We start from the raw sequence: 288,358 nt of genomic DNA, 5'->3' as shown, positions 1-288,358 counted from the left end.
CAGGCACCCACAAATTTCAGGGCACGCTGCATGGCACCCATGGCCCTGGACTCCCACGGTCACGGTGCCAAGCTGGCTGGGACTAAGTCCCTTTCAACTAGGCGGAGACTACTTCTGAGCAGAGATGAGCAGGACTCGTATCCATATACAGTGGTACCTCAGGTTACATACGCTTCAGGTTACAGACTCCACTAACCCAGAAATAGAACCTCGGGTTAAGAACTTTGCTTCAGGATGAGAACAGAAATTGGGCTCGGGCGGCGCAGCAGCAGCAGGAGGCCCCATTAGCTGAAGTGGTGCTTCAGGTTAAGAACGGACCTCCGGAACGAATTAAGTACTTAACCTGAGGTACCACTGTACAGCATCCTTGGGCATCTGCCACAGCCCCTGCACCAGGCCTGGTTCTACCATCAGGCCAAGTCTCTCTAGCCAGACCTTGAGATTCTCCTCAGGGCACACCCTGACCAGTCCTGCTCTGTGCTCTCCATGCCTGTGTTTGGCTAGCTGAAATGCAACCTTCAGTTGCCTCTGCACGAAGGCTGGAGATGTGTGTGTAGGTAGCCTGCGGTACAAAGTTTAGTCACTTTTGCCTGCTACCCCCCCTTTTTGTCTTCTCCCACTCCACCGCTGGCCTGCGGCCCCCAGAACACTGCAAAGGATGGAGTGTGGCCCTCAGGCTAAAAAAAACAATTCCCTGCCCTCATTTGCCTTACCAAGATGTTTGAGGACAGGAAGTAGGGATGAGGACAGAGGAAGTAGAACAGGGTGGTGTGGGGCATATAGCTTGCCCTGGGCCCACTAGGCTAGCCTGCTGTCCTCGGGTGCAGTAGAGGACATCGTCCTGTTGGAACACTGCCACATCAACACCATACATTTAAAACGCATTTAACACATATTTAAAGCATGCGGCTTCCCCCAAAGAATCCTGGGAACTGTGGTTCGTTAAGGGTGCTGGGAAGTGTAGCTCTGTGAGGGCGTAAACTAGAATTCCCAGGATTCCTTGGGGCTTGTGCTTTATATGTATGGTTGTAGGTGGATTCAATAGACAGTCTAGTTGGCTTCTGTACCTGGAAAGGGTGTTGTTGTTGTTATTTAGTTGCTTGTTACACAAAAGAGATCTCCAAGTGACTTAAAGTGTATTTAAGCATTTTGTTGTTGTTTAGTTTAGTCGTGTCTGACTCTTCATGACCCCATGGACCAGAGCACACCAGGCACTCTTGTCTTCCACTGCCTCCCGCAGTTTGGTCAAACTCATTCTGGTAGCTTCAAGAACACTGTCCAACCATCTCGTCCTCTGTCGTCCCCTTCTCCTTGTGCCCTCCGTCTTTCCCAACATCAGGGTCTTTTCCAGGGAGTCTTCTCTTCTCACGAGGTGGCCAAAGTATTGGAGTCTCAGCTTCAGGATCTGTCCTTCCAGTGAGCACTCAGGGCTGATAGGTAGAAATATAATAAAAACACATGAAATTCATCAAAACAACCCACATGAAGAGCAGCAAAAAGTTTTGTCAACCCAGAAAAGAGCAGAGATGATTGCAGGCCAACAAAAAGCCAGGAATGCTTATCTTGTCTGTCACCTCAGGCAGCAGAATGTCTTGAACCAGCCTGGCTCTGTACAACAGCAAAGCAAGAAGGGCTGCGTTAGTAATTCCCATATGTAAAATTAATTCACCTCAGCTTTTCTTACACCTTTCTGCCCTTATTTTCACTCACCAGTTGCGGGATATTTTAGTAGGAAATCACATGAAAGTGCCTTGTTTTAAGAACAACCCAGCACCTTTGACTGATTTACATGATCCAAAATAGACACTGGAAGGGTATTATAAACCCTTAACTGTGATTATTCACCACACACAAAAATCAGCTGAAAGAATTATGATCATATTGTCAGTCAGCCAAGAAAGTACCATATGGCCTATAAATCCAACCCAAGCTACCAACACATTTTACATTTTCAAATACAGCAACAAATTTCTTGCAAACCAGTTCCAGACTTGGGGGAGAGATTGTTAGCATGAAACCACAATCTGAGTAGCAGAGAGCGGTGCTGAGTTTCATAGCGTCCCCCGAGGAATCAAGGAGCTTCTGCTCAGGCTTTTTTCATATCCTGCATGTCTGTGTGTGTCCCTGGCCATATAGGATCCAGACTCTTTAATATAATCCAGCTTCCAGATCATCTCAGCTTGCCTTCATTACACTAGTCTCTACTACCTTGCCCCTCGCCAAAAGCATTTTGAAATCTGGCGAAATCCAAATACTGCAGCATGAATTGATTATGCAATATAAGCAACTGTGTGCTAATTTGTAACGTTTATTTTTAGTGCAGAATCTTGGGTTTGGTTGTTGAGAGTTGGGCTTTGGGGTCCTCCCCCCAGGAGAGCTATTCTTTAAGTGGGGGGGGGTGTGCTGTTTTTCTGTTCTATACCTTTAAAGCACATTCAAATCAACTTCTTTCACTCAAAGAATTATGGGCGCTGTAGTTTGTTAAGAGTTGCTGGGAATTATGTCTATGAAGGGTAAACTACAGTGTCCAGAATTCTTTGCAGGGCAATGTACTTTAAAGGTAAAGTGTGTACGCAGCATATAAGTCAGTTGGTTTGGCCAGGTCCAAGTCTTGGTTGAGAAAGAGACTCAGTGGGCAGCCATGTGAGATTCTATTTTTTAAAAAATAATTATTATTAAGTTTTCCATTTTAACAATCCAATAAAAGCCACATTAAAAACATTCCAAATTATAATACAGTGGTACCTCGGGTTACATACGCTTCAGGTTACATACGCTTCAGGTTACAGACTCCGCTAACCCAGAAATAGTACCTCGCGTTAAGAACTTTGCTTCAGGATGAGAACAGAAATCGTGCTCCAGCGGCGTGGCAGCAGCAGGAGGCCCCATTAGCTAAAGAGGTGCTTCAGGTTAAGAACAGTTTCAGGTTAAGAAGAGACCTCCAGAATGAATTAAGTACTTAACCCGAGGTACCACTGTACAACCAAAAAGACAAAAAATTATACCAAATTATATATCTTTGGGTGACTTCCCACGCTCGCCATGTGAGATTCTAGGCCACATTCACACACATTTGAAGCACCGTGAGACTGTTTTAAACAGTCGTGGCTTCCCTCAAAGAATTCTGGGAGCAGTAGTTTGTTAAGGGTGCTGAGAGATTTTAGGAGAAACCTATTCCCTTCATTGAACTACAGTTCCCAGAAATGTTAAACAATCAATTCCTCTTCCTAGGGAACTCTGGGAATTGTAGCGCTGTGAGAGGATGCACAAAAATCCACATATTAATTTCTAGATCAAATATTGATTCAATGGAAAAGTGGCTAAAATAATTCTACTCCTTTTCTGACTGTCTTCCAATATGAAGAATTCGTTTATTGCGTTTATATTCCAACTTCTTCTCCAAGGAGCTCAAGGTGGTGTATGTGCTTTCTCGCTCCTCATTTAATCCCCACAACAACTCTGTGAGGCTAAGAGACAGTGACTAGCCTCTAGTAGAGTCACAGAATCATAGAGTTAAAGGGACCCTGAGGATCATCTAGTCCAACTTCCTGCAATGCAGGAATACGCAGCTGGATCGAAACTGCAACCTTGGTGTTATCAGCACCATGTGCTAACCAACACTAAGCCATCCAGGGTGGTCAAGGGCAAGCTCTGTCCTAGATCATGTCCTGATTGTTTATCTATGGAAAATGTGGAAGGATAATAAAAAAAAGCCTTTGAACATGCGCAGAATGTCTTCCCCCGTGCAACTAAGCAATCATGTTCTGGACACACATCACTAGGATTAGCCCCAAGGCACCAAGAGAGGCAGTGTGGTATAGAGGTTGAAGCAGGCATCCCCAACCTGCGGCCCTCCAGATGTTTTGCCTACAACTGATCCCTAGCTCCCTAGATCCCATGATCCCTAGTTAACAGGACCAGTGGTCAGGGATGGTGGGAAGTGTACTCCAAAACATCTGGAGGGAATGCGTTGGGCTAGGACTTTTAGAGAGGCCCAGATTCAAATCCTCTCTTAGCCACAAAGCTCACTGGGTGCCACCTGCCAGACCATGTCAGCATGCAGAGGGCTGGGAGGCCAGTTGGCTAGCCCCAGTCTTCCACTTCCAGTCTTCCCACTTTGAAGACCATTGGCATCTGCTCCGGCGTAAATCAGCGACCCGGGCTTCAAAGTCAGGGCACACTATCAGCAGAGCGAACTGCGCACACAGAATAGGTGTGAGGCTTGTGGAAACATACTACAACTACAGATTTATTAATCATAAATCAGGACAAAGAAACATGTCGTCTCTCTCTCTCTCTCTCTCTCTCTCGTCATCTCAGAGAGAATGGGGAAAAATAAAAGCTATACACAACAGAAGCTCCCAGCAAACTGTGCTGGAATGTAAACAGACATGTGACACACAACAGTTCCACACGTCTGCTCCTTAAGGTGGAAGAGAAATGTCAACAGGGTAGGCAATCTAAGGCCCGGGGGCTGGATCTGGCCCAATTGCCTTCTAAATCCGGGCTGTGGACGGTCTGGGAATCAGCATGTTTTTACATGAGTAGAATGTGCCCTTTTATTTAAAATGCATCTCTGGGTTATTTGTGGGGCATAGGAATTCGTTCATTTCCCCCCCAAAAAATATAGTCCGGCCCCCCACAAGGTCTGAGGGACAGTGGACCGGCCCCCTGCTGAAAAAGTTAGCTGACCCCTGTGCTAGACACTTCACACACACACACACACACACACACACCGCTGGACTTACCTCACAGGGTTGTTGTGAGGGTAAGGATTCGGAAATCATGCATGCCACTCTGAGCTTCTTGGAGGAAGTGCAGGATATAAATGTTTGTAAATAAATAAATAAAATTGAGGTCACAGGCCTCGGTCTCATACATCTTTCACTTCAGAAATTACCTACTGGGAATATGTTTCTTATTATTAGCTCAGGCTACAGTGCTTGCACACCACATAACCATTGATCATTCTAATCCAGTGCTATTTTTCTTCCTGGATCCCTCCCTAATTCAGCACACACAAAGGTGAAGCTGAAGTGTGTTAAAGGGAAATTGGGAAGTATAGGTCACTCTGGACTATTGAGGAACTCCCCCCACCCCACCCCCCACCTCTGCAACCTTCTCCTTTTAAAAACACATCTTTTTGTCAAAATAGGCAGAAGTGAGTCACTGTATAACCAGCTTTCATACAAGTAATAAAAATGTCCCTCCTTCTTTCTTAACCTCCTAGCATTCAGTATTTTATAGCTTTGGTTACAGGCTTGTAATTATATATCAGCATCTTGGACTTACATTTATGAGTGCTTTTGCGTATTTGAAACAGGGAATCCTGTTAATGATTACAGTGTTTATGGCCTGGGTTAAAGCTGGAAGGCTATAAAGCCAAATCACAGATAAGCTGAAGCAGACACAGCAGTGACCACAGTGATTTCCAGTGGGGTGTCAGAGACCCCTCAGCTCAGTTCTTCACCCAGCTCATAATTAAGTTATGGAACTCATTGCCACAGAATGTGGTGGTGGCTATTAGTTTGAATGGCTTTTTAAAAAGCTTTGGAGTGCAGACTATAGAGCTACATAAATTGCTATGTCATGTGGGGAGAGGACCACCTCTCCCCTTAAAAACAAGCCCTTCTCCGCGTGCCTCAACTGAGGGTGGTGCCTAGGCTAGCCACACAAAAACAGTCCTTTTCAGCGGTGCCCCTAGTGTAGTGCAATGGTTAGAGTGTTGGACTATGACCTGGGAGGCCAGGGATTGAATCCCCACTCAGCCATGAAGCTCACTGGGTTGACCTTGGGCCAGTCTAACCTACCTCACAAGGTTCTTGTGAGGATAAAACAGGGAGGAGAACCATGTACACCACTTTGAGCTCCTTGGAAGATAAATGTAATAAATAAATAATATATTATTGGATGAGCATTTTCTGTATTTTTTCATTGTTCATTGTTTTAAATTGCTTTTATTTGTTGTTTTTTATCTTGTTAAGTCATTTTGAGACTGTAGTTTGCATAACGTGACTGACAAATGTAATTATTATCTACTAATGAATTATGACGGTGATCCTAATCACAACGGAGCTTTCATACATACAAGCATAATATCATATAGAAATTAGGGCTGCCCAAAAAACCCCCCAAGTTACTGAACTTTTTTAAAAGAAAAGCTCCAAAAACAGAGTCTGGAAGTATCAGTGTGTGAGCCTATGTATGTCTACTCAGAAGTAAGCCTCGCTGAGTTCAATGCACCTTAGGAGACAGAAGTTTGATGCAGAGGAGAGAACTGTTTAGCCGTCTTCTGTGCCTGGAATCTAGGAACAGAGGCAGCTGTTGGGGGCATCAGAATTCAAGAGGTGCAGGACTGAGCTATCATCTGAAGTCAAAAAAGGAAGCTTTGTGTTGAAATTCCTGCTAGTTAGAAGTAACAGAGGCCCCAGTCTCTGATGTCTTAACTAGGACACCCATCTGTAGAGAGGCTTGTTTCCACAGGTGCAGCTTGGTGTCAGCTAATATTTTACATATGTTCATCTAAACAATTGGACAGATCCCTTTTTGTTTTCTGAATCCACACTTGGTAATGGTCCCTGCAGGCACAACAGGGAGTTTTACACAGGAGTATTTTAAAAGTTTTTCAAGTGCACAGGAAACCTGCCAAATGACATGTAGTCTTCGTCATCATAGCAAACCATGTTTTAAAGTACCAAAAGGGTTTTAGACGTGTGAAGTAGGCGGCAGCAAAAGCAACATGGAAATCTGTGGCACCTTAAGAGCTAACAGGTTTGTTGTGGTTGTGGAGACACTTTTGTGGACTAGGCCTCTAGGCTCTGATATGCGGCAAGAGGAGCCTTTTGTTGCTTGGATGTTTTAACTTGGAAGGCCTGAAAAAATGCTGAAGCAGATTGAAGGTTTAAGCCTTCTCTCTTCTCTTCCCTGAAGAGAAAAGCAATAGCCAGCTGGGTGGCATTGTCAGTCTCTTGGCCTGAGGATCTTAGATGATATTGTCAGGCTGCAGACAGAAGGGAGTCCTGGGGATAAGAGGAGGAGGCTAAGGGGGAGGGAAGAAAGCCCCACATGATGAACAAAAAAGCAAGTGGAAATCAATCCTGCAAGGTCCATCTTCCATCTGTGTAAAGCCAGTGGGAGCTGGCTGCCTCCTTTTGAAGGAATGGAACAGAAGCTCAGAAGAATACTCAGAGCATCCCTTGAATCCAGACCATGTAGCTTGTGATTATTCAGCTGTTGGAGAAATTCCAGCTACCTGGAGGAGGACAGCAGAAGACATTTTTTTGTTTTGCTCATTACTTCCAAGGCACCAGATGCTATGAGGGCTACATTTTAAAAATATAGGCTAGCAAGAAGTGAATAGTGTTTTTACATCTCAGTTGCATGCCCTAAAATATGTCACTGCTATTATTTTTGAAAGGCAACAAATATGGAATGTCGTTGCCATGTTACTTTTAACCCAGACAACTTTTGCTCTCCTTTAAAGACCTGATAAAATGTGAGGCACAAGCACCATGGTTCCTCTTTTCCCCAGGATCCTTCCATTCACCTTCCTCTCACCTGATGTGATGTGCATCTGAACTGCAGGGTAGGGCAAGGGGACAGAAAAAAGATGCCTATTCTGAGACTTGACCAGGAATCATACATGCAAACAGACATGAATGGTAAATACTCCAAAGTAGTATATTTCCGATGCCCTGATAATTTAGTCCATTGCTTTATCTTCAAATACGCTTTTGGCTTAGTACCACTTGGTTAAACGTGCAAGTATTTGGATTGAAGATGATGTGATCCTACTCAGTTCAATAGGATTAAACTGATATGAATCCAGATTCCTGAACTTTTTTTTAATGAGCTTTGGATTGGGCTCTTGGTCTTTTTGTGGTGCTGGCCTCTCCATTTTCTGAGCTCAGCTGCTCTGTGTTTTAAGACTGTTGATAGGAATATCAGAAGCTGCCTTATATCAAGTCAATTCCATTGGAACATCTAGCCTAATATTGTCTACACTGACTGGCAGCTGCTATCTGGAGTTTCAGACAGGGCACATTTCCAGTCCTACATGAAGACACCAAGGATTAAACCTAAGACCTCTAACCTACAAGCTGTTTCAAAAATTTCTACTACTATTTATTATCTGCTTTGTTTTATTAGTGGAATTATTGTTTTCCCGGTATATGTGTACCCCCAATCCTAAAATCAATTAGATATAGGATTAGGATTATCAATATTTAAATGAATGAATGGGCCTGATCCAGTTTGGGAAACCGTGAGTCCCTTCACTGTAAACTATATGGTTCTCTGTTGAGAATATGAGTAGAAAAGTTAATCAACCAAAACCCACCCAAATTCCTTTTGCTAAAAAAATACCTTACCCCTGTTTTGTAATTATTATGCTCATTTTTCAAGCAAATCCGAATGGCAGCATCCTCTTCCCCCAAATTATATATTTTTATTTGATTAGCTCATGTCATCGAATCACTTCAAAGCTGTTATTTTGCCAATGTAAATGTTTAAGGGATGTTAATGTTTTCATGGTGAATTATTCCTCCTGCTGAAGGGAAAAGAGTATGGTTTAGTTTGCCTTGAGTCAGTGAGCTCTGGATGTAGCTGAACATGTACCAGATGTGATTTATAGGGTTTGGTGGTGCAAGTGACATAAATCATGTGCTGCACACAGGTAAGGCAAGCGCCATGCTCACTGAGTTCATGTCATAAAACATTTTAATGTTTCTGTCAGTGAACTTAATGCTCATCTCCAGACGGCAGGGACGGCATGGAATATTCAAGCAACAAAGAAGAAGGAAGGATGAGGAAATTAACCTAACATAAACTACATTAAAAGCATATTTATGATCTGGTATGACCTTTCAAAAGGAGAATAAATCTACAGCCTAAAGATCCCACTCTCATGATTTTGGCCGCAACGGGGCATCATTCTTCAAGCAGCCAAAAACGATTAGGAGTTAGCCAAGATGAGGTGGGTGTCTTTCTTCCTAAATAACATTTTCAGTTTATCATTCCAGTGAAATATCTTTTCCCCCCCTAAAGATGAAAAGTACGTATTTGCAAGCTTTGGGTTTATTTTATTTTTAAGTTAGAGTCCAATTAAATATGATGCTCAAGATAGGGGAGAAAAGACCCAAGCCTGCTGTTTTTTGATTCACATTTGTCAAATAACAGCTCCCCTCGCTCCCCCACTGACTTAAAAAACAAAACATTGAGGGCTGTTTTAAAAAGCTGTTTGTGATGTGGCATTGAGGTTGGGGTTCTTCTATTTTTAAAAACATCAATTCTAAGCATATTTGCTCAGAAGCAAGTCCAGCTATGATTGTCTGTGTATCAGTGGTTTAGACACAGCTAGGTTGTTCTTTTCTCAATTTGGATTGAAGCTGATGGGGTGAGGGCAGACCCTCCAAGTCTCCCTACTTTCGAGGGACATCCCTGATTTAGAGAAGCCATCCTGGTTTCTGGTTTGATCCCGGAATGTCCCACTTTTCCTTAGGATGTCCCTATTTTCACTGGAGAAATGTTGGAGGGTATGGAATTATCCAACCCCTGAGCCATCTGAAGGCAATCTTGTATAGGGAAGGTTTTTATGTTTAATATTTTATTATGCTTTTATATATATTGGAAGCTGCCCAGAGTGGCTGCGGCAACCCAGCAAGAAGTGTGGGGCATAAATAGTAAAATTATTATGGAATGGGACATCCCTATTTTCATTGGAGAAATGTTGAAGGGTATGGGGTGGATGCATCAAAACACATTATTTCTTAAGAAGCAAAAAGGATATAGCATAGATATCAGCGATGGGAATTTGCTGGATGCAGATTATATGGGAGTAAGTAATGCACAGGCTCAGTTCAATGGGGCTTTCTCCCAAACCAGTATTTTCATGGAATCGCAGTGAAGTGTGGGTGGGCTCAGGTATGACCCAAGGCCAAGATTCAGCTCAGAAAGGATTCATCACAACACCAGAAACAAGAAAAACAAGAATGACAAATAAGGGCACTTGGCCCAGTATATATACCTTAAGCCAGCCCAGTAAAAACACACACATCACCTGTGATAGGTCACCTTAATGCTGCAATTAGCGAATCACAACACTGACTGGCCCTATCTCAGCAGGGATTGGCTGCCTGCCAGCTACTAACATTGTCATTGGAGGGTTTTATAATCTTCTCTGTCTTTTGTTATGCCGATGAAGCTCCTGAGCTCCAGGAGGCTTGAAGACCTAGGCCTACATTGCATACAGCTTGGCTTCAGCCTACAATGGCTGCATACATAACACACAGCATGTTAAGGCCTTCTGTGGACACAGTACAAGCCTTTGGGGACAACTAAACTTGCTCTCTAGATCCTCACAATATTAACCACCCCTGGGGAGAAAGGTTGATTTAATTTAACTGTTTCCATGGCTATGCTGTTTTCCTTGTATCTTTTTAATTTAAGGATGTTTATTGTTCATCTTTGGATCACATTGTTGTGTATTTTAACTTTGCGTGCCTTTATTTTTTTTTTTATAATAGGGTTTATACTTGTAAACAGTACAGTAGCCATTTTGGCAAGTATGTGGCATATACAATACAGCAACAACAACTACATATATAGAAGTGGGGCTAATTTTTAAACGGGTGAGAATTTCTAGCCATACAAATTCAAACAGAGCACAATTCAGTGGACATAGTTAAGTATATAAGAGCATAAGAAGGCCTGTGCTGGATTAGGCCAATGGCCCATCTAGTCCAGCATCCTTTTCTCACAGTGGCCACCCAAGCGCTTGTGGGAAGACCATGAGCAGGACTTGAGGGCGAGAACACTCTCCCTCCCTGAGGTTTCCAGCAACTGGTATTTATATAAAGGAGAAAGATTTGTTTGTAAGCTGAATGATGTCCATGTATGCATGAATCAGGCCTGACTCTTTATTCCCAAGTATACCAGAACCCAGCAGTCAGTGTGAAAGAACCCACAATGGTGTTGATAGCAAGCAGCAGCTTGGACAGCCTGTGAGCTCATGGTCACACGATGTGTTTGCAAAGAAGAACTCGTTAGAAGTCCTTTGCATTCCAAAATCAGCCTCCCGGAAATAGCATGGTTCTCTCTTTTTTCTCGCCTGCGCTCCTGGATGTGTGTATGAAAGATGCGCTGTTTATTTTTCTGGCACAGAGCTAACTTTAAAATGTGATTAATTGAAGAAAACATTTCCTGACAGCTTGAGAATCAACATTTGAAGCAAATCATCCCCATTTGCTTATAGGGAAGGCGAGTGCACTCTAGCCTGTTTAATCCCCCGTGAATCGCAGGCGAATTCATTTTAACTGCAAAGCCATTTGGTTGCGAAAACAAAATGTTGCAGAGCCGTGTGAAACAGCTTGCCCTCAATTATACAGCTTTGCCCAGGCATAGTGTTTGGCTAATTGTATTTATTTTGCAAAGGGTCTGGCATAATTCCTTTGAAAATTCTCTAGCAACACAGACATAATGCAGTGTGCTTTAGATGACTGGCTTGAATTTGGGAGAGGGAAAAAACCCCTTTGTAATGTTCTCTGCATTGATCTGAATTGGTATGTGTGTGGGGAGAAAGCATATTCCTTAGACTCTAATGTGGGGCCCCAAACACAAATGCTCAGTTTTCACAATGAAATTGAGCATCACCTGTTATGGTTGCCTTTGGATGGGTGTGTGTGTGTGTGTGTGTGTGTGTGTGAATGTGAATGACTTGCTCCTGTACTTTGAACAGCAGCTTGATGTGTAGGAATTAGTGGGTAAAGTTTTTCATACATCTGCTAATGTTTACATGTTAATTCATAGGAGCAGGGGCACATTAAAATTTTTGCTGCTGCTGCTGCTGCTGCTGTTGTCATATCCCGCCCATCTGACTGGGTTGCCCCAGCCGCTCTAGGCACCTTCCAACATATATAACAGCATAATAAAACTCATGATTCTTTTACCACGTTATCCGTCATGGCTTCTACCAAATAATCCTTGGAGCTGTAGTGTTTTAAGAGTGCCAGGAATTGTAGCTCTGAGAGTGGGGGTCCGCCTAACTGCTGCCAACCCTCTTAACAAAACACAGTTCCCAGAATTCTTTGAGGGAAGCCATGACAAGTGGTAGACAAGTGCTTTAAATATCTGGAGTGGATGTGAGTGGTTGACGCCATAAGAATGCATTTGTGATGGATCATTGATATGGAACAGTCAATGCATCACTCTGCTTTTGTTAGCTGTGTTGTGGTGCTCCCCCATTACTGTCATTTGGAGGAGCAGAAAACAAAACAAAATCACAACCACACCCAGAATATCTGTTCTATAAAAAGGTTACAAGTTTTTTACCAGGAAGCTATGGGACCGACACCATCTAGAAACGGAAGCAATATGATCACCCTAAACCTTTTGCAAGTGCAAAAATGGGGTCGTGTGTAACTGCCGCAATACCCATCATAAACACAAATCATCATGAATTGACAATTTTAAGAAGGGGTGTCTTCAGGGGCCTTCAGAGTTGAGCAATGATTTGTACCTGGATTTTCCACACTCAGATTCATTACTCTAGCCCCTACCTCCACACGCCCTCCAAGCTTTCCAAGGCAAATCCTTTTATTCCAGTATAGTTTATCCCTTTAAACTTAGATGTATAAGCTGTCCTGGTATAAAAGGCTCTTTGCTGATCATCACTGAGCTTTTCCATCTATAGCCGCAGATGAAACCTTAACATATTCATTAAGGTTACCAGATTTCTCCCCCAATGAATCCGGGGACACTTTTCAACTTCCTACTAAATAGATGGATTTTGCGAGGGGACTGATTTGTAAATCTGGGGACTGTCCCCAGGAAACGGGGATGTCTGGTAACCTTAGCCTAGGTCTGCTGTGGGCCTGTTGTTTTGGAGGAACTTTCCAAACTGCTTCACTACAGACACTAACCAATTGTGAGAATTCAGCAGATTCCAGGTGAAAATGTGCCGCTTGAAACTTTGGGATTTTGAAACAGTACAGTGGTACCTCAGGTTAAGTACTTAATTCGTTCCGGAGGTCTGTTCCTAACCTGAAACTGTTCTTAACCTGAAGCACCACTTTAGCTAATGGGGCCTCCTGCTGCCGCTGCGCTGCCGGAGCCCGATTTGTGTTCTTATCCTGAAGCAAAGTTCTTAACCTGAAGCACCATTTCTGGGTTAGCAGAGTGTGTAACCTGAAGCGTATGTAACCCGAGGTACCACTGTAGTAGGAAATGTACAGTAAAGTGTATTACTCAGTTTTAATCCTTTGTACTCCCAAGCGTTTGCTGTCACTTAATTCCAGGTGTAGTTAGCTGCTCAGGTACCCAGGGTGGCACACACGCTCTGTGTCTGGGGTCTGGGCACGCTGCACGGAGCCTCCATGGAGTCCACCCACCGCCTCCCCCTCAGGAAATAAGCCATATATCATAAAAACACTACAGCCTCCGCTGTCCCTCGTTCCAAGGAAACCGAAGCCTGTGTAAGTACCTGGAACAAGTGGCATCTTGCACTGCTCAGAGATTGGGGTAGTGTGCAATAGCATTTTAAAATTATTCTACCTTACCCCTTAACAAGCTACAGTTCCCATGATTCTTTGGGGGAATCTAGATGCTTTACATCTGCTTTAAATGTATAGTGTGGATTCGCCCATGGAATGCCTTCAATGGGCAACAACTGCTTCTCCATGTAGAAACATGTTCCTTGGCTTCATACTAGAACCCTCTACATATTATTTCAGACAAATCCCCCATCATTGCCCATGCCTATTGGTCCTACTGGCTGGGACTGGTGGAAGCTATATTCCAAAACATCTACATAGTGTACTAGGGTGTTGAAGGCTGGGCTAGAGGTTGGGACCCAAAGCCCCTGAACCCATTGGAGTGACTCTACAAATCTCAGCCCCCTCACCAGTTCCATTCAGAAACATTCAAATGACCGGGAGTGTGTGTGTTCTTTCCTTTGACTTGCCACGTGTGAGATGATTCTGCCCTTTGGTATTCCTTCCAGAGTACCTAAGCACAAAAGGAAAACACAGCACCAACCCTTCCTCCAGCTAGAGCAGTGCAAACATTTCGTGAAACCTTCGTATCTCAAGGGGGAAATTGACAGAGTAAACTTTTCACCCAGAAAGCCCAGTTTAGGCAGCCCTGAGGTTGAATCCTCCACCTCTTCCCTGCACTCTTACGTCATTGATTTATCCTCTATCCAGCCAGTAAAAGCAACCCCTGTTATTTGATTCCAGCTTTATTACAATGGAAAGGAGGCCAAAGACAATTACTAGGGCTGTATGTTTTTACGAATGGAAAAGAGGTGCGGAAGCCAGCAAAGTTCCAGCCCCTCTGCTTGTTTTGCTATTGTCGGCTGGAACACCTTCCCACAAAGTTGGTTGGTTGTGGGAAAGGGTACACCAATCCTCTGGAAGGCAGTAACGGGGTTTGGATAAGGCTACATCCATTTTAAAGGTCTGCTAAAGCTCATGCTTTCTCCATATTTTTTCTTATAGCCTGTGGCTTCATTGAAGTTCTGAGCTCAGTAGTTTTGGTTCCTTAAGGGAAGGTCTATAAGAAGCTGATTTATATCAGGTCAGTCCATTGGCTCATTTGGCTGAGTAATGTCTGTTGCACTGACTGGCAAGAACTGTTCAGGGTTTCAGATGGGAGCAATTGCCAGCTCTATCTGGACGTGCCAGGGAAGAACCTGGGACCTTCTTCCTGCAAAGCATGAGCCCTTCCACTGAGGTATTGCCCTTCCTCTAAGCTTAGTGGTGGAGCACATGTGAAAGGTGCCAGGTAAAACCACTGGTATCGCCAGGTAGGCAGGGCAGGTCCAAGACATTATGGCACCTGAGGTGGACCCCAAAATGGCAACCTCCTCCCCACTGGGAAGAAGGAGTGAGAGAAGATCTACATCAGGAACAAGTGGGAAAAGAAAGACTGACATCAGGATCTGCTGCCCCGGTGAATTCTGCCGCCTGGGGCAGTCGCCTCACCTTGCCTCCTGGGTGGGCCGGCCCTGCAGAGCTCGGAAAGACTCCTGCTTCATCCCTAGAGAGCCCCTGCCAAAATGTACAGGCATTCACTGAGCTAGATGGACTGGACTGACATTCTGACTTCCCTCATTCCTGTCTCTTGACTCCTCTGCCTGTCGCTTCTCCCCACGCATAATTGTTATTCTGTGAGTTATTGTCAAAGGAGTCAAGAAACAGTGTTAATAAGAAGTCAGTGATAGGGAATCATTGCCTTTGGAGAGGCGTTTTGTTGCATGTCCTGAAATGCAACCCTCAGCTCAGAAATTGGAGCAATGAGATCAACTCCGGGCTGCAAGCAGAGTTTTGTTCAAGCCATGGGAGTGTGCACTTTGCACAGCATACAGGAGACTACAGGGGGTGCTGAATAACACCTGTTACTGGTGTTACATTTGGTACCAGGAGGAATTATAAACATTTATTTTGCATGTGCAGTGTTGTAACAGTTGTAGTAAAGTGTATTTATACGTTGTAATACCCCATTCATATATTGCTGTTAAGCAAGGAGAAGGTTCAATATCCAAAAAGGTCCTTTAGGTGATAGCAAGTGCATTCTGCACATTCAGTGAAGTTGTTCTGGTTTATTTTTGTATTTCTGCCATCTAGTCTGACTCTAAGCAAATACGCCGAGAACTAAGGCCTGCTCTACACATACTATAGAATGAAGTGGGAATGAGGTGTTAGAGTGGTGTACTACTTTTGGACAATGGGTGGGTCACTTTTTTGACATAGCCCCCTTCACTCAAGTGAACAGAAACTCCTGGCAAGTCAAAACTAACACTGAAGTTTTTAATAACAATAATAATTTTATTATTTATACCCCACCCATCTGGCTGGGTTTCCCCAGCCACTCTGGGCGGCTTCCAACAGAATATTAAAATACAATAGTCTATTAAACATTAAAAGCTTCCCTGAACAGGGCTGCCTTCAGATGTCTTCTAAAAGTCTGGTAGTTGTTTTTCTCTTTGACATCTGGTGGGAGGGCGTTCCACAGGGCGGGTGCCACTACCGAGAAGGCCCTCTGCCTGGTTCCCTGTAACTTGGCTTCTCGCAGTGAGGGAACCGCCAGAAGGCCCTCAGCACTGGACCTCAGTGTCCAGGCAGAACAATGGGGGTGGAGACGCTCCTTCAGATATACTGGACCGAGGCCATTTAGGGCTTTAAAGGTCAACACCAACACTTTGAATTGTGCTCAGAAACATACTGGGAGCCAATGTAGGTCTTTCAAGACCGGTGTTATGTGGCCTTCACTCCTTATATTTGTAGGGAGGGTAGCTGGAGGAGTGTTCTGAAATGCAGCGTGCCTTTCTAGACTGTTGCTATGTTGCACATCCGAGGAGAACAACCGTACATGTGCTGACCTCTGTGCATGTAGAGCTGAAGAAGTGCATCATCAGGGCTGACCAGAGACATTCTGCTGATTAAGGCAGAGCAGGAAATCTTGCTTGCTCCCAAGTCAAGGTATATATAGTACTGAAAATAGCTGCATGTGCTGTTTGGTGTAGTGGTTAAGAGCAGTGGAGCAATCTGGTGAATCGGGTTCGCTTCCCCGCTCCTCCTCATGCAGCTGCTGGGTGACCTTGGGATAGTCACACTTCTTTGAAGTCTCTCAGCCCCACTCACCGCACAGAGTGTTTGTTGTGGGGGAGGAAGGGAAAGGAGAATGTTAGCCGCTTTGAGACTCCTTCAGGTAGTGATAAAGTGGGATATCAAATCCAAACTATTCCAAACTGAAATCCAGACACATTATTTTGGCACTAGAAGCAGGCAAAAAAGTCCCTCAAGCATCTTGCTTCTACTTCTACCTATGTGTGTGGCCTTCTCCTTTTTAATCACATGGAACAGGAATGGGGACCCTTTCACCTTACCGATGATGCTGGACTCCCAAATCCCATCAGCCCCAGCCAGCACAGCCAATGGTCAGAGATGATGACAGTTGTAGTTCAACACTGAGAGGGAAACGGTTCCGTGGCTCTGATGTAAAGTCTGTTTTTTCACATGTGTGCACTAGGCCATGTTACAGTGAGTTCAGTGGGCTTACTTCCTAGAACTAGCAGACTTTGGGCTTTCAATTTTCAATGCTAAAATTCAGCACCCCTCCCCCCGCCTCTCAGCATTGTTGTGGCGCCCCCTGCAGCACAGTGCCCAGTGCGGCTGAACCAAAGATGCTACCCTAAAACCGCCTCTGTTCCTAATAAATGGGCTTAGTGATGATCCCACAGAGACTGCATCACCCAATGAGAGCAACTGGAAAATTGCCCCCACTTTGGGTGCCTTTCTCCCCTGCAACGACTTTTCAAACTCGCCAATAGGATCAGTCAGAAACATGTTTTATTTGGCAATCAAGTACTTCAAAGTGGTACTTAAAATCTATCTCCAGGATGCAACTTTTTATGTTTACAAAGTAAGCTGGGTTTTGTAAGAGGCTGTCTTCACCCTGCCCAGGATCTATCAACATTAAAAACTCCCTCTGGTCTCAGTCAATAGCTTCACAGTGCAGTTTTCTTAGGTCAGCCAATGAATTTTCCATCTTAGTAAACAGCCTCTCCCCAGTCTGGGGAGAGAGGCGGGTGGAAACCTACTCTGTATCTGTTGAAGAGAATGTGACAGATTTTGGTCTGATTCAACAATGCAGTGCCTGCCTTTTGTTCTTCTCCTAGGACAGGGATGGGAAACTTGTGGCACCATAGAGTTATTGGACTCCAACCCCATTAGCCTCAGCCAGCATGGTCAATGGTCATGAATAATGGGAGTTGTAATCCAATAACAGCTAGAGGGCCACAAGATCCCCACCCCTGTCCTGGTGCTCAAGATCCAAAGAACTATGCTAAGTTTAGTTGAACTTGGGACCGACCTGTGGGATGATGGTGATGTACATATTTAAATCTTCGAACAGCAGGCCCCTCGCCTCCGTCCCCATGCAAAAGCAGATTGTGAAATGGCAAGCAAGTCCTCTCAGGGCCAAACAAGACATGATGTTTTTCTCATCTTTCTTTTTTAATGGCTCTTGGTTTCTTATTCTATTTTTTAGCAAATAGAAGCCAACACACACACACACACCCCAATTCAGATTGGGAGCATGAAAGGGACATCATTAAAGCTACACACACACCATGGTCCCAATCCACCCTCAGCCGCACAATGGGCTAAAAAGGTTGGCCTCCAGTTTCAAAAGTCAGCTTGCCATGTGGCAAGGCAGTGGCATCTGTTATTCGAGAAAAATAATCCCCAAACCCCCTTGAGTGCTTTGGAACAATTTGTGCTGTTCTTAAGACTTTCGTCTGCTAGAGTGTCTATCTTTTATAGTTACTACCAAACAACCCAAAAAAACCACCTTCGAAACAAACGATCAAATCTTAAGAGGCTACAGATGGGAAATACTAATTGCGCACATCTGAAATGGCCAGAATGAAACCATCAGTGGCTCTGGGATGACTTGTATCATAATAGGCCTATATTCTTTAGTACAATTCCACAGATGCTACATTGGCATCAACCATTAGTGGACTCCTGCTGTAATAGCTGGTCCCTTCCTCAGCCGCAATCCTATACTCATTGACCTGATGTAAACCCCATTGAAATCTTTGGGAATTACTTTTGAGTAAACATCTATACTATAGCATTGAACTGAACACAGGACTCATACCTAACAGGAATCCAAATTTCCTTACTCTGGGTGAAATAATTTGTCCATCTTCCATCTACCTCACAATGTGGTTTGCGCTGACTGGCAGTGCCTTTCCATTGTTTCCTGTAAAAGTCATTCTCATCACCAAAGATAGTTCAGTCAGTAGAGCATGAGACTCTTAATCTCAGGGATATGGGTTCAAGTCCTATGCTGGGCAAAATATTCTTGCATTGTAGGGAGCTGGACTAGATGACTCTTGTGGTCTATGATTCTATTTTTTCCTGCTGTTTGGGGAAGTATTATGGCAGGGATGGAACCTGAAACCTTCTGCATGTGAAGCTGGTTCTCTACCAGTGCGCTATGGTCCCTTTCCTATTCAAGTATGGAAAGCCTGCCTCCCACTTCTGGTGTGTAGGGATGGACTAGAATTACTCCACACTTGCTCTTTGACACTCATTCATTTTGATATCTAGTGATATCCACTGGAAGGAAGCGAGTCCTGGGTCTGGTTTAAATTAAGACCAAGCTCAATTTAAGCTCCTCCTAGGGAGCAGTTTAATCCAAGCTCTGAACTGAGGCTGTGTACACACTACAGTATAGTCTTGTAACTCTGTGAGGGGTAAATGACTGTGCTCAGAATTATCTGAGGGAAAGAATGTGCTTCAAATGTGTTTCAAAAGTATATACCGTTAAAATACATTCCAAGCACATTATTCCCCTCAAAGACTTCTGGGTGCTGTAGTTCAGTTCTCGCAGAATTGCAGTTCCTAGAAACTGTGAAACAAACTACGGTGCCCATAATTCTTTGAGAGAAAGAATGTGCTTTAAAGGTATCAAGCATATAGTTAATGTTTAGCTAGGCTGCAGCGAATGAGAGATGTGAGGCTTGTGTAGGGAAGTTAATGGCACCTGACAGTCACACTTGTATACGCAAACTCTAATTGCTGTAAATTCCCATTGAGAGCCAGTGTGGTGTTCAGGGCTAAAGGACTGGAGTTGAGCCAAAGAGAGCTTGGCTCAAATTCCTGCTCTGTCATCATGAAGCAAATGGGGTGGCCTTGGAGTGGGTGAGTTTGCACTCCCTTCTCAGCCTAATCGACCTCACAGGGCAACTGGGAGGATAAAATGGCGTCCTCCTCCCCAAGCAGTTTGAGCTCTTTACGGGAAAGGCAGGATCAAGGGTGGTGAAGAAAGATCTGCTTCTCTCCTGAGACTCAAGTACAAAAGATGGTGTTTTCTTCCCAGAATGGAATAAACATTATTGCCATCTGTAAAAGTATTACAATGCACTCAAAGTGGGAACAACAAAGAAGATGAGCCATAAAATAGCAAGCGCAGTCATATAGGGCTGACAAGTGCCTATGATTCAATTTACCTTTTTTAAAAAAGAGATTCCTTCAGGAGCGCTGTAGATTGTTATGCACTCCCATTTGTTTCCTAGAGATAAGTTTGATTCATGAACTATTTTTAGGAGAGGGTTTTTTCCCTTCTCTTTTTAATGCCTGGACATTTCCAATATGTCAGTCACATTATATATTGCAGTGTGGCATGTGAATTTATAGCAGGTTATTAAAATGTCCATGTAGGATCTCCATCGCAGCTTGCTCCTACATCCTTTTTTTATTACAAGCTGCTTTTTTCAAAAAAGAGAGAGAGAGAATTTGAAAGATTGTGGCTGAACATTTGATGACCTGCGTATGTTGATCAAGGATGCTACAGGGAGAAGGCACAGTCCAGGAAATCCCATCTGAACATTCAACTGCTGGTTGGCAGGAGTACGTTAACCTGTCAATCACGTTGCTGACTTTGAATGTGCTCCGTAGTAAAGCGTCTTCTCTGAGGAATCTGGCTTCATAAAAGTGTTGCTGGTCCTTGATGTTCTCAGCAGAGGATGGGAAGGAAAACATGGCTCTGAATAGCTCACATTGATTGCAGCAAATCGAGTGGAGGAGGGCAAGCTGCGTATCCCTGCTCTGAGCCGGTGTGTTACAGAACTGAACATCTATTCATAGCTACTGGACTGGCTCCAAGTCCGGAGCATAAATTTGCTTGTATCATCTTTTGCAGAGAGGAATTGTAGTCCCCAGTGTCTCCCGTTTGATTCGCGAAGACTGTTTATTTGTTTAGGCCTGTAATGATATTATCCACAGGGCTAGAGCCACACAGGGAGGATCAGGAATTCCTGGAGGAGAAACTGTGTGTTTTATTACCCTGACAGCCTTTCGTGACACAAGCCAACAGTGACTTTTGTTTGTTGTTACTCTTGACAGCTGTTGCTCCTTCTCCAGGCAAAATAGAGGGAGATCCTCGAAGAGCAAGCAAGCAAAGCAAAATCTGGTCTGGCAGCTTGCAGTCAATAAGTCAGAGAGGACTTCTGCTTTCCCCACTTAACTGTATAGTTTGTTTTATAGCCCAGTGAAGCTTATGAAGGGTGGATTCCACCCCACCACAAAAAAAGGCCTGGACATTTCCAATGTGGCATGGCATCTAATGTATCCCATGCACGTTTACTCATAAATATGTCCCAAACTGTTCAACTGGGGTTCCTCTTTTTTCACCCTAAGGGCTGCATTCCCTTCTGGACAACCTTTCAAGGGCCACATGCCAGTGGTGGTTGAGTCAAAGGCAAAAGTGGACAAAGCAAGAAGTGTACATTTTACCTTTGTATGGTTGGCTGGTTTCTACACACACACACACACCCTGTATCCTCCATGCAGGAAACCAAGAATTAATATCTAAAGGTTGTCACATGGAAGAAGGAGCAAGCTTGTTTTCTCCTGCTTTGGAGGGTAGGTCCTGAACCAATGGCTTCAAGTCAGAAAAATGGAGATTCCAACAAAACATCAGAAAGAACTTTATAACAGTAAGAGCTGTTTGACAGAGGAAGGGTCTCGCTCAGAGGGTGATGGACTCTCCTTCCTTGAAGGTTTTAAGCAGAGGTTGGTTGGCCATCTGTCATGGATGCTCTGGTTGAGATTCCTGCCAGCTCTACAATTCTATGATTTTTAGAACATTCTAGACAGGCCAAAACAGGGTTTGAAGCAAGGCCAGTGAGGGGTGTGGCCTGAGTACAGGGGGTGTGGCCAAGGGAGAATTCCCAGGCAAGACCGAGATGCCTGGAGCGCCACATTCAGGCCCTGGGTTTGGGGTTCCCGTCCCTGCTATATAGGATTGCAGCATTAGGCATCTGTCCTAAGTGATAATACTTCATGTACTTAGTAGTTAATTTCTAAGCCAGAGTTGGGGACCATGTGGCTGTCCAGATATTTCCAGACTGCAATTCCTATAATCTTTGAGGAGAGAAGTGCTTTTAAAGCACATTCTAAATAAATGCCTCTATGCTGGCCAAGAACCTTGGGAGCTGTAGTCATGGACTTACATTTCCCAGCAGCCTTAACAAACTATAGTTCCCAGGGTTCTTTGGGGGTGCAGAATGTGCTTTGAAGGTGTTGTGTGCAGTACAAAGTTAGCAGCTGCAAACACGTGCCATGCTTTTAAAGCACATTCAAAGCACAGATTTACGTCATAGCATGATTTCCATTGTAACCGTAGGGACTTTGGGGCAGGGGTGAGGTGGGGAAGAGGCAGCTATTTAATGAAAATCAGACATTTTCTGCTGTGCAATTTATATCTAAACAGCCCTTCAAGGGTCTTTTAACAAGTCTATAAACAGTCCTGGAGTTCCCAAAAACCATTTACAAATAAAGCTTTTCAAGAGCCGTGTCCAATCTGAGCAAAGAATACGGTGCTTTTCTCTCTGCGCGTCTCTCTCTCTCTCCCTTTCTTTCTTTTAATAAATATTTAGCTTCAGGGAAGGGTGGGGGGAAAGGCCAAGGGTAACAGAGAGCATCGGTTGTTTAGATTGCCTGGCCCAGGCTGGAACTCCCTCTTCGCAGCTGACCAGTGCTACATATAGGTTAATTTCCACATGGAGCTGTAGAAATTCTATCCCTGGTTTGTGAAGTTTGGGTCAAGCCAAAGCATGTTAATCTGTTTAGCATGTGTGCTTCGTGGAGGAGCCAGACCACCACCAGGCAAGAGAAGCAGCAGCCGCCGCAGCCGCAGTCCTTGGGGGTAGTTAATAAAGAGCTGAAGGGGGAGAGACAGTTTGGAGAAGAAAAAGAGAGAGGCAGAGTTCAGTTTGCGAGGTGGGGTGGCGCAGGGCATGTGTTTAAAGTTTCCAGCCTCTCAGAAAACTGAGAACTCTATAGATTGCTTAGAGCAGCAGCCACATGGCCAAGTGCAGAGGGGATTGGGGCAGCCAGAGGGAGAGGCTGGAAGAAGGATAGTTGATGGAGTCAACCTGATTGAAGAGGTGTTAGAAACTACTGTTGCCGCAGGAGATGCCCCTGAAGAGTTTAGGCTGGCCTTCGCTAACCTGGCACCCTCCAGGCAACTGAACAGACTTGGAACTGGTTTTACATGTGTAAAACACACCCTTTATATCCTTTGCCAGTTGGGACTTGCTTTCAATTGGTGTTCTTGGATCAGGGATGGGGAAGCTGTAGCACTCTAATTTTTGCTGAATTGCGACTCCCATCATCCCTGACCATTGGCCATGCTGGCTGGGGCTGATGGAGTCCAACAACATCTGGTGGGCTACGGCTTCCCTGCTTAACAGCCCCCCATCCTATGAACATTTCCCTGGAAGCAAGCCTCAAACAATATGGGATTTCATTCTTAGGAAATTTCCATAGGATCCAGCTGCATGTCCCACCAATTTCAGTGAAATTTAACCTTCAAGCAAGAGCATGTCTACAGTATAAACTTAAACCAGTTTCAAGTTTGTTTTAAAATTATCTTGGCTCCTAAACCTGGAAAACTGGGAACTGTAGGGTTTAGAGTTCTCTGATGAAGAATTTCCAGCATGTTCACAAAAAACTAAAATTCCCAGGGTACAGTTTTTCGGAGCCAGAGATGAGTTGTTTATGTGGTTGCCAAACTGGTTTAAAAGTTGAAGTTCAGATGTGCCCTAAATGAACTGAACAGGGTAAGCTGGAAATCATTTGGTATTGGCTATAAACTTCCAGCTTTCTCCCTCTCCCTCTCCCTCTCCCTCAACCATCCCTTTTACTGAGGTAGACACTTAAAGCATTTTAAGCTAATCAAAATATTTGCTGATGAGTATTTATTTTTACAAGGTCTCGCTTTTGGCTTTAGACTTCCCTTCAAACAACATATAGACTGCAGTATTAATTTGTTATAAAACCAAATGTGGTTGAGATTATTCTGCCCTGACTCTGGAGATCAATCACTGGTGAAAATATATCTATTAGAGTAAAGTAAGCTGCAAGAAGCACATCTTTCGGCATTTGACAACATAGCTTGCCATGCGCTGAACACATGTTCCCGAAAGATGTGTAGTTTTTTAAATACTCCACTTTTCTGTTCCATAGAAGGTCTGACATTAAATCACTAGAAGCACCAATATAATTTATTGATTTATAACACTTAGATACCATTGCACATAAGAGCAAATCTCTAAGCATTGCACATAAGAGCAAATCTCTATAATACATAGGAAAATCGCAGCCAACCAACAGCATCAAATAAACTGGTTGTTTTACATTCCTGTATACCCCAGAGAGAGCTTAAGGGTGTCTTCGTCCAATCTGCATTACCCAATTTGTTTCTGCATGCCTCCAAATCCTCCCCCCACCCCGGGCTCTTGTTCAATAATACAGTTATCTGCACATGTGCAACAGCTGCCTCAAATGTACACACCTCAGCTTGACCACAGCTTGGTGGTAAATTCTGAAGTGCTCATCATGAGCTACCTCAGCCCCCAAGGAGAATCCAGAATGCACACAGCTGTGTCCGTCCATCATTACTGTATGCCTGCACATGTCTGTCAAAGAGGAGTAGTGCACAGTATGTTGCGTAGCCCATTTATTAGAATTAGGGTGACTGCGATCCTCTGCATAATTTCCTGGGAGTAAGCCCCACTGAAGTGAGTAATGTTTCCTTCTGATTCAACCTACAAAATGCACCTTACCTGCTTCCAAAATATATCAGTAAGCAACAAATTTGCAAAAGAAGTCAATGCGGTTTTTATGTTTGTTGTTGTTGTTTAGTCGTTCAGTCATGTCTGACTCTTCGTGACCCCATGGACCAGAGCACGCCAGGCACTCCTGTCTTCCACTGCCTCCCGCAGTTTGGTCAAACTCATGCTGGTAGCTTCGAGAACACTGTCCAACCATCTCATCCTCTGTCGTCCTCTTCTCCTTGTGCCCTCCATCTTTCCCAACATCAGGGTCTTTTCCAGGGACTCTAATCCAGAAATAGTACCACAGGTTAAGAACTTTGCTTCAGGATGAGAACAGAAATCATGCAGCAGCATCACAGCAGCAGGAGGCCCCATTAGCTAAAGTGATGCTTCAGGTTAAGCACAGTTTCAGGTTAAGAACAGACCTCTGGAACGAATTAAGTACTTAACCCAAGGTACCACTGTATACCATTTTGTATACCAGTTGTTGGGACTCACAAGCTCCTGCTTCCCATAGGCCACTGTGAGAACATGATGCTGTTCTAGATGAACCCTTGGCCAGATACAGCCAGGCTGTATGTTTTTATCCTTTTCTCAGACAAAATATACTCTTTATACCATTAATTGCCAAGTGTTCATGACTTAGAACATGTTTTCATCTATTTCCTTTCCCCTTTTGGTCTTGAATACATAAACAAAAAAGGAACTTCTCTGCAAATAGGAAGATCCTGTCTTGTGCTTTTAGCCAAGATAAAAGCCACGGGGGTCAAAAACCGAAGGAGGCAAAAAGAGAGAGCAAAATGAATAGTCTGGTGCAAAAAGAAACTCAATAGAGGCATGCCTACTTTTCAGATATCAAAGGTGACATAGAATTCTGACTAGTCCATTTCCACTTCAGTAGTTTAGCCCCAAGTGACACAAAACTATATTTTTTCTATATCAAAATGAAGTAGGTAGATGCATACTAAACATTAATCCACAGAAGACAAATGTTGTATCAAAATCTGCAGTAACTTTACTGGTTCAGACCTTGTGGTTAAGTCTAGGTCTCATCCCCACTCCTGATTTCGATCACTGTGGCTGACCACAGACTCCGGCCTTTCACTGAGAGCCAGTGTGGTGTAGTGGTTAAGAGCGATAGACTCGTAATCTGGGGAACCAGGTTCGTGTCTCCGCTCCTCCACATGCAGCTGCTGGGTGACCTTGGGCCAGTCACACTTCTTTGAAGTCTCTCAGCCCCACTCACCTCACAGAGTGTTTGCTGTGGGGGAGGAAGGGAAAGGAGATGGTTAGCCGCTTTGAGACTCCTGAAGGGGAGTGAAAAGCGGAATATCAAATCCAAACTACTACTACTACTACTACTACTCCTCTTCTTCTTCTTCTTCTTCTTCTTCTTCTTCTTCTTCTTCTTCTTCTTCTTCCTTCTTCTCTAGTAGTTTTGTTTGCATAAGGGAAGTGATAGATTGTGCCTATCATGTGCACATCAGTTCTACTCTGTCAGATCAGCTGGGGACAGACAAAATGTCAAGATAGATCTCTATACTACGTATAATTAATGATATATATTTTTAAGAAAACTGTTATGTAGAGGAAAAGGTACAATCTGCATTCCTATGGCAAATTTTTCACCTATTAAAATGGACAGGGTTACACTTTTAGGCCAAATTTCCAGTTATCACAAACATATGCTGACACATCATCTGCAAATAAGGCAGGAAGTCTGAAGCATACTTGTTTTAAACTCAGAGGAATTTACTTCTGATAAAACATATCTGTTTATTTAAAAGATTGATAACCAGCCCTTGATTGGTATCAACAACAGGATGAGGTACTACAAAAAAATGTTTATTCTTAAATTTGTATACCGCTCTTCATCTGTAGATCTCAGTGCAGTTCATAGCGTAAAAATACAGGATAAAGACACAAAATATGTAATAAAAATAAGAACAAGACCAAAACAAACCAATAATCCCCCCTGCCGCCTGCACCCCTTCCAGTTTTAAGAAAGCATTATCAACATCATCATCATCAACAACAACAACAGCAGCAGCACACCAGCAAACATGCAGCTAAAACAGCAACACACATCTAAACACAGCAAGGGCTTAAACAGGTGCTTATTAAGAAACCTAAATGACTGAGCTCCAACATTTGTTTATTTTGATGGAACTTTCTTTTGCACATGTGGTCTTAGAGAAGAAACCTTGTAGTATTCACCAGCATTCTGCAACCTTGTACCCCCAGATGTTGTTGGACTCTATCTCCCATCATCCTTAGAGAGCTGGTTGGGGCTGATAGGCATTGTAGTCCAACAACATCTGGAGGGCACCAGAACGGTCAGACCAATATTTATGTATGCAACTATGGCAGCAAGGTTATTGATTGCCAAAAATTGGAAAAGCAGCAGAGTCCCAACTAAAACAGACTGGTTATCTAAAATGATGGACTACTTCCATATTGCCGAACTAACAGGGAGGATAAGAGGAGATGTAGTTCAAAAAGTGAATAAGGAGTGGGCTATCTTTAAGGAATACATCAAAATTTATGTGGAAAAAGTAGAATTTCTGACAAATATTGAGTGAATCCAGAAAATGATTAGAATGAGAGTAAAGTCAAGATAGAAGAAGAGATTAAAGAAATAATGAAATGCGTTTAAGCTAGTTGGAAAAATAAAGTAGCGTAACAAGAACGGCTAGAAGTCAAGTCACTTGGTGGATGTCCGTGTGGGGTAGGAGTGTAGGTATGTTGATATGTATAGTACAGTGGTACCTCGGGTTACATACGCTTCAGGTTACAGACTCCGCTAACCCAGAAATAGTGCTTCAGGTTAAGAACTTGCTTCAGGATGAGAACAGAAATCGTGCTCCGGCGGCGTGGCGGCAGCTGGAGGCCCCATTAGCTAAAGTGGTGCTTCAGGTTAAGAACAGTTTCAAGTTAAAAACGGACCTCCGGAACTAATTAAGTACTTAACCCGAGGTACCACTGTATAGGTAGGTATCATATAAAGTAATGTAGGTATGTTTTATGTTATGAAAATAAGGTAGTGTGTTATGTATGTGTATTGTGTAAATGTATATGTTTTATATGTTAATAAAAAAAATTAAAAGAAAGGGGAGAAAACATCTGGAGGACACCAGGTTGGGAAAGGCTGCATTAAACCATCAGGCCTAAGATTGTGCTCTGCATAGTTCCATCACAAGACCACTGTGTACACAAAAGAAGAGTGGAAATTGAAACCTCCGTGGAACTTTCTTGGAGGTCCCTGCTCAACCCAAAAGGCGCTTTTCTCATTACAGCTGAGCAAACAATACAGTTGGAAAGCTTGCTGTGGTGAGGCCTGTTCCCCTAACTTCAAAGAAAATATCACTGAAATGAAATATTAACAAGCTCTCATATTTGAGTTTTACAAACAAAGAACGTCATGATTAGAAGTCCTTATAACTACTCCTGATCCCTCCTTGCAATCAGTGTGTTAAAACCCAGGGCTCAATCTCCTGGAAGCTTCTCCAGCACAGATTTCCATTTAAATGGAAGGAAACCGATATCCAGAATCACCTCCATGAGCATCTCTTTGCAGAAGATGCCATTTTTGACAGAGGAAGCTTTTTCTTGACCAGTGCTAGAGGGCATAGCAGCCTGCAAAGATTATATAATCTAAACTGAGGAACCTGGAATCCCCCAGATGTGCCTGGCCTCCAGACCCCATCAGCATGGACAGGGTAGAGGTTGTAATTCAGCAATATCTGGAAAGCTACAGGTTCTGCAAACTATATAACTCAAACCATCTTGACAACTTAGCCTTGTCAATGCCAAACCATTACCAATTCCTCTGTGATATCCACTCTCTGCTAAGTCAGCAGACTGATCTACAGACAGGACCATTTCAGTGGTGCCCTCATATATGTGGAACTACCTCCCAAGGGATATGTGTTTGGTTCAGGGCCAGCCCTATTGTTAAGCAGAGTGAGGCAGCTGCCTCGGGTGGCAGAGGCTGTGGGACAGGGAGTGGTGCCTTCTAAACACCAATGCTCTATGTTGTGATGGAGAACAGCATCAGTGTTCAAGTAAAAGTCAGCTTCCATACATGGAATGGAGGGCTAGGAGCTTCTCCCACCCCTCAAGCAGCAACATTTCTTGTGCCAGCCCTGGTTTGGCTCCATTAGCAGAGCCTTCAAAGTGTGAAACTTTTTGGTCACTTTTAGCTGAAGTGAAGAGCTGAATGTTTAACTATTTAATGGTCTATAGTGCTGTCGGTTTATATAGTTTCAATAGGTTTGCATACAGAGTGTTCTGCTGGCCTGTGAAGCCTTTTGAACTGCTATTTTAAATTACTGTATTTAATTAAAGCACTGTTTTTGTCATTTTATACATAAGCTGCCTTCTGGTGACTTTACCCTTTAAAGGTGGCCTACGCAGCACTTGGAAAGCACTGTGCAAGGGACTCTGACAGGTAGGTAGGACAACCCAGCTGTCAAGCTTCTGACATCATAATGACATCGGGTTATTGACAGGTGAGTTGTCCCATCCACCTGTCAAAGTTGGTTCAGTAAGGATCTGGCCAGAAAAATGTTCCTCATCCCTGAATGGAGTATCCTTAACATAAATATTTCATGTTTCAGCATTTGTTGCAGGTCCCCCTTGTTTTGGTAGACGTCCATTCATAAGTCTGAGCAGCTTCTTTCAGCCACCATTCAGAAGCCCTGGGAACTGAATCAAAGTCCATAGCTCATGAAGGAAATGTGGTAATATATTCCATTTTGAACTGAATACAGAGAGCATACATTTGTTATACAATCTCCCATGAACTTTTTTGACTTTGATTATGCCCAAGATTGATGGGGGGAGGTGACACTTTCCCTGTAAACTTTGGTCAGAGAAATTCATATCCATTTGTTGAGCTTTCTCAATGACTTAGTCAAAATGTTTTATCATATGGCCAATAAAACCCCAAATATCAAACGCCCACTAGATCACACATATTTTTACACTTAGAAATTACCCATCCGTAGTGAAAACATTTTCTGATTGGTTTTTGGAATTCATGGGTACAGAGACAGACAATAAAAATTTACAAGCACAGGAGTAACAGAAGCCTGAAATATCCAGAACATGTTCCTTGAACAAATAACATAATCCTTGGCACATGGGAGCACATGGTTTGCTTCAAACATGTTTCATTTTGTCATCGCACCAAGTGCACAATCTCTCTCTTTGGGTGCAAGAGTGATTGATGTCCTTGGAAGAGTTGCTTGCGAGAACGAACGCGCAAGTTGCCAAAGCAAACACATTGGAGAGACGTGTACAGAAAGGAGAGCAGCACTCTTTGGGCGCAGATCTTGGTTTGGGGAGTTCACACAGAGGTCAGACAGCGAGCTGCAGAACAAATACAAACACCCTGCACACTTCATCTAAATAAATTATATGCAAAATTTGGCCTTCAGTAGATGTTAACAGAGCATTTACCACCCTTCCCTTGTGCCCATGGAGAATGTGGGCAGAATGCCAGCTTTCCCCCAGCTAATGATTTATCACCACTCCTTTTCATGAATGGATTTATTGCGATTAAGAGCTCTTCCATTTTATTCCCCTCAAGCTGTTGCCATTCCAAAACAGATGATGTATCTTCTGATGGAGTTACCCTCTGTCCTCAGGGTTCAGCACTGGCTTGCTGGAGCACATTATCACACGTCGTTTGACTATGGCTAGGCTGAGCTGGCCAAAGGAAGCTTTCACCCAGTGTGTTGATCCAACTTCCTTTTTTGAACAAATCAAAGCACCTCTCAGAAGAAGTAGGGATCTGAATATGCACCACATCTTTTCAGTGATGGTTTAGGATTGGGTCAACTTAAAAATCATGCCAAACAGAAAAACTATTTTAGATGACAAGCAAGAAATCAACCTATAGCGATAAAAAAGATCCACACAGCATCTCAGGGACGCGCCGCCGGAGCACGATTTCTGTTCTCATCCTGAAGCAAAGTTCTTAACCTGAAGCACTATATCTGGGTTAGCGGAGTCTGTAACCTGAAGCATATGTAACCCGAGGTACCACTGTATTTGATATACTATAATATATAATATAATATGCAATAGTAATGTTTCATTTACAGCCTTCTTTGTTTTATATAACCTGTAATCCAGACCAATACCTGAAGAAGAAGAAGCAGGGCTTTTGAGCATACACAGAGTGCCAGTCCCTAACCACCAAGTCACCACAGCCAACTCCCACATAGAACTGGGGTTAGAGAGGAGAGCTGCCCAGGGCCTGACCCTCCAGCAATTTTTTAAGAAATCCGGCACAATCCGACAGAACTTCTGTGCCTTTGGAGCACCCCTATCAGGCAGGTATTCATCAGGTGCATCTTTACCCTGGCATGGAGTTGCTTTGATGGGGGAGCCTTGACTTGCTCCCGTCCCTCTTCTTCCCCATACACCCACCCAATCCTGCTGCTGCTAAACTTGGGGCATAGTAACTGAGCCCACCCACTCCCTCCTTCCCCGGGAGCAAAGGGGTCAGCAAGAACTATCTGAGTGGAACTGGGCCAAAGGCAGCAACAAGCTGAAACTCTCTCTCTCTCTTTCGTGCGCCGATCTCCAAAGGCAGGCAGAAGCAAATTGCTCCCCAGCGACCGAAAAGCAGCTCGGCTCAACCCTTCTTCGGATTTTATTCCTCCCCGGGCGAGCTCGAAGAATCCGCCCTTTTATTTATTTTGGTTTGTTTTCAGTGTTTGCCTTGCAATTATTTGAAACAGCAGCGCGGAGGGGAAAGAGACAGGAGGTTACGAGGGTGCTTGGGAAGGGAATGTTCGGCTCGCGGCGCTCCCAGGCCCCGGCATTCTGGCCTGCGCGCCCGCCTCGCCAAACCCAGCAGCAGCCGATCCAGGGACGCGTCGTGCCGCAGAGCCAGAAAAAGGCGAAGCGGCCTTCAGTCCAGTTGAGTTCCTTGGGAGGAACGAGCCTGGATATCGAAGCCCTGGGCTTTTCTATAGGGCGGGGCACTGGCTCAGTGGTAGGACAGCTGCTTGGCAGGCAGAAGGAGGTTCCGGAGTCAACCCACCTGCCCCAAATTCTGGAGAGCCGCTGACACCATGTAGATGTTGTTGTTTAGTCGTTTAGTCGTGTCCGATTCTTCGTGACCCCATGGACCAGAGCACGCCAGGCACTCCTGTCTTCCACTGCCTCCCGCAGTTTGGTCAGACTCATGCTGGTAGCTTCGCGAACACTGTCCAACCATCTCGTCCTCTGTCGTCCCCTTCTCCTTGTGCCCTCCATCTTTCCCAACATCAGGGTCTTTTCCAGGGAGTCTTCTCTTCTCATGAGGTGGCCAAAGTATTGGAGCCTCAGCTTCAGGATCTGTCCTTCCAGTGAGCACTCAGGGCTGATTTCCTTAAGAATGGATAGGTTTGATCTTCTTGCAGTCCGTGGGACTCTCAAGAGTCTCCTTCAGCACCATAATTCAAAAGCATCAATTATTCGGCGATCAGCCTTCTTTATGGTCCAGCTCTCACTTCCTTACATCACTAACCATGTAGATAGTGCTGAGCTAAAAGGATCGGTATTAGGCGACTCTTTATGTTCCCTCCCTTCCCCCCCACTCTCCATTTTCCCCTCGCAACAACCCTGTGAGGTAGCTTAGGCTGAGAAATCATGCTTGGGGCCCCGAGGTCGCCCAGCAATCTTCTTGTGGAGATTCGCACCCAGCTCTCCCCCAACCCTTGCCCAGCACACTCTTGATTTGAGGGCGGGGTGCGCCATTCATTACTTTCCAATTGGGAAAAATAAAGACTGTTCGTGCAATCCTAGACATCCTGTCAGGTCTATAGTGTGCGCACATTTGTTCGTTTGTTTAATATACCGCCTTTCTCCCAGCACAGGACCCAAGGCGGCTCAAAAAATAAAACGGATGCAACTAAAAGCACACAGTGATACAAATATTAGAAAACTATTAAATGAGTAGCCCTAAAAACAGAACTGTTGTGCTCCGTTGAACATAACAGAACATATAACTGAGGAAAGAAGCATAAAATAGAATTGTGGAGTTAGAAACTTTCCATTTCCCAGAGTCTTAGAAGTCAGCTGCTAGGCATGTCTATTTGGAAGTAAATATCACTGACTCGCAGGCAACGGCAGCCTTGGTTCTGCCAGGATAGATGATCGCGGTATGAGAGCGCGCTAAGTACGTTGTTATTTTACACATTCCAGGGACAGTCTCTGACATTTGTTTTACTTTCCTTGCTTCATCCCTTGCCTTCCCTCCGAGGGGCTGAAATTGGCTGCATGGTCCTCCTCCCGCTCCCTTTTTCATCTCACAACAGCCCCGTGAGGAAGGCTCGCCTGCAAGCTTGTGAATGGTCCATCATCACCTAGGGGACTTCACAGCGGAGCAGGGATCTGAATCCGGTTCGGCCCCATCTGACACGCTCACCACTCCACAAAGTTCTGGGGCATGTCATTTTATTAGTTATATTTGTTTCTGATTATATTTATACCTTGATCAATTAGCGTTATACCCATTTGCTTTTAACTTTTCACTGTATGGGTATTTTTAACGACCACCTTATCTTGCTTCAGGTAAACCACTTACAGCTGCTTATAGATTAAGCGGTATATAAGTCTTATCAAATAAACCAAACTAGGATTAAGAGCTGCTTTTTTTAATGGACTTCTATCCAAGCTGGGCAACGCGCAACTCAATCCTATGCCTTTTCCCGCCCCCAAGAAACTCCCACTGTTCAACGGCACTTGCTCTCAATTAAACATGAATAGTTTTCAGTCTGTAAATGATGCAGCTTTTCAGCGCCTGATCACAATATCCTAATAAACAGCTTCCAGCATAGAAGTCACAGGGCCGGTATTGTGTTGTTGTTGTTGTACTTTTGCAGGCTTAAAACGTTGGTTCCTTCTTCCTCGACGTCCAAATAATGTAAACGTGCTAAAACCGGTGTTAAGTGACCCTCTACACAGATCCCCTCCTGAAAATCCGAATTTGGACATCCGTTTTATTTTAATGGATGCAGCTCCGCTTGCAAAACAACACCGGGGGGTTCCTCTTTCCCGGGCCTCCTTACTATTTTGCTCCTTCCTTGGTTGCGATTATCTTTAATTGGCCTTACCTCATCTTCCCCTCCTGGAAGGCATAATAGCTCAGCTCCCTGGAGCTTGCGGAGGGCCTAAGGGCGAGAACTTGCAAGCATCGCTGTTCATGCCTCCCCAGCCCACCTTTGGAGCCCAGACACGTCTCCGTTAGGAGCCTGGTGTTATTTTGATGATTTGGATCCATAAGCATTGAAGTATAGAATTGTAGAGTTGGAATGGTTCCCCAAGGGTCATCTAGTCCAACCCCTTGAGATGCGGGAATCTTTTGCCCAACGTGGGGCTCGAACTCACGAACCTGAGATTAAGAGTCTCCTGCTCTACCGACGGAACAAGTTCCATCAAAGTTACTTCTGACTTGATGCTTAGGGGATTGCGCGGATAGAGTACTGTTCAGTGACTGCTAACCGTTTCCCCCTTTTATCCGCCTACATTCTAAATATATAAGGAAAGCCGAGGGTCTCTCTCGTAGTCTTGGAGCCATTCTGTATTAACAGCCACCCCGGGGGCACGAAAACCTGTATTTGGCGGCCCAAACCGACCCCATAAGAAATGGCTACTATTCACACAACGGAGAACCTGTTCTTCAAGCACAGCAGTGCATTGAAGTTTTCTCGTTTGCATTTCACCTAATCAGGTATCTAGAAAAGCGTCTCCATTTCTTCAAACTTTTTTTAATGCACCCTTTAATCAGTGAAATTGCATCCCAAAACATAGAAACGTAGGAAGCTGCCTTATACCGAGTCAGATCAATGGTCCATCTAGCTCAATATTGTCTACACGGACTGGCAACAGCTCTCTAGAGAGTCTTTAAACAGGAACTTTCCCCCGGACTTAATAGAAGATGTTGATTAATTTAATTTGGGGCCTTCTGCATGCGAAGCTGGTGCTCTGCCACAGAGCTAAAGTCCTCTCCTCTGTAAAAAGAAAATGGTGTAGGGTCGCCGGGGACCAGAAAAAAACACACACTATTCTTGCCTGGGCAGCGCTTAACCTTCCTGAATGGAGATAAGGTCCATTGATTAAATGAATGGAGTTTAATGCGCACCTGACAGAGAAAAAACTTCTTGCAAACTTCTACCCGCTTACTTTAGGGTAAGCCCTTACATTCAGGCGCCCCGAGCTCTTAACAGCGGACATTCGTTGCAATACTGGATATTGAGAGGAAAGAAAGCAGGCGAGCTCCTAGCTGTATTTAATCCTTTTGCTGTTGTGAAATTGAATCATGACCTTAATACAGGAAGATTGAAGTTCCTACTTCTTTATGCGTCCTGGCTGGGGTTTGTTTGTTTGAAGAAAAGCCCAGGGCAAGCTATCAGGGTACACTTTACAGGTGTAATTTAGGAAGAGAAAGTCGGATTTGAGAGATTCTGCTCTTATTCTGTTTCCAGGCATGGACTCTTTGTGTGGTCCAGTTCCCCTCTTGATTACTTAATGATCAAGCAGCATCAAGAGGTGGTGATCTGCACGTGTGAATGAGCCACCACGGATCTCCAGATACTAAAGACAGAACTGTCATATCGTCTCAAAATCGTCGTCTCCTTTCGTTGGAGAAGACTCACAGATTTCGTTTCCAGCCAGCCAGCGCGCAGGAAGATACGCGTGCACGTGTGAACATTGCTGCGACCTGGTTTATGATGAAAGGAGGGGAAACAGTATCACGACTATAAACAGGATACCAGTTAAACGTGGCATAGTGTTCAGAGAGAGAGAAATCAGCAGAAGTGGGTATTGACTAACAGATGTATTATGTACCAATGAATAATATTGCATCCGTTCCAGAACCATTTTTCCCCCTTCCCCGCCCAGCGCAAAGCTAGTATCTGTCTAGTATCGCCGTCATCTGTGAAACTGACATAACCCCTGTCTAGGTCATGCGCCTCCCCTCTTGCTGCATGGAGTGGCTTTTTTTAAAGAAAAAACACACTTCCTTGCAAGGGCCTAAAACGGCTCTCCTCGTTAGCCAGACAGAAGTATTAAGAGCCGCGACTGTGAGATCATGTTACACCTACAGTAGTTACGTCTGATTTAAAAAGGGGAAAAAAATCAGAAGAGCTTATGGTTCAAGGAGTTTTGGAAACAGCATGGGCTGACATTTAGTTAATAACATCTTTTGCTTAGGTTCCCTTTTTCTAACCTAACAAGATTAAGAACATTGACCTGATGATATTTCTTTGTACATCTGGCTCTTTTCCACTAAGAGGGATTATAGGAGAACCATAGGAAAGCTTCCCTCCGCCTTGCAAGATGGGAAAGTCTTTGCTTGCTACATCTTTAGAAACAGCCCATGCACAACTAAGCTGAAGGTGGGGAGGGCAGGCGGCTGCGTCAGGTGCGCCCCCGCTCGCCTCTTCCAAGCGCGCTCTCTCTCCTTTTTCCTCTTCCTTCCTTCCAAAGGCATAGTTTGTTAGCACCTCTTCCCACGCAGCCCTTCTTTGGGACGGGAAAGAGCTCAAGCCAAGACCGTTTAAAACAGAAATATGCACGTCGCAGGGCGTGAAAACCCAACCTAGGTTCCCTGCAAAACCTCGCGGCTTCTATCCCTCCTATCTCCATAAAAAAGGATGCGGAATGGGAACGATGAATGGTTCGAACCTGGAATATAAGAGGACAACATTTCTTACGTGGACATGCTGTTAACCAAAAGGCCTCAAAGCAGTAAATTATTTGGCTTCAGCCCATTTGGCACAGTTCAGCCACTCTGAGATGAAAGTGTAATTGATTTCAATAGGACTGATTGCCAGCTTTTTGCTCAGGACTTGGAAATAACTTATTTGGGTGGAAGTAATTGATTTCTGAGGATGGCCGGATACCTTAATCCTTAACATGGGGCTTGATAGTTAAAAGTAAGAAGCTCCGGAAGAGAGTTTGGATCCCCACTGGAATGGATTGGCGAGGCTTTCAGCTACACACCGAGGGAGATGGGCAAATATTAGTTCCATTAGGGAGAGGCCATCTAAACAGGGTGGAACTCGACGATTCGGATGAGGCTGGCTATGAACTGAGGTGTTGAGGAAATGGCAGATTAAAAGCAGACTTTATAAACGATATTAGGGGGAGGGCAGAGTTTCTGTCCTTTTGACGCACCCAGCAACAAGCTCAAGAGTGCCTCCGAAACCCAAACGCCTGCTTTGCCGCCTGGAGAACCAGAACTCCCTCCTGTTCACCCCTCCAAATGTTCCTGGTTAATGTCTAAATAGTAAAGGCGTCGTGGGGGTCGGGCTAGATGATCCTTTGAGTCCCTTCTTCCAACACAACAACCCTGCGATTCTAAAAGGAGAAGAGCCCTCTCATCTACCCAGGCTGTGAAAGCTCTGTGACGCGCGAAATGCACTTTGCACGTGCTCAGAGGCTCTTTCCTTTTCCCCACTGGTTCAGGGGTTGAAGGTTCTTTTCAAAGTAGTGGTCAGAAAGGACCGAGGAGCGTTTCCAAGAGACGCATCTGCGAGCTGCCGAGATGAAAGGGATCCGGTGGCCGCCTCTCTTCCCCCTCGGGCGATAAAGGCCTGCATTCTCTGTCCGCCTTCAGATCTGCCCTGCGATGGCAAGAAGGCAAGGAGGGGAGGTCCTTCTCTTCCCCCTTCGAGTGATCTCCCCGGGACCCCTAATTAGGGCGGGATCGGGGGCCGCGAAAGTTCCCAAACATTTTAATCGAGCTCTTTTTTCAATGGCGAAGGGATAAATGGTGGCAACTGTTACTCCCCCACTGAAAAGCCGCCCTCCCATGGCGAGTATTCAGGGGGTCCTTTCATAAACCAGAAGCACTTAGTCTGTGGGGCCCGCAGCAGGCCACAGATCTCCTAATTAGTCTAATTAGAAAGGTGGATTGATAGATGGCAAGGGAAGCTAGCGAGATACTCAGGCCTGCCAGCCCGCATTTGCGAGCTGCTTAGTCTCTGTTTAAAAAAAGTCGCGGAGCCTGACACGAAGGCAAAAGGGATTCACCGTGTGGCCGAGACTGGGGAAGAATGGGTGGATCTGGTGGTGAAAAGCGACCTCCAGCTTTTCTTTGGGGCGAAGGGAAACTTCAAAGAGGCCACCCCTAGCGCGCGCTGGCCTCAAACTCCCTCCCCCTTCTGGGATGCTCACAGTGGCCTTAGAGCCCAGAGGAGGAGACCCGGGTCCAAGCGCTTTTGCCAAGGGACAAGTTAATAGAGATATACCAAGGTCCCTCGTGCAATTCCAACTGCGTTGTTTTGTTACTCTCTTATCTGCGCTCCTTTTGGAGGAAGGGCTGGACAGAAACGCCATAAATTCTCCTCCTCGTCATTTCTTTCTTTCTTTTACTTTAGTTCATCATTATCAGTTGTGATCGCATCAGTGCGCTAGTGGAAATAAACTATCCGATTTGTTTAAATTGGGACTGGTTGCCACAGGATCCTAACTACTTTTGCGGCGGGATCCTATACATGTCTACTTAGCACTAAGCTTAGCAGGTTCGGCAAGTCTTACTTCCGAGGAGACGTGAGTAGGATTGCGCTGTTGCTTAGAAACTCCAGGCTTCCATCGACTTTGCTAACAAGCCCAAATGCCGACCCTGTAGGATTCCCCTTTGTTTTGTGTTCAGTGATCCGTACTCCCCGCTAAGTGTGTACAGCAGGCATGTCCACAGTCCGTTTCAGGGGCCTAATCCGGGCCGCCGGAAGCTCAACAACTTCAATCCTAAAAAAAAAAAGGTTAACAACTTTGGTCGACCCTTTGGTCGGCCCTCACGGCCCTTCACTTCATCAAATCTGGCCCTCTTTGAAAAAAGTTTGGACACCACTAGCGTACAGGATTGTTCCACTGATTGATTGCATTTGTATTCCGCCTTTCTCTCCAAGGAGCTCTAGGTGGCCTACGTGAATCTTTCCTTCCCCCTTTAAGAGAGGCAGCGACTGGCCCAAGGCCACCCAGTGAGCTTCGTGGCCGAGTGGGGATCTGAACCCTGGTTCTCCCAGGTCCTAGTCCAACACTCTAACCACTACACCACACTGGCTTTGCATGTAGGTGCTTAGTTTGAACTGGGTCATACCCACAGAACAGAAACCATATTAAGTGGGACTGCATTCAGTGTAAACAGGTATATTGTAAGCGCCTGGGAGGAGGGACGTGTACTGCTGGTTGTGTTATTTCTTCCCTACGGTTAGTGCCATGTGCATGGATCTAGAATCAACAACTTAACTTAGATTTAACCGGTTGGCTCATCGTGCTCCGTGAATTGTTACAATGACCCGCCCTTGGTATTTAGGCGAACATTATAGTCATATTGAACGCAAAGGGCTTTAATTTCCAAGCAAGGCTGATGTTCAGCAGTTGGCGTAAGATGCTGAAGGTGAGAAATTTAGAAGTATTTATATGAAACAACATAAAGCATAACCTACATAGCATAAAAATTCTCCCCGATCCGCATTACAGGAGCCCTCAGCCCCCCCCCAAATAATTAATGATATTAATGAATACTTCTATTTGTTCGTTTACAGCAATGCTTCGCAAAATTCGGTTATACATTCGTTTAAACTACTCTTTACAACAGTTCCGTGGGCTATTTTATCTTCATTGAAGTGTGTTGCCGCCTGTCTAGCCCTGTGTAAATAGCACTAAGAATGTTTGCAAACTGTCGGACTATTCCGATTCCCTCTTCCTTCATCATATTTCGCGGGATACCGCTGGACTCGCGCGCGCCTGGACCTTCCGGGGTGTAATGTTGCTTCTTCTTCCATAGCCTCACAAAGCGCAGGAGACTTGCCACGCCCACGCGCCCTGGTAAACGCTGCGCGCTGCCAGATGAGACGCCGGGGAGGTCTTGCGCATCTCGCTGGCTGGTGCGTTTCTAGCAGAGGGAAGTTGCGGGCGGGAGGAAGCGGCGCGGGTGATTTGCGGAATGCTGAGCCTGGGCTATAAATCAGCCAGGAAGGAGGGCGAAGCAGGTGTAAAAACAGAGCGAGAACTGCCTGCTTCCCGGCAAGACTGGCGAGGGGGGGTCCCTCTTCTGCCTCACCAAATGCCACCCCGAATGTGCAGCAACAGCAGGCCGCGCCTGGATGGAGGCGGGGACCTCGAGGCGCTGTAGGAGGAAGCTTCGCCTTCTTGCCCCGCCCGGGAACATGCCAATGCGCAAACAGAAACAGCATCAAACCCTCCTGCGGGCGCCTGGGGGTTGGCCTGCCAGTCCCTCCACCCAACTCTTCCATCTGCCTTCGCCACCACGCCTCCCACCTTCACCCGGGGAGATTACGCAATCCGACCGGAGGGAAACCCCCAGCGACCAGCGTCCAATGCCGGCGCACCAGCCCAGCCACGACACACGCGACCTTTTCCTACCTTCTTCGCACGCAAGGCGCTCTCTCGCTCTCTCACTGGCTCTCCTTCCTCCATTTCTGTGGCCAGGATTCCTCCCCACCCCCCGCTTCCTTTTCCCAGGCATTGCTCAAAGATTAGGCATAATTTTGCGCACCGCCTGCTTTTCCAGCAGCAGGGGGAAAGAGAAGATCCACAGTCCCATTAAGTCGAAGGGGTTGGATTTAAGAGGATCATAGGTCGCAACGAGGACTCCATTGGCTTTGATCCAAATACCTTGACTTACTTACTTGGGCTCTCTTTCCCTTCGACTGTTACCCCTGTTTTCTGATGCCCAGGCCCTAACCTCAACTGCTTTGAAGTAAACCTAGGTAAGACCCTCCCCGCCGCCAGAAACCTTCCCAACCAGCCCATTCCTAGTCATCGAAGTCATTCCTAACTATGCGCTGTCCCAACGACTTCCAAGGAAACTCCAAGCGAATGAGAAGCCTAGGATTGTGAGCTTAATTGCATCCATAAGCACGCGCGCGCCTTATTTATTTCTATTAGATCCATTTCTTTATTTAGAGATAAACAGAGGCTCCTGTTTAATTAAAATGTGGTCAAAGCGAGAGATTGGAATTGGGAACGTGCTGTGAGTTAGGCATATTTGGAGCCATTGTATTCCGTGGACACGGGAATCAGCACAGATGTTTAGGGTGGAATCTAAGGCTCCAGGTGCTCATTTGTATCCAAAGTGTACCTAACAACAGTGTATGCCAGAGGACACCAACCGAAGGCTGCAAGAGCGTGAAGTCCAGCAGTTCCTCGAAGCCTCCAGCAGGGCTTCAGACTAAGGTCGCTCCCAGCCCCGCCCCGCCTTGAGATGCCAGAGCAATGCTCTGACCACTGAGCCCATCTTATGTCCTGGATGCCGCTGGCCTCGGCGTGACTTTCGCCCACGTGACAGTGCAAAGGACCTGGCCTGACTGTGCTTAGGATCCAATCGCTTCCAAATAAAAATATCTAGCACACGCTGCTGCAAAGGCACCTATTAGCCTGAGTGAACATCTGCTAACTTGCTGTTAGAGCTTACACCCTTTCCCCGGTGGCTAGCTACTGGATTTTAAAATTTAGGAGCCAGATGTGCGTACGTCCGTGTTTCGCATTGAAAAACACACCGATTTGTGGTAGCTTAAACTAAGAACAAGGCGGCCCTGTCTCTTCTGCGTCTAGGTTTCCAAAACCCTCCCCAGTCACCAGCCTCCAGGGTTTCCCTGCGCCGCTGTAGAAGAGAGCGCCGAGCTCCAAGCGCCGAGGCGAATGAACGGCGTCGGTCCTTTCATCCGAAGAGCGTCTGGGAACACGTGGGGTGGATCGCGGATCTGCCACGCGTCACGAGAGACCCTCTTTCCTTCCCGCTATCTGTTCTGTAGGCACCCGGTGTTAGGCAGCTCAAACCGTAATCAAGACTCCAAGAGAAATAGATAGCAGCGGGGGAAGCGAAAGGCGTGTAGCGGGAAACGCGCAAGAAAAGCCAAGGAGGTGCAGGTCTGGCCTTATGCAGCCAACCCTTCCAGTGAGTCCTCCCAGGACTCGTTCCCTTGAGGGCGGCCCAGTTGCGGCATGATTGCTCAAATTAGGAGCCCTAATCGGCACAGGTCAGTAGGATGAGGATAATGGACCAAACTCTGCAGAGACTTCCTATGGCTGGATCTGGGGGGGGGGGATTGTTTGTTTGGAATTTTTACTTTGGGATTATTTATCGGTGTAAAAGGGTTGTGTTGCTGTTTGAGGTTTACCTATTCTGTTCAAATAAATATAGTTCCCCTCATATATTGACTACCAAAGATCCTTTAAAGAACCCGCAGAGTTAATTGGCACAACAAAGCGAAGGTTTTTTTTTTAAAAAAAATGCATTTAGAAAACAATCAAGGAGGAGGGAACCTGTCAAAAGTCCTCGTCAACTTTCTGGCAAAAGTACACCACGGGGGACTCGCGGGCCAGAAAGGCAAGAAACGGAAAGCCCGGTTAGATCATTTTCTCAGGACATTGTTTATGGCCTTGGGAAGGATCAATCGTTTCGAAATGTTGCCAGGAGGAGAAAGAGAGAGAGAGAGAAATGATCCGGAGTGGAATGCGACTAATCCTCTGGATTCCTGTCAACGGTTTCCATAGAAGGAAGCCGATTTTTCAACCCAAAGATCCAGATTTTGTTTGGCCAGGGATTTGTGTGAGCTCCTGAGGCCATGAATTCGTCCTCCTCCGCCTCCGACCCCCACTCCCCAAAAAGGAGAACCTGCTGCTCTCTCTGAATACCTGTCTTGGGTGTAAAGCACATGCGTGCCCAGACTGGGTTCGGCTGCAGTCTGTAAAAAGACTCACCCCAGAGCACTCCGGCTGAAGGCAATCGGATTGTTACCCAGGCGCAATGTACACGCGCGCGCGCTCACAGCACACTATGCCGTGCTCTAACACGACTACAAACACTAAATCAGCTTGGCATCTTAGAGCTGTAAGTTTTGGGAGAGACAACCCGGAAGTAATCTAGTCGAACCCCCCCCCCCTGCTCAGGGCCAGGGAGTCTGTCTGCAACGCTAACCCCACTTACCTGGGAGCAAGCCCCGTTGAAGTCCATAGGAATTCCTTCCGAGTAGACATGGTTAAGATTGCTCTGGAAAGCGAAGTTCTGCTGTGATTTACGGTTTTAGAAAATATGCATGGGATCGGACTGGGGTGAAGTTAGTCTGAAAGTAAGTTGGAATCAATGGCATAAGCAAATGTGTTTCGGATGGACTGCCCGCCTTGCTGCTTTTATGAACGGATTCATAAGTGAGGCATGGAGTCTACCCGTAGACATTCTAAGAACAACTGTTTGAAAGTTTTCTCCGTGCTAAAAGCTGACTTTTTGGAAGCCAGCTAGGAACATAAAGGAAACTATAACAAGCCAGCCCGTGCACACACATTAATCCAGACTCTTTTGGTTTTAAACCGGATCATATATTTTCATTCCAACCCCGACTCGACAAAGAGCACAATATTTCGGCTCTGCCCATTGAAATGAATGCCAGTGTAGAAGAGGATGGAGCGATTTGTTTCAAGGGAGTTTTACGTTAGAACATTGTTTTCTTTTACTGTTTTTAAACCCTTTATAATTTACTCTAGCATGTTGATTTTTCTTGTAGAGTCTCCCCTATCACTGAAGGCTTAAAGCAATCTGACTTTTCCCCTCTTCCGGCAACCCTGTTCTTTGGTAGACTGAGAGCTCCTGCCCTGAGATGGTCAGAGGAGCACATCAGGCATGTATTTTTTTTTAATAAGATAAAATAAAATAGGGCCTTCTTTGTGGTGGTGCCCGCATTTTGAATGTTACGCAGTTCCATTGTTCCTAAGCTGTATTTTTGTATACTGCTTAAATATTAATAGGTTTGGAGATGTGTTTAAATAAATAATACTCCTGGCACCAACCCTGTATTCTTTAGAGTGCCAGGTTAAAAACATTTTATTTGCCAATGTATTTTAGATGATGGTGTTTGTTGAATGTTTTATTATATTGCTGGTTTGTGTTGTGTTGTATATACTTTTTAAAAAATGTTTGTCCATACCACCCTGAAATTTATTTTTGAATGGTTTCGCAGTTGTTGGTTTAAAACACTATTTGGTTTATCGTTTCTAAAATGAAGAAATAAAATTAAGGCAGGACCTTTGCATAAATGGGATTTACTTCCGAGTAAACACACATTGAGTTACACAGTTGCAGGTGATTTCCTCAAGTCAACCAAGTAACAATCTCAGAAACCAGACAATTAAAACAAACAAAAAGGTGGGGACACAAGAGAGCATTGCGCAAGAGAATGGATCTCACTGGATAGTTCGCAGGAGAACTTCCCTGTGGTTTGTGCCCCTCTTCTGCACCATCCATATAATTTTCATAGAACAGCTTTCGGCACCCTGGTGCCTTCCAGATGTTTGGGACCACAACTCCCATAGCTACCATCACCCGAGTTGCCTAAGGTCCAAAATGGACTGCTCAGTCCAGTATCTGCCAGATCCAGAGTAACAGCGCGATGCCATTCAAATCCAGCCGAGTTCGATGGCGCTTACTCCCGGGTAAATGCATCTAGAATTAAGGGGCTTACTTTTGATAATTCAGTCGCGGTCTCCTAGTATTGGTAGGTCCCACTAAACGCAGGATTTAATTTCTGTGTTCTTGGGTTGTTACTATGGAAAGGTCTTTACGCCCCCGAAATGCATTATTCATCTCACTACTTTTATATCTTGCTTAACTGTCAGAAAACCTCAAAGCGGTTTACAAAAGGTCTTAATCCATCCAGGCCCGGACCAGATCTTCCATCCTTTCTGTCATTTGGGAAGGGTTGGTTGGCTGAGCTGGCGCTGGAGAAAAGCAGTTCAGGCCGTTGTGCTAAACCCAGCCTGGTGACTTAATAGGGGTTGCTGGGGGAGATTTGTTGTTGCGGGGGGAAGAGGAAACGAAGCCGGATGCTGCAGCCTAGAGGTAACAACACCCAGTGGGTTTGGGTCACCAATACCACCGATGCTTAGCTAGCAGACAGTCGCCCAGGCAGGTGAGCAAGCAGAGAGAATATTCTGCCTCGGTGCGAGAGCTCAGCCGCTTTCCAGCTCCGAACGTTCTTCTGCCGCCAGAGTTCAAGAGCGAGCGATATTTCCCCCGGTTCCTCCGTTGCCATTGGTTAAAGGGGCTTCCTCCAAGAGAGGTGGATCCCACCTTAAGGCAGAAATCAAGGCCAGCTCGCACGTGCTATGCTGCTGCTGCGGGTGAATTTAGGAGTTTGATACTTAGGTAAGTTCCATTTCGTGCAGCGGGAAAGTCGAGGCCCTTGAGTTTAAGCCAGGCCCTTGCAGGCTTGGGTTGTGGATTAGTTTGGAAGCAATACTTATGGGATGTTCTTCCGACTTCAACAGGAACCTCGAATCCTAATGTTGATATTTCTTCCTTTGCCTAAATAATAGTTATTTTTTTGAAAAGCAGAAAAAATAATTCAGTTGCTCGTTTTACTTGGTTTGGCTGATTCTAGAGATTTAAAGCGCTAGTTGTCAGCGTGCGCTTTAAACACGATCTAAAGCGATTTGGGGATTTTACTAAACAGTTCCCTTAAGGTTGGGAAGCTCCAACAACTTACTCCGTATGAATATTAATGTCTTTAAAAAAAACCGCACAGTACAATTTCTTGTACTTGTGGGGAGTTATAATAGTGATTCCGCAACAACGCAGAGCAGTTAAATTTAAACCCACTGCCAAATCAAGCATCGGATTAAGTGGACTGTAGTCCAGACACAAATGTGTGTCCTTAAAGTCCTTAAACAATAAGGATCCACAGGACTCTTCTGTTTCAGTTAAACCTGATGGCACAAGTAGAACATTCACCTCATGCATGTGTTTACTCAGAAGTAAACCCCACTGTCTTCCATGTGCATTGGATCGTCGCCTTAATTGGCTGGTGGCTTCACCAGATTAAGCCGGCCCAGCTCCAATATACACATCAACTGAGAAACTAGTGTGTATTTCTGATTTCAATTCAATGATGATGATTATTATGATGATGTATGGTTTTGCCTTAACTGGGTAAGACAATATGTAATGCATTTATTGGTTACTACTTTGGGCAACTGATATATTGCCCTTCAGCCCTAAGGAATCCCTCTCGTTGAAATCAATGGGATCCACAGCCCAAACCTACGCCGGGTTACTGGGAAATAAGACCCGCTCAGTTTAGTAGTGGTGCTTATCAACCTACCTACTGGACGCTGGAGTGAAGGACTGTTCCTTTCTGTTTTCGTTGCTAAAGACAGAAGCCCCAGGCTTTTCTTTCTCTTCTCTTCTGCCTTGTGGCGGTGCTCGCCGACCTTAGCCATACTCAGAGTAGGGAAACTGAAACCAGTGGACTTCACTCCTATATCAAACCAGCTGGTCTTTCCATGAGACTTCTTCTCCTTGTCTATTCCTCTGGCTGACCTTGCTGGGTTTGTTACCGTTTCAGAGCAGGTTTGCCAAACAATAAAAGTCGGAGGTTTTTTCTTTTCTTTTTTTCCCAAATGCAAACCTAACAGGTCATGGCAGAAGGCAAGACAAGGACTATATAAACAGAAGCAGTTGGCAAGGTACACAAAGCGACCTGGGAGGAAGCAGCTTCGAAGCACTCCATAAAATGAGATTGGCAGATGGCCGGCTTTATTTCTTACTGACTTCTCGTCCATCGGGTATCATTCGAGTCCATTGATTTCAGTGGGCCTCCTCTGAGCAGCAGTAACGTCGGCGATTGCCCTGCGCTTGTGTATCAGCCAGATCCACACAACGCAGAAGGTGAACAGAAGGAAGTGAGCTGACGCTGCTTCGATTCTAGATGCCACAAGTAAAAGCGGTCGAAGGCTGCCATCAAATGCACGTCGACTCGAGAGTCAAGTTCTGCTGAAGTCAATGGGACACCTCTGGACAAACACGTAAAGAGTTGTCCTGATTCAGAGCAAATGATGCTTCCTTTTTGTTTTTTAAAAAAACCTGCATACAGTTCAATATTGAATGTACTTGACATTATATGCAGATCGAGGGCTACTGGGCGGGGCTTTTGTTTTCTTGTTTGGGTTTAATTATTTACTTGTGTTTCATCTTGTATTTTATTTTGTGAACCGCCCTGAGATCTTTTTTTTGAAGGGCGGTATATAAATTTTAATAATAACAATAATAATAATAATAGGAATCCAACCTAAAGGAGACGACACTTTTAATTATCCACTGATAATATTAAACCTTCTACTTGGATTTCAACACCTTACTTAGGAAGTGGAAGGGTGTCTGACTTACTTTACCAAGAAAGAACCCTTGTCACGTGCACATAAAGTCTTTATTTGCTCCCCAGTCTCGTATTAAAACAGAGGAACCGGATCGCACATTCCGATGGAAGACGTTTACTGGCAAGTTTATATACAGACCTTGGGAAGTTTTTCCAACGCACTTTTATCCAGAGGAATGACTGAACAGCGCCAAGCCCAGTTCCCCATAGAAATAATTTCCTCTCTAATCATTTCTCTATTTTAATGGGGATCTGATAAATCTCTCGATCTGGCGAACGGGCCAGATTCAAACTGCACACCTTGGCAATCTCTCACCTGGGAGCAAGCGAGCAAGGCTTGCTTCGGAGGGCAAGATGCCACCGAAGAACGGCCTGCTGGTTTTTCCAGGGCGGGGAAAAGGCGAATCTGTCTCCTGAACCCAGACCCGAGTTCTGCAGACCCGTCACGGAGTTTGAATTAAGCGAGGGACGTTTTGATTTCGACTCCTGCCTCGTGGCAGGCTGATTACTCCCGGAGACCCCAAAACGTTTGGAAACGCGTTTGGAAGACCAGAAAGGTCTGGTCTTGGAGGCTCCTCCTTCTTCTCAGCCATGTTGTGCCCTTGTCTTTACTGAAGACCAGAAGGTGCTGCTAAGCAGCCCGTTCCTTGGGGCTTCCCTCGAGGCTCTTCCCCATCTGTTCTGCCTGCCCCCCCCACACAAAAAATCCTCACAACTCCTGTCCCGGGAGGACCAGTCCCAGCTCCGAGTGGAGCAGCTGGAGCCACAGGAGCTTTTTCGCCAGGAGCCCCTTAACTGTCAGCCCCCGGAGTCCCGTTTAATCTGACTGAAGTAGATTGAACCACAGGGGAGGAATAGCGACACAGGAAGTGGGGCAAAGTGTTGCTGGTGCCAGAGGAATTTGCGATCCATCATGGAAGTAAAAACAAAAAAACTCCCCTGAAATAAATGGGATGTGTCCTACTCAAAGTAGACCCATTGAACTCAGTGGATATGACCAACGGACCCATTAATACCAATGGGCCTCCTCGGCTGTTACTTGGTTGCATGCAACCCAATTATGCTGCTTTGGAAACTGATATTTCTTATTTATTTATTTGTCCCATTTTATTTATACTGCTATACAAATAATGCTTGGGTCGAGACTATCTGAATGACTGTATCTCCTTAAATAAACCTGCCCGGACTTTTGGGGGACCCTTTCTTTCTATCCTGCCTCCATTATGGATGCACGTTTGATGAGGCCAGGAGAGAGGGCCTTTTTATGGGAGAGGGCATTTTCCTTTCTCTTCTCTCAGACTGTGGAACTCCCTTCCACTGGAGGCTAGGCTGGTTCCTTTTTTGCTATCCCTTTTCCCAACAAATACTTTTTTTGCTCAGACAGGTCTTTGGCCACTAACTAGCTAGCTGCTGTGGCAAGGTGCAGGGAGGGTGTTGTACCTTTTCCCCCTTTTGCTGCTAAATGATTGTGTTTAAAGTTCTTTATTATTATTATTATTTTAAAATCATATTGATTGTACGTTTCTAGCTGTGTCTGTTTTAATTCATGCTGCAGGCCCCACCTCCGGATCCTATATTAGGAGAAAGGCGGTATATTAAATACACAAACAAATAAATAAACAAATATACTCCAGGGAGTTCAAGGGCTCACATCAACCCTATTGCATCGTTTAGACTGAGAGATAGATAGTGGCCTAAGATCTGTCAATGAGCTTCATTGCTTAAGCAGCAATTTGAATCGGGGTCTCTCTGCATTAAAATTACGCTTAGGATCAGACTGCTTGTAGATAAAGGATAACGAACCGTACACCTCAGGACATTGTAGGGGAAATATTTGTGACTGGGAACAAGCAAGGCGCCCCTTTGAGGAAGGCAAGCAACATTCAACCATTTCCGACCCATAAGCGATTCTTATTGGGAACAGCACTGTGTCTTTGTCTCATCTGAGGCCTAAAATTAAAAGCCATTAATTTTTAAAATAGTCTTAAAACGCACTGTTTTTTTCTTTATGTAGAAATCTCAGGTATGACTAACATGATCCGAACGTCATCTTGCCCTCTGCTGAAATCTCAACGATGCACTGAATGGAGCCTGACTACCCAGGGGGAGGAAACGATCTTGAGGTCGTTTGTGGACATCTCTCTCCACGTGAAGCAACATTAAAAACGGGGAGTGGTGGCGGTGGGAGACAGAGAGAGAGATTGTTAGGAACGATTCAGGGAGGGGGTTGGATAAAAATCTGCTGGTCTCTGAATGCCTTTTCCTAATAACAGAATTCTGAGTTCCCCAGGGACACGGATGGTCCGTAGGGCTAGGGTTCAAAAGGAAGAACTATTGCAGAGTTATTGTAGGGAATTTACTAAAACAAAATGTGGAGATAATCAGGCTGATAAAAAACGTTAGGGCACATTAATGGCTGATCAGCTATTATCAGCAGTTAACCATAATAGCTAAAGTGTGGGTTAAATGACAGGCAAAATATTTCTGAATGCTGGGTGATCGTGACAACCTATAATAGGCAGGAGGTCTCTAGAAGACAGGTTACAGACCTGCCTACCAACAGGTAAGGGAAACACCAGTCCCTTACCATTCCACTTCTCCCAACGGGACTTACTCGCAGGTAAAGGGTTTAAGGTTGGGTACTATCCTGAAGCTGAGGCATGCAGTGTTGCGGATTTTACATTTGTGACATGGCTCCTATGCATTCAGAAGGGAACCCCCCCTCCCCTTCCCCCTGATGTCATCCTAAAGTTGAAGTCACGAATTGAAAAGTGAGTCCTCTCAGCTTCAAAAGGGCCTGGCACCGCCTCGAAATGTATTTCCACTGGACCCTAAACATATGGTTTGTTTGCTAGAAAATGCCTGCAAACTGGAATCTCTTCGGAGCCACAAGACTTGGAAATAAAGCTCGCTGGTTTCTGCCTAACTTCCCAAACGGTGCGATGGGAAGAGCGATGGCAGCCTGCTGTCGTCCCGTCCTTCTGCTCACTCGACTGCACACACACTATAAAGTTCACCCCCGTCCAAGAATCTTGGGAGCTACGATTTACGGAGCTTCGATTCCCAGAACCCTTAACAAACCACAGTTCCCAGGATTCTTGCGGGGGTGCTTTAAATGTATGGCGCCTATGCAGTCTTTACCCTGGCTTTTGACTCTTGAGATGCATATTTTCAGGACACCACCTTATTGTATTGTAAGTTGCTTGGAACGGTTTCTGCATTGTGTTTTAATTTTTGCAGAAGGGTGGGTTGTTGTTGTTTTTATTATTATTATTATTATTATTATTATTATTATTATTATTATTATTATTATTATTGCAACGGGGTCTGTGTCACAGAAGGCAAGGCAAAGGCCTGCCTGGCTCAAAGTCCCAAGGCAAGCCCAGTAAGTTAAGACCCGTGATAGATGCAAGGCCCGGCCGGTTCTCGGCTGAGGCCAGGGCGCATGTGGACAGTTTTCGACGTCAGAGGCGCTTGCGTGCGAGCCGCGGCTCATCCGCACGCAGGAGCAGCAGCCTGTTTCTGCAGGCGGGTTTTTGTCTTTTCTGAAAGCAGCCCCTGGCTCTGGATTTCCACTTTCACCCGCCCATCAAAATGCCTGCTGGACACTCATCGTCCTCTCCTGCAGTTCCCATTCTTTCGAGAGCCTCTGTCTTTGTTTTAGAAGTCCCTTACCAGGAGCCAGGAATAAACACGAGGCGCAGCTTTCTTAGTGCATCTGGTGAATTTCCTCTGGAGGAGAAGCGGGGCGGGGGGAGTTGTTTCAGGGGCTCGCGGAGCTCCAGCAGGGGAAAATCCCAGAGGAAACAGACCCACAAGAAGAGCTGCAGGAGCATCTGTGCGAGGCGCATAAGCCGATGGCTGTGAACCACGACACGATTGCAACTGAAAGCCATATAAATAAACCATTTGCAAGTGTGCGGTTTGCATGCCTTTCTCTTAGTCTCATCAACCGATTCCCCATCCGCTACACGCCGATCTTTACACTTATCGCTCCGCATCTGGCTCTTGTTTATTGTAGCGGTGCAGATCCAACATTAATAGCTATCAGGCCTTGTTTCATTGAGAATAAAACAAAGAGAAGAGACGTTCAGACAGATGTGGACGCATTTCCTCTTCCTTTCTCACGGGCCCGGGGTGGGAGTGGGAAGATGCCACTAAAATCCAGGAGACTCGTGTTCAAAGTCAGGGGGAAGGAGCTAAGCCTGATTCGTCTCTACAGTCGCGCATCAGCAAGGAGAGGCTCTAACCACTCACCTTCGCTCATGCGCAGCTGGATTCTATCTAGGCGGCCAGGATGAAAAGCGCCCAGGACCTTGACAATCTCTGGTCCTGTGAGTGCCTCCCTCCTCCGCTCAAAGTCAAAGTGAGGGGAGGTTTAAAAGCAGCTGGCTGTTCCCAGAGAGTGGAGGGGGGGTCACTTTTTCTGCAGGTCAAGCTTCTCGCGAAAGCGCCAACGTGGAGCCCCACCGCACGCTTACTAGAAAAAAAAGCGAGTTTCCAGTTGGCCTTACTTCCGAGTAAACCTGCACAGCGACACTCGCTGCTGCACGGTGCTTTTGAGATCCCAGCGTTTTACACACCAAACAAAGTCTGTGTTCTGACGGCTTAATACTTTAAAAAAAAAGAAAGAATCGCAAGGGTGTGTATTTAGGAGATGGTGGAGTTTTAGTCTGAGGCCGGCAGACGCAAACGAGGCAGGGAGCACAAACTGAAACCCACCTGCCTGCGAAGAAATACTGTAAAAAGTCAAGCCTACGCGCGTTATTTATAGGCTCGCTCGCCGCCGCTTAGCCATATCATAAATACGCGTCTCCAAACGAGAGAGTCGACAGTCAAACTAAGCTAGGTAAAGTGGGATTGAGTTATGGGGACATAAATCCAAACTGGAAGGAACAGATGGTGGCCCTGATCGCGTTTTACACCCACCCCACCCCGTTAAATAATGATAACGCCTTTCAGTGAAGGCGACAGGAATACTCACGGGGACTGACGCAGGAAGGTGTTAAAGGCCGAGAAGCGGAAACGGGGCCTCTTCTCTCTCTCTCACCGGCGGGGGCTAAAGGAGCCGGGCGCGCTTTCCTAGGCGATCCTCAGGTCGCGGTGGTGGAAGGAAGAAGATCTCCTAGTTTCGCGACGCAGTCTTCTTTTCGTCCCAAGACGGCGACCTCGCCGAGTCCGAGCGAGATCCGGAAGGCTCCCCTCCGACGTGGATGAAGGAGATAACTGAGAAGCTAGAAGGTGCAGGCCGTTTCCTCGTCCAGAAGGCACCTAAATCCTCAGGAGAAGCGGCAAATTTATTAAGCACTAAGGACTCGCGGGCGTGGGGTCGGAAAGAAAGGACAAACCTATCTATTTACGCCATATTCATAAGAAAGACCGTTATGGCCCAATAGTTTGTCGAAAAATCACCTGCTTGGTTAAGCGAATACACATATTGATAGGGAAAATCAGAACCACCCCGTTTAAGTTAACCAGAAACATAGGAATTTACCCGTCCTCAATGCTAAGCACCTGGAATGGACGTCAACTCTAAGGATTTTTGAGGAACTTTCCTTCCAAAACAAGAAGACCTCCCGAATCCACAGCGCCAAAAGAAGTGTGACTTTGATGGCAGCCAAAACTGCACACATGCCAGGCACTTTTGGTCATTCCCTTCTCTCTTCCCCACCCGCGCCATTCCACCTAATGTTTCTCACTCGCCATAAACCCCGTTTCTGTGGGAGCTCAGCTGGCGAATAACGCGGACCTTTTTTATAGAGATCCGGGAAGAAGAGCCCGGCATGTTGGGGAGAACTGCGTTTTTAAAAGCTAACAATGAACAATATTTGGGGGTGTCGAGGGAGAAACAGCAGCCTAACCGAACATGAATAAATCACAGAACTATTTAGAAAACACCCACACACCCGCATCCATACAAGCGGAGAGAAGCCTTGCTGGTTCAGAGGCGCCGTGTGTGGCATTCGTAAAATGCTTGCCTGCCTACAGAAGAGCTTCATTACGCTCCCAATAGATAACATTTGGTAAAGTCCATCCCCAGATTAAAACGCTACATAATGGCACCGTAAACGAAGTCGTGGCTTTTTGTGTGGTCTTTGTGGGGGGTGGGGAATGGAAACATTAGCCTTTCCCTTAGACCAGCCATTCCCTCCCAATTCAGCCCCAGTAATTCGCCTTCTCTCCGGCCCGCGGGGGATCTGATGAAGGGCCGGTGGGCGGCGAGAGGAAGGCGGGTGAATGAATCCGCACTTTGTACTTCGGGGAGAAAAGAGGAGGAGGAGGAAGGTGGGCTGCGAGGGCGCTTTGACACCGTCCCACCAGCTTGCTTTTTAGGGCCCAAGCCTCTCCACCCGGCTTGATCTCTTTCGCTGCGCCTTCAAAGCGAAAGGGGACCCCGGGGTCCATTTGCATGCCAGTGGGGAGCCCCTGTTCAAACGAGGTTGCTCGGAGTCCCATCAAAGGCTGCTCGGCCTTTGTTGCAGCAGCACCTGCTTGGGCAAACAGAGCCAGCCAGCCAGCCAGCAGCAGCCACAGCCTAGCTAGGCCCTTCTTGCTGGCTAAACTACCCACCCAGGGCCGCCAGCCAGTAAGCAAGGCAAAAGAGAACGGTGCTGAGAAGCCGAGCCCCCCCGGAGAAAGCCCAGACATAACAAACACGACAGTGTTGCGTCGGCCAGTTTGGAACCAGACTAAACACTCGCCTGCCCTCCTTTCCCCTGTACTAGCGGTTGCAAAGCAATATTTCCAACTCCGAGCTGCTTGTCAGGTGGAGGCCGCTGTCCAGATTGCACAGCCAATTGCTGATATCAGAAATGCAAGCGAGCGAATTGGGGGGGGGAGAGAAAGAGCTCCCTCGCCACAAACCTTGGAACACGATTTGCCTCTTAAGGAACCCCAGGGGGAAACGCCAGGCACGCACATAGCGAGCATCACTGTGAAGTCTCACGCCCTGAACCCAGGAGCGTTTTCCTCCCTCCTCCGCCTCACCAGGGGCAAACTAGGCTTTATTTTACCCGGGTCAAAGACCCAGTTTGGCACAACCCCCCACGCGCATTTGCGCGCACACGCACACGCACACACAGGCTGGGAGCCTCAGTGGCTAGTCCCCCGTAGCTATGGCTCTGGCCTCATTGTTTTGCTGTTCCTGTTGTTGGTAAACAAAAAAGAAATATAAAGAAATATAAAATCACAAGATAACGAACTGGCTTGTGGAAGCCCTTTTTCAGGTTTGTGTGTATGTGTGTGGAATCAGATTATTGTGGTATTCTGGCTCTTTAGGAAATAATAATATTTACCCAAAGAAAGGGGTGCCGGGGCTTTTCAATGGAGCATCCTAAACATGAGTTGCCCATGAGTTGGCGAGGGGGAATCGCATTGATTTCAGTTGGGGACATCCTTTCAAAGAAGCATCTTAAGACCGGAAACTTATTTAGAAGCAAGTGTCAAGGGAGAGGACGGGATGTTTTTACTTCCAAGTCAACGTGTGCCGGAGCGAGGTATTGAATTTTCAGAAATATCACTATCACCTTCTAACTCTGAATCCTCCCGGTGAGTCGTTACAAATGAGGCACCCAGATCTGAAGTTTTGCGGGACAGCTCCTTCGGGGGTGGGGGGGTGGAAGTCAGCCGCGTTGAAGTCTGCGCAATTTCACTTCCAGGCGAAGTGGCAGAAGGGTCCGCTTCCTGTTTTCGCTGGCTGAGCACCTGCCACTTCCGGTATGCCACCACGTTTTTAGAGAGATGCTATGGAAAGCTTCGTTGAAAATCTGTGGCTGCTGCAAGATTCCAGGCCCTGCGACCTTACCTAGCTGGGAGTACGTCTCAGGGGGTTCAGCGGGATTGACTTCAAAGTAGACATGCATAGGATTGGTAATGTATTTCTCCTAGCACACGCCTTGCACACGTGCCCTTTAATATTCTCCATTGGTTACAATAACCTCACGATGCGAAAAAGAACTTAAATTGCACCACCTATTTGTGCACTTAAAAAAGAAATAAACGTAGAGCGTAAACATTCTTAAAACGACTTCATAAATCACCTATAATGATGTGCAATACTTTCCCAAGTTTTTGTTCTGCAAGGAAATTAGTTGGATAATGTTGTTTATTTGCTTTCCTTATAGGAGCACTATATGCTGATCTTGCACACGCCTCAAAATCTCACCGACTTTTAGTACATTTTTTAAAAAGTTGGATTTCGACAATTACTGCATTAATTCAAAATAATAATTCCAACTCTGCGCTCCTAGAAGGCTAATCCTGTCTTACAATCTTGTAAAATAATAATATATGCATTCGCAAAACCTTAATGGGGAGTATTCCCTTCACCTCAATAAAGTAGTCCTCTCCAGGTTTGGGAAAAGTAGTGTCAGAACCCAAAAAATACTTGCGGGGGGGCTATTCTTATTTGCAGTGGAACTAAAATGTAGAACCAGAGTATTGAAACCGATCATTATGAACACTGATTTATATATATAACGTTTTAATTGTTCAGCATTTTCATAAGCGACAAACCGCCTCATACTTGTCTACCAGTCTTTCAAATATTTAAAAGCAAAATGTGCGCTACTTATTGTCACCCTAAACTTTAGCATAACTTCTTTTCTCTTTAATGCAATACTTTAATGATGCCCACGTAGCGCGGTGACTGCAGTTCTAGTGTGATTACCTTGCAAGGTGGGCCACTTATTTGCGACAGCGTCATAAAAACCTAAAAACCACAAACAATAACCCTCCCCCACAATTATCTATTGTATAACTCTGGAGCGGGAGGAAACCCACAGCAATTGTGATGCGGTTGCAATGTAAAATAGACTTTAGAAGTTCTTAAAAGAATCTACATTTATTTGATTCAAATACAAAAAAGGTGTATTTATAGAAGATTATAGCCTGCAGAAGGCTGAAATTATCCATCACCAAAACAGTTACTTTGTTTTCTTTGGTTAGTCATTGCTCGGGTTTACCCATGTATTTTTAAAATTTATTTGTGAAGGCTTGAAAATCGTATTATCACTGTTTGGAATACCATAGCAGTTCCTAAACCAGGTTCCATGAGTGAGTGAAGTTTAATACGGTCCAGAATTTAAGCCGGTTGGCGTCATGTCTGACTAGAAAGCAAGTCCCCTTCATTCCAGCTGAACTTCCCCAGAGAGAATTTTCAAGATGGCCGCGATCCTGAGTACCTATTTAGAAGCCCAACTGAAAGCAAAGGAAAACTTTCTTCCTACTAAACCCGCATGTTTAGGGTATCAGTCCCACTGAGCAACATGGGGTCCAACATTAAATGAAGGGGTGGGGTTTTTTTTAAGTAAAAGGGGAGCCCTCCAGCATTGCTAGACTGTGGAGGATTCTTCTGAGTTAATTATTAGGTGGAACAACATTTAGCACTCTTTCTTTTCAACCACAGATTATTAATCTACCCTGGATTTAATTTCTTTCTTTTTTAATCGTATTCCAAGGATCATAATTATAGGTTAGAAGTTCATAGGGCAAAGCACTAAATAGGTGAAGGTCTAAAGCCAATTGTGGAATTAATTTTGTTGAAAATTTATTGCTTTATTTTTAAAAATGTGTAAAAAAAGTGGGTTTTTTGTTGTTTTTGTTTTACAATTAGAATAGTACAATAATACTCGGCAGTAATTTTAACAATATTCCTGGTAAAGAATATGCACAAAGTATAAAAGAAAAGAAAAACTCCACAAGCCTATTATGATACAAAAAACAAACACAGGTTAAAATAAGAATTGATAATCTCGACTTTCTTCTGTGTAAACATGTTAATTTTTTTTCATATATAAAAGTACATAAGACAAGTGAACTACAATGAAAGAAGATGGGTAAAGCTTCTTTTTGTCGTCTCCCCCTTACTCCCATTCATCGTTATTTTTTTGGGGGGGGGAATTGTTGTAGTTTAGCTGTAATTTAATTTAATCCTTGGACCCGGGAATATCTGCCTTGGAATGATTTATTTAGAATGCGCGTGTCTGTTAAAGGAAAGAATTAAGGGCCACTTCTTTGACATTTAATCTTTCTGCCTATGCAGCATATCGAAATGGCTTTGCATAAATAGGAGGTACTGAAGAGGACCGAGCCAGGTGGGCCGAAAGACAAAACAAACAAACAAACAAAATGTGGCCTAAATAAAAAATAGAAACAAAAAGTTTCTTTGCCTTCTTTAGCCGGGAAAAAAACAGCAAAAACAGCCCCATTGGGTCCTACCTTCGGCAAGACAGTTTTGTGTGTGTTTTGTTTTTAACAATTGGAAATCCTAGCAGTAAAGTTCTCGACGTTGGCCAAGGCTGCCCCTTGGTGCAGAGTCCCCAGCGAGGCGGCGACTGAAGAGGACGGAGGCGGCGAGGCGAGCGCAGGCGACGAGGCCATCAGGGACCTGGCCAGGACCGGCAGGACGGCCGCCTGCGAGGCGCAGCTGCTGGCGGCCAGGGGACTCAAGCCACCGCCGCCGCCGGCGCTGCCGATGATGCTCTCGATGGAGAAAGGCGACCTGGCCAGCGCCGAGCTGCTCTTGGCGGCCGCCGCCTGCAAGGAGGCCGCGAGAGACGGGCTGAGCTGCGCCGGGTAGCCGAAGCTGGTAGTCCTGGCCAGGTCGGCCGCAGGAGACGCGGCAGCGGGAGGCAGCAGCGCCGGAGGCGCGGCCGGCAGGACGGGCCCGGCGGCCGGAGGAGGAGGCGGCCGCGCCTGGGGCTGGAAGGCGAAGAGAGCCGAGGGAGGCGGGTAAGGCGGCAGCTGCAGGCCGTAGGCGCAGCTATAGGGCCCGTAAGCGAAGGGAGCAGGCGGCGGCGGAGGCGCGGGCGGCGGGTGCTGCTGCTGCTGCCGCAGCGGCGGAGGAGGCGCCTGGTTGGGGTGTTGCTGCGCCGCTTGGAGGAAAGCTGCGGCGGCGGCGGCGGCGGGCTCGAGCCCCCTGAGGAGCAGGTCGGGCGGCTGCAGCAGCGGCTGCCTCTTGAATCGCTTCCTGCGGCGCAGGAAGGAGCCGTTGTCGAACATGTCGGCCGACTCCGGGTCGAGCGTCCAGTAGTTGCCCTTGCCCGGGTTGCCCGGCTCGCGCGGGATCTTGACGAAGCAGTCGTTGAGCGACAGGTTGTGTCGGATGGAGTTCTGCCACGCGGGGAACTTCTCGCGGTAGTAGGGGAAGCGGGCGCTGATGAACTCGCAGATCTCGCTCAGCGTCAGGCGCTTCTTGGCGCTCTGCAGGATGGCCATGGTGATGAGGGCGATGTACGAGTAAGGCGGCTTCACCAGGCTGTTCTTGGCGCCCGCCGAGACGCCGGCGCCCCCTGAGGCGCCTCGGAAAGAGCCCTGAGGGGAAGAAGAAGAAGAGGAGGAGGAAGACGACGACGACGAGGAGGAAGGCGACCCGGAGCCGGGGGACTCTCCTCCTGGCCCGCGCGCCCCGGGCGCCTCAGGCAGCGAGGCGGCCTCTTCGTCCTCGTCCTCGTCCTCCTCGTAAGGCCGGCGGCGGAGGGGCTCGTCGTCGTCGTCCTCGTCGTCCTCGTCGTCCCCCTCCTCGTCGTCGTCGTCCCCCTCGCCCACCACGTCGATGTCTGTCTCCTCAGCCAAGGCAGACGCGGCCTCGGACATCTCCGCGCTCAGAGTCATCGCGGGGCGCAGCCGGGCATGGGAGGAGGGGGCTGCCTGGCACAAGGCTGGCGGGGCGGCGAGGGGAGGGCGCCCCGGCTGGGCTCACACGCTTCGCCCCCCGCCGGCGCGCCCGCCCGCCCGCGCTCCCGCCTTCACGCCACGGCCGGAGAAGACAGCGGCGCGAGCGAGGCCGGCGGCGACGAGGCTCCCCAGCTGGGCACCTCCTCGGCGCTGCCCTCTTCCTCGTCGTCCTCCTGAGGAGAAGGCGCTCGCTTGCTGCCGCCGCCGCCGCCGCCTCCCTCAGACATGAATGGGTCCAGGGTGGGAAAGGGAGAGCGACTACTATTGGGGAGGGAGAGCGGCGGGCGAGGCGGGCGGGGGCGGGGTGGGGGGAAGAGGAGGAGGAGGAAGAGGAGCGGGCGGCGCCCGCGAAGTCTTGAGCAAGATCTTGGCAGCGCCAGGGCTGAGGCCGAAAGGGGGCGGCCTTTCCTCCTGCCCGCCCGCCCGGGAGGGGGCCGTCACGTGGTTGGAAACGTCAGAGCCGCCGCTGAGAAAACATTCCAGGAATAAAAAAGAAAAGAGGCGTGCAAGGGGGGGGGGGAGAGAGAGAGAGACTCGGAATTGCGAGCGGGAGAGGAGAGCAAATAAATAAATAAGCGCCCATCTCGCGCCTAGAATAGCCCCATTGTTGAGCTTTAGGGTGGCGGAGGGAGCCGGCAGAGGCAGCCCTTCCATCTCCAGCGGGCTACTGCTTCCCAGTCAGCCTTGATCCCCCGTTTCACGACCCAGCTCCGCCTCGACGGACCTTTCTGGCTTGGAAAGGGGTGTGTGTGTCTAATATACAGGTCCTGTATACCTGAAGAAGCGTCTCTACCCCCATCGTTCAGCCCGGACACTGAGGTTCAGCGCTGAGGGCCTTCTGGCGGTTCCCTCATTGCGAGAAGTGAGGTTACAGAGAACCAGACAGAGGGCCTTCTCGGTAGTGGCCCCCGCCCAGTGGAATGCCTTCCCACCAGATGTCAAAGAGAAAAACAACTCCCAGACTTTTAGAAGACCTCTGAAGGCAGCCCTGTTTAGGGAAGTTTTTAATATTTGATGCTGTATTGTTTTTAACACTTGATTGGAAGCCGCCCAGAGTGGCTGGGGAGACTCAGCCAGATGGGCGAGGTATACTTCTTCTTCTTCTTCTTCTTCTTCTTATTATTATTATTAAAGCCGCCTTTGGAACGCCAGGACCCCACCGACACTATACGACCTTCCCCCCCAGAGAAAGAGAAAACGCTCGATCTGACCGAGGTGAGCGAGGTCTCCAGGATCGCCCTGCGTAACGCAGCTGGCGAGGAGGAGGCAGGCAGGAGGTGGCCCCGCGGAGGTGCTCGTCGTCCCACCCCTGGACTGGACAAGCGGGTTTCCTGGTCGTGGGAAGCTGGACGGAGTGCCGCGTTTGTCAGAAGCCTGTCCTCCCCCTGCCGAGCTGAGTTTACGCCGGGGAACCGGGGACTGTCGTCTGCGTCTCCGGTGCGCTGGTGCGAGCCAAGCCTCGTCGCTTCAAGGGCTGCAGCTACACGCTTGCTGTCGAGGAAAGGGAGGAAGGCGCACGCAAACACACCAGGGAGAAAAGGTTTTAGGTCCTGCAAGAAATCGCCGCGGAACTGATTCCTGGGGGGACCACAGCATCCATTTGAAAGGTTGCTCCCAGTCCCCTTAAGTGATCGTGTGTAAATAATTCCAGTGAAATTCGTCAAGAACTTTTCCAAGCTTGGTCCTCCGCATAGGCAGCCGAAGGACACGATTCTGCGGGGACTTCTCCTGCGCAAGCAACGCTTCCCATTCATTTCAAGGAGGGGGCGTGCGCGGGAGAACTTCCCGAGGGCTCGTTGTTCCGAAAGGAACCGCTCTTAAAGAATAACAAATTATTTCCCCGCACAAACAGATGACGGAGATTGGAAGCTAGAAATGTTCCAAATTGAAGAAAAGAAAATTAAACGGAGAATGTGGGAGATGAATAAGATCCTATTTATGTGAAGCACATGAAAGTATTTGGTTTACACACACACACACACACACACACACACACACACATTCTATTTTACACTGAAGTGAAAGCAAAACAACGCAATAGAAGGATTTCAAAATAAGAGATCGACACTCTGATCCTAAATGAATTCCCTCAGAAATTCCAATGGAATTAAAGAGAGTCCGCCAGAACAGGTTTGGGAGAGCAGAGAGCGCCTGATATTGTCATTCCTTTGAGGGAAGGCAAGATGAGCAGGCTTCATTTTTCCCCGCGAATTTTTCCTGCCGGGTGAAGCAACCTGATCGTCACCGGTATCCTAAAGTTCAGGACCTAGAACAAACCTCTCGGAAAATCTTATTTATTTCCTTGCAACTTTTGCTTCCGACCAGAGGTGCTTCAGAAATTATAGCTGCTTCACTGTTCTTAACGCTGCGGTCCATTAAGGGTGATTTAAAATATGGTTTGTTTGGGGGGTTTAATGAATAATTTATCACACGAGAGGTGTGTGTGTGTGTGTGTGTGTGTGTGTGTGTGTGTGTGTAATGGCCACACGGGATTATTCAGGTTTTCTCAAAAAATAACTAACATATGTAACACGTTTCTTTTAAATCAGAACATTATTTACATAACACTGAATACAATACTACCCGCACAGCACAATCATTTGCCATATTTTTTGGGGGTGTGTGTGATAGTTTCGCATATAAAGAGTTTATCCTGAATAAAATATAATGATAGGAAACTTTCCCACATATTCCTACCGCCCCTTATCGTATGACCAAAGGTTCCTGAAGTGATATGCTGCCCTCGTACCGGGAAGCCTAACTATTTTCTGTAGAAAGAAAATGCACTGAAGCTATTTAGCAAATGAGTGAAAAGACAGAAGTCCCGCTCTTTCGTAAAAGTGTTCCAGGCGGTTTGCAACACCATAATTTGAGCCATCTAAGTGGTGGGTTTTCCCCCTCCCCAAAGTAATGGGCCTAGAAACATGGGACGTTCATGTCCCACTGATTTCACTGCAAATTACGCCTGTAGCCTGGCCTTAAGATCAGCCAGAACTCAGGCTGTCAAAATACAGTTAAGAATTAACAGATGTCACGAAAGTCGGGGGCGAAAGTCCCACATATCTTAACCGAGCGGGGCTTTAACATCAGGTCCTTCTACTCAGGCTTGTTTGACAACTAGTTTTATCACCAAATATTTTAGATTAAAACATCTACTCTCACAAGGAGGCGGGCATGGAGAAACGAACAATTTATAGCTATTTAGGATGAGTAAGAAAGCAAGACGTTTATTTCCTTCTTATACAGCTTTTTAAAAAGAAATCTATCAACTTGAAAAGTCTTCTACAGTGATGATGATGATTATTTCACTTTTCCGAATGTTTGAGTGTTTAGGTTGGAATTAGGTGACCTGTGAGAAAGCAGACTTAGAAGCATTTAGTTGGAAATGTCTGATATTATGGGGTGCTAAGTAACTGCAGAAGGAGACTATACCAAAGTCTTTAAATGCAACTGAAGAATGTATCTAAATTGGGATGGAAGCGGGTGCATATTTGCTTGGTAGTAAGTCGCATTGCAATCAGTAGGGCTTACACCCAAGCAAGCAAGCCGGTCTCAGCCTGAACTTATTCTCATTCACATCGCTGAGACTTGAAAAGGTTCCCCTGGAAGTGGAAGATGTCTAAGAGAGCCAGGCAGACGTAAGTCCCATCATCGTAGCCTCAACCTGAAAGCATTTAATTGGGCACGAACCTCACCAATTTCAGCAAAACATCCCTCCAAGTAAGCGTGTTTAGGATCGCAGCCTAAACACCAAAGAAGAATAGCCAAGATTAAAATACTGAGCGATCAGGGGAAACCCACCAAAGGCCCTCAGTCAATCAGACACAGAAATTCAGCCCATTTCCTTTGGAAAGCTGCCTGCTTTTAGGTCAAGCCTGATCTCACCCCAGGTCGTATTTCTGGGGAGGAGAAGGTTGTGTTGCTTTAGCAAAGCTCTCCAGCTCTTAAATGCGGCTGGAGAGCCGCTTTTGCCAACCGGGCGCCCGCCAGGAGTTTTGGACCAGTGTTTCCCAACCTTGGATTGCCAGCTCTTTTTGGACTACAACTCCCATCATCCCTAGCTAGCCAGACCAGTGGCCAGGGATGATGGGAATTGTAGTTCAAAAACAGCTGGAGGCCCAATCTTGGGAAACACAGTTTTGGACTACAACCCCACCAGCGGCTGGGGATCATGGGAATTGTAGTCCAAAGCATCCGGAGAGCTCCAGGAAGGCTGCTTTGGGGCTCCCTGCTGTAGCTCATCGATCACATCTGTCTCTCACCCTTCCTACAAAACCTCGGTGGGGGAGGCGAGGCAAACACCCAAGGCCACCCCCCAGGAGAGGGGCGCGCAGAGGGGGATGCGGGAGTTTGGAGAGACGGGGAAAGCCCCGCTGCCCAAAGGAGGGCACTGCCAGGCTCTCCAAAAACTCCCCGCGCAAGGAAGGGAGCAGCGTCGTCATGGCCTCTGGGCTAAATCTTTGATTGCTTCAGACGGTACCTTGCAAGTGATCTTGCATCCTCCCTCTAGTGGTTGTCTTGCGCAATTACCCGCCTTCCCTCCTCGCGCAGCAAATCTCTTTTTCCCCTTATTTTTTTCCGAAGGTCCGACCTAGAAGTTGAAGAGCGCCATCTAGAGGCCACGGACCCGCAGGGAGCGACGGGCTGCTGCGTGAAACTTGACCGGTCTCTCCTAGGGCAGATGCAAGTCAGACATTAAAAAGCGTTGCCATCAGGCCTCCTCACGGCAGGCTTTCGACGCCTGTTGAAAACCGTTTTGCTTCTGTCAGCCTATCCAGCCGCACGATGGGAGTTAGTCCGGGAGTGTAACCCGAGAGTTTGCCTAGCATATTGGAGTCAGAGTGGTGTGGTGTTTAGAGCGTTGGAATAGGCGATGGTCAATTCTGCCCTCAGCCAAACACTATATTCATGCGTAAACCAGGGGCGAGACAAGGCTTTATTTCACACGGGTCAAAGACTCAGTTTGGCACCCTCCCACGCAAGGGGGAACCTTGGAGGCTTCACCCAGGGCAAAAACCTGGCTAGCCCCCGCCCCCAACTAACTCACAAGGTTGCTGTGAGGATAAAATATATGCGGCTTTTTGGGGGGGGGGGAGAAGTCATTGGAGAAAGAATGCATGCAAACGCCTCCTGCAACATGGTGATGAAACATTTGGACAACAGAGTCCTTGCCTCTTCTTGCTTTTGACTTGCTTCCTATTCCTTCATCCTTAGGTATGTGAGCTACATTATTTTCTTATTAATAGAAATGCAGAAACAAAGTAGGACATTCCAGTTTTCACAAAGTTTACAAGCAATTATTTCACAGGAGAGTTATCAAAGCAGAAAAGTTAACTTAATTTCTCTAATTTACAACCTACTGCATATAAAAATGTTACAAACTGATGAAAAACAGTATAGTGTATTGGGGTTTACTGCTTCCGCAATACTTCATTAAATGTGTTCCAACCCTGTTTTTCTTCTCGAATATGTTAAGTTTGCCATGAGAGTGTAGTAGTCCCATAAATATCCAACCAGTCCTTCATAGTATGCTGACTCCATTCTTTTTGCATAAAGTATTGCTGTCCATGGGACATGGGTGGCACTGTGGTCTAAACCACTGAGCCTAGGGCTTGCCGATTGGAAGGTCAGTGGTTCGAATCCCTGCGACGGAGTGAGCTCTCATTGTTCGGTCCCAGCTCCTGCCAACCTAGCTGTTTGAAAGCATGTCAAAGTGCAAGTAGATAAATAGGAACCACTCCGGCAGGAAGGTAAACAGCGTTTCCATGTGCTGCTCTGGTTTCATCAGAAGCAGCTTAGTCATGCTGGCCACATGACCCGGAAAAACTGTCTGCAGACAAACGCCGGCTTCCTCGGCCAGCAAAGCGAGATGAGCACAGCAACCCCATAGTTGTTCGGACTTAACTGAATGGACTTAACTGTCAGGGGTCCTTTAAAGGTAAAGAGACCCCTGACCACTAGGTCCAGTCGTGACCGACTCTGGGGTTGTGGCACTCATCTCGCTTTATTGGCCAAGGGAGCCGGCGTACAGCTTCTGGGTCATGTGGCCAGCATGACTAAGCCGCTTCTGGCGAACCAGAGCAGCGCACGGAAATGCCGTTTACCTTCCCGCCAGAGCAGTACCTATTTATCTACTTGCACTTTGACATGCTTTTGAACTGCTAGGTTGGCAGGAGCAGGGACCGAGCAATGGGAGCTCACCCCGTGGTGGGGATTCGAACTGCCAACCTTCTGATTGAAAAGTCCTAGGCTCTGTGGTTTAACCCACAGCGCTACCTGCATCCCTCAGGGGTCCTTTAACTTTACCTTTTATTGCTGTCCACACCCTAATCTCCTACCAGCAAGAGACTCCAAGGGTTCCAGGGTTTGGTTTCCTTGAACAGAAGGTCAATAGAGACTGTGGTGTCTTAAGGATAAATGGTTTTATTTACACATATATACAACCTGAACATAGGATGGAGGAGGCCCAGCCGATCTTGCTTCCCTGTTAAGTTTCCTGGGAACCCCCAACCACAGCCAACCCCAACCATGAACACATGTACAAACTGACACACAATCAAGTTACAAAAACATGTAAAATGTCAAGCACTTAATGCACCCCACCCCATGGATCTACTCCTGAATTGACATGCATAGAATTATGTTGTGAGGCCATTTTATGCAGGCCCTGATGGTCCTACGAAGTTTTACTCACAGTGTGGGAAGATGCTCATAGGAAGTAAAAGAAAACAAAGTTTTCAGGTCATAAGATAAAGATAGTCCAAGTAGTTTTAATTGCTTTGTAGGATTAGGGTCAAAGTTCCAGCAATGCTGTTCAGATACTCCTAGGAAACCCAAAAGAGGAATAGGATGGAGATATGCACTCCCTTGTTTGCCATCAACATCTGGTAACCAAAGGTGCATTTGATTATCTGTATGGAACATTAATACATAGATGATTCATGTTTGACGCTTGTGTCTGGAAGTCATTCCAAGTCTGAATGCATTTCACTGAAAGTACTATTTATTTTCCACAGAAATTAGCTTGCAAATAAGCATTTCAGAAACACTTGGTAGATATTGTTACTTGCATCTTATGTTTATATAAGGAAAACAGAAACTCAAATAGGAACTAAGAACTGTTGTACCAGTGTTGGATTGCATCTCATTAGTACTGTACTTTTTGCATCTGGTGATTCTGGCTAATGTTTTTGTTTGTGAGTTTGTAACTCAGCCACATTCCTGTGCCCTCGAGAGCTGTCATCAGCATGCACAAGGAAGGGGTGGCAGATCCTAATATGATCTAGTAGACTGCACTACTTCTGGATGTAATGCTGGGGTGCCAGGTGTTATGCCTTCCCAACTCTCCCTGCAAGGAAAAAAGTGAGTATCAGGGAAGAAGGTTCAGCTTGCTTATTGCTGTGCCTATTTTTTTCTTGCATGGAGCTCTTTTTCCATAGGGAAATGTTTAAAAAGTGTGCATGTGGACTGAACTTTGATTTTACCTTTAGCTCTAAGAGTTCTGACAATTGCTTTGATTAAAGCTCTTGATGATGATGCCAACAATCACTTTCATTTATTGCAACTTAGGTCTGTGTGGTGTGAATCAGTCTACCACAGGGATGGAATTCTAACTCAAGGTGGTGATATATGAGACACCAAAGACATTACAACTATCCAAGGCACCTCAAATGCCACAGGACTCAGGTTCAAATCCCCACTAGGCTATGAAGCTGAGTGAGCAATATGGGACCAGTCATTCTCTCTCAGCCTAACCCACCCGCACAGGATTATTGTGAGGGTTAAATGGGCAGGGCAGGAACCATGTGCAATGCCAGGCCATAGCTGTCAACCGTCCCTTATTTGGTGGCAAACTCCCTTATCCCAGCGCCATGTCCCGCTGCTGTCCCTTATTGATGATGTCCCTTAAATTTCCCGGGTTTCAAAGGAAGCAGCTCCTCTCCCTCCCTCCCTGCCGGCCAGGGAGGAGGGAGGCTCCAACTGTGTTGCTTGGCTGCCCGGCCCGCCCCCCTCCGGCCTCCTCTCACCAGCCTTGGCCCCCAGGAGCCCCTCCCCACCAGGAGTGGCAGGAGCCTCGGGCCCTCCCGCCGCCATCCTCCTCACGGCCGCCAAACTGAGCTTCTCTGCCTGGGGCCTCCCCTCTGCCCATCACTCCCGCTAGGCCGTACTGCAGCTGCACCGCCAAAGGACCCGGATGAGATGGGCAGCGTGGTGTGGCCTATGAATTGCTGAGGAGCCTTGAGAGGAAAGCGAAGGCAACCATAGAGAAAGCAGGTCAGAGAGAGGAGGAGGAGGAGGCGCGGGCAGGTGTTCCAAGGGCTAACCATAGAGGGGGAAAGTGGAGGAAGGACCGCAAGCGCTTCTCCCATAGATTTGTAGTGGTAGACTAGCATAGCTGGTCTGCTCTGCGGGTTTACTTCAGGCGCTATTTCCCCCCCCCCTTCCTCCCGTCCCGCCTGATGGAGCTGAGAGCTGCAGATGGAGCACGAGAGAAAAGATACAGAACTGCGGCAGCATCTTCGTAGCTTGGACTTCGTTTTGCATGAAAAGTGGTTGCTGCTTGTAGTTATTTAACTGCAGTGTTTCATCAGCCGGTGTCTTGAGCAGCAACCTCTGGAAACGAAGGGCTAAAATCCGGCGCTGCTCTCCAAAATTATCTGGTCCCTTTTAACTTCATATTTCCGCTGGTTGACTAAAATCCCTTATTTTGGCTGCTTATCCCTTATTTTCGAGGCTGCTGGCCCCTTATTTTCAAATCTGTAAGTTGACAGCTATGTGCCAAGCCTATTTTTCAAGAAAAAGAGGGGCTGCCGGAACCCTTGTGCTCTTATAATGGGCAATGGTGCCCACCTGAGAGGTGCTGTAACTGAGTTCCAGTGAGTTCTGGCTGAAAAAAATGCCTGTGCAAATGCCTTGTGCTTCCTGGAGGATAAACAAATGTATTAATTCTGGAGCATTCTGAACCCTGCTGTAGTAAAGACATTAAACTGTATAGATATATAAAACAGAAAAGTAGACAGTTAATTATGTAAATACTTCAATTGTGCTCTATTAACACAGAAACCTCTCAATAAGAACTAGATGGCCTTCACAATAAATAGGTAGGCTAGGTGACCAGTTTCCCTGGTTTTCCTAATAGTAGTAGTAATTTGTTTATTTATTAAATTTATATGCCACCCTATACCCACAGGTCTCAGGGCGGCTCACAGGATAAAATCACAGGATAAAATCACAAAATACATAATAAAAACCAACCAACCAAGAACAACTCAATCATGCCCCACTGCAGATAATCTGAGGGAAAACAGAATTTAAAACACACACACACAATATTTGCAATGAAACATATAAAAATAAGCACCCATCAGGTATCGTCAAGGAATCTTTGAAAAGGTAAATTTAACTGTCTTTCAAATCCAAAGATTTTAGCCATTGCTTCCCCTCCCCGCACAATTGTAACCATTCATAGAAGCTCTTTGATCCAATCTGTTAACACCACGATATGCCACGACCAGTCGTTGTTTTGCTGCGAGGCGCGGCAATCCACGGCCAAGCTGAGCCGACCAGGACCTTCGCTTCCCACGCCTTCGCTTCCTTCTGGCACCCGGGAGCCACGCGCCACACCGCCCTGCCTGCAGGAGGGAGCGGAGCGCGCCAACTACGCTCGCGCACGCGCGCTAAAGCTCAGACTCCGGAGGATGCGCATCGAACGCGGGGGTTGTTCGTGCGCGAGCGCGTAAGGACGTCTTGCTTTCGTCACGACGGCGCCCCGCCGCCGCCTCCTGTTTTCCTTTCCGGCGGCCATCTTCGTCCTTTTCCGCGTGCGCGCGTCAGGCTCCGCGCTTTCCCGGCCGCAGCCCTTCAGCTCCTCGCCCTGCCCAGGTCGGGCCGCTTCCTTCTGAGAAGGTACAAAGGAAGAGGCACCCGAGGGAGGTGGGGGACGGGAGATAGGCAGGCCTGGAGGCGGCGATGGTGGGAGCAGGTGCGCCTGGTAGGAGCCCTCTGAGGCCTTTGAGCCGGGAAGAAGCCGCGGGCCCTGGGTTCTGCGTGCGCCCGTCTCTCTCCAGGCCTCCGGGGGGTGTCTTGGGTCCCCTTTCGGCCTAGCGGCTCCTCTGGCTTGAAGGCCGTTCCTCGCGGTGGCGCAGGCTGCCTTCCTCACCTCAGAAAGTTCCTCACGGCCGGAGCCCGGCCGAGGGTGAGGCGAGGCCTCTCTTCCCTCGCCTGGGCCCAAGAGGGTGAGGAGGCTTCGGGGGCGCCGCCCGCCACGAGAACCGGGCTCATCGGGCCCTCTCCGCCCTCTCCAGCCTCTTTGCTTGGGTGTCGTCCGCCTGATCGCCTCACGTCTCTTCTTCTTCCCTTAGATGAAAGAAACTATCATGAATCAAGAAAAACTAGCTAAGCTGCAAGCTCAAGTGCGCATCGGTGGGAAGGTAAGGTGGCCTCGTTTCATCTTCCCTGCCTCTCCAAAATTCGTGTTTCCTTTCACCTTGGCTGCAGCTGCTGCATTTTACAGTACTTGTACAGGCCTTTTTTTATTATTGTCTAGCAACGCTGCATTTATGTTTTTACAGTTTTTCTGTAGCCTGTATTTTGAAGAAGACAATTAGGATTTTGTTGTTGTTTGGAGGGGAAGAGGAGGTTATACCTGAATTTAGGCATATGCAATATATTGTTGCATCCCACCCCAGTCTCCTAGAGATTTCAGGGGTTCCAGGCACTTGCTGAGGGTCTGTGTTTCCTTTTGGAACTGGGGCACATAGCGGAGACTGGCATCTTTATGATATATGGGGTTTTTTTTACACATGTGTACAGACTGACCCTATGATGAAGAGGTTAACAGCATCAGCAACCCAAAGGAGTCATGTTTCTCCCATAGCTGCACCTTGGAGTTAAAACAGTCATCAGACATTGCTCTCTATCTCTCTAGCTAGCTGCTGTTTCCTGTAGGTCACATCTCTGCAAACTCTCAACTCAAGCTTTGCCCTTCTAACTATCTGAGTTGATGGTGGGGCCCCACCCATTTGTTGTCTCACACGGAGCCCCATTTCCTTTGTTCTCTTAATGACACATCACTCAGGCGCTCGCCTCCACACAGGAAGCTAACCTGGTTTATATTTCAACACTTGCTGGTTCTAGGGTTTAGAGAAGTATCTCACATACAGGAACTCAGCTACTTCCCTCCACCCCAAACTCATAATGCTGTTGATGAATTAATGTAGAGTAATGGTTAGCATGCAGGACTTGAGCCAGAGAGACATGTATTAAATTTTTACACAGCTGTGAAGCTCACTGGGTGCATCTGGGCCACTTACCATCCGTTAGTCTAAACTGTATCGAAGGATGCTTGTAAGGATAACAAAAAGAGATGGAAGAAGCTGTTTTCCCTAGGGAGGGTGGTAATATGAAGTAACAAAATAACTAGTGCTTAAATGTTTATTAGTTAGCTGACTTTAAACATAATAGCTCTTCTAATGTACACTTTTCACAATATTATTAATGCCTGAATGAGCACAAAGAATGTAACTGTTCAAATATCAATGTTGATAGTTTGGTAAAAGGCTGACCGATGAAAATGCTTTTTACTCATGGTGTAGGGTTGCCGTAGGATTTTGTGTAACAGCAAAATTTCCTGTAATTTACAAGGCTGCAGTATGAAACACATGGCTTGAGAGTGAACTCAGACTTGGCTTTCGAGGAAACATGCTTAGGATTCTGCTGTAAAGGTTTAAACTACCTAATGTATATGCAGCCACCAGTTTTTTACCTAATACTTTTGTCAGCTTTTATTATGTACAACTTGCATCAGAAACCTATCTTTAATCAAGGTGGAGCCAGTGGAATTTCAGGTCCGAACCTAAGTGCCTTACTGCTGGAACCTATAATTTTCATTATGCTAACTACTTTAAGGTGTTTCTCAATGTAATTGAGGTAAAACAAGCTTAGCCTTTAAAATATAGTACAAGTAATTACTGTTGTGAGGCTTAAAAATGCATCAACCTACAGATCTTGTTGGTTTTGTTCTATTTAAAGTAATTTCTATTTTCTTATGCTTGCACTAACATTAACATTTCCAAAATTTTTATTAGCTATAGAAAAGCCATAGTAGTTGAACTGCTAATAATTACTATTTTATTCTTAACAGTTAACCTGTATTTTTTTAGCTAGTAAGCACTACAACCTGTCCTGGCAAATATTTATGGGCAACATAACTTTACCTCAGATGTAACTTCTTGAAAATTTTCCTAAAAGTTCCTGAAGATGACTTGTGCTGACATTTGTCTCTTTATCTTCTAATTCTGGACTTTAGTATATGAGATGCATTCTGTTGTTAGTAAACAAACCTAGTGTGTGTGGCAACGGTTATGCTTAATTCTTTTTTTCTCTGGAGAATGTTTGTTTTCCCCCTCCAGCCAGACATCTGCTCAGATAAATTATTCAGATTAAAGTAAATGACCAAAAATGAAAAACAAAAACAAAACTCTAATCTTAATTTGGTATCGCAGCAAAATCTGTAGAAACAATTGGCTGCTATCCAAGAAATATTTTCTTAGGTATCTGCCTAGGTATACTTGTGCTGCTCGTTTGTGGGATGTTGCTTGCTTGAGAAAATAGTAAGTGACTCTTGAGTGTTTGAAAGCTACTCTGCCTGCTTTCTGGGGGTAGATTCTTGCTTGCCAGAGGCTACCAGACAAATATCTACTTCAGGCTTGCTTTCATAATTCCTGCGAACAGAAATTAGTTCGTTAGTGGTCACTCACTTCTCTTTAGTAGCCAGTTTGGTATCATTACCTAGCTTCTGAAATAGACATTTTTATTAAGTTACAGCCAGGAATAGAGTTGTATGCCATTTTGCTACTTGGAATTTGTACATTTTGAGAGGACTTAACATTTAGTCTCCTTATTCATAGGGTACTGCCCGTAGAAAGAAGAAGGTGGTTCACAGAACAGCAACAGCAGATGACAAGAAGCTTCAGTTTTCATTAAAGAAACTTGGAGTAAATAACATCTCTGGTATTGAAGAGGTAAACTCTTTTTTTTGTTTTTATGGTCCTTTCATAAATTCTTTTTTTCTGAGAAGTACTGGTTTTAACTAATTTGAGAATATCATCACTGTAGTTTTCGTATTAAAGTTGATTGTGATTGCAAAAGTTTGCATGCTCAGAAAAAATTGTGTTGCTTTGCAGGTGAACATGTTTACCAACCAGGGCACTGTCATCCACTTCAACAACCCTAAAGTTCAAGCATCTTTAGCAGCTAACACTTTCACAATCACAGGCCATGCTGAGACAAAGCAGCTGACTGAAATGCTGCCTAGCATCTTAAACCAGCTTGGTGCTGACAGTCTGACCAGCTTGAGGAGACTAGCAGAGGCTCTGCCCAAACAACGTAAGTAGAACTTGGAAGACTCACTCTGAGAATTAAAATTCTTGCACCAACATGGGGCTTGCAATGTTTGCTTGCTTGCTTTATAATGTTCTTTTTGACTTTGAGTGTCCACAGGAGTGACCTCTCTTAGAGAAGCCACTGAGAAAATATCAGCCCATCTAATTTCATTTGATGTGTGTGTGCTGCTGTTGCTGGTGGTTGGGACAGCCAGTTGCTTTTCAGAAACAAGACATAATACCAAAGCTGCATAGTCATAGAGTCATAGCCCTGAATTATACTAAGAAGGATATTATTGGTGTAAAGAAGTGTTCCCCAAATTTGGGTCTTCAGCTGTTTTTGGACTACAACTCCCATCATCCCTAGCTAGCAGGTGGTTAAGGATGATTGGAATTGTCATCCAAAACCAGCTGGAGACCCAAGTTTGGGAAATGCAGTTCTCACATTGGCTATCTGAAGCTTATGAAATAGAAAACCTGTTCAGATGTTGTCCTTTATATAACCTTCCCCAGAGGATTGTACCATGGAGAGAGAGTGGATCCCTCCTCAACTGAAAGGGTTTTATTTTCTATCATTAGAGGAAATCCCACTTGCTTGGGGTGGGTAGGAAAAAACTGTTTTCTGCCAGTCCCATAGGGAAACACCTGAACAAGTACTGAGAAGCTTAACCATGGCTAAATTGGCTAATTAGTACCTATATGTGCATGTAGCTAGGACAGGTCATATTTAAGCAAAATATATTTTCAGCTGTTATATTTAGAAACAAATGGTGCATGGGGTACTCTTCATTCTGTGCTTCAAAGAATCTTAGATTGAAATGGCTATTCTTCAAAAACATTTGATTTGTTACTTCCCTGAATGAGAGAATGAGTTCAGAAGCTCCTTCTCTCAAAAGGGATGGATATGGGACTTAATGCCTTTTCTTGCTTGAAGGAACCTCTTCATGACTGAAGTTTGACTGCTTGTTTCTGCTTTGTCAGAAAGCGTTTTGGGGTCCTCTGCTTAGGCTGTATTCTAGCAAACAAGATGCAGTTAAAGGCTGTGGACTACTGTGGAAGGGAGTGGTTGATGAGCACGATATTCTAGAGTGGGTACTTAGGGATGAAGCACATGCAGTAGAAGCCATGATAATTAGAAATAAGTCATGCTGAGTTCAGTGTAAGTGCCCAAGTAAGTGGGCACAAATTTGGCTAGTTTTGGAAAAGCCTGGCTTAGAAATGTCTCATTTGTGTCAATCTGCTTGTGATTACAGCTGTGGATGGAAAAGCACCTCTTGCTACTGGTGAGGAAGATGACGATGAAGTTCCAGGTAAAAACAAGTCTTCATTTCTTTTCTTAAAAAGTAATGGGTGTGAGCAATGAACAAGGTAATGAAGAGAAAGTGTTGTGGCATTTAGGTAACAATAATAATGAAACAAAATACATCTGTGCAGGAAGAATAGTCAGTTCTCTGGTTCGTGCTTAAATCTAGTGCTCTAGGTCTTGATGTGTTTGATTATGTGTTTTCTTCTGTGCTTACCTTAATGGATTTGGGTAGTTGACCTTTTAGTTTCAGTACCACACTGCATTTCGAGAGCAGAGTTCTGGTCATGGAATGGGGTTTCCTTATTTTCTCATTCTCATTGCAGTGTCTGAAAATCAGAGGGTTGGAACTCCTGGATGGTGCATAGGGGTTGTAGTAAGAAGGGGGAAATCGCTAAAATTGTATGAGTGGAAGTGCCTTTTCACTCACACAGGACCCATTTGACTTCTAGTCATTATGTTTGTTCCTGGGATATCTGATGACAGTGAGATACAATAGAAAAACTGAAATAGGCCTGTCTATGGGGCAATGACTTTTCCAGGTGCTAGCTGTTCAAAAGCAGATCCCAAGAACCTACTTTGTCTTTTAGACCTGATATCTGTCAGGTTGAAGAGGATGGCAAGAACATGGTGGTGGTTTACCTGTCGGAGTACATTTTGGCTAAATACAAAAGCACTGTTCCCTCATGGATAGAGGAGTGAGGATGAGTGTGCTAGATCTGTCTCATTCTTGCTGTTCCTGTTGGCCCATATGAGTTGAGGTATAACATCTGAAGTATGTAGGCTCCCTATGTGATTTTAGAGACCTGGAAAAATCAGGTTTAAATCACATAGGGAGTCTACATGCATAGAAAAGATCCTTACTACATAACTTATTCCTATGGCTAATGGAGGGTGATTGGGTAGCGGCAGAGCTAGGATCCTCATCTTCGCTCTCTCACCCTCATCATCTGATAAATTTAAAACACCTGAATAGGGCTTAAGTTTCACTTCTACTTCCTGGATTGCAGAAAATAACTGGAAGGTTACAGATGGGTATAGTTGGGTACTTGTCTAGTGGGCTTTAATGCTTAATGTTCTGTGGTATATAACTTGTTTATAATTCAGCAAACTCTGGATTTTAGGATGAAAGATTTGGAAATGGCAGTGCTGATTCTTTGCATGTTAAAAGCCTGACTGTTGTTAACTCTCCTTTTCAGATCTTGTGGAGAACTTTGATGAGGCATCAAAGAACGAAGCAAACTGAACTGTCACTTTGAGTAAAACTTGAACATTACATGGAGCTGCTATTTTATATTGTGACTTTTTATTTGTAACATTTTTGTACTGATCTTAAGAAGTCTAAGATCTCTAATTGGAAACTCCTTCAAATTGCAGCTCTCTTCAGTTATTGCTAGTGCACGGAGCATTTAATTATTCATGGCTGGGTTGAAAATACACAAAAGTACTCATAAAAATGCTAATAAAGATTAAATGTTTAGGCAAATACTTTTAGTAGTATTTTGTACATAGATAAGATTGTATTTATTTAAAGTTCTGATGTGAAATTGAACACCTTGGCTTAAACCTAATCAGGTGTTATTAATTTACTGAATAACCATAATATTCCAAGTTCTTCTATCCCCATTCCTGTTTTGCTTTTATAATTTTTATAATTTTCAGTGATGGATACATATGCCAGCATATGTAGTACAAGTGGAGCTCAAAAGTGAAGTATGCTTAATGTCAGAAGAAGGCAAATAAAGGAGAACGGTCCAAATCTAGCCAAGATCAAATACAGGTCACTGGCAGAAACATAACCAGATTGTCAAAGGTAAAAGCATTAATAGTTCTGACAATAGGCTGGCAGGTAGTATTCCATTAGTTACAGGCATGAAGACTGGCTTAGAATAGTTAATTGACACACGACCCTACCTTTCTGATTTACTTTAGGAACTCTCTTATTCATATGACTGAAGTTCTCTGTCTAACATCTATAATCTGTCCTTATCAGAAGCAACCATAATGTTCAGAGTGCACAAGAAGCTCTGTGTCACAACAAAATAATTCGTTCAGGAGGTTGACTTCTACAGTACACACATGCAGAGAACAATTGTGTAATCTTAGGAAACTTAATTGTGTCACTTTAAAAAACGGGCAACATATTAATTCTGTTAGTGGGAGCCACATTGCTTTGAGTGCGGAAATAAATAGGAAACTTTATTTGCAGTTTAATGCAAATGTAACTGCCAGTGTCAAATTATATGAACGATTGCCTATTCCAGCTCCTACTCCCCTTGTTTAAACCGTAAAGGCAGCACCTGAGTGTCAAATTTGAGTTAAATGTTATCAAGGGTAGTAGCTGGAAATGAAGGGTGCCTAATCTCTGGCCTCTGATGCTGTTGGACTCCAGCTTTCATCAGCCTTGGCCAGTGTAGCCAGTGCTCGGGGATGATGGGAGTCTTGTTCCAGCACCATCTGGAGGACCACAGGGTAGCTTGCCCTGCTGTAACGTGACTGCTCTTCTTGCAGCAGATGGCTTGTTAAAACAGAAATGGAGTTAGATTCATTGTGCTTTTCTGCAAGGTAGAACTGGAATCTGGTTTTGTGATCCTCTGGAGAATACTCACTGCTCCTTATAGGAAAAAAAACATTTAATAATAACTTTTCTCTCGTGTCTGAACTGCAGATACATACAGTAGGAGCTACTAGTGAGCACCTTGCCATGCAAGTTAGGTTCCTGTACCTTAGAAATTGATCTTGATTTTTTTCAGCAGAAAAAATAAGTTACTGTGGTCTAGTTAGCCAGGCTGTGGCACTTGGACAAAAAACAACACGCTAGTGCTAAAACCCCTTTATCAGATGGAGTACGAACATTTTGTTGTTTATTCAGCCCCCTTCATATGAAAGCAATTTAGACAAAAGTTGGTATCCGATTGTGTATAATAGGTAAGGGAGCTTTGGGGGGGGGACGTGTCAATTTTCTCCAGATCCCTAAATCTGCCTCAGTGGATCTCCTAACTTTGGCAATAGATCTAGGCCCAGATCTCTAGGCCCTGAGAGCTCTGAGTATAGGGTGGTAAATAAATTCAATTAATAATAATACTACATAGTACTATGGGGAATTTGTCAAAATTGCTTCTCAACCCTGTTCTGATGTATTCCTTCTCTCAATGGACTTGCACCATTAGATACCAGCCTATGATCCTATCTATATAAAGGAGACAGGAACAAGCCTAGTTATAATTGTCTTAAATAACAGTCATGCCACTTATAGGGACAAATTGAATGACTTGCATATACCAAAAGGATGAACCCATGAAGAATATCCCATGGAATAGCAGTACATGTCAATTATCTTCAACAAGCAAGAGCACCTTAAAATGTCAATGGAAAGGTGAAAATGGTATAACTGCCAGTTAAGTAATATTCTACAAAACCTACCCTGCTGATATTGGCCATGGTTATGCCCAATATTAAGTGGTTAATTAGTCTGCCTGAGCTGTTTGCTGCTGTCTAGTTCTTCTCAAATCCATTCTCCTTGCTCCAGGAGAGAAACAAGCTGTTGCAGCCAAAGCAGTGCTTGTAGTTTTATTACCCTCCAAACAAGCCATGAGTTGAAGCTATGGTTTATTCTGACCTCTGCATCATGGCTGGTTGGGGTAAACAGCATGAGCACTGATTATTCAGACATAAGCCTAAACTGCCCCAGGATTTGTTTCCTACTGGAATAAACGAAGAACCCAGTGGGTGGTTCAGTTTCAAAGGAATCAGATGTGCATGTTTAAGTGCACTCATATTTCTTCCTTAAAAATAAATTCAGTACTGACTGAGAGCTCCCAAGAACAGCCAGTTACGGCAGGGCTTGCATTTGCCACCAAATGCGAAATGCACTGAATGAAAGCCCTGCTTGCAAAGGAACAATTCAGAGTAAACTCTTAAGGGGTTCCCGGTTGCTCTTTTGCAGTTGCAGCTTTACCTGCCCAACAGTTTAAGTCAGATGTAGAGGCAGGAGGATATGATGGGGGGGAAATGGCCATATAGGCCAAATTATGACCCCTGGGGTGGTCTCATCTGACCTTTAAGCTATATAAAACAGGCATGGGACACCCCCCAGCCTAATGTTGCATAAAATGCAACCATTGACAGTTACAGAGGAAAAACGGTGTGTGTTTTTCATTTAGCATGCTCAAGAAGAAATCAAGGTAAACAATTTCATTTAAAAACAGTTTATTTGCACTATATGAAGAACTTGCAACTCTCAAAATAGGTAATAACACCTAAGACACAACTTTACAAGATCAAAACAATAGTTTAGCTGAGCAGCTTGAGCAAAAACTTGGCAGACACATCCTAATACATAGTGCATCAAAGACATCATTTATAGAGGGGTACACTTGCATAGGTCCATGGGGGGGGAATGGAGGAATTTAAATAGTCTGCTTTGGCTAATCAGATTCTTGAGAACAGGGAACCTATTGCATGTTCAGTATTGCACAATTACCCCTCAGAGAAAAATGTTTATTTTCATTACTGGAAACATGCATTTTAAACAGATGCTAAATGCTTTTAACTTTATAATAAAACATTGTTACTTCTACAGGGTTTTTTTTGTTCTTTAACTGAAGAATAATGGTTCCGTGTAATATGCGATAAGAGATACGGCAAACATGGTAGCAAGCTCGTTTTCATCGGTTGTAACCACAAAAGGATGCCCTGTTCACAATCTGCCTTATACTAAGTCTGAAACACTTTTACTTGGAAATAAATATTTGTTTTAATTATTATTCTTGCTCTTAGGCTTTGAGCACATTGTACTACCTAACTTTCATTTAAATACATTTACAGTTCACTCTTACACATTTCAACCTTATTTAGGCAAGCATAGGAGCGGAAGATAGTCCCATTGCTGTTTCAGATAGCTTTTAGGTACACTGTGTGAAAGGGGAAGGGTTTATTTACATTTATACAGCATTTCATGGTAATCTGCAAAATTCTCAGTAATCACAAGTTCACAGTATTGACCATTTGAACGTCTTGGCTCTTTGGGTATGACAAAGTCATAATGCAAGACAAGTACCATTTACTTGTCTACATTTTGGGTATAAGTCTTGACCTGTAGCAGAGGATCATTTCGAAGTTTGTGGTTCTCAGCCTTTCAGAAAGGCTGTTAAAAGGTTTATCTTGTTTGTGTGAAAGTACCAGACTACATTCTCCACTCATAGTTTTAAGATCTGCCCTATATGCTCAGAAAACACAGGTGTTTCATGGAATCTAACCATTTCAGAATTAAAGGGACATGATTCAAACCTCTCATGTCAAAGAAATATTGGTTCATAGAAATCCAGCATATTGGAGAAAAGTACTGAAAAACATTTCTCACTGTTGGCAGATATTTATTTTTTAAATGAAAACAAAACGAAATGAAACATCCAAACAGGAAATTTACTCACTTATATTCTGAAGTATAACCTTGAAAGAACTTCACTACTTACAGAACAACTTTCGGCTCCAAGTAAACTAGCTAATTCAGATGACTTGGGTGGCAAAGTCAGAAATACAGAGGTAGAGGAGCCTTGTATTTAAGCATGAGACAGCACAGAAAGGAAGCAGGATACAAATGGGATGAAACTCTCGACTCTCTGCCATTCACCAGCAAATAAGTAACGTATACATATAACGTAACACAGTTACATCTGTGGGCTGATATACAAGCTGATTGTAGAGTACAATCAGGGAGAAAGCCTTTCTACCCTCACCTAAGAGTACCTAGCCAGTTCTTAACTGCAAATTTTAATACATATGCTGCATTCCCTGGCACCAGCTGACTCATTTCAGTAGCATATGCACTAATGTAGTGCTCCAAGTAGACTTCTAATAGATTATGAAGAATAAGGAGGTATGTTATTTTATACGATGTTAAATTCTCTCCAATTCCTTTGTCAAACAGATTATTCAATATTGCATGAAATATTTGCAAGTAGGATAGATGTGGTTTGACAAACGCCAGCCAAATACGTGAAACTGAATCATGTTAAAATCTTACCAATGAGAGAAGTGTTGCCTGAGCAAAGCCTCAGAAAGTTTTCCTGAATCCAAACGTCAAGCACTCTCTTGCCCAAAAATGTAGCTGAGGAAGTTTCTTACACAACAGTCCCCGTCATGAGATTTTGTACACTGTCTTTTTCTGGTATGATAAAGCAGCACTGCTGCAAGGGAAAGGCTTGCTGGTGGCAGGCCACGCTCAACACTGCAGCTCTGGTGCTGCTAACTTTTCCATCTGCACAACCAATAACTGCTTAAAACGTGCAGGCCAACAGACACTGCCAAAATCCCTGGTTTGGGTTGCAAACTAGGACCGCCTAAAGTAATGAGAGTCTTCCCCACCTGCCGTCCTCCAACAATGGTGGGACCACGGTACTGATTTTTTAAAAAATCAAGTCTTTTTCATGTTGATCAGTCCTAAAACCCAGTTTTTCTTCACATACGAAGTCTTGTCTCATGACGAAAATGCCATTATTCTTTGATGTTTTGAAGGAGTGTTAATAAGTGTGACTCAATAACCTGTTGAACTGAATTGGGGGGAAAAACACGATTAGAGTTCAGCTCTTAAGTGGTGATGTATCCTATTTTGGAGATGTAAATAGGAGAGCTGAAAAAGCTGAAATTGCATAGAGTTTGTAGTAATCCAAAATAGTAATCTGTGTGTGTGTGTGTTTATGTAAAATGCTATTAGCCCCATTCACTATTGGTATATCTGATCACTGCCAAAAGGAGCACATTAAGGAAAGGCAAAAAACTTCCATTGGAATGTGGCCTGCAGAACGTTGGCCACATTTCAGTCTGACCCTTCTGGTTCCCTGTTGCTGCTCTGGCATGACCAAGAAATGAAACTTGGCCTCTTCATACAGGGGCAAGCTCATTTGTTAGTCCTATCCTGCCCCCACCAAGTTCTAGGCAGCAAAAGAAGCAGCTATCAATCTACAGCATGAAGGATAACAGTGAGATGATCAAGGGGCGGGGGAAGGGAGTGCAATGCATGCACAGCACTAAGCTGTCTTCCCTCAGCTCTGCATAAACTACCACTGCTGTAAATGGTGATAAAGAAGGCCTCTCCAGAAGCAGCAGTAAAAGCCTGTGCATTTTGTGAACCACCAACAGGTGAAGCGGCTGATACAAAAAAAGAGCACCAACCCTTAAAGTAAATCCTAAAGTATTTGAATACTCACCAGTACGATGGCCCAGGGCTACAGCCAGATCCATGGAATTATATCCGGAGTCTGTCTCTATAGTAGGATCAGCACCATGCTCTAATTAAAACAACAGGAAACAAATCATTGATTTGCTAACATCCTGCAGTTCTTACAGCCTTTATTGGCTAAGAACTGCCTTCATAATACTTACCTAAGAGTATTTTGACACATTTTACATGGTTCCCATGCACAGCATAGAGCAAAGGTGTACCACCATTCTGAAAAAGAAAAAGAAAACCAATAATAATATCAGAATTCATTTGCCCAGTTCAGTGACCCAAACAAGCTGTATATGAACAGGGGTCCATATATTTTGGCTTCTTTTACTACCCAAGAGTTTGTAATGTGAATAGTAGCTGCAGTAAAGGGCTTACCCAGTCATATTCATTTACATCAACTCCGCAGTCGAGCAACATCTTGACAATGTCTGTGTATCCTTTACTGCAGGCCAGTGATAGTGCACTCTCTCGCCCTTTTCCAAGAATCTGTGGGTCTGCACCCTGACAGAAAAAGCAGGGTTTAAAATGTGATATGGGTTAGATTAATAAAAACCTTGATGGTGGAATCCCATGTGTCCAATTATATACTGTCCAGATTCTAGGTACTGAAATCACCCTGGACTCAGCTCAGCCATTTACTTCTTTATACTGTATGGGAAAGAGGAGATTCCAAAAGTTCCATGGACAATTTGTACAACTAAGCCTACACTTCTTTTTTCCTTATGTACAGCCTAAGCATGATTTGTTGCAGCTCAAACTACTGCTTCTTTTCTCTGTACCTGGTAAACAGTTCCATTGCTTATTTATGGACTTGTTCATTCATGCCTTTTGGAAAGAAAGACTGTTACAGTGCCCATGGGCAGGGGCGTAGCTAGCTGCTGCGGCACCCGGAGTGGCAGAGGAGCAGGGGGGCGGCACGGCGAGGTATGCACCCCCCTTCCTACGCCCCTGCTCATGGGGTATCAGAACCTAGGATTTGTAGAGGCAGAACAGTTAGCAACAGTTAGCAACATATGTTCAGTCAGGAATTGTAAGTGGAAGAAATGGGTATGATCCTCAGCCGCTAGATAAAAATAAAAAATAGCCCTCAGATTAATTTTTCTTCAGACTTTGTGCATAAATCATGCATTCGTGTTTCTCCTCTGAATCTTTTGTAACATGGCTAAAACATGGTGTTGACCAGGTCTAGACAGAAAATTACAACCTGGGATTTAAACGATAGCGCAGCATTGTTACCATCTATGTAAGGCTTCACAAGAGGACTTCAGACAACCTTCAGAGGCTATAAGCGTTGTTCTTGATGGATACAATTGTTGACTATCACTACAAATGCATGGGGGGGGGCCCGAAAACGTATTTTCACTCACATTTTGAAGCAGAAATTCTACCACTGCTATCTGCCCATGAGCTGCAGCCCACATCAGAGGGGTAAAGCCTTCTTCGTCCGTATGGTTGATTACATTTTCTATTTAACAAAACATACAGATCAACCATCTCACTCCTGTTGTCTCCATGCGATGCTGGAATAAAGTTATTATGAATATTTGGGGGGATTGGGTCTCAACTCACTATGCTGGGATAAAGAGGGATGCAGAAAAGCAGTGAATACTGCCCTCTGGTCCTTTTCAAAGGTCAGTTTCAAGTGAGAGACACCCTTTCCCAATCTTTTGAGTCTTGCAGAGGAGTGGAATTGGTTGCAAACAAAAATAACAGCTGACTATTAAGCCAAGACACAATTTGTGGATCCCTGCTACGGTGGAAATGCAAAGTAGGCAATGCCATGGAGTGAATACTGTCAGAAGTGGGTGAGAAGGAATAAATGAGTCAGCTTCACTCACTTTTGGAAGCAAATTCTGGATGCCATAGGCCCTAAAAATGAAGACAAGGCTTGCTACAATAAGGGGCCAGGGTAAACACCTCCTACTATCTGAAATATGCACTTTGCCCTGTTACGTAATTCAACGTTAGCCTGTTTGGCCAATGAGCAATAAACGTTGCATAATTCAAAGAACAAATATCACAGGATAGCTTGGATAAGAGTTATAACCAGAGCATCACAGCACTAAAAAAACCAGGTTTGCACTATGATTCTTTTCTTAAAGAAGAGTGACTAGAAAACATAAAACATATATATATATATATATATATATATATATATATATATATATATATTCTGCAGTGCTGATATATAAGTTTTGACCTCATGATCTATGAGGCAAAAAACATTTCAGAACCATTTCCACAGTAAATTCAGAACAGAAATGTATGAAATAAAGCACAAATGTGAATAGGGCCAGTTGCAGGACCCACCCCAACCTAGCAGCTGATCATTTTTTGGCAGAAAAAAAGACCAAAACAAATTCTCACCTTGCTCTATGCGTGTAGCTAAATACAGCATTTCCCCTTGAGCTGCCAGCTGGTGAACAGAAAGAGCTGCAAAAACAGCAGAACTATATCAACTTCTGTGGTGCAATGCTGCCATGATTTAGGACTACAATACTGACTGCATGTTGTTAGAGAAAAGTAACACAGAGAGGATGATCACATAGCTGACACAACCAAGCAGCCTGCTATTATTTCTGGCACAGAAAGTTACTTTACAATTAATTTACCTTCACAGTCATCCAATAAGGAGGATTGTGTGTAGACCCTGATTTCAAAAGAGGCAAGAATGTGGGACCGGGGTTAGAAAAAGCAGCTTGCTGAGAATTTCAGCTTTCAATGAGATAGACACAGCCCCTATGGCTACAATGAGAAGTCTTGAAAGTATAGGAGCAATGCCTTACTTGGAATTTCAGAAGTGCACAAGAATAAAATTTTCATTGGGTGAGGATAAGGCTTACATGTCTTTTCCCCCAACATGATTAGCATGAGAAATAATGCAGGTTTGCTCAATGTACAAATGATGAACTGGTTTACAATTTCTTGACGTTCATTAGGTAACAGAATATCAAAGACATTATGTGTGGTGCCTTTTGCCTTTCTATTCCAGCATACTAACATGCCTAGCCCTTTTCTATTTTGAAAGAAAGCTTGGCATCCCAGAATGACAAAGTCACTGTTTTCAGTTAAAGAGATCTTACCCCTAATCAATTTAGAGATAAATAAATGACTGGGTGACTGGCTAAGTGAATGCAAATACCAGTTTCTTGTAGTAATCCCAATGGAGGATCCCAAAATGAAAACTTAAATTTACCATTCCACGAAGAATCACTTACAGTTTACAAGCAAAGGGGTTGTAGAAACTTCATTTCCCCTGTGCTTGTTAGTTAATGTGGTTGACTGCTTTATGGGAGAAAAGTGCTTCGTAGTTGATGGGGTGTAGACATGTCTTACTTGAATTCCAGGAGAAGGAGAAGTATGGATATTGCACTCAGCTACATGAGGAAAGCAAGAAAAAAGTAGTGTTCAGAATAGCTTCTTCAAATTTACTTTATTTATAAAAGGATTTATATACCACTGTATCATAGAAAATCAAAGTGGTGTACAATAATATTTATATATAATAATATCAACATAAAATCAGAGGCCATCAACTAATCATTATGGGAAAATGTATTCTTATTAATTGCTGTCATAAGCCTGGTGGCATAGAAAAGTTCTCAGCAGTCAGTTAAAGGCTGATACAGAAGATGCTTGCTGAACAAGAAAAATGTTAAATATTCATATGTGCATATGCATTCTTTTGCCAATATAGCATTTTCTTGTTTATCCATCTATCCAACAGTAACAGTTAAAGCTAAAGATAAGTTTTAAATCACAACCTTTAAATAATACAGATGCCACTTCAAGGTCAGAGTTCACTTGATCCTGAATGTTTTTGCTGTCTTCTTCATTCAATGATTTGACAAACCGAGAACACACATTCATATCAAACCTATTGGGCAAAATGAATTTCATTCCCATGGCGACACTCTGAGCTGGTCCTTCTTCAACACTGGAATCGAGGTGAGGCTCCACTTTAATATCTGGCATGTGAGACAGGCTATAGCTGCCAGAACAGTCTTCCACAATTAACTGGGCTCCAACATCTAGATTTGTAGATGATTCCATTATTCGAATCTCAGTTATATGATGTGTTTTCTTATGGCTTTTACTTCAGTTTTCTTGAGAATATTAAAATCTCAACAGCCAAGGGTTACGACCACCTGCAATTGAACATAAAACAGTAATATGCTATTGACTATAATGCCACAAACATATAATGAAAATGCAATAAAGTCCATCATTCTGAACAGATGTGATTATTTATTCTGTGTTGAACAGGGGTGGTCCAAGATCCCAAGATCCACTAACCAGAACTTGGTGCAAAAAACTTACTCTTAGAATTAAAGAATTCAAAGTCTAGCAATTTGTTCTGAGTAGCAGAACACAAGAGAGTTTACAACCCTTCAGCACAAAAGTGCTCTTAATTTTAGTAATATATATTTAAGTGGTGGTGAGTCATCTTGCTTCTGCTACTGTTAAACAACTATGAATCAGAGATCCATGCTGATCTATTGCAAATCACCTACAGATCTAGCAGCAGATGCAGATCTACTTACCTCTATCATAGAACTACCTTCTGTGCATAAGAAAATCCCCAAACAGCCACACAAATGTTGATATAAACATTTTTTTGTATTGCATATAAAACTTTAAATCACATTGCCTTCAATTTTTGATTAGGGGACAATTTGCACCCCCAGTGCTATGCATACTTTATTTCTTTTTACCATTGCTACCAAACTGGTGGGGTCGTGCAGGGCCAGAAAAATTTGCTGTTTGGGGACGGGGAGGGCTTGATTAGATCCCCAAGCTGGGAGTTCACCACCAACCACTGTTAAAGCTTCATCAACATTATTGTGCATAATTCAGTGATTTTAATGGAATGATTATGGATGCTCCTAGCCTTGGGACAGAAAACCGAAACAAATGCGTGATTGAGTTTGGCAGAGCACACGCTTTGTATCCAATCCCTGGCAACTCCAGTTAAAAAAGATCTAGTAGCAGGTGCTGAAGAAGATCCCTGCACGGGACTGCGGAGAGAGAGGCTGCCAGCACGAATGGAATCGGACACGGCAAAAGGCAGCTTTTTATATTCGTGCTTCCTCAGACGGCACAGAGCTTACTTATGGAATTTGCTGCTTCAAGGCGGGGCCATCAGTTTCAACTGCTTTCGAAAGAGGGATTGAATAAATCCATGGCTACAGTTACTACGATGCAGGGGCTAGCCTACGTGCAGTATGAGAGAGGCGCTTTTGCTCCTGCAGAGCAGCTGCTGGGCGTCAGTGCGGGCGAGGGCGCTCCCGTCTCGCTCGGATGCTGCCACTGGCCATGGTGGGAGACGGGATGCTGGTGCAGAGGGGAAGGGCTTTGCGGCTAAGCGGGGATTTGAACCCAGGTCCCTCTAGCCCAAGACTGGCGCTCCAGTCTGCACAAACCCCAGTCTACCCGCTCCCCTTCTCCGCCCTTTTACCTTCCTAGTCTGGCGTCGTTCCTCACTGACATCTTCCACCGCGGCGCTGTTATTGTTGTGTTGGTGCGGCCCATGGCGTCACTTCCGCTTAGACCCGGAAGGAAAAAGTCAAGCAGTCTCGAGGAGTACGCTTTAAGTTCAGGGGGAGGAGGAGGAGGAGACTGATGATTACGTCACCACAAAAAGCTCCTCCCTCCGCTTTCCCGACATAGAGATAAGGTAAGGTGGCAAGCCCTAGGCTCTGTGGTTTAGACTGCAGCGCCTCCCGCGTCCCTAAGGGCGGGAAAATAAAATTCCGGTTTCAGGATGAATTATAATGATGGCGAGATGATATGAGCTGAATAGGACAGAAATGCGGGCACCGTCAGGCGGCTCTCCTCTTTCCGATAGGAACCCGAAGTTTAGTTGGTGTTATTTTCTTCCTAACTCTAGGACGGGGATCGTGAGTAGCACACAACGCGCCGTTGTTGGCGGCAGGGGCGGCGCGCTGCTCATGACGTAAGCATCCTATCCGGAAGCTTGAGCGCGGTGATGGCGGCCTCCATAGGCGGCAACGTGACTCTAAAGCGCTGAGGAAGAAATCTTCAAATTCTGAGGTAAGATAACTCCCTTGGTTGAAAGGCTGGAGGTCTTGTCCCGGAGGAAACACGCGCGTGTGACTTTCCTCTCAGAGGAAAGTCTCTGTGCCATCGCTGCAGAGCGATCGCATTCATCAGACCCCCCACTCGCCTCTTACGTCTCTCTCACATGTAGGAGAGGCAGGAAATCGGCTGGCGAAGCTGCCCCTCAGTTTCAGGTCCGGAGGTCCGTACTTAACCTGAAACTGTTCTTAACCTGAAGCATCACCTTAGCTAATAGGGCCTCCTGCTGCTGCTGCGCCGCCGGAGCACAATTTCTGTTCTCATCCTGAAGCAAAGTTCTTAACCCGAGGTAATATTTCTGGGTTAGCAGAGTCTGTAACCTGAAGCGTATGTAATCCGAGGTACCACTGTATCCTGATATTTAAGTGAATACTGCCTTTGAATGTGGACATTCTGTTGAGCTATTCTGGCTCATTGCTATTGATAGCTTTCTGATAACCATCTCCAGCACATAAAGAAGTACAGTCATACCTCAGGGCGAATATGCTTCAGGTTAAGCATGTTCGGGTTGCGCTCCGCGGCGACCTGGAAGTAACGGAACGCATTACTTCCGGGTTTCACTGCTCGGGCATGCACAGACACTGAAAATGACATGCGCGGAAGCGGCGAAACTCGACCTGCAGTCGTGTGTTATGTTCACTTCAGGATGCGAACAGGGCTCCGGAACGGATCCCGTTTGCATCCAGAGGTACCACTGTACTTTTATTTGGTCTATTCTGAACCTCCAATCCAATTTCATCATGTGACAAGCTTCATCTGGTGATCCTAAGACCCTAATATTATGAAAGAGGCAGAAAATGTTCTATTTACTTTCTCCACGCTATACATAACTTGTGTCATGTGTTTCTTTCTTTCTTTCTCTCTCTCTCTGCTCTACCTCACTTACCTTTTTTCGGGGGGGAGGAGAAATAACTCCAAAAGCTTCTCTTTTGGCTATGCTGAATTGCAATTATTAAAGCTGAAGTCCAGCAATACCTGGAGTATCCCAACACATTGACTATTCCTGGTTTGTGAAGTCAGGAATGTTGTTCTGTCTTGTACATCAAGTTCTTTGTAAGCTGCAGTCCTAAACATGCTTATTAACTATGGTGTTAATAGCTGACATTTACTGAGAGTTTTGTTTGGATTGAGCTAATATTGACTTTGCTTGCACCCTTAAGAAACTCAAATGGCAGTGCTCTGAGTTTTTGCTTTTCTGTAGTTTTATCAAAGGGCTGTAGCTCAGTGGTAGAGCATGGAAACATAAGGTTATTGATTCAACCTCTTGCATCTTCAGGTAGGGTCTGAAATTCTGAAGAGCTGATGCCAGTTACTGTGGACAGTACTTGGCTAGATATGTCAGTGGTCTGACTAAGTATAAGGCAGCTCTCTATACTCCTATGATCATTTACTCCCTAGACTTCATGTCAGTTCAGTTTGTGATTGCTTTGCACAAGATCCTGTCATCCTGGAGAAACTTAAGACAGTTCAGAGTTATTTTGAAACCACTTGTTGCTTTACACGTTCAGGATATATAAGTTTTGTTTTTGAGGCAAAATACTGATATGTACTGAGTTCCGTTAGAAGGGTTTAGACAGCTATTCTAGTCTGCTTTAGATACAGAAAACTGCCAAATATTGAAGCTGTATAATGAGGAACAAAATACTTGTTTTAGATGAGGATTAAAATAGGGTAACAAATAGTATGTGAGTTGCTTTAAAATTTGCAGTACATGTTTGCTTAGTATTATAGATAGATTTCAGTGTTTTGTGTACTCTTGTTCTCCCCTCCTCAGAAGCCTGGTCTACTTTTGCCATATGAAATTTGCAACGCTGGAAGATTATATTTTGCTACTTGAAGAACTTTTACTGTACTTAAGATAAAATGGCTGAGTACAAACCTGTTAAAGTTCAGTCTTTTCCAAAGCTTGGTGAGAAAGTAACAAAGGATACTTCGTACTGGAAGAATTTCAAGGTAATAATACATTGTTTCAATCTCACTAATTTGACTTGGAGATTGAAAGAGAATGCATGGAAACTTTGCATTTGAGTTCTGTACTTCCTTATATTAGAATAATATGTTATATATATATATGGTTTTTTTAAATAGATGTACCTCTGCCGCAATTATACTGCTTTGTTATGACACTAGAGTGCAAAGAAAAAATTAAAACCTTTATAAAACAGCTATAATGAAACAGAGAAACAACTATGCAAGAATCAAGAGTACATGAATTAAATAATCAGATGAAATCCTGTACATGCAATTCCATATGGGAGTTATAGCACTAAAACAAATAAAACCTAGTACATTTTTGTATGGTTTTTAAAAGTTTGTAATCTAATAAATATTTTAACATTTTGATGTTATTCTTTCTCACTTTTGTAAATATTCTGTTAAAGGAACTGTCTTAAGAACACAATGTTAATTATGCTAACTTTTTTTTAGGCTCCTATTCAGATAAAGGAGTTTGGTGCAGTGAACAAAATAGACTTTTCTCCAGTTCCTCCATATAACTATGCTGTCACAGCTTCATCAAGGGTAAGGTTTAAAATATAGTCCAGTTTTCACAGCCTCTTCTTGTACTTGTATTATATAGGGCTCTGCTAAGTTTGCTTGCACACTTATTTTGTCTGCTTGTGTTGCAGCTGCGAAAGTAACACCATAGGACTGTGCTGCCTTTATCTGCAAAGGGCCTTTAGTATCCTGTTTGCCTTCATAAAGCCCTGTTGAAATTTTTGTTGTATACAGATAATGATCACCTGATTGTTTGGGGCATCGGGATATGTGCGGTATTTAGAAAATAAACTGAAAATGGATGGAACGTATGCTGGAAGGAAAAAAGCATGTCTGGCAATGGAAGAATGGGGGAAAACTTACTACTTAAGCTGCAAAAGTTTATTTATAGATTGTAATTCTTGATGATAATATCATCTCTGTCTGACCTGGTTTGGATATAATGGTAAATTGTGGCTTAGAGCAGGGGTGGAGGACTGGATTTGACTGGTAGACCAGCTTGTTATCTCTCCCCCATCCCTTGCAAGCCAAATTTGACATGTAGGTGGGACCACATGTTTGTCAATCACCTGACATCACAATGATGATTGCATGATTTGAAATCAAATCAAATGTATAGCCTGGAAGTGGTTCACAAGATCCAATAGTCCCCTGAGTGTTGCCCTTTTACTTTCTCCCATGTAAGTAACTGGTTGCCATTCAGACCAGTGGGGTGGGGGTGGGGAATGAATTTTTCAGGGCTGTCATTGCATTAATGGAAAACCCTGCCCCTTATCACCATCCATTTTTGACACTTCATGCTCAACTTCCATAGAGCCTCTGTGCACAGAGCCTAGAGGCGCCAAATCTCCCCCTCTCCATTCATGAAGGGCCTTGTGCTAACAATAGATGGAATGAATGGCTGAAGTCCAGCGACAATACTGCTATTGGGCAAAAGAGATAGCTTGGTATTTCAGTTGCATCTGTATGTCATGCTCTCCATGTACACATTGCATTTTGTTCTAGATCCACATTTACGGTCGATACTCTCAAGAACCAATCAAAACATTCTCTCGCTTCAAAGATGTAGCATACTGTGCTACATATCGAGATGATGGGAAGTTGCTGGTTGCTGGCAGTGAAGAGGGCATCATTCGACTCTTTGATACCAGTGGGAGAGCAGCGTTGCGACAGTTTGATGGCCATACTAAGTAAGAGAGCATATTTTACTTAAAACAGGTCCATTCTGCAAAGATTTGTTTTACACTCTGTAAGATCACTGGGTATTGAAAATGCATTTAATGAGTGCTTTTTGTGTAATCATGATGCATCAAGCTCGTAGCCTGTATTTTGCACTGAATTTTTCTTTGATGACCTTCCTGCCAACTTGAGCTTTGTGTGCCTTTGTCTTGAGAGCAAGGCTTTGTCAGTTATGGTCCTGCTGTTCTGGAATACTAGTCACCTAAGGAAACTGGCTCACACCTCAGTCCATTCCAGGTAGCTCACTTTAATATGTCTACTTTTCTTTTTCATGATGTACAAAAGCAGGAAATTTCATTTAGCTTTCTGGTGAATTCGTCACATCAAATCATACATCCAAGGTCATCTCAGCAGAATATTCTCAGGATTCTCAATTCCTGGATTTGCCTTGAAAGCTTTTGTGTCTAGGTCTTCTAGAGATTTGTCAGTAGTAAACTACCTCACAGGCTTGTTGTGAGGATAAAATGGGGAGCAGAGACCCATGTATGCCTCCTTGAACTTGGAGGAAAAGTGGGATATAAATGTAACCGTCATCACCATAAATAATACTGGAGATTAATGGAAAATTCAAGTATGTGACCAAACATTTGCAAAGGACTAATTTGGGGAACTTTGAATCTTTCTTTTTAGAGCAGTACATGTTGTGGGCTTTCTATCCGATAAATTCCGAATAGTATCTGGAGCAGATGATTACACATCAAAGGTGTGGGACATTTCATCCGCATCAGAAATCGTATCCTACAACGAGCACACAGACTATGTGAGATGTGGCTGTACTAGTAAACTGAATGCTGATCTTTTTGTAACAGGTTGGTGGTTCACTTTCTACTACTCTGTATCACTGCTGGGCACACTTTCTTTGCAGATATTGCAGGTTTACCATAAAAGAGAGCTGGAGAATCAGGGCTGGAGGCCAAATGCAACCCTTCATGTTGCTCTATTTGGCCCTTGGTTCTCTCTCCCTATGCCCCCCCCTCCAGCACATGATCTGGTCAGGCCACACCCCTCACCAGCCTCATTTCATGCCCTCCTTGAGTGCTTTTGTCTGGCTGGAATATGTCCTTGAACTTTGATAATGGCCACTTGGGAGGACAGAGAGGTGTATATGTGAGACAACTAGGCTGCTCTCCACAAAGGTACATTTATTGCTCTGCCCACTTTTGCCCCTGGCCCCACTGGCATTTGGCTCTTGGGAGGTTGCCCAGAAAAGAATGTGACCTTCAGGCTGAAAGAGTTTCCCCATTCCTGCTATAGAAGGCTTGCTTTCCCTATTGCTCTGTAACCGCCATTTGCTTCTCTAATTTAATGCCTTCTTAATATTGTTTTGCTTGTAAATTTTTGTGGCTCTGTTCAGGCAGAATGATTTTCTGATTAAGCTGAATTTTTTTAATTTTTTTTGCATTTGCGTTTCCTTTTCTTCATGCTTGATCTAAGTAGAAGTCATTGCATAAGAAGACATAATTGTAGTTGGCTCATTTAAAAATATTGCAGCCCAGACATGGGTGATGAGAGAGGAGTCACTAAATGGCTTCTTTGGATTAAAATCACAAATCAAATGAAAACAACCCACAGGTGTTTGCTGCACTCTTTTTAGTGAGCGATTTATTTTAGACTCTAACAGTAATTTCCGGAATCATGCTTGGGTAAAGTGGTGTGTCCCTTCAGAACAGCTGCTTTCAGTGTGATTTGGTGTGGAGGGGCGAGATGTGAGTTGATCATTGATGTTTTATATTACGCCAGTGGCTGTTTCAATAATACACTGTGCTTTGGGTCTGGGCAGGGTGGAAGTTGCACCTAGAACAACATTCCATTATTCTATGTATGTTAAAATCTCGGGGTTGCATCCAGCTAAGTCATATGCAGTACAGACGCATTGAAATAGTAGGCTTGTAGTCATGATGTCAACTGTTACAACCCTCAAACTCTTCTTTTTCCTTATTTCTGGGATGCCTTCTAGGTTCATATGATCATACTGTGAAAGTGTTTGATACACGGGCAGAAAAAAGCGTCATGACGATAGAACATGGGCAGCCGGTTGAGAGTGTTAATCTCTTTCCTTCCGGAGGTCTTCTTGTGACTGCAGGTATTTTATCAAACGGGCAGTTTCCCTCCCTCCCTTCCTCCCTCCTTCCAACCGTACAGCTTGTTTCTAGTTCTATCTGCAATCTATCTTACTTATTTCCCTCTTTGTAATTGATGGAGGGTGCAGACCCTAGTGACAAGAGTGTACTGCTGTAAGGTTCCGTACCATTTTTGGCTGAAGCCCTGTGCTTGCTAGATAATAGCTTCTAAGTCTTTTTTCAAGGGTATATTGAAATGCTGTTTTCAATCTTGGTTTCCCATAATCTTTTTAAGAAAAAAACATGCAAGGTTGACTTTGGATTGCTGTTGTTGTTCATGTAGGTCTCTGTGTGTAATGCAGTCTGTATAGGAGACAATTGCTTCCTACTGTAAGGGGATGTTGTATCTCCTATCAGATTATATGTTCTGGGCGGGGAATATGTTGTCCTCATTGCTGTGCTACAGCTCCCACCATCCCTGATCAGTGGCCATGCTAGCTAGGGCTGATGGCAGTTGCAGTTCAGTAACATTTACAAGGCCACAAATTCCCCCACCTATCATCCCTAGCTAGCAGGACCATTGGTCAGGGATGATGGGGATTGTACTCCCCAAAACAGCTGGAGACCCAAGTTTGGGGAACCCTGGCCTAGAGGGAAAATTGTGGCAGTACTCATGCATGCCTAGGAAATGCCTTGTTTATTATTTGTGTACAAATAATCCTTTCTTCTTAAAAAAAGGTGGTCGTTATGTTAAAGTCTGGGACTTCCTTAGAGGAGGACAGTTACTAGTGTCCTTGAGAAATCACCATAAGACTGTAACCTGTTTGTGTCTGAGTAGCTCTGGTCAGAGGCTGCTTTCCGGCTCACTAGACAGGTTTGTATTTTTCACAGTTTCTCTTACTGGCTTTTCTAGAGAGCTTTCTGTGTAGAGGTGTAATTCCATACACAGAGCTGTGTGTTTTCTGTTTTGTCTTGTGACTTGTTAAAGGTGCCTTTATCACCATTAGCTTTCAGAAGGAATTTCAGAAAAATTCCTTTTTACCCAGGAATTTGGTGGAATTCTACTCCTGGCAACCCGAAAATCACTGGATGGAATAATGTTTTTTTTTTTTTTACATGTAACTGTTTTCAGAAAGTTTGTGCTTTGTTTTTGTCTTTAAATTGTGGATCTGTTTGCTGTCCTGGGCTCCCTCGGGAGGAATGGTGGGTTATAAATTCAATAAACAAGCAGACTGCAGAATGTAGAGCTGGATATACAATTTAGCAGCGTTCCAAGAATATTGACTTGCATGCATTCTTACTCTACTTCTGGTTTCCCCCCCTTCACTAAAAGATACGACTTGAAAATATGGGTTTAGCCACATATTTTTTAAATATGGGGGGTTTTTTTGCAACAACTGGAGGCAAGTCACATTTTCATGTAATATTTAACCTGTTGAGTACTCTGAAATCTGTATTTTTTTTTCTCTTCGTAGGCATGTGAAGGTTTACAGTACAACTTCCTACAAGGTCGTCCACAGCTTTAACTATGCAGCATCCATTCTCAGTCTTGCCTTGGCAGTAAGTACTAAAATAAACCTTCTGGCAAGCAATGATTACCTGACAATTTGAAAATTGAGCTTAGACACATACTAAGTCACACACTGGCTTCTTCATAGAATTGTAGGATTGGTAGGTACCCCAAGAGGTTTCTTTCAGTTGTGCTTGCAATAATGGTATGGAAGCAATGTGGGACCCCCCCCCCCGAAAGGGGTCTGTCTGGAATGTATTACACCAGGTTTTCTTTCAAATAGATACTGTTTTCACCAGGCAGGTGATTACAGGTGAGGTGACAGTACTGCCCAAAGCCATCGTAGATCGCCTTAATTGTAAATAGGTACATGAACCATCAAATTTGGCAAGTTAAAGGCTGTTGGCACCAATGCCGATCACATCAATCCCTCAAGCAGTGGACATCACAATCCTATGCATGCTTATCTTTAAATAAACCCTGTGGAACTTGCTTTCGAATAAACATGCATAAGATTGCATTATTAGACCAGAAGACGTTGCTGGGGCTTAACCTCACCTGGGTCACAGCTCCATCATACATTTAAAGTTCTCTTGCTCCTCTTAAAGTCGTCCCCACCCCCAAGAGTGCTTGGAGCTATAGTTGTTGTTAAGGGACCTGAGAGGTGGTAAAGGTAAAGGTAAAGGTACCCCTGCCCGTACGGGCCAGTCTTGACAGACTCTAGGGTTGTGCACTCATCTCACTCTATAGGCCGGGAGCCAGCGCTGTCCGAAGACACTTCCGGGTCACGTGGCCAGTGTGACAAGCTGCATCTGGCGAGCCAGCGCAGCACACAGAACGCCGTTTACCTTCCCGCTAGTAAGCGGTCCCTGTTTATCTACTTGCACCCAAAGGTGCTTTCGAACTGCTAGGTTGGCAGGCGCTGGGACCGAGCGATGGGAACGCACCCTGCCGCGGGGATTCGAACCGCCGACCTTTTGATCGGCAAGTCCTAGGTGCTGAGGCTTTTACCCACAGCGCCACCTGCGTCCCCAAAGGAGGCCCTTAAACAGAGTACAGTACCCCAGATTTTTTGCAGGAGGGAAGCTATGACTTTTAAAATGGAACGAGAACGCCTTAAATATGTGCTGTGGATGTAGCCTAGGCCAGGTAATTAGGGACAGGCTTTAACTTGATTCCATTCTTCCAAGGATGTCTTTTCACAATTGCCCTCTGCTCAGAATGGAATATCAGAAGCCATTGTTTCGTTATTTTATATACTGCCCTGATACCTAACTGCTGAAGGGCAGCTAAAAAAAATAATCTCTTAATAAAATAAATATTACCCGAGGCAATTCTTCTTTGCTGTAAATGGGAAGCTTTAAACTAAAGACAGAGAACTAAAAAATGTGTGTCTGGGTTACAGTTTCTGGTTAAGCAAGCCTGTTTCTCTTTCCTTTTAGCCTGAGGATGAATCTCTAGTTGTAGGCATGACAAATGGAATACTGAATGTTAAACACCGGAAGCATGAAGGTGCAAGAGAGCTTCAGCAGCAGAGGAGAAGGCCTGCCTATAGGACCTTTGTGAAAGGAAAGAACTACATGCCGAAGCAGGTATGGAACGAAAGGATGCACAGAGCAAGTCCTGTTTTCTACTAGCAAAAGAGGTGCATTAACAGATCATGTTTTTGAAACTGAGTAACAAAGACTTAAGGGGAAGTTAGTTAGGCTGCAACATTTCATTGACTGATCAGTTGGAGGAACTTAGGAAGCTGCCGTATACTGAATCAGACCGTTCCCTACTTTTAGTGTACAGTGGTACCTCGGGTTACATATGCTTCAGGTTACAGACTCCGCTAACCCAGAAATAGTGCTTCAGGTTAAGAACTTTGCTTCAGGATGAGAACAGAAATTGCGCAGTGGCAGCGGGAGGCCCCGTTAGCTAAAGTGGTGCTTCAGGTTAAGAACAGTTTCAGGTTAAGAACGGACCTCCGGAACAAAGTAAGTACTTAACCCGAGGTAACACTGTACTGGGTGTAGGGGAAAATAAACTTGACAAGAACAAAATGTATCTGGTTTTGCATTTCTATGGCAGGATAAACTATGCAAACAATACAAAGGTGATATTGAAGGAGGTGGGATGGTGGTTTGTGGGTTTTATCATGGATTGTCTCTCCCTTCATCTTTTAGGAGGATTTCATTGTCAGTAGGCCTGCCAAAACATATTTGAAGAAATATGATAAGCTCCTGAGAAGTTTCCAGGTTTCTAAGGCTCTTGATGCTGTGCTTGAGGTAAGCTAGTAGTACATGAGTCACCTTTTAGATTGGATGATTCTGTTTCAGTTATACTATTGTACCATAAAACTTTCCAGTGAATGTGGCATAAAATGATCCATAAACAAAGGCCTTCTATTGTTCATGGGCTGTGTACAACTAAATAATTGTGTGTGCAGAATGACTCCCACAAGTACAGCAGAACTTGCCCTTCCTCTGCTCTGGGGTCCCTCCAGCTCTGGATCAGATTTGGGGGTACGTGGAGGGAGGAGAGGGAGAGGCTGTTCCATTGTGTTTGCAGTAGTCATCCTGTACAGTCAATAGTTTAGTGAGATACAGCCCATAGTTACAGCATGGATGTTACTTCCAACAGTGGAAAATCTCATGAAAAGGTTGTTGTGTATTTTTGTTGTTGTTGTTGTTGGCATCCGTCTGTCTGGAGAGCAATGTGCCTTCTGGGGTGAAGTCAAACTCTTGTGTCAGCAGCACCAAAGTGACCTCCCCAGGGTGCAAGCCTGAGCAGTGTGTATGGAGGTCCTGGGCTGCTCAGGCAAAAAGACCGCCCTCTTGGTTTCACTGATGTGGTCCAAAGCACAGCAATACGTTTAGCACCAGCTCTGCTGCAGGAGTTGTCGGAAGGAGGCGTACAAGGCGCCATCCAACTGTCTTAGGGACCCCACTCCATTTGTGTAGGGTATACTCCTGAGCCTTAATGAACTAAAAAATACTCAAGTGCCTTTTTATATTTGATGAGCCATGCTTTCTTCTGTTTTATGTACTTACTTATACCAGAAAGCAAAACTCACAAGTGCTAGTCTTGGAGTAGATCTTTCTGTCTGGCCGATTATGGCCCTCTAGACCTCTCCATCTGTCTCTGGGACTCTTCCCAGGCCACATCCTTCACTGGGTCTGCTTTCCTGTGTCCCTGAGTGTATTTGCCTGCTAGATTGTGTCCTGGAACCCTGATTATGCTACACATTCCTCGACAGAGGGAGAGGAATGAGAGTATGTAAAACTAATCTATACATGTCAAACTTTTCATTGCTCTGCCTACTTTTCTCTCTGGCCTCACCCAGCGCTCATATGTGGTCCTCAGAAAGTTGCCCAGAAAGAAATGTGGACTTCTTGCTGAAAAACATTCCCCAGCTCTACTGTAGTCTAGCCAAAATCTACAGACTCTTATCACCACTGCTGGGCATGGGCTCTATTTGTAGAAATAACATCTTATTTTGGTTGGGAATAGAAGCCAGAGTTGTAGATGTTTCACTTGATGGTCCTTGAGCAGCTCCTTGCTATTAAAGGACTGACAGGAACTGGAGGCTTAGAAGCCCAATGAGCTGTCCCGTTAATGAATTTTAGATACATTCTGAATGCATTCCCTTTTCTTTATGGACAAGGCATGATTCAAATTGCTTAAGTTCATGCAATCCCCTTGCTTTGTGCTTCTAGGATTCCGCGAGGAAAAAGCCACCTGAAGTTATAGTCACGGTCTTTCAGGAATTAAACCGCAGAGGAACCTTGAAAAACGCACTCGCAGGGAGAGATGAAAAACAGCTCAGTGTCCTCCTTTCTTTCTTGATAAGGTAATTGCTTTCGTAATTGTGTTTTCTGGGCCAAAAAATTGTGCTACAGATTGGGAGAAATGGCACAGGGCATTCTGCTTTCTAAAGCAAGGCTTTCAGACAGTTCTGCCATGTCAAAGTGGAACAAAGAAAGGCCAGCTTGTGAAGGTTTGGGTGGGATGATCACAGGAACCCAGTCCTGGCAAAGCACTGCTTAGCTTCTATGTACACATCTGAACTAGATGCCTACAGCCAGAGAGCCAGCAAGTTAGGTCAGATCGGCACATGCAATTCAGGCCCCCCCCCCCCGCTTTTAGCTCTCACCTCTCCTCTTCGGATTGCTGCAGCTGGCAGAATAACTGGAGGAGCAGAAGGAACTATTGAGACGTTACTGGGCAACAACTCCCTTTATCCTTGGTCATTGGCCATCCTCCATGTACATTAGTACCTCGGGTTAAGAACTTAATTCATTCTGGAGGTCCGTTCTTAACCTGAAACTGTTCTTAACCTGAAGCACCACTTTAGCTAATGGGACCTCCTGCGCCGCCGCTGTGTGATTTCTGTTTTCATCCTGAAGCAAAGTTCTTAACCCGAGGTACTATTTCTGGGTTAGCGGAGTCTGTAACCTGAAGCGTCTGTAACCCAAGGTACCACTGTATGTGATTCTTTAATATGGATGTTGGAATAGTATAATCCTTAATTCTTACTTATTCTGAATACCTAGCTCATAGAAGAGAGGTAAATATGATTGGTAGAAGTACCCTCAATTCCTCTCTTGTTAACAGAAATAGGATGGAAGGGAAGGAACTTTGGTAGCCAGCAGTTGTCCTCTATTTCTCACTTGCATCTCACCATCTCCGTACAGCACCTTCTCCCTATGACAGAGAACATAGCCTTCAGTGTGTTTCTTCTACAATAGTGAAAATTGCTAACATCTGGCTATTAACTTGCAGACACGTGACTGATGCAAGATTTGCTCCTGTGCTGATAAACATTGCAGAAATGATTATAGGTAAGTACTAATTGTTGGGATACTGCCAGGGAGGCAAAGTCCATCATAGCCCCCAAGCCGGCTGCCGGACGATCCATCGACCTCCCGTAGACAGGCAGTATCAGCAATTAGCGACACGAAGCCTCAGAAATAGATTGCCACATTCTTAGGCTGGTGCACACTCTGTCAGCAGAATTCACACAGCGAGAGATGCACAGCAGGAGAGCATTTTTCCAAGTTTATTCAGCGTTGATCAGAACAAAGAAAAACATGACTGCCTGTTTCGGTATGCTCAGGCAACAAGAGAAACGAAAGCAACTGAAAACATAAACATCCTGTGAACAGGAAATACGCAGACTCTGTGACTCACAAAGCCTGCTCCCTTTTAAGGTGGAACGGAAATATCCTAACACTAATATCTGACAATACTAATAGAATTGATTCATACCCAGGTAACCAAAGACACCCTATTTTCTATTCACAAAGAAGGATGTCCATGCTATGTATTGGTATGGCCTTTGCTTTGTGTGCAAGGCTTTCTTACACTACCATGATAACCAATTGAATAGAAGTTTGTGGTCTGAAGGCGCACGATGTGGGTTGGGATCTGGTTAGTGACTGGATGAGAGATCGTCTGATCGCTGCATGTGCCATCCTGAATTCTACTATAGAAGAAAGATGGAAAAGGCATGGGGTCAGGCAAGGGGCACTGCAGTAGGAAAGAGGAAATTGGCTGAAACTGAGTCAAGACACCTTGTGCAAGGGGCCTGATTTTTATTTCCTTGCTCCCACTGCAGCACCACTTTTCATCCCATGGCATTTCACAGGGGGGGGCGAATCCATAGTTCGTGCATCTTCAGAGGGCCGCAGTGGAGAGGAGGGGATGGGGAAATCCCCTTGCATGAATGTCCTTATGCTGTTGTGCCTCTGGATGCAAACAAATAATTAAACTTTACTTTTTCTTAAAGGCCTATGTATATTAAAAGATATTCACCTGGTATGTAAAAAGTGATTGGCTCTGGGGTCTTCTTTGAGCAGAAGACCAAGGAAAGGGTGCTTCAATTGAAAAGATGCTGAGTTCACTCGCCACCCGCCCGATCTCTGGGTGGCTGAGGCACCTTGATGGTCTGATGGAGATCATAGTTACTGGGCAGTTTGCTGTGTGAGAAGCTGACCCTTTAAAAGTCGACACACACAGTTTTGCTTGTGGCTGGATTTAAGCCCTTTCATAGAAAGCCTTCCATGCCAGTCCTGTCCTTTTTTTGCTTTCCACAGAGACTAGATAATTTATTACGGTCAAAGACCAGCTCACGTAACATAATAATAAAAACAGCATTCATAAAGATAAAAAATACAATTGGAGCAGATTGCAGCAATAGCTCATGAGTTAAAATTGAGATATATACATACACCCGTACAACTGAGATTTGGGCTACCATAAAAAAAAATTGACCCTGAGACTAATTGAAAGCTGGTTGTGACTTACGTTGCCAGCTGCTTTGGAAGCTTGAGCAAAGCACTTTTATAAATGTGTTGATAATAATAAATGGTTTCCTTCTAAAAAGCAAAATTAATAAAATATCTGCTTATAACAGTTATAAGGGTAACTGTTAATTGAACAATTTTGAAAGCACTTTTAGACCTCATTTTATTTTATTGAAAAAACATTGTTTTTTTTTTATAAACAATGACCATCAGGATGACGATACCATTTGTATTTCATTCATTAAACTTCTCATTGCCTCTTTCATTTGATACAAGATGCCAGCCTGCAAAACCTTGCTGTCTTCAATAAAACGATTTTAGACTTTTTAAAGGTGCGGCTGGAAACTCGTTTTAGGCTTATAAGATGTGATAAACCCCATTAAGCAGGGAAGTTCCATTTTAACTTGTATCTCTTCCTTCGCAGAAATCTACATGCCTGTGGTTGGACAGTCCTCGGTTATTGACAAGCAATTTCTAAAACTTCAAAATCTCATTGAAAAAGAGATTGATCTCCAAGAAGAATTACTAGAAGTCTTGGGGATGATGGATGCACTGTTTGCTACCATGGCAAGAAAAAAGCCCATGCCACTGGACAAGGACAATACTGATGGTTTATAGAGGGCACTGGAACAATGTCCATTGCTGGACAACTTCACCCGAGAGTTCATTGCATTTGATTCTTATTTTCACCATACCTTTCCTCCCAAAAAAGTATTGCTTTGAAGCAGGAGAAAAATGGCAGGGTATCTTTTTGAAGGGTACAAATTACTGGTGATTGAAGAACAAAGACCCTTTGGGATTTATCTTTTTTTGCCACAAGGTTTTTTTTTAATCGGAAGCAATTTAACTGTTAAAATATTTCTGCCTATATTGTGTAAAGTTGGACTTTATTTATACAAACCCATTGGGCTCTCAATTATACGGTCACAGACAGATAATTCAGGTATCTTCATCTATTTCTCCTTGCTTTCTTGAAGAGACATTTATGGAATACCCAGCTATTCAAATAGAAAGAAATATGGCAGTTTCAGTGAAATTAGATGGCGTTGTTTTCCATTTTAAATTTCTCACATGGAACCATTGGTGGTCAGTAAGGCCTGATTTCAAGCTTTTCAACAGAATTCGTGCTATGTGTGTTAAATATGAAAATGACATCATGTTTAAATAGCATCTGATGCTGCTTATGATGAATATATTTCCCTTTTTAAAAATAACTTTAAATTCTAAGGATAAAATTTTTAACATCAACACTGACTTTGGCTACATTATTTATTCCAACTGATTAAAACACATGTTGAGTATTTGCTAAATACATGGTTGATTTCTCCCCCGCATCACATCATAGGAATAGGAGCAGTGTGTCGACGAAGGGCTCTGATTATTCATAACTCTTTCTAATCCAAATGACAAGTCTGTTTTGTACAGTGATGCCAGGATTGCCCAGTGGTGGCTAAGTATGTTGATAATTGCCAAATATGTAAGAAGTTTACATTTGATCTGTACCATGATATTGTGCTTCAAATCAGCAAGTTATAAGTTAAGGTCTGAATATACTCGTTTTACCAAAATAGGAATATCATCGTTATCAGGAAAAAAAATGTGTGCCTTTTTAAAAGGTGAAAAGGCTCAGAAATGGGACCACCTCTTGTAACTTTCACACCAACAAGCAGCCTCTTCACTTTTAACACCTTTCAGTGCAAAGAATCCAGATGCTGGAAGCTTAGTAAACTGAAGAGGCTATTTCTGCTTCTGTTCTACGCTGGTGGAGGCACATGATCACTGAATAAGAAGCAGTTACTACCTAGCAAGTTAGTACCAGCTGGGTCCTCATCTCTTTTAGCCAGGGTTCTGGTTTAATCTAGTATATTTATGTTAAAAAAGTAATGGTAAAGGACCCCTAGATGGTTAAGTCCAGTCTAATTCGACCATGGGGTTGCAGTGCTCATTTCACTTTCAGGCTGAGGGAGCTGGCGTTTCTCCGCAGACAGCTTTCCAGGTCATGTGGCCAGTGTGACTAAACTGCTTCTGGCACAACGGAGCACCGTGATGAATGCCAGAGTGCACGGAAATGCCATTTATCTTCCCGCCTCAGCGGTACCTATTTATCTACTTGCGCTGGTATGCTTTCGAACTGCTAAGGACAAAGCAATGGGAACTCAACCTGTCACATGGATTACAATCAGCTATCCTAAGAGGCTCAGTGGTTTAGACCACAGCATCACCTGCTGTTAGCAAGTTATATGTTAGCAAACTAAAAGCAAAACATGCTTTTTATATATGGAAGATTTTTTTCAGAGGTTGGCTGCATTGAAGAAGATCTTGCTCAAACTAGAACTGCAAGCCATAAGGGAAATCTTCATTTGTATCCCTTCCTGGTATGCTTTTCTTCGTTAATTACATTGGCAGGGGGAATACAGTGGTACCTAGGTTTACGAACTTAATCCGTTCCGGAAGTCCGTTTTTAAACCAAAGCCATTCTTAAACTTAAGCACGCTTTCCCTAATGAGGTCTCCCACCACCGGTGCCCATTGACCATTTGGATTCCGTTCTTAGACCGAGGTAAAGTTTGCAAACCGTTACACTACTTCTGGTTTTGCGGAGTTCGTAAACTGAATAGTTTGTAAACAGGGCTGTTCTTTAACTGAGCTACCACTGTATCTGGATTTCCCCCCTAGAAGGCAGGGCTGATGAGAACTAAATGTGAACCTATACATCTGTTTAGAAAATATATGTGAATAGAGCTTCTGGAAGTAGCTCTTGCTGTCCATTGTGCTGTGGTCTACTGCTTATCTGTAGTTTTACTGAAGGGCTGTAACTCAGTGGTATCTTCTTTGCTAATGGAGCTTGTATGTGTTTGCTACCATCTTTGCTTGTGCTGAAGCCTGAGATGAGAGCTTCCCTTTTTTTGTAGGTGCTCAGGCCACCTCTGCAGAAACGGAACGCTCACAGGTAAGTCTGAGACCTTGCCTTCTGGTGCCAGTAACCTGATATAGTTATCACATAGCCTAATTGCCTGTTTCAAGGTGAGTTATTCTTAGCTCAACTATGAGATGAGGTGGCCTCCAGATGAATCTCAAATCCTGGGTCACAAGGACGTTATATTCTTTTCATAGGAAACCTTCAAACTTCTAAAAATTATGACTTTGCAGTGAAACAGGTGACTGGTTTCGTTAGGGGTGGTATAGTCTCTTCTCTCCCCCTCCCATTCCATTGTGCAATAACGCAGAGAGATGGTTGTGAAATACAACCCAAGCAGTTTCAGTGTGAGAAGGAAATCCAAGATGCTTCCAGGGTCACTGGGAAAGCTTGTGTATGGACTCGGCATGCTGGTTGCGAATTCACCAGGACTAGCCGTTCCAGTACTATAGCTTAACGACAGTTATAAATCACACAAACAATCTTAAAGCTTCATTTGAGGTTTTCTTGCAGAGAAACGTGTTTAAAAACATGATGTTTTATTTTGCGAAAGTATCATTTCTTTCTGGAGGCCTGTAAGCTTTCATTGGTGCAATCGACCACCAAAACTTTAGTTGCTTTCTCAAAGGGGGCCAATTTTAGTTGGTGGGGTGGAGAGTTAAGAGCACAATTGCAAGCAGGCCATTTTGGTTCCCGTGTACTGCTGAAACAGATGGGCGGTGGGTGGGAGGAATGTGTAGATAATCTTACTTTCCAACAATCACTAGGGGTCCTTGTTAAAGTCATACTGTTTTTTTGAACAACAACCATCACCAATTTTATCTACTGCATACATTTTTTGAGAAAAGTGCAGCCTTTTAAAAATAAAAAAGTTGCATTACTTTAAGTGGCATGTCTGTTTCCACTAACTTATATACAGATGCATGATGTTGGTTTCACTCCTTTGATTTTCAAAGTCCCAGCTTAGGAATGGGGAAACTCTGACCCTCCAAATGTTTTGGGGCCACAGCTCCCAACATTCCTGATCATTGGCCATGCTAGCTGGGGCTGATGGGAGATGGAGTTCAGTAACCTCAGAGGGCCACAGGTTCCCCATCCCTGTCCTAACCACACTAATAGGTTGCTTGATTGACCCCCTAAGATACCTAATTGAATAGCCTGCTGCTTGAAAGGGATGCTTATATACCTGATAGGATTCTTTATTAGAGTGCTAAGTCTTTTGTGATAGAAATTCAGTCTTATCCAAATGGCTTCAGAAATGTTTCATAGAAATCAGAAGTATAAACAGGAGTGAGATTTAATAAAGATAAGCTGAGATGAAGTAGGAGGGAGAAAAATAAATTAATTGTAAATGGAATGACTAAGAGTCATACACTTACTGCTAGCTAAGTTGCTCAAGGTAGGAGATACTCCTATTGAGATTGATGTTTCCCATGCATCACCATCTATGTGACCAGGAATATTTTCATAACTTGCTTCCAGATGAAAAGTTTGACATGGAGTAATACTGATTTATGGTGCAGAACTTCGGTATACAGTGGTACCTCGGGTTAAGAACTTAATTCGTTCTGGTGGTCCATTCATAACCTGAAACTGTTCTTAACCTGAGGTACCACTTTAGCTAATGGGGCCTCCCGCTGCTGCCACGCCGCTGCCGCGTGATTTCTGTTCTCATCCTGAAGCAAAGTTCTTAACCTGAAGCACTATTTCTGGGTTAGTGGAGTCTGTAACCTGAAGCGTCTGTAACCTGAGGTACCACTGTATAGTCAAGAATGTTGAACTCTTAACAGTAGACAAGATATTGTTTTTATTTGTAAAGCAAACAGAGTGATATGATAGAGCTATTGTTGCTTGTGTTTCATGTAGTCATTTGTTTGTTAAACCATCATTTGATTAAATGCTATTCACTACTTCTTTTTTTGGTAATGCTTCATAAACTGGCCCAACCTGTTTGATTAGCTGTAACAGTGGCCAAAAGAAGTAAGTGGTTACTTTCAACTGTGGAAAGGGCCTTTGAACACACAAATGGGTAGGGGTGGTTCTTTTGTGCTTTAAATAATGTGTGAATACTGGTCATTGACCATAATAAAGAGACTGGTTGATTGGGTCATAATGTGAGAATCCATGCCCATATCAATTATTTGATCATAATTTAAGCCATGTTAACTTTGAGTACATAGTGTAGGGTAATTCTCCTTTCTCCATAAATGCTTCCACAGCTGCATCAGTGTCCCTTGTGCATCTTTGTGGCAGTGCTCCAGGGCTGCAATTACGTACTAGCAGCAATGCTATGCAATCCAGTGGAACAATCCTTGTACTTTCCAAGTTGTGAGTCCCATGGATGTCTGTAATCAAACCAGGGAAGCCCCAACTTTATTATGGGACATCTTGCACTTGTATCCCCCCTCCCTCTTCCTCCCTGTGAGGCAGATAAGTGCATGAGCACAGTGGTCTCCCCTTCCCCAGTCATTTAACCTCAACCCTCAATGGTGCCCAAATATTCTTTTGCCGTGTCTCTTCACAAATAACAGGAACAATTGGACGACTGCAACAGAATCCTCCAGGTTCTCTTTGGACTATCTCATGAAGTCCAGCCTGGGCTGGCCTTAAGCTAATGCCCTGTATCTCATAAACCATCTGCTGCCCCCAAGGGCGATTCAGTGCAAGAACTGAAGCAAGTTTAAACTGGCAGCAAAAATCACATGTATATCTCATGGTTCCCTTCCCCACTTGCATCCTCACAACAACCCTGTGAGGGAAGATTAGGCTAAGAGACAGTGAGCGGCCCAAGGTCACCCAGGGTGGATTTGAACTCTGGGCTCCCAGTCTGTGGTTAGTCTGACATGCTAACCACTACACTGCACTGCCTCTTTCTTGAGCCAAGCCAGCCCTGCTTCCAGAAAATGGCCACAAACTTGCATCTTTCTTATCTAGGGCTGGATTCCCAGAAAGGGAAGAAGGGCTGAGCATGCGAAAGGACCCATGTTCGAGTCCCAGCATCGCCAGACAGGGCTGGGAGTGGGGGGAAAACACGCCTGTCTAAGAATCCTGGAAAGCCACTGCCAGTCAGAGCCGGCATTACGGAGGTATAGGCGTGAATGGGCTGACTCTAGGCGTGGTCCTAATCCACGGGCACTAAGTACATTTGGCCTGAAAGAGTCTCCTTCCCAAGCCACCATCTTGGCAGCAGAGGCGACTCCACATTTTGCCTCAGCTTGTCCCGGCACCTTTCAGGGCTTTCTCGTCGCCCGGGTGCAGCCGTTGCTTGGCGCAAGGCGGCCCGCAAGAGGTCGCTGCCCGGCTCCCGTCAGCTGCCCGGGAGAGTTTTCACACGCGCTCTGGGGAGCCGAGAAGCCCAGCCGCTCCCTGGCCGCTTGGGGCGGCCCTGCCGGCGCTCGGCAGCAACAAGTCGGACGGGGAGGGAGGGAGGGCAGGATGGGCGGGCAGGCGGCGCCCGGCTCCGCCCCTCGGGAGCCTCCTCGGGCGCAGCAGTAGCTGCAGCAGCAGCCGGCGACGGTGCCGGGCAGGCAGAACCCCTCGAGGGCGCGCCAGTTCGGAGGTGGCGCCGAAGCGCTTCTTCGGCCCCCGGCTGCGCTCCAAGGGCCACTCCGGGACTCCTCTGGGGGAGCCAGCAACAGGTAATGCCTACACCGGGGGTTGGGACTCCGCTTTCTGGCGGGGCTGGGGGAGAAGGAACTTTTCCGAAGTCTGGCTTTCTGCTGTTTTTCTCAGCAGGTGTCTTTCATCTCTCTCTTTCCCATGGCGCCTTTGGCTTTAATAAGCAACAATTCAACAGGCGCAGCGTTTTCTTTTTTCTTTTTGCTATGCCAAGGCAGTGTTTTGGTGGTTTGGTACCTCTCCGCTCGCCCTCCCTTCCCTTCCCCTGGCAAAAGCTTATCTGCCTTTGTTGACAGTGAGAGGCAGAAATCCAACCGATGTAGCTTCTTGCTGCGGCAAGGCGTGATGGGGGAAAGGCTCGCCTCTGGGATGTCTGCCTGTCACATAAAACGGTGGCACAACCTTGCCAGGTCAGTGTGTGGGGTGCCAGGGAGAAAAAGGATTCTCTTCAAAAAGATTAGCTGAAGTTTTCAGTGCAGTGGTGGCATTGTGTGTTTGCAGCCAAGTTTGCCAGGTGTATATACTCTGAAACAGGGGCGGGCAGACGGTAGATTGGGATCTGCCTGGTGATCTGCTGTAGACTGGGGAGGGTTTCTGATTCCCAGTAACAATTAACAATAGCAACAAGAAAAGCAACTTTCCTCACCTAAATTAGGCTGCTGAAATGATGAAAGCCAAGCAGGTGTGGATTTTTGTGTGTAAGGACAGTTGGCTCTGTTCAAAACAAGTACTAAAACACCTTTCTAGGCTTAGCATTTGCTCAGAGGTGTTATTTAATTCTGTGTGTCTTTTGCATAGGATTCTGGCTGGTGGCTCTTGGGGTTGAAGTTAAACACAAACAAAGCTCTGAGAAGCCTGAAGTTTGCTCAACTCTTCTCCAAAAGGATTAGCTACTTTCCCATTAGGTCTAATGAAATGTTCTGTGTAATTTGAAGGCTTGCATGCACACATCTACGCAACAGGGTGAATTTCGTCTAGTAAAATAACATATTGCTTTATCTTATTTTGCGGATCCAGGAGAAACTCAACTGCTTAGTCTAGGGATGGGGAGTTTGTGGCCTTTCAGATGTAGTTGGACTACAACTCCCATAATCCTTGACCATTGGCCAGGCTGGCTGGTTTACAGATCCCCTACCTTTGACCTACTCTAAGGCAGATTAGGCAAGGTGCATGTAATAGTCGTGGTGGTGTTTGGGCCAGTGTGCCTGTGAACACTTGCTTTTTCCTTCTGCCTGATTAAGAGTTCTGTGTGACTCAAAGGGATACATAGATGCATATGTCTTTGCAGCACCTATTTTCCAGGTCCAGTACAGCCCCATCTGCTAGCTGGTCTCAGTCTTGTACTATATAACCTAGCTCTTCTGACTTGGGACTTGTCTGCACTGGTGCCATATGTAGCATGTCAAACTTGATTTCACAGTGAATTTCATGCATGGCTCACCTGTGGTATCTGCACAATGCAGCTGGAGTCTCAAAATGCCTGCGCTTAAGAACACCACACCACCTTCCCAAAGAGGTGTTGAACAATTTACAGTGCAACAAGTTGAAATGCAAACAGATTTTGCAATTGACCAAAATGAACTTGCAGCCCTAAGGAGCCTCCTCTGGTGTCACCTTTGTTGGAGGATCAGGGCTCTGCCATCCCATGCCCTTATCTCCTTGCCTCCCTCCCTCCCTCAGAGGCATATACTGTTAGGCCTCCTTACTTTGGGTGGAGTTCTCACCTGTCAAGTGTCTTGCAGTCTAGGTTGCTGGCCAAACTAAGGGTGGTTGTTTCAATTTCTTTATTTTATTTGGCATACTGATTTCCACCTAGAACAATCGCCACCCTTTCTGGTTGCTTCTGACCATGGACTTAGAAAGGGTGATACCTGTCAAGCTCTAGCACACTCAACATGACCTCAAGCCCGACATGTCAGTCATTCTCCAAACTGGCGTTGCGTGAGAAATAAACGAATTAAATTATTAAAGGAGCTTGCAAGGAGAAGGCTGCTCGTTTCATCTCTGCATGTTTGAGTGGCTGCTTTCTCTCCACCTGATTCCTGTCAGCATTCTGGATAGGTCCTTCTGTCCCTTTTGCAGAGCCAGTTGAATCATCCAGTGGCTATCAGTGCAAAGACATAGCAGAAGTATCTCCCTCCCCCCCCCCCACCGCTCATTGAGGAGGAGGAGGAGGAGGTCTGTTGCATTTCTGTATGAGTGACCAGTGTTCGAAATTAGCCAGGTGCCAGGCGCCTTTTGCACCTGTCTATTGGCTGCAGGCAACTAAGTGAAGATGCCTGGGTGTCAGGATGGGTCACCATCTGGAGGTGCATGCCTGGGGATTGTTGGATCTTGACTGTTTTCACACACAAGCAATACATCCTGTAGAATTCTATTCGCTATATTTCATTTGAACGCTCAGAATGAATTTTGGGCACCGAAATGCTTTTTCTGTGCAGAAAAAGAGGTAGATGTAGACTGATATATATGTGGACTGTCCTTGGATCAAGTGACTTTTCTTCTTTTAAGTTCTCAAAGTTCTTAAGCGAGCTCAAGGTTGTCATCTGAACTAGCCAGATGTTTAACTGAGAATCAATCACAGTCAGCCCATCATTTGAAAAACAAGACTTTAGAGCTGTCTTACCCAAAAAATGACAACTAGACATTCCATTTTGGTGACTGTATCCTTGGTATAAGGAGCCATTTGGCCCATAGCTTATATATCTGAGTTTCTAACACTGTCAGAATGACTGCTCTGTGCTTGCCTCCTGCCAATCAGCATTTGCTATGGGTCGGGTCGTTCTGTTTCAGCTCTGAATTGAATCGTTCAGTCGTACCTGATGTAGAGAAACAGCAGACTAACCTGCCTCCAGGGTAGGCAACCTACTGTATCTCTGTATGAGCCACTGCTTTGAGATTACCATATTCTAGTCAGGAAGGCCCCCCCCCCATGCCATGCCCAGAAATGCCGCATACCCAACTCCCTCCATCAACAGCCACCATTGCCAATGGTTAGGCATGATGGAAGTTGTAGTCTGGCAGCATCTGGAGGGCCATAAGTTCCCTACCCCCGATATAAAATAACCACCCACTGTACATGTTGCATTTCTCCAGAGTGCCCCCAATCTGTTGAAGGTGATGCATTCTGTGTTCTGCTGTAGAGACTGAATTCCAGGACATGTGTGGTTGTGGCTTTCCCCTTTCAAGTGTGTGCAAGTTATTAGCAATCACACGTGTACAGTTTGAAAAGGGAAATGCTCTTAATTTTATTGACTTTTCCATCAATAAGTCTCCCCTTGCCTTTCACTGTAAAATGACCTCAAGGAGGCTTATAATAATTAAAGCATTATGCAGTGCTGTGATGCAGTACATGCAGTGCTAACAAAGCAAGATAAAGCAGCGAAACCCGCACATAAAAACAGCAGATAGAAGTTTCCACCAAGAGTTCTTGTGTACCATGAAAACCTTGGGAGAATTTATAGACATGGGATGTGCCCTGCAGTACTGATGCAAATGTATATGGGTTTGTTTGTTTTTTATAGAGTTTGCAGTTGGAAGGCATCATCTATGATGCCTGCAACCATGCAGATGCTAAATGTATTGCTTTTCCTTTGGGTCACATCAGTGAGGCCCAGAGGGCTGTGTGTCTTGTCATCTGGGCAGTCCAGGACCTCCTTAAACACTGCCCAGAAGAGGTCACTTGCTGTTACCCAGGGGTGCCCAAACTTTTTTCAAAGAGGGCCAGATTTGATGAAGTGAACATGCGTGAGGGCCGACCACAGTTATTGAACTTTTTTTTTACAATTTTACCCCAAAGTTGTTGAGCTTTTTAAAGGATTTTACCCCAGGACATATACTACCACGGGGGCTGGATTGAATTGACCAGCGGGACGAATTGGGCCCACGAAACGGACTTTAGGCATGCCTGCTGTTACCCAAGTATAAAAGGTCGCTGTAAGAGGTGGTGCTCAGATGACGCAAATCGAGTAACAGAATAAAGATGCATGCTTCTTTAGGAGTCAGCCACATCAAAATGATTGCATAATGTCTATAGATTTGCTGGTCCATTAATTAAATGCTATGCAAATTCTCTTGGCACACGTTCGCTAAGCATTGCTAGTTGGAACGTAGGATTATGTTACAGCACATTAAACTGTAAATGAGAATTATTGCTACTGAACCAACAAGTTCAGTTCCCACAGTTAAAGGGGGAAATGTAAATGAGGAAGCTATCATAGTTAGAGAGTTGTAAAACACAATCCTCAGCCCCCAGTCTACCTGGTGTGCTTTTTCTGTGCTGTTTGGCTTGTTCGCAAGATTTAAATTTCTGGCTTGCTTGTTCCTTTGAGCAGACTAGACTTCCCAGACTGATTTGCTGATCGTTATTTCTAGTATCCAGCGTGCAAAACTGTTTCCTCTTTGAAAGGCTTGTCCTTGCTGGCCCTCCCCAGGAGACAGAAATGGGAATAACTTAAGATGCTTTTATGTGTGATGCTTCTGTTGTTGCTGTTAAAAGAAGGGTTGAAGTAGCAGGATTTGAAAAGGAAGCAATGTGCGTAACAAGTGGCTTGGCAGGCTCACACCGAGGATCACTTTTTGACCTAGAAGAAGGAAGTGTGGAAAAAGATAGAGCTTTGAATGGAAACATGAACCCCCTTATAGGAGACGCAGGGAAGGGGGGAAATACGATGCTATGGCGGGGGGGGGAGTCCAGTGAAAGTAGGTAAAGGGACCCCTGACCATTAGGTCCAGTTGTGGCCGACTCTGGGGTTACAGCGCTCATCTCGCTTTATTGGCCGAGGGAGCCGGCGTACAGCTTCCGGGTCATGTGGCCAGCATGACTAAGCTACTTCTGGCAAACCAGAACAGCACATGGAAATGCCGTTTACCTTCCCGCCAGAGCGGTACCTATTTATTTACTTGCATTTTTGATGTGCTTTTGAACTGCTAGGTTGGCAGGAGCAGGGACCGAACAACGGGCGCTCACCCCGTCGCGGGGATTCGAACCGCCAACCTTCTGATCAGCAAGTCCTAGGCTCTGTGGTTGATCCCACAGCGCCACCTGTGTCCCTCCAGTGAAAGTGGGCAGTGCTAATACGCTGATCTGTGCATTGCAAAGGATACCTCTATTGCATTAAGAACCACCAGACACCCATATAGATACCACATGAGATGTTCAAAGACCATTTAAATCTCCCATATGAAACCACTCATAGAGTCAGGTCAGCAAAACATTTGCTATATAGACTGCCAGCACAGGGAGTCATTGAAACTACTCCTTCCAGCACACTTGAGACAGCAATGGAGTACGTTAGAATGGTATGTTCAGAATATGAAAGTCAATCCATGCATGTGTTTTGGCATGGATAGAATTGTGGCATTTATTGAATGATCCCAACACATGATGTGGGATAGCCATGATTTCCCAATATTTTTTTAAAGCTACAAAGCAAGCAGGTGGATGGCCTCAAAGCAGTAGAACTTGGAGAGGTGTTTAGCCCTCACCCCTATGCTATTGTCCCAGTTGATACACCTGCTTGTTCCTCCCCTTCAGTGAGAGTATTAGTAGCCTCAAAATGGGGGGGGGGGGAGTGGAGGAGAAAAGGGTTAACACTGCCCTCCTCACCCGCAGCCATGGTGCAGTTAGGTCATTATAGACTATGGGCTTAATAGACTGGGGTGCTCTTTAGATGATAACATACATTATTTCACAATGTGGCAAGCCAGCCTTGGTTCATTTGGGGACCCCCTGTTCTGCTAAGTGAGGGGTTCTGGATTCCTGCACCTAAGTCTTGCCTTGTTAAGGCCACATCTCCAAGTGAGTTTTTACAGGTACTTGCAGCTGCTGCTAAGCATTGAAAAATAGTTGCCAGGAGTCTAATCACAGGTCATGGGTAGTTTGGTGCTTAGCAGCTTTGTAATTTGGGACAGCTCTTATTAAACTTTTCAGGAACTGATCTTTAACTTTAGATCCCCCCCCTTTTATTTGTTTTCAACATTGAGGTGAACTCTGATGTGTTTTTATTGTGTTTGTGTTGTGTGTTTGTATTGTGTTTTCATTAATGACAATACATGAAACACCTGAAAAGAAAGAAAGGGTAAGATGTGTCTGTTGGAGTGCTTCTGCTTAACTTTTAGCCAACAAAAATGTTCCTGCCAGGTTTCCCCCCTGCTAATGTGGCCATGGGAGAATGCCCCAGAACCCTTTCCGCTTTTACATATTGCTAATGCGACTGTCAAGTTCTGATTACAGAAACTTTATTATTAGTGGCAGCCTGTGAGCTTATGAAATGCCACACCCTTGGTTAAGAAGCTATTGCTGATTCACCAATTGGGTGTGGTGGTGGTGAGGAATAGGACTCCTACCTATAGCCAAGCAAATTTGGTCCTAATTCCCAGAAGCAATCCTTTATTTCTAATGTTGAGCAATGTTTTTGTGAACATTTTTGGTTAAAAAGCAAGCTCCCGCCTTCTTCATAAGGTGGAAGTAAATGCTACAAGGGGCATTGGGCTGCCTCCTTCCACTTGTCTAGTACAGTTGACTCCATGCTCTGATGTAATTGCACGGCAGATGGAATTCAGCCTGGGGCTGCCATAGTTGATGGTAAACCCATGCCCTTTGTAATGTTCAGTTACACCCTGTGATGATAAGGGTTGAATGCATGTGGGCAATGCCTGGTGAAAATTCAGAAGGCAGAGGTGCAGTTTGGAACTCAGTTAAAGGTAAAGGTAAAGGGACCCCTGACCGTTAGGTCCAGTCATGGCCGGCTCTAGGGTTGCGGCGCTCATCTTGCTTTACTGGCCAAGGGAGCCGGCGTACAGCTTCTGGGTACAGCATGACTAAGCCGCTTCTGGCAAACCAGAGCAGTGCACGGAAACTCCGTTTACCTTCCCACTGGAGTGGTACCTATTTATCTACTTGCGCTTTGATGTGCTTTTGAATTGCTAGGTTGGCAGGAGCAGAGACCGAGCAACAGGAGCTCACCCCATTGCGGGGATTTGAACCGCCAACCTTCTGATTGGCAAGTCCTAGGCACTGTGGTTTAACCCACAGAGCCACTCAGTTACTCTTCCATTTTTCTTACCTCTAGAATTTTTTGCAATACAGGTGTTTTATTTTTATATATTTACAAATGCCATTTTTTAAATGTGGCCAAATGGGCAGGATGTGGACGGGAGGCCAGACTCCATGTATCCCTCTTCTGAAGTTATTTTGCCATCGCTGGGGTGTTGTGTTTAAATATCTGTTTTCTTTTCCCTTTCAGTTTACGAAGCAGCTGGCAGGTGGCGGCGGGTGTTGTGCAGTTCCAAACAATAGCAGCATAAATGTTTCTTAGGGGGAAGAAGGAAGGATAAATAAAGTGAATCTGTACATGTGATCACTTAGCCAAGTATTCTTCCCTGTTGTGTACTTTGCTTAATCTGATTTCTTTAATGGTGCGCACACTAAAATAATCTTCTAACTCATTCTTTCTGTTAAAAATTGGTTCTCATTTAGTATCTCATCACAATGTGCTTTGCACTTCCAGGCAAAACGTACCCTTTCTTGGGGCTCTGTCAGTGGGGAACTTTCTTGATACGCAGTGCTTCTAGAAAACTTGAAAATCCTTCATCCTGAGAGCAAGCCCCAAACTGGTCGTCTGCTGAGCAGTTTCTCAGCCCACAGCTGGCCGTAACATAAGTCACCCTGAGCCAGTTGTCTCAGGTGGCAGTTTGGTGACAGTTTGCCCAAGTGACAGTTTGCCCAGACCCCAGCCTCATTGCCAGCCACTGCTGTGCTTCTGGAATTCCCCTGTTGGCGGCATCTGCCTCAGTGGACATCTTGGCAAAACCTTGTGAGACCTGGGGTGGCTTCTCTGTGGTGCAGTAAGTAGCAACCAGCAGTGCTGTGTGGTGTAGCATTGGCAGGTTCTGCCTTGCCTCAGGTGGCAAAAATGGTTTGATCTGGCCCTGGTCAGGCCTGCCACAACTTAGCTTTAACAGGAAAGGGTCTGCTTTCACCCTAAAAGGCAGGCAATTATGGCAGCTAAATTGCTCCATACAAGCTGTGGTTTCATGGTTTCAAGAAGCCTGAACGGCAATAAAGGATGATGCAGGTGAGAGGAGGGAGAGTACATCCCCAGAGGTGGCCAACAATCCTTTCAGCTGTGATTTTATTTATTTTTATTGTATTTTTTATTTATTAATTTTATACACTGTCCTTCATTCATAAATCTCAGGGCAGTTCACAACATAATATTACAATATAGAAAACACAAACTGCATAATAAAAATAAGAAGAAAAGCAAACCAATCATCCCCCTCCCATAGCACATTTAAAAGGGCATTGGAGGGCAAGCATCCAGTGGCCTGGTGCCTTAAGGTGTGCAATGAAGGTGCCAGCCGCAACGCCCTAGGGAGAGCATTCCACAAATGGGGAGCCACCACAGAAAAGGCCCATTCTCATGTTGCCTCAGAGGATGATTGACCCCCATTATATCTGCCCTGTCCTTCCCACTTCATCTGTTTCATGAGTTTCTCCATCATATGTTCCACAGGGGGAAATTGTGTGGTTTGAGGGTTCTGTAGCCTGATCTTTTTTCACAGTCTTGGAGCTGTTTCTTTAGAGTATCTTCATTTCATCTCTGAGGCAGCACATGCAATTCCCCCCCCCCCTTTGCTGCTGTAAATGTCCCCAAAACAGTGTATAGACCAACACTGCTGTTTTTCTTCAGATGTTAGTAAGATCTTACACAAGAGCAGGAAGCCAAAGAGGATCAATTATGCGTCCTGTTGCACGTCCCTTTCAGGAAATACCATTATTAATGTGTGACTACTGGTGCTTGCTTAAAAGAAATAATGAGCATGTTTTTAAACAATGGTTGCTGTCCTTTTGCGTGGAAGACATAATATGTTCCTGAGAGTGCTTAGTGTGGGGCTTAATGCTGCTTGAGATGCAGGCGAGTGTAATGTAAGAACAGCTATCACATGTCTGTTCCATTGCCAGGATATGGGTGATAACTAACTCTAGCTATATTCAGAGCAGGCCATTGAAATTAATGGTCCACTAATTCCAGTGGATCTACTCTGAATATCACAAACAAGGGTGATGTGCAAAGTTGTTGTTGTGTATGGGATTTGTTTGGGCAAAGCAGCACTGTGGCTGTCAATAATTTTAAAGTGTCTCTAGTTGCATATCTTAAAGAGCAGAGTCGGGTTGAATGGCTTAAGGCTGCAATCCCTGCCATCTCCAGTTAAAGAGTTCAGGTTAGCAGGTGATGGTGAAAGATCTCTGCCTGATACCATGGAGAGCCAGTGAGAGTCAACTAATGTTCAGCTGCTGTATTGGGACTAGGGATGGAAGAATCTGTGTTAATTTCAGTTCTCTCCACTTCTCATCTTTTCCAATCTTAAATTTGGTTCTGTACATTTCTGCAGCAGTCTGAAATTTTCTTTTTTTAAAATCCTCAACTGTGGTGAAATGGCACTGTATTTCTATTTAAATTATAGTATTTTTTTTAAAAATATGCATCTACACCTATAAAGCAGCAAAATTTATGCAAATATGCACCGTCTTTTCTGCTTTTTTTTGGTGAGGCACTTCTCTTTTGGGCAATGTTTATAAGAGGCTACCATAATAGTAGGGAACCCTGCACTCAATATATCTGGAGGTGATCAAAGCAGAGGCATGGTGCATGCTTGGGTGATATTTAATGGTAGAGCTATACAGAGTAGACCCAATGAAGTTAATGCACATGATGACAGCGCTAGGTTCATTAATGTCAGTGGGTCTACTTTAAGTAGGACTTTACTGAATACCACCGTTTGTTCTTCGACTTTTGAGTTCTGCACAGCATTCGTGGTCTGTTTGCTGCAACTGTGTTAATTGGACAGCTGCTACTTCTGTTTGCTAGCTTGACAATGCCCTCACGGTGAAAAGAAAGTTTGCTCTGGGCTTCCTCCACCCTGTGTGGAGCTTACTTCTGTGTACATAAGTAATGTAATGTGTGAATCAGTCCTTATTAGCCCTTTGTAGCATTCTAGCTGGGGCTGATGGCAGTTGTAGTAAAAAAAAAATCTGGAGGGCAACAGTTTAGTGAATACTGCCTAACAGGAACAAGGAATTAGTCATAGAAACAAGGAATCGGTTTTGTTTTGTTGCAGTGGAAACGGTGCAGGTAGATTTGCATCCACAAGAGAAGAAATGTTTAAACAATTTCTGACTCATTGATGCCACATGGTATGAAATAATAGACTGTGCAAAACAGAAGCATATTTATTTTGGAAAATGTTCAACTTGACTAACAAATCCATTTCTGAATGAAGGTGACCTCCTTTAGGGCAGACTTTTTGTTCCAGGTCCAATTTTTGTTCCTTTTTGTGGGAGTATTTTGCTTAGTACATTTATCAGCTAAATGATAAATCATTCCAAATTTTGTTTCCACACCCAACCTGAACTGATTTCAAATAAAATATTTTTTAGGCTGCCCACTGTGGCTGTGATGGGAGAAGGAAGGCAAACTGTTCAACGTCTTATAACTGTTTATATTTTTGCCAAATGGGAAGATTGAGTTACTCAGTTGAAAACTCAGTATTGCAGTCAACCGGTCTACACATCCTAGAAATGCTACTCCTTGCCATTAGGTGAGGAGCTTTGGATTGCTTTCCATTGCTTTCTGAGCATTTGCAGCTCAGGAATTACTCATGAGTAAATGCTCAGCTTGTGGGACTCGACAACTTGTAAGTACAGTGGTACCTCTGGTTGTGAATGGGATCCGTTCTGGAGGCCCGTTCACAACATGAAAAGAATGCAACCCGCAGCGGTGCATCTGAACGTGCGTGGGTTGCGATTTGCCGCTTCTGCACATGCGCTTGACGCCATTTTGCCCTTCTGCGGATGCGTGAGCGGTGAAACCTGGAAGTAACCCTTTCTGGTACTTCCAGGTCACAGCGGGACGTAACCTGAAAGAACGTAATATGAAGTGGACGTAACATGAGGTATAACTGTAGCGGTTGTAAGTAGATTAGCTGCTGGAATAGAGTAGCATGGCAGGCTGGGAATCTTAGAATCATAGAATTGTATCACTGGAAGGGACTCCAGGTGTCATCGAGTCCAACTCCTTGCAATGTAGAAATCACAACTGAAGCATCCCTGACAGACGGCCTTGCAACATCTGCTTTAAAACCTCCAATGAAAGAGGTTTTCTGTAAGCTGATCCTGGCAAGCAAGAAACTTGTGGTCTAGTCCAATATCTCTCTTGGGAAAGAGTCTAAAGAAACAGACCCCCTTCCTTGAATGAAATCAATTGTATGGGGATCTGCTTTGCAGATCAACAGGAGGAAAGGACTCTAGCTTGTTATTTGAAGCAGGAGGTTCCTACTTCAGCCAAACTGTGAGTAGAATCACAAATAGGGATAAGGGAGAAAAGTGTGCCTGCCTAGTGTGAACTTTCCAAAACAATATGCGAATCTTTCGAAATTAAATCCTTATTTGAATTTTGCAATGCAGTTTTCCTGCTGAGTAATGTTTACAAAACTGGATATACTAGATTAGTGTATGCTTAATATAGGTATGCTACTGAAATTAGCATACAAAACCACATCATATTAGGGTAAATTGTTTTGCAAATATGTGTATATTAGACAAAATCACACACAATGGTGGTTATATTAGGAGAAATTCACACTACAATGCTGAGGAATTTTCAGGAGGACTTAAAAAAATCACAAACAGATGTGGAAATATGGAGAAAAATGAAGAAGTGGCAGATTCAACCATTCCTACTTGCGAACATCCACCTTGCTTTGCTGTTTGAAGTGTAAAGCTTGCTGGGGGCAGTATAAGAGTTTGTGCAAAATGATGGGTTAGGCAGCAAGCAAAATGACAGGGTATGTTGTGATAATTGCTGAAGAACTGCCGACTTCTCTCAACTTATTTTAAACTGTAACTTCAGAGTAATAGTTTACTCAAAATATGTTCGTGTAATCTATTAATAAAAGCAAGCACCCCTATCAAAAATATGGTCAATTGCTTTTTTAAAAAATGCAACATAATTTATGTGAATGAACACCAATGGATAATTATGACAGGTGAAAAATGTATGGCATTATTAACTGAGGAATTTTAAACCGATTGAGCATACTTTTCGCCTGTGGTGAAGAAAACAAGAGCAAAACAATATTGATCCCTGGATTTTTCACCACATTTACTGAAAGTATCCTATTTGCTCAGTTGGTTAGAGCATGGTGCTGATAATGTCAATGCTGCAGGTCCGATCCCCATATGTGACAGCTGCATATTCCTGCATTGCTGGGGGTTGGACTAGATGATCCTCAGGGTCCCTTCCAATGCTACAATTCTATGATTCTAAACTACAGATAACAATATACAGAGCTGAAATAAGCCACGGCACAGGTTTATAGTGAATAATCTCATGGAAACTGAAGCAAATATATATTGATGCTCTGCAAATGCGTTTAAATTTAACCAGTTGTTTTTTAAACTGGTATAACTTTCCCCCTGTAATTCTGCTTTTGTACCTGCCATGTTCCCTTGGCTATGGAGAAATGCACAAGGAGGAGTGGCTTTTACAGATACTCGGAAATTGCTTGCTTGGAAAGCAATTCAGATGCCATGGTGATAGGCTGAGCGTTGGATTCAGAACAATGCACAGAATAGTGTCAATGCCTTGAATTAAAGTGTGTGATAATTACTTTGGTTTCCTCTATTTGTAGATGCTGCAACGATGGAACTGAGCTGCACTGAAGTACCTCTTTATGTAAGTTCCAATGTGTTAGGCTTCTGCCCTAAAAGGTCCTTTTGTTTTCAGGAAGGTCTTACTGAGAAGCAGTGTGAATGAAGCAGAAATTATGTTCCCTGCTTGACAGAGGCTTTAAGCCACCGAATGCTACTATCTCATTTGAGCTGGTGTAGCAGTAGCACTTTTCATGCATATTGGGGCATATGTTTCTGAAGTACCGTATTTTTCGCCCTATAGGACGCACTTTTTCCCCTCCAAAAATGAAGGGGAAATGTGTGTGCGTCCTATGGGGCGAATGCAGGCTTTTGCTGAAGCCTGGAGAGCGAGAGGGGTCGGTGGGCACCGACCCCTCTCGCTCTCCAGGCTTCGCGGATCTCTCCGCAAGCAGCGGGAGCGCTCCCGCTGCTTGCGGAGAGTTGCCTGCATGCTGAAGCCTGTGCGCGCTGAGATCAGTGCGCCCAGGCTTCGCGGACCTCTCCGCAAGCAGCGGGAGCGCTCCCGCTGCTTGCGGAGAGTTGCCAGCATGCCGAAGCCTGCGCGCGCTGAGATCAGCACGCCCAGGCTTCGCGGACCTCTCAGCAAGCAGCAGGAGCCAGCGCTGGGCTGCCACGGCTTGCAGAGAGCTGCCTGTTTGGGAGCTGGGTCAGGGGAAGCTCGGGCCTCCCCCGCCCCAGCCCCGTGCCTGGGGGGGAAATAATTTCCCCCCCTTTATTTCCCCCCAAAAAACTAGGTGCGCCTTATGGGACGGTGCGTCCTATAGGGCGAAAAATACGGTAGCTTTGAAATAGTTTTCACGTTCTGACATAAATATTACAGTACTTTACTATCCTTTCAGCTGGCAGAATTTGGAATGGATATTCTAACTGTGGCAGGAAAATAACCTCCCTGGTTTCAGAAGATAAACATTTCCATTATGGTTGTTTTTCTTCTTCTTCTTTCTCCTGTCAAAAAATAGTTCTATATGTCATGCTAGTGACAAGTAAAGGGTATTGTGACTGACGTTGGCATACAATTGTTAAATGTACAGGCCTTGTTCAGATGTAAGGGTTTCTCCGTACAATATGGGGCAGCCAATGTGATGACAACCAAATGTCGCTGTACTACAGTTCCCATTAGCCTAATGGGAGTTGGAATCCAACAACATCCAGAAACACCACCGTGGAACAAGCCATGGAAAGGCTTGAGATTCTGCACTCTCATCTCGTTTCTATTCTTCTTTTTGGTACCAGAAGTGGAGACTGGGAGTTTCTGCTCCCTGTTTAAGCTAAACCCAGTTTCCCCTAGTGTTCAAATTCTTTGGTTTGTTTAAACTGTAATTTATTATACAGACCAGGATTGGAAACCATGGTTTGAACAGAGTTTGTTCTCACTAACTAGAACAGGGATGGGAAGCCTGTGGTCCTTAGTCCAATTTTATACACTCCTCAGCTTAATTTCAGGAGGGCACAGAAGGAAGGTGGTTTGGTGGGAAAGCCAGAATGGATGGAGCGATGGAAAAAGAGGCAGTAAAACCTTTCTAAAGAGTTGTCTGTATTATTATTACACAACTGCTTTGATCAAAGCATGTTTTCAGTTTAGTTTGCCGGTGGTTTTTTTTTTGTCTTTTGTTTGCTTTCTGTTGGGCTCTTGTTGAGTTAAAGACACCTTACAGTGCAATGCTATGCATTCTTACACAGAAGTAAGTCTGACTGATTCAGTGTGATTTGCTCCTTAGTTAGTTTGCATAGGATTAAGCAGTGGTGTCCACGCAGAGAATATCAGTCACAATTGCCCCACCGATGAAACAGCAAAATGTTGTGCCAAGGCTGGCTCATTGCTGGCTTCTAAAGCAGTATATAAACCACTTGGGAGTTCCTTCCATTAGAGAAACTCCTGCCTTATTAGTGTGCCTTTCATGGGATACACAATCAGACCTGTATTTAAATTAGGCACTGAGAGTGGTTCCTTTGTCCGTTCTCATGGAATAGATTTCTGACCTGTTGTGTTTGGTTGAAATTCTATACATTTGGGTTTCTGAAGACTACAGAGTGTCACGATATTTTTCTAAGACAGATGATGAAAACGTTCTTTTACTTGAGTTTCCATCCTTTTTGTAAAGTGGGGTAGAATCCACATAACTTCGAAAAAATTGATACTTTCGAACCAGATGCAGACAGGACTTCAGATTTGATTTTTCAGAGGAGGCAGATCATTTTAGTTGAGGCTGATTATTTATGTTGACTTACTGCACCAGGAAGAAATTGACCTAAACATAACTCGATGTCAGGTGAGTCAATAAAAATATTGTCTTGAAAACTAGCAAGATGGAAGTCAAAGGAAAGTTGTTGAGTTCAGTGTTTTAAGTTGAGAGTTCAGTGTTTTAAGTTGAGAACTGTGTTGAATGTGGAGTGCAGAGGTTTTGAGTCAACTTCAGCCTTAAACAAACGTCATTTTATGAGGTCTGAAGGAGATTATCTGCAACAGACTGGGTTCATAGATTGACAGTGTTTGAGGTGAATACCGGTAATTAAGACAATAAAATGTTTTTATAAAAGCCAATAACTTCATCATGAAAAACTGTTTATTTTTATAACTGTCATGCTTATTGAGGTAGTCAAATTCTGATTTTGTTGTCACCATAGAATTAATGTATTTTCTAGAAATCATGTACAATCCACCATGGATTGCACAATCCACCATGCAGGCAGAGGTTAGTGATGGGACTATATTTATACCTACAAACATTCATGGATATGTGTGTCATGGAAGCAGTGTGATGGGAGAGAGAAGAAACAAGAGTCTAAGGAAGGAATAGCTAACAACTGTTTAGGACTACAACTCCCAGCATTCCTGCCCATTGGTTACACTGGCTGGGGCTGAAAGTAGCTGTAGTCCAAAAGAGCTGGAGGACACCAGTCTAAGGTCTGTGCACAGACCCTTCATATCCTTATCCATCCCTCTCCCTGCCTTGGAGAACAATTAATTTGTACGGCATGGAAAGGGAGGGATATAAAAGGCATGGACTGGTATTCCTTCTAACATCCATTGTGTGGCCTTTATTTGTGTGTGTGTGTGTGTGTGTGTGAGAGAGAGAGAGAGAGAGAGAGAGAGAGAACAACTGGGCTCCATTGGATCCTTCCATCTGCAGGCTCTGCAGCCACAGTGCAAGTGGATTATTGAATCAAAGATATAATTAAATGGAGTTGCTTATGCATCACATATCATGCTGCTAATTGTGGCTCAGGAGAGACAGTACTATTTGCCACAATCTAATTAACCAAGAGACACATATAACCATCTCTTTGGTATTGAATTCATCATAGCCTTCCACCTCCCCTTCAAGCTGTGTGGCAAATTGCTTTAGAAACTCATGGCTGGTTCACATCATTCCCTGATATAGCATGGCGGTGGGCAAAAGAAGAAAGGAAGTTGTGCATTCCCACCGGCCACATGGAAGAATCTGAGTGCATGGAACAGGTTTTCCTGATTGTGGTCACTGTAAATAAATACTGAGCTCATAGGAACAGACAAAGCTGGTCAGACTACTTGTTCATCTAGCTCAGTATTGTTTACGGCAGGAATGGGGAGCCTGCAGACCTCTAAATGTTGTTGGACTTCAGGTTCCATCAGCCTCTGCCAGCATAGTAAATGACCAAGGATGATGGGAGCTGTAATTCAGCATCATCTTGAGGGTCACTGGTTCCCTATTCTGCTTGTTGGCCTTTGGAGCTAAAGCTCTCCTCAGAAGTTGAACTTCATACTGAGTCCCTGTTGGAGGAGTGTGTTTTACCTTGGATAAAAGCACACTGAGCCTCTGAGTTTAGGAAAGTAAGAAATCTACATTTATTTACTAGAAAATCATGCTTGATAGGAAAGTTCCTAGCTGTATCTAACTGAGGTGGAGATTCCTTGAGCTATGCTTTCTCTTGCATCTCAGCAGCAGAGACACACAAAATGTCTCCTCTCCCAAGGTGAGGATGAAGATGGAAGTAGAAAATGAGGTCAGTAAGAGTATCAGTTTAGCACCTCATGGAAGGTCAGAAAGGACAGTCTAGGAAACTTGGAGGTTTCCTTTTCTCTCTTCTACTCTTTCCCATACAGACACATCAGTGTCCAGTACAAACTGAGTTGTACCCCAGCACTTCCAGTACCACTCTGACTGTCACCAGCGGCCTAGAATCTTGTAGATTACCTGCTGCCACCTCTTTTAGCTGGAGATGCCCATGACTGACCCACTAGCTCTACAATGGAGCTCTGGTCCCTCCCCAAGGTCCTAGTCATTTAAAAGAGTCAATTGGCATAGTAAGACGGATGAGAAACCTAATATAGTTTTTCAAATCTCTTTAAGACAAGAGGAGTACAGTCAGACCTTGGCTCCCGAACGGCTCCGTTTTGGAACGTTTTGGTTCCTGAACGCCAAAAACCTGGGAGTAAATGGTCCGGTTTTCAAATGTTTTTCAGAAGCCAAATGTCCGACTTGGCTTCCTCTGAGTGCAGGAAACTCTTGCAACCAATTGGAAGCCACAATTTGGTTGTCAAACGTTTCGGAAGCCTTCCGGAACTGATTATGTTCGACAACCGAGGTTTGACTGTAATGAAAAAGCCTTGGGCCATCTCTGGCCTTTCCACACAGATCAGACATCCCAGTGGGTAAGCACAAGCCCTTTGGCATGCTTGAATCCCAACACCAACCTGCTATTATGTAAAATGCCTATTATGTAAGAGGACTTGCACTGCATTTAGCAATGTTCACCTTGTTTTAGAAACAGTACCACCCCATTTTAAGCTCTCTAAAACTATTTCTGCAAGGATTTGGATAAAATTTGGCTCAGGGTTGGGGAGGTCATTTGAATGCTGGGCCTTACAGGAGAGGAGCTGGAGGCAGAGAAAGACCATCAGTGTACAGTGGACGCTTGGGTTGCGAACGTGATCCATGTGGGAGGCACGTTTGCAACCCGCAGTGTTTGCAACCCGCAGCGCCGCATCTGCACACGTGCGGGCCACGATCTGGCGCTTCTGCGCATGCGCAAAGCACGATTTAGCGCTTCTGCGCATGTGCAAGTGCCGAAACCCAGAAGTAACCCATTTTTGTACTTCTGGGTTCGGTGCGGTGCGCAACCCGAAAACACACAACCTGAAGCATCTGTAACCCGAAGTATTCCACTGAGAGATTTCTGTTATATACTGTAAATAGGGAACTGGCACCGTAGACAGGCCTTAATATGAGTTAAGGCTGATGTAAACACTATAATCACTTACCAGTGACAGATGGATGCCAACACCAACAACTTTTCAGTGCGCTATGTCCAAGACCTGGAATGTATGAATAATAAAGGAGGGTTCTTAAGGACATGAGATGAGTCTGCTGGATTGCAACCAGGTCCAGCATCCTGTTCACACAATGGCCAACCAGATCCCTGTGGGAAGCCTGCAAGCTGGACATGAGTGTAGCAGCACTCTGTTCACCAGCACCCCTCAGCAGCTGGTATCCAGAGGCATGTTGCATCTGACAGTGAAGGTAGGACTTAGCCATCATGGTTAGAAGCTGTCAGTAGCCCTGTCCCTCCATGAATTTGTCCAAACCTCATTTAAAGCTATCCAAGTTGGTAGGTACCACCACCTCCTGTGAGAGCAAATTGTGTAGTTTAACTGAGTGAAGAAGCATTTTTTAAAATCTGTTCTGAGCCCATGCAAAGTGCTTTTCCTTAACTACTGAGTGACTGCAGCTCAGCCTACACATTTGGAATTAGGAAGGCTTTGTGTTCATCTCACACAAAGTTAGATTTTAATTCTCAAGCTCAGTCATGGGCACTGGCGCACGTTTCAGAGAATGCAGTTGGCCCTTTCAGAATAATGTTAAACTTTCATGGAACAAATATAAGCAGCTCCTGTCCGCTGGGCAGCCATTCTTGCTCAAGTCCTATTGAAATGAATGTGAGTTGTACAAATTCTAAAGAGTGCCCTGGCACTCCCAAGAGGTGTGAGTTTTTAGTGTGGACTGGTTAAGCCCGGTATCATTGCTAGCAGCAAGCAGGCTTATCAGGCAGTGGGAAATGTGTGAACTAGTTTTAGAAAGGTTATTTTATCAGATGACAATATGCATTTATTCTACAATGACAAAGGTACACATTTATTTTAGTGAACTATTTCTTGATATGCCTAATCTGCTTTCCTCCCTCCTGTACTTGTACAGGCATTGTGAAGTTCTTTTGATCCCTTTGTACTTGGCAGATAACTTACCTACCTTGTTGGTTTTGGTTGGCAAATTAGAATTGTAACTATATTCTTATCAGAGTATTTGTACAGTTCAGTCATGGAGTTGTCAAACTTCACTTGGACTTTTCATTTGATCTCTCTGTTCTAGTTTACGCAGAGTTCTTTTGTGGTGTGGCAGTTATTACTGCACTATTTTCCCCCTTTTGCTCTTTATGAAGATCCTAACGAAGATGTAGAAATACAAATCTTAAATTGCAGAAAACCAACATGTATTGCAATTCATTTATTAGACTCTTCTTATATGCACACAGACTAAGTTTTATAACCAGTTTCAAACCCTAAGGTTTCTCTCTGTCCTCAACTACAAATGTTAGGGAGAAATGTGTCTCAAGTGGTCTATAGCTCTCCTTATTGTCAGCTGGTAAGCAGGGCAGTTAGTAGGCCTGGTCTCTGTTACCTCTCTCTAGTTAGTTCTAGTTGCTATAAGTTGGCCCACCCTTTTTGGCAAGTGTCACATGTCAATACCAGATTATTACTATATTCAACTGTTCACTATGCTTCATAAGATATATAAGAGCTCAGTGTGTAGTGGTAAGAGTGTCAGACTGTGACCTGGGAGGTAAAGGTAAAGGGACCCCTGACCATTAGGTCCAGTCGTGGCTGACTCTGGGGTTGCACACTCATCTCGCTTTATTGGCCGAGGGAGTCAGTGTACAGCTTCCGGGTCATGTGGCCAGCATGACTAAGCCGCTTCTGGCGAACCAGAGCAGTGCACGGAAACACCATTTATCTTCCTGCTGGAGCAGTACCTATTTATCTATTTGCACTTCGATGTGCTTTCGAACTGCTAGGTTGGCAGGAGCAGGGACCGAGCAACGGGAGCTCACCCCATTGCGGGGATTCGAACCACCGACCTGATCGGCAAGTCCTAGGCTCTGTGGTTTAACCCACAGCACCACCCACGTTCCCTGTGACCTGGGAGACCAGGGTACAAATATTGAGTCAGACATGAAGCTCACTGGGTGACTTCTTGGGATGTGGGATAGTCATGGTCTCCTGGCCTAACCTACCTCACAGGGTTGTTGTGAAGATAAAAAGGAAGCCATATATGCCATCTTGAGCTCCTTTGAAGAAAGGTGGGGTATAGATGTAATAAATAAATAAATAAAATGGGGACATGCAGCTCTCCATATCTGAATGATAAGTGTACTCTTCCCTATGAAAGTTTGTGCTGAAAGGAATTACAGTAGGTATTAAGTGTCGTGGCAGTTAAAGCATTGAATGGTTTTGCCTTCTCTTTGTGACTCTCTAGGCTTGGCTTGGTAGTGTTTTCTTCATCACCACCCCATTTAGGTCATGGTTGTTTCAATACCTGCTTAGGTTTGCTGTATCATATTTCACTCTATTCATACAAGTAGTCACGTGACTTTCCTTAAACAAAACATCAGCAAATGTTCTAATCTTCCCATGTATTGACTCACAATTGTAAATTAGATGCCTTTTGGTTTTAATTCTTCTCTTTGTTTTATTCTTTCTTCTCCGTGATATTTACAGGCTGCACAGTTGCTACTCGATTTGGGTTACTAAACTTCCACTCCTTCCTTCTTTTATTTCACGTCTTTGATGGTTCAGGTTTTTCTATTCTTGCTCATAGCAACCGCTGGGCTTATTAAATTGTTCATTGATAAGTCTACATATGTACCGCATGCACACAACCACAACAGCTAATTATTTTTAAAGTATCACTAAAGGCAATAAAAGCAACCAGTTAAAACCAATTTCAACATGTTTACAAATCAGCTTATGGTCAAAAGGTGTATTTCAGTAACAACGTCATGCTGGCAAAAGGGCTTTGGAGATAGGGCTATCCAGGCACCAGTTAGCACAAAATTCTAGAGCCTGGGAGCAACCACTGAGAAGACCCTTTTCTGGATTCCTGCTATAAGTTGTCAGGACAAACAGAAGAGTCTCCTCCAAGGATCTTAAAGCCTGGGCAGGCTCATACGGAAGTATGGTGTCTTTCAGATAGTCTGGTCCTGTTCTGTTTGTTTTCTCCATTTCCTCTCAGGAGCTCACGGTAGTGTTTGTAACCACCTTGCTTTTGTCAATACAACAACCCTGTGAGGAGGGTTAGGCAATGAGATAGTGACTTGCTCAAGGCTGCTCACATTCATGGTTGCGTATGTATTTGAAGCTGTCTCCTAAGTCCTAGTTCAACACAAATAAGTCTACCATACAGATGTCTTACCATAGCAGTTTAGGTAACTATAGGTAACTCTAAGCTAAAGCCATAGTGTGTGTTTTATTTGCTAATCCTGCATAGCCCTTATTTGAAAGAAATGTCCTTTATTCTATAGCAACAGAGATCCATAGAGAAGACACTGCAGTTCCATAGTAATGTTTGCTAAATTTTGATCTGGCAGAGCACACAGCCCTTGGTTGAGCAAAAAGGGTAGGTATTAGCTTTTAAACGTGTCAGGCAAATATGACAGTATTGAATACTGAAAGATTTTGCCCGTCTGCTGTTAAGCCTAAAACTTGGAAGGCCACTTTTGTCCCTGGCTGGTTTTGAAATTCCAGGTAATCTGTTTGGCCAAGGCAAACTCTCTGTGTCTTCATCTGGCTAGGCATTGCAAACTTTTTATTTTAGATCTGGGAAGACCTTGCGACAGCAATCTCTGTGACTATGTGATTTTTTTCCAAGCAAGAAGATGTCAATAGGCTTCTTAAGACATATCACTTTCAAAGAGTATTCTCAGTTAAACTCAGCCTTTGAAATTACTTTGCCTGGAGCTCAGATTTAATTATAATTTAATTATAACAGAGGTGTGATGTATCAAGATCTGGCTTGGGACTCTGTTATGATCTCAAAAGTAAAGTTGCATCAGAAACCCAGTGTACACAATTCAGTTCCAATCCAGTCTTTGTAGCCAAGCTGAATGAAAACCAGGTGGTCACATACTAAGCAGATGCCAGATGAGGCAGTTGGGAACTTGGTGAAGATAAGATCAAGACAAAGTGTGAAGCTGGAGAAAGCAGGGAGAAAGGGCAAACACTGATCAGACCAAGCAGAAGCAGGAGGAGGGAGAAGGGGCGCTCTCTGCCTTATTACTTCCTGCTGCTGCTATTTATTTTTTGTTCCTTTCGGAGCTTCAACATCTCATCATAAGCAAAAGAAAGAAACTGGACCATACAGGGTTTTGCTCTTTGAGACATATGGTCATGGTGGTGTGCTTTACCAGGGAAAGGGCCTTCTTAGTGGTGGTGCCCCAATTGTGGAATGCTTTTCATAGGGAAGCTTGTCTGGTGCCTACTTCAGTGTGGTTCAGCCGCAGGCAAAACCCTTTTAGTTTTCTCTGGTCTTTTAATTTGATTTGCTCTGTTTTTCCTTGGCTGGAAGGTTTTTATTTAATAATAATAATTTTTATCTATACCCTGCCCTCCCCGGCCAGAGCCGGGCTCAGGGCAGCTAACACCAATAAAATTTCAGTAAAAATATAATAGGGAAAAAAAACAAAAAGAAGAAAACCCCCCCAATTTAAAATACAGGTTAAAATGCAATTTAAAATGCAGCCACGTTTTAAAAGTCAAAACCATAAGGGGAGGGAAACATAAGGGTCAGACTGAGTCCAAACCAAAGGCCAGGTGGAACAGCTCTGTCTTGCAGGCCCTGCGGAAAGATGTCAAGTCCCGCAGGGCCCTAGTCTCTTGTGACAGAGCGTTCCACCAAGTCGGGGCCAGTACTGAAAAGGCCCTGGCCTTGGTTGAGACCAACTTTGTGACTTGGGACCTCAAAAATGTTGTCATTTGTGGACCTTAAGGTCCTCCACGGGGCATACCAGGAGAGGCGGTCCTGTAGGTACGTGGTGTTCTTATAGATTCTTCTGGTTTTGAAATCTGTAAGCCCCCCTGGGAATTTGGGTAGGCTGTATACTTACTCAGTTAACAACAACAACAACAACAGGGCTGACTATACTGAACCCACTTTTCCTTTCCTTTTAAAGTTTGAACTGGTGGGGTTCTGCACAGTTGAATTTGGGTTTGTAGACCCAGAGAGATCTAAATGGACCCCCTGAGACGCAACAGAACAATAGAATCATAAAATTGTAGAATTGGAAGGGCCTCTGAAGATCATATAGTCCAGAGGTTCCCAAATTTATTTGGCCTACTGCCCCCTTTTCAGAAAAAGCTAGCCAAGGTCCCAGGTTCAGTTCCTGGCATTTCCAGTTAAAAGGGTTAGATTAGGTAGCTCTTAATGCCTGAGACCCCCTAAGAGGCGCTGCCAGTCAGAGTGGACAATACTGGGCTAGATTATTGGCCTAGAATAGATAAAATAGTTGTCTCCTGTTTCTTAAAAGCCACTGAGGGTTATTGCCAGGTGAGCCTCCCTGGGTAGAATTTCCTGCAGAAAAGGCACCACAACCAAGAAGGTTCATTACCCACCTGGCTGCCAAGGGCAGAAGGACTGGAAATGGGCAGGTTCCTGTGAGAGAAGGTGCTACTTTGGATGGTTACTTGTAGGAGTCTTTCTTATAGCCCAGAGAAGTCCTGAGGGGAATACAGAACAACCTCAGGAGGTGCAGGTGGTGTTAAAACAGGTATGGCAAGAACAGGGAGTTGAATATGATTTAGATCAGCCTCTCTCAGCCTGCAGCATTGGTCTGTACTTCCTTTCATCCCTGAACAATGACCACAATCGCTGGGGCTGATGGGAGTTGTAGTCCAAAAAAATCTGGAGCGCATGAGGTTGGGATGTATCATTGTACATGAAGTAGAGTTACAGTACTCTTACGTAAAGTGGCAGGTTGTGCTCTGCTCACCTCAAAAGCCTTTTCCTGTGTATAAACACAGATATGAAGGAGATGTAGGGAGAAAGCTGATTCCAGGTGCAAGGGTGTGTCAGACTGACACAAATGGAGTTAGGTGTCACCTCCAGGCCAGGAACAAACACACACACATATCACACACATACATTCTAATTATGAAAGTCTTTTATTACTACTGTTTGGATGCCAGATGCCAGCATTTATGAAATACATGTAGGAATTTTGATATAAAACTTAATTTTTGTCCTGTTGTTTTATAATTTGCTGCACTTGTGGTTTTTTTTGGGGGGGGGCGTGTTAATATTTGAAATGATTGTGTGGTGCTTTGGTGTTTATCCTGTGAGCACTAACTAGAAAAAGAAAGAACCGCAGTTGAGTTACGTATGCCAGTTAACCATGTACCACTGTGGGATGACATTAGGGAAATGTTTTGCCTAAATTTATTAGTGAGGTGCCCAGGGTTGACTCTAGGTTTGAGGAAGCGTTGGGCAAAGTGTCCTGTAGTGTTCAGAGTGGCTCTACTTGTTTATTTTAAAAACTTACATACTGCTTTTCATTTATGAATCTCAAAGTGATTCAGAATATACATATAGTCCTTTAAAAACAAAAAACATTCAGATAGTCATGCTCATGATATAGAATTTCAACAACTGTAGTAGCCAGAACCCCAAAAGAAAACTGTATCAACAGTCAAGAAAGGTGTAAACAGAAAATAGTAACTATGGTTTACCATGGCATGTGATTGTATCCAATGGCTCTGAATTAGCTTTGCTTGTGTTTGATGATGCTGTTACATAGACAAATCTAATTAGCTGCCTGATAGCTCTCTTACTAGAAAGTTGAAAAAAGCTGTTTTCCAAACAAAAATAATGCCAAAGCTGTAGCCATTTGGCTTGCAAAGAAACAGCAAACTGGTGTGGGAAAGCTAAACACACACGTGCGCACAGTCACACAGAATATTTTGAATTTCCATGGTGAAAAAGCACTTCTCCACAGATTAACATCCAGTTACAGTGTGCATGAAGAATCACTCTAGTTATGCGTATCTGAGATACGTACTAGGAAAGGCTTACATTATTTGTATCCTCTGCACTAGTTTACAGTCATCATTTCCTGAGTTGAGTCTGATTCATTATACATTAGTGCACTTGTATCCTATTTCCTAATCATACACAGATAGAAAATGAGATTGCATGACCAAGTTTGGATAAAAATTGCAGTTATAACTGAGTGTTGCCTTGGTGTGGCACTTTCCACCATGTTTTTGATGACTTTACCCAATGGCCTCAGGCCCAAACTACATATTGCAAGGAATCTGTGTCTGCTGCTCACCGGTATCTCTTCAGTAAACTTTTAAAGGTGGCAAGATGTGACATCTTTACAGTTTTTTTTTGTTTGCTTCAATTTATTTGATATGCTGTTTCATGGAAGAGGCCTGGAAACCCTGGATGCAGTGATGTGATGTGGTGCATTTTTAACCAGATGTTATCAGGAGACCTGAGGAGATGGTTTGGGCTTCATGGATGTTCAAAACACAATTATGTAGTACTAATACACATCCAACGTGATAAATTCTAATTAATGGTGGAAATGGATCCTTCCAAGCTTAATATTCTCCCCAAATGGAGGGATCTACCAAGATTGTTTCTTCCAGCAGCTGGCAGTGCAGCCCAAAATTTGCTATCACCTAGCAGAGGCTAATCTGATTAAGTCTACCCAACTCTCCCCGTGTTAAGACTGCTTTAGCATCATGCCAACTTTTGCTCTTTCCCTTCCTCTCCCTCATTTTGCTCAACATTCTCCTTGATAGCTTCTGACTGTGGGTTAAACCACAGAGCCTAGGACTTGCCGATCAGAAGGTCGGCGGTTCGAATCCCCGCGACGGAGTAAGCTCCCGTTGTTTGGTCCCTGCTCCTGCCAACTTAGCAGTTCGAAAGCACGTCAAAGTGCAAGTAGATAAATAGGTACTGCTCCGGCGGGAAGGTAAACGGCGTTTCTGTGCGCTGCTCTGGTTTGCCAGCTCCCTTGGCCAATAAAGCGAGATGAGCGTCGCAACCCCAGAGTCGGCCACGACTGGACCTAATGGTCTGGGGTCCCTTTACCTTTACCTTTAGTAGAGATTTCACTATAGATTTGGGGTGTATCACAAGATGGATCTATTTCTTATGCCTCAGGCATGATGCCACAATAGCAATACCAGTGCATTCAGTTCATTGTGTTGCTGTAGCATCTTGTTGGATTGAGATGCAAGCTAGTGTTTTGCCTTAAGTTTCTCATGCAAGCTCTTTTCTGGTTCATTGACCTACAGCGCACATGGGCAACCTGCAACCCTCTAGATGTTGCCACTCCAACTCCCACCAGCCTTAGCCTGCTTGGCTAATGGTCAGGGATGATGGGCATTGTGCCCCAAGAACAATGGAAGAGCCACAAATTCCCCTCCCCTTACCTAGGAGAACTGTCTTGGGATGGATGTGCTAAAATGTTATTTTTAACAGTGAACGCCTTGTCAACTCTTTACGCATTTTGTTTTCCTGACCAAGCTGCTTTAGTCACTTCAGGACAATTCTGCCTGAGGTTTATTAAAAGTAACTGTAGCAACCAGGAACTTTTTGTGAAGCAAGCAGTTCTTCCCTTAAGCCTTAAGGAAACACAGTTCCATCTGAATTTCCTCCCTAAAATATACCAGATGTTTTGTTGTTGTATTCTGACTTCTTTTTTTAAAGAAATCTTTTTACTGAGCTTTATTGTTGTTGCATGAAGGGCTTGTCTTGACTTGTTAATTTCACTTGCTTAGAAGATGTGTGGGTTGATCTCTGTTAGAACTAACATAAATTTAGAAGTGTTAATATAAAAGCAGCCAACACAAGTTTTATCAACAAAATGTTTAGGATTTAATCAAATCATTTGGAATAAATCTAATATGTTTTTATATAAATGTATATGCTGAAGGTATTGTACTAGGTGAGCCAACATATTGCTTTTACTTGTTTATATGTGTTTAACTTTTTTTTAAAAAAAATCTGCTTTGAACTACAGTGGCAGGAATTGGTTTGAACTGAATTAAAATTGTTTACCTATGAGGGGGCATAATCTATCTGAAATCCTATTGATTTCAATAGGAAAGATTTATGCAAGTGTTTTGAGTTTTCCGATTATATCAGTGGAAGTTCAAAGTAGATTATTGCCACCTCACACATGTTACCTTTTCTTTGAACTGATAGGTTATTTATTTATGTATTTACTTAAATATTTATAGACCACACTTTTCATAAGAATAATTTTCGTGATGTAGGTTTGAAAGAAAGGCAGACCTATACTCTATGATACAGCTCAACAAAGTTGCATTCCTTTTCTAGGGACAGAGCACTATATATGGAACATTTGACAAAAATCTCCCGGAGGATGCTGAATTCTACTTTGTTTACAGTGGCTCAATCCAGAGACATGTGGTTTTAGCCAAGTACGTTACTGATAAGTCCCTTGAATCTATTGTTCCAGGTGAGTCTTGCAGTTACACTACACATTCTGACTGTCTTCTCGGTGTTTTTATTCTTGCAAGGGATAGCCAGTGAATTCTGATGTTTTTATGTTTATCGTGACAGAAGCCTTAAGGCAGTGAGGGAGCTGCCACAAAAAGAGGTGCTGTGGCTTCTCCTCACATAGCAAAGTCACTGTGGCAAACTCCACTTCACTCAGTTTGTGTATGGCAAACAGGCAAATCTGGTTGCTGTTGTTATTAATAATACTGATAATAAGTACTGCTTCTAGTATATGATTTATTACTATGAATACTGATCTTATCATCCCTCCAAGGGAATGTGTGGCTCATCTCTGTATCCTCACAACAACTCAGAGGTAGGCTTTGAGTGTGATACATGTTGCTTAGGATATAATAGCTCTGCAGAACTGCCACAAATAATGTTTTTGGCTTCAGTTGTCCTCTCTTGTACTTCTGGCTGAAGCAATCATAGGAAAGGCTCCTCTGCCCTCACTTGCCTCATGCAATGGTGGTGAGCTGAGAAGCAGGCAGAGTTCTGATCTGGATGGCTAGACAGCCTCCTATTGCCAGGAGCAGGTTGGCTTGCTCTTCAGCAATTGCTGCTGCTGAGCAAAGAGGAGGAAGGTGCTTTTGTTTTTATGTGAAGCATCCTCATTGCTACGGCAACTTTTTGTGTGCTCTGCATGCTTCTTGGTTACACACTCACACCCAGTGCTTTTTTTCTAAAAAAAAAATGTTTAGGGGTACTCTCATTTTCCTATTCATATTGAAATACTGCCCCTCAATGAGGCCAAACTTAGATTCACAAAATGTTTAGGGGTATGCGTACCCCTGTATTCCCCCAGAAAAAAACACTGCTCACACCTGTAGCAAGACATATTTCTATAGCCTGCTTTAATCCATGAAATCAAAATACCTGACAGAATTCTCTTAAGCACGGCTTAGTACGCATTGATTTCAAAGGGGGGGGGGGAAACTGTGCCAAGGCAACTGAAGTTTCTTTTTACAGGTAGGTAGCCGTGTTGGTCTGCCGTAGTTGAAACAAAATTTTAAAAAAACCCAAAACATTCCTTCCAGTATCTGAAGAAGTGTGCATGCACATGAAAGCTCATACCAATAACAAACTTAAAGGTAAAGGTAAAGGTACCCCTGCCCGTACGGGCCAGTCTTGACAGACTCTAGGGTTGTGCGCCCATCTCACTTAAGAGGCCGGGGGCCAGCGCTGTCTGGAGACACTTCCGGGTCACGTGGCCAGCGTGACGAAGCTGCTCTGGCGAGCCAGAGCCGCACACGGAAACGCCGTTTACCTTCCCGCCAGTAAGCGGTCCCTATTTATCTACTTGCACCTGGGGGTGCTTTCGAACTGCTAGGTTGGCAGGCGCTGGGACCGAGCAACGGGAGCGCACCCCGTCGCGGGGATTCGAACCGCCGACCTTTCGATCGGCAAGCCCTAGGTGCTGAGGCTTTTACCCACAGCGCCACCCGCGTCCCTATAACAAACTTAGTTGGTCTCTAAGTCTCCCTCGGCCAATAAAGCGAGATGAGCGCCGCAACTCCAGAGTCGGTCACTACTGGACCTAATGATCATGGGTTCCTTTACCTTTAAGGTGCTACTGGAAGGAATTTTTGTTTTGTTTTGAAGTTTCTTGCTCTTTACTTAGTTTGCATCATGCAAACTGTCATGTGAGTAGCATGCATTTTGCAAACTCAGTTAATGGGTTTACAAATCTTATAAAATCTATGCTGCTTCTGCTAATCATTGGGAGAAAAGAAAGCATTGAGGCATTGAGGACCCAGTTCCTGAAACCACTGAAAAATCTGTTCCACTTGCTCTCTCCACTGCCTCTCATTGCCCTAAGCATTGGCTGCATACTCTAAAGCATATTGTTATAGTCTTAAAGGATAGAAACTTGATTTATTCATTTCTTGTGTTTTTTTTAAAAATGAAAAGATGGGACTTTGTGCTGAGTACAAAGTTTTGTGCTTGCTCAGTATGAAAACAAAATTATAGAATGAAGAGCAAGGAGTCCTTCATGAACCTTGCAGCAGTGAGCCCTCTGTATCTGGATCCCAGTAAAAAATCCAGGAAACCTCCCTTTTCTAGCTAGCTAAAAATGTTAGAAACTGGGTGGGGAGGAGAGACAAAACCTTATGAACAAAATAAAAATACTGACTTCACTTTTAAGCACTGTTCGAGAACAACAAAGTCTCTGTTCTCATTGAAGGCTAAGACAAAAAAACAAAAACAAAACAAAAAACAAAACTGGATATGGGGGAAGCCACTTCCACAGAAGGGACATTATAATTTCTTGTTCCACCTCTGACTGGAGAATGGACTAACCCAGGGATGTCCTTCTGGGTGTTGTGGATTCCAAGTCCCATCAGCCCCAGCCAGCAAGGCCAAAGATGAGGGGAGTTGTATTCCAGCACTAGTTGGTGGGCTACAAGTCCCTGGGTTAATACTTTCCTGTATGATGTTCTGCCCTGGGACCTCGTTTTCAAGGATTCTGCAACTTCTGCAGCTATCTGGTTATAGACCCAGGAAAGGGAGGATGTTAAGGAATTGCGGCTTGCAGGAGAGATCCCTGTCACATTAATAAAAGCTTGCCATTTGGGGAGACTCTGGAACCTTTGTCACCTCAGCTGTAGCTGCCTTGTTTGACTTGAGCAGTCCGTCCACCCCTCCACATTGGCCTTCTGGTCCTTGAAGAGGTTGTAAGTGGGCCCTCTCTACCACCCATTATTCTCTCTATTGGCCTAGAGGGAAACTAGAACAATGAGGTCCTTGGGGATCTAGGTCTCTGAGCTGCTTGTTGTTGTTGTTGTTGTTTTGTATGGCTGAGGTCATGTCCTGAGTATGGGAAGAGCCTCCTTTTCAGGAAGGACATCAGACTTGCTGGCCCTGCTTTCAACCAGAGGATGGGTCAAAACTTTCTTGCCTGTTCTCCTGCTTAGAAGTTCATGATAACTTTCCGTTATTTAACAGTGTGTAGGAATGAATCTGTTTGTCTATCTCCTGAAACCATTGAGTGTTTAATGGCTAATATTTCTTGTACTTCCCCCCCCAGCTCATGGAGAACAGGAAAATGTTTCTGTCTCTGCGGTCATGTACACAAAAGAAGGCGTACTTGTGACTCTGGGCTTTGCATCTGTCGCTTTCAAACGGGACACAGCTTATGAGTTAGCATGTTTTCTGATGAGCCAAGCTGATTGCCTCTCTCCCTCCAGTCACCAGACACTTCTCAGCAGGTTTGGTTTAATGGAGGAGGATTTTCAGGCCCTGGATCATGATGTCATGCTCGCTATGGCTTATGGAGATTTTCCACCTGCTTGGAGCACTGTTGGGAATAGTTCTGGAGAGGGTAAGTGGTTCTCTCTCTTTCTCCCACTTTGTGTCTGTTTCTCTATAATACGTGCCATAGCTCAGGGGTTCAGCACATGCTTTGTGTGAGTAGGTCCCATGCTCAATCTCTGGCATAGCCAGAGGGTTGAGTTTCCTGGTGATTCCCTCTGGGATCCCTGGAGAGCTGCTGCCAGTGTTGATAATACTGAGCTAAATGGGTCCATGGTCTGGCTTGATATAAGGCAGCTTCCTGAGTTTCTTATGTCAGAGTCATACTGTTTCGTATGGCTACTTCCTCAAACAATAAGAGCTTCAGGGACAGCCACTTCAGGGTTTTGTTTTGTTGTAAGGTCAGATCGTTGGAGATGCTAATTTGCAGTTCCAATCAGCCCTAGCAAGCATGGGCCATGGCCAGGGAGGATAAGAGTTCAGTAGCATCTGGAAGGTCAAAGGTTTCCCACATCTGCCCTGAGCTGCTAGCTACTTACCAAACACAGTTTTCTGCTTTGCTGGTTGCATTCTGTAACACCCAATTTGTTATTTCTCTACCCGCCCCCCCAAAGCTGGTCATGTGGGATGTGTCACAGCGTACATTTAGAGCAACACTCTCCCCTCTGAATCCTGGGAACGGTGGCTTGTTAAGGGTGTTGGGAATTGTAGCTCAGTGAAAGGTAAACTACATCACTCAGGTTTCTTGGGTGAAGAGGATGTGCTTTAAATGTGTGCTGTGTGTGCATCATAGCAGCTAATCAGAAATATTCATCAAAGAAACATCTTCTAGCTAATGAGGAACTATCGTCAGCTAACACTGGAGAGGTTGGCTGATCATAGCGGCAGGGTAGCTGTTTCCTTGTGGTTGGACAAATGACATATAATTCCTCTCCCATACCAGCATTGCTGAAGTGTGAATTGGTAACATTTAGAAATGAAGTTGAAGACTATAAACTGACTGTCTTTTATGTTTCTGCTACTATGTGAATATTATCATTCAGATAAGGAAATTTAGTTGTGTATTACAAAGCCTTTATAATTGCTACTGTAATTTAGTCTCTCTCCTTTTTTAAAAAAGCAACAACCACCCTTTGTTTCCTTAGTGGATTTTATTCAGTTTATGAATAATGCTTGTCAACAACTGATGAAAACTTTGAGCTTCCAAACAGAATGAAGATGTTGGTAATAAAATGTCTCCACCTTGATTCCAAGCAGTTGAAGTGTTTTTATTCAAAAATTGTGATTACACAAACAAAAGGAGACCTTTATTGTCTTTGAAATAGCCAAGGGAATGTTGTAGTACAGGAATTTTGGCTAGCAAGCAGCTTATTTACTACAACACTACCCCCAAAGATCTTCCACACTGGTTGTTTTAACCTTATTGGATATGATTCACATTGAATCATGTTACAACAAAGGCATGGAATATAATTAAAGGCTTATACTTATGTAAATAAGTTTGGGGTTATTTTTTTGTTTGCTTTAGAGGAAGTAGAATTTAAAACATTTGAAGTGTGTTTCTTTTTTTTGGAGTTACGCTTCTAACAGGCAACATCTAACAGAACGTGGGTGGAATCAAAGTGAGATTAACCTATGAAACTGGGTTTCTGAAGTTTCCAGCTCTCTATGCTGCCCCTTTCAGATTTGAGGACTATCTGGAGTGACACCTGATGCAGTTTGAGTAGCCGTGGATGGGAAAAGAGAAGCACAAGTTTTTGTGAGTTTGTGACAGCACTCGGGTGCTCGCAGGAGTCTTTGGATCCTGTGCCTTTTGTAATAAACATGAGGTCAAGTTTGTCAGGTTCCAGGTTAAATGGGATGTTTCTCCCTAGGTAGACCACTCAATTCTGTTGAAATTGCTATATGGAGCATAGTTACGCAAGTTTCACTAAACCCTTATTGGGTGTGATGTGACTAGTTACGAATGGCACAGTTTTTCCCTAACCCCCTGCCTTGCCATGGCATGTTGCAACACTCATTTTTAAATTGGTTTTTAAATCATTTGGAAGTGGTGTGTTCCTTGTGCTGTATAATATTGTGGTGAGAGATGAAACTGACAAGGCTCCCAAGGAAAGCCTGGGTAAGCCCTTTGTCAATTTTGCTCCTGCAGAGGCTCTCTGGCAGAAGTCTTAAGGCAAAATCTAGGTGGTGATATGAGTCAAACCCTTTCCTTGCAGTGGCATGCCACCACAGGAGTGCTCTTGGCATCTGCCAAACACCATCAGTGCCAAATCTGCTCTTCCTAGTCCCCAGCCTGTAAAATGTGTCCTTATTCATGAAACCTTTTATCTTGCCATTCTCTCTCCCCCTCTCCATTTTCTGAATACTGTACCAGTTGCTGGAAGCCACAGGAGGGGAGAGAGTGCTATTGTGCTCAGGTTTTGCTTACAGGCTTCCTACAGGCCTCTGGCTGGCCACTGTGAGAATAGGCTTCTGGACTAGTTGGGCCACTGGTCTGATCCTGCAGGCTCTGCTTATGTCCTTATGCAGGCGGTCGGCTTTCTGTTGCATAAATCTAGTACAAGGGACAGGCAGAGATCTCCTGCATAACCACATGCAGCAAAACTGCTCTGTTCCTAATCTAGGCCCATGGCTGGATTATAGGCCCTGAAGTATCTGTATTTGTGGGGATTTGTGGGCCTGTCAAGTGGGGAAAGAGAAAAGTGATTGGTGGGGCATGCTTTGACTCCTTGTGTGCGGGAAAGCCCTTAAGGTTTTCAATGGAAGCTCTGTAAAACTAGACTGGCATGTTTTTCATGAAAAGCAGTGTTGGTGGAGTTTTTCCCCCTGTGTGAGTGGGAGTGTTCAAAGATTAGGTCAACTAACAAGCCCGCAAGCCTACAGGGGGAAAAACCCAAACCCCTCCAGGCCTGTCTTTCCGGCCCTTGAGCCTGTCCCCAGGCCACATGCCTCACCAGCATCCTCGAGTGCTTTTGCCTGGCTAGGGTATTTTGTGGCCTGTGATAATGCCTCTTTCCTACCATGGTGATGCCCGATAGGCATGTGAAAGTATGTGTGTTGTTGTTTAGTCATTTAGTCGTGTCCAGCTCTTTGTGACCCCATGGTCACACACCAGGCACTCCTCCCGCAGTTTGGTCAAACTCATGCTGGTAGCTTCGAGAACACTGTCCAACCATCTCGTCCTCTGTTGTCCCTTTCTCCTTGTGCCCTCCATCTTTCCCAACATCAGGGTCTTTTCCAGGGAGTCTTCTCTTCTCATGAGGTGGCCAAAGTATTGGAGCCTCAGCTTCACGACCTGTCCTTCCAGTGAGCACTCAGAGCTGATTTCCTTAAGAATGGAGAGGTTTGATCTTCTTGCAGTCCATGGGACTCTCAAGAGTCTTCTCCAGCACCATAGTTCAAAAGCATCAATTCTTTGGCGATCAGCCTTCTTTATGGTCCAGCTCTCACTTCCATACATCACTACTGGGAAAACCATAGCTTTAACTATACGGACCTTTGTCGGCAAGGTGTTGTCTCTGCTTTTTAAGATGCTGTCTAGGTTTGTCATGTGTATGTGTAGGTTTGTCAAAGTATGTGTAGCAACCTCTGAAAAAGTAAGTGTCACTCGTGTTCCTTCACTCAATTTTGCCTCTTGAGCCATGCATCATTGGCATCTATTCTCCCCCCCCCCAAAGGTTGACCCACTATTGGGCTCAGAAAGGTTCCTCACCCCTGTGGCACTTATTGAAGTCCATACTATTTTTTGAAGCTTACTGAACCAAGAGGCTCTGCCTCCTTCTGCGTATGCTGTGCCTCTTTGTGGAAAGTCATTTGAAGCCAATATTTTTATGTACAGTGGCATGGTAGACTACAATGGACTCTGGGTGTGTGTTTGTCTTCGTTTCAGGCACCACGCCAGCAAAATAGCAACAAGTTCCCTTGAAAGGAGAGCATGGCGTCCCTTTTACCCTCCGAGTCCTACTCAAGGCCAGGCAATCCTGTCATGGAGACAGTGAGGATACTGCTCGGTTTTATTTTGGTCATGGGACATTGAATAGGATTAAAATGGGACACCTATTGATGGCCAGGCCAGGAAAGTTATGGTGTCATGGTTGGATGGACCTGCGAGTAGGACACACCCCTGCCCTTCTATGAAATGCACACCCATTGTTTTGTTAAACAATGGAAAGGAGCAGTAATAATACAACCATGACTTTTGTTCCTGCTGGGTTCTCCATCCAAAGTACAAAGGGAATAGTTGGGCGCTGGTTCCTAGTCTGTTTCCAGGCCCAATTTAAAGTATTAGCTATAACCTTTAAAATCCTCACTGCTTATAGGAAGAGGCCATTTGTTATTCATTGTAAGGAATGTTTGCCGCAGAGAGTAGATGCAAATGGAAGGTGAGCGTACTAGGTTGTGTGATTTCTTTTCCTCAGTTATGAATGTTGCGTGGAATCACAGAGTTGTAGACTTGGAAGGGGTCATCTAGACCAACACTTGCAATGTAGAAATCCTTTGCTCAACATGGGGCTTGAATCCATGACTCTGAGTCCCAGGCTCTGCTGATGGAGCTATCTGAGTATGATAAGGGGAAAAATTTAATAAAAGAGTTAAAAGGGATTAGAAGGCTGGGTTTTTAAAAATAAAAATAATAGAAAACACTGGTTAATTTTTCCTCATGTTTAGAAAATGCCTCATTCATTTCAGAAGTCGATAAATGTAGCAAACTATTTCTGCTTTAAGAAAAGTGGTTGTCTGAACTGGAGAGACTGTGGTCACACGGTTGTATCTGTGGTTGTGGTGTTTTGTGGTTGTGGTGGAGGAGGCAGAACGTCTGGAGCTGGGCAGGGCAACCTTTTGTCCTCCAGATGTTTTTGCAGCTCTCATCAGCCCAAGGTCGGATGTGTAGTTCAGCAACATCTGGAGGGCCAAAGGTTCCCCACATCTGTTCTTGTAGCGTATAAGTGTTCTTCATTAGGCCCCACACTCTTAAGCCCAACTAATCTTACTTAATCGTCATACTTCAGTAACTTTGCTGCAAAGTAGTTATTGCGGACCATAGCAATGTCAGCTGGCTCTACATTAAGATTATTTGGGTGGCTGCAACTGCTTGCTAATCAAGTAGATAAGCATTTGCTGTTTCCTCTATCCTAGGATGTTGATTCATGCTTGATAGGAATTTATAATATTTCAAAATTAGATTTTTGCTGAGTTTTAATGCATGCTAAAATTAATTATAGACTCTAACTAAAAATGTAAGTAGGAAATGCTGCCTCTTATTTAATTTTCTGCCAGAAATTCGATTGACTTCCTGTTTTTCACTAATGCAGCATAATGATTTCTTCTTAAAGCACGCTGCCGGCAAATCATTGCCAAGTGCGTTTATCGTTGGGTTCTGTGGGGCTCTTCCAGTTTCTCCATATCATTGCATACCCATTCTGTTGTAGTTTAATTGTTCTAATGTAATAACAACAAGTTTTTAGTCCAAGTTTTGAAATCTGGCTTACTTCTACCATGTTTCGTTAAATAAGAAACCAGATCCTGCAGCTTCTATGCACACAATGCCCGCTTACATCAGTGAATGGTGGAAGAATCTCCTTATATGCTGTCTCTGTTGCCATGGGCCAACCATGGGCCAAGATATGGGCCAACCAAGCCAGGCACATCAGTGGAAATCTTCCCAGTGTTAAAGCACTCTTATAATAATTCTTGGGACGGGGGATTAAGAGCAGATTGAGGATGGCCTCAGGTATATGTGTGACATACCAGCCTGCCAGATCTGCTGTTTTGTGGTTAGCTGCCTGGGTTTGTATGATCTAGGAAGACCACATACATGGCAGTTTCATCCTTCATGACTTAGAGGTGCCGGTGGCCAATTTAGATTCAGGTCCATGGAAGGAGCCTGGCGAAGAGCATCTGCTAAGTTCATAGCTATGAGATCTGAGTGCCAAATTCTGTTGTTCGTCGCGGATTAGTACTAAATTAATGGCTCCAACGAGACAAGGCTGTTGACATGTTTTCTTAGGCTTAATTACTAGCTGCTCAAAAGTAATTATTTTGGCACAAATACTTTGATGTTCTAATCAGCATTACTTCTGCACTCAGAAACTGGAAAAAAGAATGTGAGTTGGCTCAAATAAATAGAGGGTGTGAGGAAGCGTGGATAATATATACTCTACGTCGTCCCCTTCGTGTAAATAAAGGCTTTCATCTTGCAAATGTTTATCTTTATAAAAGGCCATGCTGCTTATAGTGGATTGTTCTCCCCCCCCCCGCCCTTGTTCTTGGCAAACGTGTCATCCTAAACAGGGGTGGCCAGCTGTTTTTCTGTCAAGAGCCATATATCTGGGATAATCTTATCAGGGTTACATGCTGGTAGTGAGTGGAGCCAGAGCCAATGGTGTGCGATGAATTCACTAATCTGGAACATAGGCTGCCCTCCTTCAATTTTCAACATGGCTACCTCAGCTCAGAATCCCCAGTTTTAGGCAGGTTTATCCAGGTCTACATGGATAGCTCAATTGGTTCGAGCATGGTGCTGATGGTGCTGTCCCATATGGGACAGCTGCAGGGGGTTGGACCAGATGATCCTCAGGGTCCCTTCCAACTTTACCAATTCTATGACTCTATGATTTTTCATATGTAAGCTCCATTGGGCTTGATGGGACTACTCTCAAATAAGTATACAGATGATCTTTTTCATATGACAGGTCCAGGGCCAACCCAGGATGCTTTGCTATTGTAGGCAAAACGCCCCGATACCCCCCCTGCTCCCCCGACACCCCCCGGCAGATCCTAGTCCCTCACTCCCTGCCCTCATCATCAAACCCTCACTGCTTCCAGCCCTGTCACTGCAACTGTACCATGACCTGTGCCTATGCTGCTGCCACAATTCAATAGCAGCAGCAGCACCACCACCACCAGCAGCAAGGGTATAGCAGTGAGTGCAGTGAGGCTGTGTTGGTGGCATGGGTGGGGCTGGCAACAGCACATTGGCGGGTGTGTGGAGGAGGTCAGATCTGCAAATGGCTCTATCTTGCCTAATGCATGGGCTGCCGCTGGGCAGACCAGTGCAGTTGTTATCCTAGAAAGCAAGTGAAACGAATTCCTTTCTGACTTCAGTGTGCTATGCACAGAGACACATGCATGTGTAGGGAGAAATTCCCTCTTTCCCCAAGCCATACTGACAGGAAAAAGGGTTTTATTTTTATTTTCTTTCTCTAAAAAAACACTATTCACAATTTCTTTGAAACAGTTTTAAAAGCCAAGATAAATGGGGGATAATTGACCCAGAAGGGAGGAAGCGGTGTAATGGAAGAATGGGGCAGCTTCAGGAGGTTTGTGCAGGGCCCGTAAAAGTAGACTGGTCATTAGGTTGCCCACGTAGGTCCCTAAACCTCTCACCAGATGCTCTTCGGCCATTTTGACTACCAACATAAACCTTTCAAAATAAAAGGACTTAGTGCTGGCATGCAAACTTATAGCCTGTTCTCATAGCAAACCATTCAGACAACCTGTTTGCTGTGAGCAATGAGGAAAGGCAGCCAACTACAAACAGCACCGTCTCAGTAGCAGGTTGGGTGCCTGTAGAATCTGTGGGTTAAATAATGTCCAGATTAAAAATGTGTTATTGGATGGGTACAGCCTGTCAACACAGTCTGAAGGAAAGATTTAAGCCTGGAAGAACTGGGAGCTGTCAGCCTGCTGTGATGTCTTGCCTTCCCTCCAAGACACATCCAGAGTTTTCAGCTTCCTTCCTGGAAATGAACGAGCTACAATCATCCAGGGAAATCTTAGTCACTTCTGTCAGGAGAAATATTTGTTTGGTTTTCAATTGTGTTGGGCAGGGGAAAGGATTCAGGTGCAAGAAAGAATAGAAAGATTTGTGTAATGGGTTAAACAGACTGGTTTTAGAGCTGATATTATCACTTGAATTGTATATTTTGGCTACAGGCTTGAGAAATGATGCAAAGCAACGTCTAGCTACTAAAGTCTTGCCTGGCTGCACAATGCCTTGCAGTGTCTCCAGCCCTCTATAAGAAGAAGTGGCTGGCTTTATTTTCCCAAGGAACTGTTTGATGAGAAACAGTGCTTTGAAATGGGGAACCCTCCAGCTTTCCAAAATGGTTATTTATGTTTTTACTTTTTTACTTTTTCTCACCGCCAGCTCCGAACTGCTGCCTTGTTTTGTTGTAACTTTTCACTGACTCTCTTATAGTTTTGATGAAAATGTACTTTGCAGGTGCCTGGAAACATATTGATCAAGGGGACTTGGGCTACTCTACTTCTGCCCTGAAATTTGCAATAGTTTCTAGGTCAGTACTTCCCAATTGGTGGTCCATGGACCCCAAAGGGGTAACCCATTTAACCCACCCAGGGCATCTGTGGCACCATTCACTTAACAAACACTACCACAGATATATCAAAAATTTCAAAAGTAGCAGTCCACTGGCTTGGTTTTTGAAAAATGGGGGCTCTCAGTACTTAGGTAATTGGGAACCACTGCTCTAGCTAGCTTAAAGTCACCCTGAAAGGAACAGTCTGACCAAAGGCCTTTCAAGACAGGAGTCTGTAAACCAACCGTGTGTTCCCCAGGTTTCCTGAGTGGGGGATATGGCGATGAAACCAGGTGTAAACTGTGATACCTTGTTGGTATTGCAGAATACATGGCTGGAATGGGCACAATATAGAAATGAATACAGGCATACCTTGGAGAAATTGCGGGTATGCCTGTAATGTAAAACAATTAATTTGTGTTATGTTAACTTTCTGGATGTTCTTTTAGATATGCAGTTTTCTTTCATAAAAGTTGAGTAGGTTCTGTTTGGTTGGAAAACCAGGTTTGATTGATGATTTGTATTATGTCCATGGAATACACATGAAAAGACCCATATGCTAGACTTAACCTTATTTGACTGCAGCTTTTATCTGGCTTGCTTTACAATGGCATAATACAATATAGTTGAAAAGGCAGTGGCACAGTGCCAAAGAGAGAGTGTTGAACGGTGTGCATGGATAAGAATAAAAATTGCCCTTTCATTTCCCATGTATTGTGTTTGTAACGTCACTGTTACTGTTAATATTAGCACATGCCTGTTACACTGGTTACAAGGTCAGCTTGCAAAACCTCCTTATTTTTCATAGAAGCTTTGATTACTAAGCTATATAATTGGGAGGGAAACACATGTACAGTTTCACTATTGATACCTATATTTTCTTATAATAACTGAGGAACTGCCCCATAACATAGCTGGGAGACATGGAAATTTAAATATTGCTGTACCTAGAAAAGCACAGAACATATCTGTAGTCAAAATTAAACAATGGAATATGTTACATTGCACCTTACTTTTGAGATTGTTGTTATGTTTGCAGTATTAACCACCTCAATCCTGCAAAGCTAATACATGAATCGGCAATGACCAATGGTAACTGTCTCATGTCTAAGTTGATACCATGCACTTCTGCCAAGAAAGACTGATAGTGGGGTGCTTAACTCAAAGGGGTGCCTTTGCGGTTGGTTTTCCCCATTTTGAAGTTATTCTGCATTCTAAATCCACAAAGACCTATCCCATTAGCCTGTTCCTGGCTTCAGTGTGGGAGCTTGGGGTGAAGTTCGGCATCTAGCCCTAGTGGAATTTCATTGCTCTGACACAAGTCTATTGTGCGAGCCTCTATGCTTCCCATTCAGCTTCCTGGGCCTCAGGCCATGCTTGCAAGTGGAAGGCTAAAAGGACACAGGCAGACAGAGCAGAATGAAAAGAAGCATATGGTCCACTATTCGTTTTACACCACCAGATGGGCAACCCTGATTTAGCATTGTAAACAGTGCAGAAGCCTCATGAATGCAAGAGCCAAGAAAGATGCAAGAACGGAACCTTAGAGACTGAGGAAGGGCTCGTTGGACGAGTTAAAGTGTCAGATTACTTACATGCATAACAGGGACAGCCCACCGAACTAATTTGGTTAAAGGCTGGGATAGGAGGCATTAGGGAAAACAGCACCGAGTTGCCAGCTAATGTTGACATGGGTGTTTTTATTTTAATAAATAAGTGGCCCCTTTGTTCTGTATAAAGAGCAAACAATGAATATAATGAACTCTTATGAAGAGGAAAAAGGAAGCATTCTCAACAAATACAGTATAAATTATAACCGACCCCAGTTAAAGATCTCATCCTAGAGTTATTGTGGCCCCATACACCCACTGAAGTGAGTGGGAATCTTGGAAGAATGAAGAATGGGCACAATTGCATGCTTGCCTGTGATGTTATGCTCCCCCCACCCCTCTCACTGGCCATTATTAACTTATTTTCTCTTAGGCTTTTTTTAACAGTATGATGTAATGTGCATACCTAACTCTGCAAATGTGATTTGAGGTGGTGCAGAGCAACTTTTTTTCCCTGCCTCAGGTGTGCTGATTAGGATGCAGCATCTTCCTGATTTATGTACATGTGGCAAAAACCTCTAGGTGGTATCCAGTTGTGTCCCTCTGTTCACAGAAGGCTCTTTAGTCCAGGGGAGGTTTCTGTGAATGGAAGTAAGATAAGCCATTATTTTTTAGGATGGGGATGAAGCGTCCACTGCACCCTCCCAAAATCTACTCTGGTAGCTTGGGAAACTCCACAGAACACTTGGGATAGAGCTACAGCAGAAAGGGGTGATTGTGAAAATCACATTCCTCATCCTTCTGTCCATTGATGTCTCTGCTGGAGGAAAGAGTCTTCTATGGCTGTGTAGACACAACTGGATACAAATCTTTGTAAAGTTGCCATTCAGGTGCTGCAAAGTGTACAAGCTCTCTCATAGGGATTATTCTCTGAGTTAGGAAAGTAATGTTTAAATTTAATCTATTTGCAACTGCAGTTTCAGTACAGGAAACCCGCTGTTTTTGTGCATTTACTTGTAACTTACCTGCATTCAGGTTTACACGCTTGGCAATTTAAAAAAACAACTGGAAAGGGGATGGAAATGCGGTGGCTGTACTCAATGATGTTCTCAAGTGTCCCAGCGAAATAGGAATACAACAGAGCATGGAGATTCTGTATATGTGGAATTTTATTTTTATAACTACTCTGAGTCTTAGTAGATGCTTGTTGTTCGATTGAAACATGCATATGATCAATAAAAACAAACAAACCTGAGTTGATTTCTTATGCATTCATGTGCATTTTTTAATTTTAGAATCTAAATGCAAAGAAACACTTCTTCATCTCGCAATGAGACTGGGGTTGGTTAAACTTTCCCAGTTCCTGTTATGCCAGCCAGGTGGGACAGTTGCAATCACTCTACCTAATGAAGATGGGTTCACACCTTTGGACTTGGCTTTACAGAATGGGCACTTGAGGCTTGTTGAGCTGATTTCCAGGTAAGTGGTATGCCATCATATGAGTTTTTAATGCTATGGGCCAGATTTAATAGCTTCTATCATGTGTATGCTTCTTTCATGTTCAACCAATACCTTGGATTGGATACTACATAATATGAAACAAGTATAAAAATGAGAAGGGGGGAGATCCCATCCTATTCACATTAGGAAACAGGGCAGACAAAGGGGGCGTCAAAGGAGAGGCAGATGAGGTTAATTTTAGGTTAATCCCCTAGCAAATGTGCTTGATTTGCACTTAATTTATTTCCACATGTTCCTACAGGAAATTTAGAGTTTTTATGGACACTTTCTCACCATGATACGTGGATAAATGGATTGGATTTTTAAATTTCATTATCAGCTCTTAGCATCTGATGAAGTAGACCAGGCATAGGCAAACTCCAGCCCTCCAGATGTTTGGGACTACAATTCCCATCATCCCTGACCACTGGTCCTGTTAGCTAGGGATGGCGGGAATTGTAGTCCCAAACATCTGGAGGGGGGGAGTTTGCCTATGCCTGAAGTAGACTCTAGTCTATAAATGGTTATGCCGATTTGACATTTCTTAGCCTTTAAGGTGCTATTAAGACCCTTTCATTTTATTGCAGCAGATTAGCATGATGTTTGCTAGCCTGTCTCACAATCTCACCCTACTGACTACTCAGTTATTACGCAGCTCTTTTTGTCACTTTATGTTGCCTCCTTCCATTTCTATCCAGTCCTCTCAGCTGTTCACAAAAGACATTGGGACAGAATAGTTTTTAGGCTCCACGCAATGTATTGCTGCTGATTTGGTCTGCCACATATTTGCCTCTGTCCATTGGTAAATCGTCACATGACACTGTTAGGAAATATATACAAAACACACACGTACAAAAACAAGAAAAGTAATTTAGTTGCTCCCCCCCCACACTTTCAACAACATTGCTCTTTTATTTCTGGCTTTGCACAGTACACAGTTTGTATGAGTCGTTATCCATACTTTTATTTGCATGAGAAAATGACTTAATTCTGTTATCACACATGTTGTTATGAATGTCTCACTTGTTTGGAACATTCAAACAATGCTGTATTCCCTCGAGACTCTCTGTTGTGCACTGCAATATGCTAATAAGCCTCCTGGCTGCCAGTTGAGCTTGATTGCTGTAAATGGCAATGTTCATGTGAAAGTGAGCTGCGTCTTCTCACAAATAATAGAGAAAACCAGGCGTCAAACCTCCTATTATTTTATTCTGTTAGGGTAAAGGTCAGTTTGTGGGTTCATGGGGAAAGGTTTCCTGGAAAAACAGTGCTCGCTGTGGTTCCTTCATGCTATTTTGGCCTGAGATTTTTTGCCATGAATAGGTTAGGCACTGAAAAGGTGGAAGCCACGGAGAGTGAGGAGTTTCGTGCCTTTTGCATTACATGCTTCCTGAGCTTTGCACTCTTCTTTTAATCTACTGAATGTGTTGTTTTCAGGAGGCAGCCCAGCCACCCATCTGAGATTTCTAAAGTGGAGCTTGGTGAGACTGCTCTCCTACAATTTGCTCATTCATCAGGAACTCTGACACTGACACTTAACCGTGCGTCAGACCATTTGCTAGAATCTGATGTTCAGCTCTTCAGGAAATATTTATGGGATAGAGCTTTTCTGCACAAGGTAAGTGCCAAAACAGCAGTACAGAGAAGTGTGTTTTTCTTTTCGTAGAATTTTTAAAGATTTGTTTATTCACATACGGTAGTTGAATTGCTCTTCCTTAGGTAACGGAGTGGTAGGAATTAGCTCCTGTGATTTTTTTGCACAGAGTGCTGCAGGGAACTAGGCAAAGAGACAGATTCCTTGCTGGTTTCTTCTTTGACCCAGAGACAACAGCGGTGGAGACTTCCATACCAGCTGTTATGTTAGACTTCCTGGAAAATTCGTTGACTTTTTTGGCCTTAAACTGCCAGTAGCACTAATTGCAGAGGGAAGAAAGAGCATAATGTTGGATGTTTGTCAGTCTCCACTCCTTCTCCATGCAAACCTGGGAGAGGGAAAGCAATAACAAGCAAGCATTTCTTAGCTTGTTACATGGATGCTCATTGAGAGGCTTTTGTGACACATCCTAGGCAAGTAAACAAATGGTAATTCACGAGACTGTAGCCCAGTGCTTGCTTAACTTTGCAACATTTTAATTGTCATATAAAATACATTAAAAACAATTGGCCTCTGTGATTTCTTGGGTTGTTGTTTTTTTGCGGCTGTTCAGAAAATTGTATCCTAAAATGATTGCAATGTATCCTCAAATCAGAATACTGTAGATGAGATTTCTGTTGTAGTCAGGTACAGTGACTTAACTGTGTGTTCTCCCTTCCTCTTGTCCCTTAGATGAGGGGAAACCCTGTTTGTTGACTTGGGTCATGAGATGTGTTAACTAGCTAAGTTACAAACATGTATGTGTGGAGCCTGAATTCAATGGCCAGGGCTCAAAAGATCACTCATGATTAATCTGTTGCATAAAAGCCATAGAAAATTAATTCCCAGAGAAGTAGGTGATACTTAGGTATAAATCCTATTGATTCCAGTTGAGAGCCTGATTTTCCCTGGACTACCATATCTATCTACACTTGCACAGATCTTTCCAGTTGGAACAGAAATGAAAAGCAATAAACATTTCATAATAAACAGTTCTATGAAAATAGGCTAGATGCAGAATTGTTCTTGGGTACTGTGGTAAATATTGAAACAGCTATTGGCAGAGAGTATAATTGCAGCATAGATGAAAATGTTGCTAATGGAAGGCTGAGGAGTTGGTATGCAAATTAAATAAAGCACTCTTGCCCCTCATGTAGGTAAAGTACTTTGTGTAGCATGCATATTTTAAGAAAAAGAGCTGCACTATGCCCAAGCCAGCAATATGACTTCTACAATACAGTTCAAGAAAAAATTAGTAGGAAATGTCTGACTGAGTCCATCGTACAAAGAATAAACAGGATGTCCTGGGCAGACAAGCAGCAAAGGCTGCTCAGAATTTGGAAGAGAGAGATGGTAAATAAACACTCATTTGGCTGCCTAAGTTTAAGAGTGCCCCTGAGAAAAAGCTGGCAGGAGAATCGGGTGAAAATGGTTTTGGGATAGAATAGGCAAAGAGGATAGGACATGAATGGGGAAATTGTAGCTCTCCAGATCTTGCTGGAATACAGTTCTAATCATCCTTGAATATTGGCCATATCAGAGATATTTGGAGAACAATGCCATGTAATATTGATTGATTGATTGATTGATTGATTGATTGATTGTATGTGTTACCTCCTCTTCATTGCCATAGGCAATCTCAGAGGGAGGAGTGTACCAGATCCAAGCGATCCGAATCTACCCTGACTTCCAGCAAAGTACTTGTCTCAAACAAAGCACATTTTTAGCATTCCCAAATTAAGTTTCTCCCATCTTCCCAAACATTACCATTTTTAAAAATAAGAGTAATGTGATGAGTGGCCCGGACACCCCCTGAACTATGCCAAATGAGGCCTCCTTTTAAGTAAGCAAGATCTGGGGCAACACACTTTCTCCTTTTTGCTCCTCGAGTGAAGATGCCTGGAAAGGCTTCAAAGAGAGAGAGGCTGTTTTCAGGGCTTTATGTAACTATGGTGGTTGCTTCCCTCGGTATTGAATAGAGCGCCAGTTGTGCTTTCATCCTTTTTCCTCCTCAGCTTGTAAATAAACAGATTTACACAGAAATCCTGATGAAGAGTCCAGTCTTTCCGGCCAAAAGGCAGAGCTGCCTTCCAAAGGCATTAACTTTCCTTCCCTCAAGGATGGAGAGACTAATGGCCTTTTGCTGGCAAATGGACAAGGGCCAATACTGCTATTGTACAAACTTCTTAACTGATTAAATTCATATCCATTCCTATGATATGAGTGGGTTAATTAATTTGTGGGGCTCCTGGGGAAGCCATAGAGAACTAACAAAATTTGCAGCATCCTTGTAAAATTACTTGCATTCTTTGGGGGAATGTTTTAAAATACTTATTTATTCATATATTTAAATTTGAAGTATATCAAAATAGGAGCTGGAATCATATTGACATAGCTTGTCTTTTTAACTACAGTGGTACCTCGGGTTACATACGCTTCAGGTTACATACGCTTCAGGTTACACACTCCACTAAGCCAGAAATAGTGCTTCAGGTTAAGAACTTTGCTTCAGGATAAGAACAGAAATCGGGCTCGAGCGGTGTGGCGGCCGCAGGAGGCCCCATTAGCTAAAGTGGTGCTTCAGGTTAAGAACAGTTTCAGGTTAAGTACGGACCTACGGAACGAATTAAGTACTTAACCCAAGGTACCGTTGTATTGCAGTCTGGCTGTCATTACATGCAGTTCTCATAACATGACATTTGGCCGCAGGTGAATGGCTCTAGCTCAGTGTCAGAGGATCTGCTTTTCATGCAGAAGGTTCCACGTTCAGTTCCTGGCATCTTCCAGTAGGGCTAGGAAGGATTTCCTGTCTGGAGCCCTGGAGATGCACTGCCAATCAGTGTAGTCAATACTAGGCGGACTGTCAGTCTGACTCTGTAAAAGGCAGCTTCCTGTGTAAGTTCTTTTTGCTCTTAACTTCAGTGAGGTTGCTGCATCCTGGGCCTTCAGACCATGGCCATGACCTTCTGGAGCATGTTAAAAGTATTATTCTCCGAGTTTGCTTTGCGTATGTGATATTGGAGATACAGTTTGTTTTATCTAAAATGTATATAGTATGCATGCACACAATATATTTTGTTTTGTTTTGTTTCCTGTGCTTTTAAGATTTTATGGTATCTTACTGACATTTTGTTGTTACCCATCCTGAGGTCTTCGGATTAAAGGTGGGATGTGCATCTCTAAATAAATAAATAACAAGATGATTTTATTTTATTTTATTTTAAAGAATCTTCCTCCAAAGCAAGCTGAGACCTTGATAAGAGTGCAGATGCCTTGCAATTCTACAGCTTCTGAAGAAGGTAGGGGTTTTCTGTCCTTACTGTGGCATTTTCACGAAATAGGTGTGTTAAATACATTGAAATAATTTTTGTTTCATGTGCACCCAGAAAACTGTTCAGTACATAGGCAATGTAGGGTGAAAGCAATCTCATGAGTAAATGTCAAGGTGCTTGCTGTTGAGCTGAATAGCCTTTAATAATTTGACTGCAGGATGGTTACAAGGAAGAAAGGAGATCAGCGTTATAAAGCACTTTGTGTATAGAAAAGATTTAAAAAGTCATTAAAATATACATTCTCTTGAGAAAATTAAGTTTCCTGAAGCTGACCAGGTGTTGAGCGCTGTGATATAACTGATAAGATTTGTTAACTATGACCCAGTCCCAGTAGAGGAGACCAACATACACTAATAGGTGTCTGAGAGCAGATCATCCTAGTATACTATATGAGCAAAAAATGCTGTGGGACAGAGAGAGGGAGGAGAATCTCCAGCAGTTTGGCTTGGATTGGCTGCTCTCTTCTCAAACCAAAAATTGCATTTCTCATCCTGCATTTGTGGAACTGAATCTCCTGTATGTATGGAGAAAGAATTTCACGCACATACATTCTTCCCCTTTCCCCTGACAGGGAAGGGGTGAGGGGTTTTGATGCGCCTTTGTGATTCCTATATTTATTTATTAATTAAAATACTTGTATACACCACAATTTCATAAAAACCACCAAAGCAGTTTGCAACATTATATAAACCCACACAGTGCTTTCTTTGGGTAAAAATGAAAATGAGGTGCCGGTACTTGCACGTTACTAAAAGTGTTGTAGGTGCCAGCACAAAATGGCTGCCATGGGCAGCAAAGGAAGAGGTGCTGGTACTCTGTACTAGGGAGAACTGTCAGAAAAAATGGCCCCCAGACATAACAGTAAAAACCACATGAATATTTAAAATTACATAGCATTAGCGACCACAGAAAATGAGCCCATTGGCAAAGAAAAGTTTTTGGCAAATGTTTAAAGGTGATGGTAGAAGATGCCCACTGAACTAAAGGCTTGGTTTCATGTTGATGTCAAATGAAGCTCACCAATTTGAGGGACAACCAGGGACACTCAAACAGAGCTGGGATATAAGGGACAGATTTTTGGATAAGCCAAACTGGCTCTGCTCTACACAGAAATCTGTAGATGTTATACCCTTGAATGAAGTGTGAAGGTAGTTAGGATCTAAATATCTTGACTCCATATGCTAGCCATCTGTTGATTCTTCAAAAATGCCAGAAGAGGGCAGAATTCCACTGATGCTATTTCAGTGTAATATATATATATATAGCTCTTTTCCTGGTAGCTTTGATAATGAAGATTTTGCCTCTCTAATTTTGAGGGCATATTTGTAATTTCGTGAGATTCACTCCTATCACTTCGAAACTCGATTTTCACAAAGCAGAACTGATTCCATCAAGATTCTGCGTGTTTGCCGCATTGTCATACATCAGAGTTTTTGTAGACTGATGTCCACAAAATATTATAACGTAGAAACCAACAGGGGAAAATAACTCATAGTTATTCATTTTTCATCATTTGCGTAGGAATCTTCTTCACTTTACATTCCTTTAATGCAGTAGAAAAAAATTATAGGACATATAAAGATCAGCCTGCGGATACAGACACAACACATGTTAATCAGAAGCAGGCCTCACAGTGGGACTTAAATTTACTTGGGTTAAGTGTCTATAGAAGGGCAGCTTTAGATGTTCTAACTAGAGATGGTCCTTCATTTGGTTTCATAAAGGAACTATTTTGGATCAAAGGAGATATGAAGCATTATTGCAGAGAGTCAGTGTAAGTTGTAAAGGAGGCTTGCCTGACACCTTCGTTGCATATCTTTAGGCACCAGGTGAATATGTTTCTCTATATCCAGGCCTTTGACTGATTACCATTCTATGGCCTTTTAAATATGTTTGGGGGTGTTATTGTTTTGTTTTTGTTTTGTCATGTATTTTGTATTATGTTGTGAACCACCCTGTGATATTCAGATGAAAGGCAGTATACAAATTTCAATGATGATGACAACAACATGTATGGTCAATGGTTAGTGATTATGGGATGTTGTCCAGCAACATCTGGAAGGCTTCAAGGTCACCATTTCTGTGTTGTTTCTTTCTTAGAAACAACACAGAAGTAATATGCTTAGCAATTGTTTTCCCCTTATTATGAGAGTGAATCTCCCATAATTTAATCACGTCCAAAATGAGTGAGGCTGAAATTCCAGTCATACACTTTTAATTAACAAAACACTCTGTTTTACTAAATGAGTCCTTTAAGGGAGAGGAAATCTGAGACAAATAGCAATTTGGTTTAGAATTTAGTCCTCAGGAAAGTATTTAGAAGAACTTAGTAAACCATTCTCTGTGCAATAATTTTAAAGTTTAGCATTTTCTTTTTTGTCTGCAAGCACTCTTTATCTCATTTTATCCACTGTTTGTGGCACTTGTATATTACTGTGTCAGACTCTTGCAGTCCTCCCCCCCCCCGTCTAGTTGGTGGATATAAAAGAAAAAGAATAAAAAGCTTGTTAATGCTCAGAAGCATTTCAGCATTTCCCTCTGTTGCACTTCCAGCAATTTGTCACTAGCAATTCTTTTTGGTGCTTTTCTTGCGTCTTGCCTTAGTCTGCCACCTTCAGGCTTCTGGAGCTGGGAGAGCAAAACTGAATCTGTCAGTGTTTAGGAGGGAAGCCTGAACACAGAATAAGATAACAAGTCTTCTGTCCACTACATATGGATGGCAGAGCAGTCTGCATTCACCCCTTGTTGGCTTGCCAGTTGGGTGATTCTACATTGTAGAATATGATTGTTAGATGTAAACCTTCCTGTAGCAGGCGATTGCTAAGTGACTGCGGTGCCTTGAGTTCAGGGACACTATAAAAGGTCTAGTCTTTAGAAATGATGCTATTGGCTGTTGGCTCTGAGAAAAACACATTGTGGGGAAAAATTGAATACACTATCATGAGTATTTAATTTTGTTGCAAAAACATAGGTCAGGAAGTTGATGTAAAATGAAGCAGTGTTCAGAATGGAGGTAGCATTCCTCTGAAGGAAAGGTACGAGTGCTTTGTTACTGTGGATCAAACAAGGGCTGAAAAATCATACACAGACACTAAATTACTAAAACGATCACCTGTTTTTATAAAGCAGCACATTTCAGCTATTTTTTAGAGCAGCTTTTCATGTTATAAACAGAACTTCCCTCTCTTCTCCAGGTCTTTGAATTCCCAGCATTTTTCTTTGGATATTGCATAGGAAGTTGCAAAGAAGCAGTATGATTCACTTGGGCTTCCTCCCCCTGCCTGCTTTTATATAATATCTGAAAGTGTTGCTAAGAGTATTTTTTAAAATAAAAACGATAGATTTCCATCCCATGAAACAAGAGAAGTATAATAAAAAATGACAAAAAGAAAAAATATTTGTTTGCTTAATAAAATGTATATACCGCTTGATTGTAAATAGTGGTTTACAAAACCCCCCACCAAACATTAAACAAGGTATCAGTGAAGTTTATTCATTTATTTTTAAAAACTCCATTTATTTTACCTACTCACATAGGTTGTAGGGTGAACAGGAGATTACACAAAATGTGTTTAGGCACAGAATATTCATGTCTCTCTTTCATAATGCTGGCACTGTCTGTGGCTGGAGGAAAATGAATTAAATATGGATTTGGTGCAGTATGTCCTTCCTTCAGAGTTTTGAAAAGGAGCCAGGAAACAAAATAATACTGTAGTCACAATTGTTCCCTGTAGTCAAAGGGAAAGAGTTAGCTTTTAAAATGCATGAAATTGCCTTCCCTTTTTTTTCTTCAATAATAAAATCAGGATCCCATGTGTATTATAAAATGCCTGTGGCAGTCTGTGCAGTTCGACAAGTACATATTAATCCATAAGGCTAGTTTAGGGTTCAGCATGTATTTTCACAGCACGCCCCTTTAAAGGGAAAAAGAGAGCTTGTTTACAGTCAGCCCATTAAAACAGCACAACAGCTTGTTGAAGAAATGTCTAGTATTTCAACCACAGGCATGCTACTTTGGGAGCCGTACTTATATCGTAAAAGAACATTGTTAGGTCTATGTATATCCTTCTATTTCTCACTTTCATTGTGTTTGGGGGGTGGAATCAACTTCCGCAATTGGCAACCACCAAATCCTAATGGAAGAACGGATTCTCTTTAAACAGATCCCATGGACTTTGTTTGTGAAGAGCCAGCTTTCAAAAATGAAGATTCAACGGTACAGTTCTATTATCATTTTATGAATGGCTAAATCCACGGAGGTTCTTCTACAGCATCTTCCAGGATTGAAAATGAAGTTGGCTTATGCCTTCCAAACAGCAGTTCTTTCTATTCTTCTTCCAAGAGAAATATCTAAGCTGCCTGAGTAATTTCAACATTCAGCCAGACAGTATGGTTTGCTATGGGGGAAGAAGTAATTTTATTTTTATTTTTTGCCTGGGATACAAAGCTACGATAATTGTGACCAGTCATATTTTAGTTGGGCATATATGCTGCAGGAATAGCCTCTGAGAACTAGGGGCTTTTATGACTGCAGCTCTGTTCTGCAGAGACTTCTATTTATCTTGTTGTGACATAAAGTCGATGGCAATAATTTACTATGCCCAAAATCAAACGTGCTGTCTTACTGATGATGAATGCAGTTAACTCTGCTTTGTGGGAGAACTAATGAAACACAACCATCTTATTCCATGCGTCTTAGAATACGTGTCTCTGTGGAGCTGCTTTGTATTTAGTTGGACCCCCCTCAATGGCACTCCTTTGTCTTGAAGCTCAACATATTTCCCTGTTACCTGTGATCCTTTTTCTGCTGGTGATTGCATTGCAAACAACATGTTCTGTCACTCAGCTCTAGTCCTTTATTTTCTGTAAGAGTGCCTTGCCTTCAGTGGTGGCTGGTGGGGCAGAAGGCAGGGAGCCCAGACGGTAGATTGAGCCAGAGCCAATGGCAGGTTGAGCCAATTAATTCTAGTTCCATCTTCCATCCTCTTCCTTGCTGAGTTCTACAAGGGCAACACTGTGATAAAGGAAGGCAAGCAGGCAGGGACTGGCTTAGGGGAGACTGGTTGCTGGGGCAGCACCAGACTTGCCCTATTGGACTAGCCTTCACAGCTTGCATTTATGGTCATTTGATGGTTGCCCCTAGTTAACCAGAACAGGTATCTCCAGCAGGCCTAACTATGGGCTGGATTCTGGCCAATGTGTTTGCATCTGACATGGGAGTGAGTGGTTCATAGGAGAGCTCCCATGTCTTTAAATAACACTGGGGAATGAATTAGACTACACAGGGAGCAGATGGCTCTGATGTTCTGTGGTCTGCTTTGATTTTGTTTTCTTTTTGAAAGTAAATTATAGGTTGTTCGCCTAAAAGCTTTGGGATGTGTTTTTTCTTTATCTGATGCCTATAAAAGAAAAGAGCTGGTCAATGTCACCCCCCCCCCCCAGTGACAGCCCCCTGCATTATTTGAAATAAAAAATTCCCAGTGGCCCAGAATAATGGTTGAAGCCCTGATTTTTGCTGTTTGGGAAAATTAGGAGCTTACTAAGACAGACGATCGTCTTTTATTCTTTGTGGGTGGTTTTGCATGACATTAAAAAACAAACAAACAATGAGTGTTTTTGAAATACAGTGAGTGTTTTTTGAAAAACACATTGCATTCTGAAATTTTCCAAGCTGGAACAAAATCTATTTCCCATTTGTTTTGTAGTTTTACAAAGATCATGTGATTCAGCCAAGTGAAAATGAAGATGATTTAGGTAAGGAACAGCTGTGTTTTTTCAGTCCCCTCCCCCAATGCCTTATAATCTTCTGGTTATCACTCTGGTGACAAGGAGTTGCAGGTTTGGAGATGCACTACAGAGACCTGTCTCCCTTCTCTGTCTCTCTCCCCCTTTTTCCAGCTGCCTTAAAGGACCAGTACCTTGCTGTATGTTTCTGGGCTGACCACCAGGGGGAAGGTGTTGTGTCTCCGGGCCTCTTCATGTTCCGACTTCCAGCCTCCATTGTTTTCTTTCCTGGTTCAAAGTGGAGGCCGGCTCTGTCCTCAGCTCTGCTTGCAAGACAGAAATCATATGGGAAATAAGGCGCTCGAACAGAGCATGAGCTGAATGCCTCCTTATGGATGCTAATTAGCAGTTCTGTGCAATCTCACATTTAAGCATGTAAGATTAGACCATTGTTGTTTTTTTGTTTAAGCTATTTTCAGTCACAAGAGACCAGTGTGGTATTAAGCAACATATTAATGGCTCATTTCAAATATTAACATAAATGCTCGTTTACATATTTTTCAGTTTTGAGAGATCAGATTCATTGAAGGTATAATATATTTGCAAATTTGTGTCTCCTTCTGAGGCGGATTGGGAAGGTTTCTCTGCCTGCAGGAGCCTTGCCTGCTGGGTTTGCATGGCAACGGGAGCAGGGGTGGGTGGGGGCACTTGTGGGGGCACCGCTCCTCAGGATTCTACCACCTAAGGCGGATGCTTCAGTCCACCTCATGGGCAGGCCGGCCATGGTAAGGCCTGACACAGAGGGGAAGAGTTGTCTCCTAACACCTCTCCATCCCTGGACTCATCTGGTGCAAGCAGCGCAGAAGGCAGTGTGTAGAAGTTCTTAAAAGTAACTGAGCTGTTGCAAAGGAGTAGGGCATGGTGATGGTTTATTTGTAATGGAAAATATGCCGCACATCTTTTAAGCTGAGTTGTTCCTTAATAAAAGATGAATGCTGCAGTATTATCACACCAAATAGATTGACGGTTTTTAAAAAACAACATTGTTTTGGGTTTCTTTCTTTCTTTGGGCATTGTTATATAAATAAGCATAATTGTTTTGGCAAGCAAAGAGCACAGCGGGCGACAGGACTGGGGGGGAAATGGAAAGATGACAATAATCAGGGGAAAGGAATGAGGAAAATGAGAGATAATGGCACCAGGGGAATGTCCAGAGAGAAAGGAACAAGAGAAATAAATAAACTAGGGAGGGATAGGACAAAGTATCTGTGTCTATGTCATAAAATTAATATTACAAGTCAAGTTATTATAAATTGTAAAGCTGATAAGGCTCTCCTCTTCTTCTGCATTACTGTCTCACTTAACAGAACATCTTTTGATTAGAAGGAATTAGAAATAATATTAGGAATTGAAGGCATCTTTTGAAAAGCTTGTCAAGATCTCTTCCATTGGATTAACAGTCTGCTGTTATGACCTTCCATTGCAGACAACAGCAAGACTTTTCTGCCAAAAGGAAACTCTTTATACAAGGAGGGCACTATTCATTTATACAAATGCAAGAAGCCCCTTTTGTTTTACTTCAGGTCCTTTATTTTAAGGGTTGTTTTCCTCCTATGTAGGGATCTGGAATAAGACACAACTTTTCAAAAAATGGCCTTAGGCAGCAAAAGATCTTGAGCTAGCTCTGCAAAACAGGGACGCTCTCATGATCTCTGATTGTTGCAGCGACATCACTGCCTGTAGTCTGTTGCCACATTGTTATGCCATTACACAATGCAGGAAGTTATGTTCTGTAAAGAATCAAGTTATAAACATACAATTGTTTTAGTGACATATCTTTGCTTTTACTCATATATAGAAAGTTGTAGTTCAGCGGTAGAAAAATCTGCTTTGCACAACGAAGGCCCTAGATCCAATCCCTGGCGTCTCCAGGCATGACTGGAAATGCCCCCCTTCTGAAACCCTGAAGAGCCACTGCCAATCAGTGTAGATCAGAGGTGAGCAACATCCAGCCTATGGGCCAGCCTTGACTTGCCAGGGAGTCAAAATAGGCCTGTGGGGCCATTTTGTCCAAACCGCTCCCACTTGCTCATCCGTTGATGTCACCTGTGACACCAGCTGATGAGTAGGAGGATAGAGTTAATTCCTGCATCAGCTGTACATCCCCTTTTTCTCACCAAGGAACAGGCATGCGCAGCTAAGGCAGCAAGATTACACTCCCATGCATCAGCAGAGGAGCAGGGCTTAAACCTTGCTCAGTTCAGCAGGATTCCATGCAAACGCCTTCATGATTGTTGCAAATCCATAACTACAGAATAAGAAGGTATCTTGTGTGGGGTCTTTTCTGTGAGGGTTCTGCAGAGACTGAGGGAAAAGAGAAGACGTTAATTTCTGATTTAATTCACTGAAATGAGCTAAGTGTGAATATTGCTCTTAATTGGTGTATTAGGAAATTTTCTTCCATTTTTTTTAAACCTATAAATACCTATACCTACTTTAGGTGAGATTTTTCTGTTCTGTGGGTCCATTATACATTGATTTGCATTGATCTCTTCATCGGAATTGCTTCCTGCCATGAATAGTTCTGTGTAGGATAGGTCATGTTGCTCAATGTTGACTACTCTTCCTTGCACGGGTGAGGCTCTTTGGTCTAAACCACTGAGCCTCTTGGGCTTGCTGATCAGCGGTTCGAATCCCTGCGACGGGGTGAGCTCCCGTTGCTCCGTCCCAGCTCCTGCCAACCTAGCAGTTCAAAAGCATACCAGTGTAAGTAGATAGATAGGTACCGCTCCGGCAGGAAAGTAAACGGCATTTCCGTGCACTTTGGTTTCCATCACGGTGTTCCGTTGCACCAGAAGCTGTTTGATCATGCTGGCCACATGACCTGGAAAGCTGTCTGTGGACAAACACTGGCTCCCTCGACCTGAAAGCAGAGATGAGCGCTTTAACTTAACCGACCAGGAGCCCTTTACTTGTACGTTCTTCCTTGCAGCGACGCTTCAGAATCTTTCACACCAGCTGCATCATAGAAATGGCAAGTCTTGATCCGGGGACCTCTGCATGCAAAGTTCAGGCTCTGCCACTGAGCTATGGTCTTTGGTGTGTGCTTCTTTGGTGTGTGCTTTCTGAAGCTCAGATTACATGTGAGGTGAGATGATGATACATTGAACTGCATCCATTTAGAACTGAGATAGCCAGTGAGGTGCCCTGCAAATGTTTCAGACTACAACTCCCATCCACCCCAGCCAGGATAGCCGATGGTCAATAGCGTTGCAGTCCGTAACATGTGGAGGGCACCATGTTTTCTACCCCTGGTAATAGATTGTGGGTAGGGAATGTAGCTAACACAGTGGCTGATGAAGAACTCTTTCCCCCGTTGAACTAGTTTAGCTTGCAGAGAGTTGGGTAGCATTCACAAATGGACAACCTCACAATGGCATTTCTGCAGTATTGGAAAACAGGAAGTTTCCTTATGTTGAGTAAGAATTTTGATCTACCTAACTCCGTGTCATCTGTGTGGATGGCAGTGGTATCAGACAGGAGCCTTTCCCAGCCAGGGAATGACCATGGGACATTCTGCATGCAAATCATATGCTCTGTACCACTGAGCTATGACCCTTTCCTAGGAAGACCAAGAGGGCAGAGATTGGATAGTGGCTTGATTTACTACTAACTTTTATCTAAGTGCTTGAGACTAGGAGTCGTGGAAGATTGCACAGTTGGCTGTACACAACAGTATAATAAGAGCAATATGTTTTTAAAAGAAAAAATGACTGCCCTCTCTCGCCCCATCCTAAGGCTGAGGATGTATGCACAATACCTATTTTCAAAGTTGTTTTAACTGGAAAAACATTCATTTTCCATTTCTTAAAAAATTTAAAACGTGTTAATGTGAAGTATCTGCTGAAAAATAAGGAAGGCTGGGGGAGCGGACAGTTTTAGATAATAGCAGCCTGGCGTACAGAGTTACATTGTTCAAGTGACCTGGCAGCTGATGTTTTTTATTTTGCTGAGCTCCCTGGCTTGTATTACCGAGGAGGTAAGAGATTCTGCCGGCCACAGCTTGCACTCCAGAAGATAAAAAGCACCGAGGCCAAATTTTTGGCATGCTTCATGGTGTGACCAGGGTAGCAGCAGAAAACTTAAAGGATTGTGTCTTTTGAGTTTTTTGGTTTCCTCAGTAATTCTAGTTTAATCGCTCAGCACTCTGAGCTATTCAACAGAATGGTCTGCTGCACTTTGTGCACCTCTGGGGTGGCATTGAAATTTGTGTAAACTCATGGTTTCAGTACTGTATTGTATTTTCTTACCTTTATTTCCTACCCGTGATACAAAAAACTAAATCTGCTTCCCTCCTCTTCGAGTAAATCAGTTAATCCGTTTTAAAATGTTATGGGTTTCCCTGTCCCCACTCCACACAGAAGTCCTGTGTCATCCTTACACAAATGAAATACTTGTTTACTTCTCATTTGGTTTGGAAGAGAGTTTTAGGCTGCAGCTCTAACCATGAGCTACTCAGAAATGGGTTACACTGAATTCTGTGAGGCTTACTGCCAGGTAACTGGAGTTAAAACTGCAAACTTAGATAGCTGTGCCTCAGTCCAGATAGTGTGGAAAGTTGTTTTGTAGAACAAGACTGGGAACAGATGGCTGAAAAGGGGCTTAGAACAGGCCATTTTCATGGTTTCCTTTGGGGTATAGGGGAGAGCTAGCAAGCCAAGAGGAATCTTTATGTGCAATTGGCAAGCAGCAGAGCAAAATAGGCTTGTTGAGCACAGGCTCCTGCTCTGTCTGTGCCAAGAGTCTTTCTGTAGCACATTTAGTTCAATGTATGTTGATACCCCCCTCCCCACATAGAGATGTTGACACCTGCATTGGTGCCATTCTGATTTCATCTTTCGCCTCTCTTACACACTGGTCCTGTTTCAGAGTTATTAATGGAATCGGCTCTGGAGCTTCCAAGTCCTGACATGCTTATATTTTCAAAACAATGAAAACTGTTTTAAAATCCAGAATGTTACAGTGGAGTTTGTGAATCTTATGCTGCACTATATGTAAAATAATCAATACGGGGAGTTGGGTTGCAAGAAAGCAAGTTTTGGATTGCAGAGAGACCTGAGAAAATGCTCTCTTTTATTGTCTGAAAATTTATGGTTATGCAAGCGTAAACAGAGCTTAAAGAAATTATTTCCAAGAAAAATATTAAGTGGGCACTTTATGTTCTCTCTTTTCTTGGCTTCCTTCAAACCTCAACACTGAAGAAAAGAGAGGTGAGTAAATGATGAAGAAACTGTAGCCATGCACAGTTTGGGTTCCCAGAACTTTACTAAAAACAACTTCAGGAGTGTTGCATAAAGAATCCTTTTAGTCAGATAATTCAGTCCACTTCTTTGCCAGGCTTTCATTCCCTCTCTCCTTCCATCACATATGTGAAAATACCCCGAATGAGAATGTATGGGAAATAGATAATCCATAGTTCTGATGATATCGTAAAATAATGGAAATTAGCCTCCTTCCCTCTCAGTCATTCCTTCGTGTCAAGTTCGTAGTTTAGCACTAACCAGGGTTTGCAGCTATGATTAGTGCTTGCCCTCTAAACCAGAATTGTAATCCAGGCTTTGAAATTGGCTTCTAGTTCTAACTTAAGGACAAATGTTAACCATGGTTTGCAGCAAACACTGGTTAGCACTAAGCTGCAAACTGAAGGTGGAGGCACATTTTGAGAGAGGAATTGAAGCTCATTTCAAAACCTTGACTTGGAGGGTCATCTGAACAGAGCCAATACCTTTATTGTATATAGTAGCTGAGGTGTTTCTGTTCATGTTCCCTATCTTTTCTACTTGTTCATATTGTGTTTACCTTTGACTTACTGACTTGTATTAAATATACATAAATTATTCTTTTTAATTGACCTTAACATTTTGAGCTGCACTATTCTAGAGAGCTGGCTGTGTCAGCAAAAAGGCCCACCCACTTAAAAAAATATCCATGGGGGGGGGGGAGACTCCCTTGGCCCCTATAGAGCTGGCGCCTATGCAAGGAGGCCAGGACCAGCTAAAACAGCTGAATTAGCTTCATGAGTGGGACCAACTTGATCCTACATTTTTCACCTCCTTCTGGAAGCAGATGTTGAATTAGGGTCTAGGATGTTGAGTTGGGGTCTAGGGAAATGTTGGAAGCGGTTTTCCTGTTGTTGGAAATAGCAAAATGCTCATAATGAGGCTAAATCAGAGCTGAAACTACAGGGAACTGGTCTGAACTAGAGACTGGATCGCTTATGCAACTGTGCCCTTGATTCATGCTGAGAATATTATGTAACTGCAGTGGAATATGCCAAGGCTTGTTCGCAGGATGTCTAGTTAATCTTGAGTTTGTTGAATAGAATCAGAGAGTGACAATAATTGATGCAGACCTGAAAATCATCTAGTCCACTCTGCCCCAAGGCACGATCCTCCATGCTGCACATTTAACAACATTGTGCACTTAATTCCACAGATTTACAAATTTAATCTTTAATGCTGTAACCTACCTTCTCACCCTGCCTTCTCAAGGTGTTGTTCAGTAATGGTGCAGCTTATTCTGATAATGCAACCAGCAAGAGAGTGGAGGAAGCAAGGTGCTCTGTGTTAAAAAAAAAATCCTGCCCGGAACAAGAAATTATTTGAGCACAGTATTTGTTAACCTGGACCAGAGTGTTCTTGCCATGATTCCTTTAAAGTAGGAGTGGAGGACCTCCAGCCCACAGGCCACACTTGGCTCACCAGTTCTCCATTTGGCCCATGAGACCATTGTCAGGAAGCCAGGCTTATTTGTCCTACACCACAAGTCAGCTGATGGGTGGTTGGAGCATGGCTTGCGGAAGGAGGGGAATCCAGAGCACAGCGCTGAGAGGGAGAGGTGAAATCCCACCCCCGCAGGCCCTCAGAGCACACCTAACATCACTACAAGTAGGAATGAACCTTGTTGAGAAGACCACACTGATTGGACACACAGAATTTATAAAATTCTGGGATTAATAATGGGAACAGTTAACTCCCATCATTTCATTATTAACATCGGCTCTATGCTCCATTTAAGTAGGAAAAGGACTGAATATGATATGTGAGGGCGGGGCGATATATGCTTATGGATTTAGTTATAGAAGGTAGACGTAATTATATAATGTAAAATGTAACATGGATTAAATGCTCCCTGCCATCCCTCCCCAAGTATTTACAAATTGCAAGTCAAGTTCAGGAAACTATAAATAAATATTGACCTGGCTAGAAGATCTGAGTAGCTCCTATTACTTCCCTTTGCAAGTAAAGAATATTTTGATGGAGATTGTGTTTACAGGCAAAAAGACAAAAGAGGAAGGGATTGGCAAGTGGTGGTTTTGAACTTGCAGTGGATGTACTTTGGTGAAACTGGGCCAAGGGGTAGACAACTTTTACAAATAGCTGTGCCAATGGTTGTATGCTCTTTCTGGGATTAGTTAGATTGTGTCGGCTAGAGATGTACTCAAACGAGTGCATATTTTATACAGTACACGTATCATAGACTTAGAGCAAGGCTGAGTTTATATTACAGGGACATTGTTAGAAAGATCAAAGACATAGTGGGGCACAGTATGCAATTAAAACTCTCCTGCAAATCTCTTTGGTTACCTGAAGCCCTATGTTCTGAAAATACATAAAAATCTGAGCAAGTTGCTGATAACAGCACGTATTCTTTTAGCAGTGTATGGGGTGGGGGTGGGGGGAGGAAAGTTTTACCTACAATAGAAGAATACTTGTACGGAGTCTGGCAAGCTATGTTAATGAATAAGCTGACCTTTCGGCAAAGCATCCATGGGAAGGAACAAAACCGACGGGATACTCGGTTGATCAGTGGAGACCATTTACTATATACTGCTAGAACCAAATAGCCCAATGCCAGCAAAAATGTTGGAGATGTATTGTCAGTAGGGTACTATTTTTGGTAACAAGGTTTTTTGTTTTGATACATTGTATCTGTTGTTTTGCAATATTTCCTAAAAAAAAAAGTTTCAATAAAAGATTCATTCTTCCCTGAAGGGAGCAAGGTAGATTATTATTATTATGTTGTTGTTGTTTAGTCGTTTAGTCGTGTCCGACTGTTCGTGACCCCATGGACCAGAGCACGCCAGGCACTCCTGTCTTCCACTGCCTCCCGCAGTTTGGTCAAACTCATGCTGGTAGCTTCGAAGACACTGCCCAACCATCTCGTCCTCTGTCGTCCCCTTCTCCTTGTGCCCTCCATCTTTCCCAACATCAGGGTCTTTTCCAGGGAGTCTTCTCTTCTCATGAGGTGGCCAAAGTATTGGAGCCTCAGCTTCACCATCTGTCCTTCCAGTGAGCACTCAGGGCAGAATTCCTTAAGAATGGAGAGGTTTGATCTTCTTGCAGTCCATGGGACTCTCAAGAGTCTCCTCCAGCACCATAATTATTATAGGATTATTAGATTATTGTTATAAGATTATTATAGGATTGGTCAAATTGATGGAGTATAAGGCTACTGCCATGATGGCTGTGCTTTGCCTCCACTGTCAGGTGGCTCAGAGAATGGCCTGAAGGTGCATTTAGTGAACCTGTGAAAAACAAGCAGAGTGAACTGAGACAATTAAAACTAAAAAAAATAATAATCAATTTTATGTAATAATAACCGTTTTTAGCACAGATTTTAATTCCTGGTGCCACCTTCCAAACCATCTTTTTAACTGTATCTCAATTATTTGATACTAGCGAGTGTTTCACTGATCTGGAATGTTAACAAGTTCATATGCCACCTTCTTTTCTGAATTGATCCCCATATGCACATTCTCCTCCCTGTTAGGCAGAACACAAAAATGCACACAACGTGAGCTGACTTTCCATGGACTTTGGTTAAAAACAATAACAAGCAGTGGACTTGTTAGTTTTGTTTCTGCTTTTGTGTTTCCACATTCAAACCATAAAAAACCCCCAAAACAAAACATGCAGTTTGTGTAGCGTTAACGATGGGGGAGGGGTAATGAGTTTCTGCTGAATACTAATTGCTGATGAGTTGTTCAGGGAGACTGCAGTAAGAATGGGAGACTTGTTGTAAATTAGTCACTAGCTCTATTGTAGACTGCTGGGAGGGCAGGCCAGTTCTGTAAAGGTGCCAACCTTACCAAAATCTTTCGGGTTCACTGTCAAACTGAGAGTTACTGTGAACAGAAAGCAATCGCTTTCACGGCATGCATTTTTAGAAAAAGAATGTCTCAGGTGGGTCCTCTGTCCTTGTAATAGTAAGAGGGAACTATGCCCCCTCTTTAAATTTAGGAAGGATAAGAATTCCATCATTTAGCTGCTGCTTCACCCACAAATGTCTCTGTTCTACCAATGCTATAAATTCCAAAGGGAAATTGTTATGTGTGTGGCAGGAACAGAAGCCAGGGAAAACTGTGGCTTTCACAGACTGACTGTAGATTTTGCCTTTGGACTTCCTTGATTCTATATAAACCTCAAGGCTTAAAATAATTTTGCATACTGCAAACCAAATACAGGTTAACATTTTAATATAAAGAAAAGCTTCTGTCTTTTGTTATCTATTTGAGAGAGAGAGTCCGAGAGAGAGAGTTCGCCTTCTCTCGCAACTCAAATTATTCTTCATTTACATTTGGAAAATGAAAAGGTGAGTTAATGATTCATTGGCACACAGTGACCTTTCCTATAACTGCAGTCCAGGATGCAGTAGCCCCACTGCAGGCTGTTCAGATTTTGACTTGGCTGTGTCTGCCTTAATATTTGCCCACATACTTGACGCTTGCAGAGAACAGACCCCAGCTGCCTCTCTCTCTTTCTTGGTTTAGTGGGCAATTGGATCCTTCCTTCTTGGGTCTTTTTATTTTCTGTCACTTGACTTGCTGCTCAACACAACAGCAGCAGCAGCAGCAGCAGCAGCACTCTCTAAAGAGGTTTTTGCTCAGCCAAAATAAAACTAAAAAATGGACTCGGATTCTGATGCACCTTTTAATTACTCTTGGCCATCCTTACCTAAAATGAGAATTAGAAAACGGACATCCAGACCAAAAGGTAGACAAAAACTTCTTTACTTATTAATTTACTTATCTCTTAACTCTTCTTGCTGGTTCATTTTGTTGTTAGTCACATGCAGGTGGGTATAAAGAGTTTAGCATTTTTCCTTTTCAGAAAAGGCTTTGAGAGATTGTCTGTGTCCCAGATACACATTGGTTTGAAGAACAAAATACCTCTATCCTTATGAATTTATGGATGCTCTCTGCTTCATTTTCCAGCAAGTAAATGAATTGGTCTTCTGCTAGTTCTTTAGCTTCTGATATTTCTGCTATGCATGCACTCTGATCATAAACATATTTATTTGGAAGGAACTTTCCACAGTTTCAGTGGAACTTACTTTAAAGTAAGCAGTTTTGAACAAAGAAAGCAAAAACAAAACATATGCCAGAAGTCTTAGGAAAGGATGTTCCATACAGATACAATTTGTGGAAAGTTTTCTATATGTGACTTTTTGTTTTAACTATTCGTTGTGTTGCATACAGGGTTTGCTAAAAAGAGAGCTCACCTAATTTTCAGAATACCTAATACATGAAACAATCAATGTATTCTCTCTTTCTGTCTCTCTGGTGGCTGCTTTCTCTACTTGGAAATTCGGGTTCTAGATTGTTGTAATTCTTAAGTATTTTGCATAGAAATAATGACAATTTTATAGGAAGATGTATTTTTGAAAGCTGATAAATACCAAAATACCAAAAGCCTACTTTACTGTGATAGAATGAGAAGATAGAAATGAAGAGTACAAACTCTTGGGGATTTTTTTAAAAGTAAGATTAAGAAGAAAGCAACCCCACACACCCATGCATAAATATGTTGTGTAAATATGTTTGTTGCAGTGAATAAACTTTGAATGTTGACCTTCACATGTGAATGTTAGCATATATTAAAAAGACACTGACAAAAGCATAATGTTATTTTAGTTAGATGCTGTAGCTTCTGTCTCCATCAGAAACATGAAGGTTCTACCGGCCAAACTAGGTATGACCTTGATTGATCAAGAGATCCAAAGCTGGATTTCCCAAGCATTTTGCAAGGGCAAATGCAGCTCTCTGTGTGAGAGAGATTTGAACTGGGCCATGGTGGCAGGTTTTATCTCCTGGCTACCCAACCCATACGCCATTCATCCCATTATGGGAAACTAACAAGTACCAATATATCAACTCTGAATGTGGATATGGAAAATAATGGGAAGATGCAACATGCACTGTGGCTGCTGCTGGGGTGGGGAAAACCCCTCAAGAGATCCATTTTTAGACCTCCTGTTGTCACACATCTAGTTTATCCATATGGAGCGAGTAGAGATGGAGAGAGTTTTCAGGAAATTATCTGCCATATAGGAGTACAAGCAAGCTTTTTTAATGTAAAAGCATGAGTTTCCATATGAGCAGAAAGGCACTCTTTAAGCTGCTGATTTCTGCCAACTCTTTATTCGTCAACACCATGTTAAGTACCATTCTGGAGGTTCCTACCCTGAATAGCAGTTTGGGGGTTTGTATACATGTTTGTTTTGCAGTGGGATGTAACAATGGGCTAGAGTAGAAGTGAACAAAGGCCTCTTCTTCAACTGCATGTCTGCTGGCAATTCTTGGGATCCAACCCATAAATTCTGTAGCTTGTGTGTGCCTCACCTTGGCTTAGCCACAGTATACCCCAATTAATAGATACACAAAGCAGCAGATAATCTTGGCTGTATAGATGGTTAGCTCACACTCACTTGTAAGGAGGTGGGGCTGCAAAAATAGTTTAGCCAGGTTGTGTGCGGGATGTATAAGGCAAGAGACCTGGAAAGAAAGAGGTTTGCATTTGGACAGAGAGCAAAAAAGGCAGCATGAAGTCATTGCAGGTGTCTGGCTGAAGCACGTGGGGTTTGCCTGTTGCTCTGAAATTGAATCTGGTATTGGGGGATATATATTTTTTTGCAAATTTCTTTAGTGAGGGGGTCTTCAAAGTACAATTTTGGGTTTGAGGAATTCAAATCTGTGATTATTTTTGTGATTAGAAAACATCCAGCTTGGTAAATCTACGTTTCACTAAAAAGCATATCAACTGTTGTTGGAGGAAAAAAATTACCTTATGAAAATGTCAGGCAATGCTATAAAAATTTTAAGATTCTCTGCATAAAACACATCCCACTAAACATATAGCATTGCCTTGTAATAATAAAACATCAATGCCATCAGTTAATAAGAAATTTAAACAAGACGTTTAATTAAGTCTTGCTTTAATTCATTCTTGGACAGCAGCCGCCGACTTGCTTCTTGGCCTCTGATGTAGCCTTCATGTTTCTCATGTCTGCTGCCTCTGTGACTTGTTTCACACACACCTCTATAGACTGAGCATGACAGGGTTGCCACTGAACTTGCATGGCTCATCAATGAACTTCTTTCCTTCTAGTATAGTAAGTTTACATGCCAAAGGAAATTCATAAAGCCCATCAGATCAGTCTGTCAGCTGTAGCAGGGATGAAGTACTGGGGTTGATGGAAGGTGTCTTTTTTGGATGTACGGAAAGATATCCCAGTGTGTCATCATCTCCATCAACAATGTTTTGGATACCAGCTCTCCTCTCTTCACTGTTATCTTAACACAGTAGTGTCTGGATTATCATTTTGTTGAAAGCATACCATGCTGAGTGCTGGATGGTTGGTAAAACAGCATCCATTACAGCCTTCTTTTGGAGTCTAATTTGCCACAGTCTGCCCAATAGTGTTTTACTTTGATGTTGAACCAGCAGGGGTAGTACATATAAATTATGTATTCCACTATTGGTCTTAGGTCATTAAGGGTTTTGCCTTTAAGACTGTGCTTCAAAACCCATATGTTTACTGCTGTGAACCACCTTGAATAGCTCACTGTGCCATTTTCCTGTCCTTATGGCCTGTGTGATATGATACCCATACACTTGATCAGCACAGAGATCCTTTAAAACACTGTCACTCAGTGAAGTAAGATTTTCGAAGGGTTTTGGGAGAGAAGAGGGAGTGAAGTCCTGTTGCACAAGTGGAAATCCTTCCACTGATGGAATGTGGTAATTGAATTTACTATGAGGTTGGAAAATAGCTGAAAAGCATGCGGAGGGTCTGGCAGAGAGGGCAGTGAATGGCGAGGTTGGGTCAGGCTGGTGAAGTACCCTTCAGGACCTCAAGGCACTTGGCTGGGGGCTCCACCTCTTCAACTGCCAGACGCAGGTGTGCAAGCAAGAGAAGATCAGCCTAACCCTAATTGGATGTCAGTGCCTATTAATAACTCACCTATTGGTTTTGGCATTTTCAAACTGATTTCCCTCTTCTACCATGTTCCTCTACTCATCTTCCCTCATGTGTCCTGTGCTTGAGCTTGGAAGCCTCAGGAGCCAGTGTGGTGTAGTGGTTAGGAGCGGTAGTCTCATAATCTGGGGAACCGGGTTTGCGTCTCCGCTCCTCCACATGCAGCTGCTGGGTGACCTTGGGCTAGTCACACTTCTTTGAAGTCTCTCAGCCCCAGTCATCTCAAAGAGTGTTTGTTGTGGGGGAGGAAGGGAAAGGAGAATGTTAGCTGCTTTAAGACTCCTTGGGGTAGTGATAAAGTGGAATATCAAATCCAAACTCCTCCTCCTCCTCCTCCTCCTCCTCCTCTTCTTCTTCTTCTTCTTCTTCTTCTTCTTCTTCTTCTTCTTCTGGATAGGGCCTGTGTATTATTTTGAGTTATGCCCAGCACTTCATTAATTTTGGCACTCTAGAAATAATAACAGTTCTCTTAAAAAGCAAAATGGTATCTGTAAGGCTGTCCTAGAGCTTCTTATGGTTTGGGAAATAGGGAATGTGAAATAAAATATCTCATTCCCTCAAGCCCCCTGCCCCCCTAACACACTTAGAGTTCATCCTTAATCCTTTCCTGTTTGCTTCTGGCTTGGGATATCAGTCTAGAATGGGTGGACTTGTGTCTTCCACATGTTTAGAGTAATGGAGAGAATTTGAGTGAATCTCTCTTTCTGGAAAGCAATTCTGCTGTCTTTTTGGAGACACTGAACTAATTTATATTTATGTTTATTTATAGCTGGTCTTTCTGTGACAAACACAAGGTGGCTTGCGATAAAAATATAAGTCAAAACAAAATGAAAAACAAAATTAATAATAACAAAAGAATGCTGGAATATGTTGTCATGGAACAGCATAATAAAAACCATATATCAACAGTAGCAAATGAAAAATGTATCAAAGGCTCAACTAAAAATACCCACTGGGATAAAATGTTCTTAAGAACCTGTTTAAATGCTGGCAGAGAAGGAAGCTTGTTGAGTTTCTTTTGAAGGGCTATTGCATTGTTTCGGCATCACAACTGAAAGGCCCTCTTGCTTGAACCCACAAGTGACATATCTGCTGCCAAAGGGACAATCAGAGGGCCTCAGTAACCAAGTGCAGATCTCTAGCAGGCTCATATGGGAGGAAGTGATTCTTGAGTTAACCTTGCTCCTTGGCTGTTTGGGATTTTAAAGGTCAGAGCCAGCATCTTGGTTTGATCCCAGAAACAAATTGGAAGCAAATTTGATTCCTCTTAAAATCAACCTAAGCAGGCTGACCTGTGAACCCCAAATCTGACCGCCACTTTCAGAACCAACTGACATTTCTGAACTGCGCCATCCTTGAGGACACTCCCACATTATAGTAATCTGATGTCAGCTGGAGCTGCCCTGTCCAGAGGGAAAAAGCCATCACCAGGCCCAAACTCAAACAGCTAATACTTTCTTTGAAACACGTAAAAGCGCTCAATCTGCTTTTGTTTTGTAGACCACTTAGGACTGTTGTTTTGTTACTATATGAGTCATATGACAGTTACTGTACAACGTTCCGCATATAATAGCCTACCCAAACGAGATAGTTTTTGTCAACAACTCGCATTCAGCCAGCAGATCCAGAGAGCACCATTTTGGGGAAGAGTGGTACATAAGAACTCTATCTGGCAGTCTCAGAGTGCTTGAGAATGTTCAAAGCGTTTCACGTGCAATATGTCAGTTGTTGCTGCCCATGTGTAGAAAGAATAATAGCTGAACATTGCAGGAATAAAAACAGTGAATAATATTATGTCACACCCATTCTCTGATGGTTTGGGGCTTTCTGTAGCCATGGAAGCAGAAACAGAGGTAGACCAATTTTGAACATAAGACTTTTAAATCTAGTATGGATCTAGCTGGTTCTATGCCTGGTCCAAGCTCATACATTTTATCCAGTGTGCTTAATATTTAGGATTTCTCCCTTTTTTGGTTTCATAGCTTTCATTATTTCAAGTTATATATTAACCCGTGTTCAGTGTACTGAAAGCAATTCTGGGAAGCTATTTGAAAACTATTTGCCGTTTCCTCCAAGTGGGAATTAGTTATATTTCTTCTTGACTTCTGATTTGCTCACGTTTTTATTCATTACTGAGTTGTTAATATATGTGGCATTTTAAAACTTTTTAAAATGGGCACAAAGATTCATTTATTTATGATTCCATTTTTTAATCACATAAAATATCTTGAAATGATTTCAAAGTATTTCTGTGAGATGAGTCAGCTCAGGGCCGGATTTAGGTTTGATGAGGCCCTAAGCTACTGAAGGTAATGGGGCCTTTATATAGCAGGTGGGGCCCATTACTTACATCATAGGAGCCTACACAACACAAAGCACTGTTGCTGTATGAAGGTTTTATCTTATTTGTTATTTATCTTATATTTTGGAAATGTACATCCAGTTGTTTTTCCCCTTTAATTTTCTTGGCCCCCCCCCAAGAGAGTGGGGCCCTAAGCTATAGCTTGCTTAGTTTATACATAAATCCAGCACTGAGTCAGGCTGGCTGCTCCCGCCTTTTGGTGTTCTGTAGCTAATGAGTGAAGTCAGAGCTGTGAATTATGAATGTGCTGTTTGGACACCAGGCAATAGGAATCTGTGTGATCCTAAGGAGCTGCCACTTCCCATTCCTCTTTGGTGTACTTTTCCTGCTTCTGTTTCATTTACTAGCCAATGGAATTTCTGCAGTTTGCCTTCCTTTCCCCTAGCAATGTGGAAGCATATTTCCTGGGTTCATCGGACATCAGCTACTCCCTAGTAGTTATTTTCTGCTAATACCACTTACACAGTAGCTGTGGGCAGATGTTAAAGAATCCCCCATGGCAAATGCAAAATATGAAAACTGCAAAGAGGCATAGAATCATAGTTCTGATTCTTCATTAAAATATTTATGTCCCACCTTTCAGCCTTGAGTGGCTCACAGCATCACTTAAAACAAATATACACCAGGAGCCAGATGTTAAAATCACAAAAGGCAGCTGGGGCGAGAGGGAGGGACCAAGCCAAAGATGCAGTGGTAAAATGACAATAAGACAACAAAGTGAGGGAAAGCCTTGGTGCCACAACTGTGAAGGCCTTGTCCTGCGTCCTCCAGTGATAATTGGATGCAAGGCAAGGTCTCTGAAGAAAATTGCAGTAGGTGAGGATGCTTGTGAGGAAGAAGACAGTCTTTCAGATATTCTGGTACCAATGCACATAGAGCAGGCCTGGCCAAACTTGGCCCTCCAGCTGTTTTGTGACTACAGTTCCCATCATCCCTGACCACCACAGGTCCTGCTAGCTAGGGATGATGGGAGTTGTAGTCCCAAAACAGCTGGAGGGCCAAGTTTGGCCATGCCTGGGCATGCACATACCTATACCTGTACATAGCTCAGGTAATATATATATATTCTGAAAATATTTCTCTCTATTATTAGAGCATGCAGATCAACCACAATAGTTGATCTCCCTTCTCTTTATGTTGTATGTTTTCATACAAATGCACAGGGGGGCATATATGTATGTAGCACAGGGTGCACAACCTAAAGCTACAACTACAGGGTTCCTTTCTGCCTCACATTAACCTCTTAAGAATGCCTTGTTGAATAAGTCCATGGTCCATCTAGTCCAGCATTTCAGCTGCAAGCAACCAGGGAGTCTTGCTTAAAATGCCTGCTATATTTGTTCTGTTTTCATGATTGCAGATTTTTGTGTTAGTAAGCGGAGTTAGACAACATCTGAGTTGGTTTCGCCTTAAATCTGGACCTTTCTATTGATTTCATTGGAATGTAGATAAAGTACCGTCTGTGAGTCACGATTTTGCCGGAGTCATGCTGAAAGGAATTTGTGGAACTGTAGGAATGTGATTTATAACCTGTATGTTTGATGTTGCTTTGTCATTTTTTAAACTGCGTTGTGTCTTTTGGTAGAAATAAATAACTGATGGAGTCAATATATAATTAAGTGTGCTGTCTTGTGAGTTTGGTGAAGTCTTGAAATACCTTTCTAGTTACAATATTAGTCTTAAGTTATTTATGCGCATCGGAAACCTGTGAGCCATTCTTTGCAAAAGAATTCCTGGTATATTAGAAAGTGTAAGGAATCTTCTTATAGGCACACAGCTGCCAAAGTCTACTGGAACTGTCAGTGATTTTAGCTTTGAAGAGATACCAACAAAAAGCATAGGTTTCTTATGATGCTCCAACTGTATTCAGTTACAGTGAATTACTCCTTTATTAAAAGATGCTTGCAACTTGATTCTCAGAGAGCTCTGCTGGCCCTTTGCATTTCAGGGATGTTTATAATGATCCAGGTCATGGTGAGCCAAAGCAAGTTCATTACGGAAATCTTTCAACTAAAAACTGGGAAGGGGTGTGTGAAAGGGCCCTCTGAAACGAGGGGTGAGGGGGGAGATAGTGGGAGGTACAAAATTTACTGAAAATTTAAGGGGGGAAGCAGCTTTTTATGGATTTTATAATGTCATTGTTGTAGGGAGTAGCAGATCTTTTATAATCAGTACTGCCATTCCCCTAAATACCCTGGAATGACACTACATCATGACAAAAAGTAAAAACAACCACCATATTCTTAAAAAACAACAACCCTAAAAATGCCATTACAAAATGGTATGCTCCCATGAAACTTTCATTAGCTTCTGCTCCCCTGCCCCTAAAGGACTGAATTCCCTCCCCCCCCCAAAAAAGAAATCACTGTCTGGGAATAAGGAAGGATTATTTTTGTGTATCTGAAGATTAATGCTCTTTATGTTATGGGATTCCCAGTCAATCATTGGCTTTTAAGCATTTAGGTGGCTCTTCCTGTTTGAGTTCTACTAAATAAAATTGTTCCTTCTTAATATTTTTCTTGTGCATGAAAACTTGATAAAAACATCACTTATAGCTGTTTAGCATCAGCCACCAGTAAGGAGCATGGAATAGTTAAACAAATAAGCAATTTCAGAAGCCAACCATTTTTGTAAAGCCTTCCAAAAGAGAGTTGAAGTTGTATCAAGGACTCTGGGGACAGCGAAGCATCATGGTGGCTGTGCCTTTGAAACTACAGTGGTACCTCTGTTTTTGAGCGTCTCGGAAGCTAACTGTTTCAGAACCTGAACGCCAAAAACCCAGAAGTAATTGCTTCCATTTTTTTCTTTTTTCTCCATTGACTTTGGCAACCGCCCTTTGCGCCTTGGTTGTTGAACGTTTCAGAAGTTGAACGGTCTTCTGGAACAGATTACGTTTGACAACCAAGGTACCACTGTATACAAACCAGCAGTTTATGTTGAATACATTGGCTCATCACAAGGCTAAGAGCCAGAAGTAAAGGAAAAGTCATGTTAACAAAGCTGAAGATTAACTATTGGTGATGTCCTAAATAATGAGTCAATACAAGCAGAATTGAGTTTTACTGCCTAGCTGCTGGTGGGCATAAAACCACATCTTTATGTTGTAGAATATCATGTTCCTCCCAATCTAGGCTCTGTCTACATGATGGCTAAATTTGATATTCTCCAAAATACACACATATAGCAAGCAGCTATTGGAAAATTAATAGTAGGATAGTAACCTGGTGAAACCTGACCTCTTTTTCAATAACCTATGAAATGTATCCTAACGATAATATTTTCCATATGCCATCTTAGGACAGGCAGACTTTCCATCCTGCTTAGCCCACTTTTCTTTCTGCTGAATATCCAACATGAGGGAGACTTATTTGGAACTCAAAAACCTGCTCACTTTGTGACCTCTTAGTCTCCAGCTCCCATTATCCCTGATGATTAGCCATGCTGACTGGGACTGATGGGAGCTGGGAGTACAGCAATACCTGGAGGCCCAGAGGTTCCCCCCACCTGCTTTAGCTGTTTCTAAAAAAGGCATCACCTACCATTACTCTTGATATCTATGCTGTGTCCAGACTTCTTTGTCTTTGGGAGTAGCCCTGTGTGTTAACAGGCTGGCCAACCTTTTGTACTTAAGCAACAGTAGTCCCCAAATCTAATGGGTCAGAAACAGAGTGGGAAACAGACAACCATTAAATACCAGCTGATAATTTCCTGTGGTGATCACCCAAACAGGTAGAAAGACAGGGGTCTATGTAATCCACTCGCAGGGTGTATGATTTTACTACTCAGCTGTATCTAACCAGAAGTCCAGAGGAGCGGTGGAAATTTTAGCAAGTGGGCAGGCAGCACAGACTTGCAACAGGGAAGAGCACTTGCAGTGTCTCACATTTGAGGTTGTAACATGGTGTTTGCAATTACTTCATTAATAACATAGTATTTAGTCTTGCTTATGATGTCATTTTGTGGGATGAGGCATAGCAAATGCCATTTAAAGCTGACTGTGCTTTTCGTATTCCTGGACAACTCAAATGTGTACAAGTCTGTAGCATATCGTGTGATACAAGCTAGAGGAAGGGAGGCCTGTGGCTTTGGCATTTTAATAGCTTTTTAAAAAATTAATAATTACACTTGAAGCCATTTCTGGAAGGAGAACTATGCACAACCTTCACTCCCAGCATTGCACAGTTAGCTCAGATCTTAATTTATTGGAATACGTAGTACATGATCACTTATTAACTCTATTATGTGGGTACTCTCAGGGAAAGGTTGATGTTGTCTCCGTATCTGGTTAGTTTCATGCTAGTTTTATCCAGATTTGCTTATGTCAACAAGACTTGTGTTTGCCGCTATTACATTATTTGATAATGTTAATGTATCAGTTTGTATTTTTGTTTGTTTACCATCTTAGGCTTCTAGATAGGCCACATAAAAATTCTACAAATGAAGAAATCATATATCAAAATGGAGTTTGACAGAGTGTTTCTTTTTGTAGTTTAAAATAGGCTATCATTGTGAAAGCTTTTACAGTATAGGAAAATGGGGGAATTGAGGCTCAGATGTGCAGGATGGGCTCCTCTTCAATATTTTCTAAATGCAGACCAGATATTGTTGATGTAAGTTCCATGGGTTGCATTTAGAGCATTTCATGGGCTGGAACCAGAGAAAACCGCAAGTTGTCTCCACCCAGTTTTGGGGAATCCCCCTCAGCCCCCTGAACCACAGCATTCAGGAGGTCCTCCTGATCCTCAGAGGAGCTGAAGAGAAGGGGGCAGGGAAGTAAATTCCTGCTCCAAAGAAAGATGTCCTTTTGTTACAGAGCCTAATTAAGATGGAGGCTTGCTGTTTATTTGTGTTGATTGCAACCTGAATGAAATGTGAAAGAAAATGTCTTTGGTTAGGGGAGGAATTGAGGTTATCAGGAGCTGCTGCTACATATTTTACCTCCTTTCCCTTTCTCTGTGTAATTTTTAAAAAACCACATTCACTTTCCATCTCCTCTCTGAAATACTTACAGGGGGAAAAAAGCAGGTGAGACAATGGTGGTATTTTTGTATCCTTTTATCACACCATGACATAGTCAGGAAGGTTTTGTGTGTGATGCAAAGAGCTGGAACAGCCAAGATCAAGGAGGCACAAAAGCTTGGCTAGATTACAAAGCAGGATCCTGGAAGCATTCTTCCTTCCAACAAAGTGTTTTCTTTTGCACATGCAAGGGAAAGCAGGAGGCCAGGATCTATAGTTCTTTTGGAAGATGCCTAGTGGGGAGGAAACTGGCAGGCTGTTGCTCAGATTCCTTGGTCCTACTCCATTCATTTAGCTGGCAAATTGTCACATGAACAAAAAAGAAAAACCTGGTAAACCCAAACATTCTCTGCTTGGCATGCCTACAATTTGAAGGACACATACTGAGATTGTGTGTGCAGAGCCAGTGTGGTGTAATGATTAGGGTGTTGGACTAGGACCTGGGAGACCAGAGCTCAGATCCTTACAACAACTGGAGGACCACACATTCTCCATGTGTGCCCTAGTTACTTCCAAGCTAGGTTGCTGGAATGTTGTCTATATGGGGCTGCATTGAAGGACAAGCTGGACACTCTAGTTAGTCCAAAATGCAGCCACCAGATCTGGGACCTGAACACCAGCTCACACCAACCCGAATTTACAGGATCATCATTGATTGGCTATTCCAGGGGTAGTCAACCTTTCTATACCTACCGCCCGCTAATGCATCTTCCTTGATGGTAAAATTTCCTTACCTCCGACCAGTGCTTGATGGAAGAATGATTCACCTTGTGCCGTAGAACCCCCTACTGCCCACCTAGAATCCTGAAACGGCCACTAGTGGGCGGTAGGGACCAGGTTGACAACCTGGGCTACTCACTTCCGGGCACAATTTAAAGTGCTTGTTTTAACCATTAAGGCTCAGATAGCTTTGGACTTGCTGCGACATGAGCTGCCCGTCAGTTAAGTTGACCCTGTTTCCTAAAGCGAACCATCATTGTTTCCTAACCATCATTGACTCTGTTTCCTAAAGTGAAATTAGACAGGTGGATTCAAATTCACAATTATGGATTACCCTCCCACTGGAAATCTATCAGGCACATTTTCACTTAGCTGCTGAAGGTCATTTAATTTCATCATGCTTTTAGCAATTATGAATATTTTGTCTTGTTTATCTTGTTTCATTGAATATTCGTTTAACTCTTGTAAGCTGTACTGTGTATTTCTTAATAATAAAACAAGGCTGTATTATTTATTGCTGGCTGCCCTGTGCTCCCACTGGGAGGAGTTGTGTGATATAACTATGTGGAAATAAAATACTAAGTAAATAAACAGACAGTATTATTGTGAAATTGCTTTATGTTTTCTTTAATTCTCATAATGAAACCAGCACCACTTTACTCTGAATGACTATACAGGAAATAAATTGTTTGTATTTATGATTCTATGAGTCTATTCTATGGTTTATTCCAGTTCAACAACATTCCCCATTTGAGGCTTATCGGAAAACCTCAAATCCCTCCACCTTCTTTGCCGCAGCCAGACTTTCTGCGATGCTGAATGGAAGTGAAGAAGTCTATGTAAACCGCATGGTGGTGGATCAGGTAAGTCTGACAGACATGGACTCTGCTGACATCTTGCAAAAGTGCACACTAACATCCAGACCCAGGGGTTGGAGGAACTCCACAATTGCCTTTACAGTTTTCTTTCTTTCTTTTTCTTTCTTTCTCTCTCTCTCTCTCTCTCTCTCTCTCTCTCTCTCTCTTTCTTTCTTTCTCTTTCTTTCTTTCTTTCTTTCTTTCTTTCTTTCTTTCTTTCTCTTTCTTTCTTTCTTTCTTTCTTTCTTTCTTTCTTATTGTATTTCAGTTTTCTAGGGGTGTGTGAAATTAACAGTCTGATCTTAGTTGTGGTTCTAAAAAACCCCAAATTTAACAATGAAGATGATTATTAACAAAACTTTAGTTTTCCTTTTCTCTGCATTACTGGGGTTTATATTCCATTTCTTTCTGCTTCTATTGGTTACAGATGATATTTAATAGCATCTTAATGTCTGATCATCCAATTACTGTATTTTGGGGGAAATGAATAGGTTTTTCCTCATGCTTATTAGACATAAGTATAACAAAATGAGAAACCTACAGGGAGATTATTCTTCAAATGGCCTCTGTTTGAGTTGCTTCCAGTTTATCAATATTTTTGGATAGGATTCAGTCACATACTAACAAATTCAGGATGCACAATTAAAGTTGATTTGGTGCTGTTGAGCAACAGACCTGCTCCCCCCCCCCCAAATATCGGACTTCTAGCAATAAGTAAAATGACAGGAAAATGCACTGCAAAGGGTGGAATAATGGTTGCTTGATACAAGTCCATGTAACCTCCCCAAAAACAAATCAGGATAAATGTTCAATAAACAGGTAATCTGGAAGCAATCCTAGAACACATCCTAGGTTGTGTTCCTCTAGCCAGTTTTGTATTTGGAATGTGAGGACCTCATACTAGTCCTTACAGACTGGATTCAACTTCATTTCATTTTGTTTTGCATCTTTTGAATATGACCTAACTTGTTTTGATTTCTTGCTTTAGATGGAAGACATGGGCGTCAAGTACATGAAGGTAGACCAGTCTGCTCCTGAAACGTACAGAGACCGCGCAGACTCGAATGAAGATCCAGAAGCATCAGCAAATAGCGGGGACAACAGAAACTCCTCCCCCATCATTCAGTCTAATTTGGATGCAGCAGGTCCATACTTGTCTCTCAAGAAGACACATGCATTTAGCAATCAACGGAATCAACGCTATTCCATCATTAAAAAAAGGAGGTGTGGATTTAATTTTAGCAGTGTTGTTTTGAAAAGAACCCCCTATAGAAACATGTCTTGCTCAAAATACAGAGAGAAAAATGAATGCCAAAAATTGTCTCCTGAGGAAATAAAAAGATACCCATAGGCTGCATTTCTAACTATGTTGATTCAGAAATAAATTCCACTGAATGCAAATGGGGTTATGATTCCAACCTAAGGCTATCTTCAAGCCCCCCAATCCAATCCAATCCAATCCAATCCATAGTCTTCTCTTGGATTTGTGAAATGTTGCCCTTCATTCTTGTATTTTTCTGAACCTTGGTTTTCTGGATGGAAATCAGCTGATTGTCAGGACTGCACAGCGCCACACATGGCTCTCTGCAATCATTGACTACCAGCTAATCATCATTGCTCCCAGAGAGCCCTTCATGGTACTTTAATAAAGGGTTGCCCCCTCATGGTTTGATTTCAAACCCTGTGAGATAAATTGGATCACCCGACAGATAGGTGCCCCTCCTGTCGAATATGGCCTACAGCGGATATGGGGGAGATAAAAATCTGATGCACTTCAACTTCATATCCATATCCCCACTCCTGGCTTAGCACATGCCTCTAATTTCTTAGATATTTGAGCCATGCAGAAGTCTTTGGAAGGTGGCTGTGATACTGACCATAGACAGTGTCTGTAACACTCTCTGCTTAATGTTGAATAGCTGGCTTAAGTTGCATTTGTAATTTGCGCTCGCTCTCTCTCTCTCTCTCTCTCTCTCTCTCTCTCTCTCTCTGTATGCTTAGTTCTAGTCTTGATGACTTGGATGTAGACAATGGAGATGAAAGAATTTCTAACCGATCCCATAACTGCTACCCTTCAATGTCCTTCAACTCTTCTGCAGCCTTGGCCAATAGGGATGGGTCAGGTTCTTCAGAGACAACAACAGAACTGGATTTTAACATGAGCAGGGCTGAATCCCTTCCTTTATCCAGCAATCTGCAGTCAAAGGTATTTGCTTGTTTTCCTACAAAGTTAGTAACTCATCTTCTCTATTTCCAGTTAGCCAAATCAATTACATTTAGGCGGGGTACCATTTTTCTTTAAACTCATTATTAAATATGGGGTTGGCTGCAACCTTTAATTGATGTGAGATCATATTTCCCAAAATTTGCCACGCCATCTTTTCAGCAATAGACAAGTCTAGAGGAAAGGAATTGCACATAAATACCTTTACCTACAGTGGCCATAAATGAAATAATTGGATTGAGCATTCATCTAGCTTAGCAAATGTTTATTTGAAAAACATCAACACCTACCTAGCAGTTAGAAAAAGGATGAGGAAATCTGGACTTATGCTGTTGTTGTTGTTGTTGTTGTTGTGGTTGTTGAAGATCAGTTCTCTAAAACATTGGGTGTTTTTTAGGAATCGTTACTGTCTGGAATTCGGTCTCGTTCATATTCCTATACGTCACCCAAAGTCTTATTAGGGAAATCACAATGTGCACGGGACTTCATAGTAGCTGATGCAAATGATGGTAAGCATTAGCCCTGTTTTCACTTGTCATGTTCCTCCTCCCCTATTCCCTGCAGAAGGATGAAGTTGGTGTCCTTTATTCAGCCCAAGTCTAAACTTCCTTTAGATCTTTAGGAATGCAGGTGCACTTGCTTAAAACTTGGGGTGATTAGAAAAACCCTGGTGTTTAATACAGTCAGGAGAAAGGCTCCTTCTGAGTGACCCTTCAGCCCTCTATATCTGGACCCTGAGTCTCTCCCCAGGCTCCAGCCCCTCCCCCTAAGCCCACGCCTGTCACTGGGCCTCCTTTGCCACCCTCCTTGAGTGTTCTTGCTTGACTAGAAAGTAGCCTTGAACTCTGCTTCTTACTTGCCTGTGTGGAGGAGACAGAGGGATGTGTGAGTGTGTGTTGAAACAAGTCTATTTGCTGAACACACTGAACAGGGAATCTGGCTCTGCCCAAAGACTGGCATGCGGCCCCCCGCCCCCGGAAGGTTGCCTACAAGCAATGTGAAAAAACCTTGAATCTGCAATAGCTGAGTCAAAATAGATGCAGGTGGACCTCGTCCCCATCCCCATCATGTGCTGGTTTTACTTTCTCCTCCCTTAGGAACATGCCTTCAAACAAATTCTGTCAGCCAAAATTTCACAAAGTTTATATATCAAATGAGTGCATAAATTACTGTTTATATTGACTTCCAGAGATTTAGGCATGTTAGCATGCTGTAATTGAGTGAATATTGTGATATAACTGCTTTAAACTTATTATTGTTTTGTAGAACAACGTGCATTCAGCTTGCCTGAACAGTCAAGAGAGAAAAGGTATGGACTTTTTAAGGGCATATTTAAGAATAAATAGTTATCTGGTTATTAGCAATAGCCATCAACCAACTGCAACTGTTTTACTTTACAACTAGATTTATTACATCATTAAACCACCCCAGTGCCAACCTGATTAGTATTTGTTGGTGATAGCTATGTAAAGTACCACACCTCATTTATGTAAAATTATGGTTCTGAATTCAGTTTTAGGAAATATATTTGTTCTCTTCTTGTCTCCAATAACACAGTAACAGTGTATTAATTAGTTACCTGATTTCAAGAAATCATGCATAGCATAATGAAAGATTTCCTGGTGTATTTTTAGGATTCCAGAAGAAGAGTGGGAAAAGTATATAATACCTACAAAATCAGAATCTGAAAAATATAAAGTCAGCCGTACTTTTAGCTTTCTGATGAATAGAATGGCCAGTACACGAAATAAATCCAAGGTAATTCAATATGATGTGTGCTAGATGACAGATTTTTAAAATATATATATATCTTAAGAATGCGGAATAGATTTTTAAATGAGAACGGCTTCTAAATGTTTGCAGATGTAACCCTGTAAACACGTATTTCCCCTGGGAAATGAGACATTTCTGCATTTGATGCAGAGGGTTGCCTTGCGTGGTTTTTATTATGTTAGTAACATTAAAAATAGCGTTCCCCACCTGCAATCTGAAGCCATACCATCTTCTTCACTAACTCAAGACTCTACCCTCTTATTCGGCTACATGTCTCATTTCTGCCTTAAGTGAAGATAAAGAGAGAAAAGGACAGGGTTTGATACAAGTCACAACAATAATAGGACTATTTGTACAGCTGCACAAAACATCCCTCCCCTTTTGCCTTTTTTTTTTTTTTTGGCGTGAAAGTAGCACTTTGGGGAAAAATATTTTCTGCCATCTCCCAGTCATGGAAATGCTTATTCCCCCCACCCCCCAGCCTGTTCACTGCCAGCTTAAATTGCTTTGGTCCCATTGTTCTTATAATTATTGTGTTTTCTCTGAATCTTCCTATTTCTGGGGATAGTCCCATGGGGGAACCCAGCCAATCAGGTGTTACATAGTAAATAGGATGACATCACAGTTCTACACAGGCAAATCTGTCTAATGAGTTGGCATTTCTGGAAGTAAATGAAGCAGCCTTCAGCAAGCATCACTGTAACTATAATGGGTGTTCGGACAAGGTTTAGAAGGAGTGAGACCTGAAAAGACCCCATAAACCAGGAGGGGTGCAAGGAATGTCTGTTAAATGGAAGCATGCATTTGGAACGTTGTATTCGGAATGTACTCCCTTTATGCACATCGTCCGTCTGAATGATGACAAGAGATCTGCATTTGTTGAATTGTTGTTATTGTTGATACTTTCTTGTGCAAAATTAACAAAATTAAATTATATAAAAAATAGGAGAGTGGGGAGATTTTATAAGATGCCGCTAATTTCTCCACTTCTAAAGAACAAGGCAGTAAGTGACTAGGGAAGGATAAAACTGCGGCTGGGTTTAATAATACTGGAACATTTCAAAAGCTAATGAACTTCTTTTAATTCTTTTGTTTTCCATTTGGCTTATCAAGGCCAAAAATAAGGACGCCAAAGAGAAGGAGAAGCTTAACAGGCACCAATTTGTTTCTGGGACTTTTGGTGGGGTGATGCCATGCTTCTCATGTGAGAAAGCCCTTTTGGGGAAAGAGGCATTGCAGTGTTTATGTAAGTACCTCCGTTTTATGCTGAAGACATTTGACACCCACAGATTCCCCCATATTCTATAACTCTGATTGAAAATAGCCTTAATCATATCATAGGGTTCTTATACCTCACAGTAGCACTTGTATAGATTGCATCAACATTCCTAGAATCATAGGGTTGTACCAAATCGTGTTGCTAGGCTGATGGTAAGGCTTCCATCAACAGAACGAGAAGGGAAACAATTTTCGGAGATTCTCCCCCTGCAGCCTTCCCAATCTGTTCCAGAGGTTTAGGCCCCGCCGCAAAATATGTTCGAGGTGTTTTAAGGTGGTTGCAGGGGAGGAGGAATTGATGAAGAATGCTTCCTCCCTGTTCCATGGATGGAAGCCTTGCTGCCAGCTGAGCAACACCATCAGACACAACCCCAAATAATCATACAATAGGGAGGGACCTCAAAAGTTATCTAGTCCAATTGTATTCATGAGAGGTGCCACCCAGCCTCTGTTTAAGAATCTCTAACAAATGATAGCCCACCACCTTGCAAGGGAGCTTGGAATGTTCTCCCTAGCAGGGCCTGCCTGGTGGTGGCATTAATATCCTTTTGGTTGAGACTTACCTCTTCTGCCAGCATTTGATGGACCTTTATAGAATCTGGTGTGCTGCCTAGCTTGGTCCAAATACTGGTGACGCTTTACTGCTGTTATTAATGTATTTTTTGATATTATTGTTTCTTGTTAATTTACTGGTGACTTACTGTTTTTTTAATCTTTTGTACATTTTATATTAGTTTGTGAGTCACCTAGAGTGGTAGGTCAAGTTAATAATAATGCTCCCGTGTTGTGCTCAGAAATGAACCACTGTTTCCATATGTGATCGGTACAAACATGAATTTAAAGAGAAGGTCTGCTGCCATCCCATCTAGTTGGGACCCATGGGATAAAACGCACATGATGGCCTGAAGATCAAGAAACATATTTTTCAAGGAATGTGTGGCTTCTCTCCTCCCCATGTCTCCCGGGTAACATTTAGTTAAAGAAAATGAGGGATGTGAACTTAACATACTTAGTGCTTCCTCACTTCTGTTCCACTTCATTGGCTAATGTTTGCATGAGGCAGGGAAGCACTGTGTGTGGTGACATTCCAACATGTATCTGCTTAAAGTAAGTGTTACTGGGGAGAAGTGGGAAAGAGAGTCTGTTGCCAGTGCACCTGCTTATTCTATGCAATGAGTGCTGCTTTGGCCTTGTCTGCAAAATACTATTCAGCATAAGTTGGAATATGTGTTGCACCTTTTGCTCAAGCAGCTGACATTTTGCTGGCCCCTTTTGTAGAAAGCTACCAATCATCCCTGCTCCTGCCAACCTAGCAGTTCAAAAGCACGTCAAAGTGCAAGTAGATAAATAGGTACCACTCCGGCGGGAAGGTAAACGGCGTTTCCATGCGCTACTCTGGTTTGCCAGAAGCGGCTTAGTCATGCTGGCCACATGACCCGGAAGCTGTACGCCCGCTCCCTCGGCCAAGCAAAGCGAGATGAGCGCCACAACCCCAGAGTCATCTGCGACTGGACCTAATGATCAGGGGTCCCTTTACCTTTACCAATCATCACAGCAGGGGAACAGATTGTGTCCTGGATTAGATTATCTAGAAATAAACCTTTTAATGTTGGGATGATAAGTCATAAACTTTACATTTTGAGAGATTTTTTATTTCTTTCTTGTAGATTGCAATGCACTTGTGCATAAAAATTGTAGAGAAAGTGCTCCTGGGTGTCCAAAAGTAAGTTTCGAAAGGGTTTGGAGATATCACAGCTTGTTGTTTGATTGCCTTATTTAAATTCCCTCCTTACTGTGCTTTTCTGTACGCTTGTGTCATTTTGCTTCATGTAATCCATAGGGTGATGAAGCTTAGAGAGCTGTGTCTCAAAATGACGTTTCATATGTTACTTCAAAATAGATAAACAGCTAAAGAAGGAATAATTTATTTGAATATGCCATATTCATCAGTAGAAAAACCAAGGCGTTCTTGGGGTAATAGAAAATGTCTAAAAATAGTGGGACAACTTAAATTTAGCATTTTCCTATAGCCTCTTGTTTCTACTTATTTGGCAGAAACTTGTTGAGCTTGTTTAGGCACTTTCCCTGCCTTCCCTCACACTGATTTGTGCTTCCTATATTTCTTACTATCTTTTTTGTTGTTCTTGTTAGATCTTGGGAAGAGGTGTGGATTAAAGTGGTTGAGATAGGGCTGATTCTTATGATCATTTTAGAACCTTGCTATATGTGACTTTTCTGGCCACAATAAATGGAAAACTGAGGAAGAAGAAGGGTGCAGCTGAAGCCCTCTGATTGGGAACTGAGGTCCAAGTGGAGCATTTGAATTGTAGCTTCATCTGCTCTATTTTTCATGTCTGGTAACAAATAACAAGAGTGGCTATTTATGAAAGATAAGCCCTCAGAGTATGTACAGCTTCCCTTCATCTTTGAAATCCAGCGGCTGAATCCAATGTCATCAAGTAGTACCAAGGGGAATAGCGCCTCCTGGTGTGCACCAATGAGGATGCAATAGCAAGATTTCCACTCAACATTACTGACCCCCAGCATTAATTTTTCCAGTTCCCCACCCACCCCAAACCTAAGCTTCCCCTTCCCGCTTACCTCTGAACACTTGCCCCACACAGATACAAGCATAATTGCATTGAGAACAAATGCATATATTAAGGATTTATTTTAATTATCTGAAATTGCTACAGCAACATGTCATGGTATTAAGACATTCTGACAGAATACCATGGGTGAGATTGTGAGTTGTGGGGAGAAGGGACTCTATTCACTTTAATGGGCATCCAACTGCAACACTCTGAAATTTAACAAGAAAAATTTCATGGGTGTGTATGTTGAGGTTTGAGTCTATGCCAGCAATTGGCATACTTACTATAGGGAAAGCACAGAATGTGAAGTGGCAGAATGTGGTGAGGGGCAGCCCTAAAGCCTAGGAGTGTTAAATAACGTCTTCAAATTTTCATACTATTAAGAAAGCATTCTTCTTTACCAGAAATCCCAAGAGAGGTGCCATATTAAGAACAGGATGCAAGCTGTCCAGACAAGTAAGCACTCTAGTAAGAAAGCTAAGAGATGTAAATCCATTTTTTTTCATTTGTCAGTTCACCTGTCAGTTAAAATTGTTGAATATTAGCAAAATAAGCTTAAAATGATACAACTGAGCTTCTACACAATTTGTCCTTGCATACGACTTTATCCTGAATACTTGTGAAGATGCACTCAATGGCTGCATTCAACCAATATGCTCAACCATGGTTTAGAGAATTGGGTATAGGCCTTGGGCTTGTGGGCTCTTTTCTCCTTCTCCCCTTGTACAAGCCCCTTAATGAATCACTTCTTGGTTTCATCAAACCATTGTTTACTTACGAACTAGAATAAAATTTTAAATGCAGACATTATCTGAGGAAAACAGATATTGGTTTATTTGAGCATGCACTAATGTCAGGATGAACCATTCAAAAGTTTTGAGCTTTGTTGAAATTGCTAGAAATATTAGCCTGACTGAATTAAAACTGTGTGAAATTCTATTTTAAAAACTATCAGCCTATGAAATATGAATAATGGAGGTTATATGGTGTCTAAGAACATAATTCACTTAGTATCATAGCTATGAGAAGTAATTTAACTTCATCCTCTGGTGCAATTCACCCTTTCAAAATTCTAAATCCTACAACAATATTATCAAAAGTGTATTTTAATCTGCAAAATATTTTTACTGAGATCATCATTAATTAGATAGGCAAGGATCCAAAGATTTGTTTAGATTCTTCTAGGGATGCTTCAACATGTTCCTTGTGCAGTAGCCCTCCATGATACTTTGGATATGTTGTAGTGGATTGCAACTCAAAATTATTACAGTGGTACCTTGGTCGCCAAACTTAATCTGTCCCGGGAGTCCATTAAACCGTTCAAAAACCAAGACATGGCTTCTGATTGGCTGCAGGAGCTTCCTGCACTCAGTCGGAAGCTGCAGAAGCTGCATTGGAAGTTTAACTTCCAAAAAATGTTTGCAAATCAGAACACTTATTTCCGGGTTTGTGGCGTTTGGGAGCCCATTTGTTCGGGAGCCAAGCTGTTTGACAACCAAGGTACCACTGTATTATTATTTAAATCAGCTGAGTGAAATATAAGAGCTCTTGGTATCATAGCCATAGTTTGCCATTGGGAGATAGAAAACTGCTTTATAATAAATCAGATCATTAGTCCAGTTAGCTCAGTATTGTCTACACTGACTGGTAGCAGCTCTCCAAAGTTTCGGATAGTGGTCCCTCCCAGCCTTATGTGGAAATGCTGGGAGTTGATTCTGGAACCTCTTACGTGCAAATCATGTGCTCACCCTCTAAACTGCAGCTTTCCTCAAAGACATAGATACAGAGCACTTTGTTAAACTTGTCCAATATCTGAAATACCTGAAACTTTGACCTTCCAGATCCATCATTCAGAGATGTTCCACAGCCAACAATGTCCTCAATGCACCCTTCTACCTCAACACCCATTGGATTATCTACTGTAAAAAAAGATGTATTGCAGCCATCAAACCCCTTATCCAAAAGTGTTCCAGGTACCAGTTTTGAAAGGTAAAATGGCACTCTCTGATGTCTTGCAGTAAACATGATGCTATCTAAATGAGTCACTACACCTGCACGGTTTTGCTTTGCCCTAGGAAATCCATGTCACCTTTGGAATCAGATACCGATACCAGTAGCTGGAGATCTCGGTCTCACTCTGAAGAGCTGTTGCAATCAATAGGGACCGCTTCGTCAGTTGACTCTTTTATAATTGAAGGTATATGGGGAACTCAATGTGATACTATCAACATGTGTAAATGTGTAATATATTAACAAGAAGTGTGTATAAAATAGTACCACTTGTAATGACGAATAAGTAAACATCTGCTCCCATTTCCATTGCCATTATTCCTAATTCTGCAGCAAGGGTCACAAGAGCTTTGCAAGCTTTATAGTTCTTGCTTGCAAGGACCAGCTCCCTTTTCATCTCAGCATCATGCTTTTAAAAATACATATCTATCTATCTCTTTTCTAGTGTTTTTCTTGTCTATATGGATTTATTTACCGTATTTTTCGCTCTATAGGACGCACTTTTCCCCCTCCAAAAATGAAGGGGAAATGTGTGTGCGTCCTATGGAGCGAATGCAGGCTCCCTGGCTTCAGCGATAGCAAGGCAAAGCCTCCGAAGCCTGCGCTCCGGAGGCTTTGCGTTGCTTCCGCTGAAGCCAGGAGAGTCTGCTCTTTGAGGCTGGCGGTGGGGAAAGCAGCGCTTCCCCCATCGCCAGCCCCAGAGGATGGGGGGCAGCAGGAAGGCGCGCAACGCCTTCCCGCTACTCTCCAACCCGGGTTGGAGGCTGGCGGTGGGGAAAGCAGCGCTTCCCCCATCGCCAGCCCCAGAGATTGGGGGGCAGCGGGAAGGCGTGCGACGCCTTCCCGCTACTCTCCAACCCGGGTTGGAGGCTGGCGGTGGGGAAAGCAGCGCTTCCCCCATCGCCAGCCCCAGAGATTGGGGGGCAGCGGGAAGGCGTGCGACGCCTTCCCGCTACTCTCCAACCCGGGTTGGAGGCTGGCGGTGGGGAAAGCAGCGCTTCCCCCATCGCCAGCCCCAGAGATTGGGGGGCAGCGGGAAGGCAGCGACGCCTTCCCGCTACTCTCCAACCCGGGTTGGAGGCTGGCGGTGGGGAAAGCAGCGCTTCCCCCATCGCCAGCCCCAGAGATTGGGGGGCAGCGGGAAGGCAGCGATGCCTTCCCGCTACTCTCCAACCCGGGTTTGAGGCTGGCGGTGGGGAAAGCAGCGCTTCCCCCATCGCCAGCCCCAGAGATTGGGGGGCAGCGGGAAGGCAGCGACGCCTTCCCGCTACTCTCCAACCCGGGTTGGAGGCTGGCGGTGGGGAAAGCAGCGCTTCCCCCATCGCCAGCCCCAGAGATTGGGGGGCAGCGGGAAGGCAGCGATGCCTTCCCGCTACTCTCCAACCCGTGTTTGAGGCTGGTGGTGGGGAAAGCAGCGCTTCCCCCATCGCCAGCCCCAGAGATTGGGGGCAGCGGGAAGGCAGCGACGCCTTCCCGCTACTCTCCAACCCGGCTTCGAGGCTGGCGGTGGGGAAAAAAGCGCTTCCCCCATCGCCAGCCCCAGAGATTGGGGGGCAGCGGGAAGGCGTCGCACTCTCCAACCCTCCTGTGGGCTTTTGGGGGAGATGGGGGAATTCCCCCACCTCCCGCAAAAGCAGGCAAAAGCCAGGCGCTCTTTAAAGGGGCTCCGTGGCTTCTGCTGGCTTTTCTAGGAGGTGGGGGAATTCCCCCACCTCCTAGAAAAGCCCGCAGGAGCCGCGCACCCTTTAAAGAGCGAGCGGCTCTTGGGGGCTTTTCCCCAAGGAGGGAGAAGGGACTGACTGGCCGAGTCAGTCCCTTCTCCCTCCTGCGGGCTTTTGCGGGAGATGGGGGAATTCCCCCACCTCCCGCAAAAGCAGGCAAAAGCCGTGCGCTCTTTAAAGGGGCTGCACGGCTTTGCTGGCTTTTCTAGGAATTCCCCCACCTCCTAGAAAAGCCCGCAGGAGCCGCACAGCCTTTAAAGAGCGAGCGGTTCTTGGGGGCTTTTCCCCAAGGAGGGGGAAGGGACTGACGGGCCGTTTCAGTCCCTTCTCCCTCCTGGTCGAAAAGCCCGCAGGAGTCACGCGGGGCTCCTGTGGGCTTTTGCGGGAGGTGGGGGAATTCTGCCACCTCCCGCAAAAGCAGGGAGAAGGTCTTGGAGTAGCGCACAGGCTGCGTGCAGCCTGTCCACTGCTCCCAGAGCTGGGGGGGGGGAATCATATTTTTTCCTTGATTTCCCCCCCTGAAAACTACGTGCGTCCTATGGTCCGGTGCGTCCAATCGTGCGAAAAATACGGTATTTATGCACCACCTCCTATGAAACACCTCAAAGTGATTTAACACTAAAAACAATTTAACATATTTATGTATGCCTACCTGCTAACATTCTTTCCTAGACAGCTCACAACATAGAAATGATAAAACACCATAAAAATTCATTTGCATAAAAGTAGTTTCCAGCATAATGCTTCTTCCAGCAGAGAGAAATGCAAAAGCATATCAACTATGGTTCAAAACAATAAGACCACAGATTTCTTAAGAAGACGTGGAAAAACTAAAAAGTCTTCATGCTGAAATGACCAAAGGGAAGGTGTTATGTGAGCCTCTCTAGGGATGAATTCTATCATCGGAGGACCCTCTACCAGCAGCCAACACACTTGGTGCATGTGTTTGTGTGGCACACCCGCAGCAGGGTCTCTGAACAGGATCTCATTACAGTGGTACCTTGGTTTACGAACTTAATCCGTTCTGGAAGTCTGTTCTTAAACCAAAGTGTTCTTAAGCCAAGGCGTGCTTTCCCATAGCAGCGGGGGATTCAATTTACAAATGGAACACACTCAACAGGAAGGGGAACATATTCTGCTTCCAAGGCAAAGTTCACAAACCAAAACACCTACTTCCGGGTTTGCAGCGTTCTTAATCCAAGTTGTTCATAAACTAAGCCGTTCTTAAACCAAGGTACCACTGTATTTGAGTCTATATATATGGAAGAAGGCCTGAGATGCAGAATCACACATTTTCAGCCCTATCTGTGACTTCCCGATTCGCGTCATGTGCTCATGCAATCTCATAACTGAGGTCCATCAGTGTTGCTTGTGCGCACCAAAAAAAATCAACCCTACGTCTGATTTATTATCTAATCACTGCCTGAGTTCCACCTTCACATGCTCATATTTATGTGGCTGGTATATTAAATACTGTTTACTTTGATAGCTACAGATGACGTTGATGCCTCTCTGTGGAGTGACCTCAGCACCGATGCATTAGAATTTGAGGCAGAATCCTGGAGTCTTGTTGTCGACCCTTCATTTTGCAATAAGCAAGAAAAGGACATTATCAAACGGCAAGATGTGATTTTTGGTCAGTATTCTAAAATTTAGTCTAATGTTCTGTATAACTAGATACAGATGATGAGGGGGATTGCTATGCCATGCCGGGATTGCTAGTGAGCACAAAAATAAGGAACCCACTGTATGAAAACATACACAAATAGGAAAAAAAACCCAGGGGTTCAGGCCAGCATACAAAGACACAGTATATGGCAAACAAAGTACAACAAGTGTATTCATCACAATGTACCCACATTTTTTCTTGCACCGGAGATAATGAAAATGTATCATTAATTGCAAAAATTGTACTTATTTTGATGATTCTGGAGTACTGCTTGCATGTACTACAGTGGTAACTCGGGTTACATACACTTCAGGTTACATAAGCTTCAGGTTACAGACTCTGCTAACCCAGAAATAGTACCTCGGGTTAAGAACTTTGCTTCAGGATGAGAACAGAAATCGTGCATCAGCAGCGGGAGGCCCCATTAGCTTAAAGTGGTGCTTCAGGTTGAGAACAGTTTCAGGTTAAGAACGGACCTCCAGAACGAATTAAGTTTTTAACCTGAGGTACCACTGTACATGTCTTTAACCTGAGGTACCACTGTACATGACTTGTAATAGCGGATACATTCCTTCTACTTTGCTTACCATATATAGTCGTACTTTGGAAGTTGAACGGAATCCATTCCAGAAGTCTGGAAGTCCATTCAACTTCCAAAAGTCTGGAAACCAAAAGTGTGTTCGGAAACCAAAAGCGTTTGACTTCCAAAATGTTCCGAAACCAAAAGCGCGGCTTCTGATTAGCTGCAGGAAGCTCCTGCAGCCAATCGGAAGCCACGGAAGCACCATCGGACATTCAGCTTCCAAAAATAGTTCGCAAACTGGAACAGTCATGTTCGGGAGCCAAAACATCCAAGAACTAAGTTGTTCGAAAACCAAGGTACGACTGTATTGTGTCCCTTGTATGCTGGCCTTAACCCCCCTTTTTTAAATAGGGGATTGTTAGTTTATTGGAAGTCAGTTTTGATTTATTTAATTGTGCATTTTCTTTTTCTTCACTGCAGAGCTGATGCAGACAGAAGTACATCACATCCATACCCTATTCATTATGTCTAAAATATTCAGAAAAGGAATGAAAGAAGAACTGCAGCTGGATCACAGCACTGTGGACAAAATATTCCCCTGTTTAGATGAACTGCTAGAACTTCACCAGCAGTTCTTCTGCAGTATGAAGGAAAGACGACAGGAATCATGTGAGGAGGGCAGTGATAGAAATTTTGTTATTAGCAGAATTGGAGACATCCTTGTGCAGCAGGTAAGGCACTGAGCTGAACAATTTTATTCATTTTTACTCTTATTAACTTTACTGTGCTCAGTGGGACTTACTACTTAGTAGGGACGGAGGAGAAATTTAATTCAATATTAGTAATCTGCAAGGTTTACAACTTGAATATCTAACTAGGAATGGGAGGAAAATTTTGATCCCGTCTGTGAAGTGAACCTCCGTAATTTGCACTTTGCAAAACAAAACGTCAACTGAAACAGCCATATTTCAAAATTCTCACTTCTCCAAATTTTGTAGTGCCTTTCTCCTGCCCGGTAATGTGTACCAAAATGCATATACTAGTGTACACAATAAATGCATGTATTAGTGAAAATAACATGCTGTTGCACGCCACTCCCAGAGGTTCCAGGATTTGGTTTCCTTCGAATGGGGGAGAGCAGAGACTGTGGTGTGTTTCTGATATATGATTTATTTACACATATATACAACCTGACCCCCAAGATGGAGAGGCTCACAGCACCTCAGAAGGTCTTGTGTCTCCCTTGGTCACAGCCTTGGATTCAGACAGAAGTCAAGCATGGCTCTGTCTCCTCCCTTCTTCTAGCCCAGCTCTCAGCTCACGAAACTGTGACTTCCGTCTTTCTCATTACCAGCCAGGTGAGGGAGGGGGCCCACCCTTTTGCCCTCTGGCACAGAGCAACTTCCTTTGTTAGACCATACTTAGGTGGTACCTATGGTGACAACTATGACCTTTATACCACAAAAAACCTGCTTAGCTAATTCAGCAATGGAATCCTCATTAGATTTTAACCCCAGGAATTACAAGGGAGTCCGGTATCATCCAGACTAACCCCTTGAAAACACACACACACACACACACACGAGGGGAAATTGGTTGCAAAAATGTGAATATTATTCAAAACAGCGTACAAAATGCTGATGAATTTTCATGACAATTTTGGGGGTGGGATGGGATTTTATTGCTTACGTTAATAATGCAGAACATAATCAGTCTTCACTTCTGGCCTATAAATGGCTTTACTTATTTCCTCATATAGTGAATTAGTCTTTGTTAAAAATAATCCTTTGGATACCTTTGGCCACAATTAAATATTTGAGGGGGGGCCCTACATATTAGTCTTATTACTTACGTGAAAACTCTCCACTGAATACATAAATTGTAGTCAGACATGTGTAGACTTTATTTGATTCCCACTGCCTTCAGAGGTTAGCCATTAATCTGACTGATGTGCGTGGCTTTGTATGGCTTAGTAACATTTTCAATGTAAGGCATTTGATATTCCATGAGTACTATTTTTAATTGCTGCTTTTTATCAGTTTTCAGAAGAGAATGCAAACAAAATGAAGATGATATATGGGGAATTTTGTAGTCATCAGAAAGAAGCAGTGAGTCTTTTCAAAGAACTGCAACAGAATAAAAAGTTTCAGAACTTCATCAAAGTAAGTTGGCAATAGCAGGTGAGTTAGAATCATAAAACTGTAGAGATGAAAGGGACCCCAAAGGTCGTCTAGTCCAGCCCCCTGCAATCCAGGAATCTCAGCTACTTCTGTAGAAAAAATGCTGGAATGAATGTATCCTTAATAGTAACATGCCTGAACAAAGCTGGTGTAGCACAGAAGCTCAAGTCTGAGCTGCAAATCAGGAAGTCGCCGGTTAGAATTTTGTGTGTCTTGAATTCACTAGTAGCCCTAAGCAAGTCATTCTCTTTCATCCTCAATCTCCCCCTCCTCAGTCTGTACGATGAGAGATAATGATCATGGGGATACTGGATCATGTATGTGAAGCACTTTGAACACTTGAAAGTCCTATGCAAATTATTATTATTAATTTATTATTGTATAATTACATTTTCCCTAACAGAGGCTTCTTTTAAAGAAGTGAATTTATTACAAAGTGCAGGCACAAAATTAATCGGCATAGGTCACTTTTGTTGTTGGGTTCCATTCTAAAAACAGGCCCATAGCTTTAAGTCAGGTTTTAACAAATATAATGTATCAATTTAACAAACTGAATGTAAAAAAAAGAAGAAGACGTTTAGTAAAGCTTACAATTAACTTCAACTTACTATCAAAATACAGTATCAGATTTGGGGGAAACTCCCCTCACCAAAGAAATCCACATAGTTTCTTACAATACTTAACCACAAATTCAGATACAACAAAGCCAACATATTTAAAGCTACAATAAACAATCTAAATTTAATAACAAATGCAAATCAAGATTAGCAACATAAAGCAAGGAAGCTAACCTGACCCACCTTAGTGCTGATTTTGCAGCATTCTGGTGACCCACAGAAGCCTACCTTGAATATAGTTCTGAGATCTTCAGGGCTAGGTCTTCCCACTAGTCTCAGAAGGAGCAAACGAGATATGCTGGACACCACCAATGATGGTTAGTTGTCCTCTTCAGCATCCCAGGTGTTCCAGGTGTTCCAGCCGCTAGTGCTGGTCTTCTTTCGTTTGGATTATTTTTATTTCAAAACCACCACAATAACCTTTCAAACTAAAGTAATAATTCACACTAGTTAATCTGTTGAAGACCTTGTTTTCTATTGACCAGGTTGATGATGCAAACCCTAAAAGTAAGATAAGTAAAAATTACCTTAATCTGGCAGGAGAGATTCACAATGTAAAAAAGAAAAGAAAGGTATCACAGGTAGGAATGCTTATTCCAGAAAGCATCTTCCCCCCTGGATGTTGTTGGACTCAACGCCCATCAGCCTCGGCCAGCATGGCCTATGGTCAAGGATGATGGGTGTTGTATTACAATGCCAGATGGGAAGCAACGGGTTAGGGATGGCTGCTCTAATGATTCACTGACCTGGGGAAATTATCATATCCTTCAGAAGAATTCAGTTATATAGTTAGTTATCTTATTGACTGCATCATACAAATGTTGTACCTAGGTAAAGGTAAAGGTACCCCTGACCATTAGGTCCAGTCGTGGCCGACTCTGGGGTTGCGGCACTCATCTCGCTTTATTGAAGCGGTACCTATTTATCTACTTGCACTTTGACATGCTTTCGAACTGCTAGGTTGGCAGGAGCAGGGACCGAGCAACGGGAGCTCACCCCGTTGTGGGGATTCGAACCGCCGACCTTCTGATCGGCAAGTCCTAGGCTCTGTGCTTTAACCTACAGCGCCACCTGCGTCCCTTATTGTAGCTAGATAAAGAGAATAATATGAATTTTCATTGGATTTAATCAGAAAAAGACCCTGTTAAACATAGGCTAAACATAACCTGCATATCAAATACATCAAACAAGGGCTGTATTTAAAAATTCTATCTGTTTTTAAAGCTACGGAACAGTAATCTTTTGGCTCGACGTAGAGGAATCCCAGAATGTATTCTGCTTGTTACTCAAAGAATCACAAAGTACCCAGTTCTGGTGGAGAGAATATTGCAGTATTCCAAAGGTAAGCCATAATTTTAATTCACATACCATCAGAAATTCTCAAGGTTTGCTCTGTTGAAAAATATTAGGGGCACCAAAGATTTTTCCCTAGTTTCTCACATTGTGAACAATAAAATATCCACCTAAAGTAAACAACAGGTGGACCACAATTTCACGTCTCCCTTCCATTTGCTTTTCATAGGAACCCATTTCGTCAAGGCGTTTTTTTCTTGAATGAAAGCAGTGGCAAGAACTGGACTGGCCATTATATCTTCGTCACATTGATTATTACTGGGACCCAGAAGGGCAGTAGCCATATTTTCAGTAATACAAAGCAAGCATATATTGCATGGAAAAGGAATGCAGATATTAATCCTGGAACAGTTATTATCATTATATGTGTTTTTGTCTCAAACCACATACACAATAAGCCTCAGAGCCACGTATTTAATTAGAATTTTTTTAGGGTGGAATTCATAGGCCATGAACTATGTACAGAAATAAATTGGACAACATGCGCTTGGGCGTCTCTTGTGAAAATCCACTCCAGTTATTTAAGGAGAAATGGTTTCCCTTGTTTGCTTATACAGAGAGTGTGTGTATATATTCTTATATTTATGTATATATATTTGTTTGCTTTTTAATAGAAGGAACTGAAGAACACCAAGACTTATGCAAAGCCCTTTCCCTAATCAAGGATATGATTGCAGCAGTTGATTTGCAAGTCAATGAATATGAGAAAAAACAGAAATTGATGGAGATTCTCAGTAAGATTGAAAACAAAACATATACCAAGCTGAAAAATGGCCATGTTTTCAGGAAGCAGGATCTTATCAAGAAAGAGAGGACACTTCTGAAGGAGGGTTTAGTCTATTGGAAAACGGCTACGGGACGCTTCAAAGGTCCTTGCAGTTTTAAGTTCCTTGCATGCTTTTGAAGAATTGTGTATTGTTATTTCTCTTTGGCTTCTAAACAAGAGACATGGGTTCCTGACACAATGGCATAAAAAAGTATTCTGCAGGAAAAGGTGTCTCATATTTAGGCACTGATCCATATACGTCATGGAAAAGAGAACACAGTCTTCTGGTTTGCCTTTACAGATTTGAAACATTTAGTATTAAACAGATACTCACACCATTTTCTTACATTAAATTTCCTCCCAAAGTTAAGATTGTTCGATCATTTATCCCTTTCCACAAAAATAAAGAAAGAGAACAAAAGTAATTCTGGTTGTAACATATTTGACATCAGTGGCCTGCTTTCTAATGTGATTCTTAAACCACAGTTTTGAAGAGCTTTAAACCTCCCCAAAACTATGAGTTTAAATGTATTTATTTTTGCACATATTGATATCCTGTATTTTAGGATAAAGCCTTCACAAGGCAGCTCACAGCAGTTAATAAATACAATATGTCAAACAATATAACATTATAAAAAATGAAGTCAAACAAAGCCATCAATGGAAGGCAGAGCTAATTAAATATATATATATTTTAAACGCACTCAAAAGCCATCAATAAGCAGGCATTTCCTTTGGAATTTGTGCAAAGGGAATTCCAGAGTTGTGGGGCCATCACTGAAAAGTCCCTGTCCATGGTGCCCACGAATTTCATGTGGTGGGCCAGAGATCAAGACACTGAGAGATTGATTTCAGGGCAGGCAGTCCTTCTAGTAAAAGTGGCTAGACTTCAGGCTAGTGGGATATTTGGGCTGAGGTCCACCAGTCTGAGCCAAGTCTAACAGTGGCAAAGCCAAGGCAGAAGTACATAAAAGTATTAAGTAACTGGATGTTTCTGAGCCTACTATACGTGCAGCCTAGAAATATGTGATCAATACTTGAACCAAGCTCACAAATTATTTCCACACAAATGTACTCCCAGGCTATTTGCAGGATGGGGAGAGAAGGCTATTTAGTTGTTGCTGCCGTTGCACAATTGAGTCAGAAACCCTTCTACTATAGGTGATCTACTACAAATCTCCTAGCAATCTTCTAGTAGATAATGATTTCCCTTCTTCCCAGCCTTGTTTTAAGCAATCTGGTCCCAAACCATTCATGTGCAATTTACTTATTTAAAGAAAAGTTTCTGCCAAGGCCTTTGGTGGGGAGGGCAGGGGAGAATTTCATTGAATGATGAAGACCTCGGTAAATATTGTTTTATCTTGAGCCTAGTGCTGGAAAATCAATTGTAAGGGAAGCATTCTATTTGTTTCCCAATATAAAAGAAGAAATGTTTTAAAGGCATTTTTAGAATTTTAATTTAGTCAGTGATTTAGATATAGGTCCCTTTAAGACATTTTTATTTATGTATTTTAATTGTGTTTGTTTCCATTTTTTTTAAATTTGTTATGATGAAGTAATAAATTAATTGGTGATACTTATTTCCTTTCTTTTTTGAAAGATATATTAGCCCTCCTTCTAAATGACGTGATGCTGTTTTTACAAGAAAAAGATCAAAAATATATTTTTGCAGCTGTTGTAAGTATGATTCTCTAAAAATGTTAATTGCACTTTTGTATTATATCATGTAACAATGCCTATATCCAGACTTCTTCTTTTGGTACCTGCCTGTTAGTTATATCTGGGTTTCTTTTTGGTATCGGGTCTAATCATAAAACCTTTTATCAAGGTTTGATTATTTCAAACATTTATATGCTGCTGTGTAGTTTAACAAAATCCCAAGTATGCTGTGAATAAATACTTTTTTTACACAAGGGTTAAATGCTTTATTTATAATATGTGAACATAATAAACACTGGGCATGATCCAGCCAAAGTTATGTATTTTAAAGCCCAGTGCATTTAAATAAAGAGTACCCTAGTATCTCGCCCCAGAAGTCTTGGAACATGGTCATTATTATCTATTCAGTAATAAAACAGAGTTTTTAGTATGCCATAGACATTTTACCAGTGCATTCAATGATTTTATTCTGCAACACAAGCCGCATTAAAGGAAAATGCAAGGCACATTCAGTAACATGAAAGACCATGTGCTTTCCCGAATAAAGCGAGTTATACTAGTCCTGATTGATACTGGTATCTGCAAAGACCTGCAGTGCATTTCAAACATAATTGTTCTCCCAAAGTTTCCATGATTAAAAATTGCTCTGACATTCTACTGACAACACACCCTTTTACTGTGGCCTTTGACACCTGAAATGTGTGTTTTCAGGGCCTGCCCTATTCTTGTGACTTTAATCTGTTTTAAATTCTTAATTTTAGATGTTTGTAACCTGCCCTGGGACCTGCTGTTGTAGGGTTGGTGGTGGTAGTAGAAGAAGTAGTAGTAATAGTAATGATGATAGTAATAATAAATACTTCGTGGTTCCTTCTGTGTAGGACCAGAAACCTGCAGTTATAGCCCTCCAGAAACTTATTGTCAGAGAAGTAGCCAATGAGGAGCGAGGGATGTTCCTGATTAGTGCCTCATCTACTGGGCCCGAGATGTATGAAATTCATACCAGTTCCAAAGAGGAACGCAGTCATTGGATGAGGCAGGTTCAAGAGGCAGTGGAAAGGTACAGGCAGACCCTTTCTGCATTGCTTTTTTTACATTTATTTATTTCTTTACTTGAGTGTAAATCATGTCTAGAAATGCTGGTTCAGATTTGATTTTGGTTTGGCAGATTTTCTTTTATCGATGTGATTTTCTTAAGGAGACATATACAGGTAGCATGGGAGATCATTAAACTGTAGTTACTAGTGATAGAAAATAGAGGAACGGCTAAGGGAGCTGGGCATGTTTAGCCTGGAGAAGAGGAGGTTAAGGGGTGATATGATAGCCATGTTCAAATATATAAAAAGATGTCACATAGAGGAGGGAGAAAGGTTGTTTTCTGCTGCTCCAGAGAAGCGGACACGGAGCAATGGATCCAAACTACAAGAAAGAAGATTCCACCTAAACATTAGGAAGAACTTCCTGACAGTAAGAGCTGTTCGACAGTGGAATTTGCTGCCAAGGAGTGTGGTGGAGTCTCCTTCTTTGGAGGTCTTTAAGCAGAGGCTTGACAGCCATATGTCAGGAGTGCTCTGATGGTGTTTCCTGCTTGGCAGGGGGTTGGACTCGATGGCCCTTGTGGTCTCTTCCAACTCTATGATTCTATGATTCTAAAATACATAGCTGTTAAGGTTGCGATCCTGAGCATGCTTAAGAGCCAGTAAATTCCATTGAATACAGTAGAACTTGCTGCCAAGTAAACATTCATAGGATTGTCCTGCAAGCTTATTTGCTTCATATTGTGCTCTGTTAAAAAAAAAAAATGAATCAGTTGCCACATTTCACTTCACTTTTAAGTTATATACTGCCTTTCTATATTACTATACACAAGGCAGTTCACAGCAACAAAATAATCTGATCCAATACATTTTCACTGAGGTTATTCTTCTAAACATGTCAAGACCAGGAATAGCTATTGTGGAATGATACAAATTGAGATTTTGCATATACTCTTAAGTGCAAAGTGCGTATGTTTTGCTTCTTGTGCTGCGTGTGTGTCTGCACATACACACCTCTATTTTATACATTAATTGCTTGAGAGGGAAAGAGAGAGAGAGTTGGCTGTATTCTCTTTGTTTACATTTCACCCAGTTGTCCAGAGGAAGAAGGAAAAATGAGCGAATCTGATGATGACCGAAGAATAGCTGAAGCCAGAGCAGCCAAAATTCAAAAATGTCAAGGTATGGTATTTGCCCTAGTTCTCTTGAAATAAAATGGCTTTTTTTAAAAAAATACTTGGTGTAAAGAACACCCATCTACCTTGAGGGCCTCCGACATTCACACCTGTGTCTGCCGCCACCCCTCAGTTCACCCTGACTTCTGAGTAATAGGAGCTGCCAATGGTTGTGGGGCACCTTTCAGCATTCCAGCAGTGGGGAACCTCTGGCTTGTGGGCAATTGACAACCAAGACCCTTTAGTCTACCTTCACAGGACTCTTTCACAAGCCCCTATCGCCACATGGGAGCCATTTCTTCATGGTAAGGTACCACATGACAACTAGGTGAGGTTGCACCACTGAGAAATGGCTGTGGCTCTGTGGGAAGGTATTCTGACGTAGATGTACATCACTCTGGCAACAACCATGCCTCTTTAGTGTTCTGGGTTTAGCATACTAGCGTGATGCAGCTGTTGAAAAGCAACGTTATAATGATAATTTGCTGAAGTAGACAAAAAATTGGAACAGTCAGAAATCAGTTTCATGTTACAGAAGCCAGATGGGGTCCCCTCTCCCAATAGTGATTCAGCATACAGAGTAGTAAGCAATAACGATGGTGGTTGTTGGCCTAATGCATGGATTTGTTTCTTGGCAGTAATTTTGAGTAACCAGGACCAACAGATCTGTAGCTACTTAGAAGATAAGCTGAATATCTATGCAAAGCTTGGAGACATGAGTGGCTTTGAAGATGTCCATGTAGAACCACACCTGCTGATAAAACCTGACTCTGGAGAAACACCTCAAGTGGCCTCACTCCTGGCAGCTGCTCTCAAGGAAGGTAAGGCTTCATCCATGGGCACCCCACTCTTCCCTATGGGCATGTCCTCTCCTTTGTCGCTTTTCACATGTCTCTTGTAAAATCACCACATTCAGTGACTACTGTGCGATTGGTCACTATTGTACAACAGCTCCTATTAAGCTGTGGCTCAAAGTACCAGTTATGTGAATCCAAACCTGGGGAGCCAGCATCAAAGTGCAAAAAAGATCTCTCTCTCTCTCTCTTCATGACCCTTTCTTAATATGCACCTCTTGAAAGTATGGGAGAAAGACCTGATACACCTCTGGTGTTCTAGACCCAGGCTTTAAAAGATGGTTGGCTAAACTGTGGCCATCCAGATGTTATCAAACTACAGTTCCTGATATCCGTAACCATTCACCATGCTGGCTTGGACTGATGGGAGTTGTAGTCCAACAACATCTGGAGAGCAACAGCTGTTTTAGGTAAAAGGTTCAGGAGAACAGCCTTCTTGCTAAATCTGTCACATCATCAAATTTCTACAGTGAGTTTTCTGATTCATTACTAAGTTTGTTCAGATTTTTAAAAAACATCATGCTTATAAGCTGCTCATTAGAAAGTCGATACACCAATAAAGGTTAAGGAATGCAATGTAAAAATAACTTTAAATGATTCCAATAGTCACTCATAGTTGTTTCACATGGAGAAGAAGAAATAGTTCATAATTGATATAAGGGAAACATGCATTCACCAGCATTAATTAGGGGGGATACCCTAAATTATTGACTGAAAGCCTAAACTTACTTTCTTTCTACAGCGGAAAACCTCCATGCGGCTGTAAGATTATCACAGATGAATGAAACAGACCTCTCAACAGAAGAGAGTACTGAAGAATCGAGCATGACAGAACGTCTTGGTGAAGCTGAAGACTGCGAATCTTTCACTGATTGTTAGTAAGCACTAATACCTTCTAATTGTCCCAGTGCTAAATTTACCATGCTTATTTATTTAATCCTTTTCAAAATGTAATGCAAAACAGGATCAGCAAAGAAAAGTGCTTCATATTCTGTATACTTTCTTGGGGCCAGTTCATCCAATAAGAGGAATCTCCACATAGGAGTCATTTGTGGAAATACGTTTTCAGGACTGTCCTGTAAATCAGGGGCAAATTTATATTGCTTTAAAAATATTTTTTATTGCTCTGCATTGCAACTTCACTAAATAATCTGATGTGTAGTGTGCGACTTTCTGATTTGCTTGAGAGACATTACTCAGATATTTAAAACCATCCCTTTAAAATGTTCAAGGCAATTTATTTTAATACCTTCTATTTACATTTATTTTTTAAAGTACAGATATTCTGATGAATGTTACAGTTTACAGGATGGGGCCAGTTCCGCCAGTTCTATATTGTGGGCTGCAGCTGTCCTAGTAATGTCTGCTAGGCCTCTAAACACTTGATGTGGGAGTCTCCAATTCAAGCACAAGCTCCCATGATTTATAGAGAGTGGTGCTGTAGGAGTCACGAATGTGTTTACAATCCTACATACAAACTACAAGCACACTTTGATAAATCATGTGGACAACCAATATTAGGTACGGATGCCTCAGTAGTCTGCATAGTTCTTTGCCCTGTCCTCCACCCTTGAAAAACAAAAGTAAAATTATGCAAAAACAAACATAAAGATTTGCGTATCTTTTCTTAATTTGCATACTTTTTGCACATCACAAAATTCCTGTTGGCACAGAATTACCATATCAGGTTTTTTAAAAAAAAAACAGCAACCAAAAATCAAGAGAGCTTGCTCAGTCCTCAGTTGCCTCTATCATCATCATCATCATCATCATCATCATCATCATCAAACTTTTATTTATATCCCGCCCTCCCCGGCCGAATTCGGGCTCAGGCCGGCTAACATCAAATATATAACATTAGTATAAAATCAAACAATAATTAAATTACCTCCTAAAAACAGGTCAAAATCAAATTAAAGTCTAATTGGATGGCTTTAATAGATCATCTATCTATCTATTATCTAATTTGGTTTTAAAATGTAAAATACTATTGATTTTTGAAGATAGTGCAGAGAGACAAATAAAAAGCTGAAAATGCAGGTATCACAACTGGGATATTAGAACTTAAGGAAATGAATTGGAGAAGTGGAACAAAAAAGGAAAAAAGGAGAAAAAGGAGGAAGATAGAGCAGTGCAGGGGAAGAACTAGGAATAATTTATGCTGAATGGTTACATGTGTTATACACTTAATTTTGTACATCTGACTCCTGTCTTTTCCTGATGGTTTAATCATTAGATACAGAACTGAAGGATAGAGAGCCTTGTGATTCAGATGTCAATGATGCAAACAGCTTCACAGAAGCTCACATGCTGGATCAGGTAGGGTACTTGATGAACATTCTGTCAAAGCCATGCACACGGTGTTTCTGTTCAGGAATATCAAGAAGAAGAAGAAGAAGAGTTTGGATTTGATATCCCGCCTTTCACTCCCTTTAAGGAGTCTCAAAGCGGCTAACATTCTCCTTTCCCTTCCTTCCCCACAACAAACACTCTGTGAGGTGAGTGAGGCTGAGAGACTTCAGAGAAGTGTGACTAGCCCAAGGTCACCCAGCAGCTGCATGTGGAGGAGCGGAGACGCGAACCCGGTTCCCCAGATTACGAGACTACCGCTCTTAACCACTACACCACACTGGCTCAATATCAAGGCGCCAAATCTGATACACGCAGTGCCCAGTCCTTTCCCCCTGGTTATCACCTTCTACCCTAGAGGTGCTGAAGCATTTTCAGCCCAATGGCCACACTCCCTCCCCTCCAGGCAAATTCCAGGGGTCACATGCCAGCGGCGTGAGGAGCAAGAGGCAAAAGTGGGAAGAGCAATACGTGTTTGCACATGAGGCTATTCTTTTCCATATTCACCCATTCCTTTCCATGCTCTGTCAAGGCAGCCAAGAAGCCTTGTCACAGTTCCAGGTTAGTTCAGCCAGGCAAATATATGCACGGAGGGTGTGAAACAGGGCTGATGGGGGCGGTGGCAGGGGGCAGCTTGGGAAGCTTGTGACCTGGGGGAATCCTGAGGGCCAGATAGAGCAGCCTGGAGGGCCTGAGTCCCCCCCATACTATACCCCTATTGCCACCTTCTCCCATAGCTGTCAACTTTCGATTTGAAAATAAGGGATCAGCAGCCTCACCTGTCCTGGGGACAGTCTACGGGATATCTAACAATCCGGGATAGCAGCAGGAAGCAGCAGGAAACGGCACTGGAATAAGGGAATTTCCCGCGAAAAAAGGAAGGTTGACAGCTATGCCTTCTCCAGACCCCCTACTTCACCTTGCCACAGCACTTTCATCGCCTGAGCAATTTAAATAAGCAACCACCTTAAACAATCCTTAAATCCACTTACTTCTTTCGTACCAAGAATGCATGATTAATTTTGTAGCACACCATTTCTAGCACACTCCATTGCTTAAAAAAAACACCCCACAACCCCCTGACATTTGCAAAATGCAAGTATTTAGACATTGTAAGAGACTTACCAGAAGGTGGCAGTCTAGATCTACTACAAAAAAAGCTAACCTCATTGTATGTTTGTAGGAAGGAGGCAAGCATTTTGCTGCTTCTGCGCAAACTGAGGTGAGTTGCTTCCATTACAAAATCTACTAGTATTGTTTGCCTTGGAACTTACTGTATTTTGTAAACAACAACGACAAACATTTCTTTTCTTTCTTTAGATTGTACAGACTATCCAGAATTTAACCCGCCTCTTGTACAGCATCCAGGTATTGACGAAATTGTGTGTTTGTTGCCCACAACTGCTATCTTTTTTTTGAGAATTAGAATGAAACCAATATTTTGGCAGAAATCTGTCTGTTTATAACACCACCTTCACTGGTCCTGGAAAGTATGGGCCTGATCCCATCCTCGCTGTGCAGGGCCCAGCAAATGGAGGTACAGAGCTGTACAATGGCCCCTTGCTAGTTGCAGCAGGCAGGGGAAAGAGTAGCTCATGCATGGGCTACTGCCGGATGTCCTGCTGGCCGGAGCAGAGGGCATCCCATTGCCATTCCGTTTCTCCCCTTGCTTCTGCTTTGGTGTTGCTGTTGGAAGTAGTGTGACCAGATGCAAGAGGACACCTGTATCTTTTAAGAGTTGTGCGGAAAAGAGAATTGCAGCAGGAGCAGTTTGCAAAGTGAGCTGCACTTGCTGAAATCCCCTCTTCCACACGGCTATTAAAGGTGCAAGAGGCCTCAGGGCCGGCCCAACTGTGAGGCAAATTGGGATGATTTTCCGGACCCAGAGATGCTTCACATTGGCAACAGCCTTCTCTGCCACCCACGCAAGGTTTCTACTGGGCTATCCTCCACTTTGCCTCCACCCTTCTAGAAAAAAAAAATGTCAAGTTATTTTCGTTTCATTTCAACTTGGGTACTAATTTAAAGTTACTTGTATGCCTCCTTCCGGCAACTCCTGCAGCTGAGCTAGAGCCAAACATATTGTTCTGCTTTCTTGTGGACCACTGAGAGGGGAGTCTTTGTCATCTGAGCAGTCCAGGGCCTCCATACACACCATACAAGCTTGCACCCCAGGGAGCTCACGTTGGTGCTGTCAATGCAGCAGTTTGACTTCAGCCCCTGAAGGCGCACTCCATTGTCCCTCAAGACAGACAGATGCCAGCCAATTGAAGTCACCACTTCCACCACACTTCTCAGTGTCTGTCTTTACTCTTACATAAATCCGCGTCTAACACAGGAGTGGCTGGTGAAGAGGGGGAACCACAGCACACCTGTGCACTACCAGAAGCAGCATCGCTGCCATGTATGGGGTGTGTGTGCAAGGTGATGGGGAGGTTGGTGCTATGTGTGCACACTGGCAGAAGCCTAGTTTGGCCCTGTGGATGTGCCTGCACAGTGCTGACCTCCCTGCCACCTCACCTCACCTTCCCTCTCCTCTCCAGTTAAGCAGCCGTGACACCACAGCTGGGAGGCCAGGCACATGGAAGTTCCCCTGCCTTCCTCCCACACCTGAGCTAGCAGGGCATATATCCATTTGATAGTTATATCATTGTCCCAGCTCCCCTTGGAAGAGGCACACATACTCAGAGGCTGATTCTTTCTCCAAGCTTTAATGTTCAAAGGCATAGCAGGCAATAAACATCTCTATACACAACGACATAGCAGGTGAGATGGCTTCTCAGGTGAAGACGCTGATCCAACAACGATATGCCAGGTGTAGCCCTGTTGTAAAGGAACAAGGCGGGCACAATTTAGCCAGGAAGTGGTTCTGTTTCTTAGCAAGCAACCTGCCTTGCTTGAAATCTGGACCATCTGTTCACACCTCTTGATGTCTGGGGGATGCAGGTGATGGGAGAGGTGTCCCTGCCTCCTGAGAGGTGGAGGGGTCAAGCACAACATCCTTCTTTGGACAGACGGGGATAGACACTGCGTCTGACTCCAAAGGTGGGGAAGGTGGAGCAGGAGGCACAGTGGGAGCTTCAGAGCCAGACCCTAACAGCTGCGCAGAGGGATGTAGGGCCTCGGTGACTGATGGAGTTTAAGAACAGGTTGAGGGAAATTCACCCCCATTTAGATCCTCCCCAGAATTGACAGTATCAAGTGCCCCTGGATCAGGCAGTGACCTCCCAAGCCCTCTGGAGCCTTTGCTAGGGTCTCCCCCCCAGCTGTGGTCAACCCATGATGTTAATTGCACCTGTCCATTGGGAGTAAGGTTTTAAATGATGTCCTTTCCATTTGCACCTCAAAATCTAATGGAAACTGATGCTATGTTTGTCTTTTGGGGAAAAGGCAGCCGTAACCATCCAGGACAGCCACATTGAGCTCCATAAGCTGCTCCTGCAGGAACACGAAAGGTCCAGCTGGAGTCCCAGCTTCCGTAGCACCTCTCTCCCGGAGCAAGAAAAGCACCGGAACTTCAAACCCAAAGAGGAACTCGCGAATATCCAGAAGCTGCAGCACCAGTTCCAGCAAGAGCAGCAGCGCTGGCACCGCGAGTGTGAGCAGCGGCAGCAAGAACACGAGGCGAGAGAGACCTGCTTGCTGGAGAAGGAGAAAGAGTGCCTGAACCGAGAGGAGCTGCTTTGCAAAAACCAGGGAGAGCTGGACGTCCAGCTGCAGGATTACCAGCAGAACCTGGAGAGGCTCAGGGAGAGCCAGAGGATGGTGGGGAAGGAGAGGGACACAGTCAGGCTGCAGCAGAAGATCTTGCGCCACTGGAAGCACAGCCGCCAGAGCAGCCTGCCTGCAGTGATCTCCCCAGGGAACAATGAGGTATGCAGCATCTTCTCCAGAAGAACATTACTTGGGCTATCTAGCACTTTTTCTACTTGCCTGGTGCACATTAGCTTAGGGATCATCACCAAAGCCCTTTGAGGGAGGACAGTTTCATTGCCCCTGCGTTGCAGAGGGGACGCTGAGGCTGAGAGAGAGCCATGTGCCTCTGAACCAACCTAGCGAGTTCATGGCTGAGGTGAGGTGTGAACAGGGACTTCTCCTCTCTCAGCTCATTCTCTCCACTACTGCATTTGCCCCACTTACTGTATCTTGTTTAGGGCAGCCTTGGTCAACCCGGTGTCCTCCTGATATTTTTGGACCCAAATGCAGGCTGAGGCTGATGGATATTGTTGTCCAAAACATCTGGGGGGCACCAGGATGGTGAAGGCTAGTTTATGTTGTGAACCACCCTGTGAAATTTAGTAAATAAATAAAATAGTGAAACAGGAAATCACAAAAGGATATTGGGGAAGTACTAATGGTTGAGATGACTGATTCGAGGCCAAGGCTGTTTTTGCAGTACCCCAACATCTATGCAAGTATGAGTAGTACCATTCTGATAGGCCTCACTGTTTAGAGAAGAGAGGGTGATGGGGAGTGTGGTGATCACACAGGGTCCCCGGACGTTTCACCGTCTATTGATCCCTGTGCCACCACTTTATTTCTCGCTGCCACCACCCAGGCCCTAACTGGTACCATGCTGAGTCCAGTCAGGGTTAAATTGGAACATAAACTTCTGTTAATTTATTGCAGTTTAACAAGCGTGTGGTTTCATAAACTGTATCGGTCAATTACAATCATGGGGTGCCTATCCAGACCTATAACGTCCGCTACCTGCTCTCACTCACTAAACCACCTCTCAGATATTTACTTGTCTTCCTAGCCCCTAACTGTTCCTGACTCAGCTTATTTCGCTACACTAACTCAACCTACCCACAGACTCTATCCCAATTCACTTCCACTCCAACCAACCACCCAACTCCCAACGAACTCCCCCCTTCGCCTCTCCCAGAGCTGGTTTTATAGTCCCTCTGACTCCACCCCCTGGGTTCTGATTGGGTAACCTGTTTAACTATTTCACCTCCAGCACTCTCATATGTTAACGTCACAGGGAGCAGCCAGAGAACAATCCTAAACACGTCAATGCAGAAGGAGGCTTCCCATGGACATATGTTATATTTTCTCTTGCATCATGTAAACTTTGCTTCTCTTTATTCTCTTCCTGGAAGCAGATGGATGACTGGTTTTTCTTCCGAACCTTTGCTCTTGGGGGAAGCCGGTTGATGATACCAAGGTGTGAAAAAGGGATGTATTGTCAGAGGATAGGATAGAGCTTTGGGTTGCTTAGATTTCCCTTTTTATTTTCTTTGCACAGATCATGGGGCACAACCAGTCGGACTGTTTTTGTGGTGAGAATTCAGTCTTCCTAAATGAAGCCATAGTACAGATGTCATTAAACCGCCTCAACAGATCGAACTCATCTCTAGTTTATCAGGACAGTATGCGTGGCGTGAACCTGCCAAATTCAGATTTAACAAGGACTCCTGAAAACCAGGTCAAGCTCAACATGGACATTTCTTCCCAGCAAGCATTCATGGGTGATCCCTCAAAATCCAGTCGACTCTGCCATCATACTCTCTCCTTCAGCGCAGGTCACACGGATGCTTGTAACAATTGTAAGTGATCATTTAATTTGCAATATTTGGTGAGTGACATTAGACAAAAAGCCGTATTCCAAATGTTCTGTGGTCTTGCGCAGACTGGAAAATCCTGAGACTCCCTACTTAACCTACTTACGTCGAGCTTCTGCCTATTATGGCTGCTGAGAGAAGCATGAACTCAGGACTCCTTTCACCCAAAGTGAGAGATATACTAAGGACCAGCACTTGAAGGTCCTTGTAGGGCAATGCTTGGCCCCTGGATTCAGAGGGTGGGTGGGGTGGGTGTAGCAATGTAATTTAATAGCAGGCTGCTTTGAGGTGTGAGGTTGTAGCTGTGTGTAGGGCAGTGTTTCACATGAACTTCAAACTCCCATCAAGTATCCGGTTGCTGTTAAAAGGGAGAAAACTGTTTGATATGCATAAGAAGAATTCGGATTGTGACTGTGGAGTGCTTAAAGAAAAGTAAATTAGTTGTTGACTTCATGGCAAATTGTTGTTTTTGGTACAGAAACTTTACGAAGGGCCTTGGGGCAAGTTTCTACAATTGCAAAGTGGAATATTAGATATTACACGCTTTGCTGAAAAGGCATGTCAGTCAACTTAAGAGCAGGACAAAAAATGAGTGAAAGGAGATTACATTCATGCTAGGCTAATCATTGTCTTCTCTTGTGCAGATAAATTAACAACCAATTTGGATAATTAGAAGAAGGAAGGAAACGAAAGCTTATATCAATGTGCCTTGAAAACAGAATAAGTTCTATTCAATTGACATGTCTGGCTGGATGCTCAGTGCAGTAACCAGATATTTAGCCAAGACATGGGCAGAAAATGAATCACATGCATAGTTAAAAACATAATGGAAATTGGTACTTTCAGATTGCCAAATGAACAACTTTAACATTTATCGGTATTCAGCATCTTGCTATGGTGTTTGAACTGAAAGCTTAAGAGAGAGAGTTTATTGTGAAGTATGGGTTTTAGACATGCTTTATGGAAATATTTAAGTAGTATAAATTAGATTTTCAGAATTACATAAACACAGTGTTGCAATGCCTAAGGAGTTCTCCATGTGTTGGTCGTGCAGCTTTCTGAAGCTGAGTTGAGGTCTGCAGTGCTGAAAGGGGATGGAAGCTATTTAAATAGGGCTACCCTTAACAGAGGGATGCGGGTGGCGCTGTGGGTTAAACCACAGAGCCTAGGACTTTCTGATCAGAAGGTTGGTGGTTGGAATCCCCGTGACGGGATGAGTTCCCATTGCTTGGTCCCTGCTCCTGCCAACCTAGCAGTTTGAAAGCACGTCAAAGTGCAAGTAGATAAATAGGTACTGCGGGAAGGTAAACGGCGTTTCCATGTGCTGCTCTGGTTCGCCAGAAGCGGCTTAGTCATGCTGGCCACATGACCCAGAAGCTGTACGCCGGCTCCCTCGGCCAATAAAGTGAGATGAGCACTGCAACCCCAGAGTCGGCCACGACTGGACCTAATGGTCAGGGGTCCCTTTACTTTACCTTTACCCTTAACAGAATAATTCATACAGAATTCATACATTTTGTTTCGTAAAACTGAATAAGGCAATTTAGACTGAAAGAGAGCTCTCTCCCCATGTAGGCATCTTTTCAAAGAGGGCCTCTAATTCCTTGTAGACTTCCTTTAAAAAATGTATGCTACTAAATCCATGTATAGCAGCATATCCCGTGTATCCCAGTATCCCGTGACATGCTCTTTCATTTCTGGGATTGTGCAATGTGTCCTCTGCTGCATTTTTCCTGTTTCTTCCAGTGCTGTTGCCCTAGAACAACAAGAAATGGGGGAAAGGATTCCCCCATTTCTTTCAAACCAGGGAAATGGACTTGCAAGACAAGATTGTGCCAGTCTCAGCCCAGCAACTTTGCAAGCCATAGGATGGTGGTTATGCCAGCAGTTCTGTGGTTGGGGTGGCATGTAGCTGCTGTGGCAAAGCAAAACTGTACAAGTCAGTTGTGTATTGCTGCACAGCTAATGTTAACATGATCCCACCTTTTCTAGCCAATGTGGTGCAGCTTAAAGTAGCTTTCCTCAACCCACGTACTCTCCAGATATTTTGGACTACATTAACCCAGACCATTTGCCATGCTTTCTGGGGCTTATGCATATTTTAGTCCAAAACATCTAGAGTTGTACCCAACAAAGTTGTCCCCGTTAGCACCAGGATATCTGCCTACACAATGGAGCATCCTCTCGTCTCCTTGCACCCCGTAATCTGTTCTGGGGGGTACCCAGAGCCAATTGGGGAATATATGAAGACAGCAGGCAGAAGGTCCCATTGCAGAGGCAGAATTCCTTGCACTGACAGGACAACATTGTTTTATGCAGCCCCTGGCGGTATGTCTTTCTGTCTATGCATTTAATTGAACAGTACAAAAATTTGCAGGTAAACGTGCTGTCTAAGGAGCAGGTGTTCATGCTGCCCATACACAGATAGAGCACTCTGGAAGTATCTCTGTATTACTTATTGGTGATGGTAAATCTGAGACACGTCTCAGACCTCAGAATACAATGTTTCATGTTCAGCTGTAATAAAGCATCAATCGCAGGATTTTTAGTGGAAACGAATTGGGGAAAACATCTCTTGGGGAATAACATCCCTGTTTGTTTAAGGCAGATGGCAAATTGAATTAAGTCATATGTCATTTCAGTCCCAATGTGCAGAAACATTATAGTCACATGCACTGGGAATATTTCAACCAGCAAAACTATTTCTATAGGGTGTTAATTTGTAGTGGATCCTGCTTTTCATGCTAATCCTCACTGAAAATCCTTCCTTTAGTCATTCAGGTTAGCCTCAGTGGATGAAGCAATATTATGCAGCTTTTATCATTATGGTACTGAATGACATGTTAGCTGCATAGACTTGGCTTATGTAGATAGAGGATTTCCTGTGCAATTTTAGCCTTCCATTTTCTAAAGACTTTTAAAACATTATTTTTTTAAAAAAAGAACTAAGAAAGAAAGTTAAACTAGTATCTTGTTTCTCTTGGAGGGAAAGGGGCTGAATGATCATATTGTGGTTTTTGAAATGCTTTCTGGCCTCTTTACCATAGCAGCCCATTAGGTGTTTGCAAAATGTATGACTTATTGATGTGGTATGAACTATTAACTTTTTTAAAAAAAACAGCACAATGAGACAAAGCTGCCTCAAGTGCATTTGCAACAGCAGTTTCAATGATGTCAGTATTTCAGAGGGAATCATTAATTGCCCTTTAGGCTGAAGAAACAAAGGTAACCCTGTATTTTAATGTATTACAACCATGTACATTTGTTAAGATCACATATAGAAGAGCCATGTGCGCACATAGAAATTATTCATTTCCCCTCAGATTTTCTTACATTGCAGATTTTAGTCTACATATTTTAAAAATCACCCAGAAAAATAAGAATCATGTGAACTTAACTTATCCCTTCCTTTCACACTTCTGGGTTTTATTAAATTACGGGTGAATCAATTGGCATGCTTGATATATCTGGTTGTATTATAACCTTCAACAAAAATAACACAACCAAGATGAAGGATTTTATTCTGTGATCATTTCAGAACTGTTCTTTGTCACAGAACTAATAAAACTAGGTTGTGGCATGATCTACTTAATCAGCTGTGTTTTGTGGAAGGTTCACAGCACAGGAAAGAGGCATGCATAGTTCTAGAGAATTTACTAAAGAATGCCCCCCCTTTAAAATTCCTAGGTTAACTTTCTGTCTATGTTTTCCAGTTCACAATACACAGCAAATTCTCTAATCTTGATGACTAGTTCCTACTCTATGTAATGTAAATTGAGAGTACAGTGGTACCTTGGTTTATGAACTTAATCCGTCCCGGAAGTCTGTTCTTAACCAAAGTGTTCTTAAACCAAGGTGCGCTTTCCCATAGAAAGTAATGCAAAATGGATTAATCTGTTCCAGACTTTTAAAAAGAACCCCTAAAATAGCAATTTAACATGAATTTTGCCAACGAGACCATTGATCCATAAAATGAAAGAAATAATCAATGTACTGTACTATAAAATAAATAAAATAGTATTGTAGATGATAAAAATGAAAATTATTATTTTTTCTTACCTGCACTGATGATAGTCATTGTTTGGATGGGGTGCTTTTATCCATTTCCGCAGTCACACAATCAATCAATCAATCAATCAATCAGTAGCTGAATTGGGTTCCACACAGATTCCTCCCCCAATGCGGAAAATGCTCCTTAGAGCATGTGCCTCCCGCAGCAGCATGGGGGGAGGAGTTGCGCAACCGCAAACCAGCTGGCTTGTGGGTACGCAGCTTCCCTCCCTTGCAGCTGTGGGAAACGCTATGATGACCCCCCTTCTCTGCTGCCGGACAACAAAAGTGTGGCTCTCAAAACAGAAGTACACCCCTGAACAGAGTACGTTCGGATTCCAAAAAAAGTTCGCTAACCAGAACACCTTCTTCCAGCTTTGAAGTGTTCATGTTCCAAATAGTTCGTGAACTAGGTTGTTTGTAGACCGAGGTACCACTGTAGATACATCAGGGTAGATATGAAAGTTCTTTGGCATTGCACCTGTGTGGTAGACCATCAGTTAAATTTCCAAACGCGTATGTGCAAAATAGCCCTTATTGGACAGTGCCATAGGTAAAGCTGTACTTTTTTGTAATATGAAAGTTACATAACTCAAGGGTGTGATTACCATTATTTTTTCGGTTTTTAAGGTTAAACTTGCTGCACTGTTTTGAATATTACGGACAGACAATCCCCAGTGTCCTGTGTTGCTGGGCAATTGGTCCACTTATTTCATCTTTCCTGAGTCCCTTATACAAAGTGTTATGAAGTGTCGGTCGGCACTGAGGTCTCTAGTCCAATTCTGAATAATGAATACCTTCTGAGCCTACAGAATATGCCTGCTAGGTTTCATTGATAATGCCAGTGAAAGTTATCGCAGCTTACAAAAGTGGCTCTGAATATTCCTAGCACTGGGATTTCAATTGCTGTTTTTCTTGCGTGTAAACTCAAAATAGAAATTGAGTGGTATTTGTATGTAGGTGGTTGGCTCTGGGCCCTAGGTGACCAATTGCCTGAGAACCTCTATTACGTAACTGTTGAAAACAACGGAGGAATATTGAGCGATTTTTTTTGGCCATGTCTTCAATAAAATTTGATAAGGACTCAGTTTGCCGGTTGGCCTGTTCTAGATCTTTCTGGATCTGCTTTAACCACCCGATTGCCATTTTGTCTTTTAGTTAATTGTTTTAAACATAAAAAGCTTCACGATCAGTGAAAATAAGACTCATCTTATGGGAAAGCTAGAGAGAATGCCGGAAGCAAGCTGTAAAAATGCAAATTGTTGGGATAGAAAGATACGGTGGAAACTGGTTTCTCAGATATTACACCTTTTAATGGGAGTAGTATCCATAGGTTTCTTTTAATAGTTTATCAAAGTTTTATGCACACTTCATAATGCACTTTAGAACTTGGAACAGATATACGGTGAATAAATAATTCATCCTAATGGCTGGGGAAACCCTTTGTGGACTATGAAATTTTAGAAAATAGCAAGTAGGCACAATATAATAATAAAACCATGATACTTAGTCACAAAATGTACTTAGCTCATTTTTAAAAAAATGCCATTCAGTTTCAATTATTTATGTTAGTATTTTAGGATATTCCAGGAAATGTCCTATTGTCTTCAGTATACAATAAGGAACTTGGGTGCTATCCTGTTGACTTCAGTGCATTTTACTATTTGGCTGGAGTCCTGAACAACCTTATTTTATGACAGCCACACTGACCTCAATAACCCACTCTGGAGTGGTTTGAGGACCATAGGATTGAGGGTTCCCGTCATTAAAGTTAGAACACTTTTTATTGTCACTTATGAGAAAGTTGTACTATTACTGTCTTTTGGGGTATGTATCTGTGTCTTAACATTTATGAGTTACTTCCATACTTGGAGAAACACAACATAATTTTTCACTAAAATAATAAAATACATAAAAAACAGGAGCAGCACAAAGAAACGTGCCATAAAAAATGGTATAAAATACCATCACTAAAAATGGCTGGCTACAAAAAGATGCAGTGTTAAACAGCCAGCCATTCAATAAGTAGTGAAAACAGTAGTGAAAAATTAGCATTCGTAAAACCTGGACCAATATCAGCAGCAACCATATCGCAACCTTGACCTGAAATCTTCCCTGGGTAGCTCCTGACCTGATGATCTCTTGCTTGTGAGCCTCCTGCTGGCCTTTGACTGTGCTGGAGTAATTGAAGACTCATGGAGATACTGGAATAATGGGATTTTGGTGCAAGCCAGTAATTCTGCATTTGCACAAACTTTGGGTTCTATCAAATATTAGTTCTGCAAAGAGTATTGAAATCGGCTTCATTAATTTTAGTGGGTCTACTTTGAGTAGAACTTAGAGGTAACCCAGTATGATTAAATCCTTTTAAACACGTAACTATTGGACTCAAATCCATAGGGAATGCAGGGTTTCTGATCGTGGGGAGATTTCTAGATGGCCTTGGCCAAATGCCCCCTTCAGGTGTTCCAGCTCAGTGCCAGGAAGGTAGTGGTAGAGTAGACAGGGATGTTGTTGGGTCATGGCATGTGTCTTCTCATGGCCCCTGCTTGTTTTAGGATTTCCTCTTCAATATAATGATGGAAGGCTAGAGGGCTTATGTATATTGTTGGGAGAAACTATGATCTAAGGGTTGTTTGTTACCATGGCAGTGATTTAGATTCTACTTGTTGTTGTTGTTGTTTAGTCATTTAGTCGTGTCCGACTCTTCGTGACCCCATAGACCAGAGCACACCAGGCACTCCTGTCTTCCACTGCCTCCCGCAGTTTGGTCAAACTCATGTTGGTAGCTTCGAGAACACTGCCCAACCATCTCGTCCTCTGTTGTTCCCTTCTCCTTGTGCCCTCCATCTTTCCCAACATCAGGGTCTTTTCCAGGGAGTCTTCTCTTCTCATGAGGTGGCCAAAGTATTGGAGCCTCAGCTTCAGGATCTGTCCTTCCAGTGAGCACTCAGGGCTGATTTCCTTCAGAATGGATAGGTTTGATCTTCTTGCAGTCAATGGGACTCTCAAGAGTCTCCTCTAGCACCATAATTCAAAAGCATCAATTCTTTGGCGATCAGCCTTCAGGCGATCAGGTTCTACTACTGGGAAATAAAACCCAATCCTTTTCAGCTGCCCCAATTCCAGGCATGGGCAGCTCTGCCATAAGTTGGGATGTTGAGATACAGGGCAGCGTGAACAACGTCTGTGGCTGCAGAGTTAGTCAACAGTTGTGATTTCAGATCAGGGGGTCAAGTTCTCTCTTCTTTATTTTTTCTGCCTTAATGCACAGACTCAGAAAAGCTTATGTGCTGGGTATTGTGATCAGCAGGGCATCCCATGGCATGGAAAGCCATCCCCGCACCCTGTGATAAATGTATAGAGATGCATTTAAAGATTCCGCAGTTCCTTCCTTTATGATTACTGTTATCCCTTATTGAAGCCCAGCTGTGTTTAATGAGCTGGAAATGAAGCAAGCCAATAAAACATGTGTTCATTGTTAGAAGAATAGCAATTGGACCATGTGCATGCGTGTGATTGCACAGCCAAAACTTCAAAGCTTAATATAAAGGCAGTTTAATGGAGGGGGTCATACTTAATGAATTTTGGGAAGTAGGAAAAAGCCAGCTGGTGGGCAGTGTCCCATATGAAGGTGAGGCCAAAGGTGAGTCACGTCACAGCAGAGCAGGGTTTCAAGGAACACTTAAATTGCTCTTGCTGGTGTTCATTGTGCGGATGAAAGACACATTTTCTTTAAAAACCTATTTCCAAATTCCCCGAAGAGCCGTTTGTAATCTGCGCATTGCGGAAAGATTGGTTTGGGCCTAGGCTCTGGTAAATTTCTCTTGCTATGGGGTTTAATTGCAGGTCACCTCCAAATGGTAGTGGCATCAAAATCCACAGCAAGCATTGTGTGGGAAACAGTGAACTTCAAACATTACAGACTTACACAATGGATTTTTTTCTTTCTTTCCAAGGATCTTCTCTAGATCCTATAGAAAATATTCAACATTTGCATCTGGAATGCTGTCCAAATTCCATGCTCTCTAATCATCAAGTCACTCCTCACTGTGCTATGACTGTCCACAGCAATGCCCTTCCATTCCAAGAACATATAATTTATTTTCATTCATTTTTGTTTGATTAATGCACTCCCCTTTCTAGCACACAGACGCACCTCTCCTCTCTCCCCCATTGCAACTAGCCTGCCATAGCTGTCCTGCAAGTAGTGGCAAAAAAGCAAAGGTGAAAATGTATTTATCATTCCAACATGCTTTGGACCTTACTGGCCCCTTTTCAGGACAATTCAGGAAATAAAGATTTGACATTTAGATGTGCTGCCTTTTCTTTTCTCACGCTACCTTAGGACGGCCTTGCCCGCAAAGCTTTTAGCTTGTATTTCTAATCCCTTTTCTGGGATTCCCATTTTTTAGCTGCATTTTGTTCTAGCTGCAGCAAGGCTCCCACCTGCCTCGCTTGCTTTTGTACGATTGTTAAGTTACTGAACCAGGATGGGGGCTGTTGTCATGGTAACGGCAAGAGGCAAGTTGCTTCCAATTCTCCGCAGAAATAATGGTCCCTACACAGCCTTAGGGCCAAACGGCACATTGCGGGAGACATGGAATGACTTGAAAATTACACACCTGTTTTGCACTTTCTCCCCTCTCTCCTGTAATGTGTGGTTTCCCTCCCCCTCCCCCCCGGCTCTTGCCCGTGATGTGATATCTTCACGCTGTGCATTTCCCAGGCCCTGCGCAACATCATTAGCTGCTGATGCTGCCAGAGGGCTTGACAGCGTGATGGGTAAGCGAAGCCACATTTGTTAGGTAAAGAGAGTAGAACGTGACACAGGGAGGCTGTCACCTTGGGATTGCACACCGATTACAAGTATATATGTTGAATGCACATAAGGAGAATGAGATGGTGCCCCTGCTCCTAAGACTGATCAGCACAACCTCCACAACTGAGAACTCTGCCAAAAGCAGAATTCCTTGATCATGCTTACTGTATGGATGTCTGTTGCCCTTATGCAAATTATGCTGAATGCATTTCGGCTGGGAGCAGGGCCAGTAGATCAGTGCTGCTTCCCCACCACATATGCATGTTTGCAGTGCAGTGTAACATATGTGCATGGCCAGTGCTGTTTTTCTAGAAAAAGAGGTGCCGGAGCTCAGCATGAACGCCTCCCTTGTTCTCTTAGAATGGCAATGGTGCCCACCTGAGAGGTGCTGGAACTGAGTTCTGGCTGAAAAACACACACACTGTGCGTGACCCTCGTGTAATAATAATAATAATAATAATAATAATAATAATAATAATAATATCTTTATTGTCATTGCCCCCTCTCAGGGACAACGAAATTACTCGACTGCTCCATAAAAACACTAATTAAAACAATACAGTATAGTACAGCAAGGAAGATTAGATGACTTTCAAAGTCCAGGCTTCCCATTCAGGGCTGAGATCGCTCTGGAGAAGAAGCTGTTCTTAAGACGGCTCGTTCTTGTCTTCATCGTCCTGTATCTCCGTCCCGACGGCAGGAGCTCGAAGAGACAGTGACCAGGATGCGATGGATCTTTTACTATGTCCAGTGCCTTCCTATGGCACCTTGTGGCATAAATCTGCTCTAAGGTGGAGAGTGGGCAGCCAACAATGCTCTCTGCTGCCTTAACAACTCTGCACAACCCCATCCTGTCCTGGGTAGTACAGCTTCCGTACCACACACATAAGCCATAAGTGAGCACGCTCTCAATGGCACAGTGATAGAAGGCAAGCAGCAGTTTCTGCGGAAGATGGTTTTTCCTTAGAATTCTCAAAAAGTACAGTCTCTGCTGCGCCTTCTTCACAAGCCCCCTTGTGTTGACACTCCAGGACAGATCCTGTCTACTCCAATGTGCTGTTTGGCTGTTAGGTATAATAAGAGTTCCTAATGCAATATGGCCAGCAGAGGGAGAAAAACGTTCTGTCACTCACACGAGGCTAGAAGCTGACTGTGGAGGAGATGAAATGGGAGATGGGTTTTCAGGAATGCATTGGGAATGGCAAGAGTTGGGTGCATTATTACTCACATATTAACAATTTCTCATTAAAAAAGAGCTTCATCTCCAGATGAGAAGCCACAGCTTGAAATAAAAAAAACACTATCCAGCAATGTTCAGTTGCGTGATTAAAATAACAAGTTAACAGAGATTTGAAACCACATCAAAAGCCAATATTCCTTTATAAACAGTGATATTTTAATAGTTTCTTTAAAAAAACAAAAACATTCCATCTGTTTAGCAGTGAAAGATTAAAAAGGCTGATCATTGCCAGGCTTACAGCCAGTGGGACCCCATTTATTTTTGTGCCAGCTAAAGACTTGGTCCAGAGACCTAGTTTTCTAAATAAATGGGAAGTAAAAAAGAAAGCAGCCATGATGCTTTTTTCCAAAAGCATGCAATAAAACAGGGTCAAGCTTGTCAGTCTGTGAATTACATGTGGGCTATATCCCTAAAGGCTACAGGTGGGGAGGGATCACTGAATGTGATCAGAGACTGAATGTGTCTCTGTAGCAATTCAATTCCATGCACATAGAAAACTAGTATTTTATTTATTTATCAGAGATTTCTACACTGCCCTTCGCTAAAAATGGTTGCAGGGCAGTTTACAAACATAAGATAATATGAAATATAATGCATTATAAGCAAAATGTTTAAATAATTCTAATCATAGAATCATAGAGTTGTTGAGTTGGAAGGGATCCTGAGGATCATCTAGTCCAACCCCCTTCAATACAGGAATATGCAGCTGTCCTACACAGGGATCAAACCTGAAACCTTGCCGTTATCAGCACCAAGCTGCAGAAACATTATTAGCAGCATTAGTAAAAATGACGTATCTGACTATACGCCCTAGTTAGGGCGAGGTGCACCTTGTTAAGAAGGCCATTCCACAGATGCAGAGCCACCACCAAAAAGGCTCATCCACATGACCCCACACTATGCATCTCATGAAATACAGTGACTGCCAGGAGAGTTTCCTCCACTGATCTTTAATGCACAGGCAGGTTGACTCAGAGGAAGGCATTATCTCAGATACTTTGAACCCAAGCTAGTTTTTGTGTGAAGGAGCATTCAGTCATGTGATCCCAGTGGAACAGACCTGGCAGAAGTCTTTCACCTCAGTGAGCACTAGACCCAAACAGTGCTGCATAAGGATGGGCAAATCTTAACAATTCCATGCGTGTTTTTGCAAGCAATTTCCCCTAATATAAATACATCTGTGTCTGTTATTTTCACCACAAATAGCTGCATTTTTACACACACTTTCCCCTAATTATGTACCCTTTGTACATTTCTTTGATGGGAGGAACTGCATTGTAAAATTAGAAGTGTAAATATTGAAAGATAGTTATGATTCAGTTACGGCATAGTTTCAGGAAGTGAAAATCAGGTATTTTAATTGGTGGTGGAGAGGAATGAACCATATTTCTCCCTCATCTCTAGTGGTGCCATTAGGTAATTTTAGAATGGGGATCTTCTGGGGAACTCTATGGATGGCAATGTACTTCACAATGTGCTTAGCCAGCCCTTGCTCATTTTCATGAATGGACCATGGATTTCTTTCCCGAACTGTTGCCCTGATTGACAGCACTACTGTGTCCAAGTAAGAGAAGAAATCTCTTCTTGCATGTTCCAGGGTGACGGAGCCCCTGGGAGGATGTCGGCATCTGACCATGCACCCAGCTGAAGGCAGGAACCTCTGTGCCATTTGGAACCTTGGTTTTTTCAAGAGTTTCCACTAATGCCTACAGAGTATTCACATACACACCTGTATGCATGTGGAGTCCATTCTTACCTCTGGCTGATCATGATAAGGTTTGGTGGAGTCACTGGGCATCTTCCTCTTCCCGTTCCACATTCTCAGTCAACCTGGGTTTTAAAAGGGAGAAAATGGCATATACAGTGGTACCTCGGGTTACATACGCTTCAGGTTACAGACTCCGCTAACCCAGAAATAGTGCTTCAGGTTAAGAACATTGCTTCAGGATGAGAACAGAAATTGTGCTCCGGTGGCATGGCAGCCCCATTAGCTAAAGTGCTTCAGGTTAAGAACAGTTTAGGGTTAAGTACGGACCTCCAGAACGAATTAAGTACTTAACCCAAGGTACCACTGCACCGTATTTTTTTGTGTATAAGACCCACCATGTATAAGACGCCTCCTGTTTTTGGGGGCCCAGATTTAAGAAAATGGGGGGGATGTATCCATGCATAAGACGCCCCCTAATTTTTGACATTATTTTTTAGGGGAAAAAGCTAGTCTTATACTTGGAAAAATACGGTAATTGTTAATGTGTAGTTAGTGACAAGGCCTCTTGCACAGGAAGGCATCTCTCCCTTATGAGATTTGGCTGCTGTCTTGCCCCTCACCATGAATGGTTAAAATTAGGAAGTAAAAATAAGGCTTGTGCAAATCACGGTACCAGTGACATGTGGGAAGAGCCATATGTACAGTGGAGATGTTTATTTTCTTCTCTGCACAGATACCCTCTTCCCTTTCTTAGTACAGTTTTGGAAGATGCTATTTAAACTCTCCCAAGTTTCAAATACAGTTTCTGATAAGTTGGGTGGGGGGAAGCATAAAGTTGATGCTGTCAACTTATGGCTGCCTGGTGGTAGTAATGCCCGGATGGTATTGAAGTAAGCCACAGCTGAAACATTTTAAGCTTCTTGCAACTCCGCCTGTCAAGCTGATGGGTGTGCTGTTGAGCTGGAAGGAGATCTCAGCCATCTCAAAATCATAATGAGCTGCTGGATAGAGGAAGACAAATTAAGAGTGAAATCTAAAAGTAAATTGAGAAATATTAAAACATGCACACATATAAGCTTCAGATGGACTTAAGCAACCCAACATGCCCCTATCATTAACTGTCATATTCTTAGTTTTATGACATTTATATCCTTACCTTCCTTGGAGTGTTCAGGGAGGTTATAAGCTCTTTCACCAGCAGCAACCACCTTATAGGTGATGCTCATCATCCTCCCAGATGCACCTCTCGGACTGAATGCACAGCCACCAAGGCCAGTGCAGCTTTTGAGGGGTGTTCCTCCAGCATCCTAATGCAATGTCACAATGGATCCTGGGATGCACAACTCAGTTTGTGTATACTGCAGTGCTATCCCAGGACCTTTTGCTGCCCAGATGCACTTTAGAAAAGCTTCCTATACCACTCAGCCACCAATTTTTGCCTTCTTCCCTCCTAAGGCTTCAACCATGGCCACATTTACCTGGTAGTATTCTCCGGAAAAAGAATCTCTCAAAGGACCTGTTGATGGCATTTTACCATTGTACTGTTGAGAGTGTATTAACTTATGGTCTGTGTGTGTGGTTTGGGAGCTGCACGGTCAGGGGAAAAAGCCAATGCTGTCCAGGGTTGTAATGACTGCGTAGAGAATAATTGGGTGCACTCTTCCCACCTTGCATCAAATCTATGCTTCCAGGTGTCACAAGAAAGCTGCAGAGATAGTGCGGGATAGTGCGCACCCCGGAAAGGATCTCTTTCAGCTTCTGCCTTCTGGAAGAAGGTACAGGGTTATAAAGACTAGGACTAGCCACCTGAGTAACAGTTTCTATCCAAATGTGATTTTGGCTTTAAACGCAGTGTAAGGTAGTCTCTATGGGAGTATATTGTATTTAATTATGGGGTATCAGAGTTTCTAGCGGGCTAACCAGGCTGGGATAGCAGGCTTGTTGGGTTTTTGAATGTCTGATGTAGATTTTTTCAATTTCGTTGTTCTGTATGGGACAATGACAATAAAGACTATCGTATCGTAGTAAGTCCCATTGAACTCAGTGGGACTTACTTCTGAGCAGACCTACATAGGATCACTCTGCGCGCACGTGCACACACACACACACACACACACACCCTCTTAACCTGCTTGAAGTGGGAAGAACCACTAGGTTAGAACAGGGAAGTAAGGAAGGAGAAGGGGGGGGAAGATAAGTTATCTTAAAATTAATAAAGAAAATTTGACTAGAAGATTCTGGCACCTTTCTGTACAAACGTTGGCATTAGTATAAGCATTAGCTAGCTGGGCTGAGCCCATAACATGACATGAGGGTTTTTTCCAACCTTCATAGGCTATACTAAAATACAGAACTGGAAAGAATTGCTTTCAGCTTTGCCTAGCTCTTTCTGTTAGGCTGTTGGGGGCACTGTTGAGCTAGATGAGATGTGACCATTTCCATTTCAATAATGCAACAAAATAATAAGGTAGTCTACAGCAGATTGGGGAAAAATTAAAATCCAATCTAAATGTAACTTTTGAAGCGATGAAATAAAACCACAAGCAGTTTTGCAACTAGTTAGATGAGCAGAGGGAAGACAGCATTAACAGCTAGTTTTTTAAAAAAAGGGCAAGGTAGCCTTTTCTGACTTTAATCCCTGTTGTAGCAAGATTTGGCACGGGGGTGGGGTGGGGGTGGGATCTATTGTTCATTCCTAACAGACGACGTAAGCAAAGTGCATGCAATCCTAACCATATTTACTCAGGACAAAGTCCCATTTAGTTCAATGAGATTTTACACCTTGGTAAGTGTGCTTAGGGTTGCAGCCTAAAGCTAGCAAGCATAGTGTTCCTACTGAAAAAAATATCTCAGCTATTGTACTCAAGGTTTATAACAGTCCTTTAAAAAACCAACCAACCAACCAACCAGTGAATGCATAGGGGGAGATGGCTTGGCCTATCATAGTCCCATATGTAGGCTGTGACCACTGTACCCAGACATATCCCTGATTAATTTCACAGTTCTTCCTTAGCCATGTTCAAGCGTTTACCTGAACATGCAAAACACAAAGCTGCTAGCATGAGGAACAGGGACACATATACAAGCCCAGCCCACAACATCCTTGAGCGCATTAGCACCTCTTCAGACCTTTGTGCAATTAGCGTGAAAGCATGAAAAGGGTGTTTAATAAGCATGTTCCACTGAACACCCTTGGAAACTCTCTCCATGATCAGAAACCCCAATAAGCCAAGGTTCCCACACGCAAATGAATTTCTAAGTGGGTTTGAACAATTTGCACTAATAACACACAGATATCAAGAGCAGCTCTTGATCCCAGGGAAGTTATGGGCAAGGCTTATATATGCACACCCCTGCCCATGTGAACTGAATAGGGCTACCGTCTCTGTGCCATCTCACATATAGAACCTTGCACACATAGACCACATCTCTGAACCTTCCAGCACAGAAGTAAACAATGTGGTGTCATCCTGGTTTTATTGCACTACAGCTCCCATAATTCCTGGCTATTGGTCATGCTAGTTCATGCTGATGAGAACTGTAGTCTGGAAGACACAAATTGGTTATTCTTCTAGAACTTCTGACAGGAATGAAGGTCACCCTTCTCCTCCTTTAAGGTCATGATGGACTAGAACACAAGAATGGCTTTTTCTTTAGAGCCAATCCCACTAGATTGGAGGTAGCAGCTCAGGCAGAAGGTTATGAATGCCATTACATGAGCAGTAGCCAATGTGGTGTCCTCAAGGGCTACATCTCCCATCAGACCCAGCCAGTATGGCCAATAGTTGGGGATGGTGGGACTTGTAGCCCAACAACACCTGGAGGGTTCCAACTTGACTAAAGGTAAAGGGACCCCTGACCATTAGGTCCAATCACGGATGACTCTGGGGTTGCGGCACTCATCTTGCTTTATTGGCTGAGGGAGCCGGCATACAGCTTCTGGGTCATGTGGCCAGCATGACTAAGCCGCTTCTGGCGAACCAAAGCAGCGCACGGAAATGCCGTTTACCTTCCCACCGGAGCGGTACCTATTTATCTACTTGCACTTTGACGTGCTTTCAAACTGCTAGGTTGGCAGGAGCAGGGACCGAGCAATGGGAGCTCACCCCGTTGTGGGGATTCGAACCGCCGACCTTCTGATCAGCAAGTCCTAGGCTCTGTGGTTTAACCCACAGTTCCACCCGCTGCATTATATCACAACAAAGTTGTTTATGAATTCTTGCTGAGAAGGCGCTTTGAGGATTTTCTATTGCAAGTGGCAACATGTCTTGGGCCGACCTTCTGTCTGTAGATGCTGCATGTGAAATAGCTGTGGTTTTATAATCACAAACCACTAATTGGAGGCCACATGATTATTGGAACTATATACTGACCCGATAACAAAGTTACAGCATTTCATCAGCCTTTGAAATGAAAGCATTTTCCTAGGAAACATAGTGAAGAGGTGCGGGTGTCTCTCCCCACCCCCTTTGCTCCTTTTAAGCCTCAAACGAAGAAGAATAAAATCTTTACCCGTGTCATCCTTTTCCTACCCACCCTTTCTCCTCAGAGGTAGTATTACGTTTCTACAAAGTGGGATTGTGAGGCGTGCCTGATGCCAATGTTTCCAGATGAGATGATGAGGTGTGCACTATTTTGAGCAGTATTTCTGGAGCTCAGAATTAACACCGACAATGGGTGCCACCCACTAAGGCCTGATTTAAATGCCTTGATCAAATCCCCTTGATCACAGAGATTGGAACAGCTTGGAAACGGAGTAGTGATTTTCCATGTTCTCTCCTGAGGTTATGCAATGATGTCCCGAAAGAACAATATCAAGAAACCCTCCCCTTTGAACTTTAAAAAAAGGAGATCATTTAGGGTTGCTGTTTTTTTTAAGGAAAGCTTTTGCTGCTAGTTGTGCTAATTCTCATTGATTTTAACAACTGGGTCTTTCTCTTGCTTCTTGATATGAGAGTGGTATTTTACTGGGAGTTTTGTGAATTGTATAGTCTTAAGTTTGTATTAAGCTTATGAAGAGGCAGGAGGGGGGGAGTTGATGAAAACTATTTTAACATTTTGAAGAAAATTACACAAATGTTTCTCTTTATTTCAAGTTTGGGACATAATGGAAATTTTAAAAAGGGATGTAAAAGAAGAATAGTAAGAACATTTAAAAAATTACAGTGGGAATATGGGAGTAACAAGACTAATAATGGATGTTGTACACAATAGGGAGTAATAATAAAATTTAAAAATCAACTGAGAATGCTTTTTATAAAATATTTGATAGTGTAAGACTAGAAAGCTTTCCTTTTAAAAAATACTTGGTCCTATAAAGTTGAAACTCATTTAAGTATAGCTAAACTTTGTCACTAAAATTTCCCAAATCTTATCATACTATCCCTGAATAGTTTTTCCCAATTATTAACTCTTCCAAACAATTCTAAAAGGATAGTGAGGCAAGACTTAATATATTCAGAAGCCACATTCACCATGGGGGGGGGGGGCAGAAAATGTTCTTCCTCATGCTTGATAATTATGTTTTGCACATTGCTTTCCACCAATTTATAGGTATAAAATGGAAGTCCAATTATCTTCAGACTTTTTTTTTTTTTGGACAAAGCTACCATAAATGAAACATATGAACGATTGTTATGACACTTCGTCCAGGAAAATCGCAGGCACTATTTACAAATATTGGTGCTGCTACCCTGTGGCTGCTCCCCAAGGCATTTTCATAATGTACAAAACTTCTGGCCTGCATGGCTGAGGCAGATTGCATTGTTACGAGCCATGCCTGCAACGCGAGTGACAATGGGTTGTAAAAGTTGGCCCTTAGAGAGAGAGAGAGAGAGAGCTGCAGAGCCAGGAAAGCCCTGGACTTGGAGGCTTTCATAGCACATAAATATAAAGATACGAAATAAGTTGAGCGCTGCCCACACCTGAGCTGCTGATTTGTTGCTCCCAGTTAGGGCTTGTCGAACTATCTGTTTTCATTGTGGCATTTAACAGCCTGCTGTGCTACCAGCTGCTGCTGCCTGGATCGGACCCAGAGCCATGTACCACGTCCAAGCTGACTGCGGAAAGCATGGTGACAGCAGGCCTTCCTGCTCCACTTTCAGGGTGACGGTGTCGTCTGGGTGACACATTGTGCTTTTTTTTTTTTTGTGAGGCAGGCAGTGCAAAGTTGTACTTGCTCACTCAAACGGCAGCCAAGGGTTTGATGCTTAGAGCTTTTCTGGTGCTTTTGTGACTCAGTCTCCTTGAAATGCTCTCGACTTTCTGCCTTGGGTGCCTTTCGTGTGATGGAAAAGCCACAGCTATGTGGTAGAGCTTTTTTTTTTGGGGGGGGATGGTAGAACATGTCACTCAACTGTGGAACAGCTGCTTTGCATGTAGAAGGAACCAGGTTCAGTCCGTGGAGCAAGGAGCAAGTGATGCAAACAGCTTCTATCCAAGCCCCCTAGAGAGTCATTTCCAGACAGACAACACTGGGCTAGACAAATAGGCCCCATCCACTGAGCTATAGATTTAAAGCAGGATTGATTGATTGATTGTTGATTGATTGATTGATTGATTGATTGAATGAATTCATATATCACCCTATACCCAGAGGTCTCAGGGCAGTCCACATAAAAAGCAATAACCCAATAACAACGCCCCCCAAGAGCCACATTTTAATTGGTATGGGATGTTGATTAGGTCAACTAAAGGCCTGGTTAAAAAGGAACGTTCTTGCCTGGCGCCTAAAGGTGTACAATGAAGGCGCCAGGTGAACTTCCCTGGGGAGAGCATTCCACTTAAACAGGCAGGGCTTCCCCGAAAGAATCCCATTGTTGAATGTGCTGAGAGTTAACCACTCTGAGAATTATAGCCCTCTGTGGGGAATAGGGGTCTCCCTAACAGCTCTCAACACCCTTAGCAAACAGCAGTTCCCAGGATTCTTTGGAAGGGAAGTCATGACTGTTGAAAGTGGTGTGAAACTGCTTTAATTGTATAGTGAAGATTGAGGCATTGTCTGGGCTGGTATCTTCCTATGTGCTTTGCACATATTACGTTCTAGGAGAAACACGCTACTCTCCAGTTCCACAGGAAATGGCCTTATAGCAGCTCAGACCACTAGTCCATCTAGCCCTATACTGTCTACACTGGCTGGCAGTGGCTCCCAGGGTTTGAGACAGGGAACACTCCCAGCCCTTCCTGGAGAGGCTGGGGATTGAACCAGGGACCTTCTGCACGCAGAGTGGGTGAACACTGAGCTACAGCCCTTCTTCTTAAATGGTGTTTGGGTGGTAGAACAGAGAAATATTTTTGCCCAAGGAGCTGATTCTAATCTGGGACTAGCTTCGTTGGTCTTGCCCGACATCAAAGTGACTGGTGACACCTTCATATTTCAATCCGCGCATTTATAAACAACAACCCATAATATCAAAATTCTGCCAGGACCTCCTTTAGATCATGTTATCCAGAGAGGTGTTACCATGGCAACCCCTAGGAAAGATACAATACAGGCCTCGCTGGATCCGTTTTCTTCTGATGTGCATTCAACCTGTTTGCAGAAGGTGCGCAGGTTGTGCTGCTTATCAGTTCCTCAGGTATCGCTGGGAAAGTGCGCTGTTGTCTGGGACACTACCGTATCCCAGGAGGTTCCTAAATGTTTACTTCAAAGCGTGCAAAACAAAGGGTGTGAGGTCTTTTTTTTGCATTTAGATGCTGCAGGCCGTAATGGATTCTAGGTTTTTCACTGGAATTCCCAAGAGAAGCATGAACGCTCAAAGGAAAAGCACCTGCGCAGACTTTGTTCAGGCGCTAACCCTTCGGAGGCCCCTGGTATCGAGAACACAAGATAAGGCACACTGCAGCATAGTGCCTTTCCCAGGTGCTGAGGTTTTCCCAAGAGGACTTTGCAGTCAGGACCAGGACTAGGACTAGCAGGAGGAAAGCGCTAGCAAATGCAGACGGCATCCTCCCGGGGAAAATATATTACATCTGGAAAGATACGCAGGCAGATTTCCAATAGGTCTTTGAAGCAGCTTTTAAGTGCCATTAAATGCAAACACAGTATTCACCTAAAAAACTAGTGTGCATAGGATTTCTGCTTTGCAATTTTATGAATCTGAGTATCCAGCTATAGTGCAATAGGACACTGCTGTGTGCTGTGACAATCCCTTGGTGTGGTCCATCAAGTTTAGCATGATCTACTCTGACTGGCAGCAGCTATCCAAATTCTGGAACATATCTGCTGCTTTCAATAGAGTTTCTTCCTCACTGGAACCTTTTCAGCACCACTGAGGCATTGCTTTCCCATAATTATCTGGAAGTGGGATCAGTTACTTTGCTGACCTCAGGTGTGGTAGGTTGAGGATGCTGTTCTATCACTAGCGTTCGAATACGAATCATAGAACAATCATAGACTTGTACAGTTGGGACGGACTCCGGTCATCTAGTCCAACCCCCTGCAATGCAGGAATATTTTGCCCAACGTGGGGCTGGAACCCACAACCCTGAGATTAAAAGTCTCGTGCTCTGCCGACTGATCTATCCCAGCAATTCATCTCATTAGAAACTGCAGCCACCACTTCTCCATCAACAATTGGGTGGGCAGGGTGCCCACAGGGCCACTGCCTCTTGGTGTTCTGCGGTCTAAGGCAGCTGCCTCAGCTTGCCTTATGGGAGGGCCAGCCCTGCTCTGGTCAAGTTCTATATGTGGGAAGGTGGAGGGGGGTGTCGCCAATTTGTCCTTTGCCTCAAGCAGCAAAATAACTTGGGCCAGCACGTAAACATTTGCCACTACTGGTCCACCATTCAGTTGAGCCTTGTGCGAAAAAAGTTCACCCTAAATCTCTTACTTGCCCCATATATTGATTCATGGCCTACTCTGATGAGCGGGGTTGGGGGAGACCTGGCTTCCTTATTTTTTCTCCTGGCTCCCTGCATTAATATTTTGAGAACCCCGGAGGTACACATGACATAGCTAAGATTGGAAAGACAGGAGGGGAGCTTGTGGATTCCACTAAACCCACAGTTCCTCCATAGTTTGGGTACTAGATTCACTATTGTTCACCCATTTATTGTTGCTTTTCCAGATTAATATTGGGACACCTTTCCTAAAAAGTAGTTAACATCTTTTTAAATTATAGGCAGTCTTCCAAAATGATGATAGTGGTAAGTTCTGCAATAACTATATATTTTTTCAGTTAGATTACAGGCCAGACTTCATAGATATAACACCCTGGTTCTTTTCCCATATGAACCTGAAAAACTTAGGATGGTACTGTAGTTATTCCAAGGACAGTGTCTATAGGTTTGCTCTCAATGATTTGGGGAGAACAAACAACTTTGTTTCCTGAGATATTTGAACTTTAAGTCGTAAGAGTGTTTCTTAATTGATAAGTGCAATTAATGTCCACAAATCTTTCTCTCGTTCCCTTGGATTAAGAAATAGCTGTGAATGCAGTAAAACAATGCTATAATGACACCATTGTTGGATTTTCTCTTACTTTTCTGCCCTTTTGAAATCATGGTCAAGGAAAATGTTGGTCAATTAAAACAGCATTGCTTTGTTTCACAGGCAGTTGCACAGAAGCCGTGAACAGCAGGATGAACTCGGCCAGTGAAGATTTTGTTAGGAATCCAGGAATGAATTCAGAACTATCACTAAAAAGCCAAATAGCCAAATATCAAGGTGAGGTGTGATACTCCAGGCAACTTACATCTGAACCTCATTTGAGGAATGCACACACACAATTCACAATTGCTGTTGTAAGAAGCCAGAACATACCTCTTAAGTTGTATTGTGACTGGCAGACTCTTGGGCATTGTAGGCAGTGGCTTCTGGTCCTTTTCTCTAAGGACGCATGGCAAGGAATTTTTTGTCTTATGCTTCTGTCAGTCCAGCCCAACCCAAAGAGTCCCATTTGTCCATATTACTTGCATTTATTTCCCCTTTGCAAATAGCATGGCAAACCACCCACACTGCCCTAAGGTTAGATCACTGGGTCCTAGCTCATTTTGGGGGATGAGAAATCATTAAGTAATATTCTAAGAGGGAACTTTCCTACAGAGCATTGTAGATTGCACAACGGGGATCCAGCGTTTAAACTCCCCCTCATATAAAATAGTCCCTGTCTATAGAAAAGTATCATGCCAGGAAGAAGGGTTCTAGCTTAGCCTTCAACCTGATATTCTGCTTTTCTATGTGCAGGGTTTTTCCGTTACAAAAGGAAGCAATTCCTCTGTCTGAACTCCAGAGTGGTATAGTCTGGGTACAACAACAAAGTTTTAGGAGGGATGTTTTTGGAACTTTTCAGAAACCCAACAAAGCTGAGCAACGTAGCCAAATGATTCCTAAATCGTTCAATCTGATTTTATTATTCATTTATAGTGTTCCTTTTAAAAAGCATGTGTTTTTTGACCTTTTCTGATTATTTTCTTCACTCATTCTAGCATTACGACAGGGTTTCTTAAATCCAGGCCAAGAACGGCCCTGAGTAACACTATACCTGTTACTTGATCTGGCAGTCCTGGCAATTGAAACGGTTTAGTGACATGATCTATTGCAGTTTCTTTGGCTTGTTTTAATATATGTTGCGGCTTTATTTAGTATTTAGGCTCTCACATTGTGCTGTACTACACTTTGTGCCTGAATTCTTCTTGACTTCAGTGAGAAATATTCAGTTCACTGGCTAACCAAAAAGATTTTAACCCTTAGGAAAGATTAACTTATGTGCTTTGCTCTCATATTTAAATAAAAAGGCTTAACCATGGCTAGAATTTAGTCCTAATTTTGAAAAAAAAAAGGTATATACATTTTAAAACCTACTCTCAGGTTGCACTTATGTGATGGGTACTTGTGACTTTTTGTACACTAGTAACCAAAAAAGAGAGAGAACCATTGTATGGGGGGAAATGTTATATCGCTTCCTTAATCATAAAAATGCTTCCGACTAATGCAATCATTAGTTAATTATATAGGTGATACAGAAAGACTGCCACCACATTATGGTGATGTTGAGGACCAGATTATAGCATGCACATTGCTATACCCTGCAACCCTCTAGATGTCGGTTATCATCGGTCTCAGCCACCATGACCAGGGATGATGTTCAGCAACCTGCCCTGGACTATGAGTAGAGAGAGAATCCTTACAAAGAATTTCCCAGGGAAAGTGTTCACCCTTGTCATATTTTCTTCCCACCCTTTTTGGCACACCGCCTTTCCCAGCTCCTTCCTCCGAAAGCGTTGCACCCAGCAGAGTGTCAGAAACACTCCAGGACTTCTGCCTTTATGCCCTCCATAGTTCTGCCTGGGAAGTGTTGCCATAACAGTGGTTCTCCACTGAAGTGGCCCAAGGATGACAAGCTTAGTAAGAGCAAGTTTGGGCAGCATTCAGCGTTTGCAGTTCTGTGTTTGGAAGGGGACCAATATCTGAATCCCTTGGTGACTTGTTGCTGAAGGCTCCCATTGAAGAGTGTTGGGAGTCTGCCACATGACCCAGTTGTAGCGCACCACCTATTTTCTCGCTCCCCTGGCACCTGCTGTATTATCTTTCAGGTGCCAGATTATGCTGCTTTTATTCTCTCAAGCATGTTAATGGTTTGTATTGTAAGGACTGGAAAGAGCATGTAATTTTGAACTGTGGAAGTGAAGCTTTTGCGCTGCCATTCTAATGGAAATTTAATGGTGATGCCTACCGATTGGATTTTGTTGTTGCAATCTGCCTTGAGATTAAATATTAGGAGAGGCAGTATACAAATGCCTTAAATGACTAGGTAAGCAATATGAAATGGCCACTGTTAGAACACAACTCTGGGGTGTATCCAATGCTATCCACAGGGAAACCCTCTCCTCCTCCCTGCAGCCCCCTGTAATGCCAAAAATCTGTTCCAGAGGGTTGGAGAGGAGAGGAGAGGAGAGGAAAGGGGAAGTCAAATTGTGCAAACAGAATGTTGCTCACTCGGCACTGGATGCAACAATCTGTGCTTGTTTGCTGCAGGTAGTGTAGGCGCAGTGGTGGCATTGAAAGGAGAAACTGGTGTTGTGGAAAGGAATAGTTTTTTTTTAAATAAATATTTATTGATATTTTCAAAGTGTTACAAAATGAAAAAAGAAAAATACAAAATAAAAATAGTTAAAAACAATTCCATCTTTCCTTTGCTTATCTTTCATTTGCTTATTTCCCGGACCCCCTCACCCCTCCCCTCCCTGTACCCCAATTCAAATTGCCGACTCAGCAAATCCTTCCCCTCTTGACTTATCTTAATCTTTTATTACATTACCTTAATCTATTTTCATTTTATCTTATAAGAAACCTTAAAATTCAAAACTTAAGTCTTATTCTTACTAACTTCTCATAACCATTATATTCTTACCTAATTCTTCAAACATTTTTACTAGAGCCAAACAATTCCATTTCAACATCTTTCCAACATTCATGCATTTTATAAAGCAATCCTAATAACAAAAAAACCGAAAAACCCCAAAAACAATCCAATCTTCATCCAGCGTCCCCTCCCCCTGGTCCCGGGTTCTGTCAGTCCTTTTTATCCCATTAATCTAGCGCATTAACCTGGTAACCTTATATCCGAGGCCCTTAAGTCTCTTCCATAACCCTTCCGCGATTCTTCTTCATATTCTCCTTTCACTCGTGGGAACTCCAACTTAATAATGTTTTTGTCCCTTTTCAACAAATCAGCCCCTTTTCCATAGTCCAGACTAAATTCCATGTGGTATTTAAGAGCATGTTTCAAAACCCCTCCAAACTTGAGAGCCCCCGCAGCTCCAAACCTCTCACGGCCCATTGCCAGACTCGGAAAGTCCCAACATCCCTGCACCGGGGGGTCAATCCAACCCCCCATTTCCAGACCAGTCCAAACTTTATCTTTCCAAGTCTGGTTTTTTTGAAGTTCATTTGTCAAAAGCTCATGTTCCTGCAGGGCCGCAGCTTCCTCCATCTCTGGCTCCCAAGATTCAGCAGCATCCTTTTCTCTCATCTGTTCTGTCAGGGCACACTCCTGATTCAACTCCTGGGTGGGCTCCATACGTTTTCCCACTGCCTGTTCAAAGTTTCCCACTGCCTGTTTAAGATTTCTGATCAAGTCAGTTGTCAAATTTGTCCTTTCATATAGCTGTTCCAGTAGGGCATTTGTTTTATAAAAAGCACACAACAGGGCTTCTGAATACATTGTCCTTCAAGGTCACAAGTCAATTCCCACGATTGTAATCTGTAACAGTTGCAGGCTCCCTGAAATTAATTACAGTTTCACAGTCTCCCTCTAGGGGGAAAACTTCTATTACAAATCCAGCAACAAAGTTTTTCTTTTTTTAAGTTACTTTGTCAATATTTGTTCCTTTAAAATGCGAAAGGAAATAATGGAGTCACTATGTTTCTCTTCTTTTAGCTATCTGTCAAAAAACTTCTGTCTCTGGTCAATGAGCTTCAAACGTCAATCCTGACACCCCGCTCCAGGGTCAGGACGGTGGAAAGTTACTTTACTTTAAACTCACTTCTGCAGGCTTAAACAGTCCAAAAACAATCCCCTTTCTCCTCCTGCTACCGAAGGGGGGGGGGGTTCAGCAATTTTAAATGATGAAATCCGATCCTTTAGTGATGATTTTCCAAGCTCTAGTTTACGTTCTCTTTGCTTTATTCAGTCTACAAAGAAACGGAAGGCTGACTTCCTGTTTAGACCTTCCCGTTTCAGTACCAAATTGAAATAATTTTTTTAAGTCGATTCCTTTCTATTCGCAATTCCTTATTTAGAGTCCAATTGTTCAAAGTTTAAATACTCACGGGTGATTATTTTGAAAGCCAAATTGTCCCAGAAAGAAGGCAGCGCTCTCTGACAACGGCTATGCGGCTTCGCTCCACGGAAAGAGCAGTTGACTCACAGCACCGCGCCACTTCCCCCTCTTCGCTTCAGAACCCATTAATGAGTTCCTTTGCGGGTTGGGGGGCGCTAAGGGTGCCCGCCAAGTCCCATGGTCACAGGCTTCATCCGCCTGTGATTTTTTAAAGGGTCCCCGCTTCGCCGTAGCGGAGAAGACCCGTTTCCCGCGGAGCTAGTCCCTCCAGTTCAGAGGGAGTCCGCCATTGCCGATGGCGCCACCCCGGAAGTCCGGAAAGGAATAGTTAAAGGCCTTCCCAGGAAGGTTACTGTAGTCATCATTTTATTTTTTACCAAAAAAGTATTGGTATATGACAAATTCAGGCCTCTCTCTCTCTATGGGTCCTTTGCTAGGGGCATGTGGTAAGTGGAGCTACAGCTTTTAACTTTTCTGTGTTTTTGTGTTCTAGACATGAATGCATTGCAGAGCCAGTGCCCAAGACCACACAGTTCAAGTCTTGTCACTATCCAGCCTCAACACCCATCAGATGTTCTGCTGCACAGTCTACCTGGTGATAGGGGACAAGATTCAGAAAATGGAGACACGGAAGAAAATATTGTTTATCTCTAAAACCTTTCCTTGTTTACTACCAGTAGCACTTTAGGATGGCTTTTCTCATTGTTCATAGTTGGTCTTTGTCCAAATTACTTTGAAGATATCTTATTTATTGTAAAAAAGCAAAGTTTTCCAGATTCATAGGATGCATATTAAGTTATTTTTTAAAAATGTGTCTAATATTTATCTTGTGACACACATAGTACATCAGAAATGCTCTACAAGCAACATCAAACATTGTTGGACTAAAATCTGCAATGACTTGTGTATGTGATGTGAACACCACAATTAGACCTTGGGTGGAAACATTTCTGTTCCCAGGTTAAGACTGCACAGTCTTTGTGAAAGTAGTGGTGTGTGCAATAGGAACATTTGAGATTTCATAATGCAACTCAGTGATTTTAAAAACAGTAGATGCATCATAGTAGACCATTCTTACCCACATGGGTGTCTGTCATGGGTTCACCACCATATCAGCCTTTGTCTCTAGATGGGGAAGCATACCTGAAATATTTCTCAGGTGACTTTCTGGATCTCCTTGGTCTCACTATGGCCTCCTTAAATGATGCATTGCCACTATCGAAGATCTTTTGCCAAATTAGCACTTTCCTTTCACAGTGAACAGTTTAGTGGCCCAGCGTTGTCTCAAGATTTTATTGTAAAAGTGAGGAGCTTCAGGAAACAGATCCACATCTGCAAGCTAGATTCTTGGTGGTTTCAGATTACTCCTTGGCAGATGTCTATATCAGAGACCTAAGTCTCACCTAGCATGTATATAACTTTCTTTTCAAAGCCTTCGAAGTCAGTTTTGTGATGTATTGCTTTATAACTTGTTCTTGGCTACATCAAGTGCCCCCCTTTTTTATCAAAGCACTGAGATTCATCACATAGACATTTCTATCCCTGTGGAACGGAGAGGAGGATAGTGAGAAAAATGTAAAGCCCCCCCCTCCCCGCCTAACCCAAATCCACTGCTTTTACACACACACATGGACTACAAATCAGTGTGCTTCTTTCAGGACAGAGCTTTGATAACATTATAGAGTAATGAATGAAGGTGTTTTTTCCCCTGTGCATTTTTCATACATAATTGTATACTTTTTTGAACTTAATAAATATTCTATATCTCCAAGATAGCTCTTCATAATTCCTAGCGTTCAGAAAATGTGTTACTTTGGCCCATTGCTGTTTCCACTATTACAATCACTACAATGATCTGACCCATGTTTTGAAGCATGTGATAGTTCTTGTTCATCAGAGGGGAAGGACCTTGCTCAGTGCAGATGCTCTCACACTCTTCCTGCATGTGAGTTTCCAGGGGCCAGAGCAAACCAGTGCTAGTGATTGGAGGGAGTTATATGCAGGCTGCTGTTGGTTTCAGTCTCCCCTTAGGTTGATAGTGACAGTCAGTAGGTACTTGACGTCTACTCACTCCTACCTCTTAGCAGTTGCTACTAGTGAACTCTCTTTGGCCATATCTGTGTTAGTGCAAATAGTCACAACGGCTGTTATAATAAATTTGGGGTGGCTGCCACTGCACAACACAACCAAGCAACATCAGTTTCCATGCACTGAAAGGCAACATTACTGGAACTTACTGATGGTATCAGTACAGTGTTTCTTTTCTACATAATTTATGATTAAAGATGTAAAGCCTGCCCTGCAACCTCTCCTCCTACACTATACTGTGACTGACAGATTTTGAAGTCAGTGGCTGTTTTTGGATGTAATGCTAAAGCCTGGTTTAGCACTGTGTGGATGAACTTCAATTAATTCCTTCTTCCCTTTATTATTATTATTAATAAAAGAATGATAATAATAAAAAATTAAATTTATATACTGCCCTATACTCACAGGTCTCAGGGCAGTTCACAGGATAAAATCACGATATAAAAACACAATACATAATCAAAATAAAAACAAGAACCATGCAATACCCCCCAAACACATTTTAAAGGGGCATTGAATGTCAGTCAACCAAAGGCCTCCTGTCCTCTTCATGTTGCTTCCCTCCTTTCTCCTCCTTTGCTTGGTGTGAGTATTTAGCCTGGGTTTAGTTTCAATTTTAAATAACCTTGGTTGAGCATTATGTTCAAACCAGAGATCCTGGTTTCAAGTCAAGCTATGGGTTATGAAATTAGCTTCTTAAACTAACCAGAGTTTATTTCAAACCAGGATCTCTGGTTTGAACATAGTGCTCAACCATCGCTATGTAAAAGCAAAAGAAAACCCAGTAGAGAAGGGATAGGGACAGTGCATGAAGCTGAAGCATCATTTGAGCTCATTGAAGCTTGTCCACATAACATGGTTTAGTGTTATGTTTGAACTAAGCCAACGTTGCTATCTTTTGGATCATGCGGTTATAGTAAACTCTTATTTAACTGTACTTTCAAGGATCTTCAGACTTTGTACATAAAACATTATCTACGTCATTCACCCATATTCCTGGTAAAAATAAATCTTGACAGAATAAAGGAGATTCTGTATTAGGAATGCATTGGCTGGGGGTGGGGAGGAGGAAAGATTTAAAATGTAAACCAATAAGCTAGGCAGTCCTTAAACCAACATGCATCCTGTAACTCTATCCATCATTTAGACACTTTTAATGTTTAGTTGAATTAAACATGAGCTTTTGGAAAACATTAAGGATTCAGTAACTCAGGATAAGAGTTGCACTTCTTGGCACTTCCCCTCTCCCAGAACTGCTGCTGCCTTAGAAAATACCCCCATCATATGGTCAATATATACTCATGCAATCCCTCTCTGCGTAGGTTGACGTGCACTTGCACAGGGTTAAGGGCATAGGGAAAGACTGTCGAAGCAAAAATGTCTTGCAACTGCTTCCAGAAAGTGCAGATTGTGGGCGTCTGTTATATCTTAAGAGGGCTGCTATTCCACAGAACAGGGTCAGCCACACTAAAAGCCCTGTTCTGAGTTACCATGGAGCAGGCTTCTGAGATCTTTGGAACTTGCAGGAGAAACTCTCCTACTGACCACAGCAATCTACTGGGTGTACAAGGGATAAGGCAGTCACGTAAGTAAGCTGGTCCTGAGCTGTACAGGGACTGATATCTTAGGTACCAACACATTGAACTTGGCCTGGTAGCAAATGGGCAGCAAGTATAAATCGTGCAAGCAAGGAGCTACATATTAGTGGTAGTTTCCCCCCCCACAACCAATGTAGCCACTATGTTCTGTACCAGCTGCAGCCTCTGGGCAAACCCAAGGGGAGCCCCACATACCATGCACTGCAGTAATCTAAACATGAGCCTACCTTGAATCCTTGCTGCCTGATCCCGGACACGTTTTTTTGTGGTACTAACCAGCTTTAAGACCCAGAAAGCTGACCCACATTTTTTCTTTAAATCACTTGCTGCTGTCTGTCATGTTGTGCAAAATCCTTTCCAAGCAAAATTGAGAGAAGCTCTCTCTTGGTATTTCACTCGGATGGAGGAGGAGTGTGTGAGAGTAGCAATTTGATAAAGAAACTGCAAAAAAAGGTATTCATGCAATCATTTACTGGGGGCAAGGGAAGAAGACAAGAGCAGAGGTCAAATGGTAAATCCACATCAGTGTGGATTTTTAATTTTTTACCAAAAAGAAAATGTGTCTTTTCATGAGGCTCAAATAGGTTTCAGGGAATGGCTTCTTGTTAACCTTCATTGAGTTTTCTGGGATTCTAGGGAGAATCAACTGCTGCCTGTATTTTTTTAAATAAAGAATCCAAGTCTGTTCCTTGCTGCAGTTGCTTCACAATATGCCATCCTCCTATCAAAGGAAGCAGCAGTACACAATCAGCTATGGGGTAATATTACAGTAATTACCAGGCTGATGCTCGGGTCCCTGAAGGACAAATTAATGACCTTTTCCATCTGGAATGCTCATCCTGTCTCCAGCTGGAGCCCCCAGTGTATTGCCTTAATGTGTTTCAATTAATTTGTCCGTTGTAATTACCCACCTGTAAAAGCACGATGGAATATCCGGAGGCCCTGACTTCGGCTACTTTTACATATCATAAAATTAGCCTCCAGGCCCATTTACTGATAAAGTTATTCAAATATATAGGAACAGGTATTAAAAGTGGACTATATTGCACAGTTCCTCTAAGTTGGTTAGAGCATGGTGCTGATAATGAAAAAGTTGCAGGTTCAGACCCAGTATGGGACAGCTGCATATTCTTGCATTGCACAGAGATGATCCTCAGATCCTGAGCCACCTACACACAAATTATAATCACTAACAATAAAATAAACAAACAAACCCAAAATCCAGGACATTTGCTTTAAAATGTAAATCCCCCCCTGCATGAGGGTGTAGGACCCCCAAAAGAGGACATGTCTGGGAATTCCCAGATTTATGGCAATCCCATTTAGACCCAATTCCCATCAACCCCAGCCAGCATAGCCAATGATGAGGAATAATGGTAGCAGTAGTCTCTTAACAGCTAGAGAAAATCATGTTGGCTAGCTGTGGGTTAGGCTACAAGTCTTATCCTGTAGAGACTTAGGTTTGATTCTTGCTTGGCCATAAATGGTGAATTATTGCCCAACAATATTTGGAGGGACACATACCTGGGGTACCAAGTATTGGGCTGGATGCAGGGCCGGCCCACACATGAGACAACGTGAAGTGATCACCTCAGGTGGCAGGATCCACAGGAGCAGAAGATCCCGATGTAGATCTTGATTTCCCCCCTTCTTCCTGATGTAGATCTTTACTCACCCTTTCTTCCTTGGGAGGAAGGGGGGGCACAATTTTGTGGTTCACCCCAGGTGCCAAACTGTCTTGAGCAGGCCCTGGCTAGATGGATAAACAGAAACTATGTCAGATGAATCTTGTGAGGTAAAAGTAAGTTTCCCCAAACTACCACCACCACTAGTCATTTAGAGTGACATTGCTGGTTATCTTAATTTTTTTAGCATGGCTTTTTTCCTAGCCTGTCTCCCAAATTCACAAAATGTCTTAGCTCAAAATTTATCAGGAGAGCTGTTTTGTGTCCTATATGTCCTTTACAGTTTCTTACTGAAATGCTGGCAAATTTTCATGGTTCATTACAAGCCTTTGAAAATGACAGCATGCAAACACTCTACTGCATTCCCCCTCCCTGAAAAGTTCATTCATATGCAGCCTGCGCACAAAATGATCTCCGACAGATGTAAAAGAAGTAGAGCCCCAAATGTCCTGTTATTCATTTGGAACTTGAAATATTAAAAATGGCTGAAATTACAAAAAAAAAAATCTTGCCATCGCAAAATCTCAATCAAATGTCATTTTATTTCCAGTTTCTGGTTTCCATAATTCTGGTTCCCACGCAATTACAGAGATGAGCAGAAAAGCAACATCGATGGTCTCAAAGTCCCAGAGACCTTAGCATTTTGAAAAAATTCAGATGTAAATCCAAATGTTGTGTCTTGGGACCATTTTGGACTAATTCACATAATCTAAAACTCACATGAACAGGCTATCTCAGTAACATCCAATTAAGGTGTTGAATTCATTTCTTCACTTCTTTTTCAAACACATTTGAACATTTGAGTGGGGGATGTAACTGGCAGCAAACTGTAGGCCTATTCTAATCAAATGCTACAATCTGGCATTGTACCTTCTGGACATAGACCCAGAAAGATAATTTGTCTCTGTAGTGAAGAGAAGGGATGGCAAGGAAAGATGGGCAAAAGTAGAAGTTCTCATTCCTCTATCTTATTTTACTTGTGGATGGGAGGGAATGCATGAATTATGGGAAATGCTTCTAAATGATCTTCGGTTGGTCATCAACTTGAATGGCTTTAAAAAGGGATTACCGTATATACTCGAGTATAAGCCGACCTTTTCAGCACATTTTTTTATGCTGAAAAAGCCTCCCTCGGCTTATACTTGAGTGAGGGTCCTTTGGGGCTGCTCCTTCCTCCTCCTCTGCCTTTGCTGCTGTTGGCGGTGGAGGAACGAGCAGCCCAAAAGTAGCCCTTTGGCGTTGCTTGTTCTTCCTCCGCCACTGCCGCCACCAGCCTCTGCCTCTCGGCAGCACCCTAGATAGGCAGGGGGACGGGAGGGGCTGGGGGGGAGAGAAGCCCTCTCTGCCGTGTGTGCATACACACTCTGGCCCACCAGGTTGTTTGTGGTGTGGTGAACAAGCTTATACTCGAGTCAGTAAGTTTTCCCAGCTTTTTGTGGTAAAATTAGGTGCCTCGGATTATACTCGAGTATATACGGTAGATTAATTCTTGTAGGATATGACTCTCAATGGCTACTAGCGACGAAGACACTGTTTTACCCTCACTGTTGGAGGAAATATGCCTCTGAAAACCAGTTGCTAGGAATCCCAAGTGAGAAAATTGCTGTACATTTGGGTGCCGCTTGCAGGTTTCCAATTGGCCCCTGCGACATCAGGATGCTGGACAAGATGGGTCTTCTGGTCCACCAGGGCTCTTCTTATGTTCTTATGAAACTGACCAATGTCCATATTTGGAGTTGGGAAGGAATTCTTCCTTGGGTCAGATTGACAAATGACATTGCTGTTAAGTCTTGTTTTTCTATGCTACAATGCATGGCTTGACTTACTGGAAATTTTCCTCATTCTGATTTCATTACACTTTCCAGAATGACTTTTTTTTAAAAGATAGATGAGAAATGGGCAATTGCATAATCTTGGTTGCTCAAGTGGTGCCCATCCCCGTGTGGGCCCCCCCCCCAGGTGTCCTGGCTCCTGTCCCAAATGCTACAAGAGAGGCTCTTACCTAAGGATAAGTAAGAAAGCTTCATTCAAGGCTTGCTATGGTACAGGTACAAACCAGAGAGTTTAAGAACAGCATCTGAGGCCAGGCAAAGGCTGTGAAGATGTCTCAAAGGGTCACACCCCTCTCACCAGGTGAGAAATGGCACACTCACTTGCAAGACTCTTTCTTCTGAGGTGCGCTTCTCCAAGAGGCCTTGGTCTGTTGCCACTGCTGGAGGCACCAACAAGTTATTGGTGATGGAACAGAGGTCAGCGCCTCTGACTCCCCTTTCAACTGGCCAGCCTCCTCTCCTGTTTGGTCCATGCCCTGCCCCATTGCTATGGAAGCTCTTCACTCTACGGATGAGGCAGGAGAGGGAGCCAGCAGGACTGCCTCCCCTTCTCAAGACAAAGGGGTAGGGGGGCCATCTTCCCTCTTGGGCTGCTCTGCATTGATGGTCCACTCTGTACCCTCTTCCTTGTCTTCCTCATCTGACAAGAACTGCCACACCAGCCTTGAGCCAGTTGGGATCAGGAGGCTCATGACACAATGTGGCCACTGGTGCTCTCCTCACCTGTTCCCATTTCTCATCCTGACTCATACAGAAGGCAGGGTTGGCTGGAGGGGATCTGGGAACCACATGCTACGGTTGTTTAGCACTTGGAGAAATAGTTGCACTAGCTTTTCCTGGCACTAAGAACATGGTGCTGGGCACTAATTCAGAGATAAAAAGTTGCTGCTTGTCTTACAGTGGTAGAACTGGTGGCTACAGGGGAATTGTACAAAAAATCAGGGTACAGTGGTACCTCGGGTTACGTACGCTTCAGGTTACATACACTTCAGTTTACAGACTCCGCTCACCCAGAAATAGTACCTCGGGTTAAGAACTTTGCTTCAGGATGAGAACAGAAATCGTGCTCCGGTGGCACAGCGGCAGCAGGAGGCCCCATTAGCTAAAGTGGTGCTTCAGGTTAAGAACAGTTTCAGGTTAAGTACGGACCTCCAGAACGAATTAAGTACTTAACCTGAGGTACCACTGTATATACTAGTTGCAGAGCTAACACCACATTCAAAATACCCAAGTGCTCAGGGTGGGCCTTGTTTCCAGGCTAAGCCATAGTAACTGATGTTCCCCATCATGAAGATTTATAGAGGAACACAAGACCATCTGTTAGACATGGCTATGAATGCAGGCATCTCCTCCCCTGCAGAAGTCACATTGCACCAGGAGGATTATTATCACCTTTTTATTAAAGAATCAAGGGCATTTTTCAAGGTCAAAAAACCCCCAAGCAAACCCTAGTGCATAAAGTTATTGGAACAGTATGTTTTGCTGCTACATTGCACTACTAACTTTCACCTTAAGTCAAGACGTATTCAAAGGATTCACTCGGCATTCCCATTTTTAAAGTGCATTAGGTAGATTTTTATCTGCCATGCAAAATAAAGCTTCCTTGTTAATTTCAAAGGGGGAGGGAGAAAAAAGAACGAAAGCAAAGAAAAAAGAAAATGTAGTATAGTATTAACAGCATGTAAGTTGCTTAATCTTCAAAGCTAGCTTTACCTTGAAATTTCCATAATCCATTCAGTAAATATTGTTTTGCATACTTCAAAAGAAAAAATAATAATTAGATTATCCTACAGCTGAGATTAACAGAATTTGTACATACCTTTGGAGTAGCAATTTTGTCTTAGTACAATAGGAGTATAACATTCTTTTCAAGTTCAGGGACACGGTGTACTTGTTCAGTGAAAATAATTAAATATCGAGCAGAAGAGAGACATTATTTATTCAATGCAAGCAAGTTCCAGATCTGCAAAGACTATGCACTTTCCATTCTGATGTCCCCTATCAAGATCACCAATGTCCTATTGTACTTATTAGAGCACAAGACTGAAATCTTTAGGCGTGATCTTTAAGCTCACAGAAGGTGTGCATTGATTAGTCTACATTGTACCGAGTGGATTTGCTCTGACACAATATACCATACTTCTGTCCTACTAGTTACTTATTGGCAGATTCCCAGGCACACTGATTTGAGATTAATAAGAGAGAGAGAGAGAGAGAATGAGAATTTAGTGCCTGTCCACTGGACACTGAAAAATTAATATTGTCTTTTTAGAAATCTCAGTTGGCACAGCATCCTTATGACAACATCATCCATGAGTGAAGGGGTTCTCAAACTGTGGTCCACACATCACCATTGGCTGGCAAGTTTCACGTGTCTAAATATATGACTGAAAGCCATACAGCATCTCGCACAGTAAATTAGCAATTGCTACAACAGGCAGAAAAATCATTAAGTGGTCTGTCAAGACCCGCAACAATTTTCAAGAGGAAATAAGTTTGGGAACCAGTGGAGTTCTCTGCCCAGGACACCTGTGCTCTTCATGATCTGGATAGGACACACCTACCTGGGCTCTACATTATTTACCAGAGACGTTTTGGGGGGTGAGGGTGAAGCATCCTTCAAGTTGCTTTTTGGGAAACTCATTTTTTGTATAAACAAAACTTCACGCAGGTGGGATGTTTCTTAGCAAGATATATTGCATCCGTCTGCAAGCGAGGTAATGAGGTAGCCAGGACCTATGCAGGGCTATACCAGAACCACATTCTTCTACAGATACATATGTGTTCACAAGCGCACAGATACAATCACTCTTTACTACTTTGCGTAGGAAACCTGTCAGAATTATGGTAAGTAGCTGCAGAGCTGGGGAACCTGAGAAATTTTGTCAGTCTGCATTTTGAAGCAAACCAACCTGACCAAAGCCTTCTGTCTAATGTATGGATCAGAATGTGCTCTGCAAGTGCATGAATGCATAAATACTTACTAGTGCCCAAGGAGTATGTAGGGGCAGCCAATGCTGTCTTTCTTTGGACAATGTCCCTGTGAGGACAGGTTGTCATAATATCCTGTCACTCTTCCCTTTGAAAACATGCAGCAGCAGCAGCAGCAAAGCCAGCAGGTGAGTTTTCTAGCTGCTTAGAGTGGCTCTCCTTTTTTAAAAAAGAAAAGAACTGAACAATTTAAAGGCAGCCCTCAGACTGCCACATAACAATGTAGGCTTTGCTAATTTTAAATATGAATTTCAGTGCATTTTTTTAAAATGAATGCAAATGGAAACAGGTTAGGTACAAAGTATGTACAAAAAAATGACAGTGGAAATGGAGCGATCCCTCCCTCCCTAGTTAAGAGGAAGTGTTGTAGCAATTGCACAATCAGCCCTATAGTCTCATTTTGTTAATTGACATAAATTATGCAAAGCAGGTAGATTTGCATAAGCATTATGTTGTATTGTTTGCATAATAGGATTCCCCTTTCTCTAGGAAAGCTTCCGTGTCTGCACAATGCTAGGGACAAGAAGATAATGATGAGATAATGACACTAAATGTTCTCAGTGAAGAAATGAAACTGTCTGATAACAAGACCTTCCGAGATTCTTTTTGCAAAACAAGAGCTCTAAAACCAGCAAAATGTATGCTTTTATTCAACAATTTTCTGGTGGTGCAATATGCAAGCATTACAGTAGCTTCATTTTATAGAATGTGCACATTAGTTATCTTCAGTTTTCTGCTTCTTTAAATCCCTAAATTTAAAAAGTCTATTTCAGCTGAACTCTGTGATCCCCTTTTCGTTCAAAATTATGAGGCTGATACAAAGTGAGGTATCAGTTTCTGATTCATAAATCACAAGAAACAAAAGGTTATATGAGATACAGTCCTTACAGTTCTATGCATTGCTGAATTGCTATAATTCAGGCACACTTTTGAAAATGATACATTTTTGAAAATGAAGATGATGTTTCATTTGCTCCCAGGAATATTCATTGGACATCAAGAAAAGGTGGCAAATTTTAAATGCAAGGTGCCTTTAAAGAGAGTGTGCCTGCTTTTATGTTCTCAAGCATGAATGCCGTTCTGCATGACAATAAGGCAATATATGAAATAAGGTCACCTATATAAAAGGATCCTTCTGTTACCATCAACCCTGCCATTATGGAGCTAATACAGAAATATTTCAGTAATGACTGTAATTTGAATAAATATGTAGTGCAAGGCTTTCTATTGAACATTCTGAGTCAGCATAGTCTGTTAAGCATCGTTGCTATGGTGACGGTGTGGAGGTTGAATTAATTAAGGCCCTAACAGATGCTGTGAACTATGTAGTATCATTTGTGCTTTCTACTTGTAATTAGTATATATGTGTTACACACACACACTCAGGAGTGTGTGAGGTGGAAACCCGACATCATTCATGCACTTGCAAATACAATGAGCAGCAATTGCAAAAAGTCATTTATTCTCTCTCTCCCTCTCTCTCTCTCTCTCTCTCTCTCTCTCACACACACACACACACACACACACACACACACCCTCAAGAGAAATGTGGCCAAAATGCTGAGTTCCAAACAAGGCTTCCATATGAGCTGAAAGAAAAATCAAGTTCTTTCTGCATTTCTCCTCACTTGAAATCAAAATTTTGGGGATTCAAATCAAATAAGCAAGTGAATTTTGAACATCATAGTGAGCCCTCAATCTTTCTGAGTTGTATTTCTGATTCTTTGTTTTTGTATTTTGGACATAAAGACACACAGAGAAAATTCCTGTCTTCCCCCCCGCATAATGTCTATAACCACCAGTTCCACTGGTAAGTGATAGTGGATGATCCTGGATGAAGTGGTGATGGATGAAGTGGTACTGATTTTAGGGAAGAGAAGCAAGATTTCTTAGCAAGGTAAAAGACTGGCTGTTAAATATATCCACAAATAAATTGCAAAAATGCAGCATATTTACTTAAGAGCATTTGCTGTGGCTATTTTTCCATAACTCATCATATTGACAGCAATGCTACTATAGCAATTTCAGTGATACTGTACTATCAGCACACCCGGCCCTTTAAAAAGAAAGCCTTTGGCACTGACTCCCAGTACCTAGGCCCATGCAGCTGCTTATAACAATGATCATTCATTGTCCCTATTTGTTCACAATAAGGAAAGGTATTCATGAGGAATAATCATCTGTGGTCTGATTGGGTTCTATCACAGACCAGCTCTAGGCATGGTTAGATATTTGTGGAGTTGAAAAATGCATGCAATACCATTTTGCATGTGTGGTTTAGTATCCACATGCGGATATGAGTGCATTGGATTGGAGCAATTAAATACATGGCTAGAGTTTGTTTGTTTTAGATTTATATACTGCCCTTCATCAATACACCTCAGAGTGGTTCTCAAGATAAAATCTGGGACAAAATCCCTCCTGCACAAAGAAGCTATCTTAGGCAACTACAGGTGGGCTTTGCATTTTGCAGCATTGAGGGCCATGATGTGATAATTCCTCAGATGCCACCACAGGAAGTATCAGAAGATGTCCTTTAAAACCTACTCTTGCAAGGAAATCCCTTGGGGTCAGCTCCCATTTGGCATTCAGCAGCCCCATGCTGACTTTGGAAACTGTTCCCATGAAACACATGAAAACATTTTTGTCAAAAAGGATGTAAATACAGCACTGCACTAAGACAATCTTGTGAACTAGACTGCATTTGGGCAGGGTCCAGCCATAAGCAACATCAGTCCCCATCTTGCTAAAAAGTGCCTGAGAAGGTTTTGATCCCAGCTGCTGCTTTCAATGAAGAGGCTTCAGATTCATGCTGACTAGAGTCACTAGCTAAGCAGTATGTTAGAAAGAAAAGTAGGAAGAAATAATAGGTGCAGCTGGTGAAAAACCACACCAGCACCCTCTATTTCTTTCAGGTTCAAGAAGAAAATTTGCCTAGCCAGCAAAAATCTGTTGGGAGAGTTTGGCTCCCACTACACCACCTTAAAGTAGACATGGTGATAGGAACAGGAGTATCACCCCAAGGTTCTTTGCCTCAGGAGCTGCTTCATGGTGCTGCCTCTCACTTTTGTTTCAGTCATGAACAAGTCTTTTGAAGTCCCTTATCTACAAGCGGCAACCATTCTAAACTGGCCATGCCATATTGTCAACATGTCTCCCATAATTTCCCTTCTATTTCCCTTCATAGAGGGCCCTTGTGATGTGAACAAGAGGAAGATCTCAATGCCAAAGTCAGAATGACAGTGTGCATGTGTGTTTTCCCCAGGAGCAAAGCCCCCTGTGTTTAGAACAGGATAAAGACCTGAGTGATCCAAACATAGCAGCACTGACATAGACAAGATTATAAGGTCAGCAGAAAGATTTCTACAGTTGAGCTTCACAGAAAGTCTGTTATTCATTAAGCAGACAATTGGATTTATTGGTTTTCAAGGGCTCCCCCCTCCTTTGGGTGATGTGTGCCTGATATGAAAGTGGGCTCTTTTTGTGCAGATTTAAAAAGAGCAGGACAATTCTGTTGAGGTCTATCACATATCCCAATCCAAAGCTCTGCAGCCAAGAACTGGTGGTTGGATGTAATCTCAGCATTTCTGTCTATAATCTTTGAGAATTCTTGGAGAAGAAGTGAGGTCCCTACGGACTGTAGGTGGGCAAATGCTGTCCCCATCTTCAAAAAAATGATCAACTGTCTGGAAACCAGTCTTATGAGGAACGGTTGAGGGCAGAGGCGTAGCTGAGGGGCGGCGGGGTGCACTGGATGCCACACCATGGGGTGGCACTTACTGTGGGGCCTGCAATGTTCCTGAGCCACGTGTCTCTCCTGGGAGTGACACGGTGGCTTGGGTGCCTGCATGCTCTGCGCTGAGGGGGAGGCGGCAGGCGGACTCCATGGAGGCTCTGTGCAGCTTGCCATGCCCTGTGGGCAGCTTGCTCCACTGCCATGGGCGGCTTGCCCCTCTTCTGGGCACTCGAGTGGCTAGCTACGCCACTGGTTGAGGGAGTTGGTTATGTTTAGCCTGGGAAACAAGAGATAGAGACAAGATGTGATAGCCATCTTCAAATATCTAAAGGGCTGTCACATGGAAGATGAGCAAGCTTGCTTTCTCCTGCTCTGGAGGGTAGGACTTGAACCACTGGATTCACATTACAAGAAAGGAGATTTTTTTCTGTCAGTAAGAGCTGTTTGACAGTGGAACAGACTCTCTCAGGAGGTTGTAGGGAGTTTTTAAGCAGAGGTTGGATAGCCACCTGTCCTGGATGCTTCAGTTGAGATTCCTACCATGCAGGGAGTTGGACTCGGTGACCCTCAGGGTTCCTTCCAATTCTACAGTCCTATGATTTTAAGGTTCTGCAATTCCTCCCAAAGATTCCTGGTACATTCAACTTCAATTCAATTCATGAATGTTGAAGCACCAGCTTCCTCTATGCACACACACCAGAGTTCCTAGATTCATACTGTATTTTAGAGAGATGTAGGTATGGACAAACTGACCCATTTCCTCTCCATCTTAGTTTCACATACACTCAATCCCATCCCATTCCCATTTTGCTGCTGATTCTTTTTATGTATAAAATGTATTTAAACCTTTTGTATGCATATTATATTATCACTATATTATTCTGTATTTTCTTTGTTGAAAATGCACAATTTGGAATGCTTTTCAGTGTTTTCCCCTAAAATACACATTTTTGCATGCATTTTCCCATGTTTTTGTGAGCAATGGAAAATTGAGAGGATTGTGCATTCCGATATACACCTTTGTTCAAATTCACATGCAAGTCTGTCACAGCAAATTAGGTGACTTTGAATCAAACAACATTTTCCTCCATTCCTAAACTGGGATATATAAAACAAAAATGATAAAATGTTTAAGTCATCATCAAATACAGGTTTAGGTCCACTGATTTCAGGGAGTTTAAACATGTCCTGTTTTGTCCTGGACTGTGGCCTTAACCATTTTAGTAATTTCTGTTTAGGGGACTCCAACCAGCTTTGGCCAAAGAGGATTAATCATCTCAATGACGACTTGGAGGATTAGCTAGAAACAAATGGACAAAATTAGCTGTTCTTGGGAGTTGACACAGTGGGGTAGCGCATAATGGGGGCAAAGTAAGAATCCTACCCAAGCTCATAAACTGTAAAATATTGTAGTGTCTTTTATTCTCATCTTGTTTCCATAGAATGACCCAATCCCAGCCCCCCTTCAGTGAAATTGAATCCCAAGCATTTGCTGCCCACCTAATAATCGTGGTGTTGAAAAAAAAGTTATGAAATGGAATTATCTGCAGCTTAGAAATCTGTCTCCATGCTCTGCGTGGCTTTGTGGTGAAAGGCGATCTGCTTTCGTTCAGCTGGTGAGAAATGGTCGTTGAACAATGCAATGAAAGCAGAAGCATGCCTCCTGCTCATGTGCCTGTTTGCCTTACATCTCCCCATGTTACGAATTCTGCTTGCATTTTCTACCCCTTCCTTAATATTCAAGGATTATCTTGGCTCCTCTCATGGGACAGCTTCCTTGGGGTTATGGAATAATTAGAAGAGATTATGGTCTGCTTTTTGAGCGAGGCAAGATTGATTTCTATTTTTCTTCTAGCTAATGAGAAGTTTGCTTGTTCTCATTTGATTTGAATAACTATTCTCCTCCAAGGCTCCTCACTGAAGCAAGATAAAAAAGTACAATCTGCCACAAAAAGAGGAATTGCAAGCAAGGGCGATAATACAAGACAGGAATAGGGTGGGGGACTCCAAATGCTTTTGTTAAAGCCTAGCCATAAATGTTTTTGTGGGCTTTTTGGCAGCTTTTTGAGTTATTGACTGGGCTGGGGACTGAAGACTGGTTCACACACGCTTGCTCCTCACTGGACAGCTGTGTGGCATCGCTGGAAACTGCAAGTGTCAATGGCTCATCACAGATTAAGCTCCATAGAATTTGCGCAGCATCTTATACAAAATGCTTTTCAACATAGTCCAATAATTCCCCTGTAAGCAGTGAAGTGATGGCCATATATTTGTGAAGCGGCCTTCACAAATCAAGGGTGGGACACCTGCAGAGCTGTGTTTGCATCAAAATCGTTACGCTCGAACCCACTCAATCGCATCCCATTCTGTATTCATTCCACAAAGTACATACTATAAGCACAGCACAATGCACCAATTGTTGATCCTGCACAACTCGTGTTTGTTTTGATGGGGTCTGTAACAGGAGAAATGCTCAGTGAAAGGCACTTGTTTTCAGTACGTAGAAGTTCTTTCCCCCTCTGATTGTTACCTCAATTGCAGAGGCATTAACCTCAAAGGTCTTATTTTAAATTTGGGAAGAGAAGAATGAACCTGAGTTTACTTAGCATTCATGCCCTGCCTCTCTTTACAACCCACTTTCCTGAAAAATACCCTTCTATGTCCTGTACAGAAGAGTTGGAAGATCTCAAATAACTCATACAAGACTTACCCACTTCCATATGGGGCATCACCTCATAACTACCAGGTCAGCTGCCAATTTATCCTGGAGAAAATAGCCTCCAGACCACAAATATGGGGATCCGTTAGACCCTGGAAGAGAATGAAACACATCTCATTGATACCATGGCTCTTTGGCAGAAGCAGTCCACCCTGACTGATGCACCATCTCTGGCCATCCAAATAAGGTCAGTAGATATTATTTGTAGTGAGGCACCCTTGATCTCTGGTTCTCCATTTTGTCTTGTGGACAAGTCACTTTGTCCCCTCAATCCACAACCAACAAGATAGTTTCTGTTTGACAGTGACACAGAGAGTTGTAGTGATAATTAAAACTGAGGCAGTTTCCTCACTCCTGAAGAAACCACCATGAGGTGACACTTACTGTAAGTGGGTGATGGCAGCAGAGAAAGGGGAAATGGGACCCCCCCGCCGGGCTACTAGGCTACATGACATTGTGGCCCTGGAGAAGGGGCCATCCTATTGTTATGCCACATCTGCTCCCTTCAAATACCCAGTGTAAGTTCTTTAAATGAATTTAAATGCAGCGGTTCTCATCCCCTGTCAGCTAGTACAAAATGTTTTCAGTTTGTGAACTGGAAGGATTCCACTCATTTTTCTGAACAAATATTTTTCGCTTCTTAACTACATTACAGCGAATCGCCATTGAAAAGGGCTTGCCAGATATTGCACAAAAGATTGTATCATCAGGTGTCCCTTAAAGCAGTGGTTCCCCAACTTTCCTCCATCAATGTCCACTTGAAAATTGCTGAGAGTCTTGGCAGACCACTTAATGATTTTCCTGCCTGTTGTAGCTATTGCAATCTGCATTCTCATTGCTTCTTTTATTTGCTATGTATTACAATCTGAAATCCGCAGAGCTGAAATTGCAGTACAATGCAGTACAATGAAAGAAGTAAAAAGCCATAAAATGCAATTAAAAGATAGTGTGAATTTTGAAAGCAATAGATGTGCTGTCTTTCACCTTCAACCACAAATCCACAGACATGCAACGTGCCACCTAAATAAAGCTCATGGACTGTTAGCAGTCTGTGGACCATGGTTTGGGAACCCCAACCTTAAAGATTTCTCAAGCCACATGGAAGCTATGTGTTAACATAGCCAGGGGAACATATAGATGGCCTGTACAGTGGAGTGGGACAAACTGGGTGGAATAGCATCTAACCAGATGGGACTTCTTATTTTCCCTTCACCAAACAGGATAGCATCTAGTGAGAGGATGTAATTTTTAGTAAAAAGGGCTAAGCAGCCCCTTTACCACTAGTTTTCTTCTCTAGAAAACCACAGGGGAATGGGTTGTTTTCAAGCACGCAATGCAAAGGCTAGGAAGACCTATTGGCATCTATAGGACGGAACAAAGGCTGAGATTGTTAAAAAGGAGGGAGCTGTGACAATTTAGTCCAGAGTGGACCACAGTACTGGAGTCACCGAATTTGGATGCTTGGGAGAAGCTTGTAGTGTATTTAGTGGTTTGCAGTTGTAAATTTTCTTTCTTGCATTTATATGGTTAAACTTTTTGAAGCCTAAACACAAGCAGTTCAATAAAAGAGAATAATAAGGGAGTGGGGGGAAATCCATTAGGATTCCCCCCCATACATACATATTTTCCAGCGAGAGAGAAAATTATCCCACTGGAGTAAGTGCTGTTGAATATGGAAATATTTCTTAAAACCTTCATGGATCAAAAATGTATGTGCTGTTTATAATAAGCGTCACATTTCTCTTCCCTCAGAAAACAGTTCAATCATACTGGAAAAGTGAAAGTGGGTAGCTAAACTGGTAAACATATGGATATATACTGACAAAGACATAATAGGCAATTCCAAATGTAGCTGGTATTTTAAAGACAAAGAGGTGTGAAATGTATGTGTGTGTGTGTGTGTGTGTGTGTGTGTGTGTGTGTGTGTGTTCTCAAGGCACTGAAGGTTATAACCATATTGAAAAGTAATGAACACTCTGAAAGAATGGTAGCAACAGATAACAGTTCCAGGGAAATTAGAATAACAAATGCCTCCATTCTCCGTATGAGAATCATGATGATATGCTGGGGTTGCGGATCAGGCACAGCTTTGTATTTCCCTATCTTCTTTTCTCATTAATGGTGACAGTTTGTTTCAGGATTGTTAAAATAAAGAGCAAAGGCTGGGAAGGCATTTCTTGCATCTGTCACTTCTAAAGAAGACTTCCCCGTTCATTTCATTTGGCATTTTAAATGTCACCGGTGCTTCAGACATTTCTGGTGTCAGGATGTAGGAGGCCTGTCCTGCTGACAGCCTCCCCCACTGCTACCTCAATATATTCAGCAAAGAAATGCAAATTATTGTGTTTCTGCTGAGAAGGAGGGTAGAGAAGCTCTGTCAAGCGCTTCTTTTTATTCAGCTTCAAGAAGATTATAAAATGTAGGGCACTAGGTTTGCTGATACACTTATTTAGTTGCACTGTGTATATTCTTTTGATCAATCACACGAAACATCCACATTTTGTGGGATATGCATGAGGCACAAGGAACTTTTCTGTCTCTGCACATTGTTCAGGAGCAGCCCAAAGAACATGAGAGCCCTGGACAGCAGCTGAAATCTGCACTTGAGTGGCAAGACCAAATAAGAGTAGACCCACTGAAATGAACGGACATTCATTTCAATGTGTATACTCTGAGTAAGACCTCATTGAATACCACCCCATGTATCTTCTCATGGTGTCCATGATGCCTTTCTCCACCCTATACAATTTCTCTTCCTTATTTTTCTCTTCTCGCCCACCTTTTTCCTGTGCTGAGTAACAATGCTTTTCTCCCAGGCCTACCAAACCCTCCTTTGACACCATGACACTTTCTGCCCCCTGAGTAGCCCTGAAGTTCCCACACGGCCCCTTTCTCCTGACATTATCTTCTTCTTTTTTGCTCTGAGGATCCAGGTTGCCACCCTGCCTTCCTCTCAATATTTCCTTCCAAACCTGGAGATATTTAGGAAGAGCTTTCTGTGGTTGCCTAGCAACCATATCATGTCAACCCGAACCAAGCTCTGGGGAGATCCAGCTAATCTGTATGCTTAAAATGGCAGCCAATTTTCCTGCATGAATTGCCCATCAAGCAGAAGCAGCACGACAACAATGGCTCTCAACAGTTGACTTGCCCTGACTACTGAGGGAAGATGAAGCCCTTTCTTCCCATTTGCTGGACACACCACAAAGCATCTCTTTACAAAGCTTTCTATCCACAAGTGTGTAAAGTTACATTTCTTCACAAAGATTCATTCTGGGGGTGGGGGGAAACCTAGACAGTTAATAATGTAGTTTGAGCCAGAAAAGCATATTGTTCCTTTAAAAATAAATCACAAAGGTACAGTAAGGCCAGATCTAACTTCGTTACATTGGTGGAAGTGACAAAGCCTGATAGGCCAGGCATCAACCATTGAAACAGCAATGGTTTCCTCCATCTCCTCCCCACACCCCTTTCTAGTTTCCAATTACCTTCCAGAAACCCATCTGGTAGAAATGGAACAATAAATTTGTATACAGTCTTGTCATTTTCCTCATTCAGCCATTTCCAGGATCTGTCTCAGCAGAACAGAGCCTGGGGAATTTATTTCAGACTGCTCCATGGAAAAAAAGGGAGGAGGGGGGGGTGAAGAATTAATGACAATTGTTTCTGTTTGGCCAAGACTTGGCTCTGTTGCCTTTGAACTGTGTCTGAAAACCAATACCTTTCTTCTTTATTTCCCCCTTAGGACTGTCATTTGGTCTGTTTTCAGGTGCTTAATGAGAAACAAGCCTCTGTCGACAGAGTTTAAGGGCCATGATTAAGTGGCTGGTTGACTGGCTGCCTATTGGGGAAGCGAAGGGCTGCTTGTCTAGCGTTGTGCCTCCTCAGTGCCATGAGACTGTTCCCTGATGCCGCAAAATAAAAATGACATTCCTCACCCCACCCAGTTCCTGTTTTCTTCTCATTTGCACAACACTTTAAACTTTTGTACCTGGGAAAGGAGCATCGCTTTATCAACTCCATGCTAAGCTTGACACTTAAGATGTTGTAAAGGGGAAGCCAGCGGCAGCCATTTTCTGGGAGTGATCACTCCCATACCTGATCCTGTCCATAGATGCCCATGTGTTGTCAATGACTTACTAAAGCATGTTTATCATTCTTTCTAAAATGGCACTCTAGACTGCTAAGCTAACAGTGACTTGAAGTCTCTGGCTCAGCTCACTTGCTTGGCTGATGTGCTCTGCATGCACTTTGAATTCTTGCCTTGTGCTCATGATGCAGTTGTTTGGGTTGCCATATTTCAAGGTGAAAATCCAGACACAAACAAATTGTTGACCTTTTTTTTAAAAGAAAATTCCCAAAGTTGTTGAGCTTTCTTTAGAAAAATGCCAAAGTTGTTGAGCTTCTTCTGGAAAAAAAACCACCATGATTTTTCCAAGACTAACCACCGCTTTTTGGAAATTCCCCCCACATGTCACTTCCACCACTTCCCACATTTTCCTCCAAGGAGTTTCAAGGTGGTGTACATGGTCCCCCCCTCCTCATTTAATTCCCACAACTCTCTGTGAGGTAGCTTAGTCTTAGAGTCAATGATTGGCCCAATATCACCCAGTGAGCTTGGCAGCCAAGTAGGATTTTGAAGCCTCATCTCCTTGACCCTAGTCCAACACTCTAACCACTATACCACCCTGATGTTCATCAATGGACATATCACTTGGCAGTTGGGGACTTGCAATCACCTACAAAAGCATTTTCTGTGGGCTCCCTGCCCTTTACCAATGGGCCCTCACCTGTAAGTGGCAAGTCTTGACTTTTGTTTCTAACAAGTTCTGCTCTGGGGTCTGTCCCAGTTCTGGTATTGCTTCTTCCAAAACAATGTAATCCTATCTAATTCAAATATTCAAGATATATTTGACTAACTTTTATAGCAGAGATTTTGTATTTATTTCTTCTACCGAGTCTTCTCTTCTCTGTAGTTTTAGGAACAAGAGTGCTGTTCATTCTCCATTCAGCTGAGTGGTGCCCATATCTATTTTCTCATTATGTTGATCCAAGGTTCACCTACAACTGTTAAGTGAGGAAGTTCTTAGACATCAAGGATTCTCCTTGGACTTGGATGACAGGGATTTATGACTCTCAGAGGATTAACTCCATTTGAAACCTAGCCAACAGTTTCAAAAGGTGTTCATAGAGCTAATTCCTTTGTCAAGCTATAAATAAAAGCCAGCTGTTCTGTGGGGCTTTAGACGATTTCCATATCTCACAGTAATTTTGTGTGCTCACACCTGCCTCATTCCTCTTTAGTTATTTTCCAGCTGTGCATCCTATTTAGTAAACAGATACCTTTTTTTATTTGAGAAAATATATATTTGCAGGCTAAATGATATTACTGCAAATCTACAGACAGAGCACAATTTTAGAAGAAGGGAGAATGATGTTATATGGTACTTAATATGTGCATGTTTTAAGGCTCAATTTCATACTAATAAAGGAGGGAATAACTGCATGGCTCAAGGTAATGAAAAAGCCAGAGGTGACCAGAACAATAACATTTAAATGGAGCAAATATGGAAATTCAGTCAAGAGGGAGCTATGAAAAATGATTGTTTTTCAATCAAGAGAGAAGCATGAAAGATGTCTTTACAAAATAAAGTTTACTGCCCCGATACACCACTGAAGTAGCAATATATCCATTACCATGGCATAATCTTGCAGGTTGGGTTTTTTTTAGATTGACAACATTTGATTCGAGGATTACATTAAGCTTTACCTTACCATACATGTAAAGTGTTTTGGCTTTCTATATGTTATAGCCAACCAGGAGACTTCACAGTAATGGCCCAGTCCAATGGCTTTGGACTGGGTCTGGGGGGTGGATGGGATGTAGCTCATAATTCTTAAATCACTACAAACATTTGAAAAACAAACAAATAAATGTGCCTTGTGGCTATATTCATTCATGAGAAAGGCTTTGGAAGTATACCCTGAGGAAAAATATATACCCTCTGCCTTGTGGGGCATCTTCAGGAGAAGATAAGGGCAAAGGGTAAACCCTAGAGAAATCCAGAGTGGAGTCCCTAAGACAGTTGGATGGCGCCTTGTATGCCTCCTTCTGGCAACACCTGCAGCCAAGCTGGTGCCAAATGTATTGTTCTGCTTTCCTTTGGACCACATCAGCAAGGCTGAGGGGGGGAGGGTCTTGTGGTCTGGGCAGCCCAGGACCTCCATATACACCGCCCAGGTTTGCGGCCTACTAGAGAGGTTAACTCCATTGTTAACCAACAACCACCCCCATATACAGTGGTACCTCAGGTTAAGAACTTAATTCGTTCTGGAGGTCCGTTCCTAACCTGAGGTACCACTTTAGCTAATGGGGCCTCCCGCTGCCGCCACAAGATTTCTGTTCTCATCCTGAAGCAAAGTTCTTAACCCGAGGTACTATTTCTGGGTTAGCGGAGTCTGTAACCTGAAGCGTCTATAACCCGAGGTACCACTGTACCAGAAACAGCTTCCCCACTCTAAGAAATTTGGAGCTTATTGCACCACAAGTTTTTAACCTCCTTTACGAATCATCTCCCTGAATACAATACACATCACATCAATTTATTCATGGCGACCAACAGAATGCTATTCAGCAGAGCATCGCAGAGATAATAAATGATGACATCCATGAAAAATCCTAAAGTTGCTGAGTCTGAACAAGAAAGCAACTTGTATAATAAACTATTCTATTAAATTACATTTCCTCTCGACTAGGAAATAGGCTCACACCAATCACATGCTTAAAATCATTACTAATTCATTTTAATTAATGTTTCCAATACTTGTGACAAGCAGGCGATCATTAAAGCAAGGGAACCCTGGAGCTGGCTGCATTTCTCATGCTGTTCATATTTCATGCTTTAAATTTATTATACACCCCATATTTCTTTACTGAAAAACATACAACATGTGCCTTGCATAAAGGTTCATTTGCTGCATCCATTAAACACCACATGCCCCATGGTATGAAATTATCTAAAAAAAAAAAAGAAAGAAAATAGTGGGCAGGAAAGAAGAAACATGATTTATCTATATGAGATCTTGTTTCTACTCAAGGATGCAGGCAGCATAAATATTATTGTCAGGTGAAATGTGGCCCACTAATCTACTAACTCCCTTCAAAAGAGCTACACAACTGTTTCACACAATACACAGAAGCAAATCCAGGTTTGCACTGAATGTCTCCTTAGCAGGGATTAATGGTCAGTCCTGATTCTCTGACAAGGGTATCTGCGTGGTCAGGGCTGGATTTAGGTTTGATAAGGCCCTAAGCTACTAAAGGTAATGGGGCCCTTTATATGTCCAGCTGTCCTTTGTCAACAAAAAATTGTCGCTGTTTTTCTGTGTTGAATATATGTTGTATGGTAATTTATGGACCTAATAGGTATCTAAAGCCACTTGCACATAGCAAAATACACTGTTGCTGTATGCAGGTTTTATTTTATTTGTTATTTATCTTATATTTTGGAAATGTACATCCAGGGTTTTCCCCTTTAATTTTTTTGGGGGCCCCCAAGAGAGTGGGGCCCTGAGCTATAGCTTGCTTAGCTTATATGTAAATCTGGCACTGTGCATGGTATGTAAGTTTGCAAACACATCTGTTACATCCCTCTGTATCTTTAGATATACACATTTACAAACTCTTAAGTACACAGCCAAAAATACTGTGTGGAAAATGGCCATTTAATGACTTAACAAACAGCCTGGTGTCAACAGCAGTCCCGTGTCTTGTGGGCAATTACAATGGCACCTGCCTGGTGCTCATAGGAAAAGGCTCTGTTGCTACTGCTTCCTGTCTCCTCCTATGGGCCCCATATGACCCCCTCATATCTGACAAAATGAAGAGAGCGGGAGAAGGGAAAGGCTATCTGCCCACATGGGTGTGATACCCACCAATATAGGCCTTCTCCCCCAAATAATCTGGAGCAGCTCACAGAAGTACTGTGGAACCAAGTACTCTTGGTTCAGCACAAACAAAATTCCATACTACAAATGGTCCATGGAGATCCATACCCTCCAATGTTCCTCAGATGAAAATAGGGACATTTGATCTCCTGCACACATAGATATCATATACACATATACATCTGTCACCTTGAGCCAATTACAACCTCTCAGCCTAACCTACATTGCAAGATTGTTGTAAATAAAAAAATACATGTGAAGGAATGGATCATGTCCAACACCTTCAACAGATAAATGGAATGAAATAAAAATTTAGCTGTAAGCTGCCTCGAATTCCTGTCAGAGAAAAGGTAGGAAACAACAGCACAACTTCAGGCAATACCAATGAGACGGAAACATGAAAGGTGCCTAAAGAAGCCAGGGTGGCTATCTAAAGAACTTTTAACTGAGTTAAGATTAAAAAAGGATGTGTACAAAAAATGGAAAAGGGGGGAAACCACCAAAGAGGAATTCAAACAAATAGCCAGCATGTGTAGACACAAAGTCAGAAAAGCTAAAGCACAGAATGAACTCAGGCTTGCTAGAGAGGTTAAAAGCAACAAAAACGGCTTTTATGGGTATGTTCGTAGCAAAAGGAAGAACAAAGAAACAGTGGGGTCACTCAGAGGGGAAGATGGTGAAATGCAAACAGGGGACACAGAAAGGGCTGAACTCCTCAATGCCTTCTTTGCCTCAGTCTTCTCCGATAAAGAAAACAATGCTCGACCTGAAGAATTTGGAGCAAATGATTCAGCAGAGGAAACACAGCCCAGAATAACTAAGGAGATAGTACAAGAATACTTGGCTAGTTTAGATGTATTCAAGTCTCCAGGGCCAGATGAACTGCATCCAAGAGTATTAAAAGAACTGGCAGATGTGATCTTAGAACCACTGGCAGTCATCTTTGAGAATTCCTGGAGAAGAGGCGAAGTCCCGGCAGACTGGAGGAGGGCAAATGCTGTCCCTATTTTCAAAAAGGGGAAAAGAGAGGACCCAAATAATTACCGCCCAGTCAGTCTGACATCAATACCAGGGAAGATTCTGGAGCAGATCATTAAGCAAACAGTCTGTGAGCACCTAGAAAGGAATGCTGTGATCACCAATAGTCAGCATGGATTTCTGAAAAATAAGTCATGTCAGACTAACCTGATCTTGTTTTTTGACAGAATTACAAGCCTGGTAAATGAAGGGAACACAGTGGATGTAGCCTACCTTGATTTCAGCAAGGCATTTGACAAGGTGCCCCATGATATTCTTGTAAAGAAGCTGGTAAAATGCGGTCTTGACTATGCTACCACTCAGTGGATTTGTAACTGGCTGACTGACCGAACCCAAAGGGTGCTCATCAATGGTTCCTCTTCATCCTGGAGAAGAGTGACTAGTGGGGTGCCACAGGGTTCTGTCTTGGGCCCGGTCTTATTCAACATCTTTATCAACGACTTGGATGATGGACTCAAGGGCATCCTGATCAAATTTGCAGATGACACCAAACTGGGAGGGGTGGCTAACATGTAAAGTATTGCACTTGGGCAAAAAAAATGAGAGGCACAAATACAAGATGGGTGACACCTGGCTTGAGAGCAGTACATGTGAAAAGGATCTAGGAGTCTTGGTTGACCACAAACTTGACATGAGCCAACAGTGTGACGCGGCAGCTAAAAAAGCCAATGTAATTCTGGGCTGCATCAATAGGAGTATAGCATCTAGATCAAGGGAAGTAATAGTGCCACTGTATTCTGCTCTGGTCAGACCTCACCTGGAGTACTGTGTCCAGTTCTGGGCACCACAGTTCAAGAAGGACACTGACAAACTGGAACGTGTCCAGAGGAGGGCAACCAAAATGGTCAAAGGCCTGGAAACGATGCCTTATGAGGAACGGCTAAGGGAGCTGGGCATGTTTAGCCTGGAGAAGAGGAGGTTAAGCATTAACCTAAACATTAGGAAGAACTTCCTGACAGTAGGAGCTGTTCGACAGTGGAATTTGCTGCCAAGGAGTGTGGTGGAGTCTCCTTCTTTGGAGGTCTTTAAGCAGAGGCTTGACAACCATATGTCAGGAGTGCTCTGATGGTGTTTCCTGCTTGGCAGGGGTTGGACTCGATGGCCCTTGTGGTCTCTTCCAACTATGATTCTATGATTCTATGAACAACTACAACAACTATGAATCATAGAATCATAGAAGTTCTTCCTAATGTTTAGGTGGAATTTTCTTTCTTGTAGTTTGGATCCATTGCTCCGTGTCCACTTCTCTGGAGCAGCAGAAAACAACCTTTCTCCCTCCTCTATGTGACATCCTTTTATATATTTGAACATGGCTATCATATCACCCCTTAACCTCCTCTTCATTTTTTTTGCCCAAGTGCAATACTTTACATTTCTCCCTGTTAAAATTCATCTTGTTTGTTTTGGCCCAGTTCTCTAATCTGTCAAGGTCGTTTTGAAGTGTGATCCTGCCCTCTGGGGTGTTAGCCACCCCTCCCAGTTTGGTGTCATCTGCAAATTTGATCAGGATGCCCTTGAGTCCATCATCCAAGTCATTGATAAAGATGTTGAATAAGACCGGGCCCAAGACAGAACCCTGTGGCACCCCACTAGTCACTCTTCTCCAGGATGAAGAGGAATCATTGATGAGCACCCTTTGGGTTTGGTCAGTCAGCCATGAGAGCTATGAGAATGTTTGGTGTGTGGGTGTGGGTGTGATCTGATCTATCCACCACTTTTAGATGTTCTCCAAGACAAGGAGGGGAGGTAAAAGGAAAACCGGGATGTTCCGGACTCAAATCAGAAACTGGGATGGCGTCTATAATTCTGGGACTGCCCCTGGAAAATCAGGACTTGGAGGGTATGGAGGTTGCATGGACATAGATACTGGGAGAAAGCTTAGAATGGAGTTTCCTGAGGTGCTCAGACAGATGCACCAGGGTCCCTTTCAAACACCAAAGGACTATCACTAATTCTGAAAGGCTTGACTCCAACACCCTTTTTGTACTTGGCTTTGCTACCTCAGCATTGTTTCAGGGCAACCAATGAAGAAGGCAGATCAGGAAGATGGTTCCAGGTCTGTACTACAACCAAGAGAATGGGATTAGGATCAAGCTGGAAGTCTTCCAAGGCCATAGTGTCCATAGCAGGGGTAGGCAACCTAAGGCCCAGGGGCCGGATGCGGCCCAATCACTTTCTCAATCCAGCCCGCGGACGGTCCAGGAATCAGCGTGTTTTTACATGAGTAGAATGTGTCCTTTTATTTAAAATGCATCCCTGGGTTATTTGTGGGGCATAGGAATCCATTCATCCCCCCCCCAAAAAAAATATAGTCCAGCCCACCACATGGTCTGAGGGACGGTGGACTGGCCCACAGCTGAAAAAGGTTGCTGACCCCTGGTCCATAGGCTAAGGCAAGAGGCTCACTATACGGAATAGACAATTACCAGAAGAAAGCCTTCAGTAAAGGGCTCAATAACGTTTGAAAAGCCCCCTACTAGATGATCTGCCACTTCCCTAACATGGTAGGATAATTCCAGACTAAGGAGATTATTGACAACAGCTAATTACATTTGAGTTATCTGGCCGTTCATATGGAGCAGAGAATATATTCCTTGGTTGTGCTCCAATGCAAATTATTAATGCATGCTCTCTGGTTTATCTGCTGTACATCAACACAGATTTCCACTCCCTCTAGAAATGGCCACCTAAATTACATACATAAATTTTGCTGGTGGGCCTGTGCAATGCACTAAGAGGTGCAGTGCAATAAGAGCTCAATTACCAGCCGTTGCTTCATTTCCTTTTGTATGCAAATGCATGTGCAATCTATGGGGCATGCAGATGGGGAGACCCTGGGTAGGTTGTGACACTGAGGCCCACCTGAAAGGGGTTGGGTTTTTTTTTAACCCATCTATATCTTCATTGGACATGGGTGATGCTGTGGTTATACCACAGAGCCTAGGGCCTGCCAATCAGAAGGTTGGCTGTTCGAATCCCCACGAGGGGGTGAGCTCCCCTTGCTCGGTCCCTGCTCCTGCCCACCTAGCAGTTCGAAAGCACGTCAAAGTGCAAGTAGATAAATAGGTACCACTCTGGCGGGAAGGTAAACGGCATTTCTGTGCGCTGCTCCGATTCACCAGAAGCAGCTTAGTCATGCTGGCCACATGACCCGGAAGCTGTATGCTGGCTCCCTCGGCCAGTAAAGCGAGATGAGCGCCGCAACCCCAGAGTCGTCCACGACTGGACCTAATGGTCAGGGGTCCCTTTACCTTTTTTATATCTTCATTAGCATGTCCACTGACCAGAGTTTCATAGTGTTCCTTTTTTCATCTGCTGTTGAACTTTCCTTGCTCTTTTCTCAGTTTTATATTAGTAACTATGGAAACATGAATGTCACAGTAAAGGGCAGAACTTAGGAAAAATATATTATAGAATGATTTTTGAAAAACTGCTCAAATCTCTGACGGCCATAGCAGATGTGACAAAGGAGATCTGCAATTGTTGCTTCCAACTTAAAAAAAAATAAAACTAATAATTCAGCTTTAAGGGCCTCCAGTTACTTTTCCTATTTTCTTGCTTAACTCTTCCATAGGTAATGACTATGGCCCAGTAACAAAACATATGCTTTGAGTGCATAAGCTGACTCCATCTCCGGTTAAAAAACTTAGGTGCTAGCAGCAGAGCCCAGGGCACAAACCTAAGGCCCCACTCAGCAGAATGGGATAGCTGACCAGAAATAAGCCTGACAACATTCTGAAGTAAATGAGGTGATACCATCTAAAGAGCCACATAATATTACTATCTCCATAGTCTAAAATTACCTAGCTGTACTAATGGGTATAAAGACTAGGCAAGGTTCTGGAGAACCTCTGCTAGCCCCAGTGTACCATACTGAAAGATGGATAGATTAGATGAGGGTGGGGAACCCTTTGCAGAGTGAGGGCCACGTTCCATTCTGGGCCACCTTCCAGGTGGTGGGCAGGACTAGAGGCAAAAGCAGGTGAAGCAATGCATGTAAAATTTTACCTTTATACAATTTCTACACACTTTCACACAACCTTCTCTGTCCTCCATCCAGAGAACTAAGAGGCACTATCAGAGTTCAAGGACACACTTCAACCAGACAAAAACACTTAGGGAAGGTATGAAGGAGAGCTGGTGAGAGGTGAGCCTGGTGAGGTGTGTTGTCATAGTCACGTTGCTGAGCAGCAACGTGCAGAGCCGAGTGGAGTGGGAGGCCAGCCAACCAGAAGGGTCTCTGAGGTGTACTTGCCTGGAGGCAGAGTCTGAATCCAAAGTCAGGTCCAGCCCTAGGGTTGGGTGAACAGCAGTCCATGTGGTCAGATGCTTCAGGAGTTAGGGAATCCGATGATCATGGGGTCAAGATGAGCAGGAAGCAGCAAGGTAGGACCAGAAACTACAAACATTGTTACCAACATCAGACTGCTGCTGGAAGCTCAGCTTAAGAAGGCTGAAGCCAGCTGGTTCTCATCAATGCCTTCTCCTCTGTGTCCTTGAAGGCTGATCAGCTGCAGGTGGGGTCATTCCACCTTCTCCCCCTTCAGGCTGTTGCTCAGCAGGCCAAGCTGACTCCTGGCCCATGACGTGTATGGTGTGGCAAGATCACCAGGGTCAGGCAAAGAGGCCTACCTACCACACCTGACCTATCCCTGGACTAGATACATGCCTTGTTACTCTATGACTCTGGTTTTCAGCTGATCCAAAGTGGGTTGCAACAGGAGCACTACCATCATGTAAAAGATTAAGAAATGGGTCCCCTGGTGCTTATTTTGGTTAAAAGTAGGTCCTGGATCTGAAAAGTTTGAAGAAACTTGTTCTTTGAAATACTTCTACCACTTTATCACAAATGCCTATGCACATCCTTCATGCTTCCTTAACCAGCCAGTAGCTTTTTTAAAAATGATGAACACAAGAAAATGCGGATCCAGGTGAATTTTGTTGTGATCAGGCTAGAATTTCATTGGATACTTAGCAATTCCCCCATCCACAATTTGCATTGCAATTTCTGACTTGGTATTCATCCCACACGAAAGAAAACCAAAATGCTTAGTCCGAAACTTCCATGTGAACAATATTGATTAATTATTGACTTTGTTACTCATTGTATTTCACCAGTGCTGAACAGCATTAATCTTCAAGAACAGCAACAGCAAATTGATAACGAAGCATATTAATCTCACAGTGACATTTAAAACCCATCTTGCTCCTTTGGTGGGGAACCTCCTTCCTTCGGAATCACGTCTAAGTTTGGGCTTTAAAGTGCTGTGCTTCACGGGGGATCTTTCCGCTGTGCATTTTTAAAGAGATGTTTAAGTTCTCAATCCTCATATTTCTGAAGCACTCTCATCAAATTATCACAGCTCTGGGGTGCAAGAGAAATGAGAGCAATCAGTCACTATAATTAAATGTTCTATATTTTATAAGAAAATGCAGAGCGAGGGTTTGGAGCTCCACATCACTCAATATCTGCAGTTTACACCTGTCATACACTATCAAATCAACTCAGACAAGAGCTACTCTTTGTATGATTTCTTCTCTGTTTAAAAAGCTGCGTCGACAGGTGAGATGTTTACAAGGACAATCTGTCCTGTGTTCTGGATGGCCGTAGTACAGTGGTACCTCGGGTTACAGACGCTTCAGGTTACAGACTCCGCTAGCCCAGAAATAGTACCTCGGGCTAAGAACTTTGCTTCAGGATGAGAACAGAAATCGTGTGGCAGCAGCGGGAGGCCCCATTAGCTAAAATGGTACCTCAGGTTAAGAACAGTTTCAGGTTAAGAATGGACCTCCAGAACGAATTAAGTTCTTAACCTGAGGTACCACTGTAATGAAATACAATGAAATACGAAAGCTTGTATTGTGGTGAGTATATGCATCTATTGTTCCCAATATGAGTGAGCATAACAAAAAGGGCAACTCTGCAAAGCCTCTAGGAGGATACCGCATTTGCAAAATACAGGGTATGTGCAGTTATTCCTGGCAGGGTTTTGAAAATAACTGAACGGAAATTCTGTTTCTCCCTTTTCTCCTCCCGCCCACAATCTGGCCATCAATCATCTGTGCGATAAACAATTGAAATGATGGCTCTGGCAAGGCCCTGGGAGGTGCCAATAAGACAAGAATTTCTTACTAAAAAGTACTGCTGAAAGTTTGAGCATTGCAGAATAATTTGGTCTCCGCCTGCTGAAACAAAGGTGCCTCCTTTGTGCTTAATGTAGTATCTTGGCCCATTGCTTCCCCCCGACCCAATTTGAGATTTATGTTGACTATAATTTGCTACTGATTTGCCATTTGTGGTTTTTTAGGCCTAGGCAGAGGAAGCTGAAGGGCTAGGCAACAGTTGGTGAGGGTAGCACTGGCATGAAGCTGGTGGATATCCTCCATTAGTAGAATGGGAGGAAGGATATGGTATTGGGTACGGGGAAAATACTGTTAGTGTAGGTAATGAGGGGCTTTCCTTTCTTCTGGCTCACCACCCAGTCGCCAAATCAGAAGGAAAGCTGGTTGGTCTCCATTAAGATTAACTGGGTCAATTACCTATTGAAACCCTTTTGGGTGCAGAGTGAGCACCCAAATCTTGGTTAAAGAGTAGACTTTACTTCTTGCAATCACACCCCCAGAGGTGGTTGTAGAGTAAGAAAATAACAAAGTTTTATATTACAGGAAATACATAAAACTCAGATAGGAGAGTTTCTAGTCCTGGTCTAGCTAACTAGTCTGGAAAACAACAGTCATGCTTGCTCCTTTGTTCTCAGAGAATGGCTTCAAGGTGACCTCTCATCTTGAGGTCCAAAACAGGATGCAACCTGAGACACATGTCTAAATATCAAAGAGATAGAGAGGTCAGCTCCAGAGGTGATAGTTACAGCAATAGTATGGGAAGTTGGAGGTCGCTAACTATGTCCATGCAGAAGCCCCCCCTACTACAAAGAGAGTTGCACTCAAACTTCCAGCCCCTCTCCCATTGATCCTCTCTAAAGACGTGTTCCTCTCTAAAAATAGTTAATCCAATTGGATAATATTGCTTTGGTAGTTTCCAGTGCTGAAGGGTAAAGTGCAGGTGTTCTTAATCATTTTAGATGCTCTTAATTAAAAGAAAAAATGTTTTAAATGTGTTTTGATTTTATATTTAAGTATCTTGTTTTGCTGGTTGTGTTTTGCTGCCCCTGGCTCCTTTGGGAGGAAGGGCAGGATAGAGATCTAATAAGTAAATAAAAATTATTATTAATAATAAAAGACATAGTTCTCCATCTGTGTTCTTTCTTTGGGCTTATGAAAAGGGATTCCTCAGTGAGAAAAATAGTAATAGGCAGAGAAGCTTCCCTAAAAGGAAACTCATTCATCAATGATGAGCTTCCCTTGCAATGTGTAGCCACAGGGGATGTTGGGTGTGTTCCCGAGTTCATATGGGGTGACTCTGGGGCAGTGTTACCTTAATGAGTGCCAGAGACTGCTGCACTGGGTTAATAGTAACTCTTCTATTGTCTAAAGGTAACTATGCTACAGCCCTAACAAACACACTAATGGAGACCTTCTTGTGCTTCAGTCCTAGCTCTTATTGTCAGTTCTGTACCACACCAAATAAGGTACTGCCTGTCTATTCAGGATCACATTTCACCAGAGTTTTTGTTTTTAAGGGGCTCTGGGCAAGATGCTCCCATTGCGGGTCCTCCTCTTCCTCCTCACAGCTATTCTTGCTGCCCATTCACTTGCCTCTCCCTCTTGACCCAGTTGGTGCAACCTGTGCTTTTGGGGTAAAAAATGAGGTATTTTTGTTGTTGTTGAAAATTCTAAAATATTTCATTTTTAAATTATTATTTTATTGATTTTCTGAATTATTACAAATTAAACCAAATTATTTTAATTTAACACAATTTTTTTAAAGAAAAAACACCCCAGGTTTCCTGCTCCCATTGCAAACACATGTCCATCTCTGCCTGTTGTTGCCACTTCATTTCCCCCCCTTAAAATCCACTTAAACTCTTCGCTAGATGTAAACCATTTTCACAGCTGCCCAGTATGTCTTCCTTACAAACAGCACCATTTTTATTTTCCATAAATATGAGCTCCTTTTCACATGTGTAGTCTTTTGAATCAATGTTCTCAGACCTGTTGTAAAGGGCTATTTGGTTTATTTTCTCTTGCTTTGTTCCTTTGTTTCACTCCTTTGGTGTGGGTGCCAACACAAAATGGCTGCCAATGGGCAACAAAAAAGAAGAGCTGCTGGTACTCCCTACAGGAGAGGACTGTCACAAGGTACCTGGATAGGTACCACTTTCAATAGAGTGTGTAGGGGGGAGGTATGGAGAGGGTTGTGGTGATCACACAGGGTCCCCGGACGTTTCACCGTCTATTGATCCCTGTGCTACCACTTTATTTCTCGCTGCCACCACCCAGGCTCTACCTGGTACAATACTGAGTCCAGTCAGGGTTAAATTGGAACATAAACTTCTGTTTATTTATTGCAGTTTAACAAGCGTGTGGTTTCATAAACGGTATCCCAGAGCTGATTTTATAGTCCCTCTGACTCCACCTCCTGGGTTCTGATTGGGTAACCTGTTTTCACCTCCAGCACTCTCATATGCTAACGCCACAAGGGTACTGGTTCTTCTCCCTGTTTCTACTGCTGCTTATGGTAGCAGAAACTGAGGAGGCCGCATGAATTAACCGTAGGCCCCCTTCTATAGTACGCCATGAGCCTCAGTGGGTGCCTGGCAATCTCTCTGGTCTTGAATGTACAGAGTGAACTGACCATGTGTCCTAAAACACCCAGAATCCTTTCCAGGGCTTTGGTGACAAGTCACTGTATAAAATAATTCCTGAATGTAGAAAGTTTGAACACAAATAGCAGTGGCAGGATTGTATCCCAAAAGGTCTAGCCTTTGGAACGTCAGTACAGTGGTACCTCTGGTTACATACACTTCAGGTTACATACGCTTCAGGTTACAGACTCCGCTAACCCAGAAATAGTGCTTCAAGTTAAGAACTGTGCTTCAGGATGAGAACAGAAATTGGGCTCCGGTGGCGCGGCAGCAGCAGGAGGCCCCATTAGCTAAAGTGGTGCTTCAGGTTAAGAACAGTTTCAGGTTAAGTACGGACCTCCGGAACAAATTAAGTACTTAACCTGAGGTACCACTGTATTTGAAAGCCCCACCCCCGGAATTGGTAGTGTTGGCCCTGTTCCTGTCCCTCCTTGTCTTTTTCTTCAACAAGTTATTTAATTTCCAGACCCATTTTTCTTATTCCCTTGGGCAAGAAAATAAAAATGGGGATCCTTGTGAGAGCAGCATGAAACATACCATATTTATTGAAACCCTGGTGTCCAGAGAGAGATAGGGGAGAAACAATTTAAGAAACCATATAAAAATATATATAATGTATTTTTGTAGCATGTGGGGAGGGAGCGGGGAGGTACAGTCATAAAAAACAGCTGAAACAAAAGACACACATGAAATACTTATTCCAGCACACAGGGAGGAATAGAAGGAAATGAAGAATAGAGGGGATGCATATATTTTTTTAAAGGTTTCAGCACAATAATGTCTGCAAATATTAAATTAGGCTGCGTTGCCTAGGAACCACACCCTAGGCATCAGTGCATTAGGCACTGGATATTGTACTGGAGAAACCTGAACAAACCAAGATTACAGGAACAAATATCTGCACTGTTACTACCCAGTAATTAATATCTCTCTGTGCCCTGTTTTTTATTACAGTCATACCTTGGGTTACAGACGCTTCGGGTTGCGTGTTTTTGGGTTGCACACCGTGCCGAACCTGGAAGTACCGGAACAGGTTACTTCCGGGTTTCGGCGCTCATGCATGTGCAGAAGCGCTAAATTGCACTTTGCGCATGCACAGAAGCTCTGAATCGCAACCCATGTGTGCACAGACGCGGCGCTGCGGGTTGCGAATATGCCTCCCACACGGATCACGTTCACAACCCGAGCGTCTACTGTATACCAAAATTGCAGTGAATGAAGTCCACTACTCCTTTAAATGCTGCTAACTTTAAGTACAGCTTTAAAAACCTTAAGCAGCGACTGTATTCTATTATTAGGCAGCTTGTGACACCTTAAAGACTGATAAATTTATTATGGCATAAAGCTTTCATGGAAGAGAGTCCACTTGATCAGATACCATTACACTGTAAGCCTGTAGGCAGGTCTGCCATTTAATAAATTTTTGAGTGGTGTGCCAAGAGATTTAATTGTTTTGAATTGTCCCGCACTTTTCTGATATGTAAGCCACTTTGCAAGGGCTGTGCCACAAAAGGTGGGGCAATAAATACTTTATAAACAAACAAATCTCTTACCCGCCCCCAAACAGGTTGAATTCCAAAACTGGAATGCACATCTTCCTGGCTGTGCTCCTACACAAGTAATCTGACCCATGTGAGATCACAGAGTCCAAAAGATGTGTTTTTTTGGGGGGGCTGTGCTCTCACATGAGAGCATGGGCCCCCAAAAAGTGTGAAATCGTTCGAGATCATGGTGTCCAAAATGGCTGTGCTCTCGCACAAAAAAAACCCCAGGATCCTGTTTTACTGAGACACTTGCGGGGTATGAAATCATAAAAGCAGTGAATAAATGTGATAGTGAAATACAGATCCTACTTCAAATACAGCTTGGGTTTTTTTGTTACTTATTTATCATCTTTGCCTCTCACCCTTACATTTCCCTCATTTTCTCCCTGTGAGATAGGTTACACAGAGAGATTTTGACTGGATCAGAGATTGTGTTTGGCCCAGTTTCTTTGGCTACCGGTAAGTTGCGATTTCCAGGTTTCTTGCTTTATCCAGTAAACCACACAGCCTTTCTTTTTCACCAGAGCACTCATTTGTAGCTATCTCTGTCTTGCCTTACTTTCTGAGCTTGTCTTTTGCAGACTTTTTGTGTTTGCTGCCTAATTAATACACAAACAGGTAATTATTGCATTTTACCTCTTGGAGACTGCTTACCTGTAACTTCCATAATGGAGATAGCTTAGTTAAAGGAGTACAACAGGGCTGTATATTGTCTCCCTGCTTATTTAGCTTATATGCAGAATTCATCAAGCGAAAGGCTGGACTGGATGAATCCCAAGCCGGAATTAAGATTGCCGGAAGAAATATCAACAACCTCAGATATGCTGATGACACAACCTTGATGGCAGAAAGTGAGGAGGAATTAAAGAACCTTTTAATGAGGGTGAAAGAGGAGAGCGCAAAATATGGTCCGAAGCTCAACATCAAAAAAACTAAGAACATGACCACTGGTCCCATCACCTCCTGGCAAATAGAAGGGAAAGAAATGGAGGCAGTGAGAGATTTTACTTTCTTGAGTTCCATGATCACTGCAGATGGTGACAGCAGCCACGAAATTAAAAGACACCTGCTTCTTGGGAGAAAAGCAATGACAAACCTAGACAGCATCTTAAAAAGCAGAGACATCACCTTGCCGACAAAGGTCCGTATAGTTAAAGCTATGGTTTTCCCAGTAGTGATGTATGGAAGTGAGAGCTGGATCATAAAGAAGGCTGATCGCCAAAGAATTGATACTTTTGAATTATGGTGCTGGAGGAGACTCTTGAGAGTCCCATGGACTGCAAGAAGATCAAACCTATCCTTTCTGAAAGCTATCAGCCCTGAGTGCTCACTGGAAGGACAGATCCTGAAGCTGAGGCTCCAATACAAAAGACCCTGATGTTGGGAAAGATGGAGGGCACAAGGAGAAGGGGACGACAGAGGACGAGATGGTTGGACAGTGTTCTCGAAACTACCAACATGAGTTTGACCAAACTGCGGGAGGCAGTGGAAGACAGGAGTGCCTGGCATGCTCTGGTCTATGGGGTCATGAAGAGTCCGACACGACTAAGCGACTAAACAACAACAACATTGAAAGCAGGATTGTGTATACCCTGATACCATCATGAGCACAAATAACCATGAATGCACAAAAATGACACTTTGACACACACACCCCAATCAGTTGTGTGAGCTGCCTTCCATCCAAATAATGTTGGCTACAACCCTCAGGACCCCAGAATACCCAGGAGGATTTGAGGGCCTCGGGTCTTTGAATCAATATGTATAGGAAGCAAAGAATGACACTACTTGTAGGTCACATTGAAGGCTACTCTACACTGGAAGCAATTGGGAGGCCGAGCAGACAGTCTCAAAGCCTCTAGGCAGGCTGTCTATAACAATATTCTTCCCCATATGCTATTTCAAGATAAAATCATATTCCTCCACCACACAGGAGAATTATAAGGCTCCATCCTGACTACGGCCAGAATATAAATAGCCAGGCTAGCGTTTGCATTCTAAAGCTAGGGACCTTGAGATAGACTAGGAAAAACAACAACTTGAAAGCAGATTTCTTAGTAAGAATCTATTAGGCCAGATGTGAAATGAAAGGGAATCAGCTTATCTAATCTCTCCAGGAAAAGCATTTCAGCACAAAAGAGCATGGACGTGAATGCCTGAGCCCAGACTGAAGGCCAGTTTCCATAGAAGGTTGTGGAGAGAAAGACAGTACCTGATGATGACTGGAGATAAGGCCAGGATAAAACATGGAGACCGGCTGAGTGTTTAACCTCCTGGTTTTATAGTCAAGTCTTATCGCTTGGAAAAGAAAATTGAAGTGATTATATAGTACTTTGAACTAAATGGAAAGACAAAAGATAACAAGTGGAGGATTAGCTTCCCCTTGAAAGTATTCAACCTTATTAAACGCCTGCCAAGGCATCACTGGAGAAGACAACTTGTTCTGCTGGAAGGATGGGGGCAAAATCCCTGGAGAGAAGGAGCTAAAGTCTGATGGTTATGATTGCCATTATTGTAGATTTGTTCATCACCTTCTAAGCCACCATTTCAAGGCAATGTTACACACAAAACAATTAGAAAAATAGCAGATGCATTTGAGCCAAAACTAGAACCTTAACAAATGGACACTTGTAGTAAAACCCCACTTATCCTGCTGGAAAACTCTGTTTGAACAAAAATATCTCCAGCTGCTCTGTTAAGTGCCAATCGTGGGCACCTGTTGAATCTCAAAGGGGATGCTATTCCACAGAACAGGGGCAGCCACACTGAAAGCCCCAATCTGAGTTACTGTGGAGCAGGCTTCTGATATGTTTGGAACTTGCAGGACCACAGCAATCTACTGGGTGTATAACAGATAGGGAGGGTATCTTAAGTAACCTGGTCCTGAGCTGTATAGTGACTTATAAGTTAGTGCCAACACCTTCAACTTGGCTCAGTAGCAAATTGGGAGCCAGTGCAAATCCTGCAAGCAAGGTGTTAGGGAGTGAGTCTTATAAGGATCCTGATGACCATGAAAAGAGACACGTGTGTGATTCTATGACTGCTGTGTGTAGTGTAGGGACAGAGGAGAATGCAGTTCTCCAGCCAAGTAACGTGTAAAAGCATGCATATATTAGGCTAAAGTGTGCATAAAAATGCATACATTTGTGAAAATGACATACAAATATGCATTCAATTAGGGGAAATTGCTTTGCAAAAATGTGCATATTAGGCAAAAATACATACAAAAGTGTGTATAGAATATAAGATGTAAGTCACACTAAAATGTTGATGAATTTTCATGACGACTTAAAGAAATCACAAACTGATATAGCAACGTGGAGAACTGAACTCAAGACTCAAAAAATCAGAACTTGAGAGAAACTGAAAATGACAAATTTGCCAATCCCTACCATAGCAAGGTGGGGTAAGGTTTCACCAGCAGTTCAGTTGCAATCAGGAGAAGCTAATGGTGCAAAGCTGTAGGATTAATTGATAGGTATCTCTCTGGTCTACATGTTGGGTGCCTTCTTGTGTGTATATTTGTACAAATGATACTTGACTGTTCTTGTGTTTCTTGGGAAGCTGGTAGACAGTGAATCCTTATCTCTATAATTTGCTTGTTGTGTGCTGCCTGTGCCTTGATAATGGGACCAAACAGATACAGCTGAGCCTGTCTCCGATACATCATTTGTCATGCGATGGAGAAATTGGATAGATGCATGGGACAAGTGTCTGGTGATGGATGGACGATCTGAGATTCATCACTGCAAAGACAGCTTGTGGCTGATTTGACAACGACCAAATCATAGCTAAATGTTTCATGTAATCTGACCTTAACATATCGCTATATCATCCATAACCAAATGGTTCCTTGAGCAGAGTGTTGTGCCTTTTCAATGTGAGGTAACTGGGGGGTGCCTGGGGGTGGGATCTGGGACAGCACAATTATTGGCTGCAGGTAAGAGATGAGTGACAACCCCAGGTGAGAGCTGGGAGGGTAAAGAGTGGGTAAAACCAGTTTAGGGGTGAGGGTGAGTGTAGGAGAGAGAGCATGGATGTGTGAGCAAGAGGTATTTTGTGTGAGATAGGGTGGGTGTTTATGTTGGGCTCTGTTTTGTGTTCCAAGTTGGTGGATATGTTACCCTGAGTTTGTTTATTATTTCAATGATTGATATACTAGTTTTCCTAAGAAAAGATTGAAAAGTGGTTTACGTACAAAGGAAATCAGAAAAAATGCAGTGTATAAACCAATAACCAATGGATACTGTAGTAATGATAAAACAGATGAAAACATCAAAATCCATGAAACAGGATTGCACTCGCTCAATACCCATACAAATTCCACACAGGTTAACACACTCAAACCTCAACCATCCTCCACTTACACATCTAAGGTGAGGTTGGGATGGGCTGCTTCTTGAAATCCTGGATAGCCAGATGGTATCAATAGTACTGAGCTGGACGGACCATTGATTGCCTTTTACCTGATTCAGTACAGGTAACTCACAACTTAGGCACATTTAACTTGTGCACATTCAGCTTTAAGGGATTGGCCATTAAAATAAAAATTAAAAAGGGGCAAAAAGGGAATGGGTGTCCAGGAGGAAAAAACTCTGACCGTCCCACCTGCCATTTCACCCAAGGTGTTTTGACTATATGCAGTTTTGGCTTTATGTGCGGTTCCTGGAACGTAACCCCCCATTAAGTTGAGCATCGCCTATATAAAACAACTCCCTGCATAACTATTTTGTGGTAGTGAAGGGAGCTTAGTTCGCAAATTGGACTACATCCTCAGCCAGCTGTCTGGCAGAAAAGTAGTGAGAGTTTTCTTGCATTTTTTTCAGCAAATGGGATGTTTAAACCTCTGGAAGCTTGCTGTGAATGCCATAGTTGTGACAGGTCTGAATGGGGTGCCTGATTATGCCCAGCCTTACCCACCAAATCGGAACTTAGCAGATGCATGGGAAATTCAAAGAGAGATTTTCCTACTGTGGACTTTTGGAGAATCGCCATGCTTGTTTAAGTTGCATTCTCTATCAAAAATTCAGACTAAAAAAAACAACTCTGAAAAATTAGCAACATCTCCCGCCTCACCCTTCTCCCATAAAGCTGTACAGCCTTTCTGGATGGTTAGTAAGATTCCTTGTCATGAGTGCAAAAATTATTTTATAACACGACAGCATTATTAGTGCAGGAAGGCACTAATTTCAATTAGCTAAAAGCAAACTCTTGCTGAATGCTAAAAAGGAGCAAGAAAATGACTTCATTCTGAAAATAAACACTCTTTAGTGCAAAAGGGAGGGGAAGAGAGATTTATACATCATTTCTTAAAGCCAACAAGAGGGAAGGTTACAATCTGACAGATGCAGCGGTTAGGTGTGAATATACATCACCTTACAGTAGTAACTGAAAATAGCTTTCAAGTCCATTATCACTATGCTCCAAAATTTGTGTCTGAACTGGAACTTACTAATGAATCAGCAGTGTTCTGTCAGTCACACAGACTTTCTATTACAGAAGCAGATTGTGGAGGGGGAAACCATTAGCTAGAATGTCATTATTAAAAAATAGATACAATAAGGGAGCACAGACGGAACAGGGACACGGCTGTTATTATCTCATTATAGAAATATATGAGGTATTTTGACACCCATTCAGCAAATAGATAAGCTTTGTGTTTGGCTTCCACAATACTCTCATGTTATTACACCTAGAAAATCTAATCAAGCGGAAGTGAAGATGTCATAACCCTCACTCATGTAGACATCTAAAGCCTCTTTTAAGGGTGCAGACGGCTTAAGACATTGCATTGGGTGTGGTGATGTGCTAGTAATGACATCCTTTGCAGTGTGGTGCTGGTTTATGCTCATGGCGTCTTGCAGTAGCCACAAATGCAGTTCTTTCTTCAAACTGGGCTTTGAAACTAAAGATACTGACTTGGTAGAACATCTCTGAAATGTCAGTGAGTCTCATTTGTGGATGAGGAAAGGAGTTCAACTGAACTTACTTTTGAACTTCTTGATTTAATATGTTACTGAACTATTGGCTTGTTTTCAGAGAAAGAAATGTAAGACGGGAGAGAGAGAGAAAACTTTCTGAGACATGTATTTATTCTGTAGGGCATGCAGAATTACAGGGGAGCCCTTCCCAATGGTAGCTTTCTTTAAATTACTGCTATCATGGGAGTGATTGCAAATTTGATACAATAAATATATGAACCGGGGTAAAATGCACATCACTTGACAGTTATAGTCTTTTGTGAAGGCTAGAAAATAAAAAGGCAGAGCACACACAGGAAATAATCCAAAACCAACAAAATCAATGGGATTTCTGCCATTGGCTTCTTTGGGATATGGATTCCACTTTAATATGCTGGGTGTTAAATCATCCATTATCATTTAAATCAGGAAGAAACACACCCACACTATAGGCACACTGAATTTATATAATAACAATATCAAGATATGCCAGAATGCAAATCTGGGCTGAATCAACACAGATATAAAAAATGGTGTGAAGATGCTTTAAAAAAAAGTTTAAAATGTATATGGAATATGCCATTAGCTCATCAGCGCAATCTAGTGTCACATTTGTATAATGCACTTAAAACGTTATAGTTGCAGCTGTATAGCCGAGTGCCTGGAGTGTATTCCTTTGAATTTGTCATTCACCTGCAATTCACTACAGAGAAACAACCAGAATATCCATTGCAGGAATTTCCATCAGGGAACACAGACTAAATGTGTGTAGAATGTTGACAGCTGTGCAACCAAACAATGGAGATGTTTTGTAATGCCAGAGTGATGCAAAAAGAATAGATGCACAGAAGTAGATCTCTATTTTATTCCCTCGTGAGCTGAAAGTATGCAAATAAAGCTAGGCAAATAAAAAGAGTCTGGTCATCTATTCAAATCAAAATTCTAGCTGTGTCATTCTGTTAAATTGCTTTGCTTGGTTGACTATGGTTTGGGGGTTTTTTTGTCAAAAGAGGTAGGGATATTGTTAGAGAGTCACAGGCTCATGGGCGAGGAAGGACTACTGACACAGGTGATCAAATCCAACTTTGTCCTTCACGGTAGGATTAGCTGCATCAGCACTGACTCTGAAGCTGTTTGAAGAGGTCAATAATAGGAAACCTATGCCAAAAGCTCTGCTTCACATACGGGAGTCTGCAATGAAAGATAATCCCCGTATGCAGGAAAATCTCATTACAAAATGCTGCATTATTCCAATACGATCTGCTGCTTCCAATGAAAGGTGCCAGAAAAATTATAATTGCCAACATATAGTGAAAGGCAAACCTGGCAGATGCTTATGGATGCACACCACTAGTTTGCCACGAGGTTGGATATTGATTCCGCCCCCCCACCGACATCTTTACTGAAAGTTCAAAAACTACATAATTATATGTGCCCTAAATATGGTGTGTCGTAAATAAAAGAAAGAAAGAAAGAAAGCACCCATTTAGAAGGGAAAATAAAGGGGGGGAGGGGGAAACCCCCCCAAACTGTATACTTTACAAAGTTGCTATTGTACTTCACCAGATATTAACTGATTACAGTATTTGTAAGAATGGATTCCAAATATCATTGATTTTTTCCATGGCAAATCTGTGTTTATATGCAAGTTGTTCATATATTGCGAGTTTATATAGGTCTTCAATCCAATCATAGAAGGGAGCCACATTTTTTATTTTTCCAATTCATCAGTATCAGTCTTTTTGCTGTGATAAGGGCACAGAGAGTCAACTTGTAATGTCCTTTTGTAAGGTTCCATGTGCTAGGAATATAATTCAAGAGGATATTTTGCTCTGAGGTTGGATATTGATTTAATTTAATATCTGTCTGCCACTTTCCCAACAACCAAGCGGCTCGCAACACTAAACAAAGCATGTTTTCAGCTACAAATGAGCACAAATCTATGCAAATTTATTCATGACGACCTGATCCACTCTGTAGTGATTTGTAGCTGCTTCAGCGCAATCTGGATAGGGTACAAATCAGCACAAAGCAGCCTGATTTAGTTTGGGATTCAGCCCAGGCCTATGCACAACCCTAGCATGAACACACTGTCCTGCTCTCTCTCACCCTGGGGCAGAAACCACTTTTCTTTTTTGTCCCACTGCAGCCCACAAGCTGGCATTAGCCCTATGTTATAAGAAACAGAGTCTGGAGAAAAAAGAAGAAAATCCTACAAACCTAGCATACAACACCTGCCCATCTACTGCCTCCTTCTCAGGAGGAGAGGCAAAATCAACAACATGGAACACCTTCTCCCTCTGCTACTGGCCCAGGAACAGATAAGAAACATCCCATACAACTCTGCATAAGAGCTTAGCACACACACACACACACACACACACACACACACACACGTCAACAAAATGAAAAAAGGAGGAGGTGATCCCAAGGGGCAACCTCCAAATGACCAGCTCCTTTGGTATTTGATGTTCAGGATTTACCCACCAAAGTCAGTCCACCACACTGTACCAGCTAGATGGTTTATACATCCCAGTATCGAAAAACCTCACAACTGGCTTCATTGTCTTTCCAACACTTTGCTTCTGGTGTTTGTCTACAAGCCAAGCAAGGTCACAGGGAGCTGGAATCAGAGCAACTGTTTTTAATAGCAAATCTTCACCTTATAGCCAGGAAGCCTAAACCGGGCACAGGCTTTCCAGAAAACCACCACATGCCCAGATGAGCAGGTCTATTGTGTTCACAGGAAGAAGCCATCAACCTCCAGGCCTTAATGGCTGGTCTCACAAAATATTATCAGCTTTTTATTTGTAGAGGCTTTCACAAATGTTGGCAAGTGAGGGAAGAGCTTCAATGGGGAAATGCTAAGCAAAAAAAAATCTTGGGCTTCTGCCCTAGTAAAGAAATGCTGAGAGGAACACAAAGATCTTTCTGCAACTGTAGCTCTTCTGTCTCAAGGGAACTATTATCGAGTAATTTGACTAAACTGTAATAGTAAAAGGTATTAAGGAATGAAAATGCTTCTTTAATCTCTCTAGACTTCAGAATTCTCTTTTAAATAATATTTAAAAAACACTTTACCTAATGTTCACAAGGAAGTCAAAAGCAATATGCAAGGAAGATCATGGAGCCTGGAACTTGGCAGATTTCAAAGGTTGATAAAAGCTATTGCAGCATCATCTGTGAGCAAAAATTTCCACTTTATTTGTGGACAGAGAAGAGTGGGGTGAAGAACCATTTAACCATATTTCTTTAGGGCAGGATAAATTATCCCAACAGTTCTTCACAGGTAAAGATCACCATCAACAGCAGCAGCAAAACTTTTTCCTTTTTTCCTATTTTTCCTAACTTTGTTGGCTGTCTGGCCACCATTTTTACAACCTCCATAATGCCTCAGGCATTGTGTTATTCCAGGACCTTAGTGTGGGATGTGGGGAAGGGAATAGGAGTCAGGACATCATCATCATCATCATCATCATCATCATCATAATTTATTTATACCCTGCCCATCTGGCTGGGTTTCCCCAGCCACTCTGGGCAGCTTCCAACAGAATATTAAAATACAATAGTCTATTAAACATTAAAAGCTTCCCTAAAATAATTGGTGGAGAAATTTCTGAGAATATTCTGCAAAGGGAAGGTGGAAAAAAGAAAAAGAAAATCTCAGAAGAATGTTTGGGAAATTTGGGTCACCTCAAAAAAATCTTCCAATGTTACATGGTGTCATATTTTCATATCCCAGGTTGGCTTTGAGATTTGTTCTGTTTTTCACATTTCTGCATATGCATCATGAGGTTTCCTTGGAGTATCTCCTGTCAGCGGCTTAGCTAGCCGCTTGGGTGCCAGGTGCGGCGTGCGCGTCCTGCAGCCAGGGGTGGGGCAAGCCACCCATGGGGGTGGGGCGCGCTGCATGGAGCCTCTCCGCTGTCTCCCCCTCAGCTGTGGGGCAGCTGAGGGAGAGGCAATGGGCAGACGCAAGTCCCATGCTGCTGTTTCAGGCAGCACGGAGCCTGCAGGCACCCAAGCCACCACGTTACTCCCAGGAGAGATGCGTGGTTCGGGCATGCTGCAGGCCCAGTGCCAGCCACGTGTCGTTACGTTTGTTGACTGAACTAAAAAGTTTCGTGAACTTTTTTTAAAAATACACCCTCTTATTTTTGTCATTTTGTCACCCCACTCAGTGATGGCACCTGGGGCAGCCTGCACCCCCTTCCCCCGCCACTGTTTCCTCTGAGGAATCTGCCACTTAGACTCCTTTTGGGATCATTTCTGGTGCAAACACAGTGTTGCAACATAAAGTAGTTCTAAGACTACTAGGTATATTGAATCAGTATCAGCTCAGACAGATATACAGGCTGCTGAGTTAGATTAGATAACCATTTACAGGACCTATCCTTCAAGGCAAATAAAAAGGGTATATCTGTGAGCCCAGGAGCCAAAAATATCTTAGTAGTGCTTATGCCTGAAGTTTTGATCTAAGGCTTTGCTGTGGGTCCCAAAGGCATTGCTGTTTTCTTCTAATCTTTGCCTGATCTTTCACAATTCAGACCATCTTTTCTTTTCCAGTCTCAACAGTTTACTGGCTATTGAGCAAGAGACAAACTTTTAGACCATGATCTTCCTTTTGAGAAAAGTGCATTACCAGTCTCCCAACAGAATGCTGTCAGCTTAACTTAGACATTCTGTCTAGTTCCTTTCTTGTAAACAGGAAATGTAGATGCAATAAAGAAGCCATAGGAAGTTCACGTGAACAGTATGTAAAGCCAAGGATTTACGGAACTTTATTTATTTTAAAGCATTTCTTAACTATTTAATACTTCAGAACTCTCTAAGCAGTAGAAGAAAAAACACAACATCCATTAAAACAACACTGGGAACTAATTCTTTGAGAGGAATAGGGTCTCCTAACTACTTTCAGCACCTTTAACAAACTGCTGTTCCTAAGATTCTTTGGGAGTAGTCATGACTCTTCAAAAATAGTATAATACCATACCCCGCATGTGTCCTGGAAAAATCAGAACTTCCTGTTTTTCCCCATGAGAGCATGATGGCCTTTTTGGTCACCATAATGTCATGCAATTTCACACCTAGATCTCACTTTCTTTGTGGCCTTGATCTCATGCGGCATCCCAAAATGCAAGCTTTTGGGTACCATGGGAGAATGGCCCCCTAAAAGTGCATCTTTGGGGCTCTGTGATCTCATGTGGGTCATATGACTTGTGCGGGAGCACGGATGGGAAGATGTGTGTCCCAGTTTTGGGACTCAGCATGTTGGAGGGTATGTAATACTGCTTTAAATGTATAGCACAGATGGGGTTTTACGGCTCTTCCTCTACCAACATCACAGAGCTCTGATGTCGGTAAGGTCAAAAAAGGCATGTTATGGGGCAAATGGAGTACCTCCTGGGGAAGGATCGACAAAATATGCCAGCCTCGGAGCTCTATGTTTTTAAACATGCATATTATCACAAAATACATATTTAAATATATATCCTATACCAAAATATAGTAATGTGCTTATTTTAAAATAAAAAATGCCCAGAAATTCATACCTTGAGATGTTCATTTAACCAGAACTATAGAATAAATGTATTATATTTTGTTCTATGCATTAATTTGTTAGGTGTGAATTAGGCCCGTTCACTTAAAAATACAGACCAAATGAAATTCTTACCCATCTTGAGATCTGAGAAAAGACCATTAGTGTTTCTTATTGGCTGAGGCTCTTCATGAATGAAAAAAAATTAATTCATCTGAAGGAATGGAACAAAGTCCACTGACCATGAGGGGAGAAAGTGTGTCATGGACTGGTTGGATTCCAAGGAATGGTGGGAAGAACCATCTTGGGAACCACCAATGGAAGAAGGTTCAGAGCCCAGGGAGTAGTGGCGTGAGGGAGAAGAGGGAGAAGTGGGAGAAGAGGGAGGAGTGAGCAGAGGGAGAAGAAGGACAAAACTAGGAAGAGGAGGTGTCAGAAGCTGAAGAGATAACAGGGCTTAGTGAGCTGTGAGAGTCTGTGGCAGACAGAAGTCCAGAATCAGAGGCAGAATCTGAAGTCAGAGGAGGGAGGCCAAGAGGAAGAGATGAGTCAGGCTGGTGAAGAGTCACAGGTGTCTCTCCCCCCCCCCCACTGCAGGAAGCTCCCCTCTTTCCTTTTCTCCCAGAAACAGAAAATGTATGAAGAGGGCAGAGAAGACGTTGGCTACATGCAGGCGCTTTCTCCAGTTGCTTTGGGAAAACTCTGGAGAGGAGGGGGCTTAGACGGCTGTGGGGACTTTCAGTCTCGGCATCTGATCCATGGGACAAGACCTACCTAATGCTGTGCTCATTAGATCTGACACTCCACCAAGTCTGTGCAGATTGTGTTTTTCCTAATACAGTCATTCCAGAAGTCCGTTTGACCTCCAAAGCATTCGAAAACCAAAGCACAGCTTCTAATTGGCTGTAGGAAGCTCCTGTAACCAATCAGAAGCCACGGAAGCCCCATCGGACGTTCGGCTTCCAAAAGAACGTTTGAAAATCAGAACAGTCACTTCCGGGTTTCAATCGTTTGGGAGCCAAAATGTTCGAGAACTAGGCTGTTTGAAACCAAGGCATGACAGTAAAGAGTTAACTCCAACTTGCACAGTTTGATTTACTTCTGGCTCCCTCCTAACATAGTGTGTTGGTAGTTTTAAGGACAAGTTGATTTGGGGGTGCGAGGCTTACTTGACGTCAACACAAAATACAGTGGTACCTCAGGTTAAGTATTTAATTCGTTCCGGAGGTCCATTCTTAACCTGAAACTGTTCTTAACCTGAAGCACCACTTTAGTTAATGGGAACTCCTGCTGCCGCCGCGCTGCCAGAGCCCGATTTCTGTTCTTATCCTGAAGCAAAGTTCTTAACCTAAAGCACTATTTCTGAGTTAGCGGAGTGTGTAACTTGAAGCGTATGTAACCCGAGGTACCACTATAGAGCTTTTAGTGTCATTGGCCCAGTCCTGTGCTTTGTTTGTAGAGATTCAACAGTCCTGTTTCAAACTTTACATCTTACATTGGCAATTAATAATATATATTTCCATAATGGTTAGCTGATAGTCTCTGTTTTCAAAATTTTATCTTTTTTTATATATAGATATAATTTCAAACCCCTTTGATATTTTAAATGATATAGCAGCATGTATATATTGTTATAATTAAATACATAATAAACAAATAAATTAAAATATTTGTAAATAAGGCAAGCATTACAAAGGCGCCACAAGTTGCTGGCGCTCTTTCACCAAAGGGATGCTAAACGCAGAATGCCTCCCAGGGCAGGGAAAGGGGAGCTGGGCATGCAACAATTTCCCTTCAAAGGCTTAGAGTTCTCTGCATTTCCCCAACCCAGTATGAAAGCAGCATGACAATTCTAGGCTTCCAGTGAACTTACAACATCAAAGCCAGTCTGTTCAGCTTTAATTGGCAGGTAAAACCTTAGGCAGGTGACAACACCTTTGAAGATAAAGATGAAAATCACATATTTCTGGATTCATGCAGAGCTCCCCCTCTTCACCTCAGAAGAATCATAGAATTGTAGGATTGGAAGGCCGTCTAGTCCAACCTCCTTCAATGCAGGGATCTTTTTGCACAATGTGGGGCTCAAACCCACAACCCTCAGATTAAGAGTCACATGCTGTACCCACTGAGCTAGCTTGCATTTGAAATGAGAAGATTGGAACTGGAACTGTGTCAGCTTGGAGGAGCTTTTTGATAGTTGTAAGATTTAAGGCACACCACAAACTCCCCATGCTCCCTGTTCTGCAACAACAAACACATTTTTTCATATGAATTTGTATTTCACTGTGCTCTGTGCTAAAGCTGAAAATGCTTCTAGATTCAGGTAGGTAGTCGTGCTGGTCTGACGCAGTCAAAATATATTAAAAAATAAATAAATTGTCCAGTAGCACATGTGTGCTCTAAGCCCCAAGTAGGACCAAGAGGACCATACTCCAATCAAAACATGGCAAGACAAAACCTACAA

The 288,358-nt window shown here is 43.3% G+C and overlaps 5 protein-coding genes and 1 long non-coding RNA gene across 15 annotated transcripts; 4 read left to right on the top strand and 2 right to left on the bottom strand.

The window, feature by feature from the left end:
* Positions 1-55,632: 55,632 nt before the first annotated feature.
* On the bottom strand, positions 55,633-58,880 carry FOXD1 (forkhead box D1). The gene has a single exon (XM_053408593.1). It carries the CDS (start codon positions 58,420-58,422, stop codon positions 57,061-57,063), a length of 1,362 nt encoding a protein of 453 aa, XP_053264568.1. The 5' UTR covers positions 58,423-58,880; the 3' UTR covers positions 55,633-57,060.
* A 9,409-nt stretch (positions 58,881-68,289) lies between these two features.
* BTF3 (basic transcription factor 3) lies at positions 68,290-74,546 on the top strand. Its single transcript, XM_053408596.1, has 6 exons — positions 68,290-68,391; positions 68,847-68,915; positions 71,394-71,507; positions 71,670-71,871; positions 73,121-73,177; positions 74,370-74,546. Exons 2-6 carry the CDS (start codon positions 68,847-68,849, stop codon positions 74,414-74,416), a joined length of 489 nt encoding a protein of 162 aa, XP_053264571.1. The 5' UTR covers positions 68,290-68,391; the 3' UTR covers positions 74,417-74,546.
* Positions 74,547-78,827: 4,281 nt separating this feature from the next.
* On the bottom strand, positions 78,828-85,960 carry ANKRA2 (ankyrin repeat family A member 2). 2 transcript variants are annotated; one of them, XM_053408594.1, is made up of 9 exons: positions 85,860-85,960; positions 84,166-84,549; positions 83,620-83,778; positions 82,769-82,834; positions 81,769-81,866; positions 80,777-80,902; positions 80,554-80,620; positions 80,379-80,459; positions 78,828-79,721 (listed from the first exon to the last, which is right to left on the bottom strand). In XM_053408594.1, the coding sequence occupies exons 2-9, from the start codon at positions 84,452-84,454 to the stop codon at positions 79,666-79,668; spliced, it is 942 nt and encodes a 313-aa protein (XP_053264569.1). In that variant the 5' UTR covers positions 84,455-84,549; positions 85,860-85,960; the 3' UTR covers positions 78,828-79,665. The 2 variants fall into 2 exon arrangements, with proteins under 2 accessions (XP_053264569.1, XP_053264570.1); XM_053408595.1 differs by lacking the exon at positions 78,828-79,721 and adding an exon at positions 79,761-80,102.
* Positions 85,961-86,001: 41 nt separating this feature from the next.
* UTP15 (UTP15 small subunit processome component) lies at positions 86,002-101,033 on the top strand. Its single transcript, XM_053408236.1, has 14 exons — positions 86,002-86,078; positions 86,292-86,455; positions 88,275-88,453; positions 88,928-89,020; positions 90,002-90,186; positions 90,866-91,044; positions 92,193-92,318; positions 93,034-93,169; positions 93,771-93,855; positions 95,248-95,397; positions 95,974-96,075; positions 97,507-97,640; positions 98,573-98,631; positions 100,520-101,033. Exons 3-14 carry the CDS (start codon positions 88,364-88,366, stop codon positions 100,711-100,713), a joined length of 1,533 nt encoding a protein of 510 aa, XP_053264211.1. The 5' UTR covers positions 86,002-86,078; positions 86,292-86,455; positions 88,275-88,363; the 3' UTR covers positions 100,714-101,033.
* Positions 101,034-103,806: 2,773 nt separating this feature from the next.
* Positions 103,807-104,921, top strand: LOC128423270 (uncharacterized). Its single transcript, XR_008332708.1, has 2 exons — positions 103,807-104,551; positions 104,778-104,921. It is a non-coding gene; the product is annotated as an uncharacterized LOC128423270 (long non-coding RNA).
* Positions 104,922-106,494: 1,573 nt separating this feature from the next.
* On the top strand, positions 106,495-240,223 carry ARHGEF28 (Rho guanine nucleotide exchange factor 28). Of its 9 annotated transcripts, none has more exons than XM_053408014.1 (37): positions 106,495-106,649; positions 119,326-119,369; positions 133,729-133,870; positions 136,940-137,233; positions 148,330-148,513; positions 149,972-150,152; positions 153,394-153,466; positions 157,663-157,715; positions 159,205-159,253; positions 181,377-181,507; positions 182,490-182,725; positions 183,503-183,707; positions 184,123-184,234; positions 184,992-185,034; positions 185,360-185,483; positions 186,612-186,744; positions 188,444-188,499; positions 189,775-189,826; positions 191,212-191,359; positions 191,446-191,567; positions 194,597-194,737; positions 195,774-196,024; positions 197,333-197,455; positions 199,315-199,432; positions 200,058-200,312; positions 201,810-201,886; positions 202,747-202,925; positions 203,996-204,084; positions 204,716-204,898; positions 205,674-205,805; positions 207,168-207,250; positions 208,464-208,502; positions 208,601-208,648; positions 210,671-211,153; positions 212,532-212,832; positions 234,221-234,334; positions 238,946-240,223. In XM_053408014.1, the coding sequence occupies exons 2-37, from the start codon at positions 119,337-119,339 to the stop codon at positions 239,104-239,106; spliced, it is 5,148 nt and encodes a 1,715-aa protein (XP_053263989.1). In that variant the 5' UTR covers positions 106,495-106,649; positions 119,326-119,336; the 3' UTR covers positions 239,107-240,223. The 9 variants fall into 9 exon arrangements, with proteins under 9 accessions (XP_053263989.1, XP_053263988.1, XP_053263987.1 ...); XM_053408013.1 differs by having other exon boundaries at positions 194,591-194,737; XM_053408012.1 differs by having other exon boundaries at positions 189,775-189,838.
* The last annotated feature ends 48,135 nt before the right edge of the window (positions 240,224-288,358 follow it).

The sequence above is a fragment of the Podarcis raffonei genome, chromosome 11 (genome assembly GCF_027172205.1).
Source record: "Podarcis raffonei isolate rPodRaf1 chromosome 11, rPodRaf1.pri, whole genome shotgun sequence".
Classification (NCBI taxonomy): Eukaryota; Metazoa; Chordata; class Lepidosauria; order Squamata; family Lacertidae; genus Podarcis; species Podarcis raffonei.
Note: the sequence above shows the minus strand (reverse complement) of the source record. Positions and strands in the feature narration are given on the sequence as shown.

What these genes read in the sequence shown, in the direction of transcription:
- FOXD1 (XM_053408593.1), bottom strand. Translation starts at nt 58,422, where the DNA reads ATGACTCTGAGCGCGGAGATGTCCGAGGCCGCGTCTGCCTTGGCTGAG.
- BTF3 (XM_053408596.1), top strand. Translation starts at nt 68,847, where the DNA reads ATGAAAGAAACTATCATGAATCAAGAAAAACTAGCTAAGCTGCAAGCT. An exon ending in AAGTGCGCATCGGTGGGAAG is followed by an intron (nt 68,916 to 71,393) that starts GTAAGGTGGCCT and finishes CCTTATTCATAG; the next exon opens with GGTACTGCCCGTAGAAAGAA. An exon ending in AGATGACGATGAAGTTCCAG is followed by an intron (nt 73,178 to 74,369) that starts GTAAAAACAAGT and finishes TCTCCTTTTCAG; the next exon opens with ATCTTGTGGAGAACTTTGAT.
- ANKRA2 (XM_053408594.1), bottom strand. Translation starts at nt 84,454, where the DNA reads ATGGAATCATCTACAAATCTAGATGTTGGAGCCCAGTTAATTGTGGAA. An exon ending in TAGAATTTCTGCTTCAAAAT is followed by an intron (nt 80,903 to 81,768) that starts GTGAGTGAAAAT and finishes TTTTTCTGTCAG; the next exon opens with GGTGCAGACCCACAGATTCT. An exon ending in ATGTAAATGAATATGACTGG is followed by an intron (nt 80,621 to 80,776) that starts GTAAGCCCTTTA and finishes TTTCTTTTTCAG; the next exon opens with AATGGTGGTACACCTTTGCT.
- UTP15 (XM_053408236.1), top strand. Translation starts at nt 88,364, where the DNA reads ATGGCTGAGTACAAACCTGTTAAAGTTCAGTCTTTTCCAAAGCTTGGT. An exon ending in TGCTGATCTTTTTGTAACAG is followed by an intron (nt 91,045 to 92,192) that starts GTTGGTGGTTCA and finishes GATGCCTTCTAG; the next exon opens with GTTCATATGATCATACTGTG. An exon ending in CTTTCCGGCTCACTAGACAG is followed by an intron (nt 93,170 to 93,770) that starts GTTTGTATTTTT and finishes TTCTCTTCGTAG; the next exon opens with GCATGTGAAGGTTTACAGTA.
- ARHGEF28 (XM_053408010.1), top strand. Translation starts at nt 119,337, where the DNA reads ATGGAACTGAGCTGCACTGAAGTACCTCTTTAT. An exon ending in CCAGACAAGTAAGCACTCTA is followed by an intron (nt 189,839 to 191,211) that starts GTAAGAAAGCTA and finishes TTGACCTTCCAG; the next exon opens with ATCCATCATTCAGAGATGTT. An exon ending in CCAGGTACCAGTTTTGAAAG is followed by an intron (nt 191,360 to 191,445) that starts GTAAAATGGCAC and finishes GCTTTGCCCTAG; the next exon opens with GAAATCCATGTCACCTTTGG.